This window comes from Oxyura jamaicensis, chromosome 3 (genome assembly GCF_011077185.1).
Source record: "Oxyura jamaicensis isolate SHBP4307 breed ruddy duck chromosome 3, BPBGC_Ojam_1.0, whole genome shotgun sequence".
In the NCBI taxonomy this organism is placed as follows: Eukaryota; Metazoa; Chordata; class Aves; order Anseriformes; family Anatidae; genus Oxyura; species Oxyura jamaicensis.
The window spans coordinates 85,433,120-85,648,378 of record NC_048895.1 but is presented as its reverse complement, the minus strand read 5'-3'; the positions used below and the strand labels follow the sequence as shown (position 1 = coordinate 85,648,378).

The following is a 215,259-nucleotide window of genomic DNA, read 5'->3' as shown; positions in this document are numbered from 1 at the left end:
CAGCACTTCTCAGCAGCAGACACAACACTGGTGTGATACCACTGCTGTTCTAGCTCCAAGTGCAGAGCGCAGCACTGTATGGGCTGCTGCAGGGAAAGTTAACATCCCAGCCAGACCCAGTACAACAGGTTGGAAGAATTTGGGCAACTCAGTTGTACCATTGGTCTAACCACTTTTACTGTCAGTGGTGAATTTCTAGAAAACTTTATACAGTCATAAAACATGGACTCTACAATCTCTAATTAATGCCGTGATAAAGAAAACATTGAAAAAGAATTAAGCTTTAATTCAAAGGAGGAAAAGGATGTATAAACTGTCAACAAATGGAAATAATATTTAGACGGCACCTGTTCTCAACTAACTGCATGTTAATACATTTGTTGGTGACTGCTGGCATGGAATGATCCTCCCTTTAAAGAAAACTGAATGTTCAAGTAAAACCTGCACAGGAAAGCTATTGCAGTCTGTTGGTTATGGGGAACAGATTTCAGTTTTGGGTGCATGTATGTGCACAGTGTTTTTGTTTGCTTTTACCAACTTCAGGTTTAACACTGAATATTAATGTAATTGCTAGCTATTAATGTATTTTTTTCTTTGCAGTGCCCACTGGTTTTTGGCTGTCATCTGTTTTCCTGGTTTAGAAAAACCCAAATATGAACCAAATCCTCACTATCATGAAAGTGCTGCGACACAGATAAAATCTTCCTCTTCAGATGGAGAAAGCAACACACCATCACCTTTGCCAAATGAGTTTGATACGCAAAACTCACCTTCTAAGTCCACAGCAAAGAAGACATTGACCAAAAAGTATAATACAGCTTTAATTGACCCAAACACTGAAACAGAGGACAGTGAGTCTTCATGTTGTAGAAGAAGCCCTTGTAGGGGAAAAAGTGGTTTCAAAAAACTAAGTCAAATAGACAGTGATGTGGAAGAACCTAACACTGTGGAATCAGCATGCCATAAACTTGACCATAGGACTCTAGATGAAAATGGCATACAGGGTGAATTCACAACTGCTAGCCAATCTATGGGTATGTAATTGTAAAAACACATTTTAATGTAAATTTGGAAGCTTCACATCTGTTACTACGTTTGCAATTGTGTAAACATTGAAAGTTGAGTAGTTTGTGGCTGGAGTTTGAAGGCTGGCAATACAAGTAATTTACAGCCATTGTGTAAGAAGCTTTTGTGTTCATCTCTCATCACGTAAGAGAAAACAGTTTACCCAAATCTGACAAATCTGTCATTCGCATTATGCTTTCCCACACAAAATCATTTTCTAAATGTCACTTAATTTGCATCAGATGAGACTGGAATTATTAGGGAAAGAATAGTAGTTGCTGAACCTTTGGCTATGAACCCTCATAATGTATATGCATGGGGCAGCTGAATTAAGATCACGAGGAACTTTAATTCCATTGTCTTCTAGAGTTTGAGGTTTCGCTTCAACAAGTTCTTGAATGTCCTGTTGGAAGGTATTTAAAAGACTGAGAAGAAAACAACCAAAAAAATTCAGTCGTGATTTCCGTGTTACATTTAGAGAGGCTTCCTCCATGCATCACTTTTGTGGAGGCTGATACCAGTAGTTTTAGTCATCTGGAATAGCATTTGTACAAAAGTGAACAAAGGAGCTGACATAATTCTGAAGACAAATGAAGGAATTGGGAAAAGATTGTTTTCTCTGCTCACAGTTTGTTTTCCCTCGAGGCGTAGAGTACAAAACAGCTGGTCATGAGAAAACTTCTGTGTCAGGCACTGATAACGTTCCTACTGACTTAATTTACACATAGTAAGTAATTGTGTAGTTTATAGTACAAGGTCTGAAAAGACTACTCATCAAATGGTCTAATCTGTATACTGCAGGCCATTGCATCCAGTATCTTTGGGTGTAAACCATTTCCCATTTTCTAGTCTAAATTTATGCCTGGCTAGTTTATTCTTCTTTTGTGGTAACATTGTCACTACTAGCAGCTCTGCTTTTCTTCTTACAGGGAGGGAGGTGGAGAGTTGTTCTTTGGATTGATTTTTTTTTCATTCTGTACATGATAATCGCAGTTTGATACTGCTGCTGTATATGGTCTCACCTGTCTTGGATGCTACTATTGTTTCTTGACTGTAATTAGTGAAATATATTTTTGCTAGGATAGCATTTCTTTCTTTTTAATGGCTGCATTGTGTTGATGGCTGGCTGATGGTCATTCTGTCAAAAACTGAAACACTCGGACTTCGTTGCTCAGCTATGACAGATGATGCACCCTGTGATCAGTGCAGACGTTCATAATGGTCCAAGCCCAGGTTTAAGAGAGATTCAATTCGAAATTGACACTACAGCAATGAAATGTAGATGCACTACAAACCTGAACTCCCATTCCAATCAGATGAAAGATGGGGATGCAGGCCTTCAATATTCTGCTCAGTCTTCAGCTGTTGCTCTAGAAGGGTATGGGTCTTAACTCTTGACTGCCAAAGCGATGTGCTAGATATCTGAAGATATCTCAAAAGGCAGCAGCTGCCTCTTTCATAGTATAGTCAGTGAACTATGAGTTGTTGAGTTGCTCTCTGCTCTGATTAAGGTCTCCCGTGCGTATTGTGAGACCCTAGGTGCCTCCTATACATGGGAGCTTAAACGTAGATGTCTTGATCTCAAAGTAATTTGTGGTGTTGGGCTTGTATATTAGTAGAAGTTGATGCCAAAATAACTTTGAAGAGATCATCCAAAATACATATTTTTTTATTACTTAACCAATCCCTCACTTTTATTATAGGAAGGTCATCCGGTTCTTCTTGCATGATCTGTGATTATTCTTGATACCGATTCTTATTTTTTAGGACTGTCAGCAGTAAGCCACACTAATGTGGCCTACTTTCTGGGCTGAGGTCTTTTCAAAGACACCAGATAAGATTAATTCCCAAGTTCATCCCTATGGAAATTCACTGGTAACCTCATTCCAGACCGTTAGTTCAACTTCAGATGCATATTTTCTCTGACTTTGTCAGCTAGTTCTTTGCCCTATTTACTGTTCTTATTAAAAAAAAAAAAAAAAAAAAAAAAAAAAAAAAAAAAAAACTGGGTTGCTTTAGTAACTTATAGGTCTTTCAGTGACACCAGAACCAACATTTTCATTTTTGTGTTTCTTTAGATATATTATACAGCCCTTTCCTAAGAAACATTTTCTTAGGAAGTTATCAAGTTCTGCTGGCACAAGTTAGACGTTTATCATTTATTTTCACATAGTTAATTACTTTTCCTTTAAAAGTTGTTCTGAAGACTTGCATCGTAGTATAGTAGGACTAAAGAGCCTGTAGCTGTCTGTCTGCATCCTTCACAGGTTAAGCTATAACATTAGTTGTTCTTTTTATTTTCTGATAGTTTCCACCATGAGTAAATATGTAAAGGTGTAGGGAGTGAATTTGCAGATACATTATTTTTATGTAGCAAACAGTGAAGTTTCATAAACATTTCTGATCTGTTGCTCCCAGAAGAGCTGATCCTGCATTTTGCCCTCCCTAGCAGCATGTTCGCAATTTGCCTTTTACCAGCAGAAGTAGTCATAAAACTGCACAGCAAATCCGATCAAGGAACTGATTCGAATTAAAAATACTAAGCCTTTGGCTGACTTTCTCAGTCTTGTCCACTGTGTGTGGATATTTGTGTCAAAGGCAAAGAGAACCTAGGGGACAGAATGAGACTTGCTCTTTTGGTAGCAGGACCAATTATTGTTGTAAATGCCTCATAGATACTACATTGGTAATTTCATGGTGTATTTTAGTCTAGGTTACTAGAACTTCGTAAGCGTTTCACAAAATAAGGAATAATCTTTTCTGTATAACTTAGAAGAAACTTTTCCCTTTGGATTTATTACTTACATGAATAAAATACTGCTTGACAGCTGTAGAGCAGTTACTGTGAGCAACTCTTAGAAAATCTCAGGTACTTAAAATTAGTTTAGTCTTCAATGTTGATGTAGCATTTGATGTTTAAATATATTACTGTCTGTGATTGATACAGATGGATTGCACAAAATCAGGCTAAACTACAGTGAAGACTCAGCTGATGGCAGTAAACTAAATGAAGATGAATTAATAGATTTTTCTGAAGACCAAGATAACCAGGTAAAGTATTCAGTAATTTTATCTGGGAAATGTAGACTGTTGTGTTTCATTTTCAATGGGTAGTTTAAAAGCTTTTATACACATTGTAAATGTGCATTGTCTAAAGCTAATTATCTTTACAAATGTCAAATCCAAAGCACTGTTTACCTTACAAAAATTTGGAAACTAGCAAACAGGAGAGGATTGAACGTTTGTTCATTTTAACTGTTCAATAGGAAACTGCTGTTCTGATCCTGCATTTAATGTTTTGTGGGTCTTGTGCGTTATGACAATATTATACAATGATTTTAGTGTAAACTCTGAAAGTCAGCAATTCTCTAATCTCCCTAAGCCCCGTGTTTACCTAGTAGACCCAAGAGCAAGTTACTCTTATTTTAGCAACATTTTTTGGTGTAAACAGATGTATTTATAAGTAGGTGTTAACTCTTCTGTTGCATTTAGTCATTGTTTTTCCTAGTCACATTTAAACAATGTGGGTTTATAATCAAGTAGTGTTCTTCAAGTTCAAGACTTTTAGATGGTAGAGATGTGGGAAGTCTCTGATCATTCATTATCCTTCATTGATGTACTTCTGAGTATAGGAGCATAATTTCATACCCCTGTTGCTTCTGCAGTATAAGTTCAGTGTGAGCAAGTTAGAAGTTAAACAGTTGCTCTTCTTAATTGGCCTTCCTGTGTTCCTTGTTCCGGGTATATGACTCAGTTGTCTGAAACAAAGGATCAAAGGCTTTCAAATGTACAGTCCAGAATTTATCTGTTTTTCACCTTTAAGTCCAGACAAAGCAGCCATTTTGCAAAGTCTGCAGCTATTTGTGGTATCTTCCAAATGATGTGTGTGTGTATGTGTGCACATAAAAACTGTCACATTTTGTTGAAAACCTAACTGTGCTTTCAGACTCAACCCACCTGCTGTCATGTCACTTCCCCAAATAACTAGTCTTTGATTCTATCCTGATGAAGTCCCTTTCTGTACTTGGTAGCAGAAGGCAGTGAAGGAAGCTCATGGTCACCTGTGTTCCCTGAGGGGAGCAAAAGATGCGAAGTTCCTCACTTGCAGTGTAGCTTAGAACTTGGTTCAGGCCGAAGCTGTTACTGACATCTTCTAGAAGACACAAAGCAAGTATAGAAATGGTAGACCATGACAGGCTGTATACCTTCATGTCTGCCAAAGATGATGTTGAGGCTGCAGCAGAAGCAGATGTATTAGCAACTAGGCAAAAGACACGATAAAATCTTAATGGTGTAACAGGAGGATTTTAGTCATAGGATCCTGTGTGTTAGTACACAAGTGCACAAATCATGCTGATTACCTGGCTTCTGTTTTTGGAAAGCATATCTTTCCCTGTAATGCAGTTGTCTGGGGTAGTAATAGTGAACTACATAGCCGGGTGAGAAATCATGGATCACTGGTTTCCTTTTAGGTAAAATAACTTAGTGTTCTTGTTGAGGAATCTTCCATATCCTTTATAGCAATCAATACTGAAATCAAAAGGTTAAAGAATATTCCCAGGTTTGTGGTGTGTCAGTTATTGCAATATGTAAAATCATGTCAATTTACCTATAGATTTCCCTTGCTCAAAGAATCAAGTTGGTGGATTCTGGAGTTAAGGATCAAGCTTTCCTCCTGAGTTCATTGCAGATTTTGCAGATGTTGTCTCATTTCCTCTAGAAGATAACAGATGAAATTGCTGAAGAAGTTCCTAGTAATCGGTAGGAAGGGACAATACAATTTGGATTATAACCTGCAGGGAGATGCACCTCTTTTAGGCCAGAAACACTTAGAAAATGTCAGTTGTGTTTTTTTGTTTGTTTTGTTTGTTGTTTTTCTAGTTTCAGTGGTCATTAAATACAACAGCACCATTCACTCCATGTCTTTTCAGCGTAGATTTGAGAAACAATGTGAGACTAAAAGTTGGTAATACAAACAATAAATGGTTTAGATGAAAGCTAACACTTCTATATTAAACTTGATGTTATTGGTCTTGAATAAAAATAGAAAGAATAGCAATAATTCCTCTTGCATCTATTTAAAAATGCTAGCTTTTAAACACCTGTAAACATGTTGCTTTTGTAGGAAGACAGTAGTGATGATGGTGGCCTTTTAGATGATAACTGTAATTCAGAAATGGGACAGTGGCACCTGAAGCCTACTATCTGCAAACAGTAAGTAGTGAAACAGTTGAAATAGATATTAATACAGTTTGGGAAATGAAAATTTCATGAAAGTGTATGAAATTTTAAGACAGTAACTGTGGGAAATGGTCATACAAGTTTCTTCAAACAGTTTAGCGTGCATGTATTTCTGTTTGAGGGAGCCTTCAATACTATCATCATCTTCAGTAAGCTGAAAATTTAGCAAATGAAAACTGATAAAATAATACCTTGTTGGTTTCTGTTAAGTCTCTGTACTTCTTCAAGTAACAGAAGATTGTTCCTTCAAATAAGGATGTATGTTCATATCTTGTGCTTAGATTCCTACAGAAAGAAGGTTGCAGAAGCACGTTTAAATGTATCCTTTTATATTAAAATGCAGAATCATTTCTTCAAATTAAAAATGTTGTTAAGTTAATACTAAACGAAACCTTTGTGGTCAGTCAAATTATTACAGGAAAATGGGATCATTTTTAACTGCTTCCATGCCTGATTTAAATGTATTTGAGTTGTTTTTTTTTATTGTCTCTCCCTGTTTCTTGGTTAATCTTCTTTTCTCTAATGAGAATGCTTCACAGCATTGAGTTCAACTACAGGGTCTTTCATCTACTTTTTTCTTAACCTGTTTTTCATTTGAAATATCTTTAAAATGTTTTTGGATTTTGGAAACACAGAAGTGATTTATTAATGAACATTGACTGCAGTTACCTGCATTTTGATGTGACCAGAAATGTTATTCCAAGTCCAGAAATATTGTCACTAGTATTGTTGTCTTCAGAGTTTTATTTATATTTTCCACATTTTAATTAGTTTATCCATTCTCATATTTTTTCTTTGTGAATGTAATGCTTACTAGAAGGGTAATGGTTTTCATAAGTGGTTTTTCTTATGGTGCAGGATAAAATTATGTATTTATACATTATATGAAATATGTAGGTAGTATCCTTGATGCATTGTCATTAAGGTGTAAAAATCCATCATACTGTGAGATTTAGGAATATTTGGTAGTGCTATGGGCTTCTAATTATAGCTTAAATTTTTCTCATGCTGATGATAGATTATCTGTACGTAATACTTATCTTCAGGCATTATTTTAATCTGAGTATGAAACTTCATAAGATTTTTGACACAGTTATCAAAAATCATTAAGGGCACTTGAAACTATGATAACAATGAAGTATTAAAATTATTTCTGTATGAGAAAACAAATTCAATTCTACTCCTCCCTTCCAAAACCAAAAAAGTACTGGATTGTGTGTATCGCTTATTTAAATAATAGCTTTCTTTCAATCAAAAATAAAAGCAAGTATAACTTAAAGCAGTCATTGTTCAAGTAATAATATGCTTGTGCCTCAAAAGTTGTGTACATGTAAGTTAATGTACACACGCAAACAAACCTATTTATAAATTAATGTATATAATTAGCCTGAATTTACTAGTTTCCAGTTACAAAGAACATCTTGTGTGAATGCATGTGTATATTATTATTAAGGGGAAAAAAAAAAAAAAAAAGGCAGAGCTTTGTGGTAAGTAGTCTGTATCTTCTTACCTGTCCCTCAAAATACACCATACATCTTTCTAATGCTGAGATTCTGAACTCTGGAATGAGCTGGCTCCAATGGATAAATCCAGCCATTGCATATAAGGCAGCTGATATAACTGTTACATATATAGTTCCTGCTAAGACTGTAGCCTCTAGATTGAATGACAGATTTCAGATTCAGCAGCTGAGACCACTTCTTGAACATACAAATCTAGTACGTAAAATTTTAGGTGCTGTGGACTGCCCTATCTGTCCTCCAGATGCTTCTCCAGGAGGATGTTTGTGGGTTCTGTGCCTTACTTTCCAGTCTCTTGCAGGTGTCCCAGATACCTTGTGCATCTAAAATAGCAGTAGACACCTGAGGGACTTTTAGGTAACTAGATTCTGCCTGTAACAAATGGTTTCAGTCTGCCAGAATGCTCTTAGAAACTATAGTACGGGAGTTCTCTGTACTTAGTGTGTGGTTAAATTTAAAGATAACATTGTGTTTAGCTATCCCAGTTAGGGGATTATAGCAGCACTGGTAAAATTTTATAAGATTGATCTACTTTTGTTCAAGGTCATCCCACAAATCACTAGCTTTGTAATGTATTTTCTAAGTTGTTGTAAAAGACTCTGTACTTTAAAATTATGTTCTCCTACAGGCCCTGCATTTTGCTTATGGACTCCCTGAGAGGCCCTTCACGGTCAAATGTTGTGAAAACACTAAGGGAGTAAGTTTCATAACTGTAATTTTTGCAAAATTCTGCATGTGAAAAACAAAGTTTTAATTTTCATGGTCTTTTATTGTAGATATTTAGAAGTAGAATGGGAAGTCAGGAAGGGCAATAAAAGAAGCTTTTCCAAAGAAGTCATGAAAGGTTCCAACCCAAAAGTGCCACAACAGAACAACTTCAGTGATTGTGGAGTGTACATACTGCAGTATGTGGAGAGCTTTTTTGAGGTATGTATACCTATTTGCGTAACTATTTGTCTTGTCTCCTGCAGTGATCAAGTATGTGCTGCAATTATAAAAGGCTCTCTTAGCTTTTACAGCTATTTATTAGATGATGCATTAGAAACAAATGTATATGTTCTCATAGATAATAATGAATACTTCCTGGAAAATAAACGAATGGCCAATATTTTAATATCTGGTACACATGTGTACCAGATACTGGAATCCATGGAATTTTCTGAGAAATTACTGAGAAAATACTTTCAGTCTTTGTGTTGTTACAGTGCATGGCCTTTAAAATTACTCGGTAAGAATTCAAATTTGAGTTCAAAATATAAACCAAAGATGTGGTACTAAAAGCTTGTTCTTTTCCCCATAAGAAGTGGCTGTGAATAAATTCATTAATATAAGTGTAGTTTTCATTATAAGATGTAGGTAAAATTGTTACAGCTAGAGGCCAAATCATAATTCCATTGAAGAAAATGATTGAACTTTTATTTCCTTTAACTGTCTTGGCCTTCGAGTTAAAGTACCTTTCTGAAGGGGAGGGTGGAACACCCTCAGGTCTGGGTTGCCAGGAGAAATGGTCAAGTGAGGTGTTGCTTGTATGGTACATTATCTATGCAGTCTGGAGTGCTTTAGAGCACTGTTCCTGAGTTGTCCTTTAACTGCCCCTTTCCTGAGAAAACTGGTGATTCCTTCTCCATTGCTCAACCCTCCCCTCGTTCGTACCTTATGTGATAGCAGCGAGGCTTTAGAAGAGTGTACTCATGCAAAACCAGGGCCATACATTCAATGTGCCTTAAAACACTTTTTATTAATTAATTAGCTTTTTGCTTTTCAAAGCTTAGAACCATCCTAGAGAGCTTTCTGTTCTGTACACAGGGGAAGTGTGGAGCAGCCAAGTTTCAAGGACCTTGGTTCTTGCCAAGTGCCCGCAGAATTACGGCAGGCTGGATCTCTGGTCTCAGCTGGCCCCACAGCTTTGCCTGCCAGGGAGCAGGAGTGGGGCATAGATGTGTCCGGTAGGAAATTGCAGGGTATTCTCAGAGGTGACACTAGTGGGAAAGTAAAACCTGTGCTAGTGGCACAGTACTAGAAAACACTAAGGGAGTAAGTTTCATAACTGTAATTTTTGCAATTATAGCTATTGAACTAAGCCATTTCAGCTGCTAATGTCTGAAAGATGCTCCCAGATCTCAGTTGTCCTGGCAGCTGTACCAGCTGACCTGGAGAGTACGGCTGGTTGGATGTGCAGGGGCTGTGCAGTCACATCTTCTACTTTGTGGGTTTATTTCAAGCATCTTCTTTTAAGCATTAAAGCCGTGACGTGTAGGTCTTCTTTAAAACCAAGGCTCTCTTGACGAGATCTGGCGTTAACAGGACGGCGGGTGCCTGCTGGGCCCCATCGGCTCGGCCACCGGAGGGCGCCTGGGGCCGCGGCCGGGCCGCCGCCATGGCCTCCCCTGGCTCTCCCTGTGGTGATGGGGGCAGGCAGGAGGGGTTCGCTGAGCGAAAGCGCTGTGCCGCAGGCTGTGTTGTTGGGTCGGGGCGCAGTGGTTGTGCCTCACCACAGTTGTTCTGCTAGTTCTCCGGGTGAGTGACCTCTGGCAGGGAAACAGGAGGTAAGCACACAGAACGGGCCAGCAGGCAGCCAGGTGCTCTTCACAGGCCCTGCTTTTACGGGTGGAATGTAAAACTCAGTTTCCTGGTTTGTTGTGGTCCTACAGGTATTTAGAAGAACAGGACTAGAGCTCATTAGGAATCTGGTCTTGATTCTAGCTACCCTTTTTTTTTTTTTTCTTTTTCAAAAGAAAAGAAAACAAATAAACCCTGTATCTTGTATCTATTTATCTTTTACCTCTTAATTAGTACAATGTCTATCACACAAATGAATTCAAATACTTTGCCTACACAATACAGCAGTCTGAGTAGATTATTTGGACACTCCTGTAACCAGAACTGTGGTGTGGATGCCTGACATTCATACCAAAGCTTTATTTATTTGACATTAATTCTACATGTACGAAAGATATAAACAGTAGAAATTTTGTTTCATGCTGAGGGATGAAGTGGGGAAGAATGCACATTTTCCACTACAGTTCTCCCCTGTCTTTTATAACTCCCTACTGTAATATCCAAATCAACTTTCTTTTCAGAATCCCATTCTGAGTTTTGAGCTACCAATGAACTTAACAGACTGGTTTCCACGCCCAAGAATGAAAACCAAAAGAGAAGAAATACGAAATATAATCCTGAAGCTGCAGGAACAGCAGAGCAAAGACAAGAAGGGACAAAAGGACCCAAGTTCAGCAGAAAGATCTTTGCAGGAAAAAACAGAACAACTTATCAACAGCGGCTCAGACTGAATGTTGTATCTGTTGCATGTTAGCTCCACAATCAAAACTGAAATATACATTTTGTCTGCCCAACTAAAGATTTGGCGTATTCTCTGCTCAAAGTTACTTGGGAATGTTCAATGCCTGTATAAATGTGTGTCATAAAAAGATTTAATTCCCACAAAGATGTGTATTAAGTAAGCAAGTCTGTACATATGTTAATGAGGCCAACTTTTTCAGCATTTGTAATTACTTTTTTTCCACTTGGTAGGGAGCTTTTGTTATGTATTTCTGTTAATAGAACTTAAATAGCAACTTCTAAACATAAAGCAAATAAAGAAAATATTTATAGGATAAAATGGTTAACTTTTTCTTTTTCAGTAAAGCTGTAATGTTACAGGCTTAAGTAACACATAGGGAATGATTTGGTAGTAAGATACTTAATTCATATTTTGACCCTATTTAGTTGCCCTTTACAAGATTATTCTGCTTGCGCTACAAACAATAATATGGGTAAGTGTCTCAGTGTACCATGGCCTCAGAGAGGGTGATTCCCATCCTCACAGTATCTAAGTGTAGGCAGTGTAATAGTTAATAGGACTGCTTCAGATTTGGGGTTTTAAAAGATATGCATTGCTATTAAAATTCCACACTTGCTTTAGTGGGACGGGCTAGAGAAAGGAGGAGAATGCTCTTTGACCAGAGATTACTATTCAAGCAGTATTATAAAAGTGGTTTCAATGAAGTGATCTTGAGTGATACTATTAAATCATATTTTGTGGATCCCAATTGTTGTACAGGTGTATTTTGAGACTTTCTTCATTATAAAATTGTATTTTGGTAAGTGTACTTGGAATAGCAGATTGCCCACATTACATTTTCTATGTTACAATTCTGAATGTTACATTCATATGTGCTTTATCTAAGTAATGAACATTTAAAAAAAGTGTATGATTACTATTTTTTGTAATATCCATGCAAAAAAAAAAAAAGAAAAAAAAAAACAACAAAATATCAGTGTTCATTGCTTGCTTGTTTGTTCTTGGCTTTAGGTAGCATCAGACTAATGCTGGGATTTGTTTGGGTATTTCCAATGTATTTTGATTTTTAAAATAGTTTAAAATGCCATTGTTGCTTACAGTGCAAGCATCCTTGTTAGAAAGGCTTTGGTATTCAGATGAGGAAAATAAGAAATGGTTTTTGCAAGGGTGTATATATATATATATATATATATATATATATATATATCCAGTCCACTACTAGTATGGATATCTTTGAAGGGATCCAGAAGCTGTCTCTTCCCAGAAGTCTCTCAGGGGACAAAGGGGATTTTCTGTCCCTCCTTGCAGACGGTATTTTCTTCCTTGTTTTATTTTATTTTTTTCTACTGGGATTGTAATTTGTCATTCCCTTCTCCTCGAGAAGAAGATGCAGAGACTTTCTTAGCTGAACTCTGTGTCCCCCAAGATCAGTTTTTATACAGAAGATCAAGCGTACTTGAAGACCCAGTACTTCAGGCTCTCTGTGAGTTTTCATTCTCCCTAAACCCTGAAAACATGGCTGTTAAGGGCATTGCTGCCAGGAAAACTGTCTCTGTGAGGCTCTGTTTAATAGGTTCACTGACCACAACAGAGTGATTACACAGAGAGCAACACAGCCATGGGCTGCTAACCTTCTGCACAGGTAACCCACGGGATTTAGGGGATTTGTTCATTCCCTCATCTCTTTCTTGTGCAGACCCTGTGCCTCATGGAGAGTATGTAAGCACCATATGTCTCTTACAGATGAGTCGATGCCTAGACAGGTTTCTTGTTGAAGTATGTGGGGACAATCTTCTGGTTTACAAATTAAATATGTAAGGCACACACTTAGGAGTTGTTTCCTCCATGGCATTAGTCCAGTATTCTTGCCATTGTTGCAGAAAATAAGTGATAAAGTAGCTTCAGATTGTTTTCCTGCAGCGTCTTGTATCTGGTTTCAGTGCAACTAATATTGGAATAGTAGTTTTTACAAATGCAAGTAAATCAGTGATGGCTTGTAGAGAGGAAAGGAAAATAATTTCTTGGAAATACAGAAACCATTGCAAATAGAATGTGTTTCTTCTCAGTTTTTTTTCCCCAATGATATGTTCTAATTACATAAAATATATCCAAATTTGATCAATATAATTGTTTTCCTTTTTCTAACGCTTGTGATGCAGGTTCATAATTTGATGATGTAGAACTATTTGGTTCTCTTGCTAGGAATGGCCTGGTGCTTTCTCCTTTTCCTTCCTCTATCCTGTCCTCCCCTTCTTCCTCCCTTCCCTTTTTCAAAGCTGTGAAGAAAGTGTTTGATTTATTACCATTTAATGTTAAAGGTCTTGAGATCTTCAGTCATACAGCAAGCTAATATACATGTTAAATATAGGAAACTTATTTTTTTAATAAAATTTGATGTTAATAGAAAAACAGGATTAAGAATGAGTTATTTAAAAATGTTCCTATTTTGGTTATAAAAGTTCACTACTATATGTGCTTATTAAGTGTTCATTCTCACCACAGTGGCCAGCTACAATACAGTTTTGCTATTGAACAAGGAATTTTACTGGTGGCTTTTCTGAATCGGTTTTAATAAATCAATGGAAGTTAGTGGGGTGGGAGCTAGATATTTTTATTTAATTATATGACGACAAATGCACTCTGAGGAAAGTATAAGTTGCTTATTACTTTATAAGATTTAAGATTGCAAATACTTTGAGTAGCATGACTGTGTTCTGCAGTGTAAGGTATCAGGTGGCTGCCTAATTAAATGGATCTCTTTGTATTGTTTTTCAGGTTGGCTAGAATAACAGTTAAGAGTTCTTTTAAAAGTTTTAGATTACATAGCATAAAAAATGCATGTACTTCTGATGCACATTTGCAGGATAGCTGCAAAAGTAGAAGAGACATCTAAGTAGTCCCTTGTGACGTTCCTTTTTTTTCTTGCTGAAGTACACCCTTTAATGAACAGACTCGAGCAGAGGAACTGTACAGTTGGTTTTTGAGGTTGCATTGTGCTCTTGTCTTGGAAGAATCTATTTTCCAAAACATTCAGCAAAGAAAGAGTTGAAAAACAAACAAACAAAAACTTTACCACAATTAGAAAACCATGCAGTTGATATTTTTTAATTTATGTACCATGTAGCAAACCTGTGAACTAATTGCGCCAGCTTCCATAATTTAAGATCCACTATGTTTTATTTCTCACATTTTTTAATTAGACCATTTTCAGTCACTGGTTAAAAACTTGCATTGACATCCTTGAATTGTACTTACTTAGTACTCCTAAAGAACCTCTGCACTCTGTACTGGGATTCACAAAGGTGTGCTCCATCTCCCTGAATCTTTTGACTCATCTACTTCTGGAAATCCAAGGGGAACTGATGTAACAAGCTACAGCTTTGAAACAGTACCAATGAGGTAACAGCCATATTACTTGTCTTTTAACACCATATTTTAGAACAAAATCCTTTCTGCTTAACTTGAGTTATGTCTGTTGGGAGAAAGATGTGATGTAAGATGTTCTGTGGGGATCCACTCTGGTTAGTAAGGATAAAACCTGCAAAATGACTTTATGCTGTGGTTTGTTGTAGTTTTCTGACGGGCTAGGTTTTACTTGCTTTTGGCATGTTTGCATGTGGACCCATGCAGACCTGTGGCTACAAAGGGAAACTTGGTAATGTACACCATGCCTTCAGGATTCTTTATTTGCTTATGTGAGTAATTGCTAGCCCTAACCTAGATTCAAAGAGCTGACCTGTTTCTTTGCTAGGCCTTTTTGTTCTTATCTTTTTTCCTCTTGTGTGGGGCTCATAATTGATGTTGCCAGAGGAAAGTAAACAGTGCTCTTTGTGATCTATGATGCTTAAAATATATATGAACTGTGCTCATATATGTATATATAAATATATATGAGCAGAAAGCTCTATGGTTTAAGAACTATCCAAATTCTGGTAAACGTGGGATTTACCATGTTTACATGGTAAGTAGAGACTTACCTTACTTGCATCTTACATTTTCTTCATTTTGTTGGGCTTTGTGATTAAATTCTGTTCTCAGTTATTTGGGATATGACTTCAGGCCAAACCAGTATACACCAAAATACTAGAATAAACCAGAATCAGTGCATAATGTTAAATGATTCAGGAGTGGGAAGAGAGAAGATGGTTACAATTTTTTAAAACAAGATTTATGTATATCAGGATGAAAAAAAAAAGAAAAAGAAAAAGAAAAAAAAAATGCTTTTCCAAGTAATTGGTTTGTTTTAATGGAATAATCAAATCCACATACTATATGTGCTCAGATAAAGATGACATTTGCAAATTCCAACTTGTGGAGAGATTCTCTTCTATCATAAGCGGACTGAATACCTTGAAGGATAAGGGGAGCCAGACCAGTTTGTTGCAGCTGAGTATCTGTTCTCATGCAATCTGTGAGGAGTCTGCCTGAGGGAAAACTATCCTGCTTAGGCCAATTTGAGCTTACCTGTGTTCAAAGTCAGTTTCAGAGTCATTCTGCATTTAGAATCTGGACTTCCATGCAGAGATTATAACACATTAGATTTCCCCAGTGGTTTAACTTGTATAAAAAAATTGATAAATTTCACTAATACCACCTTTATTTTAACTGTATTTCTAACTTGGGAAACTTGGTTTACTTACGCACATATCCTGATGTCAACTAAATATATACACAAAATGTAACTAAATACTGCTAAATGTAGTGATGACAACTCACAACAGTAGCTAGCAGACTGTTAGACAAACCTCTCTCCCCCTTGTCCTCCAATTAAAACAGCTTTAAATCAAGCTCTGTGACAGTGCCTGTTTAGCATCAGGCTCATCCTTCCTAACTCATGTTTTGGGAGAATGAACATTGTGCTTCCCTCATTTTTTGCATGTATGTAAGAAGCAGGGAGTGCAGTGGTAGCCTGGACAGAGACGTCAGCAACTTTTGGACCAAAACAATACTTACTGTAGGAATATTTTCTCAGGAAATAATTGGGAATTTAAGCTCTAGGATGTTTGCTGTTTATGCAACAAGCTGAAAAAGAGCAGAATAGTTGTTTTATCTCTAGAGAACTTCATATTTTATCACTTCAGTCCTGGAACTAATTTGTTTCATGCTACACAACGATAATAAGCCAGATAGCGCGTGGGTTCTGCAACACAAGAAATTTAGATAGGCTAGTCCCAGAAAAACACTGCTGAAAACACAGTGTGTTTTAACATAAGCTGTGCTGGAATGCAAACAAATGGAGTATGTTTCTTATTTAAATATTACTTGGTTAAACTGCTTCATAAACAATACTGTAATAATATCTGTCAGCATTACACAAGGGCAATAAAAGGCCGTGAGAAGTTGTACAGCTCTGTCCCATCCTATAAGATTAGTGAAATTTCCAGACTTCAAACAAAATTTGCATTGACTCCTTCCACTGCAGATAAATATTCAGGTTCCAGAATCAAGAATACGTATTTCACAAATGTCTGCATTAATGTGTTGCATGTGTTTGTATAGACGGTTGTGACGATGATGTTCAATCAGAAAGTTATACTTTTTTTTTTTTTCTTTTTTAGCCAGGCGTTTGTTCTGCAAATTCATTGAATTAATCTATTAATTCTTTATATTTTTAAGGTTGTGCTACACCTTGTACAGTCATTCTGTGAGCTTTTCATGCTACTGCCAATTATTCTAATACTTCTTCCACAGTTTAGGAATTTGGATGCAGTCTGGTCAGCCTGATTTCCAATATCTGACTTGTAGCCCCGTGTCTGAATTGTCTGTCTAAAGTAAGCAAGTTAGTTCTCTGATTCCAAGGAGGTACCCTTTTATATAAAGACATTGTCTCATTCAAAGGATTTTATTTAGACACATTTTTTTCAGGCCAGTTAGGAGCTGGTTAATATAAATTAATCTTAAAAATCCTGAATGTAAAATTACATCTAGTCTGTCATTCATTTTATCACACAAAATAAATGAGTAATGTTTTCTACTTGCTCAAGATAAAGGCTGAACCTTTATCTTGACCACAGTTGCTAGACGTCATTATTTCCATTTTGCAAATTGAGTGCTGAGGTTCAGGGAAAGAGGTGAAAAGCATTTTAGTTTAACCAAACTAAGCTTCTTGCATTGAACTGCTGAGATTCACACTCCAGCTACTCTCACTTGTGGGTGTTGAAAAGTAAGCTTAAAATGTTTACTGTTTACTTAGCCACTTGAAAAGAGAAACTAATTTTGTGGTGAGGAAGACTGTTTGCCTAGATTTAAGTTTTCTTGACCTGAGATTATCAGCAGTCAGCATTGAAGTGAGTGTTTAACTCTGCTTTCCAATATTTGCTCTCATCTTTACACAGGTGGGTTCTTTCTACGGTACTTTCACTGAGCTGTCAATTGCTTGCATTATTTTTGCAGATACTCTCACAACTCTAGCATCTCAAGTTGGGCACCTGAAAATAAGAACATAGCTGATGACCACAGGAAACTTCTCTTAAGTAACTCGCTGAGTATCAGATAATTCTCCTGTAGCAATGGGTCATGCTTTCATGTCCGAAAGAGAGCATTTAGTTATTTCAATGAGATTTTATTTATTTTTTCCGTATCATACCTCCTAATGGAACAACAGAATCATACAGCTCATAGTTGCCTTCACTGTGAAATTTTCAGTTCCCTAATCACTGAACTTGGCATCCACTGAGAGAAGCAGTATCTGGAGGAAAACATGACTCATTTCTGTCATCACAAGTGGATTGAAGTCAGGTTCCTTGGACAATGTAGTTTGTTGATGATACCTACCTTTTGAGTGCTTGTGTTTGTAACACTCTCTTAACGTGTTTCGCATGTGAGGTTTTCTGACTTCCATCGTCAGTATGTGATGGCCACTGGTAGGACTAATTCAACAATACTCATTTCTGCTACTCCATAAGCGGTTGTAGTTGCTGTCATTTTCTTCCTCACCTAGGTGAAATCATGATGCATAAATCCCAGTGATTTTTCCAGTTGGCTGCCAAAAGCAGAGGATCGCAGGTGCGCATCAGGCTTGGGGAGAGCTCTCTTCTTTGTCCTCTTGCTGTTTTCCTTCCTTCCAAACCCCAGATGACTGTCTTTCTGCACTGCTTCCCCCCCACAACTGAAAATAATATCTTTGCTTAATTTAATTATCCTTTAAGGTAAAGAAATAGAAAAATGGGGCTGGTCTGGGAGATTTACTCCCACTCAAAAAGAGCTTCAGAAACTGATTGCACATTGCTAGGGGTGGAAATGCAAAACAATCAACCTTCCTTAAGTAACGTGTCGTCTGATAACACAAAGGAAGAAACTTCTTATGAATTGAAATGCAATAGTAAGACTTCAAATAGGAGCTGTTGCCTTAAGCCATAATACCTGATTTATTTGCATCTTGAATGAAGCAGCTGGATTATGGAAGGCCCGTGGAAAAGTCAGAGTACTGAAAAAAAATTAGCTGTGGTCAAAAGAGGGGTTTGTGCAAAGTCTATGGGGAAGAAAGAAAAAATCTTTGCACAGCTGTCAAACACGCATATAACAGTAAGTGAAAGGGACCAGGTAAAAATGACTTACACACCCATTTCCAGTAAATAATTTACATGATATGGAATTGAATGGCTCTTATCTAGAGAAAGCTTCCTTGGCAAGAAACCAAAGTTGGAATCTGAAAGGAACGTCATCTTGAAATCAGTAAGTATACTATTGCTGAAATCCCAGCAAAATTTCTTGTTCTTTCTTCAGCTCTGTTTCTGAACATAAACCTTGAAGGAGTTAGAATTCTTATTTTTATTTTTTGCAAACATCTGAGCAAGCTATTCATTATCTAGATAAATAACTGATAAGTTGTGCTGACAGGACTAAGTTGGCAGCTGGGATAGAGCTACATCTAGAAACACCTCATGGGTAACCCAAAACACTGAAAACCAGACGACTTCAGCATTTTTAGTGTTTTTTTGTTTTGTTTTGTTTTGTTTTGTTTCTTTAGCAATTAATTGCAAAATTATAAAATAATTTTAGGGAGTATCAAGGCATTACACTGAAATACTCAACAGGCAGGAAACTGCAATAGTTGATGTTGACAGGCTGAGGCACTATAACATGCCCACATTATACAGGTAGTGTAGTAACATTACGTTTATATATATATTTAGCATATGCCAACAAAGCAGCCTAAAGTAAATGAACTTCTGGCCTCATTAAGTTGTTGGCTGTGACTGAAGTCAATGCCCATGGACATTTCTACAGGCAGAACTTTACTCAGCTGTGTTAAACAGGTGAAGCTACCTGTAACCCATAGCGAAACCTAGCTAATTACAGCACAATTTAAACACAAGCTTTCTGTCTAAGGGCTTGTAGTTGATGTCAAACCTGATTTTTGCATTTAATTTTCCATAATAAAGTCTGCAGAGAGAATCTTAAAAATCACAATACAAACAACTTGAGAACAACCCTTTCAGTAGGGAAATCTCCAGCCACGTAAGAATGAGAGCCTTTACCTTTTGGTGTTTAGCTGGTCTAAATCTTACCAACTGAGTAATAAATAAGAATTCGCTTTCATAGAAATTTAAATAGCCAGGACGCTGCTTGATATTCTTTGAAATGCAAGCATGCATAATATCCTCCCAGGGTTTCCTAAGAAGTCACGTGGGATCCTTTACCTGCTTATCCTTTCAGTACTCTGTCATTCACCCAATCTCACACAATGGAGCGGCCCATACAATTACCATAGTTTTTTTCTTTTTTTTTTTTTTTGTTTAATGTGGCAACTTTGAAGATAGCAAATGTTTACTATAATCTGTAACTCCCCAATTCAGACTTAAATAGTTTTAATATCTGGGTGAATTGGACATCTGGAATGTTGTCAGTTCTCTGTCCGTTCAGCAAGGAGGAACAGGTGCACTTTGATAGTTCTGTTAAAATATTGCACTGCCTCATCTTAGTAATCTTTCGGACTTTGGTATGTTCATGGGATTCCTGGTAGGCTTTCTAGTGCATTTATCGCTTTTGCACATTTAGGATCATAGGATCACAGAATGGTTTGGGTTGGAAGGGACCTTAAAGACCACCCAGTTCCACTCCCCCTGCCATGGGCAGGAACACCTCCCACCAGACCAGGCTGCCCAAAGCCCCATCCAGCCTGGCCTTGAACACTTCCAGGGATGGGGCATCCACAGCTTCTCTGAGCAACCTGTGCTTGTGACAACCTAATCATAAAAAAGCATCCCTTTATCTAATCTAAATCTACCCTCTTGGTTTAAAACACTTGCCCCTTGTCCTGTCACTACAAGACCTGGTAAAAATTTTTCCCCATGTATGATGCTTCTTGTAACCCTCCTTTATATATTGAAATGCCACAATGAGGTCTCCCAAGAGCCTTCTCCAGGCTGAACAACCCCAGTTCTTCCAATTCTTCCTCATAGAAGAAGCCCTCCTCAGGACCTGCTCTAACACATTCATGTCTGTCTTGCACTGGGGGCCCCAGATCTGAACACAGCACTCCAGGTGGGGTCTCACAAGAGCAGAGCAGAGGGGGAGAATCATCTCCATTCTTGATGCAACCCAAGATACGGTTGGCTGCAAGCATGCACTGCGGGCTCATGTCCAATTTACCACCAGCATACCTAAGTCCTCCTCTGCAGGGCCGCTCTCCATCCATTCCTCACCCAGCCTGTAATCATACTGGGGATTGCCCTGACCCATGTGCAGCATCTTGCCCTTGGCCTTGTTGAACCTCATGAGGTTCTCACAGGCCCACCTCTCAAGCCTGTCCAGGTCCCTCTGGATAGCATCCCTCCCCTTCAGCCCATCAGCTGCACCCCTCAGCTTGGCGTCATCCACAAACTTGCTGAAGACGTGCCGATATATTTCTCGTTAATTCCAACGGACCCTTGTAGACCAGCGGGTACTGTGTGAACCTGCCACTGGAGGACAGCTATTCCTACAAACACCACCTGTGCCTTGTGACCTTTGAATGGGTACGCTGGTGTGGTTACGCCACGTGACAAATGGAGGCACAGGAAGAACTGAGTCACGGTACTGGCACCCTGGGCTTCCTCACAGACACTGAGCTGTGTCTGTCCCTTATAAGTACCAGTAGTCTAAAAGAGCTTTATGGCAAAAACTGGATCAAGTCTCCAAGCTAGCCATGCTGTTCCCGCTGTTCTGAGAAGCCTCATTTTGACCAGCCTCTCTGGTTTCAGCCTAACTTTCCTAGGAATGGCATCTGAAATGCAGAGAAAATGGCAACACTAAAATACATTTTCCCTGATTTCTCTTTCATCCTTTTGTCCCTTTGCTTAGGTTGAAGTTCCTGCACTCATATTTCACTTGTGTGAATTTTCCTCTGTCTCCCCAGGAGATTTACAGAACAAACACTGCTGTGTCTTGAGTTATTTTTAGAATTCCCAGGGAGAAGAAAGGCAGCGAGAGGCAACTCGCTCCTCCTCGGCAGGGAGGGGCAGCTCAGATCGTGAGATAGTCCCTGGCTCCGCAGCACTTCCAGTAGGATTGGCTGCCTTGTTTACACTAGAAAATATTTTGTTGACCATTTCCTGGCACTGTATCCTGTTTTGCTAACATTTTCGTTTTAAATTCAGTCATCAAATTCACATTTTCATTTAGTTTTCCAGCCATATGCTTTACCCAGATAATAATTATTCTTACCTGTCTTCTAAAGATAAAAGTAAGACTGACCATACAAAGTACTGCCCTAATGGTTATGACACAGATAAATTCCCATTCTCTACAAGTTTTAAAATATTTTGTCAAAATTGTTAAACATTCTTAAATTATGTGAAAAGAATATGCCACTGTCAAATTCAACTTGCTGCCTTGCAGGTGTGTGTACTGTTTAAAACAGAACAAAACAAGCTTGTAGCATGTTTTATGAGGTGCAGGAATGTTAATCTGGACACAGGATTTACTCCCACCTGTGCTTTGCCTGAGCTGCAGGATTACTCGCACGTTTTGTGTTCTCCAACTCCATTTCCACGTGCGCATCCACGTCATTTCATGACAGAACCCTTTTCCTAGAAAACTCCCGGGGATTTCTCTTTGCCTCTAAAAGAGGCCAAGACACAGTTATGTCTGTCATATCTACAGGGGAAGATAAGGGCTGGAAGAAAATATTTTGTTTAAATTTGTTAGCAGTGCCTGTACTGCAAGCATCCTGGAGTTTTCCAAATGCTCCAAAGGGCACAAAGCGAAGCACACCTTGACTAAAGAAACATGGTGAGGGCTACAAGATTAAGGAGACCAGGGGAGATTTTGAAGTACAAACGGGTTGGTTTGTACCAACAAGTACAAGAATTTTATGGTGCCCAGGTGGAAAGCACAGAGGCGCTGCACACACAATCAGGATAATTGTGCCGCTTGCCAAGTACCGCATGAAAAGAAGCCAAGTGTTTATGGGCAAACTGACGAACCAGCGGGTGATGTGAGGAATGCTGCTGAACCCAAGGGCTGGGGAAGTTGTACAAGACTCAGACACGGATGCTTAAGGAGGGTGGCTGCACGTGTCCTCGGCGGAGTGACGCGCAGCTCAGGTATGATGCAACGCTGCCCGGCCAGGTCGCGCTCTTGCATCACACCAGCTTGCTGCTGGCAGCCCCTGGGGTAAACGGCTGGGTGCGGGTGAGAAAACCCACAGGGTGACGTGGATGTCAGTGGACGTGAAGGCAGGCCAGCTGGCACGTGCACTGCGCAATGGGCACTATCCTGGCCTGTCCACGCTGTGCGACACAGGGCTCACGATGTATTTGTGGATCGCCAAAAATAAGGGTGGTCATGGCAGTGAGAACAGCAGGGGGGGAAGCACCCCAAGCAGGATACAGTGAGGTGGGGATCAGGCTCTTCCCCCTGCACCAAGTGATAAAATGAGGGGAAATGGCCTCAAGTTGCTCCACGGGAGGTTCAGGTTGGACATGAGGAGACATTTCTTCTCAGAAAGAGCAGTCAGGCACTGGAACGGGTTGCCCAGGGAGGTGGTGGAGTCACCATCCCTGAGGGTGTTCAAGGAAAGGTTGGACGTGGTGCTTGGGGACATGGTTTAGTGGGTGACATTGGTGGTAGGGGGATGGTTGGACCAGATGATTTTGGAGGTAAAAAAGGCTTTTCCAACCTTAATGATTCTGTGATATTAGGAGAAATTTCTTCACTAAAAGTGTTGTGAAGCGTTGGAACCAGCTGCCCAGGGAAGTGGTTGAGTCACCATCCCTGGAGGTCTCCCCAAAACCTGTAGATGTGGTGCTTAGGGACATGGTTTTGTGTGGACTTCTCAGTGCTGGGTTAAAGGTTGGACCTGATGATCTCAGAGCTCTTTTCCAACATGAACGACTCAGGGCGGTTTTCATTAATCTCTAGCTTTCACAGTTTTCTGCAGCAAGAGAGCCACCAAATACTGAATACCCTTCTTTATGGGGCGATGGTTAATTAACACAAGCCCAACACTCTACATAACTACAGTGGTCCAAAAGAAAAAAAAAAGAAAAAGAAAAAGAAAAAAGAAATAAAAATAAAAGAACAAAACGCCCCGAGCCAGCCCCTGCGCGGCGTTTTGCATCAGGCCGGGGCAGGCCGCAGGGGCCCCCTCAGCCCCCCCTCTGCGGGGCAGCTCGGGGGAAGGGCGGCGGGCCTGGGCTGCGCTTCCTCCTCCTCCTCCTCCTCCTCCTCCTCCTCCTCCTCCTCCTCCTCCTTCTCCTCGTCCTCCCCCCGTCCTCCCCCCGCCCAGGGCCGGCCCTTGCCGCTGACGTGCCGTGCTGCCGGCCGGGCCGCGCCGGGCCGGGCCAGGCGGCGGCGGGGGCGGTGCAGAGCAGCGCAGCGGCGGCCGGGCGCGGAGCGGAGCGGAGCGGCCGCGGCAGGTACCGAGGGAGGGGAGAAAGAGGCAGCGGGCGGCAGGGCACGGAGAGGGATCCTGAGGGGGTGGCGGCCCCGGGGGGGCTTGGTGGCTCGGCAGGGGGAGAGGGGATTCCTCCCCGTGAGCTCTGGCTGCGGGGAGCTGGGTGCAGCCGGGCCTTCCTCGCCAGGTGCTGCCGCGGATCAAAGGGCTTCTCGTGGGCTCCCTTCCCTCTGTCCTAGCCGAAAGCAGGGCACGCCGGCGTGTCATTTGAAATGTCATTGGGTTTGAGTTTATTATTATTATTATTTTTTAAGCATCATCCTTTGTAAAATGCGCTGCGTGCTAAGTTACACCGAGCTTCGTCCCAGCTCCTCCTTTGAAAACATTTCGGTGCCGGTAGGGCTGGCCTTGCCAGGGAATCAAACTTCTTCACAGCCGGACCCGAACCACATCTTCCCTCGGAGCGCGTCGTCTGGTTGAGGTCCTTCAGCAGGCTGCGCTTTGGGGAAGCAGCACGAACACCGCAGGGCTCACCCCCCAAACCCACTGTCGAATTCCTGCCACTCGCATTCCTTGCTGAATGGGAAGACTCAGATGCGGCTTGCAATGCGTTGTTTGTGTTGTTGCTGCTTGCCCGGTGCGCGGCAGCCGGATTCCTAACCAGCAAGTCCCATTGCCCGCTGTGGAAACGAAGTAGCTAAATGAGGAGATTACAGGCTGCCTGGTTGTTACCTGTTATTTCATTTAAGTATTGCTGATCGTCAGCCCTTTTCTGCAGAGGTGGAGGGAAGTGGCAGGTCAGGACTTCAGCCCTGGTGTCCTGCCTGGTTCCTGGAAGGAAGAGGAACTCTTTGGAGCCATCCCATTTCTCGCCATTCAGTTGGCATGAGGAGGCAGCCGAGCGGCCTCTGAACTGGGTTAGCAGTCACCGGAGGGCAAAGGTTGGCCGCGGCCTTCAGCCTTCCTTCTGTTACAAAAGTGGCCTATTAACAGGGGTAGAGATGAACGCCTCATTTAAGATTAACCCACAGTTTTTATTTTCAAGAGAGAGAAGAATGCTAGGGAAAAAAGCCTGAGAACCATAGAAATGATCACAGTTTTCCTTGTGCTAATTCTGAAAGTATAAACAAATGTTGTCTTGCAGTGTTTTCTTAAGTGCCATAAAGTTGTGCTCATGTACAAGTTAGATAAGGACTGCACATTTTATAAAATAACTGCAAAGGAAAAAAGGACACAAGTTTATTGCTGAGGTGGAGGAGTAAATATCAGAATTGTCACAGTGAAAGTTAGTAAAAACAACACTGCAGAGGCTTCAAAAGTAGAAATTAGGACTTAGACTGTATTTTTAGCAGACGTGTTTTTAGCGCGTGTAAGTTAATAAACTATTTAGTGGAAGTACAGTTACGCCTTTGTGGAACTATAAAGGCAGTAAAGTTTGCTGCAAGGCTTATTAGCTTCCTGAAGTAAAAAGCATCTCAGTATTAGCTCAGAAGTTGAACTAATTCCCCCACCCCCATATTTCCAGCCCGAGTGGGTGTTCGGGCATAATCTGTCCTAAGAACTGTGGCCCTCAGAATCTGGGGTCGCCACGCGCTGGTGTGTGATGTTGGGTCAGTTTTTGGACACATTAACCGTGCTGTTCTCAGAACCAAGGTTTAGTCCTGGCTCCCTGTGCCTGGTCTGCGAAGGCAAAGAAGGTCTTGTGACTCCGTCTAACCTTCATACTCTCTTGGTGTTTATGCTGGTCTGAGGAAAACTTTGGGGTTTTAGGGATTTTGATGGGGAAGTGTGATAGATGACAGTGCGAGAGATGTGGCAGAGGTGAGAATTTTTTTTTTTTATTGCCGCTTTCAGTACAAAATGTCAAAGCATGAGATTAAGCTGGCAGGTTCAAAACAAAATGGGTGTTTTTTACTTACCCAATGTGTAGCTACTTAAGCTTTGGAAATCCTTTCTGAAGCATGTGGATGCTGAAAGTTCAAAGGGACACAAAAAGCAGCTGGACAAATTAATGGTAGAAAAATCCCCTAAGGCCCCCCGATCAGATCTGCTGTAGCTCAGGGGTTCGCTGAGCTGAGGATGGAGCCAGGGAGAGTAGGCTGGCAAAATACCCTCAGGTATTTACCAAATTTTTATGTTCTAGGCATTCAGGACTGCAGGCAGCAGACTGGAAGCGGCAGACCTGCTGTCTGACCCCGAACGTCTGCTTTTAGGGAAATTATTTGTTCATCTGAAGTGTTTGGGAACAGCTGAGCCGAAGGGACCGGGCATAGATACAGCTTTGGGGTAGGGGATTGCTCTCGAGGAGTGGTCACGTGTCGCCATCATCAAACGGGATGATAACTTCAATGTCTGTGTTCAAGTACAGAGCGCTGTGTTCAGGAAGGGGATCCCGTAGTGCAGGTGGGTAGAGCCCACCTGGCAGCGGCGCTGTGGAGATGGGTCTCAGGGCTTGGGGGGATGGCAGCAAGCAGTGGGATGCAGTAACCTGGAAGCTTATCATTTACCGTTTGGTTCTAGTGGTGTCTAAATCAATAAAATAATGTGTTTAGTTTGGGCAGCTTTCCTTCAGGAAAGGTAAGTGCAAACTATGGTCTGGAAGAAATTATCATCATGTTTTAGGAAGGGTTTGGAAAGCGTGATCTGCAGAGACCATGCATGTTTGGAAAGCATAGCCTACAAAGGACAAGCAAGCTCAGTTCCAGCAGAAAGAGGTCGAGATCAGGGACAAGAAGGTGATACAGCCTTAAAGTTGGTGAGATTTTGTCCATCTGTCAGTGATTGGATGATAAAAGACAGAACTAGTCTGTACCAAGGATTTGATTTAGATAGTACAGCGGTTGTGCTTTGGGAAAATCTGGGACAAACTGAGGTTGTGGAACCTCCCTTTTGGGAAGGTTTTTGAAAGTAGAATAGGACTTGTATTAAGGATGTGTTAAAGACTTTCCTCACAACTCGATCTTGTGCAGAGGTTTGAACTTGAGTTCTTCAGGAAAAACTTGAACGTGAGTTCTTTCTGGAAAAAGTCATTTCAGTGCTCAAAAGAAATGCAATTTCTGTGCTATCAAGCTAGATTCTTTCAGTTATTTCTGGTGATCTGATGTTGCAGCTTAACGCATTTTGTTTCAAGTAGCATCGAGGCAGAACGCATGTTGTGGCGTTCAGCAACAAAATGCTGTGGTTTAAGAGTGCAGCCGGTAATCCTGTAGGAAGTGTAGGTTTAGGATCAGACTGTGATTTAAACCACAAGACACAGAGGGACAGAAACAGAGCCATTTGTCATCTACTGTGGTATATACTGTATGCTGCTTCATAATCTGTGTTCAAACTTACAGTGTCTTCTGTTCTGAAACGCTTTTAAAGAATCACCGGTCTACAAGGTTTAATCTTCTTTTTAAAACAGAGTACATTTGTTTAGGTGCCCTCATTTGGGTTCTGCTTTTTAAGCTATGCACAGACAGATAAAAATCGATCGGTGATGTAACATTTTAACGCAGCATACCGTGTATGTAGGTTTGTGCTCTGATGTTGTGTGGAATTGCTGTGACTGAGACTTAAAGATGTATTTCTGAAGTATTGACGGGCACTAATAATAGAAAGAACACGTGGAAAAAATACTGCTTTTGAATCGACGCCTGTAAATGAAGTGTGGACCACTGAACGTGGCCTCGTGGAAGGTGGTGTGGGAGCCCCTGCAGCACGCTCAGTTTTTCCCAGTGAGGGAGGGACAAGGGATGAGTTGCAGCCTGGCTGCGGTTACCCCGCAGTCGCAGGAGCGCAGCTCCCGCAGGCATACTCGAGCTGTGCAAGGTAAATTGCAGCTGCTGCTGGTAGCAGGGGGGTCGCATGGGTTGGTGGCTGCTAGAGACAGAGAGGGGCTAGGGAGCTAGAGCGGGGCTATGTTTGTACGTGGAGGTCTCAGGGTCCAGGCTGCTCTTAAAAGCATCGATAGAAAATTTCCCGGAGTCTTCATCTGGAAGTCTGGGTGAACCCTGAACTCATAAGTTATCAACAAAAGGCCTTTTTAACATCAAATAAAGCAAAACTTTTATTTTCTTTTCGAAGCAACATTGCAGTTCGTGCAGTGAGCTTGCTGAATTAATTTTGCAAAGACAGATGGACAAATTAATGATATTATTTACATGGTGGATAAATATTTAGTTTTCTGTAGGAATTTGCTTTCTCTGTAACTAACAGCACTTAGCAGACTGATTTGACCTGTGGGTGAAAAAAAGAGGAACAGGGAGTGTAACAAAGTCAGTGCTGCGCAAAAATCTCTCATATCTGCTAGATTTGTGGCTGTAGTGTTAGCAACAGCTTCCTGGATTAAACCTGAAGAATCCATAAAAATAGCTCAGAGAATTCCCATTATCACTTGTGACAAAGTTTTGGTATCTCGGGTTCTTTCCCAGTTGCTCAGAAATCTGACCAGAAGGTGGTCTTGTAACCGTGTTTCAGGAGAGGTCTGTTACAGGGGGCAGTGTCCTTCTCAGACGTGACCCCCACCAGAAGCGATGCAGGAGGCAGCAGTGCTGGGCGGCCGGTCACTTGCTGTGCCCAAGTCTGGGTGAGGACGCAGGGGACACGGTGCTTTTGAGTTCCCATCCGAGCTTTGTTGTTCCAAATCCATACAAGTGCTCCCGCTTTGTTCATCACACCCACGTTCCAGCAGCAGACATGGTAGCAATAAAAATCTTCTGGGGGCAGAGATTGGCCACTTTGCTGCATCTTCGTTTTTTCAGCTGGGTGGCTGTTTGTGGGCACGCCAGAGCTGCCCCCCTGCAGCCCTCTGCTCGTTTGAGAAGAGGCACTGAAGTGTTTTGAGAGGGGCACGTTCTGTAGCTGGTCTCTTAGGGCAAAGTTTAATGTATGCATTAACCTCTTGTGGTGTAGGCAGGTTCTGCTTCCGTGCCGCAAAGTTTCCAGGACAAGGATCAAAGCATTAGGGAATGAAAATACTAACAAATATTTTAATAACTTAATTTCTAATGATTCTCTAGGGTTGTAATTTTGTGAATAGCTGGGCTGATGCAATTGCTTGCCGGCCCCCCAAAAGCAGGAAATCTTCCCGCTGCCGTGCCCTCCCTTCCCAGCAGCTCTGGTGTTCAATGGGCTCCTCCACCGGTCCGTGCAAACTGCTGACTCTGCAGAAGGCAACAAAAACAAGCTCTCTTCTCCATCTCCCCGCTGCAGAGGGATATAATGAGTCTGGGACCTTACACAGCTGGGCAGCAGGAGTATGTAGCAAGGAACAGAAACACGGGGCGGAAGATGAGGGGTTTACCTGTTATATTATGTTATTGTTACTGGTTCAGCTTACCCTGTCTCATGAAACCACAGCATTTTTGCAGTCTTTTAAACCTGTATAACCCTTTGTTGTCTTCACTAGCCCTGTTGCAGAGAGGAATGCAGAAATAAAGAGCAAACACAGGGATTTTCAGAGGTGGAACAACAGGACTGGAGGGGATTTTACAAGATCGTGAACTTCAGAGGGTCCCAAAATAACATGGAGCTTTATTACTATATAAAGATACCAGTACTTATTTTTAGTAGATGTGGTGATTTTGGGGGTGGAGGAGAAGAATTTATTCTTACTATTTTTTTTTTCCTCATTTTGGACCTTTTACAAAGGTAAGGAAACAGAGGAGATAAATCTTTGTCTACTTTTTGTTATTTCTGCAGCATTTTCCGATCATTGAAAGCCTTTCCTGTGCTCGTGCAGCTCGCCCCTTCAGCAGGTGTCCAGGTCCATGAATGCTAGCATGTTGTATGTTCGTGCCGTGGCACAAAAAGCATTATTTATTTGGGTGCTGCAGCGATGACGCTGTGTTTCCGTCTCTTACTCGTGGGTTTGCCTTTTGATGAGCAGTCTGCCAGGCCCATTTACTCCTCCTCTTTTATTTTTTTCTTCTAAAAATAGACCTGCCAGCTGTGGATTCATTTGTGGGCACACATGTGCGTGTTTCATCATCGCTTGATTGTCCTTATTTGATTTTGTTGCGAATAAGCTATTTCATTCAGACTTTAATGCTTTTACAGACTTCAGGAATCGATCTTCTCCTGGCCATGGGAAGAACGCTGTTTCAAATTTCTCAGCTCCCAGGAGGCAGAAGAGAACTGGGCTCATTTGTCAGAGTTGTATTAAATCAGAATTGCTAGGAACAAAGCGTACAGGAGAATTGGAAGTTGCAGAGGTGGTGAGGTGATATTTGTCTTTAACAGTGATCCAGTTGGAGCACTCTTGCATCTTCGCAAGCATCTGAAATTAGTCACGGTCAGACGCACAATTTCAGATTATATGGACCTTGAGCTTGGGTCTGGTTCACTGCATGAGTGTCATAAATTAAAAATATTTTCTTTCAGCTGTTTGGAGATGTGTTCTCAGCTTTTGAAAGTAGTGTAACATCTCAGTATTTCCTAGGTCATTTATGCAAGAACAAACGTTAAGCTTTGATTAGGGGAAGGATGCCCTTTCAAATATGTTTTCTATCATGTTCTGATGAGAATCTGAAACAAATTTTGCTTTCTGTTTTGTGTTTTGTTTTGAAGTTCTGCATCTTTCCAAGGAAAAAGATTATTTCTACCAGCTTAGGGAGAGGAATCTTAAACTTGAAGTTTCTTAGTCTGCTATCATGCTGTACAAGTCATGTCTTGCCCGAAAGGTCAACACCCACAGAACATGATTTTTTCAGTGCCATGGACGAAACAGCTGCTTTTCTTGGGGCTGCATGGTCTTTTTCTATTATAAATGAAGATACAGGCTTTCAGTGTGGCATCATGCTAAGTAACATGTAGGCGTGTTCAACGCCAAAGCAATAATGATAAATATAATACTCTTTCAATTTAAATTCTTGCAGCTTTTCCCAATTTCTTTTTCATGCATATACTTATTTACTAAATACTGTATCAGATTTCTTGTAAAATTGTAACCAAAAAGAAAAAAAATCTTTTACAAGCCTGGGAAGTCAGCTTCTTTATTTCTGTTGATACAGAGCTGTGTGTCTGTTCATGTAGGCATCAGATTATCAGTGGTTTTAAGATATTAAACGGATTCATACACTTTTTTTTTTTTTTTTTTTTAATGCAGCTTCTGTTGCAAACCCTTCTGTTACAGTCCTGGATCAATTCCTGAGCTCTTTAAAAGGAGAATTTATTTATGCCTTCAAAGAATGCAGTTCTATTGTTTCCTGACTTTTATTTTTTTCTTTTTAAGTAAAAAGAGAGATGGGGAATCCACATGAGAAGTAAGTGCAGGCTTGGAGTGCATCAGATGGCCGTGGAAATGTGTTTAATTTCAAACAAAACCAGCTATTACAGATTAGTTGTTTTCTGAATAATCTTGGTTTCTTTATGAATCCCAGTGGGAGGGAAGAGGGTGAACAAAGCATACTTTATGTTACTGGCCTGTCTGCGGAGTGCCTGGGCTGGGTTAGTTCTAGTCAGGAGGTAGAAGCGGGGCAGAGGGGAACTAGCAGGAAGAGAAGGACTTGTTTGGGATCAGCTACTTCTGGACAAGCTTTTGGAAGCCGAGGGACGATGCCGAGACAGGAGAGGCCTGGGACCTGAGGGGGTCAGAGGGACCCTGGCAGATTCAAAAGGGAACTCTTGAAGGATCACATTGAGACAGAAATGCCAGTTTGCCTCTCTGAAGGCGTGAGGGTGGCATTGGGGGCCACCCTCTTCACCATGCCCAGACTTCAAATTCGTGCTTTCAGCCCCAGCTGAAGGAGTGCTGCCTGACCCTGAGGCGTGCAGGCCCGCAGCCTGCTGCGGGGAGCCCCGCGGCCCGCACCTCACAGCTCGGTCCGAGCGCTGCGCCCCGCGGCGGCGACGGTTCTGGAGTCACATCTGAAGGCGTGCTGAGCTGTGGTTAGCTGTCATCTCTGAAAGCTAACCGGCTCGTCTTTTCCTAGCAGCCTCTCTTCTCTCCATCGGTCATCTTTTCAGTAGCAGCCAAAAGGGTTTGTGAGGAGCCAGGTGAGACAGGAGCCTTCAGCAAAGGACCTGCCACTTCATGCAATGTACGTATTTTAGGGAGAAATTTGAACTGACGAGATATAGCAGTGCAAGAGGGTTGTGTGGCTTTGTTTTATTTAGTTTGCTTAGCTGTTCCATTTAAAATTCATATCCTAACTTTGTCATGAGAAACTCCTCATTGCAGGCAAAACCCACAGAAGCCTAGTAGTGGAAGATCTGACAGCGAGGGAAGCACATCTATGGGATAAAAACAGGATTTTTTCAAGTACTTAGTTTTACTTTTTTTCAGGCCTTTTCCTAAGGAAGAGCTGTCTAACTACAAGGCACCTGAAGATACAGGAGAACTGAGCTGGATATGAAATAGCAGCCACACTTGGAGGAAAAGCAGCTTTGTGTTGTGAGGAGTTAGCCTAATGATCCTAGTAAGCATATAAATGAAGTTCTGTGGCTGGGGGGGGCACTTCATTTTTGAAGCTTCAGTCTTAGCAATCTCTAACTTAACTCCTGTTGAAAAAAGTGTTTTTTTTTTTTTTTTTTTTTTTTTCATTTTTTTTCCTTTTTTTTCCCTGCCACAACACCACTTCTCTTAAACGTCTCCTGTAAGGGTTTGGACTATGCTGAACTTGTGAAAACTTGTACCAATGCCTAGGCAATTCAGAAAACCACACAGCATTCTACGTCATTGCACTCTGTTGAGGTCTTCAGGTGTCATTCAATACTTACAGGAAGAAGGGACGTGAGACGATCGATCCCAGGTGTCTCCCCAAAGGGCACCCACCCAACTGGAATGGCAGTGGCTTGGTGTGAAGCTCTGCTGCTCCAGGCTGTAGTGAGTCATACGTGGGACGCAGACCTCGGTTCTGTGATAGCTGATACTACATCTTTGCCCTGCTGGGTATAATGGCAGTCAAATTTTGACCCAGATGCATGTGATGGCATTTACTTGGAGTTCACCAGAGCGTAAAACATAATGAGAACTCCATGGTATGCTGTTAACATGTCACCTGGATTGGGTTGCATTGTCTTAGCCATTGTCTGCCTGGATCTCTCTGGCATTCAGGCTGCAGCGGAGGCGTGGTCTGAATCCCTGGTATTTCCCGCACAGGTATTTGTGGGTGGTTTCCCAAGGTGGCTCCCTGTGAATCACACTTCTGTTTTCTGCTGCCCTTAAAGAAGACCTGTGTAAATGCTATTCCCGGGACACCTGCTTTTTTATTTTTTTATTTTTTTTTATTTTTTCTGTTTTTCTTTACCTTGCTGCTTCCAGGATATCCTGCCTTTTGTGTTTCACGGCCTCCTGGAAATGAGGAGGATTTGCATGGCGTCAGTCCTACAAATGAGAATGCAGCTTCACAATCTCACTGCTCATCGTGGACTACAGATACCAGGATAGATTGCAAATGGAGTTGTCCGATAGAGCAAGTAAAACTGGCTGCATCATTACAATTTTCAAAGAATGAAATAGATGCTGGGTTCTGTTTTCCTTTGCAACCAGGCTTGGTGGCTAGTGAGAAGTCTAGTGGAGAGACACAGGTCAGAACATCTGGTGGAGGGAGAATTTAAGAATTAGAAAGAGAGTTTTCATCAAAATCCATCTCTTTCTCTACTCTGCCTTCCCTTGTTGAGGATGACCCATGTGGAAACACTAGTAAGCACTGAAGTGGCAATGGGTGTAATTACTTGGAAGCTGTCAACCTACAGTTTCCCCTGCTCATCATCCTGAGGTTGGGAGAGTGACGTGGAGGTGACATTTGGAACGCTCCTGTCACAGCAGGCTTTGCTCGTGCAGACCAGGATCAGCCTGGGAAGCCTGGCAATGGAAAGTCCTTGCCCCCATTTAAATCTACAGGATGGAGTATTTTTTTGTTGTTCTTGCAAGCCACTGAGGATTACAGCTCTGCTGGGGACTCCTTTGCCTACTCACAGTGCTCCTTGCACTGGATAATAACACAGTGATCTTGTTGTGGGTCAGAAGTGCCTTCACCATGCCAAGAACATCCTAGCAAAGAAACCCCTATGCCTTTACCTGTCCAAAATGTGTGCAGATTCACTAAATTCCTGAAGCAGTGATGTTTTCTGGTTAGGGGAAAATGGAAGGGGCTGGGATGGGAGAATACTGTTCTGTTGAACAGAAGATCTACTTTGTAAGCTGATTTTAGCTGCAGCTTAATGTGTGAGGCAGTGTAGAGGAGAAGGGCTTGAGGAGTAAGAACTAGAGGTACTAATGCTGACGTTGACTGGGGTGATGTAGGCAGAAGCAGTCATGCAGGGAAAACGTGGTTTGGCGCAGTGGCTTTGCTGGGTTGCAGACATGCTCAGTGAAGGAGGCTGGGAAGAAGTGGTTCATTTTCCAGGTGGGCTCAGAGGCACGGAAGAGTACAGGACCAGTGGAGATACCTCTGGCAAAATAGAGAGCTCCTGGCTTCATGGTGTTCCCCAACACCGAGAGTTTTATGGAGTAGAAGCTGAAAAAAAACAACACCCACATTATTTTTGCATAGCCTTTGAAATATACTTTTGTGTCTTGCTTGTATGTTTGAATTGGAACTTGAGAAAATTTTGCCAACTCTTCACTTCCTAATAATAATAAAATACGATCTCTTACCAGACTAGATGCAGTGGTATTTCTCTTCCAGCAAGATTAGCTTTGTATCCTTCACAGGTCATGAGACCGAGCAGTTAGCCAGCATGACTCAGTATTTTCACCCTTGTCTGTGAAAGGACTATAGGAAAAGACGGTTGCTGGTTGTGCAGGCATTTTAGAAGGGATTTGGTGAATTTCTTGTTTTCCTTGTTGGTTCCAAGTTATTGGAGTTAAGAAACTTTTTTTTTTTTATAAATCTGTCAGAGCAAACCATTACACTTTAGTGAGTTGTTTTTATTAGTTACCCAAATAAAGCAGAAACTGGACGATATGAATTTCCTTTTAACAGAGCATCGACATTGAAATGCAATGGCAGGTTGATGGTTAATATTCTTAATTTTCTTTCTGTGTAGTAAGAACAGGTATCAGCTGCTTTTGTTTTTTTGGAGGATAGTGTAGCAAAAATGTACTCCAGGTTTAAATATAGTCTTCTGTAGTCTAGTACCTCCTTTAAATATCCTTTATTTTTTTAATAGAAATAATAAGATATTTCTTCAGACCTTGTGTCCTTCAGTCAGTAGAAGGAAACATGTATGTCCCTGTAACTGAAGACAGGTATGCTATGGTGAAGGGTGGAACACGAGTCTTTGCAAAGAGGGGTGGAGTCTCCAGTAACGTGGTCGGATGGGGATCCTGATTCATTCGTTACTTGTTGATGCGTTTTCCAAAATGGGCCTGCAGGATGAGCGTGTGTGTTGTAATTTTTTCTTTTTTTGTCCTTTGAATTGAGGATTTTGTCAGTTGGCCAGATTTGTACTATCACTTTCCTCTTTTTGGACTCGATTGTTCCTGGGTTCTTGCCTCACGTTGCTCTAAGGCTTTGTATAGGCCTCTGGAGCCTGAACAAACCCTGCATTTTCATTGCATCGTTGATCTCGGAGTTTGGCTGAGTTCCTCTGAAAGTGTCTGGCTTTCTTTAACCCTGTGAGTTTCCATGGTACTACATCTCTATTCCATACGTGATTTTTTTCTTCCACACTGTGCTTTGGATCTCTTCTAAAATGACCTCAGAAGATCTCTAATCATATAATGCTGTAAGGCAACTATGCTTAAAAGCTTTTAGTTTCCTAGTTCCTAGGAATAATTCAAAACCAAAGCCTTTACTCTGATGAAGACTTCTACTCCAAAGAGGAAATAGCTTCAGTGGCTTCAGGAAATCTGTGAGGAATTTGGAATTAACCCGCCCTCCCCGCCCCTCCAAAAGCGTGCTCAGATCCTAGAACAGCGTGAAGAAATATCCGTCATGAAAGGTCATCTGGAATATTTCTGTTCACAAGGAGCTTGAATTTGTCATATTTGACTTTAGTGTAGAATTCCCTGATGGCTGTAGCTTAAGCTCCCACAGTACTCACATTCTGGGTCACTGTACAAAGAAGACTTGGGCCTCTGTAATAGGGAGTGTATTTGGTGTAATGTAGGAAGGGCTTGAGACATCCAGACCAGAGTCCCAAAAGAGTGCTTAGGTGACCTTAAGTCTCCTCTCCGATCAATTTGTTTGTTTTAGTCTTACATTTCTCATCCTTTACAAACTAGCAGTATCTTCATTTTGGGGGAGAAATACCAGGGACTCTTTTGTGTTTTACTGTTCATCACTCAGCAGCAAGGGTCTTGCTTCTAATTACAAATGCATCAATTGAGTGCTTCTGTCATCAGAACTTCACGTGTGACACTGCTAACTGTAGCCTAGATGTTTTGATTGACACTGTTGGTGTTCCTGAGTACTTGCAACATCTGCAAATTCCTGAACCAGTCAGAAATCATCTCTCAAGTGATTCTGGCGAAAGGCACCAGCACTTATCTGTTGGCTGTGTCTGTATGTGTACTTCAAATAAATAAAAAAGGCAGCTGCTTTGCAGACTGGGTGTGAAGTCTTGTGAATCACCGAGATATGTTGAACTAGGAAGAGGAAAAAAACTAGTTCTAATTTAAAATCCGCGTTATTGCTGAAAGTAATTCTAGAAGAGATTTTTCCAAATGATTCATAGCCATTGTCTTTATAATAGTGTCTATTTCTAGCCTGTGTGGCCTTGTTTTCCAGTGATTGCCTTTCCAGAGATTACAGCTTTTTCTGCTAGATTGAAGAATTCTGTCGTCTGTTTTCCATGCTGTACATATTTAATATGTGATGGTGCGATCCTTATCCTTTTCTGCTAGGCAATGGGCTTGTTTAAAACTTTGTGGCATTTTAGCTGGAGACACACAGGGAGACACATAGGGATGTGTCTTCAAACTTAAAAATTACCAAGAATACATTTTAAAATGGGAAGGATTGGGAATGATTTAAATGGAAGGATTATGAAACGAATCAGTTAATAGATAGGGCTAGAATGGGAGGAAGGCTTTAAAGGCATTGTTCTTGATCACAGAAGTTGTTTGAATTAAAATAAAGTAGGGGAAGTTTAAGTTTCTTCGAAGCATGCTTAAGAATTATTTCACATTATCCCCTTCTCTAATTGATTAACTGGATAATAGGTTTAAATGTGCCAAATGACAAAACCCATGGATTTTATAGCAACCGATCTAAGTTGATCTAATTAAGTTTGGTTTTTCCTCTTGTGTCACCTGTGTGAATCCTAACGATGTATAACAGGTTGAATTAAATTGAGTTGTGCCTGTTCCTTGGGAATGGTGTTGAGAAAATAAGCAGCCTCTTCAAGAAAGTTACTTAAATGAACGTAGTAGGTGGGAATGGCTGGCGCATTGCTGCTCCGCCTGCACCTGGTCCTTCTCGCGCATTTAGGCAATTTGATTGCCTTTCTTGATAGCCTCTGCGCCAATTTTAACAACTTTGTTTTGTATGTGTAGACATGCTTTGAGCCTGTGAAGTTCAATAGCTGCTGAGTTTTTCCCTTAATCCTGATAATAATGATTCCATCGTTTTAAGTCTAGATTTTTGGACTCCCTGATGCCTCTGCTGGGTAGCTGAAATCTGTAAGAAATTTCACATCCGTGGGTTCTTTGCAACACCTTTTTTATTAATGCCTTTTTAGGGACTGCCAAACCAGCAGTTAAAAATAACTGGTGTAGAAGAATGTTATTTAAATCCTAAAGGTCATATTGACCAAATCTCTCCATGGTCCACATTAAGTATGCTACTTTTATATTTGGGGAGTACAGCGTCAACCGTCCTTGACGTCAGATAGTTGAGAGAAATACCAGTATTCAGTTCAGAAAGCTCTGCAAATGGAGTTTCTTTTACTTGGTTCCTTTTTCCCTTTGTGTTGCAAAAGCATGAGAACCAGAAATAGGTGCTTGGTAAATATTACATGCCTGTGCTTCTCTTTGAAATATTAAAAAATGTGTCTTTATTCTCTGAAGTTAAAATTCATAATTTTCTGTGAACATTTGAACTCCAGCTAAAGCCAGGTCACTCAGGCCATATTTGTACATATACAAAGAATTTTGCAAAACGGTACAGATAACGTCACTTGGGGGAGGTAAGAAAACTTACCGAATTTCAGAAGTATTGAATGAAATCCTCAAAATGATGAAAAAAACATTAGTTTTAGAAAGGTTTGGTTTTAACCAGAATCATCATAAAAATGCCCCTAGTTAAGGTGTCAGATATTCTTCATGCTCCTGCATCAACTGTTTTGGTTTTAGTGAAGGAACCTTTCACATCTAAGAAAGGATTGTGTGCCGAAAATGAACAAAGTAAGCCTGCTTGAACTTTGAAGTGGAAGTGGACTTATTTTTGTATCTTGAAAAAGAGATACTTAGTCTGCGTTCATTCTGTTCACCTGTGTCCTCCACACCTTTCCGCATGGGATTTTCAAAATGTGGAGAACCAGAGCAATTTGCTGTTGCCTAAAGGAGGAGTTTCTGTTCTGGTCTTTGCCTTGTTGTGGTTATATTTGCTACTTTTATCTTGCGCTGGCAGCGGAGCTCATCCATCTTCTTTCTGAGCTGGGAGGAATTATTAAAATGGATTAAAGCATCTGCTTTGGTGGAGGTACGTTTCTGCTCTCTTGGTGCACTGTGGGCGAGGTCGCAGGAGCTCCAGCAGACTCTGGGGCTGATGCTGGGTAGGTGGAAGGAAGGGGACTGAAGGGAGTTTGTCCCTGGGGCAATGAGCTTTCGAATTACCTCACCGGTTCTTTGAAACTCCTTCCCAAGTCACAAAATGTCCTGGGTAAGTCTTGGCATTTTCCTCGTTGATGGTGAGCAAGCATTACGTAGTGAGTAAGGAGGCTGAATCCTCCCAGGGGGTGGTTTGTTTTTTTGTTTTCTTGTGTGTGTTGGTATCTGTAGTTTGTGGAGAGCAACTCACTGCTCTTGGAAGTGGGAATTTTAAACTTTCAAGTGTGAGCCTTATATGCTCTCCTCGAGGGTAATTTTTAGTAATTTTTAATACACATGTCTTCCAATGCATTTCAAAAACAATTTGGATGTACGTTTTATTACATATTGCCCATGAGTGAAATAAAAATTTACTTTCTATAACGTGGTTGAAGAAGATGAGTGGAAATCCTGATACCTGCTTCTAAGTGCACAGCTGCAATGCTGGCTGTGCTTTTGCTCTCACAGCCCCATTGCAAATCTTGCCTGTCCGACAAGCAGAGGGAAGATTAATCTCCTCAGGAGAGAGGAATCTGTACCCCAGTTTTAGACAAAACACGGAGATTAAAGCTGTGTGCAGGCTGAATAAGCTCCAGCCTTTGTTTGGAGAAGCTGAGTGGCGTTATGTCCGAACATGAAGGAACAGGACTTCCCTGCATTCCTGCTGCCACCGCCGCCAGGCTTCGTCCGGGGGGAGCGAGCTGAGCTGGAGCTGAGCTGCACATTACCAGCTGAGCTGCAGGTAGGCGATGTTTTGCTTCAAGGCCTGCTGCCTGAGTCCCTCGACAGCCGTACTTTCTAGGCTGTAAGGCACTGTCCCACCACCGTGGTGGTCAGGGGGGCATGATGCCAACGGGACAGGCTTGTGAGAGCTGATGGGTGGCTGTGCACAGCCTAAAATCCAGCAGGATGAGAGCTGCTGGATCGTCCTGTGGCAGTGGAGAGAGAACGGAAGATGATTTTAATCATGCTTGTGTTTAGAGGGCAAGATCCTGACAGTTACACACCGTCTGAAGGGGGGAATGTATTTCGGCTGGCGCTTGAACTCTGGCTTGTAGCAGAAGTGTGCATTTGAAGTCCTGAACTTTGGAGGTCTAAAGGAAAGTGTTTGTGTTGTAGTAAGAACAGTGCCTCCTCAGGGAGGGAGCAAGGAAGAAGGACTTGGCTTACATTTAAAAAGAAAAAAATAAAGCTCAGAAAAGCCATCTTTCCCCTGTTTGAAAGCTTTCTTGGTGTTGAAGTAATGCTGTGTGACTGGTAGCTGTATGTTGTTTGTTCACTAACACACTGTATTCAGAAATAAAGCTTAGATTCAAATTATGATAAAGTTGAAGATAAAATGCAGATAAATGAAGGGGGAAAAAGCCCCAACCCAGCCCCTCACTATGGTAGAGGAACCATCTGTGCTTTCTGTCTTTTCCTGTGCCAGGAACCATTAGCACCTGGATGAAGGCTGATCAGAGGTGTGTCTGCATTCGTGTTCTAGTTCATCTCAGGAGCTTGCTCTTGAGGTCAGCCTCCTGCTTGCCAGCACCCACGGCACTCCGGCTCCAGGCACACAGACGGGATTCCTCTTGGATGAAACTAAAGCAGAAAATGCTCCTTAGCAAAGCGCACGATGCTCCCCAGCTCTGAATTCGTGCTCACTCCAGGGGACCAGGTGGGAGCTAGTAAAGCTGCTTGGTACAGAGCAGAGTTAGTAAACCCCTCAAAATTCGTGTAGTGTAGATCCTGTACCCTCAGCACTGCTGTTGCACTGTACAGATCTGTTCCTGTTGCACTGTGCTATTTGCTAGCACAGAGGTATGCAACGAATTTAAACTTATCTTTTGGATTTATGTCAGGACAAATAATGATTTGAAAGAATTCTCTAAATAATATGCCCTACATTCTTGAAATATGTCCTTTTCTTGAGATAGTAGATATCCAAATATCTACATTTTCTTAAAAAAAAATGCATATATATAATGATAATATATATTTTCTATACGTGTGTGTGTATATAACATTGACAGTATAGGGCTTCTACAGATCTTGAGCTTGATAGCATATGTCTTTAATTTGTACTGCTGTGAAATGCGTGTCATTTAATTCAAAATAGTGCAAGGGCTGCAAAGCAGCAAAATGAAAGAAGGATGTCACTCAGAGTTAAGAATAATATCTCTGTTTTGATTTTTCAATTTGTTCCTGAGATGAAAACTGATGTCATATCATCCTGCCCCCACCTCAGGGTTAAATTCCAGGCTGTTTGTTAAAGAAAGGAAAGTGAGATGAAGACCGTAACTACTCACATAGTTGAAGGAAGAAGAGGAAAAGTGGTCATGAAGAATACTTTTTATTTAGCAGAGGATTGATTTCATTCTGTATTTAGATTTACTACCCCCTTAAACGTCTCAAACCATCAGATTATCACAGGGTGGATGTTTTAGACGTCTGGATCGACACTGCCCCACTTAATCTCAGTGAAGACTGCGTTGGAGCAGGGCTTGGTGACCTGGTGTCTCATTTCCTAGGGAGTTTCCCAAGCTGTGGAGGTGTGCTCTTTGCATAAAATATGGTTCATAGCCTGAAATGCCAGCTCAGGTGTCATAGATAAATGCTCTAATCTTGGATCTGCAAAGTCAAGTATAGAAGTAGCACTGGCAGCATTACAGTGACTGTTCCCCTAGATTTTTTTCCAGCTGTAATTGCTCAGGAAATTTTGAATTTAAAAGCACCCGAAGCATGTTTTGCGGCCAAATTTACAGTCTGACTAAAGCTTTCCTTCACTTTTGGCCTTCTTGCCAAAATAAATAGGCCGTTCTCAGCATGTGGCCGTAGTGGTTTGTCCTCTGCTTGCGCACAGAATTTGTAACTACACTTGAGGGTTGGTCCTGGGAGCCATGATTCTGCATGTATTATTTTCAGTTTACTTTAATATTAGATTTCCTGAGATCACGTGTGCCTTTGCTTGCTTTAGTACAACTCCTGGCCTTAAGGATGATTCTCTTGGACATCAAGAGGCAGCGCTTGCATTGCCTACAGCCACGGGCCATGCTTTGGGAAGCCTTAAAGCTACTGCAGATTGCTTCTGAAAGATGAGTGTTTTCAAAGCCCGGCCTCTTCTATAGATTTTGTAACACAAACAGACAACAAATCATGATTTTTGTGATATAACTGCTTGGTAATTTTTGATCACCGTTGACTTGAGCAGAATCTTTGGAGCAGAGATGCAATTTCTTGCAGAGTTCCTGTTAAATTAATAAATCACATTTTATACGTGGCAGGGGTGGGGACTGGAGCTCTGATGATGTATTTGAGGTTTTAAAATCAGTTAGTAAAATACACCTGGACTTTGACCTCAGTCTTCTACCTTACGCCGTCCAGCTACTCTGAACAAGAAGCGAGTACAACGTTCTGGAGCTGGGTTTCTTGTGACTTGTGGCCTGTAACAGTACGGAGCAGTGGAGCTGCATTGGAGCCCCGGAGACACTGAGCCCTTGGTAAGAAAGCGGTCTGGCCAGTAGGAGTACGTTTGTCTCACCCTGTGGCAAACCTGGAGCCAAAGTCAGCTGCAGGACCTTACTCTGCGTGGCACTTTACCAAAGTCTGGGGAGGTCTTTCTCAACTCTGCAGAAAATCAGCATCCTACCAGAAGTCAGAGAGCTGTGGTGTGTGCGAAGGGAGGGAAAAGAGTGAATGAGAGAATTCAGCTGTGGTCAGGATGTGGCTAATGTGGAAATAGTTATGGTCTGCAGTTCTCCCTGCTGCCTAGATCCTGCTGGTACCAGTGGGAGATGTTGTCTGATTTGTTGCTATTCGGATGCCCACAGTCTTTGCAGCACTGTGGCTTCTCTGAAAATAGGATCTCTTCTAGATAGTACAACAGGTAATTAAGGGTTGTTTCAGATGGGTTTTATTCTTAAAACATACATTCCACATCTTTTTTTGAGATTGAGGTAGAGTAAATAATTGTGCCATTACTGCCTTGCACTGAAATCACTGTTTGTATGCTCCTGCCTCATAAGAAGGGATCTGATACTAGTAATATTCCTAAGAAAACTGATAGGTTTACTGACAAAATGTTCTGTTCTGTTTCGCTTTCTCTGTGTAGCTTTGCTGTTGGTAAGACTATTACATTGTTCTCATGCTCTTTTATGTAAAGAGAAAGCTTTTCATTTCATCCCCCAGAACTACTTTATCAATGACATTGTTGAGCTTGGCAGTAGATTTTTCTGTCAAGATTGAGTAGAATTGAACAAGAATATATATATATATTTTTTTTTTCACTTAACTGTTTCTGAAGGGGGATTTCTCCAGAGTTCACTGTGATCTGCAGAAGATAGTTGTGTTTCTGTCCATCACTTATAAAATACACCCAGGCTTTTTGTAGGATGTACAGGCTGAAATGGAAAAATGGGAAAAGAGGTTAAAGCTGTCACTGAGTATTTTTAGGAGCTAATTCTGCCTATGAAAGAAGTAAGACTTCTGTACAATTCCATTTTGACTCTGATAATGTTTTTTTTTTTGGCAGTGTTTGGCAATGTTTTCCTATTGCTGGACTGTAAAACAAATTATAATGCAAATATGTCTCTGGTTTAGTCCTGTGATTTACATACAAGTGCATACGTGTTTGTCCAACCGATACAGCTCCCTGCAGGCTGCCTTCTTGCTTATCTCTGTAGGGACTTATTTGCCGTTCTGCACTGCGGAGAGAGGGCAACACAGCTAAGGTTCAAAACGCGACGGGACGAACGGGTCGAGGGAAGCAGCACAAGCTGTGCCTTGCTGCAGTAGGTGACCGCTCACCCGTGGGCTGTGTTATTAATGGGGTTAAGGTTACAGTTCGGCACTTGGCTTTCTCTGTTGACATCGAAGGGTTGCCTAGACTTCACGTATTGAAGGTAACTCATCTAAAAGGATAAAATGTGTGATATTGTCTGTAGTTGGTGCAGGTTTTCTTCTGCAAATGTATTTTTGTAAGAAAGTAATTAAATCATGGAGAGGTTTTTTTTTTTAATTATTATATATTTTTTATTTTTTTGTATGAACTGGCCAATTACCAAGAATTCAAAAGCACTCAAAAGTATTTTATCAAGGGGATGAAAACTCTGGGGTCCCAATTACCTACCGTAACGTGCAGCTTCTGCAGTTCAGGCTGTGGTAGCTAATGACCAGACGTTTACATACCCAACCAGTGCTTCTGGTAGTTGCATAGCAGCATTTCATTGAAGCGTTTGGTAATCAAAGGAAGGATTTTCTTACCGCAGTGTGATTTCGTAAGCGTAATCGGATTTTCTTTTTCCTGTGCTGGAGCCGAGGTCTGGTTTGGCAGACTTGAGATCGGTAACTTCTGTTTCATCTCCTATGCAGAGCTCAAGGGGAGGTTGAAGTGCTCTCAAAGGAACATAAACGAATCACTTCTCGTAGGAGGTCACCTGAAGATGAACAACAGCTCAGCAGCACAGGGTGCGGGGTGGGGGGCCAGGAGCCCCCACTGAGCCATCGGAGAGCGCACGATGGAGCGGGTGGATGGGTGGGGAAGGCTGGGAAGTGGCAGAGCCGGGAGAGAATTTAAGCCTCAACAGCTGATGGAGACAGCCGCTGTCTTCAGAAAACATCTGCTCTTTCCTATGTTTGCACTTGGGAGTGCTGTTGGAGGAGGATGTGAACAAACACCCTGCTCCAGTGTCGTCTGGGGCGGTCAAAGTTCCATGCCCTTGGCTGCTGGTTGGGGAATGGTCCCACCGGCGGGTGTCCCACCCATGGGGATGGTGAGCTCTACGAGTCCCACCCGTGACAACCCCATGCACCTCTCCGGCTTGATCCGCCAGCAAGCGCACCTCTGCCAGCCCTCGTGCTCTGTATACTTTGTTATCAGGTGGCTTGTGCTGCCATTCATCTTGCTTTGAGCTCTTCATCTGCTTCTTGAACTCTGTCTTGGACTTCTCCATGTCCCCCTGCTGCCCTCTCCGTGCTCTTCCTCCCTGTTTAACCCACATTGACCCTCGCGGCCGGGCCGATCGGCCCCTTTCAGGCTCCCTTGGACGCTGTGGCTTGCTCCTGGTGCTTTGGCTGCGCACTTCTGCTTCTGAAGTGGTGTCCAGACCATAACCGAGGAGCTCTTCCTTTAATTTAAACTTCAGCTTTATTTTTGACTGCCTTTGTTGTGTTGCTGACATTTGATGTTGTGTTGGGGCTTTTGCTGCTTCTGCTGTTTTTGCTGCTTTTTTTGCTTCTTCTCTTTTGGCGTGCTGCTGGTACTTGCTGCTGGTTGACAACACTGGTGCAGATCCACTCTGGGTACTTCTTTGTTGGTCTGTAAGGCAGTTTCATGTGGGTTATTTTAATTAACAACAAGTGGGACAGAAACCTGTCTATGTGTTGTTAGTAAGATCTGAAATAGGAGCAATGTACTTGACAGAAGGGTTGCTTTTGAAGAGCTGGCAGAAGCACAAGACTCACAGAGGAAATCTGCAAATGTTATCTTAACACGGATCAAATTTACCTTCTCCGTATCACAATCAAAATACCACAAAGTCAGTCTGACAAGCTTAGAGTCATACACAATTCACTCTGGGTCTTGCAGATTGGACCCACAAAGATCTTTGGTGCTGATATTGCCTGGCAAGGAAAACGTTTCCAAAATGCTGGAGCCCTCCCGGGGCAGCGCCTGCAGTGAAGCCGCCCCCTGGGGCTGTCCTGCCTGCCCGACCCGAGGTCTTCTCCTGCGGGTGGGCTCCCTAAAAGCAAGGGGTGGCTGTTAGATTGGGAATTCTTGATGCTAGAGCGACCCTTAGATTTTTCTGGGGTCACCAAACAAGACTTCAGAAATTTATTTCTCTGTTTTTTCCCCTTCCCTTGGAAGTGGAAAAGGACCTCCCGTGGTCCTCCTCATGGAAGTACATTGTCAGGTGCAAATGTTGTCTGGATCACCCCAGGGCTTAGCGTGAGCCAGGATCGGTATGCCAGGTACCATAACGTTTGTTGTGACTTTCGGTGGCAGATTTTCTTGTGCTGCACAGGATTTGGTTTTGTTTGTTCTGCAGTACTGAGGCTCTTGGCACTTAGTAGGTGAACGATGCTCAGCCTTTCGGAAATCTGTTCAACTGAAGTATGGATTGTGTTAGATATGTTCTCTGTGATACCGGCTCTTTTAGTGGTCTCATCCTATTTTAATGGCTTACATTTTTGTTCTGTGGAAGGTGCACACATACAAAAATGGGAATTGATTAAATGTGAGACATGTGAAAAAGCATTGAACAAATATATTTGTTTGAAAATGGGCTTCTTGTGTGCAGCACAGTGCAAGTAATGGCCTGTTTTCAGAGGTGATAAATATGAAACAATTTCTGTTCCTGTGAAGGAAATTTCTTGCCGTTACTTAAATTGGCAAATCTGCTTCTTAAGACCTTGTCTTGATGCAGCAGCACTTCCAGTGTTTGCGGACGACGTGGGTGTGTGTTTTTTCAAGGTGCCGGTTCGTACTCAAACCCTCTTGTGCTTCTCAGCGCTGCGTTCTCGAGGTGGGCAGGAAGGGAAGAGGCACGGCCAGGGAGCAAAGCGAGGAGCGCAGCTGGGCCGACCTGACCAGAGCAGGCATTAAGACACAGGAAGGTGAGGCGGCTTAGGGTCGGCTGCACAGGTCTTGCACCAGTCCTGTCTAACACATCACTTCTTCTGCTCCGTAACATTTGTTCTTCCAGGTTATATTTCTGGGATCACTTGCTATTGTACCTTCTGATTTCAGAACTTCTTTAAGAACATTTCTCGTAAGAAAGTGGAAAGAGGTCATGAATGTTCAAGGGCAAACTCTTTGGAAAAGGATGCAAAGCATTGCGTGCTTTCTTTACTGAGATCCAGGGCTTTTTGTGCACGTGTGTGTGTAATTGTGAACTGTCACGTTTACTGTGGAGAAAGTAAAATTAGAATTCTCTTCTGCTTTAGGAATGAGGGATTGGCTTGTCTTTTCAAAAAAATGTTTTGAGTTGTAAAGATAACAGCAGAGTAGGTATTATGTGAATGCTAAATACAGCGTGAGTACAAATATAAAAGTGATTGTTATGGAAGAACTACAAAAAACAGTTTCTAACTGAAACTGAACCAATATTCAAAACCTGGTAATACATAGGAATATACAAGAAAAGGAGCGTGCTTTTAGAATAATTTCTTTAGCAGTTTTTTTTTTTTTCAGAATGTCTCTGTAAGCCAGAGAGTGTAACTGTGCAAGAAGTTTTTATCCAGGAATTCTGAGGTGTGTTCTTCATTTGCATACATCTATGAAACCTATTGGCAGTTAACCCACCAGCATTAACAGCTTCAAGGCAATTTTTTTTAGAAGAAGGCTTTGTATCGTGCTGCATTCTTGTCTGTTTTCTTCTTTTCTGGATTGGCAGAAGTCTTTGCTTGACAGAGTTACCTTGTTGAGGTGATCGTAAGTAGGAATGAAAAAAAAAGTAATTTGGAATAGCTAAGCCAGGTGGTTTAGTGCAGAAAAACTTTACAATACGTTGAAAAAGTAATTAAGAAATAAAGAGTGAATGGGTTTAATATTCAGCTAAACAATGCTGTTATGATTGTATTGCATGTAGCTAAAAGAAAATCTCTGTACTGTTATCTACTGTTCCCTTGAAATATGCTGTTGGCAGTGAGTGTGCTGCATCCCGCATAAGTTTTGATTTGTTGAAGTTTCTGTTAAACAATGAGCTGGTGTCCAAAAAAAGAGCTCGACTGGCAGCAGTTTTGCCTCTCTTTGTTCTGTCCTGTGTGGTCATAGGACCTTTCTCGTGAGCCTTGTGTAACATGCAGAATTCTGAGCAACTCTGAAACACACAAGATAGGAAATATAACGTAGTCATTTTGCTTTTACAGGGATGATTTGCTATCCATTTATTCTCTTTGGAATTAGCCAATCTGATGATATACTATTGTCTGGTGTTTTATTTTACATCTTTCTTAATTAGTTAATTCAGCAATTAGTACAGTGCCCTGGTATGGTAAACTGTTCATAGGATAGTAAACAGGATCGCGTCGCGCAAATGCCTACTTCTGGTGACAAGTTTGATAAGTACATTACTGCACTTTGCCTTCTGCGGTTCATTCCCCTGATGATAGCCTCTGATTTCCTTTAGAATACTCTACAAAGCCAAAACATGGTTGTGTTGCCTTCTTTTAAAATCAGTGATATTTAAGTAAAGATAAGTGGGATGATAACATAGTCACTTTCAGCTACAGAATCCTTAGTCATAATCTATTGTGTAGATTTATTTATTTGGAGAAATAATATTAAACATTCTCTAAGGGAGGCACTAATAGTGTGGAAGAAGTTAAGGAAGGACTGGTGGGTGTTGTTTTTTGTAGTCTGGTGAGTGCAGGATAACTTTGCCTTGCAAGTTTTTTGAACTGCTGGCTACTAATGTTGAACGTGTTGAATATGACTACTAATAATTAAGGCTTTTTCCTATGGCTTGCAGCAGTCCTGTCTTTGGAGTTTTGTCTTCTTTTCTGCAGTTACAAGTAATCAGATGAGAAGCAAGGCTTATTTATTTATTTATTTATTTTATATTGTGTGTGTGTGTATAAAATGTAGCCCCTTCTGGATAACATGGAGCAGGTGAAGGCACTTGCTTGTGGGAAGCTGCAAGCACCTGTCAGCAGATGGGAAAAAATGAGTCTGCATTTCCAAAGTGTTCAGCACAGTTTCCGGAAGACTGGGGTTAGCAGAAGTGATGTTACTGCTTGGCCACTCATGGAATCTAAAATCTGGCGTTTGAAGGATTGGCTGCTGGGGTTACCGGCTTCAGACCAGGCTGACTCCTGGCTGTAGGTGAAACCTCTGTGAGTTCTCTGCTTCACGCTGGAAGAAACCTTAGTTGGGGAGTCCAAAATGAGCTAGCAACTTATAATCAACTGCCTTAATCTTTCATGTGTGTTCAATACATATGTATAAATTCAAATGTGGAAGATTGCTAATCTTGGCCTCCTTTGTTTGGAAGCATATTTCAGGTGCGTTGTATTTGGTGGTGCTGCTCTCAGATGTGATGCCTGGATATGAATCGATTTCCTTTCTGGTATTCAGGAACTGTGTCCTCTGTCAATAGTGTAGGGAAATTTGTTGAATGTAGGTTGGATTTAGATGGAGGCACATGAGAGAAAGGCGATAAGAACGAATAGTCTGTAGTGAGCAAATGCATATACTTTATGGGCAAAATAGGATTTGTCATACATTTCCATTCGAGTCTGTGCTTTTCCTAGTTGGTATTCTGTGATCCATATGTTTTAATCACTGAGGCATTCTTTCACGTTTCAATAAAGTGCTGTTGCCTTTTTCTAAAGGACTTGTCTCAGGGAGTTGAACTCGTACTGCTTTGTTGCTGCTCATCTCAAAATGCCGAGCCGCAAACTGGCTATGCAAGAGCTGCTTCAGGAACAGACTTCATGCAGCAGTCTCAAGGGCAGTGGCATCTACATCAGATGGGAAGGTAGATAGTAGATCAGGTATGGCCTGAAAGGTTTCAGCTTCCAATTATAATGTGCTGCCAGAAGCCTGTCAGAGCCCTAACTAATAGAGACAGAGCGGTGCTGAGAAGGGAATGTTACAGCCACTGGTTTTGGGCTGCTTTGCAGGCAGAAGATTGTATTTCTTAAAAGTAATTATGTCATCAATAACTACTACATTTTCATTTAGATGCATTTAGCCGTTGGGTTCTGACATGCTTGCAAAGCCTCAAGTATTTTTCTTAAGCATGTATTTTGCTGGACGTGGTGGAATTCACTCGCTGCTCTGTCTTTCAAGAGGACTTTTTAGCTCACGACGTTCCCCTATCATTGCTTGTTAATAAAGCACAAAGTAGGCTTAAGAACATGCAAGAATGCAAAAGCCCATGCCAGCAAGCCAAGGAGAAGCCTCCCGATACCAACGGGGGGACTGGATTCACATCGCAGCAGAAGTGTTGGCAGCGATGTCAGGGTTTTTTCCTTGTGCAGCACAGTTATGTCCAGGGAGCTGGCCACGCTGCCAACGCGAAGGAGAGCCTTGTTTTTGGTGGCTGTGCGGCGTATTTCTCAAGTTCCAATTTGAAGTAGCATTTTAAAGGAAAATGATAGGCTTGTGAAGAAATGAAGGCTTGGCTGTATTCAGAAATAAACTCCGACATTTAGCAGCTACACCCATCGTGGCACTGGTACTCAGAGGCCAGGCCCCACTGGAAAAAGCTAACCCCAGAGCTGTGGTGTAGAGGGGGCCTGATTTACAGTATCCGAAAGTGAAGAAGAATGGCCAAGAGCCAGCTTCTAGTGACTGCAGATGTTGTTTTACAGGATGTGTCTCGTGCTGCTGGCAGCACATGCTAAGGATGATCGGGGCTTGCAGCGGTTGTGGGATGTGGCAGGAGGTTTGGAGGCAATAGAAGCAAATGGGATGCTCGAGGGGTAGCACAGAAACTTTCTGTGGGCAGCTAAAAGAAGTTAATGTGCTCCAAAAAAAGTAAAATGCAAAGTTTCCTGTATTAAATAATTTTTAAAACTAGCATGAATTGCATAGTAGCATACACTAGAAACATGTTTAAATCTTTGTTACCTTCATGCATCCTGAACTGCATGTGGGGAGGGAAAGTTAACTGAGTAATTGAGTACATTTAAACAGATCAATGCTGAATGAAGTACTCGATAACAAGTTTTCTCCAAGTCTCTTCATTTAAGAAAAGTTTGACTTTGCACTCCGAGGTCTTTGCTCTAGGATTACTTTCAGTCCTCTGGCATTTGACACTGAAGTTAGTAGCAGATCGCTGTGTGCTTCCACAACTTAACTGGTGTTGAGCATTCCCCAGCAGCATTCCCCAGGCGATCGCAGCAAGGCTTTGCCTTCTCTTCAGACCTTTCTGAATTCCTTGCAGGCAGCAAAAAGCAGGTCATGGGAAGCATGTCCTGACAAATCCTCTGTGAGACGAGTGTCCTTTTCTGCTCAGCTGTACAGCTTCTTGGTGGGATGATTATTTTTTTTCCTTGTTACTCTTTGTGACAAAGGGATCCGCAGCCTCTTCGCTGGTTGTGAGAAATTGTGCAGCTCCTTTCTCCTTCAGATGCAAGGAAGAGGGAAATGGGGGATGTATCCCATGTTAGGGTTTTGCTGCTGGTGTTTTCATTCCTGCTTGGCAGGCTCATTTGATTCGTGCTGGGAGGGGCAAGTTACACCTTAGTGATGCGAGGAAGTTTTTACAAATTTAGGGATCACTAAAACATGTCACAGGTACGTGAATCAGCTGTGGAGGGGAATGAGAAATGACCAGAAGTGAGCCTTTCAAGCTGCTTGGACTCCCTATTCTCATTCAGGTAAAGTAGGTTTTAAAAAAAGGACGAATTCAGCATATTTAAAGTGGCACTGTTGGCCATTCACAATGTGCCAGTCCTGGCAGCTTTCCTGGTTGGTTCAATGAGCTTTGCACGCAATCAAACACTCTTTTTAACTGGGAACTTACTTAGCTGCATAGCTTGAGGAGCCCGAGGTTTGAATGACTTGGCCTTCACATCTATTTCACTTGTGTGCCGTAGATTTCATTTAATCTAAAACTAAAAAAAAGTCAATGTTCTGTAAGAGGCAGGGTTTTAATGTTGCTGTATTGGAGGCCAGTGTCTCAAAAGCTTATAGTGTGATAAATCAATATATTTATCTATAGGGAATATATAGTAAGTGTTATTTAAGAGCCACGTGCCCAGCCATGTGAAAAGTGCGCACACATTCACTTGTCTCAAATAACAGGAGACTCCATTGCTGCTCACCTTCCTGGGCATATGCCCATTACAGAAATTCAGGTGTTTGCGCACTGAATCAGGTACAGACAGACATCTGTTAGTCCCATGAGCCACTGGACGCACATATCTGTGTGTGTGTGTGTCCATATGGGCGCATGCAAGCACTAAGGGTGCTTGTACACAGACTTAGCCTTGAGTCTGACCTGTACTTCTATTTTAATCATGAGATCAATCTCCTTTTTGGTTCTCAAGTTGGGGAAATCAGGCAAAGAGCTGTAGAGAGTAGTCTGTGGACCACCCAGAAATTATCTGTCGTTGAATCTTCTTCATACCCCAGTCCGAGGGAGGAGTCCTGTGTAAGCAAAGTGTCACAGGATGGAAGAAGGCTGGAAGAATTTGTCCTGACAGGCTGGCTCCAGTCTGTGCTCTGACTACTTCCACCCTGAATAACAGAAATAAACATAATAAGCTAAATAAGCTGTGTAGTAAATCCTGATAGCTAACTACATTTATATACAAAACGTTTTTCTTATTTTTTTTTTGTTATTTTTTTATGTTTCAGGAAATACTGGATAGATCCCACAATGGAGGACGGGAAGCCCGTTTGGGCTCCACACCCAACTGATGGGTTTCAGATGGGCATGATTGCAGACATTGGTACTGACAACTTAACTATTGAGCCTCTGAATCAGAAAGGCAAGGTAAGTGTCTGACAAGTGAGAAGAACCTTACAAAAATATTTTACCTGTAGGCCAAATCTTTGCAGATATCCACCATTACATTCAGGCTGAACGAGTGGGGAAAAAAAAATCTGCTCTGTTGTTTGGCTAAGGAACTTTGTTTAGCTTTAACTTGCCTTGCAAATGAAGTATCCCACTGATAAGAAGCACATGCTTTCTGTCAATTATCTGCATGCGTGTACGTGCTCACGAAAGAGAAGACAACTGAATCTCCATAGCCATTTCTTTCAATACTGCACACTTTATTTTTCCAAATTTGAGACTGTTGAGTGTCTGTTGTTGAGATTAGCTTCTCTCTTCTTCCTTAGATGCACAGAGGCTCTTACAGTAGTGTCCTAGGCTCTATCTTAGATTAGACACATTTCTGTTAGACTGCTGATTGAGTGATGAATCCTCTTACTTCAAGTACTTTGAAACATAAGAATGTCAAACAAAGGTCCCATGGAATTGCTACAGCAAATTCAAGGCAAAATAAAAGCAGCTTTTAAAGTGAAGTCATAATTAGTGTGTTCAAACTGCTTCGTTTATCATGACATCTTTTGGATTTAGCGCACCTTAATTAAATGTCAGTTTTTACAGGAAGTGCCTTGTAACTATTATCCTAATTCAGATGATCAGCATCCTGGGTTTTGCTCGCTGGAATAAGATTATACACAGTTTTAAAAGTTGTGATTTGGTCTTTGTGAATATGTCATATGCTGGTTCTAACAATTTTGTACTTTCGTACCTTCAGATATGGAAAAGAAAATTTATTTTGTTAAAACTTTTCTTCATGTCTATAATAATAGAGAATGCTTTGTCACAGATCAAAAGGTTATGCAGCAGTTCTTCCTTTGGGACGAATGTTTATAGACTTTTTTTTTGTCTTGTAGAGGAAGTTGATTTTTCTTTCATTAGAAATAAAACGATGTGGTATCTGTGTCTGTGAGATAAGGTCTTTAGGTTTAGTAATAGTGTGCATTCTTCAGTCTGTGAAAGAACAAAATTATTCAGACAAGAATATGTTAAATATTCTAAACGCATGTTTAAGTGATCTTTTACTGACTTAACTGATGTTGATGTTGACCCCCAGTGCTATTTCTGTTTATATCCCCAAATGGTTCTGATGTGATAAGAGCAAAAGTTCACATATTAGAAACAGAAACAAATGATAAGGAAATACTTGAATCACTATTTATTTCTAATAAATGTGCCTTCCTCTAACCTCCTTTTTTTTTTTTTTTTTTTAATAAAACAAAAAAAATGCCCTAAAATACAGTGGTTTTTTTATTTTTTATTTTTATTTTTATTTTTTTTTTGGTTGGTGGTTCACAGTGAACAATCTGTGTTGTCTGGAAAGTTTATTACTCTGCTTATGGCTGTCTTCCTTGATGCAAATCAGTTAAGGGCCTACAGGTTGTTTCAGTAAGGGACTGAACACTTCACAGTTAGGTGTTTAAATCCACCAGGGATCATGGTCCTCTATTTCTAACTATCAAACTTTCATATATTAATAGAGGTGGAGTAAAACATTTTGCTGTTTACCTTCTCAGTCTCTTCAAAGTGTCATTGATTTCCTTTTGTAGTGAAATGTTTCTCATTGCTTCTTGACTTTTTGTGCATTTCGACCATTAATTTGAAGTGCTCAGCATGTATACCCATTATTATCAACTTGGTTTACTCCAAATGATGGTTCAAAAGTGCTCCTCAGTAAGGAGTGATCTAGCAGCTCCAGAGTTGCCCACAATAATTACAGGGAGGAGATGAGTAATTCGATCTTGTAAACATACCCGGGCAGTGTAACTTATTATTATTTTTTAATCTGGGTCATTAACATGTCATATGTACTCCCTGTAGAAGCTGGTCCCTTGCCGGAGATCACAGACTGAAAAGGAAATGTCTGTGTGCGCATTTCTTGATTGTTGCCTTTTATACCACTTAATGGTTAATTAAAATAAGTTGTTAATAACTGCAGTAAATGCTGCAAGGCAGCAGTTTCACGCTGTCTCAAAGTCTCCCCTCCCTTCCCTGCCCGTAGCTAGCTGTGGCGTGGCAGCGTGGCACCCTCTCAGCTGTGCTGGCAAGCGGATGTGGCGCAGCAAACTAGGTCAGAGAATGGATCCACCTTAACAGTGAAGACATGGAAAATTTTAAGGATGGCAGCAAGCAAGAGGAAGGAGGACCCAGGGCAAGCATGGTCAAAGATTTCTTCGTGTTATGAAACCAAGTTAATCCAGTCCAGGCTGGGCGAAGGTAGTTGGCCAACATACCAATTTACTTAACAAAGCAGCAATAGCATTTTTGGGTACCACAGCCCATCCAGAGCTAACAACAGCATTGACATGTCTGTGCCAAAGCTGGATGTCTGAAGAGAGGTGGGGATCTGAGTCACCCAGACTGCGTTGTATAGGAAGGAGTAATGCAGGCGCTGAGAGCTTGTTATCAGAACAGGGGATGTGTTACGTGACAGGAGTTGCTCCCAAAAGCTAGATCGTGGGCTTGCAAGGTTGAAATGCCACAACTATGAAGAAAACGGGGAAACAGGAGAGTGGTTTTCTAATGAGCCTTGTCCCTCGTAGGGCTGGAGCACTGCCCTGAGGATGAGCTCTGAATATGAGCAGAGGGAACGGGGCTCAGCCCCGCAGCTACGTCCTGCCAGCAGTCCCACGATGGTGTGTGAGGAAGGAGGTGGCTAGAAAGACAGCCAGTTGTTAACCTCAACTAGTATTGCATTCACACATCTTTTACCCAGAGTGTACTTTTTGGAACTTACCAGAAATTCTGACCGTGAGAAAATAGCTTTTATGTTGTATTGCTTGATGCTGTAACGGGGAAAAGGCAAATCCCAGTGAAATTGTCAAATGGGGAATTTATTATTTTCCTGGAGGTAGGAAATCTGAATTTAGTGACTAGGGAGAGATACACCCTGAGATGCCTTTCTGGGACCCTTGCAGTACGGAGGAACAGGAGGCAGCTAATGAATTTCTCTAGTGATCAGTTCCTTGAAGTACAGGGGAGGCGCATATTGCTGCAGACACCAATCCATGCCCCTGCTGCAGTCACCTGAGAAGCACCTTATGGCTCTGAGAAAGGCCCTGAGGGCCTTTGGGACCTCTGGGACCCGTGTTCCAGTATGTTCTGAATAACCAGCACGGCATTTCCCCAGGTTAAGTATAAATAAATTTATTCTGAAAGTAAAGATCATAATGTCCAAAGTCCAGTGTTTTCAAGCAAAAGCATTATTTTAGCAGTGAGTGCAGCTTGCTTGAGCAAAAGAGACAGGTTCTTGTCCATCATAAAAACAGTTGGTGTTGCTTTAGGCTGTTCTGTAGAATGCAGCTGAGAGTAGGGATGTCTCTGTGTCTGCATCTAGAAGATAACTAGAAGATATAAAGGAAGGCACGGTTACATGTATTCGATTACATGGTAGAAAGAAGATCCTGCTTGAACGGAAAGGTATCTTTTTTCACTCATCTTGTTTCTGGGAGAATAGTTAAGGTTGCCATTGGATTTCAAGCGCTGCTTCATTACAAAAAGGAAAAAAACAAAAACAAAAACACAAACCCTCTGTTTTGCCTCCTGAGACCACTTTCATAAGTGGTTCATAAGTGGTTTGTAAGATCAGTATCCCATCCATTTTTTAAAATGAATTTGACCTAAGCTATGCCTTAATGTAAATGTCTTTGACCAAATATGCCTGAAGTGTTTTCTCCTTGCAGTCAATGTGTTTCAAAATATGGGGCAATGGAGTAAATAATTGGATAACTTTTAAATGGCAGATATGAGATAGCTTGCCCATTTTTCTGTTTAATATGATCAATTTTAATAGTATTTGGCAATATTCAAAGCCCTACACATCTAATAATTTATTTATCGGTAATTTATTTATCTGTATAAGTAATCACCTTAAACATAAAGCAGTAGAGTAACTGGGACAGGAGTAAAATTCTTGGTTGATACAGTTTAAACTAGGCTTCATGTTCCCGTCTGATCTAAAAAAGTCCATCAGAAAAACAGTTGCTAAGTCATTCTTATATTGCTTATTTGTTTTATGACTCATGAAATAGTTAGCTGTGATGCTGTACTAAATTACAGAAGGTAGGAAGGACTTGAAGAAGGACATCCACTTTGTCACAAGCTGACTGTCCCTGCAGCATATCTAACATTGCAATTATTTCACAATTCCCATTGTGTGAAAAAAATGAAGGAGGACATAACCAGCATCAATTTTCCTTAATTTTTCACTGAGATTTGTCTTTGATCAGAAGGCTGAGTGGTGAGGACAATGGAAAGGCTCTTCCTTCATCTTCTGAGGTAGATCTGGTATAGCTGGGTTTAGAGCTGTGAGATGTTGGTGTCAAAACCTTTTGAAGAGTGTTACAGAACAGCTGGAGTTCATTCTCTCATGTGGAAAAAAAAATAGTCTGTATTTGTTAGTGGTTAAACTTGAACTGTACATCAGCAAGCAAGAAAAAGCGAAGTTAGATTTTTGTGAAGCAAGTCAAGCTTTTTTTAAGTTTTTCCCCCTTTTCATGCAGAATGAACTGAGTACAGGGGAAATTGTTGTTCAAAGATGTCTTTATGTAATGCAAACCACCTTTATTGTTGACAGACTTGCAGAGAAGATTATGGTAAGATGTTCCAACTGCAATATTTTGAGAGGGAGGGGAAGAGGGAGCTCTCTACCTTGCTAAAACTTGGAGATAGGTAATGTTGAGATCCTCTGTGGCTCCAGTGTGCTCTGATGAAGGATATTGTGGAGGAGGTTGGTCTGACAGATGTTCAGTAGTTCCAAAGTCACCATGCAGATGCTTTTCCCTTACAAAAGCTTTTTATGCACTTTTTTCACCTGCATTGAATCCTGATAAGGAGATGGCAAAGTATAATTTATGCCTATAATTAGCATATAGCACGGTAACTTTGTAGGGAAGGGATATTACTGACTTAATGTTTTCCAACCAGCAGCAATTATTTTGGCTCAGGGATGTTTTTAATCCTTGCCACTTTAAAGGGAGTTGGAATTTGTGGCTGTTCACAGTGGTCTAAGTTGCAAAATCACATTTATTGTGTCTTTTGTACGGAAGCAAAGATGAAAAAAGTTGCTGTATTTCTTCTAAATGTCCATGTGAGATGCTTCTCATGGTACTGTCTTACTGGGTACAATGTTAATGAAGCAAGTAAATTTGCTTATTTATTAGGGTCATTCTTTTAGATCTAGTTGGTTGTCTTTTAAACTAGTAGAGAAATAATTAAGTAGGCTTCTTGTCTTAATTTCCATGGGGAAAAGGCCTGTAGCAGCATGGCAGCTCTGTCACGTTTAATTGGTACAACGAGGTTTTTGTTTACTCCTAGGTAGCTCAGACAAGCTATCGCTACTGCAAATAAAAAGTAAAATTAAATACCCTAGTTCTTACAATATGCAGTAGCTTTGTACAGATGCTGTACTACAGTTTTCCTTTTTTTTTTTTTTTTAAGTTATAGGATATTTATTCATCTTTACAATATAAATAACAATTTGTAAAGAATAGAGGGTAAACAAAGTTGGTTTTGTTATTAATTTTTCCAGTTGGATATGAACAGTTGCTAAATGGCTGTTTTGTGTTACTGGAGTACAAGCGTTGAAGGAAAGTCTTGTTTTACTTTAGTATTGGTTTGTTGAAGGCAAAAAAAAAAAAAGCACCCAAAGCTACAGAATGTGGAGATACAGAGAATATTATATATTGAATATTTATGTTTTAAGTGAGAATGTTTTTAAAACAATATGATGATGACAATACAGTCCTTTCACTGAACTAATACTTTGTTTTTTGCTGTTTTTGCTTCTTTGCAAAGCTGAGGAAATTGTGTGTTCTGTTCCCTCTGCAGTATTGTTGTCTTTCTAATCTTCATTTTTGGTGTTGTCTATTGTTATATGCCAATGGTTATGTGCAATTTTCAAAATGCATCAGATATTTTTACAATAAGAATATATAATTACAGTAATTGGTTTTTGTAATGTAATGCAGTAATACAGATGCTGCAGTTCCTATCTGCACCTGGCAGCTCAGTAACATTTCCAGTGCTGAGATATAAAGCTAAAAACTTCATTTTTAACTATGCATGACTACGGTGCATTTAGTTGCAACATGACACAAGACATCTTTGAACTCTCTATTTACGGAATTATGACAATTTTAGTATTTTTCATCTAACAGACTTTCCAGGCTGCTATCAATCAAGTGTTTCCTGCTGAAGAGGACAGCAAAAAGGATGTGGAAGATAATTGTAAGTTATGAATTTTAAAATAAATTATGCATTTGAAAAAAAAAATGTATGGGAAAGAATATTGTTTCTTTACAAGCTCCCTTTTTTTTTTTTTCTTATAGTCCTTTTGTTTTCTTTACTTTAGTTTGTGTATGAAATTTACTAGTCCTTGAAACTTACTAAAGTAAGCCTGTTTTAAATAGCATTTATTGTGTTTTTAAACAGCTGAACACTTTAGAGGAATTCGCGATTACATGAGTTATTCCCACATACAGCTGTTACTTGACTAACTTCATATATTTATAAGATGCTACTTACCTGCATTTTGATCAACTGAATTGAGCATTTTGATGCTAACCAAATCTCTCAGCAAAAGAATGAGTTGCTTTATCAGCAGCTCTGTTGTACTGCATTTTTGTACATGCAACCCACTTCTCAGATAGCATTCCTGTACAAGTTGAAAAAAAAAATTTAAGATAACATTTCTAAAACTGGAAACAGGAATATGGACCCCCTAAGGCCATTGGAAAGGAAAATAGGTTATAGTGAATTAGACCAGAGGGCTGCTGGAGAAGGACCCTTGAAGTGAACTTGTGTAATACACATTGTGTTGATATGCAGGGGTTTTATTTTGTTAAATATATTAGTTAGATCTGTGGAACCAAATCAAGTATGCAAACCTAGGATGAGGAGAGAGAGTACCGAGATGAGTGAGAAAGGACCAGCTTTTATAGAACTGTTAAATATTTTGGTACTGTTGGTGTTTGTGAACAAATCTATTCACAGAGACTATCCTATCTTGACGATCTGATGAGGGAAATTATTTTAAATATTTCTGATGGGGATTACTGGTTGGCCAAATACTAGTAACTTTGTAAATGGTGGGCAAAAGTAGCTTCTGTTGTTTTTCCTCTAAAATAAATATCAGGTAGGACTTTGAAAGTTGTTGATGATTTAAGAACTAAGGTTTATACTGAGGAATAGGGGGGTGGTATTTGTATCCCATGGCAGGAAGTACAGCTGTTAAAACTGCTCTGTAAGGATCAAGAAAAAGCTTGTGGCAAGGCTTGAGGCTTGTGATTGTACTTAGCACAGTGCTGACGGAGCAGTGTTGTCAGAGGTGGAACCAAGCTGACAACTTTGTTCTCAGTTGCTGGTGTTGGTACCTGTATTCTCTGCACAAGATGATTGTTAGGGAAATGCACTTAATCTGTGCATCTCTCACAGGAGCGTTACTGAGATGTCCTGGCACCTCAGTGTCCCAGTCAGGGAACTGAAATTTAGAATGAGGTACTGGAAGTCAGTTGAGATTTTTAGCAAAGTGCTATTCAAATAAGTTAAAACAGTCATCCTATGGGAGAAAATGTCTTCTTTGGCTTACTGTCTAAAATATCAAACTTAAAAATACTTCGTCCAGCAATCCCCTCTGTTTCAAATATTATTTTGAGACTTTACCAATATATTTCCGCTTTTTGCTCAGCACTTGATGTTCATCTCTAGCATGTGTGAAACCAAGTTCAGTTTCCTTCTCTCATAGAGAGGATTTGTGCTGATCATCACATATCTTTAAGAATAATTATTATACAAGTATAATTCACTTTATAAACTACTGGGTGTTATCCATCTCTCCTTATAATACTGTTTTGAGAAATCCCGAAGGTCTAGTTAATAATACACTTACCATTCCAATCTGTGCTTAGTGATTAACTCCTTCCTAGGGTGTAATTTGCTGAATGAAGTGTTGCTTTTTTTCCCCAAAACTTTTTGAGAATCTAGCCCTTCCTCAAATATGAGTTTTCAGTAAATATTGCAAATGGTACAGAGACAAAGCATTTACCTTTTTGTGTGAGTCACGCACTCTTCTACTCCCCCACACTAAGGTTTGGGGGTCTGTCACCATATGTGGACAGAAAAAGAAACCAGAACTTCTTGATTTTGAGGTGAAGCAAGTTTTTTTTTTTTTTTTTTTTTTTTTTTTTTTTTTTTTTTGTTAATGTGGTGGTTTTACCGTGCTAGGCAGTTGAACACCACAACCGCTCTCTCACTCCCCCTCCTCAGATGAGGAGGGGAAGAAGTAAAGGAAAGAACAACTCACGGGTTGAGATAAGGATGATTTAATTAAAAAGGGGAAATATATATATATATATAGATAATTAAGGAAATATTATTATTAATTAAACAATTCAACTAAAGGGAAAAAAGGGAAAGGGGAAAAGGGAGGGGGAAAGGGAATAACTAAACAAAACAAGTAAAGGCTATGTGGAAGTGCAGAGGAAAGAAATTACTCTCTACTTCCCACAAATGAGCGATGCTTGACCACGTCCTTGAAGCAGGGCCTCAACGCACGTAGCCGGTGTTCGGGAGGAGGACAGACGTTTTCGCAACGAGAGCCCACCCCTCCCCTCTTCTTCCTTTTTCCACCTTTTATTGCTGAGTGTGACATCATATGGTATGGAATGTCCCTTTGGTTGGTTTAGGTCAGCTGCCCTGCTGATGTTTCTTTCTCACTTTTTGCCCACCCCCTAGGAGGGTCAGAGAGAGTCCTGATGCTGTGCCAGCACTTCTCAGCAGCAGACACAACACTGGTGTGATACCACTGCTGTTCTAGCTCCAAGTGCAGAGCGCAGCACTGTATGGGCTGCTGCAGGGAAAGTTAACATCCCAGCCAGACCCAGTACAGTTAAAAAAAAAGAAGTGGGGCAGGTTATCAGATAAGAATTGTAAAAAATAAAATAAAATTCTACAGACCCAGGAGAGCTGGTGTGTGTAAATTTGGCATTGGTATTTCCTGACGTTAAGTGCTTGACTTGACTTCCATAAACTTTGTGTGTGTGTGTGTGTGTATGCAAATAAATACATGGACTATTAAATGCACATACACTGGTTATATTTATGAATGAGCCATATGAATATGCAGAATTCTCCCTCTGGTAACTTAATGTGGCTCTGGATATGAATGCCACTTTCAAGGGATTTATTCTAGAGAAGATACATTTTGAAATTGCAGACTTAAGCCTTAGTTTTGTGTTGAGGCAGCAATGTTTCTCCTGGAGCAGGCTCCTGTTCTGCACTGAGTCTGCAGGCACAGTGCCTCTAACAGGGCTGGAAACCTTGTGCTAAGAGAATACTGGGGACATGTTAAAATTTGGGGTCCTGTGTTGACTGGATAATTATCAGGTTTTTATTAGAATGCCTAACTATTTCCTTTAAAATATACTTCACACCCCCAGAGGTTCTTATGAAGATGCAGTCAAGGGAGGGGATTGTTTCTTTCGAATTTTAAGGGTATGAAGACAATTAGTAGCTCCTCAACTCAAAAGATACACATTTAGTCACCTGGAGCAGGAAGTGCTGCTATTCAGTGGAGGTACACAATCCAGAGGGAGGCTGCAAACTGCTGCTGAAGCTGCCTTTGCTTCAGGCTGGTCTGATGCACGTGGTGTGAAGCAGAGTCATTCTCTGTCCTACTGCCAAAGGAAGGCTATAGGATGGAAAAAGACAAGCACGGAGGGAAACGCACTGTGTTTGTCTGGAAGGACATTGAAAAAGGACCTTAAAACTGACAATTTATACTGAGTGCAATGTGTTGAGGCTCCCATCATCTAATTCTTCGTTTAGCAACTTTCTTTAACTTAGGTAGTACAATAAGGAGTAGGTGTACAATTTTTAAAGCATGTACTGAGTCAGCAGTTCTTCTGCCTCAACACAGTGCAAAGGAATGACAGGATTATATAATTATAATTATATAATCAAAGAGAGGGGAAGCAAAATGCTCCTTAATCCTAAGACTTAGTTGCTTGGCTGTACATTAAGGTTCTTCTGTGCTCTTAATGGTATATGATTGTTTTTTTTTTTATTTGCAGGTTCCCTGATGTATTTAAATGAAGCCACTCTCCTTCACAATATCAAAGTTCGGTACAGTAAGGACAGAATTTATGTAAGTATTACCTGTCATGCCAACCAGTCTGATGATAAATATCCTTTCAAAACACCCAAAGCAACAACAAAAACAATTTTGTTTTTCCTCTATCACAGAAAATTAGCAGGAATAGTACCATCAGAAAGTTAGGAGGTTTTAGGCATTTTTTGCTACCTTGCTTGAGACCTGAATCAAATTGATGCTCACTATTTTTTTATCAGGCAGAGCAATAGATTTTTCTATACTTGACTGCTCAGTTGCAACTACAGCACATCATTTATATCACAAAGGTCTGTTCGTGTAGGGAACTTACCTCACCAGTGGAGTAGCTTTTAACAAAGTGGCTATTTCTTCATTATTTTTGAACGAAGCAAACAGGTGCCGTCTCTGACACCTCCTAGCTCAGATGTCCATCTTAATCTTTTATATTGCTATCAAATTGCCTAATTGTACTTAATGAATTCTGACTAAATTACATTTTGTCCTTGCCATCTGCCCTGACACTGACAGCTGTGAAATAGAAGAAAGATAAGAATTTTCTTTCTTATTTTTTTTTCTAATAGAAAGCTGGCTAGTGATAATACAAAATAATTCTACACAATTTCTAAGTGTCAGTGTTCAAATAATCAACTTTTGTGTTAACCTACTGTTCTAAAATTAATCGATTCAGAGTTATACCCTTTTATAAATACATAAAGAAGTATAGTTGTTTTCCTTTGTTGCAGTTAACTTTACACAGCTATAAATTCTTTATAGGCTCAAGATCAAGCACCAGCTTTAAAGTAAATAAATAAAAATGGTGATTCGAATGCTGTCCTGGAAAAATAATAATAAAAAACACATGCACACAAAAACCCCAATGCAATAAAATAAATTCTGAAACTGAACTGATCATGAGGGAGGACATTATTTAGTTTCACAAACCTTTTCTTCATTTTAAACCACTGCTACTAATACGTTATCCTGAGTGGGTATATTTTCTTTCTTTATTTTATTATTATTATTTTTAGAGCTGGTTAACAGCATTTGTATTCTTACTAAGAGGAAAACTAACATTAGAATTTGCAGCTCATGAGGAACTCTGTGCATGAATTTTCCATCAGAGAATCAGAGAAATAAGCGATGAAAATAGAAGCCTCTAAGAAAATTAATATATTGTGTGTGTCCAACCTTCTGTCAACATGTCATGGTAGTGTCCAAAATTCAGTCTTGGGATATACTTAGTAACAATGAACCAAATAAGTTATTCAGGCTGAGGGTTTATCTGCGTTTCTCCAGACCTTTTCCTGCAAATCTGCTTTTTTTTTTTTTTTTTTTTTTTTTTTTTCTGTGCTGCAGACATCTGTTCATCCTTGTATGTGATCTGGCCATAAAAACCTAAGTATGAAAGGTTTTTCAGAAATGCTAAGTACAACCTATCTTCAGCCTTCCTTATTGTACGAAACTTTTTAGTTTTCCTTATTGTTAAAAACGAAAAGGCAGGACCGGTTTGATTTTTTTCTCAAATTCCTTCTCTATTACAGAGTATTTGTATTCTGTATTCCTCACTGTGGAAGCAGCCATAGCTAATTTCTCGCAGCTGAATGATTTTATTGCCTGGCTCGAGCGTGTTCCCAGTCAGTCCTTCCTGCTGAGTTGCTTCCATTTGATAGTGAAAAATTAATGTCATTGGAGGAAACTGCATTATGCTAGCCAAGAGTTTAGTTTAGAGGAGGAAGTAGTGATGTTTTATCCGTGATCTAGCAACTCATTTAAAAAAAGAGGGAGAAAGGTCAAATTCAGGACATACTCCACAGCTCAGTGGTTAGGAAATTCTCCTGAGAAATGCTTTTTCACAGAAGTCCTGAGAAGATAATTAGAGGAACTCTGAAAACATATCCTTTCTTGTACCTATTAGCTAGAGAGAATTGTAATTGTTATACTTCAGCTGTACTGTTCAATAATAATAGAAAATTGCTGTTAACCACTTGGTTGGATACTAGCTAATTGTTTACTGTTAATTGTTTTCTTCACAGACATACGTAGCCAACATTCTCATTGCAGTGAATCCGTATTTTGATATACCCAAGTTTTATTCTTCAGATACTATTAAAAAGTACCAGGGTAGATCGCTTGGGACGTTGCCACCACATGTTTTTGCTATTGGTATGTATTGAGTCTGGTTTTTGTTGTTTACAGAACAAGCATTAAGTACTTTGCAGCTACATGCAAACTGCAGCTCTGTAACTGTAATTTGTTTACTTTAAGCTATTAGCAAATGAAAAGTTATTGCTAGAACTGCAAATTTTCTCATCCTTGATATTCAGTTTGAAGAATCTGGCAACTAATTATGATTGTTCTGTACTTCCAGTGTTTCATGTCTAAGTAGTTTTAATATAATGTACAATCATAAAATAAAAAATTAATTCAGATTTTAGAAGTGAAGAATGACAATTTAAACTGGCAAAATAGAATGATTTTAATTGGTCTTACTATAACCAAATCACATGCACTGTTTCTTTTTAGATGATTATGTTATAGGCAGAAAACGTATTTAAATATTATTATTGGGATAAACCTTATTTTAAATCACTTGGAAAGTAATCATGTTTAAGAAAAAATCTGGAAGCTATGAATACAGCATTTGATTGGAATACAGCCTTCTGAGAGTGTTAAACTTTGTTTTGTAATCAAACAGTTGTTGAAGTCTAAACAGCACATACTGAAAAAAACAGCTGCATAAAAAATAAAAATAAAAAAATACACAAATGTGTTTCCAAGTATCCTTGGCTTGGATTTTGCTAGTTACAAAGTGCAACTGAAAGTTTCCCTTTAAAAAAACTATTAAAGTAAGATTGGTTTTCAGCTGTTTTGTGAATGCATTTAACAGAAGAGATTTATTTCTAGGTGACTGCTTTGTTTTATTTTGTCCTGAAAAGTTGATTATGTTTTTGTTTCAAAGGACTTTAAGCTCTAACATGTCAGCGCTGGAGGGTGGACAGCTATAATATAATTTAGGGAAACTTTAATAAGTTGCAATAGACTTAATTGTAAAGATTTGCTTTTTATTCTTGAAAACGTGAAATTTGCCTATCTGTATAGTGATTAATATTTATTTTAATGTTCAGGAGAGTTGCAAGCATAATTTCTGCCATGTTTCTTTTATTTAAGCTGATAAAGCATACCGTGATATGAAGGTACTCAAGATGAGTCAGTCCATCATAGTTTCTGGAGAATCAGGAGCTGGCAAGACAGAAAATACTAAATTTGTTTTGAGGTGTGTACTTTTGGACCAACGTTATTCAGTGAATCTCTTTTGTTGATGTGTTTGTCTGACATACAGAGTTAATTGTAATGTAATCGATCGGTAACGTAGCATTAAGACCCTGTAAGTTATCTGTATCCTTCTGCGTACACTTTAATACAAGAAATTCACAGGGTTAAACATAAATGCTGACATGGTAACATATGGCAATGGCTGCATATTCACAGAAGCCATAACTCGGTTGTAGTGACATCATATAGTTATTATGGTTTACGATGCAGTCATTTTGGTATCGCGCATCTGGTACTGTGGTTGATAAAATTTAAATTAGGCATTTTAATTGTGCCTTGCAAGACACACTTGTTTTTGCCGTAACTGTGCATGTGTCTGTTTTCCCTGTCTTTGTTTCTTCTGTTTGCTTGAGTATTCATGGTTTTTAACCATTGATTTTTGAGACAACTGCAGGGATCCTGTAATATCCTTCTACCCTAATTTGCTGAATAAGTACTGAATAATGGGATTTAGCTATTTATTGGTGCTCAGGTATGACAGATACTAAATCAAGCATAATAAACTATATGGAGGCCATATTGCTGAGATATACTAGCCTTTCTTTCTTACATGTTTTTAATGATTTTGACCATATTTGTGTCATACTTTAACTGCTTTATATCACTCTGGAGCACTGTAACTGGAGAGCACTACTCCAATGAATTCACCTACAATACAGGTGGCCTGATTATCTAGGGAAGCACAGTGCAGGCAGTCTGAATGCTTTCCCTTCCCCCCTTATCCTTATTTTCCTGTGTAAATCTTGAACTCCCTTTTCTCTTGCATCACATACGTACGTACAGCAGTGGTGTTATCTCCCACATCCCAGGAAGAACTGTCATGGTTGGTCGTCCGTCCTTTCTACTGTTCTTCTCTTCTCCCGCGCAACCTTTAGCGGAGAGCCATAGGAGTTGCAGCAAGGTGATGGTAATGATATTTATAGGGGATGTCCTAACTGGAGACAGCTCACAACTTTGATCCTGCCAAGAATAAAAAAAGACCGCAGGCTCTGGGAGAGCATCCCCTGAGGGATGTCCTCAAAGGCTGTTATTCTTCTGCTTCTCAGCAAAGGAAGTTCTGATTACATGGCAGGCAAATAGCACCACTGCTGCTTCTCCCCGCCACCCACCCCCACAGTCTGTGTACAAAATGTCATTGAGTTTTAAAAACAGGAAAGCCTTTTCCTTGTGTAATCAGAAGGCAAAAGGTACTAATACAGCTCTGTTAATGTTTCTAAACTTTTTTTGGAAGGTCCTATTTCAAGCACTGTTTATAATGTGTCCCAGATTTAGTTGTACATGTCCAGAAGGTATGCCTCCTGGGAAGGGGAGGTTGTTTTTTTTTTTTAAAAAGGGTTGGGGGGAACAACAAAAGAACCTGCATATTCAGAGAAACTTGTGGATTTGTTTTCAAATTCCTTAAATACCTTAAATATGTATTGCAATTTCCTATCTCACAATGTACATGTGGGCTTTTTATTAACATTGATGGTGTGAATGCAGAAGCTGTATGTATGGAACTCTAATTCAGGAAATACATGTGAAAAATCGTGAGTTTACTGAGATTACTAATAAATACAAATAATAAAGTAATACTTTTGCTGTATTTGTATAAAAGTGTAATTTCCATATGCTCATCTAAAAGACATTTCCAACTTATCCTGAAGGACTGGAAAAAGAATCTAAAGTCTACAAGAATATTTCTGTTACAAAAAAAAGAAAGGTCAAATTGTATTTATCTTAAAAGGATGCGGGAACTTGGAACTTATAATCAGTATGCCCTCCTTTTAGTACGTAGTCAGTAAGTGTAGTGCCCAGCCATGTTGAACTGAGGTAACATGACACATGAAAGATACTTTTATCTTTATTATTTTTATCTTTTTTTACAGGTATTTGACAGAGTCCTATGGTACTGGCCAAGACATTGATGATAGAATTGTAGAAGGTATTGTATTTTGTTTAATTCAATTTAAGGTTCCAACTTACTTTATTTTTTTCAAATTTGAAATGTCAAACAATATCAGCTAGGATGAAAATACTATCAGACTTCCTAACATAACACACCTTGATCCTAGGGTCTTAAAATATAATTTTTTATTTATGATTTGCTTTACTCTTATTTAATAAGATGTCATGCAGTACTTGATCTTGACTTTGAGTTGAATTTCATTTGTACCCAACACTGGTTTTTATGTTATATGAATCTGCAAGGAGAATATAGTATTATCATTAATACCTGATACTACCAGGAAGATGTAATTCCTCCTGCTCACCAGAATGTTTATCTCTTTTTCATTGCGTCTATCTCTATAATAGGTTCCCAAACAAGGTCAGAAGAGAGTCTGTTGTTTGTTTTTGGTCAGTCAGTTGAGCATCTTCAATGTTGCATGGAATTCTTAATTAACCAGAAAATAACTTTTTGAGAAAGCGTAAATATCTCAAAACCCAAACAACCACTCTAAAAATGCCTATCTGTCAGTCTATAGCTTCTAATAGATTTATTTTAGGATTTTATTACTTTTATTTTTTCCTAAACCAAAAATGTTTATGTATTTGAGCCATTGATTATTCAAGAGAAGTACTGCAGGCTTTGATCTCTTGTTGCTGGAGGTTTGTTTAAACCGATTTCTCAGTGAAATCCACTGTATGCTAAAGGAACACAGAAAGTGGCCAAGAGATGGATAATGCTTAATGCAGTATCCTGTAAAATTAATTGGTACTTCTAGGTATTATGGTTAAAGTGTTTTTGTTTTGTTTTTAAATCTAAAACAGCATCCAATGCATTAATTTAACAGTTTTTAAGCACAATTCTAATGAACATCTGTATTAATACAGCATCTGTATTAATAGAGAAACCTTTAACCTATTTGAAGGGCCTCTTGCAATTTCTTTTTATTCGTAATCAATTCTTCAAAACTATTAATATCACGTAAAATATCTGGATACCCGAACAGTTATCAAAGGTGTCTTAATAAGACAGCTATGAAAGTCATACTTGTTCATAAGCTTTAAGTATGAAAAAATGAAAACCTAGCCAAAACAAAAAAGTTAATGCTGATGCCCAACTAAATAATTCATTATCATTCCTAATTTATCCAACCACTGTAGTTATTCCTTCATATAAAAATTTAATTTTTATAGGAGCAAATTTGTAGATGGTTGTCAGTGGAGGTTTAAATCTGAGTTTCTGCTCACTTAGTTTCCAATTAATGTGTTTTAGTTAAAAGCGTCAAAATACTTTGCAGATATTTTCCTTGGTTTATTGTTAGTGCTATTCAGAAAATTGTTTTTCTTTGATCTTTGGAGGTAGCAAAATGCATTCTTTCAGAAGCCTTGTGTTTCATAACTACTAAACATTTTCAACCTGCCTAAGCTATGCATGATTTATATAAATATAAAACATACATTAGATTGCTGCCACTCTTTATGTATGGGTTTTCCTTTAAGGTGCTTGAGAACTGCAGCCAGTAAAAAACAAACAAACAAACTCATTCACTTAACTGAGCTAATCTGAAAGGGCATTTTTAAGTTGCTTTTGAAATCAACACACTTTTCTAATACGTTTTTTTTTAATTCCCTAATCAATCTAACATGCAGCATGCATGACATTTAAGTGGCATTTTTGCCTGTGGGATAAGTGGGTAGTTTAGATTTTATGAATAACAACTCATTGGGAAATGTCAAATTGTGTATTGTATCATAGAGTTTATGTATTGGTTATTTACCTGCTTGCTGTAGAAGAACATCACTGAATCACTTCTGGTGATTGTCTCTGAATTTCTTATAGTATTGATTCAAGTAATTTGCAGTATTATTTATTTAAGCACTTCATTGTAAGTTCCACCATAGCATATCCAGTACAACTTGCAAAATTAGTTATTCCTGATACTTAATACTTTTCCTTCAATTTTCAAACGTTATTCCCAATAAGGTCAGTGGATAATTGATATTTATTTATTCTCTCTTTCATTTTGGTAGTTTGTTGACCACAGTTTAACACTTCTTTAAATTTTTGTTTTTTAAACAGCAAATCCACTATTGGAAGCCTTTGGAAATGCAAAGACCATTCGCAACAACAATAGTAGTCGTTTTGGGAAATTTGTGGAAATTCACTTCAATGAAAAGGTACTGGAATTTTGATACAGATATGAGTGTCAATTTTCACCCTGAAATGGAAATGCTAGATTGGAAGAAAGCTAAATAGACTTACCTATCTCGCCTCAAATACCTACTGTCCTTGATTTCCACATTTGATTATCACCTTGAAAGTAAAGCTAAAGATACAGTACTGTAATGAAAGATTTCATTACTGGAAAATGATGGGTCAAGTCAATGGGAAAATTGCTTCTATCCATAACTTAAGATTAAAAATTGTTCCCTTCATCACAAGAAGGGGGAAAAGGCACATCTAAAGAATAACCTAATTGCTCTTAAGTATTTATGCATTTCTTTAATGCACAAATAAGCATGATTTGCATATAATGTATCAACAGATATAAATCAATTTTAATGCTTTAATACTTTATATTACTGATGCTATTATGTATTGATATGAAGTTTCAGGACCTTGCATCAATATTATTTATGTAACAGAAGTCATGGAAATTATAATTTTTTTGTCAGAAGTACTACTCACTGTGTAGCCTTTGAAATTTTTCTTTGGGTATATTTTGGCTTCCATAGCTTATATATTTGCATATAGAATTGCTGCTCGTGAGTGGGAAGTAGGCCCTTGTAGGTGCAATGCATGAGCTTGGGAAAAGTTATAGTGAAGGTAACAGTTCCTTTTTAAAGATTTATATATATTAGATATAGATACATTCTAATCTTTGGAGCAGCATCTGTTGAAAGAGCCAGGTCAGACAATTTAAATAGAAAAACTCTGAATCTCAGGTAAACTAAAAACATTCAGATAATCAGAAAAATATCTCTTCTTCCTAGAACTCTGTGGTTGGTGGATTTGTATCGCATTATCTTCTGGAGAAATCTAGGATCTGTGTGCAAGGCAAAGAAGAGAGGAATTATCATATCTTTTACAGGCTTTGTGCTGGTGCTCCAGAAGACATTAGGGAAAAACTGTATCTAAGTTCTCCTGACAGCTTTAGGGTGAGTATTGGAGTCAGTGTTTGTAAAGCTTTTCATTATTGCCATACATGGATTTCTCTCGTAGATATTATTAAAGTACCTGTTACCTTTGACAAATTCTTTTCTGTTACAAAATTCAGAAAATAACTTCTTTTGTTAAATCTATTTGATCTAGACATAAGGCTCTTGGCCATATTATCTTTATTGGAAGATTTCCTGTACTTGCCCTCTGTGTTTTTAAAATTGAAGAATCTTTGCTTTTTCCTAAAATATACTGTTGCATACCCAGCTGCTAGTAATTTTGTTACAGTCTCTTCTTGAGGTGTAAAGTGTAAATTTTTTGACTGTGATCCAACTGTTCTGTGGGTAGCCTATTATTGAATCTGGAAAACTGCATTTATTTCTTCGTTTTCCACCTGTGCATTTAGGAGGACTTGGGAATTCTGTCCTGCAACTCTGCCCTTTATTTTTACCTCACACTTCATACCAGGGATCAAAGTGCAGTGACAGCATGGTTGTGCTTTTCTTTTCTCAGTCTATATGCTTTCACAGCACTTTTCTTTCCTACACTGTCGCATCTTTTTCCTATCTTTCTCTACTGTTTAGATTTGTCATTAGTACTTGTCCAGTTTCGAGCTTCTGTCATTCCCCTCTTTATCTGACAGAAGTCTCTGTCGTTCTTGGTCACTCCAGGTTACATGATGGGACTTGACACTCCCTTAGGTCGAAAGCTTACACTTTTATCTCCATTTGACCTGAAGCCCATGCTCAGTGTTTCCTGACAGGATTATTACTTCTGTTCATTAAACATGCTTCTGCGTCTTAAGTTTTGTATCTGCTAATTTATTCTTTCCCTAGAACTACTTATTTTTTTCCTGAGTTTTGGCTATCTTTCACCAACCTGTTACTGGCCCAGTCACTCAAGCCATGGAGTAGCCAATAAAATATAAATATAGTCAGTGCTGAATGTAACCATACCTAAAAGAAAATTAACTCAAAATAAACCGTGAGGAAATGAGATGTGAATTACTATACATCTTTAAAAATGTTAGCTTAATGTTCAGCAGCAGGGAAAAAGCAGAGTACGATTTTAGGAGTTACTAGGAAAGTAAATGAGAGTGAAATGGTGTGTTATACTGTTTTATTTGTAAATAGGGTGCAGAGTTTTATCAGCTCAGCTCAGAAAGGAATAGTAAAATCCTTGGGTGAAATGCAGGTCATGGCTAAAGATAAAGCATTGGATAGTATGGACCTTTTAATTCAGTCCAGTGTGGCTCTTCTTATGACTTCTGATTTGTTTACTGCCTTCCCTTCTCCTCCTCATGCTTTATTTTTGACATTTTTTCCCTTTTGTGAGATCATGTGGTTTTGCCTGATAACCCTGATTGTGTGTTATGTTTCCAGTAGAAATTCCACAAGCAGGCTGGCTTTCTGTGCCAGCTTTTTAGCCATTAAGCTTTTGCCTTATTTTCCTCCCATCTTTCCACTAAAGAGTTTTAGTACTGCAATTTAACTTTTAACTTTTTTTTTTTCCTGCTTTTCTTCTTTCTCCTCCATTTCCCTTTTTCAGATTTCACTGAATTGTTTTCAAAAACAATTGACAAATGATGCAATTTCCTACTGCTTTCTTGTCCTTCTTGCCAGTCAAAATCTTTTCTTTACTTTGTTTTCTATATTCGTGTGAGTTACTCCAGCCCTATTTCCCTTATTTTTAAATTGTCAATTTAATTCTTAGTGTTCCACACCTCTCTTATTGCATTGTTGTGATTGAAATCGGCAGGCAGCTCAGCACCACACGGCTGCTTGCTCTCTCTCCCCAGGTGGGATGGGGGAAAGAACTGGGGAGGTAAAAGTGCAAGAACTCATGGACTGAGATACAGACAGTTTACTAGGCAAAGCAAAAGCTGCATGCGCAAGCAAAGCAGGGAATCCATTTGCTACCTCCCTTCGGCAGGCAGGAGTTCAGCCACTTCCAGGACAGCAGGGCTCATCACAGGTAGTGGTTCCTTGGGAAGACAAATGCCATCACTCCCAGTGGTCCCCCCTTCTTCCTTCTTTACTCCAGTTTTATTGCTGAGCACCACGCCACCTGGTGTGGGCCATCCCTTTGACCAGCCTGGGCCAGCTGCCGTGGCTGTGTCCCCTCCCAGCTCCTGGTGCACCCCCAGCCTCCTCACTGGCAGGGCAGCACGAGGAAAGTCCTTGGCTCTGTATAGGCACTGCTCTGCAACAACTAGATCATCGGTGTGTTATCACCACTATCTTCATCACAAATCCAAAACATAGCATCATACAAACATTTACAAATAAAATTATCTCTATCCCAGCCAAAACCTTGGCATGCAGTCATTTTTTTTTTGTTGTTGTTGTTTGGTTTTGTTTTTTTCTTGCTGAACTAATACGGTCATACAACTCTTTTCTCATTGTTTTCCTGATTGTTCTTTTCCTATCAAAGCAGGCTTCTGTTTTCCCACTTGGGGTCCTTCTAAGCCTTCTCTCATTTTAGACTGTCATCACCAATTTTACTACTAAGGTGAAGACTTCAGTCACTCATTCCTGCACTTTCATTATTCATACATGATTTATATATCTATGTATATCAAAAGGATACATATATCCTTTTGACAAACACACTTGATCTGTAAGTATCTACATTTTGTGCTTTGTTGACTTGTGTTGATAAGAAAAACATCGGCAAATCAAATCCTACTGGTAGACACTTGTTAGTTGTTTGCTGGGGTTCTGTCATTTGTCTCTCTCTCCATTGTCTCTTGGTTTATGCTTGGCTTGGAATCTCGGTGACGCAGAACTTTGCACATTTCTAAAGCACACAGAGCAAATTGCTGCCTAGGGCTTGTAAGGGTTTTGTAACGCCGACCTGGAGAGCATGTGGAATTACAGACATAAATTAATCGACTGTCATCTCTGTAGACTTCCTTTTTCTTAAGTGAATTGAGGAGCGCTGCTAACAAAGCATTATGCTACCGTGTTAAGTGTTTTTGTTGGTGTTTTTCCACGACTTCATTTTCTCAATAAAACTGGTTGCACTGTGCTTATCTGTTACTTTACCCTATATCTTTCACATTCATTTTCATCAGAATTTAGTACAGGGTTAGAAGCCTTAAAAATACAACGTTCCTTCTACTTTTGTAGAAAGCAGTAGTTACCAAGGTGAGACCTCTGTTAGCTGTGGGCACAGCAGCTGCACACCAGTCACTGAACAGGTTGCTGCTGCCTTTTCAGCCAGCCAGGTCAATGCCTGCATGCTGATGAGCCGAGGTGCAGAGCTGCAGTTCTGTACATTACACATCATGCATTTCTCCTGTAGTATCCAGATCTTGCTCCCTAAAAGCCAAAGCTTTCTTCTTTACTGTCCAACTATTATATGCAGTATTGTCTTGTATGTTTTAAATCTAAAATCTTGAGCAGATTTTCAAAGATGTATTTTTATTGCATAGTCACTGCTCCATTAAAAAATATTTCTTGCAGCTCCTAGATTGTTAATTCTGTAACTGGATATATCACGTGCTCACTCTTGGGAATTTTTTCATCAAAAGCTCTGCTCATGAGGGTACATTACATTGCAGATGTCAAAATTATAACCTGCTTAAAATCAGGCTGGTGCAGTGCAGTACTGAGCAACGCGAGTGCTGGCACAGAAGGCACTCACCGTGCTTGTTGCATTTACAAAGAGCTTACAGTGACACCTGTCTTGTCACACTATCGTATGATTTTTTGGACTTCTGCTGTAAGGATTATTTTTTTTCTGTGCTCTTCACTCATTTGCTGCTTCAGGTTTTTGTCTTAAAATATGGCTCTAAGTAATAATGCTTGTTTCACTTTTTTGCAACATTATTTCTTGACTATGTATCTGTCTTGTTCGAATTACTGAGGAAATACAATCTATCAGGCTTCTAATCACAGACAGAGATACTGTGCTAACTAGCATTTGGTGTTTGATCAATGTTCAGATATCATTGTTAATCTTTTGGAGGCCTGTCAAGAAAAGCTATCAGAAAAATATTTTATTCTCCAACAAGTTGTTTAGAAAAATCCATCCCTAGGGGTGCAGTTTTACATTTGTTCTATTTTGCCACTTCCCTTGTGGCTTTTAGCTTATCAAGTCTAAGTCCAAGTTAGAGACAGCATGGACTGTAAGACTCAAGTGTGTTTTGCTCAATGCCTGGTTTCTCTTAACTGTATTAACTTGAAAATAGGACCATCTCAGATCTAAGGCGGTTCTCATTTTTCACAGAAGTGAAACGACATGGAAAAACAAAGGATAACAATGCTCTCTACTTCTGCCAGTTGCCCTGCCTGTCCTTGACTTAAGCAGTCCCTTGTAATCTCCTTCCTGTGCATTTGGCTGTCTCAGCGTTGGCCATGCCTGCTCTGGGCACATGAACTAAGACAACTGCATTGACTTCACCTGCCTGAATTGTCATCTGAATTTCAGCGGTGCCAATGGGGGCTACCTCTCCCTTAGTTCACCCTTCTCCTGCAATTCCCCTAGGGAAGTGTGAATTTACGAGACAAAAAGGCTATAAGGAGTTGCAGGTTTCTCTTCTAGACCCTCCTCTGAACACAACCACATAAAAACATGCAGTCCCGGTTGCTCATATTTTGTGTTTCCCTGCAGGACTTTTCAAAGTCACTAGGTTATCCTCTGCTGAACCTTGTTGGTCCAGGTGGCTTTGACTGCACCACATGGCTTTGAAAGTAAACGTGCACGGTAAATCTGCACCTGGACTATAGCTGATGGATATGAGAAGCTGAATTTTTTCACATCTTGATTCCCAAAAGAGAATTCAAGTTGCCTTATGTTTGGATATTTTTTGTTTTAAATTTTGTATATAAATTTAAATCAAAGTGTAGAATTAAGTGCATGCATCTAGTTGCAAACTTCTTTGTATATGGGCAGACCAAGAAATCAGTTCAATTCCTTTAGACAAAGAGCTCTTACCACGATTTGGACAGAGTTTTTATTTTCAACTGAACAAATCAGAAAGGAGAAGTTGATGATCCCATCTTACTAGAAGCGTCAGTCATCGTCTGAATGCTCGATCTGTTCCCTTTACTATACGACGTGAGATGGATATTAAAAGCCAGATTCTGAATTAGGCTTCTGCTTGGACCAGATTATAAACTTTTAAGACTGTTCAAGGTTTTTATTATGCTGTGTCTCTGACTGCTTATAGAAATACATCACTGGTGAGGAAAAAACAAGCATACAAGTCTATTATAGATATTACCACAACTTCTTTAATGCTATCTCTCTCACCACCTCACAACACTATCTAAGGCTTCTATATTGCAGAAAACATAAATATTATTCTGAATTTTATCTGATGTTATGTACAGCTTGGTGGGCTAAACTTTGGTATTACAAATTGGCCATAAAATGTATTTTCTTCATTCCTGATTTTAGTTGTCTTTTGTGTAATGTAGTAAGTTTAGTAGAGTTAGACAAAGAAAAGATGGTGAGACTTAACAAAATGAATATCCCATTTTGTCAAAAACTACTTCAGTTGTCAACATTGAAAAGCTTTCAATATGTTTGTTACAGTTGCACTTCTCTATTTTTTAAGATATTATAAAAATATATAAAAACGTTTTCAATGAATGAATTCTAAATACCTGTAGTATTGTTGTTATTATGTGATCAAAACAAGCCATGTGAAGCGAGCCTTAAATAATAGCGTAAGTTTTTCTCACTTCTGCCTTTAAATGTGCTTTTCTTCCATTTTTATTGTTGCAGTATTTAAATCGGGGCTGTACCAGGTACTTTGCTAACAAAGAAACAGACAAGCAGATTTTGCAAAATCGCAAGAGTCCTGAGGTATGTTTCGTATCTTCAGTTAGTTTTTATTAACTAATGCAGAGAGCATTGAAAATGATTACAGTTTTTCAATGTGGAATGAAATGTTCATTTTACGCATCTTTATAGTTCTAAATAGTTACTGGTAAGGGTTTTGGAATTCAGTCCTAAAATATATTTTGATGTGCATCTTAAAATTCCAAGTGGAACACTGTATAAAATTGTTTCCTTTTCATTCTTGTAATAGTATAACACTTAATGATTCAGAATGTCTTCTGTGGAAAACAAAAACCAAGACTATTTGTCATTTTCTTTTTAAATTTTAATACTATTAGGAATATGTCAGAAACAGTAGTTTTTTTCCAAAACCATTTTGACCGTTTGGATTTTTGAAGTGATGTTCCAAACTGTTTTCTAAAATATTAGCACAACTCTACTTCCAGAACAAGTAAATCTCCCTTCCTCTGACTTACGCCAGAAAGTGGCTTTTCCTGGAGGCAAGTGGAACTTCAGAACATTTTTTTCTTCTTGTTCCATCTCCTGTTACATTTTTTAAAATAGCGTTATCAGAATTTATATTCTTAAGCCTTTGAGCTTGTTTGCCTGAGGACACTTCAAGAAATTAATCTGAATTGATAGTATATCTGTATTGGAAGTTGTTTAAACACTTCATTATAATTCCACTCTAATCTCTAATAGAATTTTCATCTATTCATACCTAAAGGAAGAATTTTTCATTTGTATAGCTGGAAGATTTCTCTTTGCTTAAAGAAACCCATACTTATGATTCCATAGCAGGGCAAGTTACATGAGGAATAATATTAAGACAAGTTGACTCAAGAGGTTCTCTCCCCCGACGATGATAATTTACTTTTGAGAACTTGGGTTTGGGATTGTAGCTTGTGCGTAGTTGTGAAGGACAGTAGAGATGCTTCCTTTGCTCAGATCAGCACATAATGGCAATTTCCTTGTCTTGAATGTAAGTTCTTTTCTGTAATCACGGATGATGGGGAGTGAGATACAGAAGTATTGATTTGATAATACTGTAAGGCAGAAGGCTGTTAGATACTTAACTCTTCAAGTGTATAGGCTTAGAGATATTTGGGAGATTTTGCCTCAGTTTGCCTAATTTGCCTTAAATGAAGATGTGTAGTGAAGTTGGCCATTTATGTGGGCATAAAGTATCAGCATTCACTTATTCTTGCCACTCAAAGATGTGGTCACTGATGTGATTTACAGTCTGATGTTCTGTCATAAAATATGCCTCTAAAGGACTTAATTTGGCAGAAATGTTTCTCCAAAACTACAGCATGCTGAAAGAGTAATTCTGAAAATGTGTTGGACATTAAATAGTGGAACATATGCCATAATACATTTATATTGCAGCCGTGTCAATTTGAAGGAGCAACAGAGGCTCAAATTTCAGTGAAGTAAAAATATAATCTAGTCACTTAAACAGGAAATACATTATTCATTTTTTAAAATCAGGTATTAATATTTGCTCTGTCAATATAATGAAAATATTGATTGTTTATTTTAATAAAAATAGCTGGAATAGTCAATTAACACTTAAATTATTTTTGTGTTTTCCTTATCAGGAAGATGAGGTGATCATTTTACATAATTAAAACACGTAGTTTAATTTTATTGATGTGTTTAAATGTTGTGTGAAGTGAATTTTTCAGATGCATGTGGTGTTTTGTTTTGATAGAATTGTTAGCTTATTTGATGTTAATGAGGCTTCTACTTAAATGAGTAATTCTTAGTTGAAAACATTTTAAAGTAATTGTAAAAGCCTGAATCAATCTATGCATGTTCAGTTAGTCTTTTGATTGCATGCAGATGTTTCACTACTATTTATAACAGTTATTAAAATGACTTTTGATGTATTTAAAATAGGAAATTCTGTCAGCAAAATGTTAAATTGATATATTGTAACCTAGCTGCTATTCTTTTAGCTAGTAGAATATTGGCAAACAATTTTACTGTTTCTTTGTCACCAGCAAATGCTAACAAGCATATTCCTTTATGTAAGTCTGTGTGGATACTCATAGGGAATATGCTTCCAATTCTGATTTGTCCTGTACTCCTTTCCCATGGCCTGTCAAAGCCATTCTGGTAACCCATTACAAGGACCTCAGTGGTCTTTCAATTGCTGGAGGCTAGAAAATACTCCTTGGTATATGTACTTCTAAAGCTTCTTTAGCCAAACTTTTCCCTTTCCATTGCTGACCATCCTGTGCTCTCCTGTCCTAAGCTGTCAAACTCTCCAAGTCCTGCTTTCTGAAGGTAGGTTGCAGTTTTAAGGGTCATGCTCCAAAGTATAAACAAATTGAAACAAATCAGGATTCTTCCAAAGCCTGTATTGTATGAAGAGCTCTAATCTCTTTATATTTAGTTTGAGTTTTGCATGTTTTTTAATGCTTTTTTTTTATGGTATTCTTGCCTGGAATTAATTGTTTACATTTATTTTAAAAATAACTTACTGATCTTTCTGTGGTTGTTTTTTCATCTTGTTGTTTTATAGTATCTTAAGGCAGGTTCCTTGAAGGACCCACTCTTAGATGATCATGGAGATTTCAACAGAATGTGCACAGCAATGAAGAAGATTGGACTGGATGATGCAGAAAAACTTGATCTTTTTAGAGTAGTGGCTGGTGTCCTTCACCTTGGAAATATTGATTTTGAGGAAGCTGGGAGCACTTCAGGTTAGAAGAAACAAATTGATTTCTGAAAAGATACTGAAAATGTCTCTTGATTATTACTTTTCATGTGAATTACTGCTTTAGAACTCTCCCTTATATTGAAGGGTAATTCAGCCTTTAATCGCCCCATTTTGTAGTCAAGTTGACTTACTTGTTTTAAAGTTGTAATTTATATGCTCTGAAAGCAAAAAGACTCTCACTGAAATTGTTCAAGAAATCGTTAATGTGAATTTTGATATAAGGAGACATCTTGTGTCTCAAAACTACTTGAATTTTAGTAACAACAAAAAAATCAAACTTCTTGCTAATGTCATGAAAACATCTTGAAATTAGAAACTCCATCTGTAGTGAAAGGCAGTATGTTCTTTGGCTTCCCAAAATGTCACATTAGGCATTTTCAAGAGATGAAGAAAAATTGCAATTTTTTTTTGGTAAATATAAACTTAATGATTTTAAGATGTTACCTCACAAGAGGAGTTGGTATGAGTGTAGCTGGTCCGGACTTACTACAAAGATGGCTATAGGAGAAAAAATAGTCATTCAGATCTTCATCAGTCACTGCAAGATAAAATGAGATCAATTCCTCTTAGTCTTACTTCATGCACATGTAGATATTGCCAAATGTGGTAAAATTTTTAGAAGGGGCATATCAAAGAACATTTTAAAAGGTGTTTTGAATGAAGAATTAAATGAATATTCGCCTCTTAGGTTCAGTGGCTCCTGATCCAAGCACAGAATCACCACAGAATTGCAGGAACTTTCAGGTGGAAAGGGATGTCATGAGGTCTCTCATCCAGCATTTCCTGGTCAAAGCAGGGTCAACACTGAATTCAAACCAAATAGTTTAGGGTTGTTCATGGGGATGGGAAAACCTCCAAAGAAAAGATTCTACAACTTCTCTGGGAAACTTATTCCACTGCCTAAGTATTGTCACAGTGATAACAGAACTTCCCAGTTTCAATTTTTGATCTTGCCATCTTCATGAATATGACTGAAAATAGGAGGACAATGAGGGTAGAGAAGGTTAGTGGCTTCATGACTTGGTAGTAAGCTGGCAGAGAGCTTCCATACTTGGACCTTCTGTGAGGTGAGAGTTTGGGGTGGACAAGGATAAGACAAGGTGGATGTGTGAGTGGAGAAGGAATTTTAGTAGGCCAGCAAACAAGGAGAAGGGGAAACTATAAGTGGTATGAAAAGTCAGAAGTTAGAGAAGGGAAGCAGACACCCTTTTTAACACCTGAACAGTTATTTACATTGAATGTTGAAATTCAAACCCATGTTTCCTGGAGTCAAGTCTTACATTTTTTTAAAAATGGTCATTGCAAATTCATGCATTATTCTGCTCTCACCTCAAAAGTGTGCACACAGGGTGTTCATTCGAACTGCTCCAGAAAGTATATTTCTGTACCAGACACCCTTAAAAGTTTTGTTGCTGTTTCAAATAACTGGGCAACACCAAACAAAAGCAGACTGCTACAGGTTTGGTGCTTCAGAGCTTCCAAAATCAATCCATATAAGTCTTAATCTTTTGAGCACTCCATCCTCACTTCTTTCCTTTGGCGTCAGCGCAGAGTTAAGGAACTCAAGCAATGTTTGACTAGCAGTACCAAGTGCACCTTACACCTCTTTATCTAGAAAATTGTTCATCTTGTATGTGTGGCAGCGGGAATGTTGGGAGGCAGCAGTGCCAGGCGCTTCTGTGCATAACAGGGAAGTCTGGAGGATTACAGGAACATTGACATCCAGCAGCTTGCATTGCTGCAGTTAGATACTAGGTGTTAGCAATGTTTTTAGCTACTTCTGTATTTTGGGATGGTCCTTCCATTTAAAAGCAGGTTAGCTTGCAGATAATGTATTTGTAGAACAATGTTCTAAAAATACAGATTTTTTGAGGCATAGCTTTTGTTTTTACTTTTTATTTTTGACAACTAAGTCTTGATCACATCTGTAATCACATTTAGTCATTAGTCACATCTTTAATCTGTGAATACATTTATGGATGCTAACTTCCATTTCCTATGAAGCCGCTGTGCCAAGATTATTGCAGTTCATTATTTCCTAGGATTTTACATAAAAATTGCAAACCCGCAGCTGTTTCATTAACATTAGGAAGTACGCCTTAAAGCAGATTGGTTTGGTATGCCTACGAAATGGGACGATTTAAAAGCAAAACCTATCAGTTGTAGGTTAGTTGGCATTCTTTGTGAAAATGTGGGAACTTCTGAGTCACGGGGAGTCAGAAAAAAAAGGAAAGGATTTAAAATTGATTAGGAATACACGGCAGAATGGCAAAACCTTGCGCGTGGTGCCGTGTATTTCAACATCGTCAAAAAATATAAAATCGGGTAACGTCCTTCAGCTACCTCACGCTTCTGACCAAACAGTAAAAGCGCGTGTGACAGGGTGAGGGGCGCTGAGGGGCGGCGGTCACGGCGGTTGGGCGGCGGTGATGGCGGTTGGGCGGCGGTTATAACGGCTGTGGCGGTTGCTCGGCAGGGGGCTGCACGCTGAAGGCGCGGAGCCAGACGGCGCTGGAGTGCTGCGCGGCGCTGCTGGGGCTGGACGAGGACGACCTGCGCGGCAGCCTGACCACGCGCGTCATGCTCACCACGGCGGGGGGCGCCAAAGGCACGGTCATCAAGTGAGTGAGTCCCCGCCGCGCCTCAGCGCCCAGCCGCCTGGGGGCCACAAAGTCAGCCTGTTCAATACATAGTCTACGCAGAAAACTAGCTACATCACCAGATTTAATAAATACACCGTTCTGAGGGATGTTAACGCTGTTAATTACAGCCAGAAGCATTTCTGAAGATACTTGGGCGCATCTCTTGTCATGGGGGCTTCAAAGCAGTCCCATGGGTGTGGTGTGCTCCTGTGTGGTATTTAGGGCTGAGATACTCTAACTGGGGGTAGGAGATAGCCCCCATCGTCCACCTACCTATGTCCACCCTTCTTAAGTGTCAGGGCGATTGGTTTCCCTGTTTGTTACGTCTAAGTCTGCTGAAATTGAGTTCCAGTTTAAAAAAAATAACGAACGGCAACCCAGAAATGTGCTGCTGCTTGCTGTCAGTGAACAAATGTTTACCCTTAACTGTGAAGTTAGTGTGGTTTCATAGAAACGTATAAAATAATGAAGATAAAAGTTTTTTTTTTTTTTTTTTTTTTTTTTTTTTTTTTTTTTTTTTTTTTTTATACCTAGACAGAATGAACCACTGTGAAGTAAATAGCAGCCTTAAAAAAAGGGTAATTGTCCCTTTTTAAAATTAGCTTACATTTTAACAAGAAGCTATCATCAGCGTAACTTCCTAGGTGATTTTTTTTCTTTCTGCACGTGGACAACAAATAATTGCGAAGAATGCGTTTAGACATGGGTAGTGATGATAACATTTCAATACCATGAAAATTACAACTTTTTGGAAACTGATCTTCATGAAAACTGTCAATTTCACCACAGTTTCCATTTGCTTATGAAAAAACTCTGCTTCCACCACAGACTTCCTGCTAGTCTAATCCATCCCGATAGGGATGCTGGATGCTAGCTAAACTGCACACAACTGAATTGTATGTTTTAATGTTTGGTTTTCTAACACTGTCTACTAGATATATGTTGTATTTTTTTTTTTTTTCTGCAGATGAGGAAAACTTATCAAACTAAATTTGGGCTAAACAGTTTTGAGCAAATTAAAAGCTCTGTGTTTAGTTGAATGCATTGATTTTTTAATTAGGAAACTAATTAACATCCACTCATTGGAAGAATGCACAGGAGCTTCATATCGATTGTAGGGAAACAATCAAATTGTTTTGGGTTTACTGAATCAGAAATGCAGCTTTCTGCATGTTTTACTAGAAATTTTAATATATTAAAGTCATCGTTAATTAACTGTATTAATGTGGCTTATGTAAGTTCCTTGCATATTTTATCTCTTGAAATTTCCTCCTATTATTTAAACAGATACTTCATGCTATAAAACGGAAACATCTGTTAACAGCTCATAAACTTGTGGACTTGTAAACAGGTTACATCAGTTACAGCTGACTGATGTAACCTTGATATGTCAGTGGGTCCAGTAAAGGCGATGGGTGAGAGTTAATACACACCTAGGTTACTACGTTATACTTTTGAGGGGGAAAATTGGTCTTTGAGCACTTGACAGCATTGGCTGTTTCAGTCCTCAAAGGGTAGAATAGATTTGGAGTAATGAAGGTTTCCAGTGGTCAAGAGCTGTGCAAGAAAAGTAATCTTCATCATAAATTAAAAAAAAAACAGAGGTGGTGGGAATACTGCTTGGTGCCCACTGCCTGATGTCCAGGGTGCAACTGTTCTTCCTGTCTGCATTTGGGCATAGTAAACCATTGGTGACAACCTGCACTGTTTGGATCTCATGTCTTCTTGGGGAACTCAGAAGCTCTCCTGAAGTAACTCATATTCAGGAGGAGTCTTAAGTTTAGCACGGGTATGGGCTGTTGTTCTGGTAAATACATTACTGAATAAGCTAATCATGAGCTTTATTTCTAGATAGAACAAACAATTAGAATCTTTTTGGTGGTTTGCCTTTTTTTATACTTGGAAAGAGGAGACAAAAGAGTTAAAAATTAACAGTGATTACCACTGAAAAAGTTGCAGTTGCAAATGATAAGTAAAACAGCAAAGTCTTTGATACATTAATCCAGCAGAAACTTTGTCAGTATGTCAGTATTACGGATAAAGTTACAGCAGACAGCTATATATCCTACAGGACAGATGGAACTCACATTAACACATGGTGGAATGAGATTTACAGGTTTTGGAAGTTTGTAACTTTTTTTTTTTTTTTTTTTTTTTTTTTTTACTTAATTCAGCTTGTGATCCACTGTAACTGCTGATGCATTTACATTTTTGAATCCTTCTAAGTATGTTACTGCACTTTTTTTAATTTTTTATTTTTAACCCAAATCTGCCTTGTGGATTTTTAGATCACGTCTTCAGTTTGTAAAAATAGTTTATGCTAATTGTGTTTCTGAGATTTCCTGCTTTTGTTCTTAGTTCAGTATTATCAGACTTTTTATGAACATACTCATAATTTCTCTGTCTGGATTAGTGAAAGTGTTAACTAGAAGCAGAAGGGTTTTGCACAAAACACGTCCATGTCAGATTCAGATGGAACCCAGCTGGAAGTGCTCTCTGTGAACTATTGACTCAGTCTCTGAGAATAGATTGGTTTTGGCTTTTGTATGGATAACGTGGAGATAAACCATGTCTGTATAATTTTCTTTTGAGAATGTTTGGTGAGACGTATGAAGTCCTAAAACAAAGGCACATGGTGCTTCCCTTTCACCACTTCCCAAGTGACCCTGTCAAGCAAGGTTTCTCAACAAGTCATCTCAAACTGATTCTTGGTTTTTTACTATCTGGTTGCATCTGAGATGATTACACATGGCTCTGACTTGCTCTGTTTCACATTCATATATATAATTTTTGCTACATCTTCAAGTTCACCTTGGAATATGACTGTAAAAATCTTCTGTTCAGCTTATTTATCTTGATACTTTGCAAACATAAGTAGCTGTGTTTTTGTGTCAGCAGATCTTACTTTTCCCCAGTGTTTTATTCTGTGGGTGGCAATAGGGGATTCAGAGGACTCCCTACACCACCTCAAAGGATAAATGCATTAAGCCTCTTTCCCAAGCCTTTTCTGAACTTGTGCAGCTAAAAGCAAATATATGCTAATAAATGCACAATAGTGTCGTCTTTGCATGCATAAGGAAAGTGGATTGGACTGTTAGTTATTTATTAAATAGCCACCAGGTTTTGCTATGGCAGTGTGGTTTAGAAACAATCTGATTGCTATTAATATTAGAATTTTGACAAGTATGTTGTTTTATTTTGTTCCATTACCCCAAAGAGCTACTCATTTCTTTCTTTCTTTCTTAGGGACTTTTTGTGTGGAAGCAGATCATGTGAGTTCTAGTAGGTCACAATGAATAAATAGCTCAGCTGAAATTGCTGTGCTCAGAGTATAACAAAGGCTTTGTTCAGCTGGGGACAATGGAGCCAACAAGGAACAGTAGGAGAGTGATGCTAACTGCTATCTCCGGGGATTTTATTAAATACTAATGTGCAGTGGCCTGCCAGGGAGACTTGACAGCTGCACTACATTTCTGTGTCCTTTTAAGTCTCCCTCAAAAAACATAATAATCACCTTGTTGGCCGATGTCTTTGCCATGATGTAAAGTGTATTTACAGAGAGAAATAATGTGTTTGTATTCAAAGTCCAGTACACCTCTTAAACTGTAAACTGCACTGTCCTAGCTTCACGGTTTCGAAACATGGAGGCTTTCCAACAGATAGATCTCTATCATCGCGAAGTGGATCATTTTACATTGTGAAACATTTAACTGACATCTCAAGTCCTCCTCCTACTTTTGAAGTAGCACATTTTCTACCAAAATGCATTTTTAGTGATAGTACCGAAGTATTCTTTAATTAAGTTAACCATTCATTAGGTAGTGTTATTTCATCCAGGCCATTTTAGTTGTGAAGCAATTAATCAGACTGGAGGGAAGTTGCCTATGGGTATCATTTCACCTGCTCTCTTTCCCCTAACTGTTGACAACTACTGGCAAATTACTGATATTTAATTGTCGTTTATGTGGTCTGGGTAAGTAAACTGAATGATGTTAAATATTGGAAAATTTTTGAGGACTGCATGGAATTGTCCCAGCCCATGAGAGAGCTTTCCCCGTAGGCCTCAGACTCTGTGAATCACTGGGAACTGTACTGAAGAAATTAGTATGAACACTAAGCAAGGCTTTCCTTGTTGCTGCCTTACCGATGGCTAAAAAATTCAAATAATTTCTTCCATCTTCTTTATGAATAGCTGATGGATAGAGGAGAGGGGGAGAAAGTGAAATGGAGGACAGATTTTTTTTTTTTTTTTCTCTTCAGACAAGAAACAGGAAAAGAGAGACTCGGTGAGCAGAGTAGGGGAAAGAAGGATCACAGGAAGGAAAGTCCATGAGAAGGAAGTCACTCATTCTGAGAGGCAGTTCTGTGGTAGCGCTCTTCTGTATCTACTGAGTCAGTGAAACTGCAGCATTGTTTTCTGGTTCTGTGCTTTTTCAGCTGTGCAAAAAGCATTGCTGTGTTACATTTTCTTTCCCCAAGTTTCTGCGGCATCCTGTGATAATTTAAAATAGGGCTTTGTGAAGTCTCTGGAATTCTACTTAATGATGGTAAAATTTGATAGTTTTAAATAGGGTCATTTTAGTAAGTACATCTAGGAGTATTGTTCCATTTGTGATGTTTAATGTACTTTAAAGAAATGAAAGCATAAATGATTTTAGTGTATAGTATTATGCAATAGGCCTGCGGCTGACACGTGGGCATTAGCATTCTGATCTCTTAAACGTATCAGAATGGAATGTAAAGGTATCTTCCTGCTATTTATAAGATAAGATTTCTGTCAGTACTTGTTACCCTAAGATAAGTCAGGAGATCCTTAGTGGAAGACAAGATTGTGTGTTAAAGCTAATTACTATCGAATGTAATCTAGCTGCAGGTGTCCTTAGTGAACAGAGTCTCTGGTTCCCCGACTTATCAATCACAATAGAAAGTGATCTCCATCAGTCTCACATTTCTACATCTGGCGTATCGTCTTTGAAAAATACAGAAATAGTAATCACGAGGTAGCTTAGTGCTTGGGCATCCTGGGAAGTCGAGGAAATGATGCAACATGGGTAAGCTGCGTAGTGTTAGTTTTCCTTTTCTGACTTGCCAGTTCTGTGTGCTCCTGGGTGAAGGAGGCTACCTGGAGGGGGCGACAGAGCAGTTCTGCGGCCGGGGCACCTTGAACCTCATACACCTCGTATGTGGGGCTTGCTGAACAGTTCAGATGAGTTATTTCTTAAATGTAGATTTTTGCATATTTGAAAAGTTCCATAGCTGGTTATCCACCACCTTAGCTAAACAGGCTGACCTTCGACCTAATACTGATGTTATAGCTGTAGTCATCCAAGGGTATGAGGCTAGTTATGGGGAGAGGTGAAATAGGGAGGTACCTGGGGAGAATTTGTTTTATGAAGCCAACTGACTATTTAGAAAAAGCAGGAGAGCTCTTGGCATACAGCTGAACCCATCATCTCATAGTCTTCAAGACAAAGAGGTCTACTGTGGTGACAATCTTGACGTTCCTTCCTGCAAATTATATCAGTTAGCAAGGCTATCTCCCTAAAAATCTCTTCTTTTGATTTACTTTAACTTGGATATATCAGCATGTCATGATACAGCATTGCGCAAAGCCTTTGTGTACCCATAACTGTTTGAAATTTTAAGCCTTCTTTCCATGCATTAAATTTTGATACCGTTAGGGCAAGCAGATGTCAGTATGTCAAACATTTTTTTTTTCTTCTTTGTATTTATATTTTTTATTGACACGGAAAAATCCTTTGGAATGTTTTTTATCTTTGTCAGTCTCATTCTGTTCTGGTTTGATTCTGTTCAGGTTGTTGGGAATCTTACTTTTGATATATTTGATCGAAGTGCAATTTGCAATCATACCATAAAGGCAAAAGTTCCTTTTTCATATTTTTCTCATTTATTTCTTAAAATTTTTCATAAAGCTTTGTCCTTCTATAAATTGTCTTATTCTGAAGACTTCTACAAGTACTTCCTGAGCTGTGTGGAGTAAAACAGTTTTTATTTTTGGTAGCCGTCTGTTATTCTGAAACCTATTTAAAAGAATGTCTTGTACAATGTATTCATTCAGGAAGTGAGATAGGTAAATGTGCTTTTAAATATATGCATTTTAGTCAAGTCACTGTCATACTGACTTCATGGAATAGGTAAATACATATTATTACATGTATAGCTAGTGTACGTATTTATATTTCTGATATTCCCACAGTTCTTTGTATCATGCATTTAATTGTATTTGAACTTGTGACTTTTTTTTTAAAAAAAACAAACTGTAGACAATGACGACTGCTAAATTGCAGTATAAACTTGTAAATTTACAACAAATTGTCATAACGTAGAATAAAACTTTATAAAAAGGGATGGAAAAAGGTAAATTCTCACTGTTTTTCCAGTGTTTGAAAAAAATCCTCCTATTTGGGATTGTGTCTAAGTTTCATCACGAGACCACATGCCCTATCTGTGCGTTTTTTTTTATTGTCACCTGATTAATGTACAGTCCTATAGTTTCAGCTATAGCCTTTATGAAAACATAGGGTCAAAGATGTCAGAGCAAAATTGAACTATAGCTTTTATTGTAATAAGCAGCTCATAATAAATAGTTGAAATATTTTTGTTGATAAGAATATGTTTCAAATGTCTTTTTCTGGCTATTTTCAATATAGCCGTTAACTATTTAATGAATGAGAAAGAAGTAATCCGCATCTTATTCCTAATTAGTTTAGTGAAACATTACTCTTTCTTTTTATAGATAACATACTTAATCTAACTTGGGAAGATAATACTTAGTCTGACTTGGCAAGGCTGTTTCTTGGCACCTAGGTTTAAAGCCCAGCCTTTTTGTGTCCTGTTTTACAAAGATTGGAAAGATACTTTTTAAGTTTAGGGCTTAATTTCAGTTTTTTCAAGTGAGAAATTCTGAAATGTAAGATCTCTCTTTTATTTATTTTTTTTAATAGGGTACCCTTGAAAGTGGAACAAGCAAACAATGCTCGTGATGCCTTGGCTAAAACGGTGTATAGTCATCTCTTTGACCACGTGGTGAACAGGGTGAACCAGTGTTTTCCATTTGAGACTTCTTCTTTCTTCATTGGAGTTCTAGATATTGCTGGTTTTGGTAAGTATTCTTAACAAATAATTTTTTTTTCTAGCAAGCTGTTATTACCACCGTAATAATACACACATACAGTTTCATTGTGTGGGACCTTGCTTTGGTTTGCTGCCAGATATAACTAACTGTCTGTTGTTTGTCGTAGAAATATGATCCGCCACAGCAGTTTTCTTTCTCTTATATGCAACTTGAAAATCTGTAACATCTTTTATTGTATTGAAAGAAACACGTATATATCAAGAGACATCCTTAAATATTAGCACTGTGAAACTTCTCTTATTTATTGTAATGTAAATTGTTGTAATGCTGGTTTATCACAGATGTTCAACTACTATTTTTCAGAATACTTTGAACACAACAGTTTTGAACAATTCTGTATCAACTACTGTAATGAAAAACTGCAGCAATTTTTTAATGAAAGAATTCTGAAAGAGGTACGTTGTATTGTTAAATTTGATTTTTTTTTTCAGTAAAAAGATACTAAAATAACATTATTTTCCATAAGATTGCTCATTATGCTTATATTTAAAAAAATGTTCAACCACAAGTGGTCTTCTTGCTGTGTGATGTGATTGTGCTAGAAAAGAACGTGACTTTTCAAGAAGAAACATCTTCCTTTCTTCTTCCCTTAAAAAAAGCTATGAAGAATTCTTACTCTAAATACCATTCATTAAAATAGGGTATCCAAATATCAGGCAATACCTTGTACATAATGGGAGTATCTAAAAGCATTGTTATATCATTAAGGAGGTGAGGTTGGAATATACTAAGCTGTGCAAGGGAATTCTAAAATGTGTGTTTGTTCATGCCCAGTTTCGGTGGGTAAAAAATATGTGGTGAGTCATATTTTTTCTTTAACTATTATTCCTTATTTTTCTTTGTAAAGGAACAAGAACTTTACCAAAAAGAAGGCCTGGGGGTTAATGAAGTGCGCTATGTAGATAATCAGGACTGTATAGGTATGTACTTTTGAAATGTCAAGCTATTCATTAGCATCTTGGAGAAAAAAGCTTAAACTACTTCAAGCAGTTAGACGTAAAATATAAGCGGTGCTAGTAATTTCATGCTTTTTAATAACTGTTGAAACCTTGTGATTTCTTTTCTTTTTTTTTTTTTAATTCCATTTCCAGTTGGTAATGGATCCATGTTGTGCTACAGTGTGTTATAACTGCAGGTGGGACTTGTGAATTTTTTGGCATTTTCATAGAAAACTAATCAGAATGCCTAAATAGAACAAGATAAATAAAAAGAAGAGTGTGGGGGTGTCTGAGGGAAAAAGTTCCATTATTTTAAACACCCACCCACCCTTTTTGTTTGTGTGAGCCAACTGGCAAAGAAGCAAAATGAATTATAGGCAATAGGCTGTAGAGATTCTTGTTGCTGTTAGGTTTGCACAGACTGATAGGCCAGGGGCTTACTTGTTTTCTTTCTGTTCAACTTGTGCTCTCCAAATTGGTGTATTATGAACAAAATTTGACCTTGCTTTTGCATTTGCAGCAATTCATTTATGGTAACTAGTCGGTTCTGGCTGGATTGAGGATTCATAGTGGCAGAATTCAACATCTGTTGCAAAATTTCTGCTGCTCTGAGTTTCTGTAGCTCTGCTGAAAAAGTTTTCATGTTGTTGGATAGGATTGTGCAGTTGGTAACTCTGACTTAACTAAAGATGATAGCTCTTGCCAATCAGGCCTCTTAGCTATCTCATGAAAAAGCAATAGAAAAGTATCTGAAGGAGGGAATAAAAACATAGCAACAGAAAATGTGATTTTAATGAATGCAAACCATAGCTCTTCTAGTGGTTTACTAAAGCATGTGTGTGAGCCTGTTCCCAAGAACGCTGTTATCATGTAGAGACAGACCATTATGTTTCTGTAAAAAGGGTTGTTCCCCCAGCCATCCCATACCTGTTTGTTTTGAAGCATAATCTCAGATTCAAAAAGGGTACCCTGCTGCCTATTTAAAGAGAAGTTCTCTCTCTGACTCATAGTGGGAAAATGAGTCAGGTTGTAAAGGCTGTAGACAAATTGTCTTTTACTACCCATAGAAATGGCTTGAGCAGCTTACATAAGCATACAAGTAGTAGTCCCTAAGCCATGACCCCTTTTACTATTCCATGTGACACCCCACCACAGATTTTACACGTTTCTTCATTGTATAAGGTATTCTTAGGTAAGTTAGTAAAATCATGGCCTGATTAAACTATTTAAGCCTTTTTTTTTTGTTCTTGAGTAGTCAGGAGAAAAGGATTTTCTACTGCCTTTAGAAGTGATTGAGGAAAATAATGTTGGTTTCTATAGAAATATGATTTTGCTTAAGGTGTTGGGCCAGGCCAGTGATAGCAGTTACCTGATACAAGCAATTATCTCATAAAGACCTTTGCTCATACTACAGGTGCATTCAGGTACCTGTGGGACTTAGAGAACTAAATTCAGCTTGAGACTGTAAAAATAAAACAATCCCTGCCGTATCTCTTTGCCCTATGTTCCTTGTATTAAAGTTAGAATTTGATAATATGTGTAGAATCTTGATTAAATCAACAATTACAATTTATAGAATTAATTTGCAGTGACTTTGTGTTAACAGCTTTCCCAAGATAGTTGTGCAAAACTAGATAAGTAGCACTTTACACTTTTAATGTTCAGTTCTGGTATGTGATTAAATATTTAATTTTTGTGTTTTGATATTTTTAATAGATTTGATTGAAGCAAAATTAATAGGTGTTCTGGATATTTTGGATGAAGAAAATCGTCTTCCCCAGCCAAGCGACCAACATTTTACTTCAGTTGTGCACCAAAAACACAAGGACCATTTCAGACTCTCTGTAGGTTTATTTGTGTTGGCTGTCTTCTTTTAATAAAGCCGTTCTTGGAACTGTTGATAATAACACTGAATTTAATGAAAACCTTTTCTAAGAAATCTCATACCACACCAGTTTGTGATCTGTATGCTTTTGTTAAGGACAAATTCAGTTATTAGGTTTGTTTTGAAAGTTCACGAAAGGCTTGTTAAGTCTTCTAGCAATTCCAATATCCTGTTGAAAGTATAGCCATATTCTTCACTTCTGTTTGAAGACTGTTAGTGTGTAAAGCATGAAAAGGAAAAACAAACAAACAAACACATTTTAATTTAGTCTATTTCATATCAGATGAGCTATTTTGTTGTTAATTTCCAAAACTGCTTGCTTTGGAGAGTATTTCACTTGCACGAAGTGTCTAGCTAACACTTCAGCCATAAAAGCAAGTAACACACCAGGTGAATTTATTTGTCGTTATTTCTTTAACATACAGAACTCTGTGGAAGGTTAATACAAACCATTGCAACTTTTATACATGACTTCTGTTGAAATACAAAACAAAAAATCAAAATCCCTGCTGAAAAAATGCAAGCAAAAGGAGCTAAATAAAATTGCCAGCTGCTTACTTTTCTTAAAGTATCCTCTTAAGCTTGCTTAATTAGGTTCCTGTGCAATGAAACATTCTTGATCATAGATCAACATATGATCAACAAGGTGGTTGCCTTTTAAAAACATTTTAATCTTCTATCTAATCCTGTTTATAGACAAGGCTATTTGTCAGCTTGTCATCAGCTGTGCAATAAATGGAATAGAAATTGTTGACAAAAGTCAACTAAGTAGATTTAGCAATCCTGGACAATTTTATTTTGAAGGGTGTGAATGAAAATGAAAATGGGATTTTCAAATATCCTGTTTTGAATTGAAATAGTAGTGGTCTTTACAACTGTATTGCAGGCAATGTCACTTTCAACATCCTGGCAAAATCATAGTGATGTCCTAGGAGTACGTTTTTCTCACTCTCCAGTGTAATTCTTCTTTGTAATTCAAATTTTTAATTCCAGATCCCTAGAAAGTCTAAATTGGCTGTTCACAGAAATATCAGAGATGATGAAGGCTTTATTATACGGCATTTTGCAGGAGCAGTATGCTACAAGACGGTAATGTTACTTAAGTGAAAAAAGTCAACTGTTTTGTTACGCTTTATAATACTTTTCAGTGTATATTGGTAAAAACAACAACAACAAAATTTGTTAATTGGAATAGAAATTGAAAAGTTGGCGTGTTTTAACTTTGAAATTAATTTTGTGAATGTGTGACAGAATTGATGTATTAATTTCTTTTAACTTAGATGACAGACTTCTGTTGACATATTTTGTGTGTCAAATCTGTAGGTAACAGTGTCAACATTAAAGATGTTGAGCCACAATCTGCTACAAATCGTATGTCAACAGAGATCTGCATCTCCAGCAGGGGAATGTACCACATAACACAGAAGTGTTGCTAGATTTAAGCAGACCTTTTCAGAAGCATGCTTGTTCTATGCAATGTCAGTTTATTATGCGTTAAAGGTCACATTTTATACTTGTTCTTTTCCATTTCTACTGTTGGTAGAAATGAAAGAATATAAAATATCTGCAATTGTCACCTTCAAATACATGCTGAACGCTTGTCCTTTTTTTATGACTATTAATCGTACAAAAACGTTGAAACATCTTAAGCCAACATCTAAAACACAATTCTTGAAAAAAAAAAAAAAAGGGTATGGGATAAATGAAAGATCCATAACACTTCATTGTTCTCCTCTAATACTCCAGTGTGTAAAAGGGAAGCTACTTCCAAAGATATGTTTTGTCATTTGAAAATGCAGACTATCAAGGTGTGTTCTTACTTCAAAGTACTCCAAGAATAACAATGATTACTGCAGTGTTTTGAGATAGGTGCATTCTGTAGATCATTTTAAAAACAAGACAGCTGAAGTCTGTGTGCTACAAAAACCAAGGTCACACACAGACTCAATATCAAAATAATAAATGACATCGGAATGCATTTATTTATGTTCACATGGTCTATGTTTACTGTCTACCTCACCATCGTATGTTAATAATACTATACGATTTCTTCAGGAACAGAACCAGATATTTGCGCATAATCTATGTTCTCTGAGCTAATCAGGTATGAGGCAGCTTTGGTCCAGAAGCCATGCTAACATGCTTGACTTTATTTAACCCCTTCTTCAGAGGGTTTGACTTAGTTTGGGCCTTAGCTGGACTACAGCTGCTTTGTATGATTTTCATAGTTTATTTCTCACTGGTCTTGTGGCAGCTTTCACAAGCTATTTTCTGGTGAGGGCATTCACCTGTCTACATTTATGTTCCTGTTGTGTTCTCATAGTCCAAGGGAATTTGGGAGGCCTGTGTTTGTCATTTGACTCCCATCACCTTTAAATCCTTTTATGGGATGTCTTGGCAAATTCATATTTTCTCATTCAAATTAATTTTGCCTTCTTCTGTTCATAAATGTCAAAGCAGCTATTGAAGGTGCATCACAAATTCTTGATAGAGAATTTTGTTAGTGTGAAATTGGATACAAGTGTCTTGATCTTTGAATTTCAGTTTAATACACAGCTCTTAACGCTTAAAAGTGAGTCAATTTAAATAAAACAGAGACGTAGGGCTTGTAGGAAGGGACGATACCTTTGGTTAAAACAACTGTTCTTCCATGGTTGCAGTACTACTAAGATAACTGTTTTTAATTTCATTTTCCCAACTTCAGTTACATCAGTTAAAGTGTGCATGCTAATTCCTATTTCACAACAGATCTTAGCTCTTCTCTGCTTGTAATATTTAAGCTTCTCAGAACTATCAAATTGATGCCCCACCCTGGAGGTGTTCAAGGCCAGGCTGGATGGGGTGTTGGCCAACCTGATCTTCTGGGTGGCATCCCTACCTATGGCAGGGGGGTTGGAACTAGATGATCTTTAAGGTCCCTTCCAACCCAAGCCATTCTATGATATGCTGAGTACTGGAAGTGGAAATGAGTGTAATCATTGACAAAAGCACAACCGGTGTCATAACAGGCAGTAAACCTTACCTAGGGTTTCATAATTCCAACAATATCCTTCAAACTTAACAATGTCTTCCCTCTCTGTCATTAATGTTTTGTGTGTCCAGATGAATAGTTTGAAGTAACATGAAAATATTTATCCTCCATATTGTTGCTGATCTTTGAATATATAGAATTCAGCTTTTCTTTAATTTTATCTTATTTTTTACTTTATTTTTTACTTAAGTAATTGGATCAGTGAAACAAATGTGCTATTATTCCTTGGCTTTTTCTTTTCAGACACAATTTGTGGAAAAAAATAATGATGCTTTGCACATGTCCCTTGAATCTCTCATATGTGAATCCAAGGACAAGTTTGTTCGACAGCTGTTTGAATCTAATACCAACAACAACAAGGATCCCAAACAAAAAGCTGGAAAACTTAGTTTCATCAGTGTGGGAAACAAGTTCAAGGTAACATAACATAGCAAATAATCTATTTTCTTATAATATATGCCATTTCTAAGTTACTTAAAATAAGTAGAACTTAAGGATGGGAGAACTAGTGGTTACTAGACATTCATGCAGCAAAAATGTTGTTAAATAGATGTTTTTTTCTACTAAATTGTAAGAAACCAGTATACTCAACTTGTGCTATACATTTCTGTCAAAATATGTTTGATAATAGTTCTTATTGAGATTATGCAGTAATTCATAAATCAGGATTTTGCAAAGCCACATGGAAGTCTTTTATTTAAAAGGTTTAATTTCTTGATCTAAATTTGAATTCTGTGGATTTTCAGGAGTTCTAAACATGACAAAAGGTGTTCTTCCATCCTATCTTAATTTTGTGCTGTATAAGATATTATCAGTTAGTTGCAGTTTACCATTCTCAAAGTTCAACGCTTAACCTAACCACTGTTTTTCCTCTTAAAAATATCAATAGTCATGGCTTTCACAGAAATATGTTCATTGTGCTGAATGTTTCCTTTCTCAATACCTGAATCTGATGCTTCTCCTCATTTTCTCCTTTCTTCTGCTTGTTGTAAAGCTGACCTTCAAACCTTGTCTTCTCCAAATGTTTTCTGCATCCTTTTCTCATTCAGCAGTTTTATTTTAGCTGGACTATTCCAGCTCAGGATGGCTAGAAAAAGAACTATAGGGGAATTAAGAGAGGAAAAGCAGGCACAACCATGGGCTGCAGGTAACTTTTTCAATCTCATGGATTTATTGTTGATAGAGCTGCTGCAATTTCAGTAAGAGCTCTTCTCAACACATCTGGGCCAGATCCAATGAAGGATTTACATGCCTTCAAATTAAGTGCTGTGACATTTTTGGTATGTTACCTTGCCTAAGGCACCTAAAACCCCAATTCACATGTCTAGACCCTTTATGCAGTCCCTGGTGAAAGCAAGTACCTTAGAGAATTCCACAATCTGCAAGTAGAGGGGGGTCTAGCCAGTAGCAAAAGAGTTTCTGCATTTCTACTTAATGTTAAGGTTATGTGCTGAATCAGGACTGCAAGATAAATTCTTTCTTGTATAAGTGTATCCTGTGGCTTAGTGTTCTGTAAAAATGCAAAGGCTGGAAGAAAAGGAAGGATTTAGTACCAGCACTTGCTTTTTGTATAGCAACTGTATTCTGATTCTGGTCTATACTGTGTTCAGTGTTTTAACTCTTAAGTGTATGACCCTTGGCAGTAAGTTATTGGTTAGTCTGGCAGAGGGAATTCCTTGTACCCTTTTGGTGATGCGCTGTTACGTATCCAAAAATAAATTTTGTTTTGGAAGCATAGGAGAGATGGTCTGACTTGTAAAGTAGTGTTTCTGGAATTTAGCTGGGAATTGGCCATTCTGCTCTCTTGAGTTTTGCTCTGATCATTATTTCCTCCTCCTTCCTATTATATAGCGGTTGTAGAATTAAGCTGTAGCAATTGGTTTAATATAAAATGTATGAACAGAGGACAGAATGAAAAATGGAATTACATGCAGATATGTGACCTCCTGGGCAAGCCCTGCAACCATGAATCTGTTGTAGGTGAAGCTGAGATCCATTGTGTTTTATAATTGCATTTTCAAAATGAAAGCAACTGGGATCTTTTGAGATAATTTCCACTTTCTTCCATCTGGGTTTTTAGTTCCTCTTGGATTTAGCATTCCATGTGCAGTAAATGTGGAAATGTGAAAGATACAGTTGTCCAAGAAGGGTTAAGTAAAAAGGGAGGCATTTCATAAGTTAAGCAGCAATTGAGTGGGAACGTTCTGGATTGTATTTTGGTCTTTGGTGTTCACCTCTGCATCTAGAACAAAACTAAAAGTCCTTTTTGGATCTGGCCCATCAATCTATAGTTCTTTCAGTGTTTTCAACTTTCATGGCATTTTGAATGTGTGTGTTAATTTCAGTAATTCATTTACTGTTACCTTCCCAGACACAACATGTACTATTGATGAGCACTAATAGCCTTGAAAATTTCAATTCAGATGCCGTCAAAATACTTTGTTATTTGAGTAGAAATTTCATCTCTATAAGAATAAGAATTCTCAACCTGTCAATATGTCAGTCAGTCTTGAATTCTTCTAATTACATCAATTACTAGATGATGGAGGGAGTTGTTTTTACAAAGCCCTTCACACGTCCCTTCCTTACAACTAATTAAAATTAATTCACATAAACCAGTTGAGGAAATGAAGATTAATTACTTCATCAGATCTACACAAGAATCTTCGGGATAGTTTTACCTTGATATAGTAATGATGGATTAAATTGTGATAATTCAAAGAGCAATAGTTTTAGCAATATGCCTTATTTATATGATCATTAGTGAAATTAACCCGAGGGAGTCTCCTATTTCTTGTCAAGTTATGACTATAAGGAAGGGGCATTTTTCCTCTAGCAGAACCATATTTTGTTGATGGAAATTAGGTTTTCCTCTACAAAATAAAGTGTTTCCTACTTAAGAAAAGATAAAAGTTATATTCAAAGTAGATGAAAACTGTATGTGAGATCTGAGCAGGAGGTTATCAATGTTTGTCATACCTCTTGTGGAACTCCTTCTGTCTCTCTAACTATATCCATGAAACATACAAAATACAATTGCGTCTACTGGAAGGAACACCGACAGCTGTAGGTGATGCATATTGCTGATACAAATCTGTTTGCCAGTACTTGAGGTAATTGAAAGATCTGGTTAAAAAAATCAGTCAAAAGTAAGATCCTTTCCTTTTTGGTGCCAGTACAGAAAATGAGTATGTTAGGACATTCAGAATTTTGTCCTACTTCAGTCTATATACCTAACATTTGCTAGTAAACTAGAAAGGCTAACGCAACAGTAATCTGTGTGGTAGAACAGACACATCCATAAAGTGAAAGTGTAAGTCTGGTTTTCTGATGTGGTCCTGGAATATTTAAGTTACTACCAACTTACATCCCTACCAATGGCAACTGTTTCCCAATATCCTCCATAACTGGTAATTCTGAACTTTTCTCTCCAAATTAGTGCAGATTTGTGGTATTATCACAGTATGTTTAAATACATCCATAGTTAAATGTAGTTTAAAATTACAGTCTGTTTTCATCGATGCAGAATTAAAATTTTGGAAGTTTAGAATTAAAAATACATTCTGACGATTCATTTACTGAAATGACTTGACTTAGACTCTCAAGCCAATACAGCTTTCCCCCCCAAAAAGCTGAGTTTATCTCATATACTTTTGGTGTTATTTAACATACAAATAGGCTTGTTAAAGATTAAATCTGGACTTTCACAAATTTTCAGTGTATTTTTTGGATTATTGCTGCTCAGTCTCATTTCCTTTATAACTTTATTGCATATTTCTTTTATTTTCCCAAATGTGCATGCACTTCTTTTTGATAACTATGTTGTTGTAAGTAACTGGTCATACATAGTGGTGTTGTACAGTTAAACATAAGTAATTTCTTCAGGACCATTCATGCACTCTTACATGATTTTGTCTGTTAAAATATGTGAATGTTTGATTTATCAATTCCGTTTGATTTACTAACAGTAAATGTGCATGCAATAATGCTGTATCATTGTTCTGTATGTATACTTGTGGTTGTTAAGACTACTGAAATGTCTTTTCTTTTGCAGACTCAGTTAAATTTGCTTCTTGAGAAGCTTCACAGTACTGTAAGTATATACAGAGATGCAGGCGGCTTATCATTTTCTGATATAAGTCATAATTCATTATCTCATGTAAATGTCTCATGTCTAGTGATAAATATTTGCTTCAGAGTTTGCAGTTATATGACACCTTTGAAATGTCCTGCTCTGCAGGTGATGAGTATTAATTTGCCTTTCAAAACAAAACAAAAGCAAAACTCTGAAAAAAAAAGTAGAATGGAAGTTACACAATTCAGGTAAAAAATACTAAAACTGTCTGAGCTGCAATCTCCATTCTTGTCAGTTTCATTTCCCTCCATTCATTGGTAATCATCGGTGACTAATTTTCAAAAGATTCAGAGATGTTATTTAGCAGTAAGACAATAAATTATAAATTTCTGTTTTCAGATTCCATAAGCTAGTTAGAACTAGAATGTTTTATTTCACTTTTGTGGTAGGCTGCAGATACACAGATGCTCAAAGAACCTGCTTCCCCTAACGAGAATTTGCTGTTTTAGCTGATGTAATTCAATAGCTTGCAGAATTCTCCATGCAATTCAACATACTGATTTTTTTAGAAGATGCATTTGTAGGAACACATTCTTGTTTCTCTTGACAGAGTGTTCTAACCAATTGTGAATAGGGGATTATGCTCTGTCAAAAGAAGGGCAAAAACAAGGCAAATGATTTGGACAGGTGGTGGAGTATAGTTAAGGTTTCACAGAAATCATGAGGATGGTCTGAAAGAAAGATAACCTCCATCATTCACAGCACAGTGGAACCGAGAGTCAGTCCAGGGAAAAAATGTGGCTGGAGGTGCTCTGCTCTGACTTCAACTAACCCACGTCCAAGAATGTGTTGTTACTAGAGAGGTTCCTTGGTGGGTTCTCTCTCACTCTGGTCTGTGAAAAACACTGCAAACCAGCAGTAGAAATATGTTTTGTTAGTCCCAATTTCATTTTAGTTTATAAGGTAGGAGGTTATCATCGGCTACCTGTTAACAGAAAAATTTGAGTAATCAACGATGCCTCACAAAAAAAAAAAATCATCCTTAAATAGAGGATGGCTATGAATTGACCAGAGAAAGCAGTGGTCAAAATCGTAGAGGTAATACATTTGGGGATGAGAGCAGGCTGGAACCATGTGAGGGAAGGGAGAGTGAAGACATGAGCCAAAAGAAATTGTAAGAAATGAAAGCTAGAAAAAGGGATGATCAAGTTCATCTGGTATGATTCCAGTGTCAGGAGACTGGTAGCATGTGAACTCTGGAGAAAGAAGGCATTTAGGTGATATGATTGTGGAGATGATTGTAGTAGAATCTAGACCGCTAAATCTTAGTTAGATTGTTCCAGTGGTAAGCAAAACAGTTCACTGAAAACCCGAAAGTCAAGGTTCCAATTAATGGCTTGAGCATTGAGGTCAGTTACATCAAAAGAAAGGCTGGACTGAAAAAAAGAATGTATGAGAGCAAAAGAATGTCAGTTTCTTTTTTAGAAAGGTATTGTTTTATTTCTTCCCTTTCCTCCGCCACCAGTAATTCTTAAATGACTTACATATTTCAGGAGGTTTCAAAATGTACAGATTCTGCTAACTCATTGTTTTGGTAACAGGGATCTAGCTTTATTCGGTGCATCAAACCTAACTTAAAGATGACAAGTCACCATTTTGAAGGGGGGCAGATCCTCTCTCAGCTTCAATGTTCAGGTAGTGTATGCCTCTGATCTTTTTCCCTCTGATATTTTTTTATTTACTTGGCCATTATAGATTGATCTAAGTTTGAAATATGTGGAATAGAATTGATACTTATTTGATACTGAACCCTTGCTTTCTAGAAGGTAGCTTATTTATGCCTTATAAACAGTTACTTAGGTGCTCAGTAACTTCTCATTTTAGTTAATAAAACACAGAAGTGATTAATTTGAACAGCGGTAAGGTCTCATCTGTATAAGAAGAGTCATTCTGCTTTCCATCAGCTGTTTATTCCCTTGCTTTTAATGAGAGTTAAGACACCTGGTGCATGTGTAAGAAGTCATGTATTGGCACTTAAACTGCATCAAAAGAAGCAGAAGTGATTCGCCTCTCTGCTCTCATGAGACCCCACTGGAATACTGCATTCAGCTCTGGGGCACCCAGCACAAAAAGGACATGCACATATTAGAATGAGTCCAGAGGATGGCCATGAGGATGGTCAAGGGGCTGGAGCACCTCACCTATGAAGACAGACTGAGGGAATTGGGGTTTGTTCATCCTGGAGGGGAAAAGGCGCTGGGGAGACCTTATAGTGGCCTTATAGTACCTAAAGGAGGCCTACGGGAAAGCTGGGGAAGGACTCTGTGTCAGGGAGTGTAGGGATAGGACAAGGGGGAATGGGTTTAAACTAAAAGAGGGTAGGTTTAGATCAGATATTAGGAAGAAATTGTTTCCTACAAAGGTGGTGAGGCACTGTCCCAGGTTGCCCAGAGAAGCTGTGGATGCCCCATCCCTGGAGGTGTTCAAGGCCGGGCTGGATGGGGCTTTGAGCAACCTGGTCTGGTGGGAGGTGTCCCTGCCTATAACAGCGGGGTTGAAGTAGATGGTTTTTAAGGTCCCTTCCAACCCAAACCATTCTGTGATTCTATGAAACTTAGATTTCCTGATATGGAGCTGAATCCTATCTCTTTGTGTTGCCAAGAGTATTAATAGTGCAACAGCTCAGTCCAGAGCAACAGAATTCCCCTAAATTGTTGTGGGAATTTCTGTGAGAAACCCCTTTGTGCATTTAGAGAAGCATGTATTATCTGAGATATCTAGTCATTGATGCCTGTTTTCTTTGATTTTTATATATAGTATGCTAGAGTTGTCTGTTTTACTTTTTCAGAATTTCTTTATACTAGTGTTTGATTTGGAGCTGAGCTTCCAACTTCAGCATCGTCCTTCCTGTTGCTTTATGTTATAAATTGTGATGCTATATTTTCATTATTCATGAAATAGGCACTTTCAAAAGTTACATCTTTATTTTAAAGGACAAATATTAACAGTTTTGCTCATTCCTCACCAAACAGATGAATGAAAGGCTTTCTTGGGAATTAATGTTGTTATTGTTGTTCTTCATAGGGTGTTTATTCACAAAACTACTTCAATATTTTTCCATTTTCTGTCTTTTTGTATGTTTAGTAGCTCGTGCCTTTTTTTTTTTTTTTTTTTTTTCTCTTTTTGGAGTTATTTCTAGGTTCTGGAGCTGGTGTTTTAACAAGCCCACCTGTGTTTCACGTTGTGTTACCATTGCAAAACCTTGATAACTTCTCAGCAATTAGAATTCCATTAAGAACATTTAGCAGTGGATTTCTTCAGGTTAATAGCATGTCAGAGAGGCAAAAATAAAAAATGAAACTTTTTTCCCACCATAACAATTGCAATGTTTTACAGTAGCCTTACAAGCTCACTTTTCCATGTGTACTTACTTAAGCTGCAGTAAATGAAGCTCAACCTAGTAAAAAAGAAAAAAAAAGTCATAATATGTAAAGTTTAAAAAGTAGCAGTGAGATGAAGTGCAAAAAGACATTCTATAATGACAGCAACCACGAATTACAGGTAAACTTCTAAGCTTTTAAACTTATATTGAAAACGTGTTGTAGGGTTATGTAAAGCAGTGGGCAAAATCTGGCATAGCCTTTTTTGCCTGAAGTGATTTGAACCTTTTCCTGACTTTGTGTCTGTGCTTCACTGATGCCCTAGTTACAGCTAAAATATAGTAACAGCATTACACCATATCAGCTGATACCTAGTGCTGCAAGAACACAAAATGTTCTAGCACTCCATTTACATTTTACCCTGCATCTGTACCACAACTCACAAATATCTTTTGCATGCTAAAAATAAAAGCCTGGCTGGGCGTTGTTTGTTTCTTTCTTTAAAAATGAATTACAAAATATCAAGTCTTCTAAAAAGAAAGAATGACAAAAAAAAAAAAATGCTCACAAGACTAGATGTTACTTATTTCTCAGAAAGGGAGAAAGTTGTATGGGTTCTTCTCATCTGTTTGGTATTAACTTTTTGTGAATGATCACATGATCAAGAAATTTTAGAGGCTAAATCAAGCCCCAGCTGAAATTTGTGGTTTGGCCTCTGAACAACGTCTGTGAGGCTTATGCCATAAGTTATCATAAAAATCCCTGCTTTATTTGCATTTTGCTGATTCCACCTTTTGTGCATGTGTTTCTGTGAATTTAGGAATGGTGTCTGTTCTGGACTTGATGCAAGGTGGTTTCCCTTCGCGAGCTTCATTTCATGAACTGTATAATATGTACAAGAAATACTTGCCTGAAAAATTGGCACGACTGGATCCTAGACTCTTTTGCAAAGTAAGAGAGAAATCTGAAAATGTATTACTGTTTTATTTTGAAGGGGGAAAAATATCAACCTAACTGTTTTCTGTGTTTCAGGCACTGTTTAAAGCTTTGGGACTGAATGAAGTAGATTACAAATTTGGGTTAACCAAGGTGTTTTTCAGACCCGGCAAGGTAATGTTTCCTGCACTACATGAATATGAATCATAGAATAATTTGGGTTGGAAGGGACCTTTGAAGGAGACTTTGTTCAACACCCTGTTGAAAATGTGACCAACTTCAATAAGGTTGCCCAGGGTTTTTCATAAACACTGTTCATAATCTGGGGGGGGGGGAATCAATGGTAACATTCATAAAATTGATTTCATGGTATTGTTGCTAATGCTGCTGTATGTCTGAAGTAATGATTGTGTTCCACAAGTTGCCCAGATGTTGTACCAGTCACTTAAGACTATTTTGTCAAATATTAAGACGTCAGAGCAAATAAATAAATATTTTCTACTAAAGTCTATTGTAGCTGAAATCTCTTTCTCTGATTGTGAGCATTGCTGCTGCTAGGCAGAGAAAGAAGTAGGGAGCTGTACGAAGGAAAATTGTAGTCATTTGAAGATACAATTACCAAAAAGTAGAAGTGCAGGGTTTTCAGAAAAGATTGCCTTTACTTGGATTTCTTACAGAAAGATTAAAAATTGAGAAAGGTTTTCAGGTTTTTATTTTCCCCTAGATACGGAATTAGAGGTGTCATGAAATTGTAGAAGATCAGAGTGAGTATTCAGGAAGTGGAGAAACAAATAATTCTTAAAAATGTAGGCAACAGATTTTTAGTGTTTAATAAATGGTTGGATTATGCAAAATGCTAAGTGTTGCACATCAATTTAAAAATAAAACAGTAGTCATTCCTGTTATTGTTAAATACCCCAGATGTACATGCTCACTGGAATTAATTGAAAACCAGTGTAATGGTGGCATAGTTTGCATTAATAATATTTTACTTTTTTATTTTTTTATTTTTTTAACTCGCTCTTAAATAGAAACATAGTCTAACACTCTGTTTTCCTCATTTGTAAATCTGGTTTTGCATTTAGTTTGCAGAGTTTGACCAGATAATGAAGTCTGATCCGGATCACTTAGCAGAGCTAGTTAAACGAGTGAATCACTGGCTTATCTGCAGTCGTTGGAAAAAAGTTCAATGGTGTTCACTCTCAGTGATCAAATGTATGTATTTTATGCTTTATTAATCTAAATGTTTGTTAAAAAATAGAGCAAACCAATTATTACCACCTTGAAATGTGGCCAGGGGCATGTATAGCAGATGCTTCCATACTGAAATCTGAGTACTTTCTGGGTTGGTGAGATTTCTTAGGCTTTTGTTAGGGAAGTATATAAGCGCTTAAAGCTGAGGTTTGTAAAAGTGGTGGTAGACTGTATCTCCCCACCTCCGGTATGTTTGGGTGCTTACCAGTGCCTGGGTAAACACCTGCTCAGAAATAGCTAGCAAGCACAAGGATTGTGGGGGAAGAGACATCAGTAGGAAAAGACAGTTCAACTCTCAACTGACACCACTGAGTTATTTAGACCTGGGAAGTGCCTGCACAGAGGTTATCTCCGGATGAAATCTGCATGTTTGGAAGCAATGATATGAATAACAGGGCTGACACCTCCACTCCAGTTATTACTGCTGATAAGCAGATCACTATCAAATATCAAATAGTTTCTAACTGTTTGGCCTGCCCACCTTGCAGTAGAAACAAAGCGGTGAGGAGTAGAGGTTGGTGGTGATAGGAGTTTTGATTGCATTTTTTTTTTTTTCTATTTGGTGTGTGTGTGCTGGGCGCTGAATTCTGCCTGTTTGTTTTGTGGGGTAGCCCTTAAGCCTAGCACGGGATTGTCAATTCTGTTATATCTTAGGTGTTTGGTTTCCAGTGTGGACCTAGCTCTCAATGCATGCAAGCTACATACAGTAGCCATCAGGTGTGTGAGGAATATAAAAGTTGTGTTAAATTGTTTAAACCATTGAGACTCAGTGTCTTTTCTGTGTTTACAGTGAAAAATAAGATAAAATACCGAGCCAGTGCCTGCATCAAAATACAAAAGACTATTCGTATGTGGCTTTGTAAGAGAAAACACAAACCACGGTAAGAGGATATTCCTTTCCTGAAGAAAATTGGTATTTCTATAATACTTCCTTGTGAATATAAAGAAGAGATGTACTATGCTGAATTAAATGTATCTTCATAGTGTGTGTGCTAAATATGATTGAAAGGGACTTTGAGAGGTACCATATTCTACCTCTCTTTCCCAAGGATGAATAGCTAAATAACACTAAAACCTAAATTACATATAAGCAAGACTTTTTTTTTTTTTCTTATTTTCTTTTTAATGAAAAGGGTGGTAAGATACTGTCCCAGGTTGCTCAGAGAAGCTGTGGATGCCCCATCCCTGGAGCTGTTCAAGGCCAGGCTGGATGGGGCTTTGAGCAACCTGGTCTGGTGGGAGGTGTCCCTGCCCATGGCGGGGGGGGGAGTAGAACTAGGTGGGCTTTGGAGGTCCCTTCCAACTCAAACTGTTCTGTGATTCTATAAATCTGAACATTTCCAAAGAGATGTTTATTAAGCTCTTTGTTCATAAAATCCTTCAGTGATAGCTTAGGTATTAGGAATCCTTAATTATGTCTCTCTAACTGCAATTTAAGTTCAATAATTCTTGTCCTTTATTCATTCACACCTTCCATTATAGGCTCCCTTTCTTCTTTAGCTTAATAATTATTTGTTCTGTCTGTCTTGCCTTTCCTTGGAATCAAGTAATTCCATTAGCTTTAATCTGATTGCATGGAATACTGATGGAAAAGCCACTGGTCATTAAGCATTGCTGACACTTTTTTTTTTTCTTTCATAGAGATCCAGCTGTCTGGTCTTTAATACTGGGATTATTTTACATATATATAAAATACATACATGTATTTTACATCCTTTTGATAGTTATGTATAATTTTGGTCCTTGGCATTTCTGATTTCAGTGACTTCTTTTTAGGAAGACTGTCTGCAGCATTGTAATTTGTGTGTATGGCCTTCTGGTTCTTTAAGAAGCTGCAAGTTTTCCTCGATGCCTTTTTTTTCTCCTAGATATTTTTTTTTGCTGTGGAGTCTAATGATCTGATTCCATGTTGTATAATTAAGTTTTATCTGATTCAGTCCTGTTATTGATCTTTCAATGTCACATCTCAAATTCATCACTCCAGTCAAAGTTTTCGAGTGGTGGTGATTCTAATGATTTGTTACTGAGACAAAAGCATTGATTATCAAAATAAAAATCCATTTTTCCATTTTAAGTCACCATTTGCTCAAAGACCTGGTCATCGGTGATTGGTATTAATGATGGTTGTTATTAAAAGGCTTCTTTATGGTTCAATTAGTTCATGCTGATAATTTTTGAATTTCAGAAAGATGGTGAGATTCATCTGAAGGCATAGTTTGACTCCTCTTTAATGTGAATGGTAGCTGTAGTTTCAAATATGTCACCTTTTAAAAACATCTCAAATAAAATGTCTTAAATTCACAGCATTGATGGTCTGATAAAGGTGCGTACACTGAAGAAGAGACTTGATAAATTTAATGAAGTAGTAAGTGCTCTGAAGGAGGGAAAAGCAGAAACAAGCAAGCAGATCAAGGAGCTGGAATATTCTATTGATGCTTCAATGACCAAAATTAAGGTATGGGAGAAATAGTTTCTTTCTACTGGAATCTTTTAAAACCTTAATCTAAAGTAGAAGGTCAAAGTATTTTCTTTTTTAAAGGAAAGACATTTAAATATAGAAGTGTCATTTTTCAGAGACAGTGGGCACTACTACATCCTGTTCCAAATTATTTGTGAATGTAACTGAAGTAAATCTGGATTTTTGAATTATTATCCGTGTTTCAAAATTGGCACTGGAGAGTTTAAAGCAAAAATGTGTCTTGATCTTGTGAGATGGGTGTTGCTAGTTGTTTGCTTGTTGCTTTTATTATTAATCAGGGCTGAAATTTACAAGCATTTATCACAGAGTGAGGAGATTGATATTCCAGTTATTAAGTTTTTTTCAGACCTGATCATGAAGGGAAATCAGTTGCTGAATTTGCATCAAGGCCTATAATTGTTAGTCTCTTACAAGGAAAGCACACAGACAAAATGAAAGCTCACTGGAATTTACCAGTGTTAGGAAAAAAAAACTTGAGTTCTGTGTTTCATACCATGTAAATAGCCTTCTAAGTGTCCTGTATGAAGATTTGTTGTTTAAAATCACTGTTGGAGCAGTTATAGAGTTAGCCTATCAACCTATACTTCTTTCTTTTCTAATTAAAATTATACAACTTGATTCTCATCATGATACATCCTTGTAAAAGGTTAGGAGACACCCCATGTCACAGTTTTAGTGGTATAAATCATTGTAAATTGTAAAATTCAAATTAATTAAATCATTAATTAATTCATCATTAATTAAATCATCACTATCAATGAAATTTGGAGGCAATTGCATTATTTTTTCTTTCAACACGTTATTTGCCACTGATAGCTTTTTTTTAATCTATTACTTACAATGTGCTCCTTATTAAAACATAAAACTAGTAAGATCTCAGTTTTCATCTTAGGATGGTAAGCATTAATTTCTGTTGCATAACTGTGGGGTTTCAGAAATGAAGGCATCTTTTAAAGAAAAATCATGTCTAGTTTCAGTGATAAAATGGAGACTACTTCCTACAGTTTTATAAGAGAGAGGAGAATAATGGATCCAGAGGATTTTAGGAAGGAAGGAAGGCATGTTCAAGGTCCCCAGTTCTGAAGTATAATTTAATTACAGCGCTCAGTGCTTTCAGTTCTCAAATAGATTTTTCAAATACACATTTTTAAAAAGTGAATTACAAGTGAAAAGGAATATTATACCCTCTTGTTGTATCATTTTGCAGACCACTATGATGACTAGAGAACAGATCCTGCAAGAATATGATGCTCTAGTTAGAAGCTCTGAGCAGCTTCTGAGTGCACTGCAGAAGAAGAAACAGCAAGAAGAGGAAGCAGAGAGGCTACGACGCATCCAAGAGGAAATGGAAAAAGAACGAAAGAGACGTGAAGAGGAAGAGCAGCGCCGAAGGAAGGAAGAAGAAGAAAGGCGTCTGTGAGTGTCAAACAAGTTGCTGGTTTTAGAATGAGAAGAAAATAGGGAAGGCACTTTAATGAGGTTACTTATAATAATCCTATGCTTAAAGAGAGTCACTTTGCGGTGTGCTATCCGCTGTTAAAATACTTCCTTTCCCCTGATGACAATTTCTAATTCAGGTGTAATCAGAATAGACGATGAAAGATATTTTATGATGCAGCTGGGAGTAAAAATGGATTTAGAAAGGCCCTTGGCTTTACATACAGGATCTTGTCATCAGGACTATATAGACTCTTGGATTACCACTTAATTTTATGGAGGATGATTTCATATCTCTTGTTCACTTACTTTGCAATAACTCACCAAAATTTTTCATTTCCTCTTCCTCTTTTGTAACAGGAAATCTGAGATTGAGGCAAAGAGAAAACAGGAAGAGGAAGAAAGGAAAAAGAGGGAAGAGGAAGAAAAGCGAATTCAGGTAACATTTTAGCTGTGTTTTTGTTGTTGTTTTGTTTTGGTTTTGTAGCTTTTTAAATCTTTTTCACAGTGTAGGACCTCCACGCAGTCTAATGGCTTATAAATGAGTTTCAAAATTATACAGCAGTATTAATTACATTAGGCACACTTAATATAATCTGTCTAGAATTAGTGCTATTATTGAATTACAACTACAAAAGGAGGAAAAGATGCATAAGATAAATTCAGTTTTCAGGTAGGAAGGAATGTGCATGTGAATGAGAGGCATAAAAAAGCTTCTGCTGGCAGCAGAAGCCGGAGAGATTTTTGGATTAAGAATGTATGTTTTTTCCGAGACATAAGACAGAAAGGACCAAAAAGGTAATGTCTAAAAGTATTATTATTTCTAAAAATTCTTCTCACAGTGTTTGTTGACATAACTGAATGGGAATAGACAGCAGGATGAGTTCCCTTTTTTTTTTTTTTTAGCAACTTACAGTTTTAATAATGAAAAAAATAAAGCAAAAGTAAATAGAAAAGTAACAGAATGATACTTTACTTTTATTAATAAGACTAGCTATCAGGAATTTTAGGTCCTTGAGACTCTTATGAAAGTCTGGAACAAGGAAGACATGCACTCAGTGGAGAAAAGTCAGATTAGAGAACGTTTAAACTGGAACCATGTGAGTCCATGAGACATGATAGGATGCACCCGTGAGTGCTGAAGGAGCAGACCAGTGTTATTGCAAAACCACTTCTGATATCTTTGAGAGCTCATGGCATTCAGGGGAAGTTCTTGCAGACTGCAAGAAAGAAAGTGCTACTCCTGACTTTGTGAAAGGCAAGGAGGAGGATCTGGGGAACTACAGGATGGTCAGCCTCACTTCAGTCCCTGGGAGGAGGGTGAAGGAGCAAACAATTCTGGAAACCTTTTAGAAATGTGTGAAGGACAAGAAGATAGTAGCTAGCATGAATTTATGAAAGGGAAGCCATGCCTGGCTAATCTGATAGCCTTCTCTGATGAGATTATTGGCTTGGTTGGTAAGGGGAAAGAAGTGAACATTATTAAAACAGTTTTAGCTGTGCTTTCAACACTGTTCTCGTAAGCATCTTCCTAGGCAAAGAGATGAGGGATGGGCTAGATAAGTGGACAGTGAGGTAGCTTGAAAACTGGCAGGACTGCCAGGCTCAAGGGGCTGTGATTAGCAGCACAGTGTCTAGCTGGAGACCTGTCATTTGAGCTGTACCCCAGGCATATATATGCACTTAATAATAATAAAAAATAATTATACACTTCTCTGTGTGTGTAAATACCTGCTTGGGGAAGTGTAAAGCAGACAAGACAGAGGCAGACTTGTCTGAGTGGTATCCAGAGAAAGTACATGAAGCTGTGGCAAGTTTGGGGCACTCTTTTTTTTTTTTTTTTTTTTTTTTTTTTGGAAAAGTCATATGCAGACTCAGGCCATGTCAGGTATCAGCTTACTTGTAAACATTTTCAGAATATTAGTAATATTGAGAGGCTACTAGTACCCCCCTTAACTACATCTGTGTAGAATACATGCAGTTCAAACCCTGCTCCTTCTTCATCTGCCTTGATTTCTGATGCTTCTTACTGATTCCACCATGAGCTCTTTTTCTTTGAATTGTGTTAGGACCCAGATCTTGTTTTCCTGTTGTCTCTGAGATTCTCTGTGTGACCTGGGTGGAGAGGAGTTTCAGAAAGAATAAGCATCCCCTTAGGGGCTGTTGCCATAAGCACAAGGCAGTGTGCTTGTCTGTCTCTGGTGATCACAGACTTTTAAAGTCCTCTCCGTGATTAATCAGAAACAGAATTTTTCTCCTTTTCTATATTTTGTTATCCTTAGAGTTAGTCTAATACTGATTTTCCTCCTTGTTTCTGCATGCCCTTTTCTATCGCCTCACCGTTATTCCTGATAAGCAAGTACCTGGAACAAATGCAAAGGTTAGAGCCTAACTGATGAAAGATGGAGCTTTCCAGTGTTGTTGTCTATCACCTGTACTAGAATAGTAAGCAATTCTGGCTTACAGAAGTTAAATGTAAAAAGAGTAAGCTGCTATTTGACTAGTCTCTGAATCATTGCGTGGAGACCATTACAGATGTGCCTAGTGTTTTGGGAGAAGCTGGTAGGATAAGTTTCCATTCAGGAACAGTTTAAATATATTAAATGGTGTCCACTCAGGAAGCAAACTGGATGCTTGCTAGAACATTTCAAAATGTGGTTTGCCAGGACTGGGAGCATCTTCAGGGACAATATTTATTTGTGTTTCGGAGATGTGAAGATCTGCAGCGCAGAATGTAATTTACACTTTTACTTAAGAACATTTGCTGCATTTGGATACAAAGCAAGATACATAATCCAGTAGGGCACTTTTTTCTTCTACGTAGTTAATTATTTGTTATCTTTCTTTCTGGTGGTAGTCACTGGCAGACAATCTGCAATGGGATTCAAAGGGAAAAGTCACTGGTGTTGCACTCTGGTGTTGCACACTGGTGCAAATTCATGATGGCGAGTGGGAAGTGACTTTGTCTCCTGTGTTGGCTTTTGGACACAAGAAAGGCAGTGCTGAGTGTTGGCATAATGACTTCCAGAAGTTTGAACTGAATGGTCACATTTTACTTACTATGTTTACAAGTCCTGTTGTTAAATAATGATGGTAAGCTGGAATTGCAGCTTTGTTCTGCAGAGGCATTATATTTGGATTAGTTTTCCATTGCAGTAAGTAGAAATTTTGAAATGTATTTAAATTCAAACCCAGATCAGGCTCACAGAAGATTTCAGTGTTCATCTTCATCCCTTTTCAAAATGTACAACAAACCTAAGTACAAAGCAGTGCTTTTTGTAAAATCTTGTAATTCTAAGTGCAGAATATCAAGTGAGTATTGTGCTAGTGCTGTGGAGAATTATCATACTGCTCTGTGTCATCAGTTTTAATGATGGTAGACAAACTTTAAGTCTATATAATAAAATAGATTTTGAAAAGCTATAAACATACTTGCGTATTTTTTTTTGCTGATTTTTGCTTATGTACTATTTTGTTTTTTTATAGATTAAAGCTAAATGTACTTTTTTTTTTCTTTACACATATTTTTATGATACAGGCTGAAATTGAGGCTCAGCTAGCTAGAGAACGAGAAGAGGAAACCCAGCACCAGGCAGTTCTTGAACAGGAACGTCGTGATCGTGAACTTGCAATGAGAATTGCCCAGACTGGAGCAGAACTCAGCACTGAAGAGACAAAGCTTGATGTAGGATTGTGCAGGTATGGAGTTAAAAGCTTAAACTTCTCTCTTTTTTTCTCTTGCCCCTTTGTGAAAACGAAACTCTTGTTTGTTTTATGTATTTTTCTATTAATTAAATAGTATCTTCATTTTATGTCTTGCTACATCAGTAATTTAGTGGGTGTTTGTGAATATGACTGCAGTTCTCTTTTCTGGAGTTCTGGCAAGGATGGCAACCATTTTAAATTACGATTTTTATGACTGGTTTAAAGTAGGGAATGGAAATTCTTCAGTGGTAAGTTGTAAAAAAAAAAAAGTACCCTTTTTTTATACTTTATGCTTTAAATAGTGTGTTATGAATTTGTGTGTTTTATTTTGCTTTGTTTTACTTGAACAAGAAGACCTCTTTGAAGGCAGAAATAAGTTATTTCTGTGTCCTGACAGGTAAGTTTTTTTTAGAATGAATTATGTGGGACCAGAGGTGTACACGAACTTGGATAGCCACCAAAGTCTTGTTGCTTTGGTTGGCAGAAGGAAGAACTTGGTAAAGAACCTTAGGAAGAACTTGGGAAAGCACCGAGATGTTGTTTTTGTAATATAAGTGCTACCATGTGATTGCTTAACCTTGGGCAGGGAGGGAGTAACAAAGTGCACGTAGGCTGTATTCTGTCGCTAGGAAGTTGCCATGGTATTGTGCTGTCTCAGGATGGGTATAAAAGAGCAGAAGTAGAGATAAGAAAAGGTTTTTTGCTTGGCTTGCAACTTGCATCGGAGTCCATATGTTCATTGCCACAGAATTAATATATTTAACATGGATGGGTTTGAAAATCCAACTTTTGTTTTGTTTTGGTGTGTTGTAGAAGTGCCTGCTTTTGCTGTACAGATGTACACTGCCTCCAAAGCAGGAGCTCTCTTCTCCTCTAAAGAAGCTTTATAGACAGCAAATGTACATGTAGTTGGTGTATTTTCTAACTGTGTGGGTTTGTTTCTTCCCCAGAAAGTATCTTTAAGATGTGCTCTCTATGTAGTTCTCTGAAAGAGCTAACATAAAAAGATATCTTTGAGTGACATCTCAGCAATTACCAGTTCATTAAAAATAGGTGTTTTTTTTTTCTTTTACTAGGAATAGTTCTAATTTCAGATTACCCGGTTCAGATAAGAACAAGACAGAGACAATATTTAGCAAAGCTTTGCTACCCAGCCAGGGTACTTTCTAAAGGGTCTGTACATTAACCAGCGCTGGCTTTCTTTTTCTTTATCAAGAACACAGCATTATTGGGATAAGTTTGGTGAGAATCTGGCATAGATGTCCAATAAAAATAGTTCTTACTGGTCAAATTGTATGTAGGACATGATCATGTCACTGGTCTAGTGATGTGAGTTTTCATTAGATTGTTGTTGTTGAAAAAAGATTGTATAAGAAAATCTTAAGTGTTTCTGTGGAATTTCAAGCTCCAAGATGTGTTCTCTTTACTACTCTCATTTCATTTAGCTGTATACTTTTAGTAGCTCTGTGCCTGCGAGCCATAACTAAGTAATTTTTTTTGTCATGTACAATATTAATTTATAGACACTTCAACTCAGATTACTGTGGTTTTGGTCTCAGTTTTTAGACAATCGCTATCGTATTGGCTCAGGTATGATTTTAATATGCTCAGTTGAATGTCCAAATTAATTGCTTCACAGACAGCATTCTGTATACCTTCTTGCTTTCCCTGTTTGGATTTTGGTGCAATACAGTACTTTGAAGGTAAACCTTCATGTACTTACTAATTTACTAATAGTCATGTAGTGTTACCACCTGGCAAAATACCTGCGAAGATGGAAGAAGGGAGGGATTAGACAAGAAGGGGTCAGAGAACTCAATAACTTTCCTATATTAGTGAAGCTCAGTGTTTCCTGCTGCTCCCAGGTGGTCCTGGTCTTTGTCTTGTGAAATCCAGAAATGGTAAGGTAACCATCCTGGCAGCTATAACTGCAAGTTTCTGCCTGCTCTGTAGTGTTCAGAGAATGAAGACTCTTCTGAATGATTAGAAAGTACAGAATGGTCTGAACAAATTAACATAGCAATGTAAATCCTTTCTTAAATAAGATTTTTAAATCTAGAAGGAAGTAGTAGAGACTTTTCTGCCCAAATGAGATTTCTTCTTAGCTGTGTAAGAATATTCCAAGTTCTAATTTGTACCTTATTTGATACTGGCACTTTTGTAGGTGTGCGTGTGTGTGTCTTCACTGTGGCATTTAGGTGCAGTGTCTTTTCACAGCTTGCATGAAGAAGCTATCTGTCCTGTTCCTAGAGCAGCTAAATGAATGAGGACTGTTGTTATTTCTTGTGATGTGCTTATCCAAACATAAAACATATCAGTAACATGTCTCTAAATCTTTGATTTCAAAGATTTTTTTAAAGGAAAAATTGGAACGTTTTCAAGTTTTCACTTGTATTTCTTTTCCAAATTAACTTCTTAAAACAATAGTTTTAAAAAAAGAGATAACAAATTATTAGAGAGGAAGAAATGTTAATATGACCAACCTTTTCCTGCTTCAGATTATTAGAAAGATAACTAAGGAAATAGTCTACCTAACATAAATATCTTCTGTTTACAGAGCCAATGGAACAAAGCCTCAAATGACTGCGTATGGCACTTTTTTCTATTTGAATACTCTAATAGAAAAATGTAATATTAATTCAAAGGAAATTTATTCTATCCTCTTATTTACTAATGCCCCACCTGTAAACTTTAAATCAATTTATAATACTCTATATACCCTACTGTGCTTATGTCTAATAAATTAATATCCTAATATATCTAATAATGTCTATTTAAAGATGGTTATAATTTGTGTAAAATTTTTCACATACCATCAATTTTTCACTGCCTTATGTAATTAATTTGATCTTACCAAAGAATCATGTCGATGTACATATTGGGATGGATACTTTTAAAAAATCAATAGCTGTTTATTTTCTTGAATTTGCACTCGATTTCTTGAATTTGCACTCGATTGGCAAGAGACTATCACAGTTATAAAGGTTGTTTTTAATATATTTGTTTTATGCTTATGTATCAATTTTTTTATAGGGAACAAATGGCCAACGAAATGTCAGAAATATTGTCTAGGTAGGTGAGACAACAATATTGAAGGAATTTCTTTACATTTCCTGTAAAGAAATCAGACATGAAACGGTTTGGAAAAAAAGGGGGCTCTGTGTTTTAAGTGCTAAGCAGATAAGTAAATGATCTGTTTCAGATAAATTTCCTTTTTCAACACCTTTTTTACTACCAGTCATCATCCGATTTTACAGTAAATATTTTTGCTAGTTTAATTGATTTACATAAAAAGCAGTAAGAACAGTTTCTCTACCTTGGTATTTTGTGTAATTGTGATAGATAACGTTCATCTAGGTTTCTCCTCTTTTCACCATCCTTATGATGAAAAGTGGGGCTCCACATCTTTGGAAGAAGAATTTCTACAAATTCAAGAGAGTTAATTAAATTATTTAATGTTAATATAACTGTTTGTTTAATAAGAAAATATTTCACTTTTCATCCAGTATTTCCATTCAAATAAAAAGTTTTGAAAATTGCCTTGTTTAAAAGCATATTAAAAACCCTCTCAAGGCATGTAAACAAAATCCTCTTCTGAGATTGCTTGTGTGAAATAATGAAAGATTTTGTGTACAGTGCAGGAGTGAGGGAGAAACAGGGTTAGGTCTGAATACAATTCTACTGTAACAGTCTCGTAGTTGTTTATCTTAGAATAGATTTTCTGTTGAAAGAAATGGTTATAGTGTCCTCCATACCAGTGAGTAATTAGGTGTTTGGGTGCCACCTGAGGACAAAGACAACCTTTTGACATTCGTCGTCTGAAGTTTTATATCAGAAGTTAAACTGTTTGAAGTTTTTAAAAGTGAATCTTGTAAAATACAGCACTACGCTTTGGAGTCTGAACATGGTTGGTGTTATGTGATTGATGTCTAGTCATAGTGTTGATAATTGTGAACACAGCTATTGCCTAAATTTGTTACTTGCAGTGGTATTTTAAAAACAGAAGTAAACAATGCTGTTTATAACTGTTAGTCTGTGAATCTAGGTGGCCAGACTGTACTGCATATATCGACATAGTTCCAATGGCAATGGCCAAGTCTTAAAATGTAAAACCGACAAGACTTTGACTAAAATCAGAAGCTGTTTGTTATGGTTGAACTAAAAATGCAATACTTCTTTCTGTATGTTTGACTTTTTTTTTTTCACTATTCATATACTTGAAACTTTTGACTAGAGACCTTTCAGTTTTTGTTTGTTGTTTGAGTCTGAAAATACCATTTATGATGCATAACATTGTCAAATTGAGTGGTGACAAGTGACTGTCAAGGATGATACTCCTCAGAGCAGCAATGTAATGGAAAAGCTAAGCCGTTCAATTGGATTAGCATTCTTAAAGATTACTACTTTAACCAGAGGTCTTACGGCCTAGTTTTGCTGCTCTAAATTATGTAGCGAACTCTTAGAGTGGTAGGTGGTGTTGCTAAATAAGGAAAATCCTCCGGATTTGTCAAATTAAAGTTCAGCAAGGTTGGACACCACATAGCGGAAATTACATTTAGTAGCAATCCTTTAATGTCCTACTGGCGTCCTATTGATAACAAAATGTTAACATTAATATTTTGAATTGAATTCTCTGTTTAAGGATTTTTTTACACTTGTTGTGAATAGTGCTAAGGGTGATGAAGAGTTACTTTCCCTTAGTACTTACTACTGATCAAAAGGCAGAGGAGATTTTTTAGTCAGACTTCCCACGTACCACAACTGGAAGCTGTGTGTTGATTCAGATTAGTAAAGTGAGGAAGAATAATTAAACTGAGGCTGGAATAAACAGTAATATTCCGTAGTTTTAATTACACTGGAAGAGATGGTGCCATTGCTATTAAGAACATTTGGCTAAACAGATTGTTTTTATTCTAGCAAATTTAACGGATGTGATTTATTTTTATGACCGTTTTCATAAATGCTGTTTCTATGCAGAGAAAACTTTCATGGAAAATATATCTTGTTAACTAAAAAGGAAAATATAAAATATAACAACTTATTCATACTGTTAAGGAAGTTGGAGATTTTAGTAATAGTTTCTCATATGCTGTTGACTTTATTGCGCACTACTTACATGATAAAAGCCTTTTGCCTTTGAAAAGAACTGTTTCTGGTTGGGTCTTTTAGTACTAGTCAGTGTGATTTTTGTTCCTTGTTATCTTCCATAATAATGACTTTTTTCCCTCTCCAGACTAGCTATTGCTGTTCTCAGCTAGCCACTATAAAATTAATATAGAGTTAGTTGATTTCTTCTCTCAAATTAGACTTTTGTCAGAAGCATGGAATATTTTCTCTAGTGTTGAAAAAAAATCTTTTTTTCAGCTCTTAAGTAGCAGAAGAAACACCTTTTCTTCCTTCAGAAATATTTTTCCCTTCTTGTCTGTTTTTCTAAAGGAACTGAAAATGTGTATGGCCACTCTGTCTGTGTTCTGCATATTGACTATTGCCAAGAAAAAACTGGGGTGAGGTACACACAGATATATCGAGTATGTGTCTTCTTGCACATAAGCACATACATGGCAGTTCCTTTGATCTCTAAGTAGCCCATCAGATTATTCATTTTGGAAGATTTTGGACCTGAAAGATACTTGCCTTTTTTTCTTAATCATGGGAGCATCTTAAAGTAATTCGTTATTTTGCATTTGAATTCAGTCCTGCTCTTCATTTTCGTTGTGTTAAGTGTGCTGCAGTGTTGATTGTAAGATCTGTTCCTCCTGTTGTGTAACAATCCCTATTCCTTACCTTTCCCTTAAGAAATACATATATATTTTAATATATGTTATTTTTTAAACAATTGTAGAGGTCCTCAAGTTCAAGCTACAAAAGCTGCTGCTGGTACAAAGAAGCATGATCTCAGTAAATGGAAATATGCAGAGCTTCGTGATACCATCAATACATCCTGTGGTAAGTTTTGTTTTCTTATTTCAGAGAGAAAGAAGTCAAGCTCTAGTAACATGAAAAGTGTTACAGAGAGAAGAGATCAGCAGCTGCTCCTTCACTCCCCTCCTGAGGAAGCTGTAGACGTTGGGAAAGATTTTGCATTGTTGCATTGGGAAAGATTTTTGTCTGCACCTTAAAAGCAAGCGCACAGTCCCCAAAAGCATTTTTGTGTAGTTCTGTTGAATTACAATGGAGGTTTGTGCAACTGTTAAAGAACAAATCAAAATACCAAATCAACAGAACATATACAAGCTTTTAGTTGTATTTGAAAGTACTTTATTATTTTTAACTCCTTCTTCAAAGAACTTCTGCTCAGTTACAAAATTTCAATTTCCTGCTAATTTAACATATTAATGTTAATTGATGTACCTATCAAAAAAAAAACAAACCATAAATATAAATGACATATCATAAATCATCCTTCTGATTTTCTCACTCCTCTGTTCTTTTCTTATTTTTGAGACAGATATCGAACTACTGGCGGCTTGCAGAGAAGAGTTTCATAGAAGGCTAAAGGTGTATCATGCTTGGAAATCCAAGAACAAGAAACGCAATGCAGAAACAGAACAACGTGCTCCCAAATCAGTCACAGATTATGGTGAGGAGAGAGAATTTCATGTTTATAATTATTTTGATGAAAGTATTCCAGAGAAAACATTCCTAGAACAAATTTTGTTGTTATGTTGAAGGAAATTTGTTTTTTCAAGAGAATTTTCCTATTGAATTAAGGTAAATATTTTGAAAAGATTGGAACTGGCAAATGCTTTGCAGAAAGTAGAATATGCTCACAATAGATATATCGAATAGCTCTTCCTAAAGCTTTTTTTTTTCCATACCAACTCACATTTATTAGAAATTAAAAATGGTTCTTGATTTGGTAGTGCATTTACAGGCATTTTTATTAAACGTTCAGTGCTGTGCTGCTTAAGACTAAGGAAGATTGTTTTCCATTTATAAAGCCTTGGTTTGCATTTTGAGACTTCTAAGACTTTCTTTTTAAGATTGTTCATACTAGTTCTGACCTCTGTAGTTAAAATATTTCAAGAGTACAATTAGGTGTAATTCTCTGCACTGAACTATCACAAAGAGTGGAACAGAGATTCTAAACAGTTCTCACAAATAGTCTGGAGAGCTGTGTACACTTCTTTTGGTGCTAGGAAAAACATATGGGGTCCAGACAAAAAGAAAAGCTTTGGGTGGTTTCTCTTGCTTTTACTCTTTCTTAAGATACAGATATGTAAATGCAGATGCTTTTAAAGAGAGTTAATAGTTTTCTCTTTTAAGTTGCCTCATATGTTTCAGGTTACTTTTTCCTTTTATGAATTCTATGAGTGTTGATACTGCAAGTTTTGATTATGGGATTACAAATTTTGCAGAGTGTCTGCTTTCATATTAGATTGTTATTCAGCTGATTTCACAGATGGGTGCTTATTGCCAAAGCAATGCACTAATGAAAATCAGTGACTGGCATTTAAATCCAATGAGAAGGTGTATGAGTTACCATGTTACCACTGCCAAACCTGAAAATGAGGTGCCCAGTTTCTGGAGGTATGTAGATTTGGTGGTAGTGGTGGTTTTGTTTAAGTCTCGTGTTCATCTGCTATAACAAGACTCTATGAAATGAACAGAATCACAGCAGACTGATACAATAATTCAGACTTTCCCTCCTGTCCTCAGGTCCTGGCTGCAATGCGAAGAGGCAGAGGAAAGGGCAGATGGGGACAGGGTATTTCCACCAACGTCCCATTAGCCTGGGTTTAGGGCACAGTCCTGGGACATGGGAAAAGTAAATCCCAGGTGTCGTACTTTTTCTCAGTGTCAGTTGTTACACAAAAGCATCTACTTTCTGTTGATTCATTTGCTGAGTTAGGCAGTGCTTGATCACTACCTGAGAATTTGAGCTTTTCAGGGATCTTTGATTCAGATATATGAGTGAAGGAGATCTGGACTCCTGGAAAAGACCTCGTCAAAGACTGCGGTCTTGTGGCCATGCCTTGTGATGTTGCTTTCAGTGCTTAAGAAGGCTTATGAATAAAACAGCATGAAAAGGCTTTTCAAGCATTTCTGCAAAGTAGTAAGTTGTTTTGAATTAGAGCTCACAAATTTTGTTTGGAGCTAAATAGCTAAAATAAATATTCATGTATTTTACTGCTGATGGGAAATATTAAAGAGCAGAAAATCTTTGGATTTCTGCAAGTAAAGCTTAGAATATTCATGTTCTCATCACATTTAGCTAAAATGAGAAATTTGCAGCATTCTCTTCAGTGTTTTCCAGTGTTTTTTTTTTTTTTTTTTTTTTTTTTAACTTGAAATATGGCTTCATATTTCTGAAGAGAAGTTAGAATATAGCAGTTCATAAGAAAGTCACTGAAACTTTAGGTATTCTTGATAATGTCAGAAGTAATTCTTTTTATTGTGAATAATTATACTATATGAGCATTTCACATCTATGTATTGTAATTATCCAAGAAAGTAGTGGGAAGAAACTCTGATCTCTTAGAATTGTAAGCTAAAAGTCTTCTAGGTGTCAGTAGATATGTGCTTCAAATGATGATGTTTTCTCTTTCCATCTTTTCACTTATGTCATAAGATTGTAGATTTATCCTTTGATTAAAGTCATCCGTGCAGTACAGGATATGAACAGGTTTGTGTGCTATTATTAGAATAGGCAGTTTTGATAGGGAATTCCTAGAGGTCTGGGAATTAAAGTTTTTTTGATAAAAATACAACAAATTAAAAGTACTACAATAATCATGAAGAGACTTGTTGCAGTCTGTACTTAGCATGTGTACAACTGAGGTTTTGAAACAGGTATTGCAAAGTAATCAGTTTCAAAATCAAATCCAGAGAAAACTAGAAGCAATTGGGAATCTGTAAGAGTTGAGACATTTTATTTATGTCAATGAGCAGGAAATGAATAGAAATAATTACCTCAACACTTACGTCTGTCTTTCTAACTAGAATTTCTATTTGTCTATCTTCAGCATTAGTGAAAAACAAGGTAAAAAAAAATGTAACTTAAAAAAGATCAACACTTTTACGCTTTGTTCAATATGTAATATTTGTTTACAGATTTTGCACCATTTTTGAACAACTCAAGTAAGTGGGGAGATGGTTATTTAAGCTAACTTTGAAGATTAGGAACACTCAGGAGTCCTCTACTAATTTTATTTAATCCACTGTTTTGCTACATGTGTACATAGAATTTAATGTTCAAATAAAATGCTATTTTACTATTTTGCAATTTTATTCAACCAAAGGTTATTATATGTCACTGTAGTAATTTATTAATGTACATTACTGTTTATTTTCATGATCTCCTTCCCATTTGAGCAATCATGGGAAGGGTGAATAAAATAATCTTTTGATGTAGGTTATTTGAAGGCATAATCTCCCTCCCCCTCCAAAATTGTATTTCTTCTAACTACCATGTTTTAATGTCCGTAAATATTTTTTATTGTAGCAAAACCGTGGAATCAACTTAAATTAACAGCTCTTTTCCTAGTACACTAACTAACATTCAGGTGGTGGTTTCTTTTGAGTAAATAGCAACTTTCAGTAGTGCTGAAGGTTAGAGGCTGTATTGGCTGCTTAGCATTCCCATCCTCTAGATTTCCTCTTGGATTTAGGTATGCATAGCCTTAGAAATACGTCTTAGCAGCTGCCATTACAGTACAAAAAGAGTTTGACAATACTAAAGCACTGATTGGCTCTGATAGATGCTCAGACAATTCACAAATCATAGAAATAATGTCCTGTGAACTGTAGGCTATATTTCAGTATGAAACACATGCTTTATCAGATCTGATGTATAAATGCAGCGTTCATCTATTAAAATCTGTTTTGTTTTTCTTGTTTTTGTAAATGCGGACATGGGACAAAAAAATAGGAGACATGATCTATAAAATATATATTTTTAAAGATCCCACTCTTCACATTCTTGTTCATAACTGTAAAATAAATTACTAGAAGTGATTGTCATTTTTCATCTATTAAATCTTAGCTCAACAATTAGTTTTACTTCTTTATAGGCAATGGACAAAAAGGGAACTCACTTTTAATTATTCCCTTTATGCTGAAGCACCGGGCTGGTAATACTGATGTTCTTTTTTATAGGTTGACATTCAGAATTTCTTAAACAGGATACTCATTACAAAACACTAAAACAAGATCAATAACTTTTTGCAGGAGACAGTTACTAAAAGAAGGGATCTTGTTTGTAAGAGCATTTACTATTAAAACTGATTATAATACTGTATATTTAACAGTAAGAAAGTTCATCCGTTAATGAGTTGATGAGAGTATTTATCTTTATTCAAAAGGAGGTACTTCTCCGAAGTCTGAAATAAATGTGTGGGACTCCAAGGGAGTCAAAAATGCACGTGAGAAGTGATCATCAAAAATATTTATATGAAACTTTAACAGATTTCATATAACTCTGTATCCTGGAGAAGTTTGGTCAATTGACTTCAAAGGTCCGATATAAATACTTTGAAAAAGAAAGTGTCCAGAAAGTAGTTCTAGTGCTGGAGTTTAGTACGCAACAATTTAGGCAGTTCTTTTTAAAGGTTGTTTTGTGGTAAGCAGTTATTTGTCAACATTTTTATTAACAACGTAGCGATTTCTAACAGTATTGCATATCCTTGTTTGTCAAAAGAAAAATCTCTGAGTGGTGCTTTGTATTACTATAACTGAAAATGCTGCTTTGCACAGTGACCTTGTTTTACAAAGAGCCTAAACTGGAGCAGTTACTGATTAATACTTCTGGTTGGTAAGATATTTTATATAGAAAGTTATACTTAAAATACTAATTTAAAGCAAATTGTGATATTTTTTTTGCTTCTGTCTAAACTTAATTTAGGGATGCCATGTACAAATTATATATACTTAAAATAAACATGAATCTTTTCTTACCAGTGTCGTAGCACACACATTATATGAGATGGCAATACATTCAGGCTTGATGAGCCTTGTATTTAGTTTGTTGTTTTTAGTTTGGTGATCAATCAAGCAAATCATAATATGCATTTATTTGTTGTTGTTGTTTGTTTGTTTTGTTGTATAATAGCTCAACAGAACCTGACAACCCAGCTACAAGCCAGGCAGCAGGAGATTGAAATAAACAGACAACAGCGTTACTTCCGCATTCCCTTTATTCGTCCCATGGACCAATACAAAGACCCCCAGAACAAGAAGAAGGGTTGGTGGTATGCACATTTTGATGGGCCATGGATTGCTCGACAGATGGAACTTCATCCTGACAAGGCACCCATTCTCCTCGTAGCTGGTTGGTATTGAAAGCAGAATTTGGATGTTGGGAGGGTTCAGAGCTGATGACTTCATTTTAGAAAGGAGGCTGATGATACAAATTTTGCAAGTTGTATCCTCTTCTTTCATCAGCAGTTCATGTCTAGGCAGAATTTGAGGATTTGGAACTGCTGTTGATGGTGGCCAGATGTCATGGAACATCATTCAGAGGTGTAACTAGTCACGTAGTTTACTTTTGCATGTACTTTAACCTAGGACAGAGAATCCTATTTGGCTTTGAAAAATTACAGCAGTTAGTATCAAAAAAATGTGTGCACGTGATGTTCTGCCTTTCTGTAGTACAGTGCCAGTAGCAAACTGGTACTTTTACAATATTTATGCTGCCTAATATGGAAGAATGACTTTTTAATCTTAAATGTTTTAAATAAAAACTACATGTGGCAAGGGATAGGTAAAGATTTATCTGCTAATGAAATGTATTGTAGAATGGTTGTGGTTGGAAGGGACCTTACAACCATCTAGTTCCAGCCCACCTGCCATGGGCAGGGACTCCTCCCACTAGATCAGGTTGCACAAAGTCCCATCTGGCCCTGAACACTTCCAGGCATCCTCTGGGCAACCTATGCCAGTGCCTCACCACCTCTTTTAATTTAAAGCCATTACTCCTTTTCCTATACCTATGCTCCCTGACAAAGAGTCCCTCCCTGTCTTTCCTGTAGGCCCTCTTTAAATATTGGAAGGCCTCCCCAGAGCCTTCTCTTCTCCAGACTGAACAACCCCAACTTCCTCAGGCTGTCTTTATAGGAGAGGTGTTCCAACCCTCTGATCATCCTTGTGGATGCCTCAGGGCTCGCTCCAATATATCCATGTCCTTCTTATGGCCCGAGGGATGAATGCAGCACTCCAGGTGGGGTCTCCTGAGAGCAGAGTAGAGGGGGAGAATCACTTCCCTCAGCCTGCTGGTCTCACTTCTGTTGATACAGCTGAGGATATGGTTGGATTTCTAGTATCCTCCTTTTCTGGTGGATAATGAAAAGGGGAAGAAGTACTGGAGAAATGCTCTGTTTATAGTTGAGTGTTTTAAGTTTACGTCTTTAATTTGATGAGAAGGCTGTAATACATTTAATAGCTTCACACAGTGACGCTTTGCTAGCAACCAAAGTTCCTTAGTTTTCTGCTAATTATTTTTAATAGAATTAATTATACCAGTTTCTGTCTGTTCAATGTCTAAGCCCCTAGCTAAAAGTAGCACAGCTGTCGTGAATAACACATTCAACAGATCACCTAATAAAAATAAGATTGAAATACAGTGAGAGAGCTGCACTTTTTGTTTCATTGGATTCCACGTGGACAATACCATTTGGCAAACTGAATTTTGTTTAGCATGGGAGGCTGACAGATTAGGAGTACTGGCGATTTGATCAAAATTCTCAAGTTCTTAGTCACTGCCATGTCTAAAAAATGTAACTGTTTGACTGCAAAACACTGTCTATATGTCTAAAACAGATTCAGTAGTGGATTTCAGGAGAATATATTGAGACGATCTTTCTGGCATCTTCCCTTTTGTTCCTTCTCGCTTTCTTTTTAACACTTTTAAATTGTGTCTGTTTCAGAATCTGATACTAGTTTATTCTGACACTGCTTTTCTACCCTGTGTGTAGAAATACTTCTGAAGACTTCTTCCCTCATAAGCTCGGAAGTTTATCAACAAGCCAGAGCTTGAGAGAGGAAATCTAATTAACAAGACCTTTGCTAGGGGGACCTTTGAATGATGTAAAAGCTTTACAAAGGTTTTTCTTTTTCCCTCTACGATTTCAGGTAAGGATGATATGGATATGTGTGAGCTTAATCTTGAAGAGACTGGCTTAACTCGAAAGCGAGGTGCTGAAATTTTGCCGAGACAGTTTGAAGAAATTTGGGAGCGCTGTGGAGGTATCCAGTATCTTCAAAATGCAATTGCAAGCAGACAAGCTCGTCCTACGTATGCTACAGCTATGCTGCAGAACCTATTGAAATAAGTGGTCATTTTGCACAGTGGTATGTGAGATGAGAACCCTTGCCTGTGATACAAAGGGAAGAGTTCCTTTATGCAGCAGAGGACGTAAACGTTCTATAATCATATTAGAGATGTTTAATATAAAGTGAACAGATTTTATTAATCATGTGGTTTGTTAATTTGTAATGTATGATGTTTAATTTGGGTAGAGAGCCTTACTAGAAATGAGGACCCCGAAGAATTTTCAGTCAGTGTAGTTTGTTGCATTTTGTTTATACATGGCATTTTCTTTAACAGTTTCTCTAACTACTCTTAACACTTTTAAGTAATCTATCTGTACTTGAGTAAATAGTACAAAGAACTGCATTGCAACCACCTTTTGATAAAATCTCTTCTTCAAAACACTAAATAGTTGGTTTTAAGTGGTGGTTTACTAAAGAGGATATGCTGTATCTTATAACTGGAATTGTGAGGCCTTAGCTTTGACTTCTGTTCTGGAGAAGTTGGAGTATTCTTTTATATAATCTGAGACATTTATTTTATGTCCTGATTTGAAAACTGGTTAGTGTCTGTATTTACTGACTTCTTCTGAAACTGATGGGAAATCCTCCTACACTTGAGACTCATAAATTCCTACTTAATGCACTCTGTCTCGGTTTAAGATAAATGTTTTTCTGTATGTTCTGAGAAGAGCATTTATATATGTCAATATTCTATAATATTGTACACAAAGAATGTACTGCTCATTAGGGCTTATACCACTTCTCTCAGTTTCCTTTCCTGCTCTTTCTTTCTTACTTTTTTTTTTTTTAAAGTACAAGTCTCCTTTAGGCTTCTATTTTTCTGACCAAATTTGTATTAGGATATTTGTCTGTTCTTGGACAATTCACTTAGCCATGTAGTGTAATTTAAATATAGTATTCAAAATTGTCCAAGATTTATATCTGGAGGCATATAAGATTAAGGATAGCATAAGGGAAATATGTTCAGCTTTTGGGTGGTGATATAACTTAATTAAACATTGAGACCTGATCCTCAGATGTTCTGTATATTTTAACTGTAATAAGATGCACAAGGTCTGTACCTTTTGTTAAACTATATAAAAATTTGGTCCAATAGCATAATTCATCATTTATATGCCATGTGCTGCTGAATTAGCTACAATTTTAGTATTCTGGAATATTGTAGTGATTCAGGCACTGATCTTATCTTAATCTCCTCTGTCAAGTGCCCTAGCTTGTAACAGTTCCTTAATCAAGCAATGAAAGATTTTGTGGATAGGAATTATTAATTTTCTACAGTTTTAAGGTGTGTCTTATTCACTTACGTGATTGTTTCAGCATCCTGGCCATTATTTCAACAAATTAAACTTGCTTATGTATTTTATCTCTCTGATAGGAATTGGAAATGCAAGTAACTTGATGTCCAATTACTTATTCAACCTGGTTTAAAAATGAGGGCTTGATGTATAAATTGGCAAAGATTTCTCACACTGGAAAATAATTTCCTTTCAGTTTACTATGTTTGAAACTTTTTGGAAAACGTTAAAATTTTATTTTTTAAATACATAAATATATTTAATAACTTCCAGGAGGTACAGTTTGTATACAGAGAAAACTCATAATGCATTACATCCTTTCTGACCATAGATTGTGCTTACCTGCCTTTGTCTAAATGCACTCCTTACTGGAATACCTGTGAAGATATTTGAGTAGTACGTTAACTCTGTAGGAATTGGCTACGTTGGGGAATCTGAGCTTCCACAGAATGCCCACTCTGCTTTTTGGTCTTGTGATTGCAAACTGGAAAACATGTTTTCATTTCACCCAAAAAAACCCTTTTCACCGAAGCAGTAATTTTTGCCTGGAAGATGAAAGAAGTGCATCATACTGTTGGCTAGCAAGCTGAGTGCACACCTATACAACGTTGCACAAGTGTAAAGGTGCTGTTATGAAATTTAGGTTACTGGGTTAATGTGTTAGTGGATTGGAGTGAAGGTTTCAGAAATCCCAGTCTCCAGAAACCTAGCACTGCAAAAAGCTTTGGCTATTTATGTGATACAAGGAAAAGAAAATCACTGAACTGATAGTGGTGAGAAGCCCTGCACTATATTTATTACTGTCTGGATTTAAATTCTTGACTTACCATGTTCGGTCTCAGTTTATATATGTAAAGCAGATCTTACGAGACTGAACACTAAGCAAAGAACCTCATACTTAAGTGTATGTGTGTACAGGTGTATGTATATACATATATATATACTTATGTATGTGTATATATATATCTATGTAAACATAACTGTGGGGAACTTAAAATAAATAAAATAATTAATGTAATTCTTCCAGTCTGTTCCTTTCATTATGCCAGTGTTTCCTTGATGCAGGCTGTTCTGAGACAGTAAGTTAGCTACGGACTGGTATCAGAAGGAAACTTTATTTTTCAGATTGGGTTCTCTGGGAATTCTTGTTAGCTAAATGAAAAAATATTAGCTGTGAGAGAAATTAAAAATTTGAAATAGGAAGAGGAACCGGTGGCTGGATGGTTTCAGTTGACATGTTCCCACTTCTCTGCATTGCTCCAGCAGTATGCCTGAGGCAACCAGAAGATACATTCCAAAAATCAGGGTTTTCTATTTTGCACAGTAGCATACCTTTTTTCTTCTATATCAAAACCATCTGATTTTAGTTTTGCTGATCTTTTTGTGCAACAAAAGTAATTTTTGGTTCACTTCAGAACTATTTTTTTTTTACGTGAGGCAATATTCATCTGCTTTTACAGATTTTCTCCGTTGTCTTGTCTACTGTGTCAGTGATACTGTTGGCTGATTTGGAATCAATCTCTGATCTCAGGGATTGTGGTATTATCTTAATGCCCTTCTGATCTACAGTTACACAGAAAAAAAAAATGTTTTTGAAGCAAAATGATGAGTTAAACTCTTTGTCTTAGTTCTGTGTGTTTGTTTTTTGTAAACATTTCTTCCTGCCTCTCAGTGTAGCTGTTCATTGTAGTTGAGATCTTCTCCATGAAACACTCCAGAATTAAAAGGAGAGAAAGAGAATCACCATGCTAGGCTACGTTCCTGACTAGCTGACCAGTAATACGAATTTTCTAGAGAATGCTACTCAAGGTCTTTCACCCACTGATGAGACTGGTTTCCTTTTTGTAGTAGAAGCCTGTTTTTGTTTGTTTTTTTTTTCCCAAAAATATTTTTAAAGTATTTAAATGACCTTCTAATACTGTACTGAAAATTTAAATAAATAAATATATTCCATGTTGAAATCTCAGTTGCATCTCTCGTGCTGTTTTGTCTTAAAAAAATTAAAGTACAAGGTAAGGGTAAATTAAGTTATGAGAAGGATTCAGTGCTTGAACTGCCTGCTGCCTTTTTACCAGATGTATGTGGTGCTTAAAGCTACTCTAGAAAAGGTTTTTTCTTTCCTCTTTGAATGTTCTTCTAAAATAACATTCTGATATTAAGAACTTCCAATGCTGTTACCATTGTCTCAATTCTGAGGATTTTTTTAAAACATATTTTCTTACTTGTATTGCTATTTATTTAAACCTTTATTGCTATCACTTTACCATGAGAATTTTATTGTAACCAATGCATTTGTTGTTTGCTGTGCTGTTTACTGTTTGCATCTCCTTCATTTTAGATCATAACAATCAGTGACTAATGAAATCACTTAAAATATTTTGAGTTTATATGCTTCAAGAAAATCTTTGTTTGAGCAGGGTGTTTTTTTTTTTTTTTTTTTTTTTTAAAAAAAGTTATCAAACTGTTTCAAGGGCCAAATCAGAGTAGTATTTTTCAATTTAAGACAATTGAAGTAATTCAGACTTTATTAGGTATAATTTTGTTTCAATTTCCAGCTACTGTTGGAACTACAGGTAAACATCACCTTTAAGATAATGTGCTACATTGTAGTATGAGATTAAATAATAATTCAATTCCCTGTGAAATTTTCAAGTAATAGTTTTATTATATTTTATTGAAATACAAAAGGCTTACATCCAGCAAATATATTTGGTAATTAATAATTGGGAGTAATAAATACAGTCATGAATAATCATTTTTAAAGTACACAATTTAAAATTACTTATTCTTTAACCTAATGATAATGGGTATGAATGCAAATGCACTAAACACATACAAAAATACATTTGTAATGGAAAAAAAAAAAAAAAAAAGAATGCTTTCAGCATTCTTAATGCATCTTAACTTACAAGAGCAATTGTAAAAAGCTAATGCTGTTGACGGGGATGACATCCAGTGCCCTGCAAGCACTATTTTTAAAGTGAAGTTTTATTCCGAAGTGTTACTGTGTAAAACAGCTTCTTAATGTTTTGTTTTAAAGTATTTTCTAGTGAATAGACTAAATAACAATATGGTTTCAGCTGTAGAAACTTGAACTTGTGTCCTTGGTACATTGCCTTCATTTGTACACAATCATCAGTTGTTTTTTTTTTCAAGGAGACCTGTTTGTGCAGTTAATTGTTTATATTAACTAAGTTTGTAAATGGGCACTGCTGAGGGGTGTATATAATAATGTAAACTAAACTTCAGTCTTTGCTATGGTAATCATGTGGTACTAACAGTTAAAAAGAGCTCTAACTACAATCAGCCACTATCCTGAATATGTGAAAGTTTCACGTCTGAATGAGGAGCTGTCATCCAGTGTAGTCATGAACTTTGCAGAAGCTCGCTTTGAGCTGTAAATACAACTTCTGGTGTGTGCCAAGCAGCAAACAGTGCCTAAATGTTATACAGCACTGCCATGGTGCATATATATATGTTTATATATATATGTACACTCAAGAAAAAGATGTTCAAAGTAAAGTAATGCTTATATTTGAATCAGGATGGTGGATCTGTAGGGCATAAATTGCTAAGCCTATAAGTAATTAATGGCCACCCATTGTCTGCCCGGATTTCTTCTAGAAAAATTAATAGTAACCTTTCAAAGTTATACACTGAATTTAAAGTACGTTTGTGCATGGCTTTGTACTTGCTACTAGGAAGGTAGTTGTGAATGTAAATCTCATGTTCTTAAACGATGAAGAAAACTGCAAATATTTTTTCTCTTCAAAAATTTTGAAGGAGAAGACAGTTTGAGGAGAAGTTCAAGGAGAAGACAGTTTAACTCTGTTGGAGGTGTTCAGCAGCCACTTGGACGTGGTCCTGAGCAACCTGCTCCAGGTGGTCCTGCTTGAACAGGGGTTGGAGCAGATGGCCTCCAGAGGGCCCTGCCAACTCAAACCGTTGTGATTCTGTCACCAGGAATTAAGCAGTGAAGTGTATCTGTACATATGTATATACATCATGCTTTTATTAACAGAAAAACAGGAATCTGATTTTCAAGGAAGCCATTAAAAAATATTTCCAACTTCTGTGTGATTTGCAGTGTGAGCATAGTAAGGAGAGAATGGAGAAGTTCCCAAACACTTTAAATGTACCTGTGGGAAGAGGTAAGACCTTTACTAATGACAGCTCATAAATTTTCATGTTTGCTGCTTACTCTGCTCTAGTGTTGGTAAGAAAAGTTAATTAAATGGTGTAGGTCTGCTTGAAAGTTTGATCTGCATTTTTACCAGAGTGGTTGTACAGTATTAGTTAATACAGTATTGCAAAAAATGCCACTTTTGAGCAAAATCCATTTCTAGCCCAAGAATGTGAAATAAAAATATGATTAAGATATATACACACTGGATGCTTAGTGCAGGCATCTTAACACTGGTGACCTCTTACCAGACAAATTTTGGACATGGTCAGATAGTTGATAGACCTGATAGTGTTATTTTTCTTTAATATGATGTGTTAAATGTGTACTAATTTTTGAAGAGAAAGTGATACGTCTGTAGGAATCCTCGATTTTTTTTCATGTGCATTGTCAACCTGAACTGCTGTCTTGAGTAATGCAGACTGTGTTATTCTGAGTACCTGTAAGAGAAATCATTGTAAGACATTTAAAAAGCATTTCTCATTTTGAAAATTTAATATTTATCTGCTGCTAATAGTCAAGAGCTCACTAAAATCTTTTGAGATAGTCTCCAGTTCATTCTAAGGAGAATTGAGATAATCCTGCTCCTGAAGCTATTTTACTAAATCATGGAGTTAGATCATGGATACTAAATCATGGAGTTAGAGAAGAATTATTATTTCTCTCCCTGGTGTAACAACGTTGTGTTTCCGTAAGAAATAACAAACAAGTGCTATCTATACCTTCATAATTTGAAGAGTGTATTTTTGGCTGTAAAATAATAACAATGCAATTTGCTGCAAAAGAAGCTGTAGCTAAAATATCTACAGGAGTTACAATTACCAGCACACCAGGGATAAATAAGACTTTAGGACATTTCGTTCCTCAGCACTGTTTTGGTGTAAGAGCAGCAATAGTGCCAAGCAAACTTAAAATGTGTAAAACCTAATGCCATAAATTTTGAACTAAGAGCACAGCACTTCCATCTGTATGGTATTTTAGGTCATCTTTCCCTTGTGACTGTGGTAATGAAACACTAAATCTCTGATATTGGTAGGGGAGCTCACATTGCTTTTGTATTATTTTAATCCAAAATACTGTTTGCTTGACTGACATGAGGATGAAACAAATCGCAGTCTTCTTTTTTCCTCAAATATAATTTTGGTCATTTGGTGACTGAAAATCACTTTTTCAGAAGATGATGCTAAATGGCAGTCACTAACTCTGATGAATAACATTTTAGGTATTTCTGAGGGATAATCTATAATGCCTATCTGATAGCCTATCTATAATAGGCTCCATCTGCATTACATCAAAATAAGTGATCTGAGTCTGTGCCAATTAGATTTAGCATCAGGAAATGAATTGTTCTACCATCCTCTCTTATCCAGTGGTTTATTGCCTGTGCTTCTGGGTTATTTTGTGTCAAATACTTCTTGGTCTTCCAAGGTTTTGTTTAAATTTGTTACAACCGATTTTCTCTGTCAGCACATGTCTTTTGCAAGCTTAGAATCGTTTGTGAGGACCCTTTAGATGGGATCCTTTTTCTCATTGAGAGTTAGATCCATTACTGAATTTTGCCAGATAACATTTTGAAAATGAAGCCCACTCACTAAATGCAACGTACAAGCACAAATAAATGACAAATTTATAGAATAACATCTGTTAGATCAAGTGCAAAATAATAGACTTTACAGACAGCTTGATGTAATACCCTAGCAGTTGAAAGTCTTATTTTTCAGCACCCTTTTCACTGAATGGAGAACATCCAGCTGAGTCACTGATAGGGACAGGGGATGTTACAGAAGAAATGATGCATTTTGAATGAGCTCGTGTTTTCAACTTCCATCTCTAAGGAGGAGAAAACGTGTCAGGATAAGGTAGGCAGCAGAGATTCAGATCAGCAGGATCATTTTTGAGAACCTCGGTATGTTTGATTCAACCGTAGCAGGCCACCTAGACGCAGGCTTGTTGGCCTTGTGCTGTCATTGCACATGGCAAAACAAAGCAAAACAAACAAATTGGAAGTTTCAATTTGGCTTAAAAATTCTAGATAGCCAACTGCGCCCGAATATTCAATTGAAATGTCGTATTCTGGCCCCAAAGGAATTTTCCAGACTGTGACATGGAAGTGTTGCTCTTAGAACACAGCTTTCATTAGCTGAAACTGTACGCATTCCCTCCTTCTTCTCTATCATCTTTTTCCAAGTTACTAAAATCATATTCAACATAAAACCTCTGAAGTGAACGCTTTTTTTTTTTTTTTTTTTAAATCCCATTTCTACTTTGTGGTTGCCCCACTTCTCACCTAAATTCATTTTCTTAACTAGATTTTGAGAAGAGCTTTATCGGTATACTTTTGCCAATTCAGATATAGTCCAGATATCACAGGCCCAGCTTTCTCCCACTGATGTTGTGCCATTTTATACCTTTCATAATATATTTAACACTTTTGCAAATAGTAATTTTAAGTAGCCAATATAAAAGTAACATTTATTGGTCTACCCACAGACACATTTCTTTGAAGAGGGGTGTACCAAAATGCTTCCTTCTAGGACTTGAACACAATTGCCAGCACCTGTGTTCTTGTTTTTTATCAGCAGGAAAGCCAATTTGTTCTTGAGCTTTTCGGAACAGCTCCTCCCTGCTGTCTTGTAGATCTCTATCATTGTGTTCCTGTCTCCCCACTTGTCAGCTCAGTCTGTACCTGTCACCTTAAGTGCCCGAAGACATCAGGCCTGGGCAGGAATCCTCCGTGTGATGAAGATAGGCAAAAATAAATCGTTCTTCCTTTATTTACATAAAACCAGCTGTGAGGGCTCATAACAAAGATTCTTGTAGCCCAGTATCCTGTCTCCAGTAGTGTATATCTAGTGAAATTCCACTCGGTGATAACTGCTAGCAGCTATAGTTGAAATTCTTTAGTTCTAAGATGGGCTGTGATTCAGAAAAATGAAACAACAAAGTAAAAGCTTTTTGTCTTTTCAAGAGATCGCATTCTGATACATCAGAATTAAGAGAGTTTGATGATTTTAGAGAAAGTGTTGACTTTTCTCTTTTCCTTTCCTTTCCTTTTTTTTTTTTTTTTTTTTTTTTTCCTCTTCCCTAAAGATACAAGACTTATCCTGTACTTGAAATAATGTCTGAGATGTGAGTGGTAATCTTCTCAAGCTGGAATTCCTGTCTGTTTCAACTCTACATAGTTGAAACAGGCACTATGTATTTTTAAAGGATCAGTCATTGCTATATGCAAGCCTCCCCTTTGGTTTGCATTCTGTGTTGAGCTTTCATTTCAGATTTTCCTTCTTTGTGTGTTTTTAGCAAATATATACATAGAATTGAACCCTGTTGCATAAAAGCACTTCAAAATGGATTGTGGTTGTCATATCAAACATCCAAAGAAAATGAGTTTTTCTTTGGTTGGAACTAGTACAGAGAGGCTTCCTGGTAACATTTACAAAGAGGAAACTCGGTGGAATTTTAAATCTCTTGAAAATAGTCACAAACCTTGTTTTTGTCTGGCTGATGCTGGAAATGCAGAATTTCAGAGACTAACTCGTCAGTCCTGGCTTTGTAAACTCGTCTGGTGACCTGCAGCAGTTTAAAACAAACAAGAAAACCACCACCAGATTAGTTATTTCACTAAATAACAAAAGGCACTTGGACAGAGCGGAGCACCAAAGCCATGCAAAAGAGCTGTAAGAAAAGCAGTTCTACACTGTGTTATGAAACCAAGACGGAAGTAAATGTAGAAAGTAAATATAGGAATTAGTATTTTTAGTCATGAAATTGCTGAGGAAGAGCTTAGAATCAAATTTAGTTTAGCTGTAGAGCTACAACACGAAGCAGGACCTGTTATTTGAGGAGGGACTGTGTGTTGAATAACAAGGAATTCCATGCATTTTACCTCCATACTGAATTGTGTTTTCAAGGTTGTGTAATGCTTCCTGATCAGTGATCTCTGAAGAACTGGCACAAGCACTTACGCTACAAGCCGTATGGCAAAAGCTAGTTAAGGGTTCATCGTGTTCAAAAGCGGGATTAATCCTTACAGCATTTTCTGAAGTGCGGCTGTTGAGAGTAGGACTTCTACAATGCAGAACATTTTTGTTTAGGTAAGACTTTAAGTTGCAAAATAAAAAAGATGATTTTTTTTTTATTTTTATTTTTTAAATGTGAAGAATGAGCCGCTTACTCCAAATTAAAGTTTCTTTGTCTTTTTCTTCTCAACTTAATAATGAAAATGATGAAAAGAAAAACAAGGCTTAGTAAGCCAAAAATGAGAGCTTTAAAAGTGAAGGGATGTGTGGGTTCTGGAGCAAATTTTGCACAACGCTGTCCTTGGTGGAACGTGTGTCTGCGTACAGGGCATCTAAAATGGGGAGAGGAAGAGAAAAATATGCAGAACTTGAGGGCAGAAAATACAGAGTACCTCAGTGAAAACAAAAGAAAATATGCAGTTAAATTATAAGCACACTATTCACAGTACATTGCTATGCATCTGTAAGGAATAACGTGATTCGTAACAGAAGAAGGAAAATATTTAGATTAATGAAAATGAGTGTTAAGCAAAAAAACAGTGATACATCCTTTGCCTATGTTTTGGAGTAATTCCTAAACACGTCTCGGAAGCCTGTATTGTGTTTGTTGGTGACTTTAATCTGACTAGTGAGGTCTGAAATGGGAATTCTACTTTAAGGTGAGGGAGAAGGTTCTCATATTGTATGAGAATCACAGGGTTTCCAGTTGATGGAAAAACTAGTGTGGTTCTGAGGAAATTCACAAGCAAAACAAGTGCTTGACTAAAGCAAATGGCCATAATTCCTTGGCCATAATTTACTATTGAGACCGTACAAGTTTGCTTGAGTCTGAGACTAGTATATTAAGTTTGTATGTAATTTGTTGTAATTCACAGAAGTTTCGTGTATTATTTTTAATATTTTTATCATACCAAATGATGTTTTTGTAATTTCTGTACATTAATATGTACATAATAAAAGCTGTACAAATATGTACAGCTTTTCTGATATGGAAAGCAGTTATTTTTTGTAGTGGGTTGGTTTTGGAGCAGTAGGCTGGTTCAGTAAAGTTTTTAGGAGGACCCATTTAAATTGCAGGCTGATTACTAGTTAAAATACTGCCGCTACACTACTCTGACTCTTGCAAGTCATTGTGGTGAATTCAACATAATTTTCTGCTATCTTTTCTGTGGTGCCCACTGCAGAAAATGAATTGTGGCAGTTGTGTTCTTGCAGTGAAATTATCATATGAATAATTTGCTTAGTAGTCTTAATTTTTGACATTAATCCTAAGTATTCTAAAAAGACGTCTCGTTAACCTAATACTAAAATCAGTATTAAAAGAGAACGAATCAGATTAGTGTTCACAGGTGTGCTGGTAAGAATATAGATTTCCTTTTTAATATGACTTAGAAAAACTTAATTTCTTAAGATACTAAGTAATCAATAACAAAAATGTGAATGTGTTATTTTTCCATGATGTATCTAGAAGTCTGAAAAGAATGTGTGGTGGTGTGCTTGTCATCTCTGCTAATGATGCTGAATTTCTAATAACTTGCATACGCATCTCTAATAAACAGCTAGATCATGGTGTTCTGTGTGTTCTATCTAATAGGTCAAACAGGATTTATCCACATTGAAACTATTTATACTAAAGAAGGGTATTGCAATGTAGTTTAAAGTATCTGAATATTAAGTTCTTTACTTGTTAGCACAGTTTTACATTGTTCATGGAATAGAACCAGGGGTGTGTGGCCAGAATTCATGTCAAGAATCATTTATTTACCTGCAGACAGCTCCTTTTCCTGGAACTAACTCACAGTTCCCACCATTGACACAAAGATGCGGTTCCATCTCACACAGGCTCCGGCAGGGTAATCCGTCTTGGCTTGTGTAACCAGGTTTACAAAGGCAGTCAGCCTCTTTTGTCCACTCGTTCATTATGCATTCAGAAAATTCATCACATGCCATGAATTTGCATGGGTCTGCCTGATCAGCTGTAAAGGATGGGTAAATCATTAATTGAGGCATTGAGGCATTGCCCCCAAAGTATTTGGCAAGCTCTGTGGCAGCTAGAGAAAACAGTACACATTTACTGGCTTGCTACTTGTGCATGTTAATGGGAGGATATAGTCCGGCATAAAAGGACACATTTTTTTCTTTCTCTAGATGACACAGCAAGCATGCAAGCTTATATTTACTTGTACATTTGTTTACCCCATCCTTATTAAGCTGTGACTTTATTTTTATTTTACTGACAAGGATTTTCGCACTTTAATATTGTTGATCGTTTCCTACTGTAAAGTGCTGGTTTTGTACTCAAGGATATAGTCATGCCATGCTATAGTCTTGCCTATGTGCAAGAAGTAGTATTTGCTGTAATCACCTTAAACACGTGCTTTAGGCCATGACCAGGGGAGGGAATTAGTTTAGTGAGTATTGCACAACACTATGAGGACTGCAACACAGGAATAATGGCACTGTCAATGGAAAATACATCTTTGCAGGGCTTTGTCAGAAGAGATGTATTAGCTTTGGGAAAAAACTGCTGTGCTTTTGTTTCTTTGTTTTTAAGTATTAGTAAGGGATGCCTCTGTGAGATGAAGGGAAAATTGAGTCGGTTGATGCTCATTGGAAGGCCCAAGTCAGAGACAGCGTAAAGTCCTGACTTGTCACACGGGTCTAGTTCTTTCTCATTCCCTACTTCTACATAGACATGACTAAAAGGATCAGAAAGAGTCATATTAACACCAAACTGTATGCTGATGGAGTAATAAGGGGGAAGGCTGCAACCACCAGTCTTGTCTGATGGAGGCAGTTTCTTGTGTATCAGAAGTTAAAGCCATAAACAGAAGGTAAAAGATGAGAAGCAGGACAGAGCATACGAATTTTGTTCTTATCAGCACACAGTCTCAATAAGATGTGTGAATCAAGAAAGGCAAAAAGTAATGAGTGTGTAAAGAAGAGGGAGGAGAGAAGAAAAGGAGAGCAGATAGGAGCTGGGCTACACAGGACAGCGTGTCCTGAGTGACCTGAACTCTCCAAAGGAAGTTTGCACACACAGTCTTAGCCCTAGAGAAGGACTTGGTTTCAAGTCTGGTCTAGAGAAATCAAAATCACTTAAAACATCAGCACAGAAGAAAAATGTCCACTCCTAGTTATGTGGGCTTCATATTTCTTAAGAAGAAAAATCTGCAGTTTTAAAAGATTGATACTGGCTATTTCAGCTATATAATTACTATCTAGGCTGAAAATTTTCTTCCAGAGCCAATTCAGTGCCCTGGAAACTCAATAATATTAATTTCAATGAAAAATAAGCATCACTTTCTTTATAATACTACTGGAAATCTCAGACACACACCAGGATGTGCTTCACTGCTGGAAATTAATTCAGCAGAGCTGTTCATTTCTAACCCCTCTACAGTTATGTGGCTATTTTTTTTATTATAATAATTATTTCTGAATTTAAGATCAACAAAAGCAGTTTTAGCTTGCTTGATTTCCTTTTGCTGTATAAAATGTGCATGTTGATTTGTGAGCTGCCTTGCTCCTGGACTGTACTTGTATGTACACACAACGTCTAACAGCTGGGCACCAAAGAAGTACAATAAATCACAAGATAACTTTACTGTCAGTCAAACCTTTACCTATATATAAAAACTGAACAAAACAACAAAGCAGAACATTTATTTCGAGTACTTTGATCTGGTCAGTTGTATTATTGGAAATTACAAAGTTTAGTCCCTATTTGGACAAAACCAGGTGGCACACAAAAGGGGACAGTAGTTCCTACAGATTCTTTTCTTATCCCATGCAAAAAAATGCATGACAAACAAAACCAGAACAGTCCCACAGAGGAAAAATATAAATAAATAAAAAGAAATCAGAGGAGTTAGTATGACTGAATAAATGATTAAGTATTAACTGCATTAACTGCATTAACAGCTACTCTCTCCCCAGATTTGATGATCACAGTTTACTTTCACACTAGTGGAAATAAAGATCGATTGTGTTACTAAGGACAAACATTCTGAGCATTATCTATGGTTGTACATTACAGCCCTGGTGTGTTGAAAAGCTGAAAAGTATCTGTGTGTTTCTGTGTGACAAGTAGGCGTGACCCACTGTGTCAGAGGGTCATTTTTTGTGATGGTGTTTCATTTTCCTTAAAAAAAAAAAATTGGGCTATGCACCTGCCATGATTTGTCACCTTCTCTGCATTTTCACTTGTTTCGATGAACAAAACAAAAACAAAAAGCTCACAGGTAATTTAAAAATCCTTCTGTTTCATTATTTATGGTATTATTTATATATGTATATTATATGTATTTATATATGTACTAAGGTAGTTAGCCCTTTACAGCTGTTTCTTATAAAAGTTGATGAGTCTTGCAATGTATTTTGGGCTGTCAGTTCCCATGTGTTTCATTGTGGGATAACACTGTCACCACTAGATGGCTCTTATTTTCACACTAAATAGGAATTTGCTTGCATTACCTTAATTTTCTAAACTTTTTTTTTTTTTTTTTTTTTTTTTCCCTCCCCTGAAGTATAAAGAAAGTGGGGCTATATGGATATATGCTGGATTTCTAAACATGATTTAATCCACTTTTATATCTTACTACTACTAGTGAGCCATTAATGGTTTGTTCTGAGAGCAGCTATCATGCAAATTTATTGTGATACTGTTTTCTTGAATGATGGTTGAAATACCATGTTGGTAGAGAAGCTATGGATGGAGATAAAAGATTTTTTCCCCCCATTTTTTGCATTTTAGCAGCTTTTTCAATTTAATTTGTATTTAATTAAAATTTACTACCAAAGCAAAGAATCTGTGGTAGCACAAAGTTCAGTGTTTGTAGGAATTGTTTATTCTTTATTCAACAGAACAGAATTTGCTTCCAATTCTCTTAATGGCCACAAGGAGATACCTAAAATGAAAGTGGTCTAGAAGCTGCCTGCATGAAATGTAAAGGGACATTTTGTTCTCAAGTTGTCAGAGATCTGTACAGCTGTACCCAGCTTAATCAAAACAGCTAAAGGCATCTGCATGCTAATGTAATGGCATCTTCCTTCTCCATACCAATAAAAATTCAACTCTGAAATAATTACCAAAACCTGAAAATAAATCCAGGCTTTAATTTTATAAACAATATAAGAAAAAGATGGAACTCAGACATGATAGGGCTAGAGTAAATGGTCTCAAGTTGCACAAGGAGACATTTAAATTGGATCTGAGAAATAATTTTCTCATGGAGAGGGTGGTAGCATTGGAATAGACTGACCAGAGAAGAGGTGGAGTTCCCATCCCTTGAGGTATTTAAGAGAGGTGTGGACGTGGCACTTAAGGGTCACGTGAAGGGACTCAGTAGGTCAGGTAGATGGTTGGACTTGGTGATCTTGAAGGTCTTTTCCAACCTAGATGATTCTATAACTCTAATCGGGAGAGATTCTGGAATTACAAGCCATGGAGCGCTATATATGCTAATGCTTCTGTCAGTGAGGATCTGTAGAATCCTAGCATTCCTAGAAACTTTGTCCTTCTGTCCTGAACTCTATAGCCCTCAAAAGATAGTCTTAATGATGTCCTGAGCAATCATTTGTTTACAGCATTGTAAAAGTCATCAGAAATGATGTTTTACCTACTCAGATGTGTAGGTAAAACATCATGCCTATGGATGAGTCACTCCTGTAAACTATATGTGAGCATTTTTTATCCCTGTCTTCACCCAGCCATTATTCTAGAGTATTTTTGCTTCCCTGTACTTGACTTTTGATCTCCAAAGCAGCTGGTGTACACGGACAGATCAACACCTCCGCCCCACTATTGTATGGAAGTATGTCTGCAGATCTGAGTCTGCAAAATCATCTTTTTTTTTTTTTTTTTTTTTTTTTTTTTTAAATATATTACTAATGTTCAGTGGGAGGCTATTCATTATACAATTATTTCCAAATTGGTAATCTTTCTGAAGCTGTAGCAATTTGGAAAAGATTACATACATGTTTTTGATTTTGTGTGTATATTGATAACACAATCTTACCTGGCTCAATATCCAGGGAATAGCTGTCAATTTCCAAATTGAGGCGTTGGGCAGCAGCATCACAGAAATCTTCCAAGACACAGTGTACTGCTTCTGTGATATTATATGGCACTGTTCTAGCAAATTTCATTTTGCTGTTGACAATCACACTTCCGTTCCTGAAGTTAAGTATTTCCAGTTGCTTAAAGCCTGTAAGGTTGGACTGCAGGTATGGAAGGAGCTGCAAGACAGAAAGTTACTTTTATTTTAAGTTACTCTCAATGGCTAGCTACTATTATTTTTATTTATTTATTTATATATATATATATAGTTCTTTTAGTTATCAAGCACACACATTACACACTTATTTCTCCGAATTTAATACAGCTGTTAAACTCCACCACCAAATTCACTTTTCTGTTTTTCACTATATTCTTCTGGACTCTTGCATCTTTCTCAGTAATGTATTGAGATGGATGGGCAGCAATTTTCCCTGTAATGAAATGCACAGCAGCTGGGGAGCTTATTCATCTAGAAGAAAAAAATCACCACACTCCAAAGCCAACTGTAATTATTTTCAAATGTTCAATCCAGGCAGGTTAGGGCATAGCTTGACAGGAGTCTCACTGAACTGACCTGTAGCCCTATTGTATCCGTAAAGAAAATCCATATCTAATCATATTCCCTTTGTTAGACAATGATATACTTTATAAGGCCTATCATTAAATTCAGCATAAAGACACAAGTCTTAGATCTATTCAGTATTGTTGATATGAATCTAAGTTAAATCCAAATAAAATTACATGCCAGGCATATATATATGTATATATGGAGTCTCTTGAACAAGTAAACACTTTGATCACTGACTTCATGAAGTGTTTCTTCACACCATAAGCATTCCAGGCTTATGGGTCCTTCAAAAATGCATTTTATCAGGCTGAATTGTAGTAGGGTCTGAAATTGCCAAAATACTCTGCTCTCCAGCACTGAGCGAGCCAACTGACATGAATCAGAATTTCCTAGCCAAAACCTCTAGGTACAGCTCTCACAGAAGTTTGTTGCTGTTTGTTCCTGATTTATGGAGCAATAATTGATGTAATTTAGAGATGGGGGATGTGTATTTTTTTAAGCTTCTGCTAACGCTGTTCAAGCCCATGAACTACGTTATTTCACCCACCAGTTGCATGAACTGTTGTTCCAGCGCTTTGTATTCTGTCGAGCTCCTATTGAAGAGGTCATCAGAAAAGTGCATGTTGGTCACCCTCAGGCTGAAGAAAACCACCAGCTCTTTGCCTTTGGCTGCAGTCGTCATGGAGCTGGTGGTTACATACTTCAACGTAGGAGCTGGGGTGGCTTCTGCCGGCTCACTCGTCAGCACTGAGATGTAACCACTGCCATGCTCTGCTTCATCCAGCGCTGCTGTGCTCACCACACCGATGCCATCCAACTCACCAGCGATATCCTGCACTTCTGTCCCGGCACTGTCGGGGGGAATGGTGCCAGCTGCTGGCACCAAGGGATCTGGTGCTTCGGAGGACTGGTCGATGATGATGGACTGGCTGTAGGTTGGACTGGTCACTGCAGGCAGCAGTGTTGTTTGCTCTGATGGCAGCACGTCGACAATAAGCTCTCCAGTCTGCGTGACAGAGAGATCACTTGCACCAATAAAGAAAGGCAATGTTTTATAAGAGCTGGTTGTAAATAAAAGGTCATCACCCGATGATTCTAGTTCATCCATAATCTTCACTGCTGCAGAAAAACAGGGGAAAAACAAATGCTTATTTTGAAATACAAACATAACAAACCTCAAGCATGGAAACAACATACATCTTGTATTTTCACTGAAGCATTTTTAAAAACAAGCTTTAGCACTATCTAAACACGAAAATGTTATTTCCATCAGCAAAGAACTACAGGAATAAAACACCTCATCCACATGTTTGAGTGATGAGGTTTCTGTAGGTGATGTGTTTAAAAAATAATTACACTTGGTAAGTATTTCCTGAGCAATTCCTAAAGCACAGTCTTGTTTTGAAGGCACATAATTGCACTGTCAGTTTATATTGACTGAAAGAGTAGATTGTAGCTTTGAGTTGTCTGGTTGGATCAGTTCTATGCCAGAGTCATTCTGTTGCTTCCCCCTCCATTAGAGGTTAAGGCTATTACCTGCCAGTAATCATAAATTGTGGTTAAGGAAAATGGTACAATAATCTTTTCTGATTTACCTCAAAGACAGCAGCAGCAGTGAAATAAAATTCAAACCCTAAGTCATCACCTGCCGCACTTGAGGCAGCCATTTGACCCTGATGCTAAAATTTTATGAGGTCCCCACTGGGCTTGGCATGGTCCTAGATTTTGTGATAGATGTAGCTGAAATCCAAATCTGAAGTGTGATGAGACTGAATTTGGCTTGCAGCTACCTGCTGTGATGTCTCAACAACAGACATCCACCCAATCTGATAACTTTGTCCTTCTCCGACAATATATTTATGCATGTTCCTCATGCTGGACTTTTAGCAGCCCCTTGCAGGCAGAAACACTTATCAACTGATAGGACAGAAGTTTTTCTCTGATGAATTTTTCCTTCCTCTAAGCACTAATTTCCTCTTAGTGGCCAATGAAAGTACAATAACCCCCACTGAGAGAGATGGCTACTAAATGGCATAGGAGATGCCCACAGGTGGTCTTTGTGTCTCTTTTTCCTTGCTTCTACATGAATTAGGACCAATCTTCTGCTGTATTGCTGTTTTTAGGAAAAAAAATATGTATATTTTCACACAAGATCACTATTTTATTGACACTCTTAATTTAGATCTTTGCTTCCTCCCTGCAGGTACAATGTCTTGGCTGAAGCATTAATCTGCCTAAAGTGGGTTATTTTCTATAGAACCAGTATTAAAGCATTGCTTTCCTGATATTGTTCTTTTCTTTACTGATATAACATATATTTTTGTACACTAGGTGAAGCTAGTGTGCTTTAGTAGGAATGCATAGCCCCATTCTGCTAAATTGACCACACCTCACAAAGTAGGAAAGAATTGTTCTAAATCATGGTATGTTTTTCACTAGAATTAGCTCTTTCTATGAACCTCTGTTCAGAGCTGCTTCATTTTTCCTTTACTGTTTGTTTTATTTTACCTGTTTATCTATCATACATATATGGTGATTCATTGGTAATAGTGTGTTTAGATAAGACGTGTTTAAGCTGTTGGAGTAGGTTGTGAGAAAGCCAGAATTACTTTTTGCTTCTGCTTTAGACTCCTTGGGAGTCTTGAGAATACACTGTGTGTGGTAATGATCTCACTTCTAGATGATGCATCTAACTTTTAAATGCCTGCTAAGCCAGTCATCTTTTACATCTTTGTCAAGAGAGACATTTATCTCAGATGGAGATAACCATCCAAAATATATTGGATCTTTTGAAGTGCCTGTATCTTTGTAGACCTCCAAACATATACAACTAATTCATGTAAGATGCCCAATTTTTTCTCTTACATAGTTTTTGTTATCTAAATCAATCTCTTCAGCTCCCTGTAGCATTATTGAGGTTCACCGGCTTGAGGTACTCAAGTACTAGAGTAATAAGAACTATGAATGTTTTTTGAAAAAGGGAAACACTTTACACTGTTTGACTCTACCAGCAGGGAAATGTAATTCTGGCACTGGTGAAGATTTGGTGAATTTTACTCCAGAATACCAGAAACAAACTCAAATGTTTTGTGTTCCTCCTCCCAGTCTCAGTTCAGTTCTAAGTTTTTACTAAGTTTTTATATCCATTACGACAAGTGTTTTACAAGCCTTCAATAAGGGAAGACCTAGTTTTTTTTTTTTTTCTTTTTTTTTTTTCTTTTTTTCTTTTTTTCTTTTTAATTTCTCTGCTTTGCTCTGCAGAAAAGTGCAGAGCACTTTCTCTGGATACTCTGAAGCAGAACTTCTCAGATAAAGCATTCTGGAAAGATCATTACAGCATCTGTTTCTATTTGTGCAGTCAACACATCAGTAACTTGTGCAAATGTTATTCCATTACAAAAATATCAGCCTGAAAGCACAATGTATTTTAAGACTGCTTTTAACAAGTATTGCGCAATAGATGCTAACATTGTATTCCCGCAAATTGTTGAGGAATATTGGACGAATTTTAGTTAGAACAGAGTTTATCACAGCAGCAGCACACATTTTCATAGGTATACATGAAAAAGCATTCTAGATACAAAAATATGTAGACTACCCTGGATAGAGATAACCAAGAAATGGACTGCTTTCACATTTGCTGCTTTCTAGATACACAAAATATTGCAAGTTTATAAGGCAGCGGCTTCCAAGATGTTCTCCATCTTTTGAAGAAAAGGTTAGTTTCTAGTTACAGGTTCTTTCAGGATTCTGCTGTAATCTTGCAGCTGACTGTAATGCAGTCACCAAAGACACTTCCAAACTGTTCACAAACTGACCTGTATGGCTGTCACTGATGGACAAAGGTTTTGTTATTCTTTGGTGCAGTAGAGCAAACCAGTAGGAGCTGGGTGCTGCCAAGGTTTTCCAGAGACCAGGTTTTAGGGGAGGCAACTGCAAAGCAGGAGATACCTATTTTGCCCTTAACTTTAACTGGTTGATGGTAAGTTAGTTTACCAAATATTAATTCAAACAGCAAATTTGCACACTGCATATGAACGTAAGTTGAAAGAGGTGTAAAACCATGCTTATACATCTCACACTTAACTTTTTTAAAGTGTTCCCTGCCTTTTAGGTGTCAGCAGATGTCGGTTTTATACCCTTTGCTGAGGATCTGTTTCCAAAACATGCTGACCACAGTGGTCTTCTGACCACTTTCAGGGAACAGGATTTGAGGTTTTAGATTCAGTATTACAGTTTGGTCTCTTCTTTCCCCTTCTCCATTAATCTCTTTCTTAATTCAGCCAGGGAAGAGGCTCCCAAACTTCCCTCTGCCATGCCCAGTTCTTTGGGTAAATGATAAGCTTAACATAACTTGACACATTTTCAGAGTTTCTGTTGTAGTTGTAGGCCTAAAGGTGAATTCTCTGTGACTTGTGGGCTTAGAATGAGTGGAGGTTACTGAAGATAATGCATCTCTGCCAATATTTAGTATCCCTTTCTTGTATTAGATAAGGCAAAATTTTAGTCAGTTTTGTTGCCTTCATCTGCGTGCATGAAGATATGTTCTCCCAGGTGCCTCATTTTTACTGGCAGCATATTTGGAAACCTGAATGATTTAAGTGACAACATTTACCACTTTATAGGAGACTATTTCACCTATTTTTGGTTTTATATTTAGGGTTGAGTTCTAATCACATCTGTGTCCATAGTGAACTCACTGAAATCAATGAACTGTGGTAGCCTAAAACCAAAGTAAGTGGGATAAGCATATTTGCATTTACCCTGAGGATCAGGACTGCCCAGTTCTATGGCCCTCAGAGGAAATGTGCTCTGCCAGATTATCAAAATGTTATTTACCTTTCATGTGACGATCTCCTCTCTCCTCTCTCATGCATCATGACTGACACACGTACACTTTACAAGTGAGCTTAGAGTACTGGTGATTCAGAAAAAGCCACTGAAGTACACTGCTAATAAGAAACATCTTTGCTGGATGGGATAGAGAAAAAGACCAAGTGCTGCATTCTCATTTACTGTGAGACCTAACTGTGGAGATCTGGAAGCACAACAGGACGATTAAATGGGTGCAGTAAAACCCATTTAAACTAGCACAGTTACACAGTCTTCTTTTATTTGTTGTGATATGTTATTTACATTGCTGATGGTATAATGCAAGAGCTACAGCCCTTGTCCTCACAAATGTAGAGAGCAATCCAAAGAGAATAGAAAAGTGCTGTACAGAGCCATGGTTGTACATGCAACATGTAACACCAAATGCTGCAGCACAGCTTGAGGTCCTAATGCTTCATCAAGAACTTGAGATGCTTTTCTCTTGTCATGTCCTCATGTTTCTTGTGTAATCAAGGCTACAGACAGATTAGAAAAACAAATCCAAACCAAGCCTAGCAATGTTCTCTGTTTACAAAACTCTTGGTGTTATGTGTTATGCTGATAAAGAGTGAGAGTGCCTTACTAGTTAAGGGAACACAGAAAAGATTTCTTAGCATTAGTGCTCGAGGTATTAATACAGGATGATCTACTGATGGGATGAACCTGCAACTCCATGGAGCAATGACAGCCTGACAATGTACACCCAAGCATACAATAGTGATGGTATTTTCTAGATTGCATTTTAGAAAGAGGCAACTGCAGGAGAAAGAAATGTTGAAATATCTTTGAAATTGCAGCAAGTATGAAGCATAATAACCAAACATATACTACAGGTTTAGAATAGATATATACATGCAGTTGTGTATTCATATATATATATGATCTATACATAGGCTGTAAAGCATCATCCTATTAGAAGCAGAGTAACTTAAAAGGCCTTGAGGGCACACCAAGATGATCTCTGGTGCACATTTCACCTGTTTTCATAAGCTGCCAATTCTAACTAATCAGTCTCTCCAGCTGAGAGAGTGACTGAGTAGAGAGGTGGTGGTTGTTCCTTGCAATGTGCAAGGAAATGGGATTGCCTAAAATCCTGCTGAGCACGTACTGCAATGCAGCATCAGTCAAAAGACAAGGGGTCACTGACCCTTCTTTTGGTTGTGCTCCGTGTGTCAGAGTAAAATGATTTGAAATGCTTTGCCATGCTTTGCCATTGTCTGCATAAGAGTGTGATGAAATCAATCTTTGGGAGTTGAAAAATGAGAGTGAAACATAAAGAAGACCCAAGCATTTGGACTCTAAAAGACCCCTTTGCATTTGCAGTTAGAATCATGGTTTTATATATGTGCATATATGTATATGTATCTATTGTTTTGAAGTAGAACACAAAATACACTTGAATTAATTCTTCATATAGCAGTTATTTGTAATATACAGTTTGCCTTTTAGATGAGATTATTACAACAGAAGGATAGGAAAAACACAAGCAATTATTTTATGATAAGTTTAAAAGCATGAACACCGAAGATTTAGACATTCTTAGTCTCAGCATATTTCATTTCAGCACACCATTTGGTCTACAACACCATCATTTTGGTGTAGGAAACCCGCAGAGAGCATGGAATAAGATGCTGAATTCAAATGTATCCCCCAGAGTAACCATATTGAAGGTTAAACAATGACATGAAATTAAACAATACTGTCAGTGATAAAAAACAATCCTAACTCTTAAATACAAAGATGTTCACTGAAATCTCCAGATGTTTTTTGTATTATATGGACAAGGCTGGGCAATTTTGTACTGAAGATAGTTTTATGTCTAAAATTAAACTGCTGTTGGCAAAGATGCGTAAACACTAAATTAAGAGGCAATTTCCTGGGTGCACTGTTATATTAAATCCTTGTGAAACCAGTGCTATATGCAGACATTTTTTTCCCAGTTGAGGGAGTAAAATACATTTATTTGAAAAACTGGCTGCCATTTCAACAACTTTATCTAATTATTTTGTCCTCTTACATTTTTTTAAGTGAGGAAAACCCTTCAAACTGACCATGAATAAAGAGTTTGTGAAAGGTCAAATTGTCATGAAAAGATTTTCTAGTGGCTTTGCATTAATAAGCATGCCCAGAAGGCTGTACATTAAGAGAGCCTGGCATTTCATTTCATTCATGAACTTAATAAGCACTGACATTTCATATTGGCAATGGACAAATTTTACAAGTCTACTGACATATTGTTCTGTATATGAAAGTTACACTATTACACTGTATATGGATATACTTGTATACAAGCTGACTGAAGAAAATAACTAACAAAGGAAAAAGTATGCAATTAAAAGGCTGGTCCACAATGCAGGGTACGAATCTCCATATGGGCAGCTCTGCTGACATAAATACCAGATGGAATGGTACAGTAAGTAGCTGAATTCAAATTTACATATTTTGTTGGTGACTGAAATGTCACAAAATCCCTGAATCAGGATTGTTATATATATATACACATATATATATAATAGGTAAAGTACTGATTTTGTGTTTGAAGTCTTTCATTTTTAACTAGGGAACAAGTAAAATGAGGATTAAGAAAACTACTGGGGAGGATCATTAATGTGTCACAACAAATGCCTCACAGCACATAATTACTGATTAATTTTGTCTATCTGTAAGACCAAAACATGAGAGCCAGAATGATCTAGGGCTGCCATTCTGTGTCTATATGAACTCTCCAGAAGCCAGTTTTAGCATTGAGTGAAACCAACAGAACTCCTTCTCCACTGACTTCAGTGAAACCCACTTTCATTTACAATGAAAAGACAACAAAACTGCCTGAGGCTGCTGTGACTACCATTTCTGGAAAGCTATTTCATGTTAAAGTTCTGCACTATTTGCTATCATTTTAAAATCATATTAAAATATATTGTAAACCTGTAAGATACAATACTGAACTGAGAAGCCTGAATTTGACTGTTATTCACATCAATGAATTAAATGGAAAAACAAAATGAAGAAGCAATGAATTTGCAAATATGAATATGCTTTTACAAAGGAATAGTCAAATTTAAATAAAAAATACTTTGCTTAAACCATAGCTTCAGGAGGATTACTGGTTCTTTTTCCAATTGTTCCAATTGCAGTGGTATACAGTTAAATTTGAAAATTGTCTTTCATTAGTTTAAATATGAATGTGTGAAAACAACCTAGAGCTTTACAAATGCCTGGAAACATGAAGCAGTAGCCATGCAAATGTCACAAAAATTCTTACATGCCACTGATACAATTTTGGAGCTGCCTAGATGGAGAACGTAGAACTATGAATACTATTTTTGATATATTTTACTTTTGAATTATTAGAAACCAATTCTGACAAGTTACACTACCTGTCCTTCAGAACTGAAAATATCATCCAAATCCCTCTCCACTTTCTCTGTTTTTCTCCACTGAATGATAGAAAAAATAAGAGCAAATTTTTGTAGGTCATGGGCCAATCAGACAACTTTATTAGTTTGTGAAATGGTAAAAACAGAATAGAAGTCACATGGTATACATTCAAGTAGAATATTGACCAAAGGACCTAAAAACAGGAAAAGACAAACATGAAATTAGAAAGTTAAAACCTATGACCATCATAAGATCTTGTTATCAGATGAGTACTTTTAGATATGCAAAGATACATGAAACCACTGAATACTTTTTTAAAAAAATATTATTATTATTTGTTATTCCATACCATTGCTTATATTTGAAAAAACATGGAACTAATGGAATGAATGTCACAGAATGAAGACCATTATATTTTTCTAAACTAGTGCACATTGGATGTAGGTAATCTGTTTTTGTTTTCGTATTTTTAAAATGCAACAAGTAAGAGAGATGGAAAGTATCTAACAGGGAAGATCCTGCTAGTTTTACAGTATGTTGTATTGTAAGTATGCCTTTCAATTTTAGTGATATTGATAATGATTTTGGACCAGATGCCTTAGGGCTGACTTAGCCTGTTAAAATGTAATTGTGGTTGAATTCTGAATTTGAACAGCTCAAAATATTGAGCACTATTGTCAGGGAGCAGGCAGTTTAAACACTTAAAAACAATAATAACTACAGAGTATTCTAAAAGGGATCCATATGGATTTTTACTGCATATGAGCAGCAAGCTCATATTGTACATTTTGGCCACACACTGATCACATACTATAAAACCTTTAAGACTTTTCAGGATACCTGTAGTACTCTGAATATGTAATTCTAACCTGATCATGCACATAGAATGAACTTTTTCTTAATCCTGTTTTATCTTGATATAGGCCTGCTGAAAATTTTGCATTCAGCCTCATCTTCAATTTAGAGATAACTTTATCAATATTTTCTATAATGCTTGAGAAAATCACACAGCTACACCTACCTGCTCACTCTTCCAACCATCAGACTAAATCAGCACCTTCATGGAAAACATTCTTTGCACATCTGAATCAGCAAGCAACCAGTGAAAGGGCACCAAGAGAATCTGATGAAGGAGAATGTTGAGAAAAGTCTGTCATTTTAATGTCAAAGAAAACCAAGAAAAACAGAAAAACAGGCAAGGGACACAGAAGAGTTCTTACCCTGTATAACCAGTGATGTGAATAAGCTGGTCAGCATTCCTGGCACAAAGAACGTATGAATTCCAATCCTGGGAATATCTGGAGCCATTCTTGCTAGAAGTAATGGGGTTTTTGTTTCCATGACAATGCTGGTTGTGCCAAACAGAAAGCTATTGTAACCACATATGGCCCTCAGGTAGTTGGGAATGAACCAGAGGTAGAAAGAATCCCCAGACATCCAAAAAATGATTTATTATTATTATTTTTTTCCTAGATATTACCAGGAAATAATAGGGAAGGAGGAGGAATATGCAACTGAATTAATTGCTGGGCAGGAGGAAGAAATCAAAGGATGTCACTCACAACAAGGGTGCATAAACATGAGAGCAATTACTAAAATGAATGAGTGTCTTATCAGTTACACATAAAGAGATATGACCACCACATACTCTTTTTTTTTTTTTTTTTTTTTTTTTTTCCCTCATAGGAAAAACACTGGGATATGTTCTGCAGAGTCTTACTCTCTCAAGTGTCTCTTGAAGTTGGTAAGACCAAGACATGTAAGTATAATAGAATAGCTGAAGTAATTTAGTGCTAGCTTTATTTTGTCTTATATTTCTGTCTTATATTTCCATATTTTTGTCTATATTTTCTATATATAACATACCCAGAAATATTGTTTCCTCTATGATGGTCAGAATTTGGGGATAACCTTTTACCCAGATTATGTGATCTGGAAGTAGCTACAGTTAAAAAAAATACAATTTAAAATTCTTCTTCCTGTTTAGGAAGTCAAAGTATTTCATTATTATTGTTGCAGACTTCATGAACACTTATCTGTATTTACATTTGTTTGCCTTTTTTTTTTTTTTAATGCTGAAATTTTATTGGATTTTGAAATAACAGGCTGTCTAATGTAACATGAAGGGCTTCCACTCTGAATGGTCATACTGTTTATGGTAGAGTCATGGGAAGACTGCAAAGAAAGGGAGAAGAAATTTAATCATACAGAAGAGAGAGTGATGAGTCAAATCCAGAGGGAAAAAAAGAAGAAAGAGGAATGCTAGAAAAAACAAAAAGGTATCTCAGTAGAAAAGATGAGTTTTGCTTGCAGTGTTTGTAAATGGAAAATGACAGACCAAATTTGGAAGGTTCTATGGCAAAGAAAAACCTTTTTATAACTAGTCAAAAGTTTAAAACCCGATATTTAATCCAGGCATTTCATAACTTTCCAATAAGAGGTCTGGGAATATGTATGAGGGCTTTTCTCTTAGTTCTTTTGAGAAATCTCAAAACATAATTTGAAATTCAAATCTGAGGCTTACTTAAAGACAGCTTAGTATCTTCCTGGTAGTTCTGGTCTTCTTCAAGGCCTGGCCAGACGGCCATCACCGTCTGGCCAGCACAGCTCTCTAATTCTCACTGGTCCCTCCCCATTACTGCCTGTGGACACCATCACCATCCAGAATGAACATACACCTAATCCTGGCTCATTTCTTCCACTGCCTGCCCAAGCCTTCTAAATCCCCCTGTATAACTTAAAAGGACACCTCTCATTAATTTTACTCCTCACCTGATTTTTACTCTCCTTTCCCTAGATCTTGTACACAGAAATGTATGTACACTTTGTGTGAGTTTGCAGATCTGATTACCTTTTCAGGAGCTGTGACAGATTTTTATTTATTTTGTAACATTTCTTTGCTCAATAACTTCAGGTAGGTATACAACGGAAGTAGCTGGAATGGATTTTAGCTATTCAACGTTCAGGAATCTGTAGTAATGTTTAGCCTCTAGTTATGTGCATGTGATAACCAACGCAATTAACTCCATCTGTAAAATGTAAAGCTGATGGGGACAAATAAAAGAACATCAGACCAAGTTATTTATGTTATCCACCTCTTCCTTTCATGCTGAAGATGCGTAAATTTAGTTTTGATAAAGTTCTAAACATGCAATGAGGAAAATTTAATCTATCTTTTGGATTGTAGGGTGGGAAATTGGCTGGGAATAAATGTAGTACAATTGCAGGCAACTCTTTAAACCCTAACCCTCTGCACAACCTTATACAACACCATCTAAGTAGTTCCTGCTCTTTTACTCCAGCAACAGTGAAAGGTTAAAAGGTTACTAAGAAATGCAGCTATCAAATGAAGCCAGGCACAAAGTGAGAAAAATTCTCTACCTGCTAGTCATGAAATTTGCTTGCAGTATTACAGTTAATGTCACCAGTATTGCTGAATTTAATAAAACCTCTATCATAAATGTTAAGTAAGTCCTGAATTTCCAGATCTAATTCTGTCACTTCGTATAAAATATGCAACATCTAGAAAAAGAAAAGAATACAGGGGATACTGTACACAGTACTGCCAGAATAGAAAAAGCTATAAAAAGAGAAAAAGTTTTAAAGGGTATGCACAATTTAGTCTTTTAAGAACTCAGTAAATAATGTTCAAGATCTCTCTTAGGTTAAGTATGTAGTATGTTTTACATACTAGAAGATTTTAAGCAAAACTAATAAATACAGCTATGTGTCATTGCTAACGTGGCTTCCCACCTTTTTAGAGAAGGAACCCTTATTTTTCTCTTACTAATCTGCAGAGGTGGTGACAGAACTCTTACATGCTAATGCTTGTTTTAGACATAACTCCTTCAACAAGGACAAACAAGATAGCAGGCCTTATTTTCAGGAACGATATATATATATATACATATATTTTTAACAACTCCAGGCAGTTCATTTTGTTTTGCAGACTGATAGGTTCTAACCCAAACAAATAACTTCTGAAAGTAGTGTTCAAAGGGCTAGTCCCAAAAAATGTTTACAAGATCAAACCTACTCATGTATACCTACACATACAGAAGATCCAGTTTTTTTAAATGAAAAATTACATGTTGTGTTCCATAGGCAGTAATGGCTTTAGGAAGAAGCAAATAACTTTTTATTTATTTATTTATTTATTTTTTAAATTATTTTTAATTATATATATATATTTCTGACTTTATAATTATATGAGAAAAATCTGTTGACAAAATCTGAATTTCTTATAGCAGTGAACTTTCAATTTGTATTACCCTTCCTAACATTTCCCTTGGTCCTGACATTTGCCTGATGACATTGAAAGTCATTAACCTATGCAGTGTATTGTCTCTGAGGATCATTTAGAAACACAGCAGCTAATTTTGACCTGAGGTAACACAGCCTGTGTGAGATTCAAATGAACTGTGGTCATACCCTGATAGTGGTGAATAATCAAACAAGCTTGAACTCTGGGGCCAGAGAGAGGCCCATCTTCTGTGTCCCTCCTCCCATCAAGTGAAAAGCACTCAGGCAGTAACTGTAAAATATTGCAATCAACAAATGCTTTACAAGAAAGCTGAAGAAAAATAATGGATCTAGCATCCTCTGCATGCATTGCTTTGTATTTTTGTTAAATAGCCCCAACTTCTCTTGTCACCGTGAGCTGTTAGGCTACAAGGTTTTTCAGCTATTTAGCAAAATGTGAAACAGATATGTAGTTTTATGTGATTTTATGATAAATCCCTAACCCAGTGAGTGAATAGAATGAAAAATGCATATGTCTTCCCCCCTTCCCCCCCTCCCCCCCTGCAAATATAACACTTTTCTATAGTAATAATAAATGTTATCTAAAGGTATGCTGTACTTTTATCAGTAGCATTGTAAGATTTCTCAGTAAGCTTTTGAAAATAGTTGTGTTTAACACTTTTTATCACATACTTAACTTTCAGGACCATCTCATAGTTAATTCTTGTAAGAAGTGTTTTTCCAAATTTTATGTCATGCTGTTAATCATAAAGTATTTGCTTTTCTTTCACTTCAAAATTCTGTGTATAAAAGCAAGAGTACAGAATGGGATTTTCTTACTTCGTACATGTGATAAACCTGCACACACAATGAGGATGGCTTGCGTTAAGTCATGGCATGTGATATTCCTGCCTGTGAAAAACACAACAGAATGCATCCAGAGTTTTCCATGCATGAGAATCTGCTATTTCAGTAGAAGGTAGAAGGTAAACCCTTGCATTTTATGCAGCAGAACTGTAATGCCTGAAAAGGTAACAACAGTTAACTCCAACTACCAGAGAAACTGCCATGTGCAATAACATGACCATGGAGTACTCTGTGCTCCTCCCTGCTTGGGGTTTCGGTGGTGCGTGATCTCAAGTGGCAGCATTTATATTCTTTATTCTTTAAAATGCACGTCTTGGTATTTACTGGATCCAGAAAGAGCAGTGCTACTGACACTACACTACACAGGCATTCCCCCTTTGGCTTACAGGTTGATGATGGGCAGGAGGGGGGAATTTTTGCAAATTCTGTGCATGCTGGGTCAGGAGGAACATAAAAGGAGGGAGATTGTTCATTGTGCTCTCTCCAAGAGGCTTCTGGAGTGTGGTTTGGGACATGAAAGGCCAAAGACTGGACAAGAAGGGAGCTGAGAGAGCAGGGGTACATCAGAGCTTCCTGTGGGAGCAGGGGCATTCCTTACAGCAGAGAGCAAGTTTGGAAACGTTGAGCATGACATTCCTGGGGACCTAGAAGTACCAAGTGAAGTTCTTACCTGCCTTCTGCTTTTTTGTTCAGTCAGCCAAAAATCTGTGCCAAAATACATCTGAATATTCATTCACACAAGAATTAGTTCTACTCACATGTTTGTAGTGACCTCTTGCATTTTACAAAGCACAGGCTTCTTAGAAATGTAAATAAAATTAAAGTTTGCTGATGTAATGCTGAGTTGGTGAGGCCAGCTTGGCTTTCCAGGCCACTGATAGATTTGAGGGAGGCATCAGCCTTACTGAGATTTTGCTGCTCTAGGGAAAAGCCTAATATGCCTGTACCGTAAAGCTGACCCTAAAGTCTTTGTCCTAACATTTTTCATTTGCACGGTAAACACTTTCCTTATAGCTGTGTGAAACATATCTATTATGTACATTTTTAGATTATGCAGACTTCACTCAAATATATGCATGTATACATATTTTTTATTTTTTTCTTGTATCTGTGAGTACCATTAAAATCCTATTGTATGAATAAAATTGAATAAAAAAACAAGGAAAATAGTAATTTTAAAAAAGTATTTACATTCATCAGATCTGTAGAAATGTAAACTTTTCTGTGCCAGAGTACACCTTGCTTGGAATAAATTATTTCATCATATATTTGTGGCTATCATCCAGACCTGTCTGTAGAACACATAGTAATTTACCTTCCATATTTTAAATGCTGGAATTGTTCTCATTTGTGTTGGCTGGGATTTCATTTATTTATTTGTTTTTCTGGCATGCCTTTTTGCTCTGGCTTTTTGAAATTTTGAAGTTCTACCATAATACCCCATACAAATCCTGTCTTATGCCTTTGCATTTGTGTTTTTTTTTTTTTGTTTTATTTTTGTTGTTGTTGTTTTTATGTTGTTAAAGTCAAATGCATTAGGATTTTCTTGAAGTGGGCATCAGAAATGCAAATTATATTTTTCACCTTTGATGGTCCAGAAATATTTTTCTAACAACTGAAAATGAAAAGTTAGAAAAATGTTGACTATACATCCATATGTGTAATAACTGGATCTCTATTATTCTTTCTTATGTAAAAGTCTTTAGCACCTTACCTTGGCCAAACAGACCATCTTGGTCAGCTTCCTCCAAAGGCAGTTCTGTTATTCCAGCCAGTTCCTTCTTCCCCTCAGCTTCAGTATTCTCATCTGTGGCTTGCAGGAGATTAGGTGGGGTAAAGCTACCAGTGGTATAAACTGCCAGAGTGACAGCCTGCTCCGTTGGAGACTCATAGTCATCCGTGACTAAGTTATTGCTAGCCGACTCATCTGCTGGAGGAGGCAAATAGGAATTTTCTGGTTTTGGAGAACTGTCAGTACTAACCAGAACATTGAAAGGCACTGTGAAACTTTGGTAAGTAGTAGTGGTATCTTCTGTGGCTGGAGAAGATTTGTCCTGAGATGATTCTCTGGGGCGTTTGGTAGGGTACACAGGTTCAGATGAGACAAAATTATTATCAAAGTCTTCAGGTGCACTGATCTCTCCACTTAGCACAGGTATTTCAGTTGTAAATTCATTGACTAAGATGTCTCCTGTTTGGCCTACTGTTGCTGGGCTAGGATAACCCAGGGGGAGTTCCACAGCCATGGTGTCCTCCTGAAAAAGGAATTCAGAGGGAAAAAGATTTTAAAGAGTAGTTTTCATTACCTGGACAAGCTTGAGAAGTGGGACCATGTGAGCCTAATGATGTTCAACAAGGCCAAGTGCAAGGTGCTGCAGCAGAGTAGGGGCAATCCCAGACTGGGAGAAGAACTAATTGAGAGCAACCCTGCAGAAAGAGACATGAAAAGCTCAACATGAGCCAGCAGTGTGCTCCTGCAGCCCAGAAGGCCAACTACATCCTAGGCTGTATCAACAAAGAGTGGCCAGCAGGGCAAGGGAGGGGATTGTCCCTCTTTGCTCTGCCCTCCTGAGGCCCCACCTGGAGTGCTGAGTCCAGGTCTGGGGCCCCCAGCACAAGGATGTGGGGCTATTAGAGCAGGTCCAGAGGAGGGCCACAATATTGATCAGAGGGCTGGAGCACCTCTCCTGTGAAGAAAGGCTGAGAGAGCTGTGGCTGTTCAGCCTGGAGAAGAGAAGGCTCTGGAAAGACCTTATAGAAAATATTCAGTACTTAAAGGGGGCTTATAAAAAAAGATACAGAGCAACTTTTTGCTTGGGCAGACAGTGACAGGACAAAGGGGAATGATTTTAAACTAAAAGAGATTAGGAAGAAATACCACCAGGGAAATAACACCTGGTGGAAATGTGGAAATACCACCTAACCACCAGAGGGTGGTGAGGCATGGGCACAGGTGGCCCAGAGAAGTTGTGGATGCCCCATCCCTGTGTTCAGGGATGTGTTGAATGTTGATGTTGAACATCCTGAATGGATGTGTTGTTCAGGAAGTGTTCAACATCAGGTTGAATGGGGTCCTGGGCAACATGATCTAGTGGGTGGTATGGCAGGGGGTTTGGAATTAGATGATCTTTAAGGTCCCTTCCAATCCAAATTTCTCTATGGTTCATAATTATTTTAACTTTCATTGCTAAAAAGACCAATAATCTTTAGTAACAGGAACGTACAAACCACTAACTCAGTATGATGTTGTGGTATATATAAAACATTTGGTATGTGCATGTGATCCTAATCACATTGTCTTTTATTTTAAAAATGATCAAAGAAAGATGACCTTTACTACCCCTGTCAATTGCCCTTCTCATTGAGATGCACTACTGAATTAGTGAGCCATTGTTTCCTTGGTATGTATTTTTGCATAAGAGCATTATTCTGTATATTTACAAACTTCTTCACAGTGTTTAAATTTATTTCTCATGGTGAAATAAATAACTAAATCAACTGGAATGAACTCACCAAATCAGGGCCTGCCAGAGGAATAGTGACCATGGCCTGGATATCGTTATCAAAATCACTAGGTGGTTTAATAGATTCTGAAAAAATAAAAAATAAAAAATAAATAGAGGGAGAGTGAGTGAGCAATATTCCAGCAATGGCACATTGAATACTCTTCAAACATGTAAATTCAGTAAAAACAATGTTAAAACTCTTTTCCATTAAAATGACTTTAAAAAAATCCATGTTAAGAACAGAGAGGCTTAAATTTCAATTTAAACTGGCAATTATTAAGAAAACAGCCATTTCATATACAGTGTTATTTGTATTCTTTATTTAGTATAAATGGAATAGATCTGCAGAGGGCTTAACCAGGCATAGCTGGATGAATGATTAAAATCAGCTGAAGTATGAACCACTTACTTAAATCCACATGGGTTATGGTGACTCATTATATTGGGCTGTTCATTAAGACTAAATTTTTTTCAGTTTTACCCAAAGTCTATGCTATTGTTACTCCTACTGCTTTGGCTTTTGTGCCCAGTTGCTTCTTTAACCCTCTCAAAGGAGATCTTTAAACACATATGCATGCAAGTTGCTTTTCTGAAATTTATTATTAAAAATTACTAGAGAGAAATAACTGATTAAAAACAGACATTACTAATGTGTTCCATATCCATGAAAATTTGGCTTGACACTTTCAATCTATCTTCAAATATTATCATATTTGATAATATTTTAATAATACTGACTGTATTAGTTCATCTGAACATTTTTAGAGGGAAGAAAATGCTTCTGTTTCTAGATGAAACATTCTGGCTAAGATCTGGTGTGTGTTTTAACATCATTTTGACAAATACACATATGAGAAATATTTTTAAAAAGTTCCCATTTTTGATCCATCTCCCCAGAACTAGGTCTACACTAGCTTTGAAAAATATTGTTGGGCTATAAAGGGGATGCTTATTAGCTGGATTACTGGACTAGATATAGCCCTTCATCCTTCTGCTGGGGCTCTTCTGAACAAGCTTTAGTGCTATCCTGGACTTGTCTTCTACACTTCCTCTCTGTTTCAGAGAGAAAAATTATTCATGCCACTGATTTAAGTTGAGATCAAATGCTCTCTAAGGTGTGCCTTTGTTTCTCCAATGGGAGGTTAGATGACTTCACAGAATCACAGAATTGTAGGGGTTGGAAGGGACCTAGAAAGATCATCGGGCCCAACCCCCTTGCCAAAGCAGGTTCCTCAGAGCACGCTGCCAGGGTAGGCGTCCAGACGGGCCTTGAATATCTCCAGAGAAGGAGAACCCACAACCTCCCTACGCAGTCTGTTCCAGTGCTCCATCCGACTTGCAATAGAGGCTTAGCTTTTTGAAATCTAGCTTTTGTTTAGAGGAAACTTTTTGTTTGTTTTGCTTTTTTTTTTTTTTTTTTTTTTTTTTTCCCTCTTATTAAAGAAAGGAGACTGTCCGTATTGAGAAATCAGAATGATTTAGTGAATATTCATGATATCTTTCTGTTTGCTTTTCCTCTTGTTTGTCCTAGTGTGCAAAATACCCAGATTTTCTAAACAAAAAGCAAAGAAAAACAGATTCTTCAATGTGATTGGAAATTAGGCTATATAATTATATAAAATCATATTTTGCTATAAAATTTAACTTTGTTCTCTGCATCCTTTGAATGCTGTGCAGCACTTAAGAGACTGGGATACATCAGATGAAAATGATCTGTGAGCAAAGCAAAGGAGAAGGTATTGAAACTGAATAAATTTGCAAGAGCTAATTTCAGACTTGTGTCTGCTACTGGACTGCCTACTGACCGTCAGTAAACCGAAGTGTCCCAAGGTCCACTGGCAGGGATCTGTCTTCATGGAGTGCTGTGGCAACCAGTTGCTGAAGGTCTGTTACTGTGAGTTTAGTTGCTGATATCTCCCTCTCTTCCTTTGGAGAAAGTGGAGTCTTTTCATTTTCAACCTTATTTGATCCAATAGTTGAGATGTCATCTACAGTGCTTTTGATTTCTGAGCCATCTCTCTCAAAGTTTACCACATATCGTGCTATAGTGCTGCTTGATCTGCAAGGGGAAGATGCAAAAATGTTCAGTGCAGCAAAAACAGTTAATGGGTGAAGCCTGTTTTTTACAAATGAAAAGAAACATTCATGCAAGCACAACATATTTTCTCCTGTAAGAATAACATAGATATACTACTTTCTAATGAACCTGTCACCTTAAAATTACTTTTGCTATACTTTAGCTTTTTTTTTTTTCCTTTTATGCATTCTTTTTAATTAAAATTCCAATATTGAAAGATTATAAAAATGTCTTAACATAATCCAGTCTAAGATGACTACTCAAAGACGTGTGGAGCAAGTAATACAGTTTGAACTCATTGATTATTGGTTTAAACAATCATAAGTGCCTTCTGGCAGTTACTAGAAGCCATAATCACCTATTAATTATACAAGAACCTATAAAAAGGGATTAGAAAGTTCATAAAACTACAAATTATCAAAAATCCTATCTTATCTGGAACAACTTTCTTTAATTTTAACAGCCAGGAAATTTAGCTCATGTGGCAAGCAAATCACGTTTCACAATGGGAGTCAGTTTTTCAAAGTTCAAATGAGTGTGTATAGCTTCTCCCTACATGTACTTGTTCAACAGAAGACTTGAGACTTCCCTGTTATTAATGTGCCACTTTTCATATGCTAAATTTACATAATTAACATGAAAAATAACAAAACATTAGTTGCTTTCTACAGCATCAAATAGCTGGAGAGAGAGGAATTTCACCTTACCTAGTATGTGCTATACATTTACTTGAAATTGCAAGAATCCAGAAAAAAAAAGTAGAGATTTCTTCCTTTTAAACTATGTATGGAAGAGAAATTCTGGGAAATTCCAGACAAATTATTCCTCAGCAACACTCCTAAACATCAACAAAAGTCTGTAGTTTTTTTTGTAGTAGCAGTCAGCAACTTCCTGCATTTTATCAAGCTGGTAACTGATCTCTTTGCCATTCTGTCTGGCCTGATAACAGAGTTAACAGATCAAATACATACTTATTGAAGATAATATACATATGGAAACACAGCTAGGAAACAGATGATCAAAAATGAAATTTTAAATATAAAATTTCCTTATTGTTTTTACTGTAAGTTTATGACTGATAGAGATCTTTTGTCATCTGAATATGAATTTTCTCAGGTCAATTTTCTTGCCTTTAGAGAGGTCCTAATATACTTTGTTTGCATGAACCTTTCAGATTAAAGTAAAAGCTGGCCCTGCTGTTTTATATCACAGATTTTGTACCTGAGCAGAACACAAGTCAATTCATTTTGTCTCATCAAGGTAAAGACCCATTATTGATGTATTTATCTACATTTATTACTCTATAAAATGATCTATCTTCATTATGAATTAAAGATAAATTACCCATCTTTCTCCTTCTTCTGTCTTCATCACAGAAAAAAGGGTGTGATAAAGGATCGCAAAAGAAAGAAAAACAAAGATTCATGTATACTGGTAAATCACTTGCACATCAAAAACAGCTCTTGACAATTTATCTTCTGTGTGTCATCTATAATTTTTATCTCTGTGTGAAAATGACAGCCTACTCTCCATCATTACACTTTTTCCCTTCCAAACAATGGAAAACATCATGTTTTGAGTGAAAAAAAAACAAGAATTTTACTTTACCTTGATAGTCTGAAATATTTGAAATAGCTTTCCTATTTCCCACTACAAATGACACAATTTAAGCACTGTCATTGTTATTTTATATCTTTGTGGTGGTAGTAAACACCTTTCACAATAGTAGTATAGTAGTCTTAACCACTCATGGTGCCTACTCAGATCCTAGTCACAGGGGTAATGCCCTATTAATCACCTCTGGAGGACATGCCTATGTTGACCTTCTGTAATATAATGCCCTGTTATTTTGTTATTTTCCTTGATGAATTGTCTGGCACATCTCTAATGTTTTCAGTCCATATTGCCTTGTGGGATATGCTGCTAATAAATGAGGAAATACAGTCAAAGGAGAATGAACAGCAACATACCTAAGGCCTTTCTTTGCTGATCTGTAGCTTTCAGGAGCTAACTAAGTAGATGATGGGCAGCAATCCTTGTCATCCTTGTTGATGAACATACTTATCAAATCCTGAGATCTAAGACCAATTTACTAAACAGATCACAGATCTCTCTGAGTCATGACTGAAACACGTTACTTAATGTAAATTGTAACTATGAGGTGCTACTACAGATTTCCTCAGCTGGTCATGGAGTAGCCAGCCTTCTCTTTTCTTACATTCATTATGAAAATGTTAAGCAATCATTCTCACTCTGTTTTGCTCTTCTCTCTCCTACTTTCCAGCAATTTTGCAGAGGGGAAAGCTGGGAAGAAATATGCTTTGTTTGTATCTACAAGAAGGGCCGGAGGACTGACCCGGGAAGCTACAGGCCTGTCAGTTTGACCTCAGTGCCAGGGAAGCTCATGGAGCAGATTATCTTGAGAGTCATCACGCAGCACTTGCAGGGCAAGCAGGTGATCAGGCCCAGTCAGCATGGGTTTATGAAGGACAGGTCCTGCTTGACGAACCTGATCTCCTTCTATGACAAAGTGACGCGCTGGGTGGATGAGGGAAAGGCTGTGGATGTGGTCTACCTTGACTTCAGCAAGGCTTTTGACACCGTCTCCCACAGCATTCTCCTCAAGAAACTGGCTGCTCTTGGCTTGGACTGGCGCACGCTTCGTTGGGTTAGAAACTGGCTGGATAGCCGGGCCCAAAGAGTCATGGTAAATGGAGTCAAATCCAGTTGGAGGCTGGTCACTAGTGGCGTTCCCCAGGGCTAGGTGCTGGGGCCGGTCCTCTTCAATATCCTCATTGATGATCTGGATGAGGGCATTGAGTGCACCCTCAGTAAGTTTGCAGATGACACCAAGTTAGGTACGTGTGTCGATCTGCTCGAAGGTAGGAAGGCTCTGCAGGAGGATCTGGAGAGGCTGGACCGATGGGCCGAGGTCAACTGCATGAAGTTCAACAAGGCCAAGTGCCGGGTCCTGCACCTGGGGCGCAATAACCCCAAGCAGAGCTACAGGCTGGGAGATGAGTGGTTGGAGAGCTGCCAGGCAGAGAAGGACCTGGGAGTGATGGTTGATAGTCGGCTGAATATGAGCCAGCAGTGTGCTCAGGTGACCAAGAAGGCCAACAGCATCCTGGCCTGTATAAGAAACAGTGTGGCCATCAGGGCTAGGGAGGTGATCGTCCCGCTGTACGGGACTGGTGAGGCCACACCTCGAGTACTGTGTTCAGTTTTGGACCCCTCGCTACAAGAAGGACATGGAGGTGCTCGAGCGAGTCCAGAGAAGGGCTACAAAGCTGGTGAGGGGCCTGGAGAACAAGTCTTACGAGGAGCTGCTGAGGGAGCTGGGCTTGTTCAGCCTGGAGAAAAGGAGGCTCAGGGGTGACCTTATCGCTCTCTACAGGTCCCTAAAAGGAGGCTGTAGTGAGGTGGCAGTTGGTCTGTTCTCCCACGTGCCTGGTGACAGGACGAGGGGGAATGGGCTTAAGTTGCACCAGGGGAGTTTTAGGTTGGATCTTAGGAAGAACTTCTTTACCGAAAGGGTTGTTAGACATTGGAATGGGCTGCCCAGGGAAGTGGTGGAGTCACCATCTCTGGAGGTCTTTAAAAGACGTTTAGATGTAGAGCTTAGGGATATGGTTTAGTGGGGACTGTTAGTGCTAGGTCAGAGGTTGGACTTGATGATCTTGAGGTCTCTTCCAACCTAGAAATTCTGTGATTCTGTGATTCTGTGATTGTTTAAAATTGCATTGTGATATGAATGTTCTTCAACATGTATTAAGTATTACTAGAAGGGCTGAATGTTCCTGGTACAATGCCATAAGCCCACATATTTCTATCTCTTCCTTCTTTTTCTTTGCTTTCATTTTTATTTATTTATTTATTTGTTATTGTTAGTAATTTGGTTTTCCCTTAACTCTTTACCTAATGTGTTATCTGTGGAACAATTAACAAAAGAAATATTCAGTTTTTGAAAGAAATCGTAGATTCTCTATTGGAAAATTATACAGTAGCTTTTATCAGCGGTAAACATAAAATTCTTTTAGCTAACACTAAAAGAAATGGCAAGACAAAACAGAAATCTATTAAAAATAAAACATTTTAATTGTCTGATATACCTGGGAGCAACCTACTGGAAAAATTTTATAAGTGTGAACATGTATCCTCCTGCAACCTTCTCTTTCCAAGACACCTTCACTTTGAGATATGAAGAGCACAGGATCCACACACAAAAAAGTAGCCACCTAAATCATCATGCTCTTAACTCTCTTTGCCTTGTCATTTAAGAAATTCCTTAATACAATGTTGCTAGCAAACAAACAATTTCGAAATATTTAATACTTCACCTGCAGTAGGATTTCTAGTTCCCACAGAGAATCAAAGCTACTTCTTAATGATTCAAATACTCATAGTCTTACTTTGAATGTGTTTGCACTTCTCTCCATATTGTCACTGTATTGTTCCCAGAGAACTATTTTCTGTTTATAGTAATACATACTCCGCTATTAATAGGTCTCTTCCAATAGGAATATGAGTTCCATTTTCTTACTTACTTAAATCCTAATACGTGGATTTCTTTAAATCCTGGAAGCTTCTCAAATATTTTTTGCATCTATAGAAAAACATAGACTCATTAATCCAGTATAATTTCTACTACTACAAAGCAAAACCAAATATTAAATAACTAGATTATATATTTCATATTTTGGAAATAGCTTTAGGAAACAGTTTTAAGTGCCCTTTTTGTGGCATCAGCTTTGCTCAACTTAAACAGAATATTTGGTTTGTACATGCTGCCTGTATTACCTGTTAATATACAAAATGAAGTACAAAATATGCATTTATTTATTTATTTAGTAATGTAGTTATTAACGGATTATCACCTATTTACATAACAGAGGGAGTCAAGCAACATGCATTGAATAAAATGTTTTTCTTATTTTCAGTTATTTTGGTTCATAATTTGTTTTGTCATTCAAACCACTTTAACTGTAAACTGTTAATTATTTTGGAATACTAACCACATGTAGATGTATTTAGAATATCTGTGAACTTCTTTATAAATGAAAGTTTTAACTGTCTCATGCAAATAGAATCACTTCATATATTTTCAGTTCAAATGCAAACAATTGTACAATTACATGTTTTTGAATAGAAGAGTCAATATGAAGAATAAATAATGAGCAGAGAATATGGATTCTGTATACATTTTTCAGGCTAGAATAATATGTTTCTATCAGCACCTCAATAACTAACAATGTTTTGAACTCCAACTGACTTGGTAAGCACAAATTGGTCCTTTTCTGTTGTAGCTAAATGAAAAAGAGTATTTGATGTACATCTTTTGTGTCGGAAGATGGATTTTTTTTAAAGGCACAGTTCAACTGTTCTTTTCTGATTCATTTTCTGGTCCTGTTAAGTATCAGGCAACATATCATCTAGGCATTTCATCTTCTAGCAAAGCCTGTGGAGTTGAGGGAATTCAGCACTCAAAAAGAAATGAAAAAACTTTTTGAGGGACAAGGTCCTTTTAATTCAGCATATCATTTATATGTACATGAGGTAAAAAGTGGAGGTCTTTAGCAGGTCCTTAGCTGTATATTTCCATTCAAACCCCATATAAACTTAAAGCTCATTTATTCATGAGTGAGCACTTGTCAGAACCGGTAAGGATTGTGCAGTCAGACCTACAGCTTTCTTTGTATCTCTAAGGTAAGTTAAGTGAAGAAGTAGGAGAAAATCCAGATATTATCACAATGCTATTATCACTAATATTATCACAATATCAGCCACATGATATCAATCAACCTATATGTCTTTTTTTTTTTTTTTTTTTTTTTTTTTTCTCAGAAAACAGAAGAGAATCTAGTGTCTAGTGCAGAAAATGGTCTATCATCTATAATTCCTTTGCCCATCTCTTACAACAGGACAGTAAGAAAGGAACTGATGTAACTACTTCATTTTAAGCTTAGTCTGACTCTAGAAAATAGTGCAAAAGTAATATTTATGTAATTATGCAAGTAGTAGTGCATTCTCCATGGAACTGTTTGGAGGAAAGTGCATTGGCTGTATTTCATGGTACTGGACTGTTAATCATTATCTAGTCAATATTCCATGTCAAGAACAGCTTTGGATTCTTTAATATGGACAGATAAAGTTTCATGACAGTGGAAAATAACCTAACAATCAAGAAACTTTATATTTTTCCCCCTCCTATATGCACTTCCTTATATTCTACTTGCATGTTATAGCAACATTTTAAAATTAATGAAATAACTCAAAAGTCAGATTGCTGAATTGCATCATTAAATATGTGACAACCAAAGTCAACAGGCAGTTCTTTTTGAGGATAATACTGGAAATCTCCAGGGAAGCCACTTTTTATCTGTTCTGCCAAAACTTCACTGTTTTCTATGCATATCTGAAAATGAACAAGGCTAGTGAAATAGCTTGCACTGAGGAACACTCATGAAACTAATGAGCAACTTGTTAAATTTACTAAGCAAGTCTTTTGGGAATCTTGTCATTAATTGCTATCTATATAAATGATAGCTGAACATTCAGTTATCATTATTAATTATACAAAGACACAACAGATGTTCCAGTTCTTACAGAAACTATGGTAATGCACAACAAAATGATGGGAAGTCCTTTCAAGAGTAGTTCAGACAACAGTAACTAATTGTTTTTAACATTTATATTACATTTCTCATTAATTTTATTACAGAAATTAAATTATGACAAAGTACTGTCCATTAATTCCTGATTAAGTCCAAATTATATGCCTAAAGTTACAGTTGGACCAATATTCTCCTCATCAGTTATTTGAGGCTCTACTGCTGACCAAGATGTTGGCTTGGTAGCTGGACAGATGGCCTAAACAAGGGCAAAAGGTGTCTCTACATGAAGAAAAACTGAAGGTCTTGAGACAACAGAAATTATCTACTTTAAGAGAGGATGGTTGATTCTTGTTCTTTTTCACCATGAAAGTAGTTTCATGTTATGAATCTCAAGGTATAAAGCCAGTGTTTCAGCATTCACTAAACCTCCTTACCTGTAGCTGAAATTTGGCAGCTAGTTGTCGGTACTGTGGAGAGTTGGGGTCATTAAGTTCAGCTGTGTACTCCTGATCAGTGAGAGTGACACTGAATTCTACCATTTGTTCTGCAGGCAGTTCTGGGACTGTATTTGTTCCTAGTTCCTGGAAAAAAAGAGGAGAGAAAAAAATAGGAGAAATAAAGGTAAGTAACTTTTTTCTCCCTACATTTCAGTATTTAATAGGTAGAAGTATTCCTTTTTAAGCCCCTCCCCAGAATAGCTTTCTGAACCATATCCTACAAATGGCAAGGATTCCCAGACACCTCTGTTGGCTTGTTTCTTCTGCCTTTGCAAACAAGTTTCTATTACTGTGACAGGAGTGTTGCCTTTTATATGCAATAATGAAGATGATGAAGATAATCAAGCCATTTCTTGCAGTTACCAACTCTTCTTGTTTCCACTGTCATTAAAGAGTTATGGCTTTACTTGGCATTTTGGAGGAAAGTTTGTGACCTCAAGGAGAGGACAAGCAAATGTTGAAAGCTGGTTGGTGTCCTACTCTTACAATACCTTTGGTCAACAAGCAAGACTGCCAGACTCTCTGTTACAGTTTCATGTTCAGACATTTGTATTTTTTTTTTCCTCATAGTAAAGTAGAATTGGCCCTACCTGTGTTACACCTTTCCTGTGCAGTTGACTTCAGTGCTATTAGAAGTACTCTTTTTTTGTTTATTGATTCCCCAAACAGTTTGCAATTGTGGCCTACATTAGTATTTTTTTTTCCTTTAATAATGTTAATCACCAAAAGCCAATTACTTTGCAGGCTACCATGCCCTGGCCACAGGAAGGAATGTCACTATGGGTGCATTCAGAAAAATTTCCTAGATCATCCCAGCTGTAATGTTGTATTTTTGTTGATTACGGGGTCAGGAGATAATTCTTGTTCACAGTGCTCAGTTTCAAATTTCATATATTGGAACATAAGCACTTGAGGGAAGTGATTCAAGGAGGCCAGCCAGGAACCTCTGCCTTCTGTCAGTTATTTCTGTCCCTTCACAACTGTGGTCATTGACGGTAACACATACCAATCCTGTGTTCCACTTCGAGTATGTTTTACTAGAGAAGAAGTCTTTCACTTTTTGAATAAAACCTTTCAGGTTTCTATCATGTTTAGCTGTCAAAAATATGAAAGTCTTTAACAAAGAACAAGATTTTGTTTACCACAATGATTGCATATACATTGCTTATTTATACTTATTAGTAATAGTTAGATACTCATTCTTTTAACACTTCTTTGCATTTGTATTTGCTCATGGACAATTCTACTCTCAACCATACTTTTTATACCTCAGTTAGAAAGAACAACAAGAACAGGATGATTGAGAATGATTGGGGCCCCTGATGTTGGGGCCCACCATCTTTATACCTACATTGACAATTTGGATGATGGAATTGAGTGCACCCACAGTAAGTTTGCAGATGATACCAAGTTGGAGGGAAGTGTCAATCTGCCAGAAGGTAGGAAGGCCCTGCAGAGGGACCTGGATAGGTTGGATTGATGGGCAGAGGCCAAGGGGATGAGGTTCAACATGACTAAGTGTTGGGTCCTGCACTTTGGCCACAATAACCCCATGCAGTAAACAGGCTGGAAAGCTGTGTAGGGCAAAAGGATCTCGGGTATTGATTGATGCTTGCCTGAACTTGAGCTGGCAGTGTACCCAGGTGGTCAAGAAGGCCAATGGCATTCTGGCTTGTATCAGGAACAGTATAGCCAGCAGGACCAGGGAGGTGATTGTCGCCCCATACTCTGTTGAGGCCGCACCTCGAGTTCTGTGTTCAGTTTTGGGACCCTCACTACAAGAAGGGCATCAAGGCCTTGGAGCATATCCAGAGAAGGGCTACGAAGCTGGTGAAGGGCCTAGAACACAAGTCCAGGAGCAGCTGAGGGAACTGGGGTAGTTTAGTCCGGGGAAGAGGAGGCTCGGGAGAGATCTTATTGCTCTCTACAATTACATGGAAGGAAGGTGTTGGGAGCTGGGGGTTGGCCTTTTCTCACAGGTAACTAGTGATATGATTAGAGGGAATGGCCTCAACATGCACCAGGGGAGGTTCAGGTTGGAAATGAGGAGACATTTATTCTCAGAAGGAGTTGTCAGGCAATGGAACAGGTTGCCCAGGGAAGCAGTGGGGTCACTGTCCCTGGGGGTGTTTAAGGAAAGATTGGACATGGAGCCTAGGGACATGGTTTAGTGGGTAATGGTGGTAGGGTGATGGCTGAACCAGAGGATTTTGGAGGTCAAAAAGGATTTTCCAGTCTTAATGATTCTATAAGAAGCTGGCCCAAGAGAGCAGCAAACTCATCAGACTGAATCCTACAGAGAGGTGGGGTTTCCATTTCTGCTGTTGGGTGGGGTGGCATAATGCTGCTGGAGACATCTGTCCCATATGTAACACCTGGGTTTTGATAGCTTCCAAGAATAAGCAGAAGAAATATGCACAGTTACAATGTGCCAGGGGATAAGAGAGAAAATAAGACATTTATGTAATAAAGAATAAGTGAAAGAGGAAAGAATACATTCTGCCCCCATTAGTTCTGCATAACTCAGCTCTGCATAACTCAGCTCTGCTAAGTCATGACATGTGATGCCTCAGTTTTGAAAGAAAATATATTTTGTGCTGTATATAAAAATATGGTTTAGTGGGTGATATTGGTGGTTGAGGGATGGTTGGATCAGATGATCTTGGAGGTCTTTTCCAACCTGAATGGTTCTATGACTGTTCTGTACAATATAAATAAAAGGTCAAGGCATATGTGCTTTCTGGATGGCTTGAGATACCGGTAGGTAGTTGAGACTTTTAAGATGATTTGGTTTCTCTGGATCCCAAGGATGTAATAATTTCAGACAGTAAAAATACTGTTTATCTAGGATTATCCTAGTGCAATTCCTGTTCTAGAGCTGAGAAGTTTGCTGAGGTGGGATGGTGAAAGGCAGCATTTTCCTGTGGTGCCGTAGGTGAGGTTTTGGCCAGCATTACTACTCTGAAATTCTTGGTGGTGACACTGAGACCCTGAGTTCACACAAGTGGGGAGGAGGTGGCATGAACCTCTATTTATGCTGACAGCACACAGACAACAAAAAACTCAGAGAGTCTTCCCAAAGAGCTACTCCAGAAGGGTAAACTCTTTAGAAAATGAAAGAAACCTTAGAGCAAAGCAGAAGAGAAATTCAAGACAAGGGTTCCTTCCTGTATCTCCTCAGATGTGTGACCCACCCAGGGCCCTGGAGAGGTCTCAGTCTGCCTCCATAGGGCTTCTGGAAGGTTTTTAGTGAAAAGCAATTTGCAAAATGGCATAAAAAAAGCAACAGGCTCCTGATTAAAAAAAAAAAAAAAAAAAAGACTATTTAAAAAGTGATTGCAATATTTTTATACTTTCTACTGTGTATGGAAGAGCCATCATTCATGATATAGATAGATGTTGATAAAATCCTTCAGCCCTACTAGCAATAAAAAAGGGGAGCATTAATATAAACATCAAACATTAAAAGTGTTTTACTGGTTTTTGTCCCCCTTTTTTTTCTGCTAGCTGAGTTCAAAAACAAGAGGTGAGTCAAAAGGGGGGATAGAAAAACAGTCCATCCTCACCTTCACAGGAGTCTTCGTGTCATTGACAATTTCATTGAGCAGTGTGCCATTAGGTATCGGTGCATATGGAGGGAGGGAAGAGCCAGGGGGACCTGGCAGGGATTCAAATAAAATAATGTGAGAACAGGTTTGCATATCAAAGATGGACAAAAATCTTCCCTTTTCTGTGTTGGTCAATTGTAAGCTCCCTGAGAGATCTTTGTCGCTGTGATGGCCACTTTTTCTAAGGTCTCAATTTAAAGTAACAAGAGTCTTTGACAAAGTTTTCCAGCAAAGCTACCACACTAGTAGACACTATCAGTAAGATTCTGTCATATTTGGCCCTCTTGAAAATATGTATACAGCATGTTTCCTCCTTGAATCAAATTGTTCATATTTACAGATTATTATAATGGAATAAAATTCTATCTTTTTTTAAAGAAATCTGACATACTACAATGTTGGTAAGTCTAAATGGATCAATTACTCAAATTAATGTCTTTGCATTGCTGTGACTTTCTGGCTAAAGTAATTGTTTATTTTCAACCATTTGCTTATTTTGGTTAACAAAATGCAGCATCTATAAATGTTATTTCATAACTGAAGCAAAATTATCTCTGAATACATGAAACATGACACATGAAACTGTGAAAACATAATTTATAAGATGCATTAAAGACAGTGAAAAAAAACTGAAATGCGACACTTGAATAGAATCATAGAATAGAATCATAGAAGAAATGCTGCAGATAAATCAAAAAATGCTTCTTATAGAATATTTTGCTAGATCATTTTTATTGTACTTGACTGAACTTGTCATGCTTCCACTGCATTCATTCAATTACAGACTTCTAAGATCTGAGTCACTGATTTTAGCAATTCTATTTAATGGGCAGCTACACAGCAAGCAGATTTGACTTTACCTGTAGAAACAGAAGGAATGTCTTCCAGCTTTTTGCCACCTGTTTTTTCTGTGGATATTTCATCTTTCCTATCAATCAAATAGAAATGAGTGATTTAGTGATCAGCATGCTGTACTGACAATGATAAAGGTGTAACAAAATGTAGAAATGGCACCTACATTAAATGAAAGAATTTATTTGTAGTGAAATATTTCATAAGTTGATTATACAGGGCAATGGACCATTAGATTCTGTTTTATATTCAGCAGTTTATGGAAATACTGTACTTCTGTACTCTTCTTCAATATGGTATTTGTTCTTAAAATTAATAAAAATACTGATCAGATATATTCCTCCACCCAGTCCTGTTGGAAATCTGCTCATGAGGTTTCATAAGTGATTTTCTTTGGACAGTCAGAAGGATGGAGTCACAGAGATAATCACAGTGCACAGAACCTTCTTTTTCTCTTTTCAAAGTCTATAAATAATTGTCCACTGACAGTAATGAGAACAAGACCTAATGCATTTTCTAAACCAACTGATTATCTCCTTTGCTATATCTCATCCGATTGGGATAATTCAATGAGTGTTTTGGGCTTCTAATTTTATAGCCAATGGACATTTCATGGTTTCAAGGGCATTTCATGCTTTGGTATGAGGAGAGGATGGGAGTACTTTTTGTTCAGTTGTCAGCCTGCACTAGAATATCATCAGTCTAAAGACAGTTTCAAATCAGATTCCTGGGACAATATTATGATGATGGTAGGAACCTTTAGATTTCAATCTGGATGTAATATTCATGGATTAATGTCTCCCATGGTCCCCAGGCAGACAGCTGAAACTTCAAGTATATGTCAGATAACAGGATAACAAGTGTGACAGGATTCTTTTTTGTAATGTTAGTGTTATTATTTATTGTTTCTGTCATTTTACAGTTATATGCTGGTGAAAAAATTTTGGAACTGAGTCTGTTACCTTGCCTGGTAAGCAGAAGTGTTGTGTATACGCACATGTATAAAAAGTACACTATATAGTAGATGTGTTAAGGATTCCTGCAGTTAAGGCTATAGGATAATTTCTACTCTAAAAATTATTTATTAATTGTAGCTTTTGGAAACATTTAGATTCTTAGATAACAATCTTTTATGTCATATATTGAGATATTTCTTTCCTAAAATTTGACATGAATAATTTCAGTTTTTTCGGGTTGTAAGTAGACTGGGGAGAAAAAAAGAAGCCCCATCATGGAAATTAATAAGGAACATTTATATAGAAATATCTATTATTAAGACAGTGCATGCAGGTGGAGCTTTGTGAAAACTGTTATGAAAACTGTTATGAGACCTAAGAGCACTGCAAATGTGTAGTGTCATGTTAACTGAGAAAATGTAAAGCATGTAGTGTGAACAGAAAAGATGGCTGGGCTGCATTCCTACACAGGACCAGACTAGCTGTTTAGTAGCATGAATAGAGTATGGCAAATCCTGACTTACACATTACTTAGATATCTTATGCAGTGAGAACTAAATTTCTATTTGTAATGTTTTCACAAATTCAAATAATATCTCTATATGATAACTTACAGAAGATACAGAACATTTCCCCAGTCCATGTAGTAGTAAAGATGGAAGTCCAACAATTCATAAGCACAGCTGCCTGTATTTCCAACTAAAATATTATTAATTTCATAGAATTTACCTCATCTTCTGAATCGTGCCTAGAGAAAACCACACTGTTTACATAGAGCATAAGGACTCTGAAATCAGTCACTTCACGTATTGCCTTGCTGCTGCTGTTTGCACTAGATTGAGTGAGAAGACCTCCCTTTGGACTTTCAGGGGAGTTTAATTGGGCACTACATTATTAAAAATATATTTATTAGAAGAATACTCAAAGCACCCATGTCGTAATCAAAAAAGATATAGAAGACCTCTGTGATCATGAGACACCATAACATATGAATAGAGAAGATTATTTGCTACATCTGAAAATCTAAAAATATTTGAAAGAAAAATAATGCATAAATCAGAGAAACTGTCGAGAATGGTTTGTTTGGATGTGCTATAGTATTTATATGCAGAGAGTTCAATATTGTAACTTTAATCCTACCATTCTCAGACTTCTGAGCACTATCAGAAGCATAATACATTTCCAAGAGTTTTTTTCAGAATAAAGCATCACATTAGTTTACAAGAGCGTGACATGTAAAAATACAGGGGAAAGCTAAAGTGAAGGCATAGCATTTTCATATTATTTCTCAAGTAGCCTCTCAGATAAACTTTCCAGCTCTCTGATTTTCCTTTTGAACATTATAGGAACTGCATGTAATCTTTTGTCCCTTTCTCCATTTATGTTAGTCTAATGTAAGGCCATAGCTCTGCCAGAGATTCATGCTTACATTAGTCTAAGAAAACCTCCTGTGCTGTCTCCAGGTGAACAGGCAACTCAGATATTTGCCTGCCTTAGTTATTTGTGATTCAGTTACTGTGATCTATAACACATACAGCATACATATCTTTCACAGCACACACGAAATACATCACAGTGCTATATATATATGCTCACATCCACACACATCTACACATATCTTTTTCATAAAAGTCAGTAACATCAAGTGATGAGGTTCTACTTGTGTTACTTACCTTTCCTGGAAGGTTCTATGTTTTACTCGCTGCGAAAAGATTAAGAAAAACAGCGTTTTACTAGTGGATGTGTCCAACCATTGAGCAGAAGCCTGTTAGCTCTTTGTTTATTTTTTAACATTTTTCTTCTAGCACATGCCCCCTCCTCTTCCTGAGCAATATTTTGCCCATATATATGCAGATGGGGAAGCAACTTGGAAGTCTCCCTCAGTTTCAAAATAAATGTCAGTAATCCTTACCCGTTGGATTATTTCCAGGTGCTCTTGGGAATTGCTGAAGTTTTTGCCAATGTCAAATATGCAGAAGGTTTCCCTCTGGCAGGCAGTAACCCAGTTCTGATATTCAGAAGTATCAGGAATCCGATCCAGAAAAATACGAAAGGCTTCCCACACAGCTTCCTGGCAGACTGAGTAAGAAGAAAGGGGCTAGGGATGGATGCTTTGTACCAAAAAGTAAAGTTGAAAGCCTTTTTTAAAGAGATTTGGGATTTACACATTTTACTGTACTTAGTAAATAAATCCATCTTCTGGGTATTTCTAGGTCTTTTAAGTATTTTTGAGTTGACAGTCATTTGCCTTAATGCTGAAGGATTAGTTTTCTCTGAGTTAAGGACTGTAATTTCCCCATTTTAAAAAACAGATTAACTTGGTATAACATCATCAGCATGAAGAAAGGGCAAACACAAAGCACACTTTGGTCACTTCAAAAATACATACAGTGGAGGTTCCAGTGACAGCAAACAGGGAGGTAGATTAAAAAAAAATCTAGCAGTCTTCATAATTGAATAATCAAAATTTTAACTGTATATAAAAGTTTTGTACATCAGAATGGTTAATTGGGCATAGAATAAGCTAAGTAGAACATATGTAAGATTTTGATATTCATACAATCATTTAGTTTGGAAAAGACCTCTGGAAAAGCTCAACCATTTACCTAGCACTGCCAAGTCTACCACTAAACCATATCCCTAAGCACCACATCTACATGTTTTTTGAATACCTCCAAGGATGGTGACTTAACAACTTCCATGAGCAGACTTTTACTGTGCCTCACAACCACTTCAGTGAAGAATTTTTTCCTAATATCAGATCTAAACCTTCCCTGGTGCAACTTGGGGCCATTTCCTCTTGTCCTATTGCTTGTTCCTTGGGAGAAGAGACTGCCACCCCACCCTGATACAGCCTCATAGTTGTAGAGAGTGATAAGCTCTCCCCTGAGCCTCCTTTTCTTCTGAGGAGGGGGAGCGAGAGAGCTGTTGTGATGGAGTTCATCTGCCTAGCAAGGTAAAACCACCACATCCTGGCTAAATAACCAATACAGAGCCCTGGAGGATACAACTTGTGACCAGCCTCCAGCTGGATTTAACTCTGTTCACCACAACACTTTTGGCCTAGCCACCCAGCCAGTTTTTTACCCAGAAAAGCATATACCCATCCAAGCCATAGACAGCCAGTTTCTCCAGGAGAATGCTGTGGGAAATGTTGTCAAAAGTTTTACTAAAGTCTGGGTAGGTAACATTCACAGCCTTTCCCTCTTCCACTAAGTAGGGTACCTTGTCTTGGAAGGAGATAAGGTTCAGCAAGCAGGACCTGCCTTTTATAAGCCCATGCTTACTGGATTGTCCTGCACGTGCCGTGTACTGTCATTCAAGATGATATACTCCGTAACCTTCCCTGGCACTGAGGTCAGACTGACAGTCTGGGTCCTCCTTCTGGCCCATCTTCAATGGAAAATATATTTTTTTAAATGCATCAGGCTAAATTGATTTTCTTATGTTCTACATTTGCAATGCTTTTAGACTTCTCAAAGTCTTAAGGACTTCCTGTAGCATATACATGCTTTTATGTTTCTTTAAGCTCCTCTGGAAAACTTGAATGACTTAGTATGGGTAAAATTCCTTTGGAAAGAACACCATTTCCTTCCTTTCTAGACAACTGTACACACTCATGTATTCAATATTAAAAATCTCCTCCATGGTGATGAATTACCCAGTTAAATGCCAAGCTACATCAGACAAGATTAACAGGGACTGTGGCAGCAGAGAGAACAGTAGCATTCTGTATTATTTAGGGAAATGAAAGTGAACACAATGAAAATATGACAGCAATGGGGAATTGGAAGAGATGGTATTCAGGAATGGCTGTAAAGGACATTAATTTACTGGATGCTAACTGATTTAAGTACATGACAGTAATAAAAATATGTAATAATGGAGATTAGTACTTGTATGTAATTCCATTGGCTCACTGCTTATGCAAGAAAGCTGTAAAGTTGAGCTGTAGCATGATAGAAACCCAGAATGCATATTAGAGCCTGGCCTTGTTTTTTTGAACTATTTTCTAGTAATCAGGGTCTACACTTCTGAGTGCACTTTTACCAGCATCTTGTTGAAGTCTCCTCTTTGTTTTAAGTTGAAACCATTTCTAATTTCAGACAATTCTGGAAGATAAACTGATCCCTCCTCCAGGCAGCTACTGCGTACCTGACTAACTATGCAAGTCTTTGTATTTGTGTTCAGACACCATAAAATCCATACACCCAGAATGTTGGGATTTCACTTCACTTACTTTGCACAGTCTCCAACTAAGCCTTGAATGTCACCTGTCTGTACCTGGGTCACATTTAAAACCACTGAGTGGTGCAAAGAGATAGCTAGATTAGCTCAGGCTAGCACAGTCCTTGCCAAGATGTGCTGTTCTGCATGGACATCCTTGCTCACTTATAGAAATGCCCACTTCTTCAGGTTGACCCCTGCAGGGCCTGTGAATGCAGTTGTAGAAGATAACCAACATGGCTTGGTGGCAGCTAGAATGAATACGCTTTGAGCAACATCAGTTCAGTTTGTTGGAGCTATTGCCCTATGCCCTTTAGTGGGTGACTGCCTCTGTTGCTACTTGGTGATTCCTCTGGTATTCTTCGTCATAAAAGCCAGCTGTATTTTCAGCTTTATAAAAGGATAATGTTCCCTCACTTGAGATGAAGGAACAGGCTTCTTCAAAATGTTGTTTAAAGTTAAATGCTTTTAGAGAAGGGGAATTTCAAACAAAGTAGAAAAAGCATTTTAATAAAGCCTTGGTGGCAATTTAAAAACTGTTCCCTTTAGCACTTTACTTTGCAGAGTTCATTACTGTGAGATGGGACATTTATTTTCAATACTTGATACATGCTTTGACTTACGGTGAGATAATTATCTGCATTATCTAAAATACAAGTGTCTCTGCAATTAGTGTAATCAGTCCTAGAAATGGATATTCTCAAAACTTGCTGTAGGGATGTACTCACGTAGCGGTATTAGGGCACTATAATAATAACTCAGCAACCACCTGCCCTCCCTGTAGAGCAGCTGTATGTGGAGCAGAGGTGGCCAGGTTATTAAAAAGCAACAAGATGTCTTTTGAAAAGATTTTCATTATGAGCTAGCAGCTAGAGATTCTTTCTATCATTTTTTTCCTCATATCTCTCTGGCATCTTGTTTTTCTGTGTAGCAACTGTTGAATAAAGATATAATATCTGATGAAAATCCAGTTTTCAGGGTTTAAATAAACATGACATGTGGCCAGGCATCATAACTGATTCTATGCATGTTCTCAGTTTGCCCCACATAAAGGACTGTCTTCATCCTGATGAAGGTTTTTTATTAGTAACTCTCTGAGCATATATATCTGAGCAGTGTTTTGTTATGTGCTCATTTCTGATGGTGTTTTCGTGTGAATTAATTAGAATATTCAAAAAGAAAATATAGTAATTTCCCTAAGGAAGCGCTAAAATTCTCTAGAGGACAGATACGATCCACAGTGTTTTCACACATCTAAATATTTCATGGGACTTAGAGGGGTGGAAGTGGTCTTCTAAACTTTAGATAAGAAAAACAATGTACCTGAAGGTATGTCTACAAAACAAAATGGCGATAAGATTGTCCCACTCTTAGGCTGTCTAGTGAAGGCTGAAAGACTCCAGCATGGCTACCAAATCATCTTTCCATGAAGGCTTGTACTGTGGTTACTAGGTGTAGTTTCAGGTATAATGCTAGAATCACAAAGTTTTCACCTCTTTTTTTTTTTTTTTTCTTTTTTTTTTTTCTTTTTTATTTTATTTATTTTTTTTTTTTCTTCATTTAACACTTTCATCAGGTACATTTGCATGCTCAGCTGGGAGGGCAGAAGCCATGAGTTTTGATCTTTTCCTTGAAGGAAATTTTTCTTTTTGAGGTTTTAACCAGGAACATTATAATGCAAAATGTGCAAATATTCAAGAGAACAGAAACACTTTTTCTGAATGAGTATACCAATTATTTAGCTGCAGTCATCTGCTCTCTTGTGTACTTTTGGGGAAGAACTTCAGATTCAACTGTACTTCAGAAGAACTGTGTGACACCTACTCAGAAGAGTTTGTGAGTGTATAATGTTCTGCTAGGAAAGAGGAGGTGTAAGTTTGAGTATGCTTGCACAAGGCTTACAAAACTCAATCTCCCACTCTGAAGTGATGTGCTGCTCTCCAAAAAGATGTTAGTAGCATGCTCATCAATTTTAAAGGAAAATGTCACAGCTGCCATTCCTTAAATTCAGATTAATGGTAGCTGCCTGTCCTAGGAGACCTTGTTTTATGACCAATCAGGGACATAACTAGAGAGTTTTAAGGATTTTCAGGATTAATTCCCGTTTAAGAAAGGCTTTTTGGATCAGCCTCTTTGACATAGGTTTCAGAGTTTTCTCCAATGCCCACTGGTGCAGAATTCAGTCCTACAATAGATTCCAAACATGTTTCTATCCATAGACATTGATGTTGCTTGTCCATTCTGCCTATGGAAAGTGGCTACTGGAGTAAAATTTTTGCAGCTGTACATCCAGATTACACTTCAGAGGGAACAGGTTGGTTCACTGAAAGGGAGCTGGGGAGCAACCAAGTTAGAATACATATATGTGAATGATTGGAGACCCATACAGAGGAACAGATACATAAATTAAGATGATTTAAGAGAGTAGAAGTTGCCTTAAATACTTGCATCCCTGAAGTGCTGACTATGTTTTAGAGTTATATTTGGTCTATTTATTTGCAACTCCAAAATATGATTTTTTAAAGAAATACAAATTGGAACAGTCACTGAATGGGGAAAGAGAGAGAGAGGAAGATAGGAAATATCAAAAACTGTTTGCACTATTCTCTATAGGGACCTAAAATTAGAGTGGTAACTCTATAAGCTCTCTACAGTCAAGGGAGGAAAAGAAAGGGAGGGAGGGATAGAGGGATTTGGGAAAGAGCAGAAAAAAACATTCTAGATTTTAAAAATAAGACTAACATCTTGGCAGGTGCTGCTGCAATTATATTAGTGCTTGTGTTGTACCAACACTTCCATAGACTTAATACAAGTACAGATACACCAATCTATTCAAGAAATGGCATTTGAATAGTTTCTGTAAATGTCTTGAATGGGTGGGATTAATTCTGAGTAGCAGTACATCTTTACACAGTAGTGCAAGAATAATTTGGTCTTCAAGTTCTGTCATGCTCTAAAAATATGCAATTACATTGATATCATTAGTCTTTTGAGTGCCTTTTTTTTTTTTTTTTTTTTTTTTTTTTTTTTTTTTTCCTGTTCTGGAAATTGCCTGTCTTGACCTGTGCTGATTTGCATGTAATATTTAATCATAAAGTAAATATCAGATACATTTTCTAGAGCTAAAAAACAAGATTCTGAAAAATCACTAGGTTTTGTCAATACTTTCAGGGAAGAATCACAGGCTACAATCATTATCTTACCTCTTAATCTATAATAAGCTTGGTGACTGGCTAAAATCTGCTTCACTGATTCTTGTGGGCAAACTTTCACACCAGTTGAGAAAAAGGATGACCTCTTTGTTCGGTGTTTTGCCATGTCAAATATCCGCCTTATGGTTGACACTCTGGACCTCTTTGTTGTTCTTTCTGTTTTGTCTGACCCTGAGGCATCTGCTAGATGTTTGGCTTCATGATTTATTTTACTAGGGCTTTCTGGAAAAGATAAAAGGTAAACATACATAAAGATACATTGAATAGGCAGTAAGCAAGATCATGACTGGAAAATACTTGTGAATCTGAGAGCTCTTTGTTTTTAACTGTAATGGTGTTTTCAATGTACAGAATGAATTAATATATTGAGGAGAAACGTTCATTGATCATGCTGGGCAACCATGACTCAAAAAACTGGTAACTAATTTCCTTATAACTCATTATGTGACTGTCAGTTCACACACAGTAAAGGTTTCAGAAGCCCTAAATCTTGTTTTCAGTAGTGTCCTTGGGTTAGATCCACAAAGGATACTTAGGTGTTCGAAGTCTGTGCTACAGCATCTCATTTGTGAGACTATAACCCCATAGGGAAGTTTACAGCACTCTGTTAAGTAACTATGGAGCTTGTGGAAAGTGAAACATCTGTATTAGCTTGCAGTACAAAAAGATGTCTATACTAACAAATACGTAATATGAGAAATAGTAGTACCTTAAATGGGTACCCTTTCAGATGTTCTTGTCTTTGCTCTGGGCTGCAGGTCACATCTCCCTTCACATTGTCTTGAACCCTGGGAACTAGACACTGAAATACATCCTTTCAAAAGCTGAATAGGAGGAGTTTAATTGTCTTTGGGGAAAGAAGTAGCTGTTTCCAATCTTCCTCTTTTACTCCACAGTGCACTCCTCTTTCCATCCCTCACCAAAACAGATGTATTAATCAGAACAGACTGCAATTATGCTTCTTTGACACTGCATGATAGTGTCAGGAATGCTCTAGCTCTTTGTATCTCAATAGATCTTTAATTATTCCCAGAAAAGTGGAACAGCTACAGTAGAAAAAAGTGAGATCACTAAGTGGAAATTGAACAGCTAGGCTCAAGTTTTACTTATGCAGCTATTCATTTATGAAAAGTGTTCTCCAAATACAATCAAACACAGAAACCCCCATATTAGAATGCACACAAAAACTCAAGACTCAGTTGGTCACGCTTCCTAAATGTATGAGATTCTCTATTATGTGACTTAGCAGCTAAATTTCATGTTAAAATTTTAACAATAAAAACAGGTATACATTTAAGCAAGCTGAAGTACAACATTTTGTAGGATCATGCAACAGTACCCATTACTGTATTTTAGATTATCTCCCAAAATTTTGCATACATTTTAATAAAGATATTAAAGTTCATATAAAATATCTATTTCATTTCATTTTCATACTTTTGATGTTATGCATTTTCATATGCTTCGATGAAAAATGAAGTAAAATGTAATCAGAATACGAGGCTTGTTGGAAGAACTTTTTAGAAAAGAAAGGGTAAATTTTGTAGATAACTGGAAAACTTGAAGGAAGAAGATGTAAGAAAAGCATGGTATATGTGTGCCTGAATTATTGTTTTAATGAATGGTTTAAAAATTTGTAAAAGGTTAATAAAATGAAATAATATGGTTCAAAAGAAATAAGTTTAGTGAGAGTAATGTTAAAAAATAAGAGTAAAACACTGTGAGTTTGCAGGATAAAGAAGAAATAGCACGCTGCATTTAATAAATGTTAATTATCATGTACTTATACTAATCAAGAAAAAATAAGGAAGGTAGAAACACAGTATCTTGACAATTGGAAACTTTGTTAATTAAATGTTTAAAGATAAGTTAGCATCTGATCAATAAGAGAAAAACAAAGGAAAAGCATACAAGTGCAAAAAGAACAGTACTTCAAGTAAAGAATGGGAGAAATTCTACCATATATGCCAGTGTACATATGTATCTTGGTTCTTATTTAACTTCAGAATTAACATTCAAATTTTTCTGTGTAAAAAACATAATAATGACATTTATATTATGAAATATTTGGTATTCTAATATGGAAAGAAATTGAGTGCTTGATTATGAATAATATTTTAAAAATATAGGAGTTTATACAATGAAAGCAACAGGCAATTTTTATGGTTTTGCAGAACGTGCTAGAGGCAGCAGCTGACATGAGTAGAATTATCTAATTGTTGTAAAGTAAATGAAAATGATGATGTAGTCATATAATGTTTGTTATAGAATCATTGACAGTAACGAGTTTTCCAGAGTAATATCAGATCATATCACAGTAATATCATATCAGATCATGGAACATAAAGGTAACACTGCATAAAAGGAACTTGCTCTGTGAAAATGTGGTCTTGTGTCCACCAGAAATCACAAGGGCCCAAACACTGGACACTGAATCATTCAGGACACTGAAAGATTTGAATGATATATGGGGAGAGAGTAATAAAGTTACCACCAAGGAAGATCCACTGCCAGTAAAATCGCAGAGTAGTCCCCTCAAATCTTCTAAAATAACATACCAATAATCTACATGGAAAGAAGCCAGTTGTAAGTCTATTACCTGTTATGAGCTCTATTAACCGCGATAGCCCAGCTGCCCAGGGAGTCTGACCAACTGGGGTGGAGGATTTTGTCATTAAGCTCTTTGATAGCTTTTGCATGGAGCAGAGGCCTTTCTTGAAGGATTTGCTTCTTCCCCAGGATTTACCCCTAAGTCATTAACTTGAATTAAGAATTATACTATACTAAGACTAAGAGAGGAGATTCTTCACAGATGATTGTTGTAATGACCTTGAATTATCTCCCTATTCTTGAATTAGGGTTATTATTTTGACTTTTCATTCTGAGAAAGTGACCACATATTTATCTGTTTACAGTTATCACGGTTCTGCTTGCCTACTCAGGGTCATTTCACTTTACCTTTGAAAATTAAGATATCATTCTATCCAAAGAGAAAAAATTAAAATGTGGTAACTAAAGTTTTTAGCAGCAGAATTCAGGGTGATATGAGGACAAAACTGTTGAAGTATGAATAATTCATCATTAAAATCATCACAAGGTCTGACATGTATGATAAAACTGATAAATCTGAAAAATAAGTTAGGATATTCTTAGGAAACCAAAGAATGCTTGATTGATAAATGAGACATACTGCCTTCAGAGTGAAATTATTATTAATTAAAAGACAGGGCTTATTTAAGTGGAACTACTGAAATAGAACAAGAGAAATGCTTATTAAAGAGGATGAATTAAAGAAAGATGTCATAGTTGTGCTTATGTGATCCAATTAAATATATAGCAGGGCCAGCAGGGCCAGCAGGACCAACAACCCCGATATTGATAATTCAACCAGTAACAAAAGCAAGGATGATTAGTCATGGAAGTTGATCCTGAGATCTCTGAAAGGGCTTATTAGTGTAAACACCAGATGGAATGCAGAAAGCACAAACAGCGGTAATGTCCTGGTCTCTTCTCTCAGAGTCAGTCTCCTCCTGTCATGGGAGTAGTGAGCACCCCAAATTCAAATGGTGCTTGACACTGACAGACAGGCTGCCTATGGTGTGTTCTCTCCTTATATACTTTTTAATATTCTTTTTACGCCACATTGCCTCAATCCTATTTGCATGGGAAAGGTCTGAACAGATTGAAGGGGCTTAGATGAGCAGGGAAAGATTAACGTATGGCATGGCTTTATGCAGCCTAGGTCCTGCATAGGAGTACAAGATTATATGTCTTGCTTGTACTTATCTTTGGGTCCTATACATTCTTTAACTATTGTTAAGGCACACAGTGAAAGAACTGATGGCAACATTCATTGCATCCTGGAGGGTAGTGAGTCTTATCTAGGGTCTACCTGAGGTAGCTGAGGCACTGGAGGTAGCTCAGTTTGCATCTCACTTCTTCAGGCTTATTGTACTCAGTCAGTGAACTGCTGAAAGAAAAGGAACTGACATAGGTGCCTAGCCTCAGAAGAAGTTGAACACTGGCCAGAGGAGAATGCCTGTATATTCCTAAAAGAGAGAAAGTGGGCTAAGGAATTTATCCTAAAAATAAATTGAATTTTATTTCCTCAAAATTGATATTGGCAACAATAAGCGAGGTGATTCCTATTTGACATGTTGGCTTGTGTTAAATGTCACTGAATAGTAACATCACCTATGGAATGAGGCTTGGGTATCCAGCTGTGGCAAAGATCTATGAGGGCCGGGGCCAGGGCCAGGCCTCCAGCATGGAAGACCCTGTGTTCAATTGACCTATGTCATAGAATCATAGAATAGTTTACATTGGAAAGGACCACAAAGACCATCTAATTCCAACCCCCATACCATGGGAAGGGACACATTCCACTAGATCAGGTTGCTTAAAATTTCCACTAGAAAACCTTCTGCACAAGTATCATGAAGTTGCTGTCTACATACCCAGCACCAGAGAACCTCTACTGTACCTACCAGTACCTTGTGTTATACTAGATTCAGTGTTATATGTCAAGGAGGTGCTAGGCCCTGCCTGTGCAGTGGGGACTCTGTACTAAAGACACAAAGAATCTGACATCTGTCTCTCACTTGCATTCAGCATGACAAAACATTACCTGCACATGTTCAAAAACTGTGTTCAAGCCCACTACGACTCAGGAGAGGTGTGACAGGCTCCTTGTTTGGAGCTAAAATATCAGGGTACTTAAAAGATAGATTCTGTAATTTTCAGCCTTTTAAAGCTTATGTTTTTGTTTTGATCTGGATCAGTAACAAGGGAGTTTCCTTCCTGAGAATTCAGGAAAATGGTGGGATTTCATAAATCCTCTTTCTTGGTAGGAATGCATGACAATGCTCCTTTAAACCTCTATGGAAGACAAAGATTGTATTAACATCGTATTGAAACAAGACAAGACTTCCATGAATTCTTATGTGTTATATTCATGTAGTTTTTCTTCTGTGAAAAATATTAAATATTTGGTTATAGTGAAACAGTACGCAGTAAATCCGGAGAAGAACGTGATAAAAGATTTTGAAATATATGGTTATAGTAATGACAATAGTAAAAGTCTAATTTTATTTATTAATTTTTCTAATTTTTCTTTTATTTATTTATTTTTAGTGGTGATAAAAGGTGATACATTCAAAGCTAGCAGAGAATTATGTAATAGAAGTTTATTCTTCTTGTTCAAAACCCTTTAACCCAGATCTACATTTCGGTACCAAAGACCAGCTTTAATTAACCAAGGTGCTTTGGAATGTCATTAAGTGTGAAAAAATTCATATCTGCAAGTAGTTAACATTGGAAAACTAAACTAGACATCATAGCCTCACAGCTGTTCCATTCCTCCTAACTACTCACAGAAATCTGTGTGGTTTTCTATGCCAAGTGGAGAAATACAATTGTTAAATCAACTGACTTCAGAAAGTAGGCTAAGAACATGGTTGTTTGAAACACAGTTTTTATGAAATGCAAACTTAGGACCTATTACAGACCAATATAATTTTTTCTCCCTTTCTAAACAGATAATTTAGTAACATAATTGAATTATTCTAACTATAGAATTCATGATAAATGAACTGTGGTGAATTATTTACCTACTACAGTTGAGAATAGAAAACATAGTATGCTCCAGGAAGATTATTTTGCTTTTGTGAATTCAGTTGTCATATACTGAGCAACACTGACTTTGCATTCACCATAACTGTAGCCAGTACCAACCACAAATATTGAACATACAAAAAATCTGTAGTCAACACGTTATTCTGACACATTTCTTTCCTAACTGAAAGAGCACCATAAGAAACTTATGTTTTCCTTGACACCTTATGTCACATTTAGAGTAGAAATATATCCCTTCTCTTTCAGACAGATAAGTGCAAATTCTGGTGAAGAATCCTCACTGTCCAGGGTGACCTTATTGCAGCTTTTCAGTTCTTAAAGGGGGTTATAGATAAATGGAGAGCAACTTTTTGCTCAGTCAGATAATGATAGGAAAAGAGGGAATGATTTTAAACTAGAAGAGAGGAGTTTTATATTAGAGGTTAGGAGGAAATTCTTCACTCAAAGTGTGGTGAGGCACTGGCACAGGTTGCCCACAGAAGCTGTGGGTGCCCCATCCCTGGAGGTGTTCAAGGCCAGATTGGATGAGGCTGTGGCAATCTGGTCTAGTGAGAGGTGTCCCTGCCCATGGCAGGGTGGTTGGAACTAGATGATCTTTAAGGTCCCTTCCAACTCAAACTGCACTATGATTCTATGGTTCTATGATTATTCTTCAGCTCTACTAGCTGCTGGTGCTGGAATTCATAGAAAAGATACCATGCCATCTATGGTTTCATTGCCAACATCTGAATCCTCTAACAGTCCAACATTCAGACTAGAAACAACATTGAAGATTTTTTGCTTTTCAGGTTGATGTATGAAACATATATCTATTTGTATTACATTGGACATCTTAAAAGCATTTGGCCTGAAATCCTGTTCTATGATCTGATATTGTTTGCATCAAAACATTAAAGAAAATGCTTTAAATGTTTGAGTAGTTCTTGGAGGAATGGATCCATTCTGCACTGAAGAAACATTCACTTGAGCACCTCTGCTATTCATTTTCTAACCAAATTTACTCAAGATGTACAGCCACGCTCTGAGAAAGTCAGTGAGAAATTCAAGTTGCAGTGATATATTGCCATACTTATCAACATATCAACAATCACAATGGCACAAGTCAAAGAATCACAGTGCAGACCGGAATTTTTGAGGTAGCTGTATTCAAAAGTGATGATGATTACCACAGTTGCCATCCAGGATCCAGCATCCAGGATCCAGAAGCCACTGTGCCATCTCTTTGCCTGAACTTTTGTAACTTGAACTGGTCATTTTTTCCCACAGTTTAGGGCCACTCATCCTGCAATACAATATACAGTCTCTACTCAATCGATTCCTTCTTATTTTAATAGAGAGTGACTTGGTCTTAACCATACTGAACTTAGTTATCTTCCAATATGAATAGCAGAGAAGCCTAAGTGTCAAGCTCCATAGATCAATTTATGTTGGAGTCTGGAGATCACCTTATCCTATTCCTTGCTCCAAGCATTGCCATTTTCTGATCTAGATTCAATTGATCCACTTTTGATGGGGAGGAAGAGAGGGAAAAGGACCTCATTAGAACTGTCTCCATTAGTGCCATAACCACGAAATCATAAAGTAAAATGTGAATGTGCTACTACCTCCTGCCTGAAATTCCTGGGGTTTCTGTGTTGACTCACATGTATGAAAGATATACTTGGAGCATAATTACTAAAACTGACACTTTGGGTAACTTAAGTTTAGGGACACTTAGACTGTTAATACATGATTGAATAAAATCTGAGAGAGCTAGTAAAAGGTTCAGAGTGGTAAATAAGCGGGTGATCTTGGTTCTGCACCAAATGAGATATTTTAGAGAAAGTAGAACCTCACTACAGAAAAGATAAACATGGTGGCCTAAGTGCAATTAGCTATGTAGACTCCCAGTTTTCCTAATTTTTAGAAAGAATCTGGGTCCTACTGACTTGCAGATGTCTGTGTGATTAGACTCAGCTTGCTAAACTGCAGTTGTTGTGTTTTATGACTAGTGCCTCATACAGGTCAGGACTTCAGTTTTTATGTTACAGCTCAGGTCCTCATGCTTTGTCATGTGAGAATGATGGTGTTGCTTTTTCAGGTAACAAGGTTAAAACAGGTGGTATTCTTGCATACCATGATAAGGCATGCTACAATTACGTAAGGGTTTATAAACGCCTACTCTGTAGCAGGTGCTGGGGTACTTCCGGGTGATTGTTAATTCTGTGATTCCCGGATATGCTACTATTCTGAAGTGTCTGTCCAGTAAATAGAAGCTGATAGTGACAAAATGCAGTGTAGTACCAAGGCTCTTCTCCACACTTTTATAACCTACATATATATGGACATACAAGCAGATAGACAGACAGATAGCTAGAGAGATATTTCTTTTTAGGATATGTGCTGTTCAATATCACACTTTCCTACAGGGAAGGAATTGTTTGAAATGCAGTTGTGCTTGCTAAGTGCAAAATGCATAAAAATGCAGGATAGTGCACCTAATTTCTGATAAAAATGGAAGAATGATAGGGAAGGAGTAAAGGTCTCTCATTTCAAACCCAAAGGGATGGTGAATAAGACAGAAGTACAAATGAAAAGGGGAAAACATATTTTTTCCCTCTGGGAAGAAAACAAGGTTTGCTATATCTGATGAACACAGGCCATATCACCTAGTGCACTGCTGAAGCTACTAGGACACCCCAGTCAGCTGAGAAATGGAGAATCCCCAAAACAATAATCTATATTTCTAGCAGGTTAGGACCCCAAGTAAAGTTACTTTGTTGTAACCTATATGTAAAAATATATTTAAAAAGATTATATTATCAAAATATATTATATTTTAATAATATATATTTTTAAAAGTTTGTAAAGAGAGAAAATATTTTGTTATTAAGAATGTTTGTCTTGTCCACAGTTGTTTTCCGAGACTCCCCCCCACCTCCTCCCAGCTAATTGTTCAGTCACATATAGTGTCACATATTTTTCACTAATTACTGTGGAATGGATGTGATGAGAACTGTAATTAATCTTTAAGATTCCACATTGATACTTTAGTATTTTTATCCAAGTTTGTCTCTTAGTCAGGAAATAGCTATCAGTTTTGCTTTTTTTTTAAACAAAGAAACAATATTTTACTTTTCATTTGTTTATAAGCACAACCAGGACAGCTAGCTTTAATTTGGTAATCCTTGTTTTATGGGTGAAAGTAAAGAATAATCTTAATGCACAAAGCTAAAGGCTTTTTTTTTTTTTTTTTTTTTTTTTTTTTTCTTTCTTTCTTTGAAGATATATATTCTTTGTTCTCTGTTTGGCACAGGTTTGCTTAACCCTTTTTTTGAGGACAATTATAGTAATGAAGGTCTGCAACAGTTATTGTTGAATTAGAACAGTTGAGAGGGAAGTGGTAAGTCAGAATGAATTAAAATGATTTTGTAGAGCACACAGAAAGCCTTTGTGTCCTAAAGAATGACTGAGTAAATAGAGTATATTTGCTTGCTGATTAAAAACTAACACTAAGCACTCTTGAATGTTCTCTCTCTCTTGGTACATTCTCAGTACCAAGTGCTAGGATGTACTCAGCAACAGTGTATAGTTTGGGGAGTTCAGAGCTTGTCTGTATTTTGCTGGTTAGTGTGAACGTTCAATGTTTTACAATTCAGCAGTTAAAATTACTGTCATATTTTGATTGTATATATATATATATTTTTTGCCATCACACAGATTTTGTCCCCCTCACTTTCTCTGGACATTATTAGAGACAGTTTGTGTCAGGATAGTGTCAAAGATTTGAGTTGAAGTCCTGAGGTCATTTCCTGGAGTTGGCACTAGCATTGGTCAAAGATAAACACTCCATCTCTGAAGTCTTTATGTTGACAGTTTCATGTTTGTTATCTGTGGGATTGGAGGTGATACTGGACAGCCTCCAAATACCTGAGAGATGGATCTTAGTCCTAAGATAAGGTTTAGGAAGGAAGAATCAAAAGTAATTTCTGAGTAAGCCCCATTTTTGTTCACCCTAAAACACAAATGTGAGTAAAACAAGAATTTGAATTTCAGATAGTTTTGTTCATAATGAAAAATAAAATAAAAAATGATTTGGATATTTTTATTCTTTTTATTCTTATTTTAAGATTGGAGTATTTTATTTCTTAATCTTTTATTTCCTAGTTTGTCATAGCTGAAATGTACTTTAAACTAGAATAGTCCTAAAAGCCTCGAATCATCTGTGTTAGGATCTTTAATAGGTGATTAATATAAGTATTTAGACTACTGGGAGAACATGTGTACTTTTCAAAATATTTTCTCTAACTCTCTGCCCCTAATTCTCAGTCATAAAACAGTTCTGAATACATTCCTGCTCTGGTGAAGAAATTTCTTAAGACAAGCATTAAGTCCTTTGAGATTTGTATGTGTATTTGAGATAACACCACAGTTTAAAAATACTATATATAGCATAATTATATAACAATAAAAAACAGTTATTATGTATTTGTGCATACCAAATGTATTTTAAAAAACTGCTGGGAAGAAATTTTTCCAATTATCATTTACATACATATATAGATTTTTTTTTCCCCTTGAAAGCCATCAAAAATTAGAAAATTAAAATACTATTATAAAAGCTTTGATATATATTACAATGGCAGCTGAGTTGTTTGTTATATTTGAAAGGAGAAAAATACAAGATATAAAAAAGACTTTAAGCTCACAGTTAAATCATTTTCTCCCTATTTCAAGATGCTATATGTAGTGTCTTATTCAGCATTGTTTTCTGAATGTTGGTAGATTTTCCAAATACTAAGACTTCTACTGCATCTCTGAGGGGGATAAAATACAGCTCTGTATTCCCCTCTGTCAAGATACTCTCCTATAATTTTGTGACAATCTTTTATACGACATGCATTGTAACATACAAGCAAAATTTATGATGGGTGAAACTGTGACTCCATTTTTCACATTATTATTTTCTCATTCCATAACTATAAATATAGACTGTAAAGATATCATCAACCATGCATGAATTACATGGAATTTATCTTTTTCCATCAAAGAATATGCAATTTAAGTGTAAAACCAGTGTATTTTGATAAACCTTATTTTCCTTGTCAGAGATGAATTCATTCTCTCATTTTTTGCCATAGTTCCAAACTATCATTAATGATTAAATAAGACTATTGGCATGAAATTAAAAGGTAAAATCAAAGAAAAACAGAGTATAAATCTAGTGCTAGCTAATGCACTAGTTTTTCCCAAACATATTTTCAGTACTGTAATTGTCCACAAAAGCAGATTTACATAATATCAAGGAGATACATGAACTGAATTATTTTTTAAAGAAAATCTGTACACAGAAGAACAAGACTCAAAAACAAGTGATGTGGAAATAAAACTTTCCATTTCTTATTGACAGTTGACTATGTTTCACTCCATCTCTATCTCAATACCATTGGGAAGACTTTTATTATTTTATGTTCTTTGCATTTAATAAATATGCTTGCAGTTGACAGAAAATAGGAGGTCATTCATGTGGGCAAAGCATCAAGCAGTCTTCTTTTAATTTATTTTTTTTAAATATCAAAGCATAGACAGAAAAGTTAGTAAGAAAACTCCACACAATTTAAACACTTTCCCCAAACATCTAAATTGCATATGGAACCATACAGGGAAAAAATCACACCACCATTTTTTGTTTTCTGTTGTTGAAGAAGCTTTAAAATTGCTATGAACTTTGTGATGTTTTTAAAGGGAGCGTTAGCTAGCTGTTGTACTAAGTTGTCAGTATTTCTGTTTACTTGCAGATAATTTCACATATTACTACTTCATCTTATTTTCATTTAGACCTGTTTATTGGAATGCATTTAAAAATCATACTATGCATCACAAAAGGAATATATTTTGTCATGTTATTATAATTATAGGATGGTTTCTTTCTATTTTAACTTTTCCGAATATGTACTTGTGTTAGCAGATATTTCCTTTTCATTTTCCTATTGTAATATTTATATTTTCCTGCTTATTCTGTTCTGTGTATAATCTTTCTTAGCATTGCTGTTTCTTGTTTATTTGGCAGTATGTTCTATTCCTCCAAAATCTGTATTTCTAAAAGTTTTTAAGTAGTTTCTGATAATAGCTGGTAAATACAGAAATATACTTTACTTTCTCTTCATTTCAAAGATAGCAGATAATCTTCAATATCAACACTTCCTTAGACATTCTTTCAGCTGTTTTGTTCCTTCCATATAATCGTTTTTGAAGTTATATATATATTTTCATAACAGAGCATATGCAGGTGAATGGAAACTAAAATGCATCTCTTATAGAAAATGTAAAGCCAAGGGAACACACATGAGAAATATTGTCAACATTTCCATTTCCAGCTTCATAGCTGTCTCACCAACTGTGCTGTCTCTATTTGAATTGCCAAGACACCAAATTCCAAACAAATAATTAGATAATCACAAAATGACCTGATCTTTCTCTTTCCTTTTTTTTTTTTTTTTTAACCTATTTATTAAAGTTAATATAATATTTTTATATATGAACTTACCTCTGCTTTCTTGAACTTGGAGAGCAAAGCAAACGATGAAAAATATTAATCCAGTTTTCAAATGCATGCTCTCTATTGATCATTCACAGTTTTCAAGAATAATCTTGCAGGAAATAAGAACGTTGAGGTCAAGAAAGAAGACTTTTTTTTTTTTTTTTTTTTTTTAACAATTAAAATCTCCAAATATATTCCTTTTTTTTTTTTGACGCTCTTCCGATTTTGTTTCCTTTGTTATTTCTTCAGGTGTCCTCAGATGTGGGCTGCTTTGAATTGCACTCAGTTGAAGAGTGGAACGGATGCCAGAATTCAAGAGCTGGGCAAATGCCTTCAACGCAAACACTTCTAGCCTGGGGGACTGGAGTGGTAAGACAGGAGTGACGATGTTTTAAAAAAAAGCAGTGTCTGTTTCGGGAATAATCTTTTTATCTGCTGCTCAGACATAATCCCTCTTACGGTCCAGCTGGAAGAGTTTTCTTCATCTTATTAACCTTCTGGAGCAGCATCTGTCAACCCCAGTAGACTTCAGCACCACCACGATAAACAAGGGAAGTCTCTTCTAGTGCCCATTGTCTTCAAACACTGCATTTGAGCATTCCAGAGGTATGGCAAGTGAGCAGAGGTGAAATCATGGGGAAAGATGATTGGGTTATTTCCAAACCTGTGATCGCAAAAACCAGGGAACTTCCTTTGAAAAGGAAGAGACTTTCTCTGAAAGAACATACTATATTCTGCTTTCCGACTACATTTGACTTGGAAGCCCCTCTCCGTCCTCATACCGAAAAGTTGCTGTTGTGATATTTCTGTCATAGAATTGATGATGATGTTCTGTGACAGCAGGGAAATGATGTGACTCAGCAGTAAATTGCAGCAATGTTCAGGGCTGGCACAAGTTGATTCCAAGTTGGTTGTGGGGGAGGGAAAGTAGTGCATGGAAGGAGAATAAAATGAAAGAAAAACAAACAAAAAAACAAACAAAAAAACATGGTGGGAAATGATGTTTCAAGCACACAGCTATAGCTGGGCCAAGAACTGGCAGTGAGTGAATACAGTTTTCAAACAGCTCTGTTCCAGTTTCCCGAATAACTATTCCTGTTACATATTTGGAACGTATAAAAGTGCCATACTTTTTGTTTTCAAGAATGTTTTATAGTGTTTCAATAAACCTAAATTTCTACCAGGAGGGTATTTGTAAATGTCTGTCTCACTTAGAGATTTCTGTGCAACTGGATTTTAGATTAGGAAATATCTAGACTGGCAGCAACTGTGTTTTCTAGTACTGTAAGTTCAAGTTGCTTTAAGAACAACCTTCATTTGAACCCAATCAGTATTCTATTTTTACTTAGGATTTAAACAATGACAACCTCCCTCCCTTCCTGAGATAGCCTAATTTTAACTACTTGGACCAGCTAGTAAAGAGACTGATCTGAGACCAACAAGGCCTGCTTTTTCTTATTTTCCCAATGTTTTTCTTATTTCCAGTGCTCATTGTAATGCTTTATATAAATTGTATCACTTATATTGTTTTACTGTTCTAACAAAACAAATTAGGAAGACCTTGTCAGTAGCACAATGAAAGTCAGCAGTGGAGATGATCAAGATATATACCAGAGAAAATTTGAGTATTAAAGAAGGCTCATTATTTAGCAGTACCAGTATTCAACTTTACATATTTTATATATCATAATCATATGGTATGTGGTATAGTCATATACAGACTACCTCTATGATCCACATAATCGTTAGCACTCATTTATAAGCATGTTACAGTTGAAAGATGGAAGTTCCCCTAATATGTTATCTCATTGTTGATTGCTTCAGGTCTGGATCTGCAACTTTTGGAAGCACAGGGAATTTTTCTTATGGTAGTGGAATCCACTGTTTCTAGCATCATCTTCTGAAAGTGCAGGGTCGGCATTTCTGGAAATCATAAGCCATTTCTTCAGAGAACCCTAGGTACAAAACTCCCTATGGAATTTGGTGGGAATGTGATCCTTTAATTCTATTAGGAATCTAATTTAAGCATTTGACTACATTTTAAAAAGTGCAATAAAGAGATTTACTTAATTACTATGCAGAGTTGTTAGTGGAGTCTGAAGCAAGAATCAGAAAACCTTTCTTTTAAAAATGCTGAGTGAGACATTCTCATATAGGAGAAGACACATTTAAAGCTTTGTATCTTTCAGAGAATTTTTTTTTAAAAAAAAACATGTGCAGAAACAATCCTAGAAGATACCACAGTGATGTTTAGTGTCAAGGTATGACTTTCAGAAAATATTGAGCTCCATGGGTAAACTTTGACTAAAAGCTGCAGGGCTGTAGGGCGGGAATCTGCATTGGGATGCTGCCTAAATGATGAATATTTCAAGCTGTTTTCTGTTAAGGCAGTGCCTTCCATGTATTTTCTATGTATTTCCATTTAATTAAGATTTTTTTTTTCTTTTTTTCTTTTTTTTTTTTTAACTAACCTTGATAACTGGCACAGTGGAAGCAAACAAGAATGATAAACACTCATTAAAGCTAAAGCAATATTATCTAGGGACCACTCCATCTCTAAGTACTGTAGTGTTTAATTATAGGTCACTGTTAATTAATCTAGAAGCATTTCTTCTAGTTGGTTTGTTGTCAACAATAATTATATATTCTTAAAGAGGCAATTAAAAGAATTCAACTGAAATTCAATAGTGCACTACAAATACACTACCAAGACATGGGAAGGGCAAAACCGTATACTAAAATATCCTTTCATCCAAGATAAGTGCTTGTAAATGTTTTAAATCAGACCTGTCAATGGTCAACTCAATGAATCACTGCACATATCTAAAATGGTATGCTGACATGTTGTTTAAAAACAACAAAAGCTGTTTCTTTGTTTGCAGAAAAATAATAATTTAGGCCATTGAGAACCCTGTTTTGAAGATGTTTTATGTAAATGGTGGTCAAGACTGAGGTTCAAGACATTGCCACATAAAGATGATCCAAAAGTAGTTATGTATAGTGTTAAATTTTATGTACCGTACTTAGGTATGGAAATCAGGGTGCTGGCTAACTAAAGTTCCCAATGCAAAAAAGACAGATCTTCTCTTCCAAACAGGAGTCTAAATCATCTAAGTTTGTGTTCTAGTTTTAGATGTTCTGTGTCATTTTTTCCTTCTGGTCAAGCAAACTGTTTTACTTATAATTTCCATGCTGCATTTCCCTGATAAACTTGCCTCACCACAAGGAAGGGTAGATCTGTACTTATGAAGTATTTTTTAAATAATCCCAAGTCTTTCTCTGCCTCTGCGGGATCCAGACTGGTATCCTGCAACTGCTAGGCAGTAGACACAGATGTAGGCTTTTGATTAAAACTGAGGAAACCTGGGTTCTTCTGCTCCGTTCTTTGCTACTGAGTTTGGCCAAACCAAGCCTTGTCTCTCAAACTCTATATCTGCAAATGGAAGGGACAAAAATGGGGAGCTAGAAATGCATCTGTAGGAACAAACAAGAAACTAGATGTAAGAAAGATTTTTTTTTTCTTTCTCATGCAATTAAAATGTTGAGGAAATATTTCATAAAGTATTTTTTAAATTAAAAAAATGAGTTGAATTATTATTTTATTTTTTTCAGATATTCTAGTTTCTATATGAAAGTTAGGCATCAGCACTACTCCTGTATTAATGAGTTGTGAAGAAACCAAGTTGTCTTTTTGTTAAGCTTTTCCAGTTTAGTGGTATTTGTACTTTGCCAACGATTGCTGCCCAGTCATTGTGTTTTCTTTTTCTTCCTGAACTAATGTAAAACTTATATTTAGTAAGTAAACAAAATAATACAAAACCAAAACAACAACAAAACAACAGCACAGACCCATATCTCCCAGGAAGGTCAAAAAAATCTTATGTTTTGTTTAATGTTTTTCTTTATATTTCTTAGACAATTCCTCTTTCTCATGTCTCTCCTTAGTAGCAGAGACCAAATAAGATCACATAAAGGAAAGATAGTTTGACACTAAGAAATGATATTTTCTGTCTGAAAGAACTGATCAGTGTCAAGATATTTTTCTTGCAAATGTCCTCTTTCTTTTCAGATCAATGGTTCTTTTAAACCTATTTCATCTGGAAATTCCTTCATTGTCCCCTCAAAACTGAACTTGGCCAGTGTATCCTGGAAGAGAGTCATAGAACTCCCTTTGCTGGTGGCCATACACAGTGATAACACTGGGATAATACATTGAAATTCCTACCTACATTTCTATTGGGGTGTCATTAAAATAACAGTAATTCAGCAAAAGTTGTGGAAATTAAATCAGTTGTTAGTTTGAGTAAATGCCAAATTGGAGTAATAATTTAATTTTGATTAAAGCAGTGAATTATATTGTGAGAAATGTCCAAGAAAAATATCGGTGATCCAAGGAAATCATAAGAAAATCAGAGGTTAATGTTATGGGTTTCTGGGTTGTGCAACTGACTCTTTAAAACAGCCTGTATACCAAAGGAAAGAGTTTTTGCAAAGATTTTGGTACTAACCTGGAGAACAACATCTCAGGAATTCCAACTTCAGTACTAGGGAAATTGATATAATACATAAAAAAATAAATAAGTAAGATAGCAAGAATAATTTGGCTGATACAATGTTCTTGGATATCCACAATTTTTAAGCTGTCCACCCTTAAAAAACTAAACTGTCATGGAATAAAAAAATAAATATATATATTCTTTATTAATAGCTTGTTATAAAATGAGAACTAAGGAAAAAAAGCAAGCATTTCAATAGCTTGGTGTTACCATTAGGTTTTAAACTGGAAGGGGGGTGTGTGTGCAAGTAATATAATGGCAAAATTTGCTGGTGGTACAGAATAGTTCAGAATCATTAAAATTTTGATTTCAGTAATTGTGAAAAGATACAAATCTGTGTCCTGATGCTGAATGTGAATAACTAAGCTGCAGAATGGTTTCTATGTAAGGGAATGTTACATAGGCTAGGATTCTTTGGCTTGAAAGTGAGATGACAGAGAGGTAGAGGAGGTTATTACATTATTTAGTTTTTCTCATAATATGAGAACAGGAAAATCCCCAATTTAATTTTCTGATATCTATTTCTACCTTATTCCTGAGCCTTTTGCGTTGGACTCAGCAGCTTGTCAGGACAATACATTTTCCAATGTACTTATTTGTGTTTTGAAAAATTTACTTCCTTTATATAAAAATAAGAAGGAATTCAAGAAATCTGTAAATGATCATCATGAAATGGGATATGTATGCTGTTCCCATTTCAGTCTCTTGCACAAAATCCATTAATCACTGTCAAACACTGAGAGGGCAAGCTAGGAACTAGATAATTTTCTGCTTTCCTGTTCCTTATATTCTTTCCCTATCCATCTGCTATTGGCCATAAATGTAGCTGAGATAGAAGATTAACTGGGCCTTTGATCTGGTCCAACATGGCTACTGATAGACACTGAGCTGTAGTCCCTAACCCAGACTACTTTACCATTAACATCAAGCTTAACATCAAGGAGTTAAAAGAACTCCTGCTCATACTGAATGGTGTAGCAACCTGATCTCTTTCCTATGATAAACACCTTTCTCCTCCAAGGTGAGGAGCCTGATACTTTTCTCTACAGTCTCAGCAAACTCTGTGGAAACCCATTCTGAACACAAAGGTGAAGCAGGTGATGGATTAATGCAGTTCTCTGTCTCCTTTCAGGAACATAATGTTATACCTCTTCTGTAATCAAAAGATTTCCCTAATATTCTCTAGGGTCTTTAGAAGGCTTTGCTGTTTTGCTGTTGCTGACACAGTTAAGTAGTGCTAGCACCTCTTACTATTTAGAATGGGAAAAATGCTGAGGGCATATGTTTTCATGAGGAGTTGCAGACACATCCCTGACAACTCCTGCTTGACACCATCATCAGTGTTTTCTTAAAAAGCTTTTTATGCTGTACATTGTTAAAACGATTAATGAATTTAGATGTTGTTTCATGTGAAAAAGGAGATAAGGGTATGGAAAAAGCATGATATTAATTGATTCAACATAATTATGAGAAAAATACCACAGTCTGCTGTTTCGGGATGATCTCTGATAAATTATGCTTATGTTATTAGTTACATGATCTTTCTTTGGTATCATTAAACATCTAAAAGATATTTATTATAATTATTATTATTTCTAGTTGGCAGTGATACAGCAAGCTGATCATTAGCTTCCAGTCAGTGGAGATAAAGACTACAGTACATCCGCTCAGACAGATTAACACGTAGTTACTTCCATACCCATACACAATTTTCTGTTATTCCTGGAACTGCTTAAGTTTATATCATGGGGGGTTGTATTGAGCTGAAATAAGTTTCTTCCAAATTGTTTTCCTCTTGCTACTTAGAAAGAACCTTTGTTTTAGCTATTAGCTAAATCTAGAGTTAGTTGATGGACTCACTGCTCAAGAAACATTCCTGGGCAGTGTAGCAAATTAAATCAAATATTGCAGTTACCAGTTATAAAAAACTAAAATTACCAAATGTGTTTCTCTATGTGAAGCAAGACATGCAGGGACGTGGTCTTTTTAAAATATATATTGTCTAAACAGAAGCAGGAAAGATATGATTAGCTGATAGCTCCACTTCATGTTGTGACAATTGGAAGACGATACTTAATAGTGAGCAAGAAGGCAAGAAGGGAAAATATGAAGTGTTTGGTGCGCTTGTATCCCCATACTAGCTTAGTTTTTCCTCTGTGAGAAAATTGTCATTTCCTCTGTGAGAAATTTGGCCCTTTACTGCTGAGTCTAACACTGTTCTTTCTTTTTTCTTTCACAGTTTTTTTTTTTTCCCCACCTATTCCTCATCATGCACAACTGCTGCACTGGTTCATCAGTATTTTACTTTTTAAATTTACCAGATGAGAGTGAGATATGAAAGGACCATATTTCCTGTGCACAGGACTGATCTAGCAGGCAAGAATTTTTGGCTGAAGAAATGGTCTTACAAAAAAGCTAGTATGCGCACCGGTGTTGTGTGGCACTTAAACTGCTGAGAGAAGAAAAATTTAAAACCTAACCAGAAAAAAAAATAATGCACAACATGTATGCAAATTTATTGATTTTTTTTTTTGGTGGAAGCTATACTATGCTAAGCTTAAGTGCTTTGCTAACAATTTCTAACTCTTCTTTTTCAAGAGATGAGTGTTGCTTGCTTTTTTTTTTTTTTTTTTTTTTTTTTTTATCAGCAAGGAACAGGTGAACCTTGGACCAGCTCCAACAGTCAGCAGGACTCTTTTGGTCCTGACCATCCCCCAAAACTTCCTGATCTACACATGTGATGGTAACTGTCATAAACTAAGTTTAACTCTAGCAAGTGTAAATATCCAAACTTAACTCCAAGATTTTTTTAACAAAATGCAAAAAAATGGAAGTAATTTTGAAGTTGCATTGAACTATGCCTGGCAAGCTTTGGAGAAGTATTTAAGTAACTTAAGCACTCCTGTTATCTGTATTATTGGTCTTTTTGCTTTAGTTACTTTGAGTAACATGCCAAACAAATTGACTTTACATGTCCGGGCCTATCATCTAAATACGCTTATTTTACGTTATTGATGGATTTCTCTCTCTTCTCACAAAGATAACTGAGTCCAGCTCCTGGCTCCACACAGGACCACCCAAAACCATATGTCTGAGAGTGTTGTTCAAACACTGTTTGAACTCTGGAAGGCTTGGTGCCATGACCACTGCCCTGGGGAGCCTATTCCAGTGCCTGACCATCCTCTTATTTTGGAAATGCAGCTGATACAGCCTAATGATACAGAGAGATTTGTACTAGTTCTTTCAAACCATGATATAATTCTTGTTTGTATTGTTCAGCTGCCCTTTCTCATTTTGATGTTTTGTTATTGATAAACTTTAAGGAGAATAAACAATAGATAAGCTCTTATTCATTGTACATTCCAAACAGAAAAAAAAAAAAAAAAAATGTTTTGACTATTTTCTGTGAAAAATAAGGTATATTTTTATTGTTTCTGAAAGTTGTAATTTTGAAGTCATTCTCATGTTTAAATATTGCTTTTTCATTTTCATTAAGCAGCTAGTGAATTTGTCATATATTATTTAGCCAGGTCGTGACCTTGCTTTATTTGAAGTTGCTGATTGCCATTAATTTTTCTTTGTTACAGATTTTTATTTCTGGAAGTGTTTTCAGTTTCAGTGTACTAGTCTATAGAGTGAAATGTATTAAACATGCACTACTGTGCATGTTGAGTAGTTCTGGGATGTTTAACTTTGAGAAGAGAAGACTCGGGGATCTTAACATTTTTTTTTTTTAAGTAAGAGATGGGAAGGGGTAAAGGAAACAGAACAGACCTCTTCTCTGTGGTGTCTCTTGAAAGGATAGGAGGCAATGATCACACACTAAAATGCAAGAAATTTTGTTTAAACATTTAAACATACATTTTTGTATATAAGGCTGATCGAACACTGGAACAGTGCTCTCCAGAGAGGTTGTAAAGTCTCTATTCTTGAAAATATTCAACATTTCTGGATGTGGTCCTCAGAAACCTGTTCCGACTGACCTGGGTCTTAATGTGTGGTTAGACTAGATGACATCCAACATCCCTTCCTACTGTATCCATTTTGTGGTTGTATAATTCTCTCACAATGAGTGAACAGAAACAACTGTAAATGGGCAAGTAACTTTTCAAATTTGTTTCAACACCAATTTAGCCTGCTATAGGTCCTCTACAAGCCACATTTTTCTCCAAACATTATTTTCAAAGTGATTCTTTGATGTGGCCAATATATTTACACACAAATATTTTAAAGTCTAACCTACACAGAACAAGAATTTACTCAATGTCCAGTTAGGAGTATATTATGTATAAAAAGCTGAAATTGTATTTTAAAGAAAGAAAATTTTAGATTAAGAAAAACAATAAATTCTAGAATTTGTTCATTTCTGAAGGAGAATTTTGGGGTCTGGCAAGAGTTCCTTTGTGTGCATTGTTAGAAATTGTCAATCACATGTTCAGGTTTGTATTTTAAAATCATACTTCTTATCAGTGATTGCTAAACTAGGCTTCAATGATCTAAGGTACACTGTATAAATGTTCAGTTAAAGATGACCCATTCTCATAAAAGAGCATACAGGATTTGCCAAAGTAGGACAGGAGTTCAAAAATGTTTTCAAAGTATAAGCAGTTGTGGTTGTTACTTCCAGCTTATAACCTCCATCCTTCAGTTAGGGTCCATATGCTTCTGCATAGCATTGATGTTGCATATGGATGGCAGGAAGGGAGAATCTGCATCAGGAAATCTGTTGTTCCTGGGTGAGATACTGTTCCTCCCCCTTCAGTCCAGAATTAACCCTAAATTAACCCTTCAATTTTTCTCTGATCTATTTTTTCAGATATATATATATATATATATATACACACATATTAATTTACATTTCCCACCAAGGTAGTATTTACTCAACCATCCCATTTTGATCCTCCGCCCTAGTGACCATTTCTCCTGTCTGGTCTTCTTTCCTCAGGTTTGCATCCTCTCCATTTCTACCTTCTCTTTTGTGACCATTTCAGCCCATCTCCTAATTTCATTCTACTTCTTTCTGCAGTTTTCTCATCTTCTCCATGTCCTTGACCTGAAGGTGCTTTCCAGCCCACCACTGTGTGTTATCTTGGAAACTAAGAATGGAGGATTGCTGTGGGGTTTAACTGCTGCTCCTGGTTGGTAACTCCAAAGTAAAAGAAGCTATTTATTTTATGTTGTACAATACCACCCTCCACTGGCAGTTTCTCTTTCCCTCTACATTTCACCGGAGCCTACAGCAACACGTAGATATCTCCCTGCCTTCAGAATTCACAAGAGAATTATCATTTAGAAAGGCTGCATATCTTACATTTTTATTAGGAAAAAGAAACAATGCCACTGTACTTTCCTTCTCAGCCCCTGCATTGAATTTTGTTATCATGACAGTTTATTTCAGTCATTTTTTTCTGACATCTTTTTAATTCTGACTCCCATTTCTTGATGGCTACCTTGATGGCTGGTCCCCAGCTTCCCTATGACACAATAGAAAGCACACTCCAGAAACTAGTCCTTGCTTTTAGCTAGACTTGGTGCTCTGCTCAATGCAAATGGAAAAGGACATTTTACTTGGATTCCTGCAATCTCAGCTGTGAAATAAGTGGGGATTTAAAGAGATGGGGCTCCCTGTGGCTCCTCAGCTATCTGATCTGGAACAGTAAAGCATAGGTACCTGCTAGGATGCACCAGCTTTTTGCACCACATCGGCACTTAGCCAGACAAAAGCTTTTGGAGGAACCAGCTCAAGGCTGATTTTGGTTCTGAGGAAGTTAAAACAAATAGCATTCTGTATAACAGCTATGTATGTCCCTGTAACGATGAGCCCCTGAGTGAGACACATGGTAGGCAGACTGAGTATTCTAACAGCAATAACCACTCAGGACTGCCTCCTTGCTATAAGCCCATTAATGGCAAGACAGGATTGTGCCTCTGTCCCTTTACAGTTAAAACCTCAGCCATCAGTCTGACTTTTTACAGTCTGGCTTATGAATACTTCTCCCTTGTACCATGCAGCCACCTTCTGTAACCCCTGAGCCTCCTCTCTCACAGATTCCCATCTCAGCCTCCTTCCCTCTCCTTGCCTCTCTTTACCATCCCATCTTCTGACTATCTGTCAGCTAATCCCTTACTAATTAAACTCTGCCCAAAGGACAAGTAAACAAGAGTAGCTGACATGAAATTTTCAGGCAGTTGTTCCTCTTGCTCTGTTTATATATTTAATCCTTTGCACTAGCTTTTATCAGCTTGTCTATTTAGATAAGAAGCTGTTGTGGAGCAGGGATGTTGTGTATATATTGGGCAAGCTCCACTTTCCTAAGCACTATGGTAACAAACATAATAAGAGCTAATATCACACGGTGCTTTAAGGTCATCAGAGGCAGCTGTTGCCATGTCTTGAGGGTGCTAGTGGCAGCTATTTTACTGCTGCCTGCTGGAGATCTGCTTCTGCAAACAGGTTCTGCTTATGGAAATCAACACCTTCACTGGCACCAGCAAGTTAGGCTTGAGACTCTTTGGGGGATCAGATGGTTTCCTGGGCACCAGCTTCCATCAAAAATATTCATTTTTTTAATATAAAATTTTTATAAAATAACGCTTAAAACATACAAGTCTCATTGACCTTTCTTCACATGCATGGGGACATGAGGACATGGGTGCATGTGGCACTGGGTTGCATCTTCAATTTACTTCCTCAAGAAGCTTGAATAGCTTAGGATGAAAAGAAACAATGTCTTTGGAGGGTTACCTCTGCCTTGTTTTCTATGGATGCCTATGGTTTCAGTTTGAATGACCTCTTTTGAGACCTTCTGTAACTTGTGTAACAATACCTGAAGTCCATTTGTTTTTATGTGCAGCTAATGAGCTAATGGTAGGGCCACAGCAGCACATGCTCAGCATTGCTTGTGAAAGTGAGACAAGAAAAAAAAAAGTAAGCATCCAGGCAGTACAAAGATCCATGTTACTTTATTATTATTATTATTATTATTATTTTATTTTTTTTAGCAGTAACTGAATTATTAGCCATGGTCATCTTTATTTGAAGCAAAGAACCATGTGGAATCCTGGGTTAGGTTATGTGGTAGCTCCTGTCATGGGAAGCCCATGCAGGGTTTGAACATATTGTCTTGCCCTACTGTCTCCGCATGGGTAAATGTGTCCGTTGTATGTCAAGAAGGTCCTGCTTTCTTGGGACCTAAGTTTCTCTGAATATAGAGGGGTTGGCTTTCTATATAGGCTACTTGTGCAAATACCTTTAATCAGCCAAATGGCCCTGCTTCATAGGAATTCTGTCATAGGGTGTTTGCTTTACCCTAGGAAATGAATAAGCATATGATTGTCCATGCTACACTACAAGGACAAGGTGAAAGCAGCATTCTGTCCATTTTTTCGTACTGAAGAAAACATCAAATGGTTACTTATCCCCATTTTTCTTTCCATATTTTTTTTCCCCTGGATCTCATTTTCATCCAAGGCAGGCATGTCTCTATAACTTAGTGTAGAAACTGGAAGCTGGAAAGCATTGACTGTTCTGGGAAATAAAGTAGCTTTCTGAGAACAATGCAAGGGAATGCCTCACTAAGTGGGATTCCCTGAAATTGCATTGCTGCACCTTGTTAGTAGAAATGCAATCTGGGCAGCTGATTTCAAAATAAAAAAATAAAAAAAAAAAGAGAGAGAGAGAAATACTTATTAATAAGCTACTTTGCTCTGTGCTAAGGGCTTTCACGAATAAGCTTGTGGGATGTCTGTGGCTGATCTGAGCTTCAGGTCAGGGTTTTGGGTCAGTTATATCAGGCAGGGTGCTGTACAAATTGTTGATAGACAGGCCTTCTGACAATCAAATGGGACAGTTTCTTGAAGTGATATCTTCAGAACTCTAGCTTTCAGGATTAATGCTGTCTGGATTTGGGGTCAGAAATCTGCCAAATCTACTCCTGCAACATGTATGTGGGACACTGTGTGAGATATTCTTTTCACAGGAAGTCTAACACTGTGGTAGGATATGCAGTGATCAGTGGCCACTCTGGGAAATGTTACATGTTTTTAAGCTCTGTGCTAAAAAATATAACTTATCTAAGTCAATAAAAGCTCCAAACATGCTTTAGGCACTATGGAACATGATGTTCAGAAAAGAGAAGTTGATTTGTATAGATTAAAAGGATGAGTTGTTGTTATGGAACTGATTAGAAAAAATCCCTCATAGTGACCAGGATTTCATCCAGAAGCATAATGGGAAACCAAGTGTAAAAACCCAAACAAACCTACACAATTAAAAGAGAATGGAACACAGATGTTAGAATGAAATAAAATAGGTCTTAAGAGAGACAGAGAGAAAACAGAAGGTCCTATAGCAGCAAACACTTAATAATAGCAATGTGAGGAATAATAATGATGGAAATCAATGAAATATGGTGTTATGCATATTCATTAAGCACCCAAGAAAAAAAGGGGACTTTTGCCTAAATATCGTAGAATTTTGATAAGTCAGGTAAAAGTTTGGGAGACATGGAGAGATGTCTAATCTTAGAAATACTTTACAATTCCGTGTGTAGGACCACTGTCAATATTCCTACATTGGCTCTGAAAGTGAGCTAGAGTACTTCATGTTCTTTCATAATGTATTTTTTTTTTTTTTAATACAGAAACAGACTTCTGTTCTGCCACAATATGACAGGCTGATCAATTTTTCATAATTTGTAATAGCCTCTTATCAGTATTCATTTTATTCCTAATGCAGTAACAGTAAGTCTTATCACATGTTACAAAAAATATTCCCGATAACAAAGGCAACAGAGATTAAGTAACATAGCAAAATTTTTCCAATTCATTAGAATTCCACCAGCAAGACTTTTGACATTGATTTCCTGTAACACTTTGGAAACATTGCTTACCCAGCAAATATCACAACAAAATAAACAAATAAGAAAAACTGATAAATAATTTATAGGAGCTGTTTTGAACCTATGCATGTTGCATGTCTCACGGGAACAAGGCTGGATAAAAATGTCATTCATGGTATGTAGAATTCTGATTCTATATACCCAAATCTAGATGTACAAGTGGTTCTGCTGGCAGAAATAACATTTCTCTATTGAATACAAACACTAGGTTGGCTGAGAAACGTAAAACAAAGACACATAGCTCTTCATTCAACATTACAGAGACTACTAAAAATACAGGAAGGTTTCTGTAATATATAATCATTTCTTCAAAATCACATCAGTATTCACAAAGAAGGATAAATGTTTTCATATTATAGTTGACTTTAATTCAGAAAAGCAGTTAATGTGACATAAATTTGGGTTGCTATATGTTATGTTACAGGCTTAATTTTATTACATCAGTTAAGTTATATTATTTTCCTCAGAGAATTTCATGCTGTAGAATAGTTGTCAGTTTAAGTGTTTTATGAAAGTAACTGAAAAGTCCCACATGGGACTTAATCATTTTCTTCTGTAGAATTCAGATAAGGATTGCAGCAGATGGGTCTACTGCAAACTTGCAGAGGCTGAAGGGAGGACATCTGCTGAGCTGGAAGACAGCTTCTCCTTCCAGAAAATTGCACAGAGCCAGTAACATCAGATAAGTATCTTATATTTGCATTACTGATTCTTCTTCTCGTAACCCTCTTAGTAGACTGGATTTGTGCTTTTTTAGTGAAAGTGCATTGCCTTTCAGCTCTTAAATTAGCTTTATTCTAATTCCCTTAACACACAACAGATGGAGAGCTATAATCTGAAGGGTCCTGTAACAAAGTGTCCCAAGTGTACTCTTAATAAAGGACTTGATTCCATCACATATTTGGCTTGAGTTCTACAAACTAATGTGTAATTAAAGTACATCATTAGTCTAATCAAAAATACTGTTTCTGCTTGTGAACAATGTGTAGCACGTTTGCACGTGTTTGTATGACTGAAACCTTGTATATAAGCGTTTCTTCAGTTAATAATTTTCTAATTCAATGTAATAAATGTATTTGTCTCCTCAGATTGTCAGCCACAATTTACAGAGAATCTTAGAATGATATACATAAGTGGCAAATACATGGTATAAATACAACACCAAGCCAAACTAGTTCTTTGTTTTGAATTTTAGATTTTGGTTTGTTTTGGATTGTGACTGGATTATAAAAGTTGGCTGCAGTTTCATATAGCCCTTATTATTTATTTATTTATTTTTAATACAATAATTTAAATGCATCTGGACTCCACAGAGATTGGTTCAAATGCAAATGTATCATGACATATTTTGTCAGAAACATTAAAAAGTCATTTATGGTATTTTCTACAACATATAAAAATAATGAAAAGTAAGAGGTTCACTAAAAATATTTTTCCTGAAACATATTGTGAGGGTTATGAACACAGTCCTGCATGTGTTCATAATACGTGATGCAATATAAGGCAAATAATAAGAACATACATCTTTGTTAAACTGCAGAGAATAAATTGCCATTAAAATGCCAGCATTTCTTTCAGTGCTTTAGGAAAGTAGTTAGAATCACTGCTACAGTAGTTGCTTTTGTTACATTTGCACAGACTTCATTACAGAGAAAAAACATTAAATATCAGTGAATTCTGATGCTTCTGAATATATTTTCCACTTCATAATATAAAACGGCTTTGTGAAATTCACTTGACAGCTGCTGAAGCATTAGAGAGTATGAACATATTGTAAGGCATGAGTTCAGCTTACCAAGTCAGAGGGCAGAAAAGCATCTTTTCTCTCCTCAGGTTTTGCAAGGCTTATTTGCAAGGCTTATTTAATGTCCACAGATACAGGATAGATACTTTGGTATTGATGGTTGGTGCAGAAACTTCCAGCACTTGTTGAGTGCACTGTGAACATGCGTTCCTCTTCCTGATAAGGCAGAAAACAATTATCTTTTCAATATAACACAAACTGTTCTGCTTTGCTTTAATTGTGCAGTCAGTGCTCTTGTCGAAGTTGATTATGGCCTCAACGGAATGACTGTGTAAGATTTTATACCCATCTTTGTGTTTTATGATTCATTGTTCACTTTTTTTAGTGCTTCTTAACTAACTTGTGGCAAATACAAGGGGACATGACTATAAAACTACTAAGTCTGGAATTCCAGTCTAATGAAAAACTGTAAACTTCTGAGAAAATCAACAAATTTTCAACCCCACAGAACCTGCTCTGTTATTCAGGGGATTTTATATTGCACTAGGAGGATGGGTAGAGAGCAAATGTCAGACAGCTGGAAAAAGGCACAGGTGCAAGCAGAGAGGGAAAGGAAGATGCAGAGATGCTCATGGCACATGAGCAACTCAGTCTGACCTTTAGTTCTCATTGGTGAGGCTAATTAATCTAAACTGGGCAAACCAAAGACGTTGACTTAAAGGCCAGTTGACAGCATCTTGTCCTAGTGAGTAAAAGGAACAATGCTACTTAACTAGGATTAGCCAATTGAATTTTCTGGATATGAAATCACTTAGATTCTGCCAAATGGTAAATAACAGAACTTAAAGAGGATAAATGTATTTAATAAGATAGCAACAAGAGTAAATGCATCATGCAGACTTCCCAGAACCAGTGTAGTTCACCTCTGCCTTGCTTATCAGGCACTATGCGCTGTACAGTCCCTCACAGCGCACAGGGACATCTAATGACTGAATCAGAGACTGCAGTTAAACATATTCCTCATGCCATAGGTAAGAAATGTACACTCCTCAAGGAGAGGCTGGGGTGACGCAGGCAAGGCAGGTGTTCAGAAAATTACGTCACCTCTGTACAAATATTCCCTTACATAAACCAAATAAAATTGAGTATTATTTGAATAAGAACCTGAAGAAAACTGTCAAATGAATAAGTAACTGAGATAATCCTGACCTGTGCAATATTAAAGCTAACTGAAACAACCTAGTGCCATCAACCCCCTACCTCCCACCTATATTTTGCCACTGAGCAGGGCATAGCTTTAAAGTGACAGGAGTGTACTGGGTCTGGCTGGGATGTTAACTTTCCCTGCAGCAGTCCATACAGTGCTACACTCTGCACTTGTAGCTAGAACAGCAGTGGTATCACACCGGTGTTGTATCTGCTGCTGAGCAGTGCTGGCACAGCATCAGGACTCTCTCTGACCCTCCTAGGGGGTGGGCAAAAAAGTGAGAAAGAAACATCACCAGGGCAGCTGACCTAAACCAACCAAAGGGATATTCCATACCATATGATGTCACACTCAGCAATAAAAGGTGGAAAAAGGAAGAAGAGGGGGGGGGGGTGGGCTCTCGTTGCGAAAACGTCTGTCCTCCTCCCGAACACCAGCTACGTGCGTTGAGGCCCTGCTTCAAGGACGTGGTCAAACATCGCTCATTTGTGGGAAGAAGAGAGCAATTTCTTTCCTCTGCACTTCCACGTAGCCTTTACTTGTTTTGTTTTTTGCATTTCACCCTTCTTTTTCCCCTTCCCTTATTTTTCACTTTAGTTAAATTGTTTAATTAATAATAATATTTCCTTAATAATAACATATATTTTTTTCCTTTAATTAAATTATCCTTATCTCAACCCATGAGTTGATCTTTACATCTTCCCCTCCTCATCTGAGGAGGGGGAGTGAGAGAGCAGTTGTGGTGTTCAGCTGCCTAGCATGGTAAAACCACCACAAGGAGATACCTATATGAAAAAAAAATGAGAGTACTGCTCATACAGGAAAATTATCTTAGCAGTCTTCCTAAGGCATAGGAATTGAAGGAAGTGTAATTAGAATAATGTTCTTGGATTTTAGAAATTTGGAATGGATTCTCCATTCATCTACAGATATTCTCTGTGACCTTCAGAAAAGCCCTTGAGCCAGATCCCCAAGGCTGCAGTCTGGGGGACTCAGAGATTTGCCAGGCTTTGATGATTTGGAGCCTTGTTGATCGGTCTAACTCATTTCCATAAATCTTGCCTATCTCTGGGAGGATGAACATGTTAAAAAGTGCTTTTTTTGATAGTGAAGGCATTTGAATATCGGAAGGATGATTTGTGCATGTGCTGTTCTTACCTATACCTTCAAAAGGTGCCTATAGAGTATTTGTTCACATTTATTATTCACAAGGAGTCCTTTATGTATACAGGTATGTGGTATCATATCACTTGTGTGTGGTATCATAGCAACATTTGTGAGAGTAGATGGGATGATGAATTTGTATGTATTTTGCCCTCATTCTTGCTTTTTTATTTTTATTTTTTATTTTTATTTTTTGCTATTCTAGTAATTGTACCATGTATCTACATTATTGCTGTATTAAAATACTGTATTTGAAACATAATAATTAACAACAGCTGCTGCAAAACTTTTTTGCTTTCTGTTTATTTTTAATGAAGTTGATGCTATTTTAATTACTTGTTTGAGTCATAATAATAAACATTTCCTTTCTTGCATAGGATAAAATTTTCTTGAGTTTTTCAAGATACCAGACAAGGCAATATCAAGACAAGGTTGGTGATCTGAATAAAAGCACTGACAAAGAAGTTTTTAGCTGGTTAATTCTGTTTTCATCAAGAGAGGTGTCTTAAGTGGGAATTATTAAAAAAAAAAAAATCATTGAACTCTGATATAATTAAAACAAAAAGATAGACTGCCTGTCATTGCCTGCTTAACTTTAAAACCTTAGTATTTCTATAACTCCCATTGGTTACCCTCCCACCCCCCCAAAATAAAATAAAATATCCCTGACAGGTTTTCTCTATGTTGGAAATGCCAGCGGACTCTGGGGACCTCTTCTCATTCTTTATAGGCTTCCCTGTTGCCTTTAAATCATCGATATAATGTTTCTCCATACGATCTCTCTTTCCTTATAAAAATCTATTTGAAAATCTCTCTCCTGGGTAATGAAACCAAAATCCTGTCTCTGAACATTCTCTCTGTTTGTGTCACTCTCATAAGATGGATTTTCGGGAATCATCTTTATCATCTTTTCAGCAGTTACTGAAGCATGAGTGATCGCTTACTTGTAGAGAAGATAAAGGCTGAAGTAAGTTTCTTTACATAAGACTAGAATAGCAGCTTTGCTTTTGGAATCAGAGATATTGTTTGAATTTACTTGTGCTGCTCCAATTTGTGCATTTTTTTTTTTTTCAGACTCCTCCCTCTAAAATTATCAGAAGTTCTGCAGTCACAGAGTTGTAGACATGGAAAACAAAAATGTTGTGAAAATGCCTTTGTGCTCTGGCTCAATTTGTTTGCAACTTTGATTATTAAGAGACAGGAATGAATGTAAAAAGAAAAGGAAAATATCCAATATGTTTGTTAACAGTAATTCTTTTCTACTAAGAGGAGTTGAAGCAATGACAGCAATGGTGTACCCGTTTCCTGATTACAATTTTAAAGGTTTAGGTCTGCAGAGTGTCTTGGTTTTAGCTAGGATAGAGTTAATTTTCCTCTAGGACAGAGTGAGAAGCTGAAAAGTCCTTGGCTTAGTGTAAGCACTGCTCTTCAACAATTAAAACATCAGTGTGTCATCAACATTATTCTCATCCTAAATCCAAAACATAGCACCCTTCCAGCTATTAGGAGGAAAATTAACTCTATCCTAGCTAAAACCAGGACATACAGTCAGAAATATGTTCAGCTTCAAAGGAACCATACAATCATTGGAACAGAATTTGTCCCGATGTATTTATATACCTGCAGACATATAGACCACTGGAAAACATTATGAGTACTCATATCTATTACATTTGTATATGACTCTATACATAACCTTCAGGGGAACTCCAGAAGGAATTAGGAAATTGAATGTAGTAGTAAACATAATTCATGGTAAACATAATTCATGGTTGATGTATGCAATGTAATGAGTGTTAGAAGGAATGATTGAAACTAATCATATCTTTCACTGGGGCCTTAATAAAGAGCCCTTAATAAAGGTTAGCGAATACCCCAAACAGGAGATAAACGATCCTGAACTTTCTGTGGAGTTTTCATGTAACAGTGGGACGTACTTCATGGAATATTGTCTTTGGTTTTGTTAACTTTGCTCTACAACATTTCTTGTATAACCTCCAGGAAGACATGGAACCATTCTTTTCCTCTTTCAATTCCAAGAGAATAATCTGATGTAACATTGATTTTCTGAGGCTTAATATATGGATGCCTGATAATTACCTTGAGACCCCTATTTAGAAGGTGATATAACAGGTGCAGAACATGACATCCTATTAGCATTTAAGAGGGCAAAGTTTTTTAATGCTTAAAGAGACACCATGAATATTGATTGATTCAAAATGTTAATCTACAGTCCAATATTCTTATGAAACCCATTTTCTGCTCATGCTACTTCTATTGTACCTCCTAAATGAGATAAATCATTTATAAAATCCTAGCATTTCTGATGAGGCACTCGCTGAAAGTAAAATTCAAGAAAGTACTTGTATCTATCATTTTCAAACCTATTTTTATGCGACTGTTTAGCCCCTGGTACAGATATGAGATTGTGTTGCCTAAATAGGGGAATCTGCTTATATAGAAGATTCTGGTTTAAAATAATACATTTAATTATGGTACAGTTAAATTGATAGTAATTAAATTATAGTATAAAACTATCATTTTCAAAATAGAGGACACATTATTTGTATATCTTTTCTTTACTTTTTTCTGTATTTTCTTCATAAAAAAGACAAGAAAAATATAAACAGACATAAAAGATGGGACCAAATACTTGTCCTACTTTCTCTCATCACTGTAAAGAATGGCAATTATTTTGGGGAGAACTATAAAAGTACACTGAGTAATACTAGTTATAGCAGTAGTAGTAGTAACAGTAGTAAAAGTAATTCTCCAGAGACATTTCTGAACCTCTCATAAATTATGATTATAGCCTTTCACTCTTTTTTTTTTTTTTTTTTTTCCCTTTTTCTTCCACCCCCCCCCCCCAAACAAATAGCTAAATCCACCTTCATGTTTGAGCAAAGGATCCAGACTGAGAATAAGAAATACAAATTCAGGTTTCTCCATGCACTCTGGCTTCATTTGAATTTGTCACATAGACGTAGCACACTGGAGCTACGTTTCTTCTGAGGCATGGATATGTCTTTCAGAAATTACAGATTTTACAGTCCACTATAGCAGGAAAACAATTACAGAAAACACTAAGGCTGTGAAGAAGTGCTTGGACACCAGTTTCAGCTGGGATGCCTGCTACCTGTTCGAGAAGGATTTAGACTGCACTGCTGGATTAATTAAACAACAATTTGACTTGGAAATAATTTATTTGTGTATGCTGTAGTAAACCTCTTATCTGCTAGAACTATAAAGAGCATGCATATTTTTCTTGTAATTAGAGTTTCTTTATAGTATATACACAGATTATACATGTATTACCTACTATTTTCATGGAATTGATGGAAAATTCATTATACAAATATTTCACAGAATCACAGAATAGTCTAGGTTGGAAGAGACCTCCAAGATCACCGAGTCCAACCTCCGACCTAACGCTAACAAATCTTCCACTAAACCATATCCCTAAGCTCTACATCTAAACGTCTTTTAAAGACCTCCAGGGATGGTGACTCCACCACTTCCCTGGGCAGCCTATTCCAGTGACTAACAACCCGTTCAGGAAAGAAGTTCTTCCTAATATCCAACCTAAACCTCCCCTGGTGCAACTTTAGCCAATTCCCCCTCATCCTGTCACCAGGCATGTGGGAGAATAGACCAACTGCCACCTCGCTACAGCCTCCCTTCAGGTACCTGTAGATTGCAATAAGGTCACCCCTGAGCCTCCTCTTCTCCAGGCTAAACAAGCCCAGCTCCCTCAGCCGCTCCTTGTAAGATTTGTTCTCCAGACCCTTCACCAGCTTCGTTGCCCTTCTCTGGACTCCCTCGAGCACCTCCATGTCCTTCTTGTAGCGAGGGGCCCAAAACTGAACGCAGTACTCGAGGTGCGGCCTCACCAGAGCCGAGTACAGGGGGACAAAAATTTCTATTCCAGTGGATGTGATTTTAATAATTTCTTGAGATTGTTTCCAGTCCCTTGCAATATGTTTCAAATTTTTGTTCAAAATTTTTCAAGTTTAGTTCATGTTTTGTTTTCCTTTTTTTTTGCATTTTCTGTTCAGGGGTGATACTTTTAAATCCTCATCTATGTAAGTGAGCACTCAGATACACCTGCTGTTTAGCATTTCTTACGTTCTGGTGTTGTGGAAGATTGAGGTGATAAGACATCTATCTGGGGTGTGGCATGGACTATCTTTACAAGATTCCAGATTATTTTAGGAGATAATTGAGAAATTATTGCTCTCTTTCTGAAGTTGAGTTCATGAAACAGATGTAAGAGACAGAGTAAAATGTCTAAATTTCTAAGTGTGACAAAATTTTGGCAGCGTGCAATTGCATCAGAAGAATAAATCATTCCACTTTATTGCTACTTGTTTTGAACTATGTTCTAAATTGATTGCAAGGACGCAGTTTGGGGTGAAGTAGAAATTATTTTCAAACACATAGAGACATGCCTGTCACACATGAGAGACAAGCTGGGAAAATTAATAAAAAGGTTATAGAACTGAAATCTACTCTCCAACTTCTCAGAGTTATGGGATTTGTTTTCTGAAGACTGTCTCACTTTAAATAACTTGTTGCTCTTCAGTAAATATTTAAAAATGTCAGGAATATTCTCTCTCTCTCTCTCTCTCTTTTTTTTTTTTTTTTTTTCCAGAAGAATTTGAAAGAAGGAATATAATAGGCAGATGTCAGGTGAATCTCAAACACTGTGTAATTGGTTTGCTGGAACTTTATTAATACCAACATCAGGCCAGTCCTGCTGTATTCTTATTCGTAATTCCACATTCTTCAGATTAAGCTGTTTTTGTTTGTTAGTTTAATTATTATTGTTTTTATTCATTTCAATCTGATATTTAAAATACTAGCTATCTTTCCCAGGCTTTAATTTACTAATTATTAAAATTACTGTTTTAATATTTTTTTCTATCATTAATATCAATTATTGAGTCCTGAATATATACTTAATTTTGCATGGGAATGCAATTGTGACTCACAGACACTCCAGAAGACATAATATATATACTATATACTTTATATAATATATATATTATATCCTTTACTATACTAAAAGACATAATATATATAATATACTGCCAATGGGTCAAATCATGAAACCCTTTCCCTTAAGATAAATATATATATATATATACACTGGAT

At 37.6% G+C, this 215,259-nt stretch overlaps 3 protein-coding genes and 1 long non-coding RNA gene across 18 annotated transcripts in view; 3 read left to right on the top strand and 1 right to left on the bottom strand.

Moving 5' to 3' along the window:
- SENP6 (SUMO specific peptidase 6) overlaps nt 1-12,100 on the top strand; it is a 76,822-nt gene extending 64,722 nt beyond the window's left edge. For all 6 annotated transcript variants that reach the window (XM_035320412.1, XM_035320411.1, XM_035320410.1 and 3 more), the window contains 6 exons: nt 601-1,034; nt 4,013-4,116; nt 6,191-6,279; nt 8,455-8,523; nt 8,603-8,753; nt 10,907-12,100. In XM_035320412.1, coding sequence (XP_035176303.1) covers nt 601-1,034; nt 4,013-4,116; nt 6,191-6,279; nt 8,455-8,523; nt 8,603-8,753; nt 10,907-11,116 — 1,057 coding nt within the window. In that variant the 3' untranslated portion in view covers nt 11,117-12,100. The remainder of the gene's footprint in view (nt 1-600; nt 1,035-4,012; nt 4,117-6,190; nt 6,280-8,454; nt 8,524-8,602; nt 8,754-10,906) is intronic.
- An 11,805-nt stretch (nt 12,101-23,905) lies between these two features.
- Nucleotides 23,906-128,607, top strand: MYO6 (myosin VI). 10 transcript variants are annotated; one of them, XM_035320930.1, is made up of 36 exons: nt 23,906-23,969; nt 24,348-24,353; nt 51,915-52,057; nt 58,270-58,339; nt 62,182-62,255; nt 64,253-64,382; nt 65,388-65,493; nt 67,421-67,476; nt 69,559-69,656; nt 70,473-70,637; nt 76,375-76,455; nt 78,962-79,142; nt 81,636-81,780; nt 88,767-88,924; nt 89,261-89,352; nt 89,805-89,877; nt 91,612-91,739; nt 92,774-92,869; nt 95,055-95,228; nt 98,866-98,904; nt 100,488-100,581; nt 103,087-103,217; nt 103,299-103,376; nt 104,288-104,417; nt 105,247-105,337; nt 106,761-106,911; nt 108,143-108,351; nt 108,733-108,811; nt 111,911-112,071; nt 114,635-114,664; nt 115,111-115,149; nt 117,920-118,023; nt 118,526-118,657; nt 121,132-121,158; nt 123,128-123,346; nt 125,146-125,345. In XM_035320930.1, exons 3-36 carry the CDS (start codon nt 51,941-51,943, stop codon nt 125,343-125,345), a joined length of 3,858 nt encoding a protein of 1,285 aa, XP_035176821.1. In that variant the 5' UTR covers nt 23,906-23,969; nt 24,348-24,353; nt 51,915-51,940. The 10 variants fall into 10 exon arrangements, with proteins under 10 accessions (XP_035176821.1, XP_035176823.1, XP_035176822.1 ...); XM_035320932.1 differs by lacking the exons at nt 23,906-23,969; nt 24,348-24,353 and adding exons at nt 28,485-28,490; nt 42,119-42,120 and having other exon boundaries at nt 51,919-52,057; XM_035320931.1 differs by lacking the exons at nt 23,906-23,969; nt 24,348-24,353 and adding an exon at nt 42,088-42,109 and having other exon boundaries at nt 51,919-52,057.
- A 1,176-nt stretch (nt 128,608-129,783) lies between these two features.
- Nucleotides 129,784-192,738, bottom strand: IMPG1 (interphotoreceptor matrix proteoglycan 1). The gene is made up of 17 exons (XM_035320938.1): nt 192,541-192,738; nt 180,372-180,602; nt 174,854-175,020; nt 174,615-174,643; nt 171,994-172,061; nt 171,092-171,183; nt 167,463-167,609; nt 164,962-165,020; nt 161,759-161,779; nt 160,143-160,396; nt 158,345-158,421; nt 156,546-157,086; nt 142,020-142,591; nt 140,864-141,083; nt 136,609-136,819; nt 134,311-134,394; nt 129,784-131,264 (listed from the first exon to the last, which is right to left on the bottom strand). The coding sequence occupies exons 1-16, from the start codon at nt 192,605-192,607 to the stop codon at nt 134,355-134,357; spliced, it is 2,796 nt and encodes a 931-aa protein (XP_035176829.1). The 5' UTR covers nt 192,608-192,738; the 3' UTR covers nt 129,784-131,264; nt 134,311-134,354.
- LOC118163868 lies at nt 189,294-195,876 on the top strand. Its single transcript, XR_004749226.1, has 3 exons — nt 189,294-189,396; nt 192,784-193,322; nt 194,359-195,876. It is a non-coding gene; the product is annotated as an uncharacterized LOC118163868 (long non-coding RNA).
- Nucleotides 195,877-215,259: the final 19,383 nt, after the last annotated feature.

Excerpts from the sequence above, each read along its gene's own strand:
- IMPG1 (XM_035320938.1), bottom strand. The coding sequence starts at position 192,607 with ATGCATTTGAAAACTGGATTAATATTTTTCATCGTTTGCTTTGCTCTC. Across the intron at positions 161,780-164,961 it reads ATCCACGTATTAGGATTTAA|ACAGAAGAAGGAGAAAGATG; the intron begins GTAAGTAAGAAA and ends TCTGTGATGAAG. Across the intron at positions 136,820-140,863 it reads TTCCCTGGATATTGAGCCAG|CTGATCAGGCAGACCCATGC; the intron begins GTAAGATTGTGT and ends CATCCTTTACAG.
- MYO6 (XM_035320927.1), top strand. The coding sequence starts at position 51,941 with ATGGAGGACGGGAAGCCCGTTTGGGCTCCACACCCAACTGATGGGTTT. Across the intron at positions 76,456-78,961 it reads AAAATCGCAAGAGTCCTGAG|TATCTTAAGGCAGGTTCCTT; the intron begins GTATGTTTCGTA and ends GTTGTTTTATAG. Across the intron at positions 118,024-118,525 it reads TACCATCAATACATCCTGTG|ATATCGAACTACTGGCGGCT; the intron begins GTAAGTTTTGTT and ends TTTTTGAGACAG.